The 288,358-nt window shown below is 41.2% G+C and overlaps 1 protein-coding gene across 1 annotated transcript; it reads right to left on the minus strand.

The window, feature by feature from the left end:
* Positions 1–11,340: 11,340 nt before the first annotated feature.
* On the minus strand, positions 11,341–183,542 carry LOC126442696 (zinc finger protein 729-like). The gene is made up of 7 exons (XM_050090745.1): positions 183,421–183,542; positions 181,414–181,500; positions 161,461–161,550; positions 107,889–107,960; positions 97,668–97,705; positions 88,373–89,544; positions 11,341–11,696 (listed from the first exon to the last, which is right to left on the minus strand). Exons 2-7 carry the CDS (start codon positions 181,480–181,482, stop codon positions 11,341–11,343), a joined length of 1,797 nt encoding a protein of 598 aa, XP_049946702.1. The 5' UTR covers positions 181,483–181,500; positions 183,421–183,542.
* Between the last annotated feature and the right edge of the window lie 104,816 nt (positions 183,543–288,358).

Consider the following 288,358-nt stretch of genomic DNA (forward strand, 5'->3'; position numbering starts at 1 on the left):
AAACGCAAGTATGTATAAAATGCAAGTACGGGGAAAACGCAAGTACGGGGAAAACGTAAGTACGGGGAAAACGCAAGTATGGGAAAAACGCATATGGGAAAAACGCATATGGGGTAAAAGCAAATATGGAACAAACGGTTATGGGACAATGTAACTATGGGACAAACGCAACTATGGGACAAACACATGTATGGGACAAACGAAAATATGGGACAAACGCAAACATGGGTAAAATGCAAGTATGGGAAAAACGCAAATATGGGAAAAACGCAAATATGGGAAAAATGCAAATATGGGAAAAACGCAAATATGGGAAAAACGCAAATATGGGAAAAACGCAAATATTGGAAAAACGCAAATATGGGAAAAACGCAAATATGGGAAAGATGGAAATACGGGAAAATTGCAAATATGGGAAAAACGCAATTATGGGAGAAGAGAAATGTGGGGCACAACTTAAATAAAAGAAAGAATCGGTTGGTAGCATGGGTTCATGTGTAATTGAAAAACTCAAATATGGAAAATTTGTTTCTTTATCATTGGTAAAGTACTTAGCATTGGCGATTCGGTTTTCATTTCACCTACTTTACTCGGTTTTGATTTTACTTCGGATTAATTGCCTTTTCTCCAAATATTAGGGTCTTTAGGTACAGGGTCATAAGGGAAATCATAATTAGATGGAGAGGTAGGAGGGTTATAGTCTCACAGAAAGGAAAACAACAAATATACGGGAGTGAACTATGTTACAACAAAGGAATTCAAAAGTCAAAGCTTCCAAAAAGAAACGCAAATTCAAAAAAGTTAAAAAAACAGTTTCGACTGAGCACAGAGAAATTGTGTGATTATGAAACTGTTGCCTTCATCATTTCCTTGGGAGTGATCACGTTCACATTCTTACAAACACCTACATAGGGCAAGCAGGCATATGACATTTAGTTACCGGTCGTACAAATTAGGTGCGTCGGTAAGAGACGCCTCTCATATGACGCACGTACTGTCACTAACGCCGTATGTGACACAGCGGACATGTTTTCCGGTGGAGGATTCGGCTGACATGTCGCCTTGTCATCAAAGTTCTGCGGTTCCCATTAGAAATCCGCTTCCTTTCGGCTGCTAATAGTAAGGTTGTGCAGAATCATCTGTCATTATAGGTCCCTATCTTACAACTCGCTGTTGCAAACGGACGTTACACAACGACACAGGCACAAATTTGAATAAAGCGAAGCGCTGAAAGAAAAGAAAGCACGAGAGAGATTTGAACACCGTAACCACTTAACCACGACGCCATTTTTCGTTTTGGCTGCTCTGTATCGTAGTTCTTGTTCTTTGACCGTTCACTGTTTCAATTTTGCTTTTTTTGGCTTCTTCTTCTTTTTTTAAAATTCCAGTATAAGTTGTTCCAGGTTTCATACTTGATCTGTGTGCAGTTTCTGACGGGCCATCCACTGGGGCTTTTTACCACTGAATCTGTGGGCCGGAGGGGGGGGGGGGGTTTGCGAACGAGAGTTTCCCTTGTTAAGGTGACAGAAACTACTGCTGCTATTGCTGGAGCTAATAATAACAACAATGACGTTCACTTTTATTTACAAACGAACTGCTACAGAGTGGGCACCTGAACGTTGGTAGTTGTGAAACAAGTTATCTCGATGGTCCTTCTGGAACCTTTCACATGCATCTACTTCTACATAGATTCCGTATATAACGGACTATAAGATGTACCTTAATTTTTAATCAATTTCTTAAATGAAGAATTTTTTTACCATTTTTGTTATTGTATTGCAAAGCAGTGCTGAGAAAGATTCTTAGTTTATAAAACCGAACCGACTTTTAAAATACCGGTTAATCGTCATCTGATCTTTCTTTTTCGTTTTCTTCTTCTTCTTCTTCCTCTTCATCGTCATCGTTGTCCTCTTCATATATAAGACGGCCTTCACTGCCAGAGACTGTTTCTTATGTCGCACTTCTTGGGAGATTTAACAATAATGTCTTCTCTCACTCTAGACCATGCCTGTTTTATCCACTGGCACACTTGTTTGATTGTAGGTCGCTTTAAAGCTCCCTTGGGCGTGAATTCATGTTGGATTTTATCCATTATCCATTTGTTCCACTCCTCTCTCATATACAGTTCAAATGGATTTGTCAGTCTAGGGGACTGATGACCTCAGATGTTAAGTCCCATAGTGCTTAGAGCCATTTGAACCATCTGAACCCTGCCACAGAATCTTTCAAATGACTAGTAAACTGACCTAGCAAAAGAAGAGAACTCTTCTTCAAAAAAGCATTTTTCCTTGTCTCCCACACTCTGTTAATCCATAACTTCATACCACTCTCGTCCATCCAACCCTTGTCATGTACTTGATCAACACCACCTGGCTGCATTTAACAACATTTTGGCATTGTTTTGCGCTCGAAAATGACCATTGGATTAAGTTTAGTACCGTCAGCACAACATGAAAGGACACCTGTGTAGCACATATTTTCTTGTCCACTTGTTTTTATAATCACGGTGTTAGCACCTTTCATGTGAACAGTTCTGTTACTCGGCACATCGAATGCCAGAGGAGTTTCGTCCATATTCGCTATGTAGTTTAGTTCCATACTGTTTTTCTTTGAATGCTGAATAATAAAACGGTGAAAAGATAATATTTTCTCCTCATACTCTTGTGGCAATTTCTGAGGTAGTTTGGTTTGGTTCGCATGCTATGTCCATGACGCTTCATAAACCTGTAGCACCAACCAACATAACATCTGTTACGTTACACTGTAGCGCTAGCTTACGAGCGTGTATTTGAATCATTTTTGCATTAAGTCCCATACCATTTTGACTGTGTTCTTGAATCCATTTCAATACGTCATTTTCTAGTTTTGGCTATTTTGCACTCAGTCCTCTTTTGCACATTTAGTCTTCTTCATTTATTTCAACTTTTTTACGAGCCCGCCCATCGCGAATGGCTTTTTCTGTTGCTGGAGGGCCCAAGTGCCGCTCAGCTGTTCTGTTTCCGTGTTCTTCTGCATATGCTATTTATAGCTCGCACCATATGAATACCTTTTATTTTTTTCCATTACGAAACTAGCTATAACCAAGAATATTGTACTTTTACCGATAACACAAATCACTTTCAAGTCAAGTTCATTTGCACCGTAGACTGCATTGACACATCATAGGCCAGACAGTGTGTTCTGGGTTTGTGTTAGCAGGCTTGTGAACCCTCGCAACTCGCGTCCGTCGCATTGGTGCACTGTTGCTGCCAGCTGAATCGAATGTTCCCAGGTAGAGATAGTTTTGTATGGCAATTTTTAAGACTGGCGGAAATTTTAAATGAAACACTGGACATTTTTATTTTTATTTCCAGTATAAGACACATCCGAATTTTGAAAGCAGCTTTTCGAAGAAAAAAGTGCGTCTTGTAGTCCGTAAAGTACAGTACTCAGCAATCCACCTTACGGCGCGTGGCGGAGGGTGCCCTGTCCCACTAATAGCCATTCCTTTCCTGCTCCACACGCAAACAGGGTGAGGGAAATTGACTGTCTGTACCCCTCCGTATGAGCCCTAATTTCTCGTATCTTATCTTCGTCGTACTTGAGTGCAATGTATGTTGGATCGTTCTGCAGTCAGCTGCAAATACCGAATTTCTAAGTTTTCTTAATAGTGTTTCTCGAAAATAAAATGACTTACCTCCAGTGATCCCCATATTGGTTCCCGAAGCATGTCTGCAACACTTGCGTGTTGTGCGAACCTAGCAGTAACAAATATAGCAGCCCACCTCTGAAGTGCTTCCATGTCTTCCTTCAGTCTGACCTGGTATGGATCCCAAACACTAGAGCAGTACTCAAGAATAGGTCATACCAGTGTTCTACAAGCGGCCTCCTTCACAGGTGAGCCACTCTTTCCTGAAATTCCGCCAATAAACCGAAGTCGACCATTCGCCTTCCCTACCACAGTTCTCTCATGATCGTTCCCCTCATATCGCTTTGCAACGCTACGCCCAGATACTTAAAGCAAAGCAAGGATCCAGTGCTGTAGAGCGCTCTTTGTGAAATCGAATTGGGATTCCATTCGCACCTGGCGTCTTATTTGCTATTAACTCTTTTAGTTCTTTCTCTACGCCAGGGATGTTTACTATGTCGTCCATATGGGAGTATGTTGGATGATCAAACGACGGTATGTTTGTACGATTCTCCTGCTTGAACGATTGCTTGAACGTGATATTTAAAACTTTGGCTCTCCTTTTGTTATCAACAGCCGTAACAGACCGCTCAACAAGTGACTGCATAGAAGCCCTAGATCTTTCGTTGACATAGTCATACTGTGTTTCTATACTGTGTCTCGGCCTTCAAGTATTCGGAGCGGTGGTTTTTCAACTGAGATCCAAGCAAGAGCTGATAAGCGATACTGGACCATACTGTTTCTCAAATATTTTTTTGTGCGTGTAAGAAAAAAACTCCTTTCAACTGAAACATGTGTAGCAGTAATGGTGGCATTTAGACAAAATAGTTTGAAAGCTTCTGAATGAATTTGGTCCGTTTCATTCTCAGTCATTCTTTTGATAACGTCTCGCCACGTTTCTTTATGCTGGGATGAAAATACAGTTTCCAGTTGTACATATAAGACCGAATGATTGAAGGACTCACTACAGTGAATCCACACCGTGTACACTGAAGTGCTGAGCATATTTGGCGAATTGAGCATCATTCCTTAAATTAAGGAAGAAAAGCTTATCACGATGCGAAAACCTTGTATCTGGCTGTGTTACGTATTTGTCCAATACCTCGAAGTACACCTCTTTTTATTTTGAAATGAATGGATTTCCAATGTATTTGTCCATCATTTCATCTCTATTAACGGAAGCTTCAGGTTACGAATTAGTAGACCACTTCGTGCAATTTAAATATTATTTCTGAAGAATATTGGAAAGCAGTCAGTCTTCAGAAACATGCTTTGAAAAAGAGGGAGAAAAGAAACTCTTTTAGAGGAAGATGAAATGGTGAGTAAGGAAGAGTTTCAACCGATAATAGATGTGGATATTAATGGTATCGAAGCAGTAGCAGTCATGGACACAGGTAGTGAGTTGTGCGCCAAAGCAAGAGGCTTTCTGACCAAATTAGAGACCAGGAACAGGTACCTATGTTACCGCTACAAGGAGTTAGAGTGGTGGGTGCAGTAGGAGGAAAAAGCAAGTTAATAAAAAACCAAGTGTTATTGGAAGTGAGATTTCAAGGAATTGTATTAGAAGTTAATGCTATAGTGGTACCTGGCCTTTGGGTAGGGCTTATATTAGGGATGCATTTATTGGTAGACCATGCAGCTATTGTAGATTTAGAGAGGGGTAGTGTGATCCTGACGGTAAATGGTACTAGAAACGAGTTTAAGTTTGGCAGGGCCATTGAAGCTAAAGAGAAGGCGCAGGGAAAATTCTACCTGAAAACAATGCGTGAGAGTTTCCAGAGGGAAGCAGATTCGAAGGGGAGTGACTGTAGGAAAGAGAGACGAGAGCGAGTCGAGGCAAAATGGTCAGTAGAAGATATCAAAGCTAAATTAAATAATATCGATGATATGGACCAAGGTGCAATAAAAGAACTAGGAGAGTTGCTGGCAAAGTATCAGAAAGTATTTTCAAATAGACCTGGGTTAATGAAAGGAGAACCTTATGAGTGTAAAGTCAAACCGCACCAACCATTCAAACTGGGACCCCATGTGATACCTTTGGCAAGAAGGGAGGCAGTAGAAAAAGAGTTACAAAGGATGATAAAATTGCAAATTATCGAAAGATGGATGAGTCAATATTGCAATCCGTTAGTATATGTGACAAAGAAAGATGGTTGAGTGAGAGTAACCTTGGATGCTAGGATATTGAATAAGATAATAGAGCCTCAGAATGATAGGCCAGAATCTCTTAAAGAATTATTGCAAAAGTTCAAAGGGGCCAGTAAATTATCTAGCCTCGATATGACTGCCAGGTACTGGCAAATAAAATTGGCTGAGAAATGAAAACAGTACACAGCTTTTGTATATAGAGGCAGATGTTATCATTTCAAAGTTCTCCCATTCGGATTGAATATATCGGTAGCAGCGTTCATAAGGGTGTTGGATAACATACTGGGATAAGAATTATTGTCTAGAATGACCGTTTATGTGGACGACATCCTGACTGCTGACAGTGATTGGCAAGAGCACAATAGGATTCTTGAAGACGTGTTGAAAGCGTTTCAAGAGGGCAATGTTACCGTGAATTAAAAAAAATGGCTCTGAGCACTATGGAACTTAACTTCTGAGGTCATCAGTCCCCTAGAACTGAGAACTAATTAAACCAAACTAACCTAAGGACAGCACACACATCCATGCCCAAGGCAGGATTCGAACCTGCGACCGTAGCAGTCCCGCGGTTCCGGACTGAAGCGCCTAGAACCGCTTGGCCACAACGGCCGGCCCGTGAATTTAACTAAGTCCGAATTCGGAAAGAGCGAAATACAATTTTTTGGACATATTATATCAGCAGAGGGTGTTAAACAGAATCCTAGGAAATTGGAGTCTATCAAAGAATTCCCACAGCCAAGAAACAAGAAACAAATAAAGTCGTTTCTCGGATTGTGTAGATTTTACCGAAAATTCGCTGATAAACAGGTATCAAATGGAAAGTGACTGCATAATTTAACCGGAAAGTATGTACCTTGGGTGTGGACAGAGCAGTGTGAGAAGGAGTCCGATGACACAAAAGAAGCTCTATGTAAAGGGGGAATACTCTACCACCCTCAACTGGACACAGAATTTTGTTTGTCAGCAGATAGTTCGGACTTTGGAATTGGTGCCCACCGATTACAAATAGAGACGGAAGAGGGGGTAGAACATCGTACTATCGGATTCGTGAGTAGATTGTTGACAAAATGCGAGCGTAACTATACCGTTACTGAAAAGGAGGCAATGGCCATAGTATGGGCCTTCAAAAAGTTCAGATACTATTTAATGGACCACAAGGCTTTATCTTTTATGAAAAGCTGCAGATTAACACATGGTAGACTCACTCGTTGGACTATAGCTCTTCAGGAATACCAATATGAGATACTTTGCAGACCTGGTAAAGACAACGTAGTAGCGGACGCGCTGTCTAGATTGCCATTGGGGATGAACCAGGAGAATCAAGATTTGTCGGATTTTCGATAAATCCATTTGTTATATATGAAAGGGGTGGAATATGAGGATAAGATTAAAGGGTATCTGCGGAATATATCACAGGAACAAGAGAAGGACGAAAGGTTGCGTAGGGCAAAGGAGAAATGGGAAGAAAATCAAGAACCACAAGTTAGGCAATATTACCTAGTAGAAAAGGGAATACTATATCGCAGGACTAACCTGGTATGGGAAAACTGGAAGTTGTGTTTGCCTGAACATATCATAAATGAATTTCTCTGGTATATTCATATGAGCTATGGACATTTCGGACCTAAAAAGTGTTCTGAAAAATTGGCAGAAACATGTATCTTCAGTAATATTCTGAAGAGGGCTAGAAAGGTACTGGAAACATGCGAGAAGTGTCAGAAAACGAAGACTCCTACAACCAGTAGCAAGGGTCGGATGTATTGTATTATACCGGAAGAAATAGGAGAGATGGCATCGGCGCATGTATTCGGGCCACTACCGGCCTCAAGAGGGCGGTTTAAATACGTTTTTATGATAATGGATGTATTTTCGAAATTTTTGAGAGAGATGTACAGGGAAAGTAATGACAAATAAGTTAAAAAAAAGATTACGTTCGCACCGTGGATAAACAAAAAAAAAATGCTCAGTGATCATGGGTCTCAATTCGTATCCAGAGTATGGAAGAAGATGTTGGAGAAGCTAGACACCAAAGCCATATATATAACACGGTTTGACCCAGCTTCGAACCTGGTAGAGAGGGTGACGAAAGAGCTGGGACGGCTCTGCAGGGCTTACTGCCATGACCATCACACTGCTTGGGGAATGTATATTAAAGAGTTTGAGGAGATACTGAACGAACTGCCACATTCGACAACTGGGGTGCCTCGATATGAGTTGCTAATGGACAAAATGCCTAGAAATTTGATTGAGAATGTAGTGAAATTCCCAAAGAGATCAGACGTGACTGTAGAAGAAAAACGGGAATTGGTGTTAAGCAGGATGAAAGCAAAAGGGTCTTATCGGAAGGCAAGGCATGATAGGAATATTATACCCAAGGAATATGTAGTGGGAGACGTAGTACTGGTTAGAGCCCACAGGAAATCGTCCAAAATTGACGCTGAAATGAAGAAGTTTTATGAGATTTTTGAAGGTTCTTATGTGGTAAGTAGGGTACCACACCCTAATGTCGTGGAAGTGGCTCACCCTGAGTCGAAAGTAGTCAGAGGAATTTAAAATGTAGTGGATGTAAAACGATATCGTGGTAATTACGGGGAAGCCTCTTAAGTTGACGAGCATGAATAGTTGCTGCCAGGAAGATATCTCTTTAGCGTAAAAAAAGTAATGAAAAAGCACTCTAATCCGACGTAGCAACTAACTTATTTGTGTATTAAATATAGAAAGACATGATAATATGGAAATAGTCTGTAATAAACATAAGGGGAATGAAGAAATGATAATATTTACTTTAAGAGTAGGTCAGTAGATGAATGGCCCAGTGTCGATGAATGAGGGGCGGGGTGTTACGTCACGCGAGGCACCGGTTGGTCTTAACGAGCTTTTCTCTGACCGGCCCAGCTGATGGGTCGGTGCCCTAGCGTCTGATGTCATGAGGGTGTGTCTACGACTTTGTTTACAAACGAAGGCTTACATACTGAGACAGTGGTGTTTAGCAGGACGAACTGTAATGGAATGTGGTACTAAATCTTAGTATTATTATTGTTTTATAGCTTTGTTATTTGATTCCCCATGAACTGTTGTAAAATATTATTGTATTCTTCTGTCTAAAGTAGTCTTTTTCTGTTTCATGTACCATTGTAAAGTAACTGATGAGTGATGAGATGTAATGTGGACGCCCTTGTAAGCATCCCAAGGAATCTGGGAAACCTATCCAAAGCAATATCAATTAAAAGGGAAAAACTGATAATGGCTGTTGCCTCCGGATCCCAGCGGAACCAGCGAACCGAAGAACCCCAACTTCTTGATTACGGTGAATACTGGTTCGAAAGAAAGTGTTGTCAGTGGCGCGCGGAAAAAGAAATAAATAAAACTGTCTTGAGGCATCAGGGTGTTCAGTGGTGTAGTGGACGGCCTGGTGCTGTAAAATAGGGTAGATAAATTTGCTGTCTCTCTTAAAGGCCGGGGCTACTCGAGCGGATTGTTTCCGCAACGGTCGACGGCCTGCGGCTACACGCAGAGTCCTGTAGCCATGCGGCTAGCTGCGGAATGTTCGTGCGGAGAGCCAAATATCTAGTCATCTATTTTGTCTCGAAAAAATTTGTTTCATGTAAACGAAGGAAAGCTACATCCGTCCATGTAGTTAGTTTCTCATTACAACTTATACTTCTCGTGTAAAAAATTAAAAACCACTGTTTTGGAACTCGTCTGTGTTCTGCGCTACGCATTTTCTCTCATTCGATTGTGAGGAAACTATTCCATGAAAAAAAATTATTTTTACGCATGTTATAGCCTGATATCACAGCTTGATAATGAACTGGTTTTCTTTTCGCTGCTGCCCCTGGTTATCGTGATACTTCATAATTAAGTAAAATACTGCCCATATTTTGAAAAGTTTGCAGTAAAGAATGTCGTCGCTGGCTACTTTGCGTTTGGTGCATTAGAGGTCGTATAATGCTGCGTACGAATTGTAGTTACGCTATCGAAATTGTTTTTAACACTGGAAGCAGAGCCATATCTCTTTCCAGTCTCGAGTAATCGAGTAATATATATTGTCGCATGGCCGCAGCTGCCTACGGCGCCCCACCCTCGAGGCTATTCTCGCTCACAACGCAGAGTTGTGCCGCATTTATTTTCCGCATGTCGTCCGTGAAGGCATTTACGGTCACACTTTATGTTAACGTTGCATCTTTAAGAGGTTCATCATTTTAAAAGTAGAAAGAGACATTTGCAGATTCAGGTGCAGAGCTATTTGCTGTATGTGTCATTTTTTCTTGTCTACACTGTTTCATTCACGAAATATTAAATAACTATTATCAACACAATTTTTAAGAAAGTAAGTAAAGTCGACCTGGTAACTGTTTACCTTGCGATTAAATGACAATAGAGACGAGAAAAAAAATACACTTTTCATTCTAGTACAGCGCGAAATGTTCTTAGAATGAAGATAGTTCGCTTCGTAGCCGCGAAGAGGCCAAGCAAATAGACTGAATTCTTCTCTCCTTCTTTTTTTTAAGCTGGTAGTCGCGATGGATGCTCGACACTCTGCAGTAGTGGCATACGTGGGGTTAAAAACACTGAAAAAGAGAAAAATACACCGAAAGTACTGGGTGCATCCAATGGTGAGTAGTCGGTTGTTACAAGGAGCGTTTTACGTTATATTTAACGAGCTATGAGAGGATGAAATGAAAATTTTCAACTACTTCCGAATGTCTTTCTCAAGCGTCGATGAATTACATCACACGCTTAGAAACGCTTTACAGAAGCAAGACACGAACATGAGACTCGCTATACCTTCAATGGAAATGCTGGCTACAACTTTAAGGTAAGTGAATTCTAATGTGTAAGTATCCTGTCTCAGCCAAAAATTATCTCAGCTAAAATTAAATAAATCGAGTAATGTCTATAACTAGTTTTAACAACACTTTCATTTCAATTAACAAAAAAGATAATGATTAGGTCAATAAACGAACAAGTTAAATTCTCTTTTTTTATAGATATTGAATGATATGTTACATGTAAATCTGTCTTTTGAGGATAAGAAACAACAATTAACAGTAAATGAAATTAACAGAATGGACATGCAAAAAAGGAAAGTAACTCCTTTTAATTCACTTTTCTGCGAAAACCCTCTACTTAAGAGTCAAAATCAATAAACTCTGGTGAAATAGAAGGCGATTGTTCTCTAGACATCAGAATTCTTTCAGCTCGATACTGTTGAGACCGCATCTGCACTAATTGAGGAGCTGCACACTGGTTGTACATATTTCCTTGTGTATGTAATGTTTGGAAATGTCCTGGGCTTACGGCATGCGTTGGTGCATGTTGCATAGGTTGCTGACACGCTGCATAACAGCCATGAAATGGTTGCGATTTTGCGTTTCGGATGCGCTGAAGTAGGCGTAAAACTTCCATACGGAATTCTAGTTTTTGATCTAAATCAAACTTACGCAGCGTGGGCAACAAGGAATCAAAAAAGATTTGTCTTTTTCCTCAGCGGACGGAGAACGAATTGGAGGACTATCCAGAAATTAGCATAATGTAGCTTCAAGATCTGTTGTCACTCTTCTCACCTTCGTTTTCTTTTGTGGAACTGATGAGCCTACTGAAATCTGCTCAGGTGTTGAGGCGTCAACTGATGTTACTGGATTGCCGGTGTCGTCTTCTGCCAGGGAAAATTCCAAAGGATGTTCCAAATGCTGAATTTCGTCTTCCTGTAGACTTGAAACTGAATCTCTTGTTTCTAAAACAGGTGCCAAGAACCCCAGCTGGTCAGCGTACACGTATTTTAATATTCTTACTGCTTCTGAACCACATTTCTTCACTTTCCTTACATATCTCCGATAATAGTCCCTAATGTTACGCCACATTTGTTGTGCCTTCTGGCCTACAAAGGAGAAAAAAAGGAACGGGAATTTAACGTAAATTTAAAATCTTTAACATCATTAAATAATGACTAAATATTCAACGTAATTTTTGTACATTTATATCTCTGGTTTTAGGTATTTGGCTACTGGTTGTCACTTAGTTGATCTGCACTATACATACAGAATAGGCAAGTCAACAGCCAGTGACATAGTGAGGAAAGTGTGCTGTGCGATTTGGGGCTGCCTGCGTGACAAGTGTCTGCCTCAGCCGACAGAGGAGGAGTGGAAGAATATTGCCAATGGATTCCAAATCCGTGCAAATTTCCCAAATTGCATAGGGGCAATCGGTTGGTCAGACCTAAGACGAGTGGTTCACTGTTTTATAATTATAAGGACTTCTTTTCCATTGTTCTTTTAGCAGTGGCAGACTCAGATTATAGATTCGTTTTTGTTGACATTGGCTCGTTTGGAAAAGATTCAGACAGCATAATTATTAAAAAATCTACCCTGTGGAAACGTCTGAACGGAAATACATTGTGTATACCAGAGCCCTCTGGCTTACCAAATGCCACTGCGATAGTTACACCGTATGTGTTTGTTGGTGACGAAGCATTTGGACTCTCAGAACACGTACTACGACCATATGGTGGTAAAATGTTGACGTGCGAGAAGAGAATTTTCAACTACCGTTTGTCACGGGCTCGTAGGTATGTTGAATGTTCCTTCGGCATATTGTCGAACAAATGGCGCGTGTTCCAGCGAGCCATGAATGTGAAATTGGATTTTGCTGTTGACATAACAAAACCATGTTGTGTTCTGCATAATTATGTGCGCGAGAGAGATGGGCACCAAATTGAAGACACTTTTATTGTAAATGGATTTGAGACTGCAACGAACTTGGATGAAAGAAGAAGAAGTGTGTCAGCAATAAGAAACAGAGATGTAATGGCAAATTATTTTGTAAGTGACGCTGGTAAAGTGCCTTGGTAGGACAACAAAATCTGAGGTGTTACATAGAGCAGAAAATGAACTTTTTTATGCATTTTTCTTAATATTTACAGTTTTATTAATTTTATTGTTCTAGCTTGTTATTATCGGTAATTACACCTGTAAATTCACCTGAGACTTAATAAAAATAACTAATAAGCTATTGTTGACTCTTTCAGATACTATCCAGTAACTCGTTTGAGGGCAGTGCTTACTGAACCTGGTTTGTTTAGTGTTCTATTTTTAGTGATTTATCACTCTATCCAATATTGTAGTTGCCCAAGGCGATCATGTGGCTTAATTCATGCCATGCAAAAGAATCGATACCATTATTGCCAATTCTTACATATTATTGTCCAAATATACTGCTCTTTCCTATTGTTATATTTGTGTATTGTTGTTACATTATCAATGTGTAACATGTCAACAATAATAGAAATGCAGGACTTTCTCAACACTTATCATGGTTCAGCAACCTCTGAACAAAAATACTTAACGAGTTCCAGAAAACTAATTCGCTAACTATGTCGCAATTCAGAGTGATCTTTTAACCAATTGTATTATTCTGATAGTGGACGAAAAACTTACCAACGGATTTTTTTCTCTGTGCTCGAATGATCTGCGAAATCATCGAATAATGCACAGCAGATTTCATGCCATGCTCCATCCTTCTTATTTCTGTCCTTGTATTCCTCGGTCATTATATCCCAAATACAAGGCCTTTTTCCCACTTCCATTATCAGAATGTCCATATCTATTTCCCGAATGTCTAGTGGGCACATCGTGGAAGTCACTTTGTAGTCACACGGAACGGAGCACGCAACCGCTCCCAGCACTGACTGCTGTCAGCTGGCCCTTCTCCGCACACCTGTCGCACCGCCCGTGTGCAATGCCCAGTTGATTCTCATGACCCATAGCGCTGCGTGTGCTGCAGCGAGTTTTCCGCCTCGCTATGGGCGATGCGGCTGGCAAGCGGCAGACTTCCGCAGCCGCAGACGTTCCGCCCCGTGTGTACTGCTGCGTCTGCGTCTGCCCCATGCGCCATAGCGGTGCGGTCATTTGCCGCGCGTCTGACGTTCCGCAGCTATTCCGCTAGTGTGGCCCCGGCCTAAGTGTGCTGAACATATAGTTTATCATCAATGTATATAGTGGTCTGTTTGAACGAAAGAAAGGACGCTCTTGGTAACTTTTTGAAAAACGGCGATAGAGCCGATACGAAAGTCGCGCGTCTTGTTTAGTGATGAGGTGACGTATTCTTCGACAGGCGTCACGAATTATTGAAAAAGTGTCTACATAAAATGTATATCTAATTTTCTGTATACTGAATTGTATAACAAATTGTCTTGTATCTTCGTTATTCATTTTGTATTGGTGTTATTTGGGAGATGTTTATACTCTTTCACTATTTCAATTATTCATTTATGCATTGTGCTTTATCTTAAAGTATAGGTGTTCATAACCAGAGCATGGAAATTAATATTCTAATAATATGGTGACATAGAAGAGCAATAATACAGAACGATTAGTAATTTTGTAATGAAAATTTTTAAAACAATATTTTGTTTACGTCCAATTAAAAGAAAAAAGAAATACTGAGTTAAAGGAAAAGTTGTTGTTGTTGTGCTCTTCAGTCCTGAGACTGGTTTGATGCAGCTCTCCATGCTACTCTATCCTGTGCAAGCTTCTTCATCTCCCAGTACCTACTGCAACCTACATCCTTCCGAATCTGCTTAGTGTATTCATCTCTTGGTCTCCCTCTACGATTTTTACCCTCCACAGTGCCCTCCTGTGCTAAATTTGTGATCCCTTGATGCCTCAAAAGGAAAAGTTAAAGATCTCGAAGCAAATGACCAAAATGTAAAGGCTGCTCCTAGAATTTTGCAATACCGCGATTTTGTTATTTCAAAATTGCAATTTTGTCTCACGAAAAACGCATAATTTTGGAAAGAAGCAACAGGGGGAATGTGTAAGGTGCCTCTTACGTGAGGAAGACATTTTTACCAGTTTTAATAAATCATTGTCTCTTATTGATGTATTCACGATAGTTAGGAAGTGCTGTAGTCCGTAGCCGCTGGCTGGCTAGGTGACGACACGACCATATGTCGCTTGCAGTGGGGTGGGGCTCGGTGCTGGACCGTAGAAACAGGCGTCAGCCTGGGAAATATATATGACGGGAAGTACCACCATCTTAGCGCCAAAGTCACCGATTTTGTTTATTTACATTTAATAATTAAAGTCATTTATGACAACATGAATACTAGGAGGAGCCTCTGGATTTTAAAACTATTTATCATGATTCTGCCTCGTTAAAATTCACAGCCGTTCATTAACCAATGCATGTCTTAGTAAGTACGAACTCGATCGTAAATATACGAACTGTGACGAGACTAGTAAGAGATACGGACCGCGCGCCCAAGTCGGCAGTCGGCGTTAAGAGCTCTTCCTGTCTTGGTCCATGGTAGCCGTGCTCTCGGTTACGAGTAGTTTGTGACACGAGTGTTTCATTATTGATGTAATAGGAATGAAAGTGATATTACGGAATTCTGAATGTTAATTACGATTAAGTAGATGCCCCAAAGTTGATCGACAACAATTTCAGGTAATTAGCTTCCACCGACAGAGACATCCAATGCGCCAATGAAGAATCTGCACAGGACGACATTTACGAGAGCTGCACCGCGCACACGTAGGAGGAAATCCGACGACACGCCCCACCGAGGCGGATCGAGGAAGGTCCGACTTACACTCGCAAATTCCTGGCGGAAATGCTGACCAGTCATACTGTACGTCACATATAACACCCTCTACGGACTCGCAGCTAAGCTGAGTAATAACAGTACCAGTTTAGAAGCGAGGGGATCTTGCAAGTTTAAGTCTAGGAGGGTAATTCCGAAACCATAGACCTCTCTTGTAGTCCTTGCGCTAGAGTCTGGCCTCCGAATTATGTCATGTAAAGCCTAAATTAGCCTGGGACGATTTTCGTGATTAGCTGACATTATTTTGGCGTTAGAGTTCCATCTCGTTTCACTGTTAGAAGGAATACGTTTACTAACAATACTGTCAAGATTTGCTGTGCGTCTGGAAGACGGTTGGATGAAAGTGGGAATACCCTGAAGTGTGCAGAAAAAAATCTCTACTCGTATTATTCAATAACAGCTCTCCTGCAGAACTAAATCGAAACGATGTTCAAAACAGGGAGTAAAATGAGCTTTAATTCTCCATACGAGGTCTGTCGAACAAATTCCGGAACTTTTGTTTTACTTATTGTGCATGGTACACTTCCAAATACTCTCCTCCACAACTGATACACCGCTCGCTATGCTATTTCCACTTCCGGGAGCAGACTCGGTACGCCTCTTGCTGGGTCGCGCTAAGAGCCGCCTGTGCCAAATTTCTTTTATCTCGTCTATCGTTGCCAGTCGTCATCCTGTGAACACGGTTTTCAACTCTGGGAATGAAACAAACGTCCCTATGGGCCTGGTATGGAGAGTGCGGAGGATGCGGCAGTGCAGTGATTTCGTTTTTCGTGCGACAGTCACGCACCAACACGGATGCACGTACGGGTGCGTTATTGTGACGCAAGAGCCATGAACTGTCTCGCCACATTTCGGGCCGTTTCCATGTTGCATTTCCTCACAGACGTCGCAATGCGTCCCGATAGTACCACCGATCAACAGTTTGTTCTTGAGGCACGAATTCATGACGAACTAAACCATCAAAGTCAAAGAAACCTGTCAGCACGGCTTTGGCACTTAATCTGACCTGACGAGCCTTTTTTGGTCTTGGAGAACCTTCCCCGACCCACTGTCAAGATTGACCCTTGGTCTCAACATCATAACTGTAGACCCACGTCTTATCAGCATTTATGAGTCTCTTAAGCAGCATCTAGTTCTCATCTGCGCGATGCGAAAGCTCTTCGCAGACTGTGAGGCAGAGGTCTTTCTGGTCTTCACTCACCACCCGTAGGACGAACTTGGCGGTGACACGATGCATTCCGAGATGCCGTGTCAGGATTTCATGACTTGATCCGACTGAAATGTTACATTCTTTTGCAGTCTCTCTGGGACAGTCGTCTTCGATTGGCACGTGCAATTTCGCTGGCGTTCCTGACACGAGCGTCGTCGAAGGGCATCCTGAACTATGGTCATCTTTAACTTCCGCCCGGCAATTTTTAAACCTTGTGAACCCTCTGTAACACCGAGTACGGCTTCAAGCACTCATCACCGTAGGCTTCCTGCATCATTCGGCGTGTCTCCGTAAAGGTTTTCTTGAGCTTCACACAAAATGTAACGCAGACGCGTCGCTCCTGCAACTCTGGCATCTGGGAATTCGCAGACTGTGCGACACGACGCTCTGCTCGACACAGTGCTGAACAACAACTCAGGTTCTCCGCACTCGCGGCGACTCGAATGCGAGCCGCCGCCGCCAGCTGCCCGCCCGACCACTCCCCGGGCCGTCAGGCTGCTGGGGCTGCGCAGGCGGCGCGACCAGCTGCGAGCGACTCGGCGCCCGCGCTGACGGCGGTCCGAGTTGCCTCGTGTCCTCCTGTTTTCGCGCCATCAGTGGCCATACAGAAATTTTTGTTAGATCAGGATGTGCTAAAATTGGTGCTGCTGTTAGTGCGTTTTTCACTTTTAAAAATTCTTCATTGGCTTGTTGATCCCATACCCATGGCGTGTTTTTTCCAATCGATGCACATAGGCGTGGTGTTGCGAGAGAGTCGATCCAAATAAATTTTTTATAGAATCCAGTGAGACCTAGAAATCCTCTGAGAGTTTTCTTATCATATGGAGTACAGAATTCTTTGATTGCTGTTAGTTTTTCTGGGTTGGGCGTTACCCCTTTCTCTGAAATTAGATGTCCTAGAAATTTGACCTCTCGCCTTCCGAATTAGGATTTCGTTATATTTACTATGACCCCATGCTCTTTCATGATCTGTAAAAACTGATTTAATGTGTCGTTGTGATGTTCCCAAGAGGGTTCTGCTATAATTACATCATCAACATAACAAGTAATTTTTTGTAAAATTTCAGGACTGAGTATAGTATTAAATCCCCTAATAAACGCTGCTGATGATATGTTTAAATCAAATGGCAATCGTTTAAATTGGTAACATCTACCGAATACGATAAATGCTGTAAATTTTCTACATTCTGGGGCCAATTCTATTTGCCAGAAACTACTCCGTAAATCAATTGATGAAAATATCTTAGCACCGTGGAAGTTTTGTATCAGTTCCTATAATTTTTCTGGGCGATCTGTCTCAGTGATAATGATTGCGTTGATCTGTCTGGAATCAAGCACTAACCTGATGCTCCCATCTCGTTTTTGTACAATATGGAGTGGGCTGTTATATGTGGAGGTAGTTGGTTCAATAATATCATCATCTAGATATCTCCTGGAATACTTTATTCCTGTAGCTTAATGGGATTGTATAGGGTGGCACTCTAAATGGTTTGTGCTGTTTTACTTCAGACTTGTACTGAAAGTGTTTAATACTGCCAGTCTTAGGTAAAAATACCTCTGCTTTATCTCGTAAAATACTCTCTAATTCTCTTTTACTGTGTCCCGAAATACCTTGAACTTCTTGCAATTTTTCGTCGATTTCTTTATGGACTTCTAACATGAGTTGAGGCGATTCCCCCTTTTGTGCATACCATTCTAATTCTTCATCCTCTTTATCTCGCATCATTCTTAATTGTTTGTTTATGACTGGTATTTCTTCTAATTTTAGCTTTTGCTCAAAGAGAAGTGTGACATTCCCGAATGTTACGCTACCTTTCCCCATATCTATTATCGCTCGTCTCTCACTTAAAAAATCTGCATCTATAATCAAATCTACAGTTAATTTAGGTATAATCACGAAGTTGGCTTCGATCTTTTGACCTTGACACGAAAGAGTTAACCTTGTTAGTCTCGTAACTTCCGCAGCATTGTTTCTAATAGGACCTCTTACTTTAATCTTACGTGTTTTCAGAACTGGCAATTCCTCATTGGCATTACACTGCATGAATAAATTTTCTGAGATCGCGGTCAGTTCACTTCCGCTATCAATTACAATATTGACTGGGATATGCTTTACCATGGCCTTCAAAATTGGTTTAATTTGAAAGGGTTGGTTCTGTTCTTCTTCTTCTTGCATCAACGAATCCTCCACTGAATCATACATGAGTCTTTTCAGGACTTTCCCCTGTGAATTCGAACTTTCTGTAGGATAAGCTTCGACTGCTACTTCTCTCTCTTTTATTTCCTCTTCTCTATTTCTTCCTTCATTTACGCTTTCTTCAACATCCTCTACTTTTTCCTCATCCTCGTCTATCTTCTCCTTCTTCGTCACTACTTCCACATAATCGCATCTAAATGCTCTAATTATCGCTTCATAACTTCCTTCATTACATACGTTGGGTTGTGTGCCCACTAATAACTTATTTTCAACTTCTGTCGACTGCGAATTATCCTCATTGAATTCGCTTTCCCTGGTTTCCATCTCAAATAGCTCTGCAATACTCATTACTTCGTCCTTTCCTCCTACATTCGTTGTGCATGCCTCTGGTAATTCATCTTCCTCGTCAGTATTCTCCCAATTAATTCCGTCCCAACACGATATTGTTATTTTCCTGTCTTCGTTTTCATCTGGTCCCTGCGGATTTGTTTCTTCCTTCTTCTCTTCTCGTGATAACGTATTTACTTCTCTGTTCAAGGTGCTGCAATTGTCCTGCGTCATTCTCTTTGGCATGGGCGTTTAGCTGTCAATTCGAACGTTTATCGGGGTTTAGTGGTCTTACCTCCACCTCTTCTATCTGTATTCTCTTTTCTTGTTCAGCTAGTTGATATTGGTTTCTTTGTTGATAATTTGTCGGTCTATTGGTTCTCCAATACCCGTTCCGGTTGTTGTTATTCCCTCTGTAATAGTTGTTGCCGTTCCTGGGTGAATTATAGTTATTGCCATATTCTCTTCTAAATCCATAACCGTTTCTTTGTTGAAATCTGTTGTCGTTTCTTGGTGCGAAGTTATCACGTGGTTCGTAATTATTGTTTCTTCGTACTGTGTCTTGTGGATTCCATTGCTTTTTGCTTTCGTTTTCACGTGCGCTTCGTCTTTTTCTTGCGTCATCTTCCGATAATATGAACTCTAGTTCCCTTAGAATACCTTTAAATGCTTCGACGTCATTGCCTCCGCGACCTACTAATGATTGCTGGTATTTTAATGGTAACTTCATCGCGCATAATTTAATCAACTCTCCGTCACTATATGGTACATCTAAGCATTGATTTTTCTTTGCCATTACTTCGAAAAAATTTCACGGGACTCTTCTCTCCTGAATTTTCAAAATATGGGTTCTGTAATAATTCGTACTTCACTCTGTTCTGTGCTTCGCTGGACCAATATCGTGAGAGAAGCTTCTCTCTGAAATCTTCGTACGATCGGCATGTCGCTGCAATATTCTGCATGGCTTCTGTGACTGTTCCTGACATGTGTGCACATATAAAGTCTAATTTGTGTGCTAGCGTCCAGTGTTCTGGTAATCCTACTCGGAACTCATCAATAAAAGTTCGTGGATGTAATGAGTTTCCTTCTCGAAAGTGTTGTAATTTTATGACTGTGAGGAAATGATCGTTGTCGTACTTCGTCATAGTTCCATATGAAATTCGCGATTCTTCGCCACTTTTGTTTCTGATCATTTCTCCAGTCGTTCTTTCCGGTTGTGGTACATCCATTGGATATTGTCCACTGTAACTTTCGCGTACACTTGCGTAGCATCGTTGGAGTGGTACGCAATAATTTTCTTCCATCGGTTGTGAACGTTTAGCTGAATGCACTGCACTGTACTCTTCGCGACCTGGCCGGCCGAAGTGGCCGTGCGGTTCTAGGCGCTGCAGTCTGGAACCGCGAGACCGCTACGGTCGCAGGTTCGAATCCTGCCTCGGGCATGGATGTGTGTGATGTCCTTAGGTTAGTTAGGTTTAATTAGTTCTAAGTTCTAGGGGACTAATGACCTCAGAAGTTGAGTCCCATAGTGCTCAGAGCCATTTGAACCATTTGAATCTTCGCGACCTGGCTTTCCATTGTCAGGTATTGGTTCAGTATCTTGTCTGGCTAACCTTGACGCTTCATTGCACGATCCAGACTGTCTTAAAACATACATTTGTGGTTCCACATGTGTTTGTGGTGCCGTTTGTTCATCAAGAATTTCGAAACTGGAAATTTTATTCTACTCACAAAACATTGTTTACAAATTACACTATTGATAAAAGGAAATATTTTAATACAGGATGATAAAAACCAACTGTGTTCAACAAAAATGTGAACGAATATTCCCTGAGTGGGTTTCCAAGTTCTACAATGGATCGAAGGATGACCTATGCCATATCACATCTATAATCTAGGTTTAAATTAAGTTTCACAAAAGAGAAAACTATCAAAAACGTCTACAGTGACCCTCAATTACCTTTAATTACTTATCTAACATGTCGTAAATTACAGTGGCTGATGTGGCTTCTCAATAACTATATAACAGTAAAATCATCGCGTTTCAGATTTTAGCTTACGTAGCAAATGTGAATACCATCAGCATTAATTGGAAGCAACTCTCTCCTAACGTCTCCTTACTACAATTTACCGAAGTTGGTTTAAAAAAAACTATCTGGCTGTGTTTTCATCTGACCAATCCGGGTCTCAATGTTAACCTTAAGCTCCGCCTACAAAAATTCTGTCTATCCAATGAGAAACGTTATAATTTTCGTGGTGGGGCAATGTTTTTAACGTTTGCAACGTAACAGAGACGCGAAAAAGTCTCACGTTAAAACTTGCAGCTGGTGTGGCCCTTTTACTGTTATCGTAAGATCTATACTGTTCTTCTGGAGGGCTCTATCTTTCAACATGGGCTGGGGGGTGGTCCTGGTGGTTGGCTGGCAACGTGGGTGTCCGTCCCTTATCGTAGAGCCTTCTAGCTTAACACGGTTCTGCCCTCGGCTTCTGTTCTCGTTTCTCCCCTCGGAACTGCGTCTGTCTCACTGTGGAAAGGTATGACACGCATTTAGGCATTCTTGTGTTAGTCTGTGGTATTCGATTTCCTCACTCGTTACTCGTATTACTTCGGTTAATTGAATGTCACGAATTATTCGGAGCTATGTGACATACTGCTGGATTTGCTTATCATGTCAGGGTTTTCATGCCTGACACCTTACATATCACCACCCTTCGAACTTCATTTTTGCGCTGAAGTTAGGCAATGACTGAATCGTTGTCTAAGTCAGTCAAAAATTATTCCATTATCTAAATTTTGTTGCCTACTGTTCAGCCACGTTATTCTCGTTATATGCTAGTTTGTATTACTAATTTATGTCTTTATATTCTTCCACATTATTCTCAAAAATATGTTTATATTGACAAGAGAAGAATATTTTTATGCTATTATTATTATTATTAATTTTTAATTTTTTTCTTTCTTTATTTAAGTGTGAATTTTTTTTAAGAAGTTTGTTATCGAAAGTGAGGAGTCTTTCACATCGATTTTCTTAGAAATTTTTTTTAAATGTAGTAATTAAGTATAATCTACTCCTAACACATTTTCTAAATATCATGTACAAGTAAAATGTTTTTGTTTCTAGACACTCATTTGTTACACTAACAAATAAGAATTATTTCCAAGAATTGCTTTGACAAAGAAATATACATACACAAGTATTGAGATATTATCCTAACAAATGGTACAAATGTTAAAAAAAAGGGAAAACATCCAACAAGATAATTTTTTTATTCTTTGTTTTTATAAGGAGAAAATAAGTGGCATATAGTTTTAGTGTTTATTATGCCTTACTTTTGTTCTTTATATACCGTCCATTTCAGAACTATTGGTTGTAATTGACGCTCACAGGCGAGAAACAACGTTGGTTAGGACAACGTGAATTTTTATTAGTGACTGCCGGCCGGAGTGGCCGAGCGGTTCTAGGCGCTTCAGTCTGGAACCGCGCGACCGCTATAGTCGCAGGTTCAAATTCTGCCTCGGGCATGGATGTGTGTGACGTCCTTAGGTTAGTTAGGTTTAAGTAGTGCTAAGTTCTAGGGGACTGATGACCTCAGAAGTTAAGTCCCATAGTGCTCAGAGCCATTTTATTAGTCACTGGCAATTGTTTACAGAGTTACACCGTAATTATCGGTTATTGAGGAGTTTTTAGAATAAGCCTAAGTGGAAAAGAATGGCTTGCATCGCGTCCTAAAACCGGTGATACGAAAAGAAGATTGTTAAACGCTTCTACACTTCGAGATTAATTTTCAGCTGACAACGCTCTTGTCTGCTTTGGATTATGAAAGAGATTTGAAAAGAACTGTTGAACATTCCCCCAAAACGCTGTTCCACCTCCGAATCTGCCCCACACCGGTGCTGATTTAGGGCGTAGTAATGAGCCTAATAGTGAGGGAAACGTCTGGATACAAAAACGAAGATAATGTAAAGAAGTAGAAAATATTGTACAGGAAAATGCGAAGCGATTACCGACTAACAAAGAGATTACTACTAGCCAAAACATTAACCACGAAATCAAACGCAACGCGTGCTTAAGTGCCAAAAAATAACAAATTATGCATGAACCGAGGTACTACTGAGTTCTTTACAAAATCAAAATTACAATCTCACCACAGTTACTTAAATGAAATAGGAAGCCCGGCATCACTGGTGACGGACAAGCTTGTGATTGTTTTAGAATTTTAATTTGGCTCAAAACAGTCTTTATTATAAACTTCGGACATTTGTCCTCTTTTTTTGGTCATCAGTCTACTGACTGGTTTGATGCGGCCCGCCACGAATTCCTTTCCTGTGCTAACCTCTTCATCTCAGAGTAGCACTTGCAACCTACGTCCTCAATTATTTGCTTGACGTATTCCAATCTCTGTCTTCCTCTACAGTTTTTGCCCTCTACAGCTCCCTCTAGTACCATGGAAGTCATTCCCTCATGTCTTAGCAGATGTCCTATCATCCTGTCCCTTCTCCTTATCAGTGTTTTCCACATATTCCTTTCCTCTCCGATTCTGCGTAGAACCTCCTCATTCCTTACCTTATCAGTCCACCTAATTTTCAACATTCGTCTATAGCACCACATCTCAAATGCTTCGATTCTCTACTGTTCCGGTTTTCCCACAGTCCATGTTTCACTACCATACAATGCTGTACTCCAGACGTACATCCTCAGAAATTTCTTCCTCAAATTAAGGCCGGTATTTGATATTAGTAGACTTCTCTTGGCCAAAAATGCCTTTTTTGCCATAGCGAGTCTGCTTTTTATGTCCTCCTTGCTCCATCCGTCACTGGTTATTTTACTGCCCAGGTAGCAGAATTCCTTAACTTCATTGACTTCGTCACCATCAGTCCTGATGTTAAGTTTCTCGCTGTTCTCATTTCTACTACTTCTCATTACCTTCGTCTTTCTCCGATTTACTCTCAAACCATACTGTGTACTCATTAGACTGTTCATTCCGTTCAGCAGATCATTTAATTCTTCTTCACTTTTACTCAGGATAGCAATGTCATCAGCGAATCGTATCATTGATATCCTTTCACCTTGTATTTTAATTCCACTCCTGAACCTTTCTTTTATTTCCATCATTGCTTCCTCGATGTACAGATTGAAGAGTAGGGGCGAAAGGCTACAGCGTTGTCTTACACCCTTCTTAATACGAGCACTTCGTTCTTGATCGTCCCTCTTGGTTGTTGTACATATTGTATATGACCCGTCTCTCCCTATAGCTTACCCCTACTTTTTTCAGAATCTCGAACAGCTTGCACCATTTTATATTGTCGAAGGCTTTTTCCAGGTCGACAAATCCTATGGAAGTGTCTTGATTTTTCTTTAGCCTTGCTTCCATTATTAGCCGTAACGTCAGAATTACCTCTCTCGTCCCTTTACATGTCCTCTTACTGATGCTATATACAAATCTTCACTTTAATTGAATTACATAGACACGAATAAGAATCATATTTTGCGTCTGCAACCAAAATCATAGATAGTGGACAAGATGAATAATCGATAATAAACAATCGTTCTTTTTGAACCATATCACAAACACTGGTAACACTATACACCTCCAACCAAAAGTTATACGGCCACATAATACGACAACATCATTATATGGACAAAGATTTTAAAGCTTAATAAAACTGAACTGCCCACATAAAGGTCCACAGTGAAACATGCTTATACTAAAAATGCAAAGTGGGCCAACCAAGGTCGCAAAACTGGCACACAGGAATAATAACAAGTTGCACAGTCATTAAAGATACTCAGATAACTAACGTAAGTATTGAATAAGAATGGCTAGTAATAACTCAACCAGTAGAATAACAGAAACGCTAATATTAACAAAGTGGCCTCGCTTAACTAGAGAACAGCGTTAAGGCCAACAGCAGTGTTTGGAAGCAATAACGCTACGGCCGGCAGGCAATACGAGCGCTCACTCCCCACGGCTTGTGCACGAGCTCACTAGCACTAGCAGGCGGTGTATATTCATAAATAGCCCGACCGGCCTCACAATGAGCGGTCCTGACAAGGGTCCATAACCGCACCGACGCCAGGAAACGAGCAGACTTAAAAAATGGCCTGCAGCACAAATAGATTGCAATGAAAACTAGGTCAAATCACAGCCACACTGAAATATATAAGCATGCACCCAAATTCTTATCGAGCAGTACTCTAACATTCCCGTCTCCCAATAAATTACAGGAAAGTTAGAGATCACTTCCAGTTGCCTTCAGGCACTTTCAAAATTAAATAAACAAACCAAATCCTGCCGTGACAAATGGTTAAACCATTAACTCTACGGCTGCCGGGCGCTTACACAACCGCAACCAGTCCCAAAGCGGTCAGTGTGTCGTAAAACAAGTTAAAAGTTGCGTGAAATCCACTTAAAATACACACTCCACAGATGATGAGAAACGAAATGAGGCACATGAGCCTCCTTAAAATAGTCACTGTGGAACCAAGTTCAGAATCATTTCCGGCAGCTACCCAGGCCACAGTAAGTTTCAACAATCTTCTTAGATAAACACAGAATAAAAGTCATACGTAACTTTGAGCTTGCAGAATACCAGCTGGGTAGCTGTTCAGTGTGAGACGACAAACGCACCAGAATTTTGCACGCCAAGGCGCCCAATGATCGGCACCGTGCATCCGGAGCGACAAAAGACAAGGGCGGCGAGCACGGCGGGGCCCGTGCACCACGGTCAGGGGCGCCGGCTTGTTTCCAGCACAAGTTGGCTCGTTGAGCGGTGAGCGGAGACTCTCCCGTCACACGTTCATGCGGAAAACCGCCGTGGGGAGGCAGTCAATGATAACAGGACAGACGGATATCCACATCAGCGATGCAAGTAGAACACCCTAGCGCCAGCCGCCACGGCTCAATGTCTCTTTTTAAATTGTCTAACCTACCTGCCCAATTAAGAGATCTGACATTTCACGCTCCGATCTGCAGAACGCCAGTTTTGTTTCTCCTGATAACGAAGTACCCATGGGTAGTCACCGCCTGGAGATCTGAATGGGAGACTATTTTACCACCAGAATATTTTACCCAACAGAATGCTATCATCGTTTAAGCAAAGAGTAAAGCTGCATGCCCTCGGGAAAAATTACGGCTGTAGTGTCCCCTTGCTTTCAGCCATCCACAGCACCAGCACAACAAGGCCATTTTGGTTGACGTCACAAAGCCAGATCAGTCAATCATCAAAAGTGTAGCTCCTGCAACTACTGAAAATGCTGCTGCTCCTCTCCAGGAATCACACACTTGTCTGGCCTCTAAACAGATACCCCTCGCTTGTGGCTATCTGTATAGCTGAGGCACGCACGCCTCACCACCAACGACCAGATCCACGGTTCGTGGGGCAGTTTTTTGGCTACAAACCCTATTTTTCAACGCAGTCTCAGTTGGATGTGGTGGCCTTGTTAGGACGGCCTGTGTGCCTACATGGTGCCGCTCTACTGGTCGAGGTGAGAGCAAACGTCCATCTGCACCAGCGACCTCCCCATCATCCACGTACTGCTTCCCTCCACTGGGCAAAACAGGTGGCAGTCGGAATGCGAGGGATCCAGGCTCTAGAGTTTATGAGAATGAACAGTCGAATAAACTTTTGTGAACACCGCCTTAGGTGTGCACACTTGTATAAACACATATTTTTAAGTGTCAATACAAGCAAATGTAATGATAATTAAATGGAAACCCTTAGCTGCCGACAGGTGTTGTTAATATACATCAATGGCGACAGTTTAAAATGTGTGCCCTGATGGAGACTCGAACCCGGGTCTCCTGCTTAGTTAGCAGACACTCTATGCATCTGAGCTACCGATGGCACAGAGGATAGTGTGACTGCAGGGACTTCTCCTGTGCACGCTTCCCGTCACACCCACATTCCCAACTGTCCACAACCTACATTCACTGTGTTCTTAATTGATATTTGCCCATTCACTCATTACTCGCGCCAGACTAAGCTGATGAGTCCCGTAAGAGTTCGGGTAAAGCGTGTACATTCGCACAGAAGAAGGTCAGTGGCCGGGTAGCCTCTGACTTCCTATTGTGCAGTGCTGATCTCTCGAGGTCTCCGACCCAACTGGGTCGACCAGCGACGGACGGCTGGTTAAGTCAACATCGACAGGGGGCGGTGAACTTTGTCTTCCTGGAAGTTTGCCACTGCCCGCTCTTTCTATTGGCGTGCTGATCAGCGCGTCCTTGAGGGCGTTTCACTGTGCTGTGGTGGTCGGTGTGCAGAAGGTCCTTTACGTGTCCACAGCGACTGGACAACGTCTGCGTGTCGTCACGTCGCGAAGAGGCTCCAAGTACAAGTGGGCTGTGTCAGTGGCGCCAGCCGTGCTGTATCGCGGCGGTAGAGGGCGCTCGTGGTGCAGAGCCACTGGAGGCGTGGCCCGGTGGGTCCCCCTTTATCCTGCACGAACGCTGTCGGCGTCAGGGGGAAATTTGCAATTCTGTTGTAAATTTTGACGTCCTTGGGCTAGTAATGGTAAGTGATGCTATGTAAATAAGGAAAGCTGTGTCTCAGACAAGTGGTTCCACTTCAGTCTGCGCCAGTTCTCTGACAGAAACGTGTGTTCCTCTATGAGTGACATAATGTCGTCAGCTACAGTATGCTGCAGGCTCCTGCAACAGACCTGTGTCAGCCATGTTGGACGTATGATGCTGTGTGCAATCTTCTACCACTTCTGTAAACAGGACGGTGCTGCACCCCCCTCTTGTTGTACGGCACTGTCAGTTGTACAAGTCACTGTCGCTAAATACAATCCGGGGAAGGACCTCATCTTGTGGTGTATTTAATGTAAAACTTAACTTCAGTTCCGTAAGCATCTGGTGCATTGCTCACTTTAGGTCGTCTCAACTGTTTTTCAATAACGACAGAGCTAATATCCACATCCCTCCTTTTTCGTTCTGTGCAGTGATTAAACACTGTGCGAATACATTTTCAAATTACTAATTTAAAAACTACTTGCACAATTGTTCCCATTTATTATTTTTCGATCAAGCCAGATTTTTATCAGTTGTGTGTCAACCGCGGCCCTCAGCTGACTCTTTACCAACTATTGGCGTTTCTCGACGCCTGCGGCCCATAAGGTCGCTACAGCTTTCTAGAAGATGTTTCGGCATTGTGTGCCTTATTCCTGGTTACTTGCACCTTTGCTTCTAGATCTATTTTGACGTTGACGTGGGAGGTTTTCTTGTACTTCGTTTCGAATCCAAAATGTTGAATATGCGTTTCGTCCTCTTGCACTAATTGAGTGTCGCCACGTATGCAAACACCAGGTTCAATAAGCTCTGACATTACTTCGAAATGAAACACAATGTGGTGTTAGAGACGTATACTGCAGTATTAGTTTTCAGTTCACATTCGTTCAACTGAAACACATTCACAGCACTGACGTAGAGGCCCTCGAACACGTTTCCACTGCCTTACACTGAAACGATGTTCACGCTCGCTGTCCGTTGCATTCCCTTCAACAGTCCGCCCCCCTCTCCAGTAGAGATCTCAGTCTGAGCTAGAGCACGAAGCCGACTGGGACCAGGTCACGGCGATATGTTAAATGTTGGACGTAGCGTGTATGCTCTGCACTCATTTCTCTTTTTTTATTTCCACTACCCCTCTCTCTTTTCTGATCCCATTGCTCCTATAACCGCCGGCCGCGGTGGTCTAGCGGTTCTGGCGCTGCAGTCCGGAACCGAGGGACTGCTACGGTCGCAGGTTCGAGTCCTGCCTCGGGCATGGCTGTGTGTGATGTCCTTAGGTTAGTTAGGTTTAAATAGTTCTAAGTTCTAGGGGACTTATGACCTAAGATGTTGAGTCCCATAGTGCTCAGAGCCATTTGAACCATTTTTTTGCTCCTATAACCACCCATCTCCCTTCCTTTTTTACAGCCACTGTCTCTCATTGACCATCAATGTCTTGTCTCTCTTTGGCTCCAACCGCTATTGTATTAATACATCACTTTTCCTCTTTCTGTGCCATTTTACCTATCCACCACCATTGTCTCCTCTCTCTTTCTCTCTCACTGGCACTGTCATTTTCCTCTTCCACCGTAATTCTCTCTCTTGTATTACCTTTAAGGAAAAGCGAGAGCGAGTAGTCCTCACGCGAAAAATTTCCGCTGAGGAAGGCGGACTGAGCTTTGCGGAAGCTGGTTCTCTAGATTTCTGTCAGTCTTTTAAAGAGGGGCATATTCGCTACTTTGCACCTTGACAGGAGAATTTTCGCGGTGATTACATTCTTTTCCCTGGCACAGGAAAGTGTTATTTATATAAAACGAATTCTGCAAATCACTAAAGTTTTGACAACGTATTGTGTACTCCAACACATTTACATCATTTGGCACATGTAAACAACAAATCAGTAAGCGTAATATAAGGTTAAGACAAAATCGTCGCTCGCCCAACACTATTTTACATGGAAATGCACAAACTTTTGTGGCTTAGTGGGCTACACCTACAGTATACCAAGAAATCCTACGTTTGATTTGAATTAAAAAAAAATATTTGTACGATAAAAGAAAAATTTGTAGAGTAGTTATGATATCAGGTGATATCCTCGAATAATTTCCGGGTCAAGAAGGGTTGTGTGGACGTGAAGTGTCCATTATACAAAGAAAGCAGGTTGTATAGTTCTAATGGTAAAATAATGACTACTGAAAACAACATTTGGTTACCTCAGAACCCTAGCGATGGCTCCGGGACCTTTGACATATGTTCACTACGTTCATTAACACTACATGTACGTCTCAGACTTGATATTACATTCAGACGTATGGTTACATTGAACCCCTGCATGTCTTCATGAATTTAATTTATTAAACACAGGTGGCTCTAATATACGTAAATATGTGTGCTGTAAGTTCCAAGATGATAAATAGGGAGTTTTCTCAAACTGCTAAACAAAGCAATGATCACTACAAAACCCTGTTTGCTACAATTTGCTGTGGAGTTCAACTTAAGCCCATGTACTTCCCATCACTTCGTCAGTGAATACTGTAGTGTCTCACCATGCTTAGAGTTACTGATGCCTGCGAGAGGTTTGCTGTGTCCCCCTCACACCACAGCATCGCCGTGCACCACTCGACTGGCGTCATCAGAGGATCACTTGGAAGATGGAATCGCGTGCCGAGGTCTTGAGCGACGAAAGCAGATTCTGCCAGCACGCAAGTGATGGTAGTTTGCTCGTACGACGCCGACCTGGCAAGCGCTGTCTCGTAGACAAGACACACTGGTCCCACCCACTACAGCACCCTTTCATTTTTGCTGCTTCTGGACGGGACGTCAACATGCAGTTGATATGTGCAGAGTATTGTTACACCTGTTGAATGCCGCTCTTGCAACAGGAAGGTAATGTGTTGTTCCAACAAGACAATCCTCCTCCACACACTGCCCGTGGAACTCAACGTGCTCTGCAAGATGTGCAGCAAACTCCCTGGCGTCCAATATCTCTTGACTTGTCTGCAATCGAGCAAATGTGGGATACGATGGGACGAGAAGTGACTTGTGCGACTCGACAACCAACAACTCTCACAGAACTGTGTGAACCGGTCGAGCAGGGATGGCATAATTTATCGCAGTATTCTACATATCTGCGATCGACTGGATACCAGAGTCAGTGCCTGCATTACCACCTGTGGAAGCTACATCATATACTAATATATGTGTTTCAGCAGGGGCCGATACGTGCTACCGCAGAACCGCTGGTGCTATTGATCTGTTAATGTAACAATTTCATGTACTCCATATGCACAGTGGCAACAATAAATCGTGAGTGAACTGGAAACCTCTAAATGGGTGCACTAATTTTTTTCCACAGAGTATAACAAGAGTTAAGTGTTTTCTCTGCCAGAGCGCTCCTAAAAGAGTTTCGTTTCGTTCAGTATAATAGGAAAGTCTTTAATACACACATAAACAAAGTATTGCTTCACTCCGGTTCCCAGAACTCCTGAAGTGAGATGTTGACTGTGGATATTGTATCACAGACACAGTCCCTTTGACTGTTCAGAGATATCACTAAACCCGCCCAAAGGTGTAAACAACCGTGCATGAGCAGCGCGTATCAGACGGAGGGGGTCCGACAGCGGATCAGTTACAGTCATTCCACCAGGAAGGCTCGCGTTGTCTGAGTTCAACCGCGCCTAGACAGTCATTACCACGGGCCCAACGCGTCCGCATTGTTACTTTGTGCCAGGAGCGGCTCTCAACAAGGGAAGTGTCAAGGCGTCTCGGAGTGAACCAAAGCGATGTTGTTAGGAGATACAGAGAGACAGGAAGTGTCCATGACATGCCTCGCTCAGCCACCCAAGAGCTACTACAGCAGTGGATGACCGCTACCTACGGATTATGGCTCGGAGGAACCCTGACAGCCGTGCCACCATGTTGAATAATGTTTCTCGTGCAGCCACAGGACGTCGTGTTACGACTCAAGCTGTGCGCAATAGGCTGGATGATTCGCAACTTCACTCGCGACATCGATGTCGAGCTACATCTTTGCAACCAAGACAACATGTAGCGCGGTACAGATGGGCCCGACAAGACGCCGAATGGACCGCTCAGGATTGGCATCACGTTTTCTTCGCTGACGAGTGTCGCCTATGCTTTCAACCACACAATTGTTGGAGACGTGTTCGGAGGCAACCCGGTAAGGCCGAACGCCTTTGACACACTGTCCAGAGAGTGCAGCAAGGTGGAGGTTCCCAGGTGTTTTGGGGTGGCATTATGTGGGGCCGACGTACGCCGCTGGTGGTCATGGTAGGCGCCGTAACGTCTGTACGATGTCATCCTCCAACCGATTGTGCAAACATATTGGCAGCATATTGGCGAGGCATTCGTCTTCCTGCACGACATTCGCGCCCCCATCGTACACATCTTGTGAATGACTTCCTTCAGGATCACGTCATCTCTCAACTAGAGCGGCCAGAATGTTCTCCAGAAATGAATCCTATCTAACATGCCTGGGACATTCAAATAACTTACGGGTTTGCTGCTGGGTGACGTCGTCGACCACCGCCGATATTTCGACAGGAGCACACCCTGCCATTCTCAAGGCACAACTGCAAGGAGGAAGCAATGAGCAAGGGAATTTAACACCTCGGTTCACAGAGAAGAAACAAGGAAGATACCACACACAGAAAAAGTAACCGCAGAGTCAACACACAACCAAGGATAACCAAAATCAGAAATATCGATAGTGACTATTAATCAACAGGTGAGGTAGCACTAATTCTCTCCCTCTGTTTTTATGACGAGAGACAGAGCCGAAGCAGCATTTAAACAAAATCCACCGTCTCTGTTTATAAGGTCACTTGATAGTTTGATTTCAACAGCTTCCTTAATAACCTTGGTTCACAGGGCCCTCGTTATCTCAGACCCTGAAAGTCTGGCAGCTAAGCTATCACATCTCGAAGTCACCTTTCGTCAGAATGGTTATAGTGAGATGCAGATCAAACTTGCGTTGCGCTATCAGCCTTCTGTGCAACGGGTGAGTGACGATAGCAACGAAGTGGCACCCAAGTCTACGGCCTTTTTGCCTTATGCAGGAATCATTTCCAACAGGATTGGTCGTATTTTGCGGAAATATGATGTGATATGTGTTTTCCGACCATCTTCTAAGATTAAGGCCCTGTTGGCGTCCGTAAAAGATGATCTTGGATTGCGTAAGGCTGTCTATTGAATTCCTTGCAGTTGTGGCGTGTCATACATTGGTCAGCCAATCAGGACTGTGGAAGACCGGTGTATTGAACATAAGCGTCACATACGCTTACAACAGCCAAGCAAATCCGCTATTGCAGAACATTGCCTTGAGACCGGTCATCCTATGGAATACAACAGCACGGAGATTATGGCTTGCACGTCCAGCTATTGGGATAGTGTTATTAAGGAATCTGTTGAAATCAGACTATCAAGCAACCTTATTAACAGAGATGGTGGATTTTGTTTAAATGCTGCTTGGAATCCGGCTCTGTCTCTCATCAAAAACAGAGGGACAGAATTAGTGCTACCTCACCTGTTGATTAATAGTCACTATAGATATTTCTGATGTTGGTTGTCCTTGGTTGCGTGTTGACTCTGCGGTTACTTGTTCTGTGCGTTCAAATGGCTCTGAGCATTATGGGACTTAACATCTGAGGTCATCAGTCCCCTAGAACTTAGAACTACTTAAACCTAACTAACCTAAGGACATCACACACATCCATGCCCGAGGCAGGATTTGAACCTGCCACCGTAGCGGTCGCGCGGTTCCAGACTGAAGCGCCTAGAACCGCTCGACCACACTGGCCGGCTTGTTCGTGTGTGGTATCTTTCTTGTTTCTCCCCTGTGAACCGAGGTATTAAATTCCCCTGCACATTGCTTCCTCCTTGCAGTTGTGCCTCGAGAATGGCAGGGTGTGCTCCTGTCGAAATATCGGCGGTGGTCGACGACGTCACCAGGCAGCAAACCCGTAAGTTATTTCAACATTCAGTTCGCCGAGAAAAGTTAAGGTTTCACATGCCTGGGACAGATTTAAAAGGGTTGTTTATGGATGACATGACCCACCAACCACTCTGAGGGACCTACGTCGAATCGCCGTTGAGGATTGGGACAGTCTGAACCTGCAGTGCCTTGAAGAACTTGTGCATAGTATGCCACGACGAATACAGCCATGCATCAATGAAAGAGGACGTGCTTCTGGGTATTAGAGGTACTGGTGTGTATAGCAATCTGGGCAACAACCTCTGAAGCTCTCGATGTATGGTGGTACAACATGCAATATGTGATTTTCATGAGCAATAAAAAGGGCGGAAATGATGTTTATGTTGATCTGTATTCCAATTTTCTGTACAGGTTCCGGAACTCTCGGAACCGAGGTGATGTAAACCTTTTTTTTGAGTTGCGTATGTGTACTGGTTCAAAATATTAATGTTTCTAGACTCTAGGTGCACACAATCATTTGTGGCTATCCATGTGTGCCAGCTTATTCGCCTTTCTCGTCGTTTGAACCAATTTACTGCTGCATGTTGGAGGGGAATTTCCCAATCGTCTTAGGTGGGTCAGTGGTAGCCTACTTGATGGGTTTACTGGGAGGGTAATTCCCACACGACCGCCGCTGCAGGTAAGGTTGTGAACGTCCTGCCAGAAGGAATCACCTTACAGGAGCGTCAGCAAGCAGCAGCAGGGAGTGGCCAGTGATGTGCCTTCCAGTCGGCTCCTTATTCCGACAGGCTGAATGGGCTGTGTGCTGGATGTTATCGTGGAGAAGTTTAGAGCTCGCGAAATCGGCAAGTCGGCTGTCAGTTCTCTTGGGATGGATGTGCTAAGTCGTGGGTCCGACTGAGGCGTAGTTTCATGATTACTACATCGGTGTTCTGGAGGGAGTGATCCTCCACGATTAACGGAGTTACGACAAAGTATTAGAAAGTGTGTTCTCGTGTGCTGGGCGTGTATTGCCTCTGACCTACTTCCCTGTGATTTGGAAAATCTGGAAATTTGTGGTAAGTTCCTATGGGACTAAACTGCTGAGGTCATCCATCCCTAGGCTTACACACTACTTAATCTAGCTTACGTTAAGGACAACAAACACTCCCATGTCCAGGGGAGCACTCGAACCTCTGACGGGGGGAGCCGCGCAAATTGTGGCAAGGAGCCATAGACCGTGCGGCTACCCCGCGCGGCCCTGCTGTTCTCTGTGTGAATGTTCTGGACCTCTCTTAAGTCCATCGTAAAAATGTATTTACACTGACCCAAGTTGTCCAAAATTTCTTTTGTATTCAGTGTTGGATGTGCACCAGTGATAGTCCTTGTGTTGAGGTATCTGTAGTCACAGCATAATCTGTACACTTTTGTACCATTCGACAACTTTTTTGGGAACAGTTAAAACATCTACACCTCTTCAACAGTACCCTCAGACAATAATTGCAATTATTACTGATGGAGGAATTCTTCCGTTATTGGCTGTAGGTGTTCTGGAAGCCTGGATGGTTTCCTGTAGACAGGAGCGTTATTGTCGGTGAGCTCAGAGGAAACGTGGACATGTTAGGTAGCTCGAAGTAGTGGTTAGGTAGAAAGTGACGGGCGTGGCTAGGGTGAATTCACATGTATAAACTGAACTTTTCCCGTGTAGATCTGAGAGTGAAGTTTTCTAAGTCACCGTTTCCCTGTTGGCTTTGAATTGTATGTTGCATGCAGCCAATTCAAGTGCATTTATTCAACTTAGATGGTTATCTCCCCAGTCCTGTGGTCTGATCTTGGAACCTTACTCGATAGTAGTAACGTTAATACACTGAAACGCCAAGAAAAAAGAAAAAAAAAACACAGCATTTGCGAGGTAGCGATGAATTGGGGACTTTCCCGTACGACGATTTCACGAGTTTACTGTGAATATCAGGAATCCGATGAAACATCAAATCACCGACATCGCAGCGGCTGGAAAAAGATCCTGCAAGAACAGGACCAACGACGACTGAAGAGAATCGTTCAACGTGACAGAAGTGCAACTGTTCCGCAAATTGCTGCAGATTTCAATGCTGGGCCATCAACAAGTTTCAGTGTGTGAACCATTCAACGAAACATAATCGATATGGGCTCTCTGAGGCGAACGCCCACCCCTGTACCCTTGATGACTGCACGACACAGAGCTTTACGCCTCGCCTGGGCGTCAGCTCCGACATCGGGCTGCTGATGACTGGAAACATTTTGTCTGGTACGACGAGTCTCGTTTCAAACTGTTTCGAGCGGTTGAACGTGAATCGGTACCGAGACAACCTCATGAATCCATGGACCCTGCACGACAGCAGGGGACTGTTCAAGCTGGTGGAGGCTCTGTAATGGAGTGCAGCTAGAGTGATATGGGACCCCTGATACATCTAGATACGACTCTGACAGCTGACACGTATGCAACTATCCTGGCTGATCCCCTGCATCCATTCATGTCCATTGTGCATTCCGACGGACTTTGGTAAATCCAGCAGAACAATGTGACACCCCACACGTCCAGAATTGCTACAGAGTGGCTCCAGAAACACTTTTCTGAGTTTAAACACTTCTGCTGGCCACCAAACTCCCCAGATATGAACATTATTGAGCAGATCTGGGATGTAACGTGCTGTTCAGAAGAGATCTCCACGCCTCGTACTGTTACGGATTTATGGACAGCCCTGCAAGTTTCATGGTGTCAGTTCCCTCCAGCACTATTTCAGACATTAATCGAGTCCATGCCACGTCGCGTTGCGGCACTTCTGCGTGCTCGCGGGGGCGCTACACGATATTAGGCAGGTATACAGGCTTCTTTGGCTCCTCAGTGTACTAACAGTGCTGGTAATTGCCGGTGCTGGACTTAGAGTGGTGAAGTTTAACTATGCCTCGCTGATCAAAGCGAAGATGGCGACGTCAAATTTAGAGTGGCTTTACTAGTGTAGGAAATTTATCCGGTTCCGCCAGTAAACTGCTTGCAACTAAACACGCGGAGTAGAGCGTCACGTGATGTGTTTGACGTGGGGCAAAAAAAAAAAAGAAAATGCCTCTGAGCACTATGGGACTCAACATCTGAGACCATCACTCCCCTAGAACTTAGAACTACTTAAACCTAACTAACCTAAGGACATCACACACATCCATGCCTGAGGCAGGATTCGATCCTGCGACCGTAGCGGTCTCGCGGTTCTAGACTGGAGCGCCTAGAACCGCTCGGCCACTCCGGCCGGCTGACGCGGGGCAAACCGCAATTGTGTTTTCGCGACACTGCGGAGGTTCCAAAGAAACGACGGAAGGAGTTCATCACTTTGTTTCGATTCTGCAGAGTGCTCGCGCGCGCGCACCTGTGTGTGTGTGTGTGTGTGTGTTTGAGAGTGAGTGTGTACGTGATCAAATAGGTATGCAGGTCAGCTGAGCTGCACATCACACCTACCTCGTGTCATACGAAGATGGCGAGGGATGCTGCAATCTCTAGTTCTTCTATATCCAAAATAGAAATTCCTCCTCCTCGAAATTCACCGTTAAGGTTCGCTGTAATATGACACTTTCTGAAAAAATGACTCTATGTAATACCGTCTATGGCAGTGATGCTCAGTAGAAGTTTATATTAAATTCACACAGGGATCGGTTCCATTTGCACTGTTCGCTCACTCTGTTTTTATTCGAACAAATTGGCCATCATCTGTTGATTACAAATCACACTAAATTCGAGGTACTACGTCCTTACAGTTTAACTCTTGCCAGACATATGTTCTTTCACATTAACTTCTGACAGATTTTTTTCCCTTCCACTATATTAATTGTAAAAATACACTTTTAAGCAACATGGTTTCTTCTTTACAAGTGCCACACAGTATATACATTAATTTTTAATGTTTTCTTTAATACCTTACTGTATTTCTCAATCAGTATTTCAACATCCTGTACAACAACTGCTATTATTCCTGTGTCCTGTGGAACTGTCCTTTAACACTATGTGTTCACTTCAGACAACATGTCACATCGACACTTGTTTGTTACTGTCTCATACTATAACATTTTGTGCCCCTCTGACCAATCAGAACACTAACAGCGCTACGAACGCCATTACATGTTCTTCCACACAGCTGAGTTATCTCCATCTTCCTGCTCCTCTGGTTTGACACTGATATTAATTTTTCTTGGCACAGTGCTGAACATACACATAATACACACATACAATTCTTATTTAAGACTTGCATATTTCCTAACAAATAAATAATGTTATTGAACAAAGTAATAAGCAAATAAATTCGCAACAAAAAATTCCGTATCAAGTTGAAGTTTAATATGGTACAAGGGAATAATTTTCAGATATACAATGCGTTGCCAGAGGTGAAAGTCATGTAAAATTGTCATAAAAAATTCCTAGTACTAGCTGAAGACAGAATTTTGGATTGAGCCATCTAGTGTGAGACATAAGACGAAGCACAGTTCTGCAGTTATTTGCAAAATAAGAAGGGTAACGTAGACATCTTTTTAAAGCTTTGTAGGAATCAATGGAAAGGGCAAATATTCCTGTAAAGACATTGCAAAATGGTTCAAATGGCTCTGAGCACTGTGTTACTTAACATCTCAGGTCATCAGTCCCCTAGACTTAGAACTACTTAAACCTAAGGACATCACACACATCCATGCCCGATTTTTTCATATGCAAGAAATTCTTGCATTACTTTCGTTTTTATCATATGCTTTGGGTAACAAAATGTTTTTGTGAAAATTTCGGAGACCAAGTTGTAAGAAATAGAGCAAGAACATTCTTATTATCTTCTAGCAAATTACATTTTAATGTAATGTCAATTCATTAAATTAACTAGACAAACACAGACATGTAGAAATAGGCATTTATAATTAATTAAGAACAAATGAGAAAAATACGACACTGGTTTTGCGTTAGCAGTCGGAGTTAAATTTATATTATCAGCTAGATTCAATCATTATGACTGGTCACTGGCTTCAGTGCTGTCCACAGTCAAGATAGCCGTTTGAAAACATGTAACTTACAACGAGGATTGCGCAAGGAGAGACCGTTGATTTCTCCTCTTTTCCAGATATCTCTCAGCTGTTGAACAGAGCTCCTGTCCTGGGCGGGTGATATCCGGATTCCACCACGACAGCACTCTGTTCCTGAGCAGAGGCAGCGTCGTTCCATTACAAATGAAGAAAACGAACTGCAATGGTCCCTGCACCATCGTAACTATGTGTACGTAGTACACAAACTGCGCTATGCCTTGTGCCTGGTGGAACCCAATTCTAATAATTATACCTATCCCGCTCAAAATAACACCCTTAACTGACATAAAAACATATTGTTTCTTAGAGGCAAATTTATCGTTACTAAAAATTTTGAGTTGCCGCATGGAGTTCCGAGCACGTAAGTACATTTATCCCACCGACCCAAGAGAAACCAAATTGAAAGTTATCGATAGAGAAATCGCCGCAAGGAATATTATCCGACTGTGTATCAGGTAATATTTGCTCGTCTTTTCGAAAGCAATAGTTGCTGTGCATACCACACTCCTGGGTATCAGTGCATAAAGCGCTTGACCACGGAATACCCTTCTGGCTTCAGCAGGTGGCAGGTCGTCAGGGAGCCTAAGATGACGGACACACGCGTACATTTGGTAGCAGAATAAGTTTAGCCAGATACATCTTAGAAGAGTGAGGGCACTATCAATGTGGACCATCGTAGATAGGTCGGGGACACCTGTCATACGATAAATGACCTCAGAACACAAGATCTGCGTTATACCCGTGATCTGGATGGACAAGAATATCTTTCTGGGGACATTACGTAACTGGGGCTGGTACACGTATACAACAGTGGTCAAAAAGCGGAAAATAATATTTATGGCTATAAATGACATATCTAAAGGTTTTAAGCTGTCGATTTTGAAATCTTTGTATTTCAAGGTGGCACTGTTCAAGCTGTCTTTGTACTTAAGAGCCCTTTCTGTTGGCGTCACATACCCTTTGTAGAACTCTCTTTCCCACGTTAAATTGTACGTCGTGAAGTGGGATCCATTTGTGTAGAAACTGACGCCGCATAAATCGAAAGACTTATGGAAAGAAAAATCGCCACACATCAGCAACAGGATTGCTCTGGAAACAGAGCAGATGGCGTCTGTAGCGTTCGACTGCAGGCAGGACTGATCGTCAGGGCTGTCGAAATAGCAGCGATCATCATGTACGGATTGTAGCATACTAAACGAGACGTCCTGACAAACGCTGAACGAGTTGACTGTCATCCAGGCCAGTAGGCAGAGGTTGACGTTCGCCCTCTGTGTGTAGGCCAGGTAGCTGGTGACGGGTACGTGGGGCGACCTCTGCACCATGTCGTCCCACAGCAGCACGCGGCACCGCTCGCGCAGGTTTTTGGTTTCCGGTGGCAGGTCTTCCAGTGCACACGTGGGGTGGTCGAGGGCGTTCGCCAACAGCTGCACGCAGTCAGTGTCCACGGAGAGCATGGCGTTGCTTCTGTCCTCCCTCTGCCACTCCTCATCTGCAAAAGAATCACTGCGAGTTGACTGGTGCTCACACACCAAATGTATGTAGAAGCAGATGTACACATCTGATCCCAGAGGCTCCTCTGGATGATAAGACCAGGTGTACTTTAACTACATCATCGATGATAAGTAATGTCAACAAATTTTTTTGCATTCGGAAAGATATATACCAGAGTTGAATCGAGAGAAAAGTATGCAATTCGTTTTCATCTACAGAGTATCCAGGAAGTTCCCAAAACCCTCTTGATTATCTACAGTAACTCTTCATCATTTCCTTGTGCCTTTCACCCACTTCAACACAGGGTCGGCGTTGTTACAATGGATTTGGCATTGTTAGTGCAGAGGGCATCTAGATGGTCTTCCTATCCCCCCACCCCCCCAGGATGGAATTAGTGTACCCCAGCTGTCTGCGTCCAGTGTAAGCTATGAAATAATGCGAAAGTGTTCAGCTGTCTGTGAGTCGTGTAACGAAGGCGGGAAGTGCGGACAAGCCCAGCATTCACCTAGTGGGTTGTGGAAAACCGCCTAAAAACCACATCTAGGCTGGCTGGCACACCGAGCCTCGTCGGTAATCCGCCAGGCGGATTCGATCTGGGGCCAGCGCGCCTACCCTAGTCCAGGAAGCAGCGTATTAGCGCTCTCGGCTGTCCTAGCGGTGACTTTGCACAGTAACTGAGGAAATAAATTCGTTTGCTTGGTATCCCGTCTTTGAAGCTGACGAAAAGCGTTGTCGTAATTACTACTCTCTGTTCTTTCACTACAGCACCATTTCAGTTGGGAATTCGTGATGAAGCAGTTACGCTGTAGAGGTGCATTTAGTGGCGCGTGTATGGATGCACGAAGGTCCACAGAGAGGACAAACAACGAAAAAAATTATGAGAGTATTTTCCTTGGTGCCACTCGTAAAGCAGCTCTGCTTGTTTGAGCGCAATAAGCTGGTTATGTATCGAAGACTGGTAGCGTGCTGGACGTAAAAAACACAAGAGAAAGCGTCTTCCCTTAACCGGCCGAGCAGTCTCGAATGATGTTGTTGTTGTTGTTGTGGTCTTCAGTCCAGAGACTGGTTTGATGCAGCTCTCCATGCTACTGTGCAAGCTTCTTCATCTCCCAGTACCTACTGCAGCCTACATCCTTCTGAATCTGCTTAGTATATTCATCTCTTGGTCTCCCTCTGCGATTTTTACCCTCCATGCTGCCCTCCAATACTAAATTGGTGATCCCTCGATGTCTCAGAACATGTCCTACCAACCGATCCCTTCTTCTAGTCAAGTTGTGCCACAAACTCCTCTTCTCCCCAGTTCTATTCAATACCTCCTCATTAGTTATGTGATCTACCCGTCTAATATTCAGCATTCTTCTGTAGCACCACATTTCGAAAGCTTCTATTCTCTTCTTGTCTAAACTATTTATCGTCCACGTTTCACTTCCATACATGGCTACACTCCATACAAATACTTTTATAAATGACTTCCTGACTTTTAAATCTATACTCGATGTTAACAAATTTTTCTTCTCCAGAAACGCTTTCCTTGCCATTGCCAGGCTACATTTTATATCCTCTCTACTTCGACCATCATCAGTTATTTTGCTCCCCAAATAGCAAAACTCCTTTACTACTTTAAGTGTCTCATTTCCTAATCTAATACCCTCAGCATCACCCGACTTAATTCGAATACATTCCATTATCCTCGTTTTGCTTTTGTTGATGTTCATCATATACCCTCCTTTCAAGATACTGTCCATTCCGTTCAACTGCTCTTCCAAGTCCTTTGCTGTCTCTGACAGAATTACAATGTCACCCTCCGCCACACACCGTCAGGTGGCTTGCGGAGTATGGATGTAGATGTAGATGTGGATGTCATCGGCGAACCTCAAAGTTTTTATTTCTTCTCCATGGATATTAATACCTACTCCAAACTTTTCTTTTGTTTCCTTTATTGCTTGCTCAATTTACAGATTGAATAACATCGGCGATAGACTACAACCCTTTCTCATTCCCATCCCAGCCACTGCTTCCCTTTCATACCCCTCGAGTCTTATAACAGCCATCTGCTTTCTGTACAAATTGTAAATAGCCTTTCGCTCCCTGTATTTTACCCCTGCCACCTTCAGAATATGAAAGAGAGTATTCCAATCAACATTGTCAAAAGCTTTCACTAAGTCTACAAATGCTAGAAAAGTAGGTTTGCCTTTTCTTAATCTTTCTTCTAAGATAAGTCGTAGGGTCAGTATTGCCTCGCAAGTTCCAACATTTCTACGGAATCCAAACTGATCTTCCCTGAGGTCGGCTTCTATCAGTTTTTCCATTTGTCTGTAAAGAATTCGCGTTAGTATTTTGCAGCTGTGACTATTAAACTGATAGTTCGGTAATTTTCACATCTGTCAACACCTGCTTTCTTTGGGATTGGAATTATTATATTCTTGTTGAAGTCTGGGGGTATTTCGCCTGTCTTATACATCTTGCTCACCAGATGGTACAGTTTTGTTAGGACTGGCTCTCCCAAGGCTGTCAGTAGTTCTAATGGAATGTTGTCTACTCCAGGGGCCTTGTTTCGACTCAGGTCTTTCAGTGCTCTGTCAAACTCTTCCCACAGTCTCATATCTCCCATTTCATCTTCATCTACATCCTCATCCATTTCCATAATATTGTCCTCAAGTACATCACCCTTGTATAGACCCTCTATATACTCCTTCCACCTTTCTGCTTTCCCTTCTTTGCTTAGAACTGGGTTTCCATCTGAGCTCTTGATATTCATGCAAGTGGTTCTCCTTTCTCCAAAGGTCCTTTTAATTTTACTGTAGGCAGTATCTATCTTACCCCTAGTAAGATAAGCTTCTACATCCTTACATTTGTCCTTTACACATTTTGCACTTCCTGTCGATATCATTTTTGAGACGTTTGTATTCCTTTTTGCCTGCTTCATTTACTGCATTTTTATTTTTTCTCCTTTCATCAACTAAATTCAGTATTTCTTCTGTTACCTGAGGATTTCTACTAGCCCTCGTCTTTTTACCTACTATGTCCTCTGCTGCCTTTACTACTTTATCTCTCAAAGCTACCCATTCTTCTTCTACTGTATTTGTTTCCCCCATTCCTCTCAATTGTTCCCTTATGCTATCCCTGAAACTGTGTACAACCTCTGGTTCTTTGAGTTTGTCCAGGTCCCATCTCCTTAAATTCCCACCTTTTTGCAGTTTCTTCAGTTTTAATCTACAGTTCATAACCAATAGATTGTGGTCAGAGTCCACATCTGCCCCTGGAAATGTCTTACAATTTAAAATCTGGTTCCTAAATCTCTGTCTTACCATTATATTATCTATGTGATACCTTTTAGTATCTCCAGGGTTCTTCCAGATATACAACCTTATTTCATGATTCTTAAACCAAGTGTTAGCTATGGTTAAGTTATGATCTGCGCAAAATTCTACCAGGCGGCTTCCTCTTTTATTTCTTAGCCCCAATCCACATTCACCTACTATGTTTCCTTTTCTCCCTTTTCCTACTCTTGAATTCCAGTCACCCATGACTATTAAATTTTCGTCTCCCTTCAGTACGTGAATAATTTCTTTTATCCCATCATACATTTCATCAATTTCTTCGTCATCTGCAGAGCTAATTGGCATCTTAACTTCTACTACTGTAGTAGGCGTGGGCTCCATGTCTATCTTGGCCACAATAATGCATTCACTATGCTGTTTGTATAGTTTACCCATACTCCTACTTTTTTATTCATTATTAAACCTACTCCTGCATTAGCCCTATTTGATTTTGTATTTATAACCCTGTATTCACCTGACCAAAAGTCTTGTTCCTCCTGCCACCGAACTTCAGTAATTCCCACTATATCTAACTTTAACCTATCCATTTCCCTTTTTAAATTTTCTAACCTACCTGCCCGTTTAAGGGATCTGACATTCCACGCTCTGATCCGTAGAACGCCAGTTTTCTTTCTCCTGATAACAACGTTCTCTTGAGTAGTCCCCACCCGGAGATCCGAATTGGGGACTATTTTACCTCCGGAATATTACACCCAAGAGGACGCCATCATCATTTAATCATACAGTAAAGCTGTATGCCCTCGGGAAAAATTACGGCTGTAGTTTCCCCTTGCTTTCAGCCATTCGCAGTACCAGAATAGCAAGGCCATTTTGGTTAGTGTTAAAAGGCCAGATCCGTCAATCATCGAGACTGTTGCCCCTGCAACTATTGAAAAGGCTGCTGCCCCTCTTCAGGAACCACACGTTTGTCTGGCCTCTCAACAGATAACCCTCCGTTCTGGCTGCACCTACGGTACGGCTATCTCTATCGTTTGAGGCATGCAAGCCTCCACACCAATGGCAAGGTCCACGGTTCATGGGGGGAGGTCTCGAATGATATCACTTCACAAAAGAGTTGCTCAGATTCAAACACCGTGGTCACCAACATATGACCATATAAAAATGAAAGGATTTAGGTCGACGTTAATGAATAGAGAATCTGACTGCTGCTTGGAGCGACGAGCTGCGACCTGCCGTGTCTCGCCCAAGAGTGTTAACAACAAGTATTATTTTTAGATTCTCTAGCCGTATTTCGGAGTCTGAAGTGAAGCGTTATCTCAGGAACTACTCTAGAGATTTTGGCGCGATTTCCACTAACAGATAGACAGGTTCACGAAGAAGGTTTTTGTGCATCATATGTAAATGTTTAGTGCAAACTTCCTGAGCTTTGATAAATTAAAGCCCCTGCCTGAGTGAAAACAATGCGATTACTATGGCACGTTCCTCTGTCTGAATGTGAACGCTAATCTCAGTAACTGCTGCAGAGTATGCGTGCGTGCGTGTGTGTGTGTGTGTGTGTGTGTGTGTGTGTGTGTGTGTGTGTGTGTGTGTGTGGAGCTTACGGTCGGTGAACAGCGAGATTATCAGAACTCTAACGTACATTAAAAGAAACAAATGTGGATAAACTACGAAAATGGTATCACACAGTGAGGAGGAAACCTTTAAAGTGACGCTCATTCTCTCCCTCTCACCTCACTCACGTTTACCATACAAGCACTCTGTCTCGCACCCGTTAAGACAACGGAGAAAGGGTGAAAGGTGCTATACCTGGGATTAAAACGGAAATAAAAGGACAGATGTGCTAAAAAAAAAGAGGCTCTAAGAAATCTGATTGGCTGCCCACATACGAAAAAGATGGGTCAGCTGGGCACACAATTAATACGCTAAAATCATCTCCCTAAAATTTTCGGAAACACAGTGGACAAATTACAAAACTTAAGACGCTCATCACATTCGTTTGAACGTTAATTAAAACGGAGGGCAGATCTATCAGCAATTCAGTCGCTGCCCACTGGTCGGAAAATAAAACATAGTCTGATAAAATCTGGCGCACTACGATCTGTATGCTACAAGTACTACACAATGGACTGAGGTCTCAGCGGAGCAAGAAGCCACGTGTCACAGGGCTGTGGCCTATGTGAAGACGACTGGGGAGCCGCTCATCCTCCCACCGACCCAAAAGCAAGGAGACAGCAGGTAGGTGGATGGCACACCGCGCTAACTCAGCATTACGGCACGCCTCCTTGCTTGCTAGATCTGCCTTTTCGTTTCCAGCAATATCGACCTGCCCTGGCACTCAACAGACAGACTTCTCCTTCCCCTGCCGTTGGAGTTGGAGCAGGACGTCCTGGATGTTGTGCACTACTTTAGCTACTGGGTACAAACGTTGTAGAGAGTGAAGAACACTTGGGGAGTCAGAGAAGACAAGGAATTTAGCACTTTAAGCACATCTCGTATGCTACAGTGCCTGCAAGGTCGCATGTCAATCTACATCAAAGACAAAAAACTTGCAAGGCAGTCAGACATTGAGTATACAATCAGAGAAAACAATAGTGCAACCACCAGAGTCCCCCTGTTTCGACCTGTCCATAAAGACAGTTCCTAAGGTTTGGTGACCATTAAAAATATCCTTTGGAGTGCTACATCTGCTATACTACACTAAATCTCAAGTTAATCTGGGCCTCTACAGTAATCAGGGTAGCAGACTGTTAAAACTCTGGATTTGGGGTTGCACTTGCTCCACACCAAGTGACTCCAGCACATGCCCTACCTAGTGTCCAGATGTCCATGTTACTCAGGGAGAAAAGGCATTCCGGAGGTGGAGGAGCAATGGTATGGTGTACAGGTGAAGTTGGAGCTACAAGAAACCATGAGGAGGTGTCGCTAGATTGTGAGTCGCGGTTTCCCAACCTTAGCACAGAGACTGGGTACGGGGCTGGTTCTGTAAGCGCATCTGGCCATTCTAATATCCTTATGCGTCAATAATCTTCAGGTAAAAAGATCTCGCTGACCTGTACACTGTGCATCCATAGTCTAGCCACGAACACGCAAGAGCCCTATAAAACTGGAGCAGACACACCCTGTCTGATCCCCTAGACCTCTGGTTAAAGCACTTTACAATATTCAATGTCTTCTGGGTTCTGGCTTTCAGGTCTCATAGGTGTGGCAACCACGAAAATTTGGAGGCCCAGAAACTTGATTGAGTCTTTAAAAAGTTGACTGGAATCCCTTACATGCAAGTCAGGTAAATTAAAATTACAATGAGAATAATTAAAATTCTTATCTGCAGAAAACTGAAAACCTGTCTTTGCAGCCCACCTCCCTAACTTCTGCACTCTAAGTGCAACTGGTGGGTCGCCGTAGCCCCTCTGGAGGAGGAATATGAAACAGCAAAATTGTCCACAGTTAAGAAGCACTGTACAGGACTCCTTTCTGTATATGTGATACTGTTTATGGCTATGGCAAAGAGGTTAAAACTCAAAACATTGCTCTAGGAATACCATTCCCTTGCTCAAAACATTCCAACAGCGTGTTTCGAATTCAAGACCTGATATGACAGAAATGTTAAAAATGTTGGCTGCACAGACAGTCAACAGTGCACAGTAGGAATATTAATGCACACATTTCAGAACAAGGCCGAAACATTAATAATCAACTTTCTGAGCAAAGTCAACAGATGCAAGCGCAAAGCAGTAATCTTACTAAACAAATTGAAGAGGCACAGTGAGTAATGAAATCAGAAACTTCAAAAGTGAAATTAATGTCATCAATGGTAATATTTTACAACGACAAATCGATGACATGAATGAAAGATTTGACACCGAAGTAATAAAAATTCAAGATCAGATAGAATCTTTAGTAATTATCAAAGTGGACAAAAAAATATTCGGTATTAAATCCGAAATACAAAAGGAATACAACACCAGAATTGCCAAGATTAAACTGTCTGTGACAGAAACAGGCAGGAACTGTTCAAACAAATTGTTATTTGCGAAAAGATGTGAACACGGAACTTCCCAAATCCAAGGCAAAATGTGCGACTTGTAAAGAAAAATACAGGCAAAACCCATCCACTTTATTGAAAGAGTAGTTTAAAGTAAAATCTTAGATGGAGAAGAAAAATTCGACCCCACCAAAAAGTATAATGGTTGGCAACCCCTTCATTTCGTAAAGAACTACAAAATATATTGGTTGGAACAGAAACAAGACCATTTGTGGCCCAAATTTATACTGGCCAGACTGTATGACATTAGAGGTAGGCAAACGATGAAAGAATTTGGTGAATCCTGGTACTGAAAATTAATTCACTTTAAAACTAGACGGACCGAATCTGAAATTGTTTGGGAACTTCGGAAAAAACTGCGTGAGAATTCTAAACGATATGCTTGAAGTAACCATAGAAGTTTTTCTGCACTCTTAGAAAGGGTAGAGGACGAAGATCACTGGCAAGGAAATCATGAGTACCGTCCAAATAATAACAACCGATTCCGAGAAAACAATAACAAAATGAGCGGACGGAAAATGATAGGTGTTGCGTAAACATGATATAGAGAGGTCGTGGCAGAGGAAGAGGCTATTTTGCGTCCCGCGGCAGAGGATTCATACCATGGAATTTTCAAAACAGAGACGGCTTTGAAAACTAAAAACCGCATGTGTGAACGCCAGATTCACGCGGACGGCCGTTTTAGGCCCAAAGCAATCATATACGAATTTCGAGTATGGTGAATGCAATCAGTAGGGCACTAAGAGTAAAAATGCTGCATTGATAGATGCACACGGAATAATACATAGTGGCGTGCGCTGGCTGGAACCTCGTGGTAGCTCAGATAGCTGCCACTTGTGTTCCGAGCAGCACCATACAGTGCTCTCGGTGAAATGGACAAATGGCCGATGTGAGAACAAGATGGCTGCTGTAAGGGCGGGGGGGGGGGGGGAGGATAGGTGGTATCGAACATTTCAGTAATCCAGTTTCAAAAATAAATGAGTGCAGAACTAAGAAGAAAACTAATATGTCATATAACAAAGATAATCCAATAGCAAGATCGGGCAAAGAAACATTATCGAGAAATAAAATGGAGCAGGAAGACATGATTCAAAAAGAAAACATTTGTGCTGCCAGTGATATAAATAAGGAAAATGACGTAACATAAATAAGGAAAATGACATAACATACTATAACCTCTGAAGGTGAATTTGTAGAAGTTAGGTCTCCTAATCCCAATAACGACGCACGCCAACAAAGAGACAGACAATGACTCGCACCGCAGCGCCACGTGCGCCGGATGGCTCAGAGGAAAATAACAGATGCTAACCTCGAGTTAGCATTCCTTACCGATGTATACAACATGATAATTGCTTTCAAATTGAAACTCTGCGTACTAGGAAAAGTAAAGGTTTACACCACATTTCACATGTAAAACCATTTATTGAAAGATAATCTGCTTTTTAAAGTTAGTCTTTGCCATAAAATTTTTCACTTCACACTACTAGTACAATTTGTCACACTGAGAAACTGTTAACATGCAACAATGTTTTGAAATTAACTATCCAGTCAAGAACCAAGAGAACTTATTTAGACAGTAATTACGAATGAATTGTTATAGTGAACAGACGACACAGTGTTATTGTGTGTGTACATTCTTGCTTGTTAGTTATACGATTATGTAACGACTTTAAGGCTCACATACTTAGAACATATACCAGTACTGCTAATGAGATTTTAATGCAACATTTTGGTTTACTTGAAAATACATTCTGGATTTAAAGTACTTTCTGTGAGATTAAAGATGACTTAGTATTTGGTTTCTTTGACAGCTACACGATTATGTCACGACGCTACTAATGTGTGACACAATTTAGATTGTTGCTTTTGCGGTGTATCTGTTTTATATCTACACAGTTTTTCTGAATTCTTCTGGAAAGTAAAACATGTTTTAATAGTAACTTTTGTGGTATAGCTACAATGAGACAGCCTTTTCCGTAGCACAACAATACATTACATTATAGTACTTTCTTGATCATGGTAAGGTACGTAATAACTACGATATCTATACGCAAAGCATTTCACTTTCGTTTATGATGAGGTAAGTACATTGACTTCAGCAGAACTTTGCTTACAGAGGACGATAACTACGACACTTCCACACAATTATCTTACAGCAAGACGCACATTTAGTGCTTCAGAACACACATTTGAGTGATTAATTTTGTACTTCAACCATTTATTTTTCAAGATTTTTGAATTACGAAGAAAGTTTTCTGTGATACATTTCATTCCATTGCTGTAGTCTGTAACACCTGAGGGTATAATTACATTAATCCTCAGGGGGTTACACGCTTCCTTTGTGTACCATGTGTTTGGGAAGCACAAGGAGCCCTAGCTAATATGATATTTGCTTATACAACTTTACACATCAGTACCATATTTCTCTAACACAGAATCACAGAGATATCTGATTATTTAACAGAGAAACAAAAATTTTTTTACTATGCTAGTGACACAAGTTTACGGAATTACACAGTTGGATAATTTCACACTTATGAAATTGTATTTTGTCTGTACTTTGTGAAATGTTCCTATTTTTTCGGAACCATTGCGATACTATGCGAGCTTTGAATGATGCATTTGGTATGGGATCATGATTTTTAAAGTACGTTTGAGGTAGATGACACTATTGAAGTGGCAGAGATTTTTTTTCAGGTTTTGAAATCATTGGAGGAAGCTACAATGATTTTGAGATTTGACTGAGGTGTTATGATGATATTATTACAATGACAATGTGTATTATGCTGTTGAGGTATGTTTATGATCAATAAGCTGATGCTATATTAGAAATTTGAGTATGATACGTATTTATTATGTTTATGATCAATAAGCTGATGCTATATGAGAGATTTGAGTATGATACGTATTTATTATGATGAAATAATGAAGAAGTGTTGACGAATACGTATGTGTGTAATCAAATAAGGAATAATGAGTAGTGGTTAGGGACTCTGATTTGTGAAAAAAGATGTTGGAAACAAGAATCGTACTTTAAGAGTTATGAAATTTGTGTATATGCGTGAATGTATTATAATGCCAGCGAAATTTTGTTTCTACACACGTGTAACGCAAATTCTCAACCTGTGAAATTTTTGTGTATGAGACTGTCACTGCAGTCTTAAATATTTCCGTAAGAAAGTTAAGTGACCTTCATGTAATGCGTCGTGGGGGCCCAGCTGTGCCACCTGCCTCAAGAAAAAGACATTAGGTGGAGAAAAAAGAGGCCATTAACCTCGCTACTGACATTCCTTTGTAGAAAGCATCACAAATCCGACACGCTCATTACTTGGAAACATATTGTACTTTGTGCTACTTACTGAAATGCTTATGAATTGATGGGAAATATTCTTACATTTGCACACCTGATTATGACAAGGGCCTTTCTGTGAGAGTTGAGATAATTTCTACTGATTTATGAAATGCCAAATGGCTATTCAATGATGTTTTTATGGTTTGCTTTACATAGTTGCTTATTTCATTTGATATCTGTTTCCCAGCTGTGTTGCAGCATTGATTTTATAAAATAAAATTAAATGCATTTGATAATGTGAACACTTTTTGTCAACAGATCTATTAAATAATAGGTTTATGATCCACATTCTTCGAAAAAGGACTACTGGGAAAGTAAAGAACAATAAGAAGGGATTAATAACAGTAACTGCATACATAATTTTCTTTTCAACTACTTGGTAATTTTTTGGTAGAATAACTTGTTGTGGTGCACCACTTTAATGACATAGACACTAAGATGTGAATACACATTTCCCTTATCTGCATTGTTGTCTGTTGTCTTTAGTGTACTATTTTTTCTGCTTGAGCTATGTCATATTTAAGTATAAGTTATTGCATTTGCTGATGCTGTTTGCCAGGCATAGTGCTACTGAATGTCACTTTGTATTACTCTGTTAAGCCAGTTTTACTACTGATTTATTTTTCTTGTTGCTGCAGATTGGCTCATATTAGTTGTACTGTTGCATTTGCTTTGCTAATTTAGATATACTGCTGCTTGCTTTACCAGTTTCCATTTTTTTGTCATTGCTGTTTGTCTTAATTATTTTGTGCTGCTGCATTGCCTCATCCCTTAGTATATATATCTGAGCTCAGTAGATTTAAGTAGCTTAAGAGTGGGGAGACTATATAAGAAACTAACTGTGATGAATTGGAAGAAATGCATTGAGAAGCTATAAGAAAATGGTTTGGCCAAAAAAAGTTGTGTACAGAGGAGAATAATTATTTTGACAGAGGATATGAACAGAATACAGAAAGCATGCTTGGACAGGATTTTTTGGTGCAAACAAATGTTGAAATATGAAGGAAAATCTATGGTATGAAATTTTGGGTTGGACTGCAGTACCAAATGTTACACTGAAAACAAATCCTGTCCTTTCCTTTTGTGTTTTTCCCTTATGTTTTTGTGTACCTTGTGTATTTGTGTTTTTCCTGTCTTTATGTGTTTATCTGATAAGAGTTATGTTGTAGAATTTTTCTAATAATATGTTATTTTCTTTGTAAAGATGATTAGACATTATTTATTCTGTTCTGTTTCAATGATCATGTGTGAAATTAATGTTTCTAAAACTATTCTCATTATTTTATTTATGTATGTCAGAATTCCTGTAACACTGATGTACATGTTTATTTCTGTTCTTTTGTAAAGCCTGTCTTACTACAAATGTTATCTGTATTATTATGTTTTTAATGATATTTTCTGTACCTTTGTAATTGTATTCTTATGTTGTGAATTTATAATTGTATAGAAACCAGTTCTTCAAATTATGTTGCATTTCACTGCACACGTTTCTGTCATAGCATATGCACAATATGTGAGAAGTTGGGACTGTTAGTGTTTGCACATGTGTTAACAATTCAGCAATGGACTGGTTAACAGCATTGCTGGTTCTAAGGACAATTCCAAAAACTTTGTGAGTGCACAAGTGGTGGTTTATGGACTTGCTATATTGTCCGCAAGACTCTTCGTGGTGATTGTGCACCTGCACAGTCGCAACAGATGGCTGCTGGACGTCTCTACAAGGACTACAGTGGGTCTGCATCTTTGATGGTCCTCGAATACCATTATTTTTACAAGGACTGCTGTGGGTCTGCACCTCTGGTGGCCCACCAATACCGTAATCTCTAACAGGACTACAGTGCTCTGCTCTGTGATGACCTACCTACAAATATTCTTCAAAACTTCGAGTGACTCTGCTGTGGGTTTGGTCTGTTGTGGCCCATTACCTGTCTGCATGTCAAGAGTCAGCATTGTCTTTCTATTGGGTGGACAACACTACTTCTTCAAGACTGCATGGAAATCCACTACTTCCGTGTGCATTTTCTTTTACTGCTCAGACTTTGTGCATAAAATTGTAATTAATACTGTGATGAATGATCAGGACTGTTTTTACGGACTGTGAGAAAATTTTAGCTTTTGACCAACATTGTATCAATAAGTGCATGCATTTGAGTTCTTTGTTATTGTATTTATGAAATTTTTTTTTCAAATCTGTATTGGCCACTGCCCAAAACAATTTGTAAAATTTTTTGTGGAGAGCATGGGGGCTATGTAAGTAGGCTGTTTAGGTTTCTATGTTGGTAACGCCATGTAGTGCTCTACATGAAAATCACTGACTGTGATGTGTGCAGTCTGTGGGTGGTTTGCATTGTTCGAATTTGCTATTGAAGTGTTGGGCAGTTGGCTGTTAACAGCGAGTAGCTTTGTGCAGTTGGGGGTGAGCCGCCAGCAGTGGTGGATGTGGGGAGAGAAATGGCGGAATTTTGAGAGCGGATGATCTGGACGTGTGTCTATCAGAACCAGTACATTTGAAAGAATGGATGTCATGAACTGCTATATATATTATGACTTTTGAACACTTTTAAGGTAAATACATTGTTTGTTCTCTATCAAAATCTTTCATTTGCTAACTATGCCTATCAGTAGTTAGTGTCTTCAGTAGTTTGAATCTTTTATTTAGCTAGCAGTATTGGCACTCGCTGTATTGCAGTAGTTTGAGTAACGAAGATTTTTATGAGGTAACTGATTTGTGAAATGCATAGGTTAATTTAGTCAGGGCCATTCTCTTGTAGGAATTATTGAAAGTCAGATTGCGTTGCGCAAAACATATTGTGTGTCAGTTTAGTGTTGATCAGAATAGGTAAAGAGCGAAATGTGTGAGTCCGTTCAGTTCCGCTGAGCTGTTTGAAAATCAAGCAATGTAAGAGGTTTATCTACACAGTAATAAGGGGACGTTTCATGTTTACTAGTCGAGCTGGCTTTGATAACAGTGCGTACTCTGTGGCTTCCTTTAACTCTAACCATTCATCTCGTAACTTAAAGCTTTTACGTGCATAGTCTAACACTACCCTGTGCTTTTCTAGAAAATCCCTTCATAGTAACCCTTCGAATGGCAAATACATTTGTGTCCTTACAACTTGGAATTCGTGGTAATATCCTTTACCTCTTTTCGTCCACAGGTTTATTCTAACATGTCCTTCGGTTCTAATTTCCTCATTTGTGATACTCCTTATCGTCAGGTGTCTACTATTTTCTACTTTAACCTCTCAGCTTTAATTACACTTACGTGCGCTCCGCTGTCCACTAACAGCCCTATCTTTCTCTCTATCGTAAGCAATCATTTTTATTAATGCAGTCTGCTGTACGTACTATTCCTATCACAACATAATGGAATTGCTGCATCAGATTCGTGGTCCATTTCCCGGCTTCTCTAGTTGACGTATGTTGGTCCAACGGCTCTCACTACAACTACATTCACTAGCATAGTGTCCGGTGTGGTGGCATATGAAAGACATAACAGATTTGGCTCTATTACAAGGGGGGGAATGTCCTACTACAGGGTTTTTACAAATGATTGAAGCGATTTCACAGCTCTACAATAACTTTATTATTTGAGATATTTTCACAATACTTTGCACACACGTACAAAAACTCAGAAAGTTTTTTTAGGCATTCACAAATGTTCGATATGTGCCCCTTTAGTGATTCGGCAGACATCAAGCCGATAATCAAGTTCCTCCCACACTCGGCGCAGCATGTCCCCATCAATGAGTTCGAAAGCATCGTTGCGAGCTAGCAGTTCTGGCACGTTTCTTGGTAGAGGAGGTTTAAACACTGAATCTTTCACATAACCCCACAGAAATAAATCGCATGGGGTTAAGTCGGGAGAGCGTGGAGGCCATGACATGAATTGTTGATCATGATCTCCACCACGACCGATCCATGGGTTTTCCAATCTCCTGTGTAAGAAATGCTTCTGCTTTAGCCTTTTCCGTACGATTTTCCAAACCGTCGGCTGTGGTACGTTTAGCTCCCTGCTTGCTTTATTCATCGACTTCCGCGGCTACGTGTGAAACTTGCCCGCAAGCGTTCAATCGTTTCTTCGCTCACTTGCAGGCCGACCCGTTGATTTCCCCTTACAGAGGCATCCAGAAGCTTTAAACTGCGCATACCATCGCCGAATGGAGTTAGCAGTTGGTGGATCTTTGTTGAACTTCGTCCTGAAGTGTCGTTGCACTGTTATGACTGACTGATGTGACTGCATTTCAAGCACGACACACGCTTTCTCGGCTCCTGTCGCCACTTTGTCTCACTGCGCTCTCGAGCGCTCTGGCAGCAGAAACCTGAAGTGCGGCTTCAGCCAAACAAAACTTTATGAGTTTCTCTACGTATCTGTAGTGTGTCGTGACCATACGTCAATGAATGGAGTTACAGTGAATATATGAAATCGCTTCAATCATTTGTAATAGCCCTGTATGTTACACTTTATACACCTTATTGGTGGAGGACATTCTCTGAAAGGACCATTTCCTCGCAATTGGTCAACATCTATTTCCTTTATGGGTAGCTTAGTTCTCATGGGTTTGGATTGAGCCCCCTTGTTCTGGCTGAACTTACGTATTTGTATTCTGCTTTTGTATTCTCTCGCTAAATGCCCTACATTCCCGCAGTTATGGCACCCCTTCTTATTAATTTGCTTTGGATATCCTACCTGCCGATATTTTTCTTTTTCAGAGTGAATTGTACTCTCTTCCGTCGATGCTAAATCAACTAATTCTGACAAAGTGATTCCCTCTCCCTGTGCCCGCACTATTGTCTTTATTCTTTCGCTAATCGACTCTGTATAAAAACAGCTCTCCCTAATTCTCCTATCAATGCGCAACTGCCTGGAATTGTGTCTGCCGTCATTACCCTCCTCATGGCTTCTCTGAAATGAAACTGCATAGAATGCACTCGGGCTCCGTATTGCACCACACTTTCATCCCTTGTTTGCTGGCTATTAAAAATTTTGCACGCATAGAAATCTGATTCCTAAGGTTTGCATAATTCTCCATGAGAATCTCCCTCACTTCTGACCATGTTTCAGTGTGATCTCTAATGATAAGTTTTCTGTAGGCAGAACCCATTCTTTGACCTATAATATATTTCAGAAACAATCTTTTAGACCTTGGTTCTACTAGTTCGTAAGCACTATTGAAATTCTCTATAAATTCAGAGAGTTGCTCCTATTTTGTTAATATAGATCAGGAACAATAGATGGCCTGCAACGCTCCCTTCGGGAATGCTGGATATTACTTCTGTTTTACTCGATGACTTTCCACCTGTTACTATGAACTGTGACCTTTCTGACAGGAAATCACGAATCCAGTAGCACAAATGAGGCGATATTCCATAGGCACGCAGTTTGGTTAGAAGACGCTTGTGAGGGGAGGTGTCGAAAGCCTTCTGGAAATCTAAAAATATGGAAAAAATCTGACATCTCCTATCAATAGTACTCATTACTTCATGAGTATAAAGAGGTATTTGTGTTTTGCAAGAACGATATTTTCTGAATCCATACTATGTGTCAATAAATCGTTTTCTTCGAGGTACTTCATAATGTTCGGATACAGTATATGTTCCAAAACCCTACTGCAAATCGACGTTAGTGATATGAGCCTGTAATTCAACGGATTGCTCCCTGCCGCCATTGGATAAGCAGCTGCCGCAGCAAGTCGTATACCCCTAGCTTACTTATTTGTTACATAGTTTAATTCTTCATTTCTTTGCGTGTTTTTGAGTACTTGCATTGTTTAATTCATAAATTTCTGACGTATTATAGTTTTTGAGACTTGTAGCATCGCGCATTAGTACCTGAATAGTGTACATTCGCGTAGTTGTCTGTCTTCTGTTTTTGTTTTGAACGGCCAGTGTCGGTTGGTCACAGCCAGTGTTCTCCCTGCCGCTGTTGGATAAGCAGCTGCAGCAGCAAGTCGTATACCCCTAACTTAATTATTTGTTACATAGTTTAATTCTTAATTTCTTTGCGTGTTCTTGGGCACTTGCATTGTTTAATTCATCAATTTCGGGCGTATTATAGTATTTGAAAGTTGTGGCATCGCGCTTTAGTGTTTACTTCGTAAATTCTAACTTAAATTGCGTGTGAGTTTCGTATAGGAGGTGTAATTTCGAGTTTTAGTTACTGTAATCGTAAATTCAGGCAGATTTTAGCGCAGTCGTTAGGCATTTGTACAGGTTAGTTAATACATTCTTTGCATGTTTCCCTTGCGTTATCTAGGCACGGACTCGTGTTTCAGTAACTGTTGTTCAACATCGATTAGAATGGACAGGGACTGTGATTGCTGTGTTCGGATGAGGGCTGGGTTGGCATCCCTTCGCTCACAGCTGCAAGCGGTGCTGACTTCGGTCGCGCAGCTTGAGGCTGTTGCCAATGAGCACCACTGTGGGGAGCCGGGCTTGGGTATCACGGGGATGTCAACCTCGTGCCGTCTGTCCCCAGATCGGTTTGCCGCTGTGGTTGCCCTGGTTGCTGCCCGCAGTGGGGCTGAGCCCTGACCTGTGGTTGATTGGGAGGTCTTTCCAAGGCGTGGCAGGCAGCGAAAGACGTCCCCAGAGGCTGATCAGAAAGCCTTCCCAGTGCGTCTGACAAACAGGTTTCAGGCACTGTCTCTGGCTGAGCCAGATGCAGCTGCCTGCCCTGTTTAAGAGGATGATTGTCAGCCTTCAAGGTCCGGGCAATCACAGAGGGTGGGCTTATTGGTAGTTGCGAGCTCCAATGTTAGGCGCGTAATGGGGCCCCTTAGGGATATGGCGGCTAAGGAGGGGAAGAAATCCAGTGTGCACTCCGTGTGCATTCCGGGTGGAGTCATTCCTGATGTGGAAAGGGTCCTTCCGGATGCCATGAAGAGCACAGGGTGCAGCCAGCTGCAGGTGGTGGCGCTTTGGATCTGAGAAAATTCTCTCTGGATTTCAGCGGCTATCTGACTTGGTGAAGGCTGCCGGTCTTGCTTATGAGATGAAGGCAGAGCTCACCATCTGCAGCATCTTTGACAGAACCAACTGTGGACCTTTGGTGCAGAGCCAGGTGGAGGGTCTGAATCAGAGGCTCAGACGGTTTTGCGACTGTGTTGGCTGCAGATTCCTTGACTTGTGCCATAGGGTGGTGGGGTTTCGGGTTCTGCTGAATAGGTGAGGAGTTCACTACACTCAGCTGGCGGCTACACGGGTAGCAGAGGCTGTGTGGCGTGGACTGGGCGGTTTTTTTAGGTTACAAGGCCTCGGGAAAGTATAGGGTGGGTTGCAATCTCAAAGGGTGCATGGCAAATACAGGACGTGCTTGGATCAAGGAACAGTCGGAATTGTAGTTGTACATTGTTGTAGTTGTGCTGGAAAAGTTCCTGAGCTTCAAGCGCTAATAGAAAGCACAGAAGGTGAAATCGTTATTGGTACAGAAAGCTGGCTAAAGCCTGAAATAAGTTCTGCAGAAATTTTTACGAAGTCTCAGACGATGTTCAGGAAAGATAGATTAGGCAGAATTGGTGGTGGAGTGTTTGTGTCTGTCAGTAGTGGTTTATCTTGTAGTGAAGTCGAAGTAGATACTCCGTGTGAATTGGTATGGGTGGAGGTTATACTTAACAGCCGAACTAAGTTAATAATTGGCTCCTTCTACCGACCCCCAAACTCCGATGATATAGTTGCTAAACAGTTCAGAGAAAATTTGAGTCTTGTAACAAATAAATACCCCACTCATACGGTTATAGTTGGTGGGGACTTCAACCTTCCATCGATATGTTGGCAAAAATACTTGTTCAAAACCTTCGGTAGGCGGAAAATAATCTTCTGAGATTTTCCTAAATGCCTTCTCCGAAAATTATTTCGAGCAGTTAGTCCACGAACCCACGCGAATTGTAAATGGTTGCGAAAACACACTTGACCTCTTAGCCACAAAGAATCCAGAGTTGATAGAGAGCATCATGACTGATACAGGGATTAGTGATCACAAGGTCGTTGTAGCTAGGCCCAATACCGTTTCTCCCAAATCCACCAGAAACAAACGCAAAATAATTTTATTTAAAAAAGCGGATAAAGTGTCACTAGAAGCCTTCCTAAGAGACAATCTCCATTCCTTCCGAACTGACTGCGCAAATGTAGACGAGATGTGGCTCAAATTCAAAGATATAGTAGCAACAGCAATTGAGAGATTCATAACTCATAAATTGGTAAGAGATGGAACTGATACCCCGTGGTACACAAAACAGGTCCGAACGCTGTTGCAGAGGCAACGGAAAAAGCATGCGAAGTTCAGAAGAACGCGAAATCCCGAAGATTGGCTAAAATTTACAGGCGCGCGAAATTTGGCACGGACTTCAATGCGAGATGCATTGTCTCAAAATTTGGTAGAAAATCCGAAGAAATTCTGGTCGTATGTAAAGTACAAAAGCGGCAAGACGCAGTCAATACCTTCGCTGTGCAGTGCCGATGGTCCTGTTACCGACGACTGTGCCGCTAAAGCGGAGTTATTGAACGCAGTTTTCCGAAATTCCTTCACCAGGGAAGACTAATGGAATGTTCCAGAATTTGAAACACGAACAGCTGCTAGCTTGAGTTTCTTAGAAGTAGATACCTTAGGGGTTGCGAAGCAACTCAAATCACTTGATACGGGCAAGTCTTCAGGTCCAGATTGTATACCGATTAGGTTTCTTTCAGATTACACTGATACAATAGCTCCCTACTTAGCAATCATATACAACCGCTCACTCACCGATAGATCTGTACCTACAGATTGGAAAAGTGCGCAAGTCGCACCAGTGTTTAAGAAGGGTAGTAGGAGTAATCCATCGAACTACAGACCTATATCATTGACGTCAGTTTGCAGCAGAGTTTTGGAGCACATACTCTATTCAAACATTATGAATCACCTCGATGGGAACGATCTATTGATATGTAATCAGCATGGTTTCACAAAACATCGTTCTTGTGCAACGCAGCTAGCTCTTTATTCGCACGAAGTAATGGCCGCTATCGACAGGGGCTCTCAAGATGGTTCCGTATTCATAGATTTCCGGAATGCTTTTGACACCGTTCCTCACAAGCGACTCTTAATCGAGCTGCGGGCCTATGGGGTATCGTCTCAGTTGTGCGACTGGATTCGTGATTTCCTGTCAGGAAGGTCGCAGTTCGTAGTAATAGACGGCAAATCATCGAGTAAACCTGAAGTGATATCAGGTGTTCCCCAGGGAAGCGTCCTGGGACCTCTGCTATTCCTGGTCTATATAAATGACCTGGGTGAAAATTCGAGCAGTTCTCTTAGGTTGTTCGCAGATGGTGCTGTATTTTACCGTCTAGTAAGGTCATCTGAAGACCAGTATCAGTTGCAAAGCGATTTAGAAAAGATTGCTGTATGTTGTGGCAGGTGGCAGTTGACGCTAAATAACGAAAAGTGTGAGGTGATCCACATGAGTTCCAAAAGAAATCCGTTGGAATTCAGTTACTCGATAAATAATACAATTCTCAAGGCTGTCAATTCAAGTAAGTACCCGGGTGTTAAAATTACGAACAACTTCAGTTGGAAAGAGCACATAGATAATATTGTGGGGAAGACGAGCCAAAGGTTGGGTTTCATTGGCAGGACACTTAGAAGATGCAACAAGTCCACTAAAGAGACAGCTTACACTACACTCGTTCGTCCTCTGTTAGAATATTGCTGCGCGGTGTGGGATCCTTCCCAGGTGGGATTGGCGGAGGACATGGAAAGGGTGCGAAAAAGGGCAGCTCGTTTTGTATTACCACGTAATAGGGAAGAGGGTGTGGCAGATATGATACGCGAATTGGGATGGAAGTCATTAAAGCAAAGACGTTTTTCGTCGCGGTGAGATCTATTTACGAAAGTTCAGTCACCAACTTTCTCTTCCGAATGCGAAAATATTTTTTTGAGCCCAACCTACATAGGTAGGAATGATCATCAAAATAAAATAAGAGAAATCAGAGCTCGATCAGAAAGGTTTAGGTGTTCGTTTTTCCCGCACTCTGTTCGGGAGTGGAATGGTAGAGAGATAGTATGATTGTGGTTCCATGAACCCTCTGCCAAGCACTTAGATGTGAATTGCAGAGTACTCATGTAGATGTAGATGTAGATGTACTTCCCTTTTTGCGTATCGGTATGACTTGAGGAATTTTCCAGTCTTTAGGTACAGATGTTTCTGTGAGTGAGTGGTTGTATATAATAGCTAAATATGGAGCTATTGAATCAACAAGCATATTCTGAGAGGAACCTGACTGGTATACAGTCTGGACACTTGTCTTTATTAAGTGATTTAAGCTGCTTTGCGACACTGAGGATATCTGCTTCTCTGTTTCTCATCTTGGCAGTTGTTCTTGATTGGAATTCAGGAATATTTACCTTGTCTTCTTTGGTGAAGGAGTTTCAGAAACCGTGTTTAGTAACTCTGCTTTACTGGCACTGCCATCAGTGACTTCACCGTTGTTACTGCGTAGTGAAGGTATTGATGCGTCTTGCCACTGGTGTGCTTTATGTATGATCAGAATCTCTTTGGGTTTTTGCCAGATTACGAGACAGAGTTTCGTTATGGAAATTATTAGAAGCATCTCGCATTGAAGTACACACTATATTTCGAACTTCTGTAAAACTTTGGCAGTCTTGGGGATTTTGCGTTCTTTTAAGTTTGGCATGTTTTTTTCGCTGCTTCGGCAGCAGCGATATGACCTGTTTAGTGTACCATGGGGGATCAGTACCATCACTTATTAATTTATATGGTATATATCTCTCAATTGCTGTTGAAACTATCATTCTGAAATCATTCCACAACTTTTCTACACTTACATGATCAGATCGGAAGACGTGAAGACTGTCTCTTAAAACGGCGATGATAGCATTTTTACCAGCTTTTTTAAATAGAAATACTCGTACTTTGCATTTCTTTTTGATGGTTGTAGGTGTTACGGCATTCAGCCTAGCAGCAACTGTCTTGTGGTCGCTAACCCTGTATTCATCACGATACTCACTATTTGTCCAGGATTATTTGTTCTAAGAGGTCAAGTATGCTTTTGCAATCATTTACGCATCGAGTAGGCTCATGAACTAATTGTTCAAAATAATTTTCTGAGAATGCATTCAGTACAATTTCGGATGATGCTTTAAACGTGTAATTTTTCCAGCATATCGAGGGTAAATTGAAGTCAACACTGACTATAACTGTATGAGTTGAGTACCTATTTGAAATGAGACATGTTTTCTTAGAACTGTTCAGCAGCTATGTCTTCTGAGTTGGGGTATCGGTAAAACGATCCCATTAATAGTTTAGTCCGATTGTCAAGTATAACCTTTACCCATACAATTTCGCAGGAACTATCTACTTCAGTATCACTACAAGGCAAACTACTTCTGACAGCAATAAATACTCCACCACCAACTGTATTTAATCTATGTTTTCTGAACCCTGTTAGATCGTTTGAAAAATTGCGGCTGAACTTACTTCCGGCTTTAGCCACATTTCTGTACCTATAACTATTCCAGCTTCAGTGCTCTCTATTAAGGATTTGGAGCTCTGGTTCTTTTCCAACACAGCTACGACCATTTACAACTACAATACCGATCGTTTCTACAACTAACATACTGTGTTTTATCTGTCCCCTTTTAGACAGACGCCGTTTCTGTGGTTCCCTGAGACCTAACCTAAAAAGCCGCCCAGACCCTTCCACACAGCCCTCGCTACCCGTGTAGCCGCTTCCTGTGTGTAGTGGATTCCTGACCTATTGAGCGGAACCCGGAAACCCACCACCCGATGGCGCAAGTCAAGGAATCTGCAGCCTACATGGTCACAGAACCACTGAGCCTCTGATTCAGGCCCTCCACTCAGCTCTGCACCAAAGGACCACAGTCGGTTCTGTTGACGATGCTGCAAATGGTGAGCTCCGCCTTAATCTCGCAAGCAACACTGGCAGTCTTTGCCATATCCACTAGCTGCCCGAAACCAGAGAGAATCTCCTCTGCTTCCAAGAGACACACGCCATTGGTACCGATATGAGCCATGAACCGACATAAGCTTATAAATGGCCAAAGCTAAATCATGAAGGATGTTCTTTACAGCGAATCCGCGTTAAATAACTGGGAACTGAATCACTAGGAAAAGTGTGGCCTAAACATTTCTGAACATCGTCACTAACATTTTCTAAAGAAATTATAAATGTAGAAATAAGTCTAACAAAACTGGAATACTATGCAGAGTCTTTTCACCTTAGCCACTGTTTCTTTTCTTTCTGTGTACTAAGAATATGTAAGAATAGCTGATTTTTTTTCTTCAATAGAGCTGACTATTTCACTGTTAAGAAAGTGATACATAAATTTTGTTCTTATTTAAAGAACCACACACACACACACACACACACACACACACACACACACACACACACACACACACACACATGCACACTGTGTTGAAATTTTTCATCTGTACTGCTACTGAAAAACCTACCTAGTACTGTGCATTCAGATATCTAGCCTGTGTTATGGAAGAACATTCAATAAAAAAAAACAACTTGGCATAGAAAGTTAGCAATGTGCCAAGAAAACAAAGTATAATAATAAAATAAGAACTAGGAAGACGCAGATGTATGAAATCAGATACTGTAACATGGGTGAAGCACGGTGAATGTAGATTAACTTGTGGTATTAGCAGATGACGACAGCAATTTCATCGTCATCGTCGTCCCCTCCCTCCTCCACCATGCATCAGTATCAATACTTTCTTCCCAAGAAACCTTAACTTTGCTGCAGTGTTCCATGCCATTCATACATCTTGAAAAACATGGTGAAATGCTTTTGTTGTTCTATTCTTTCAAACGTGAGTCGACCTTCATGACAGTGTGTCTAATGACCATGTAGTATTTGAGTTCTGTGGGATGTTTCTTCAATTTTTACTCTTCCTCACATCACACCAGATTATTTGTAATTTATCGTCCTACGTTTTTCAACCTCATTCGATATTACTGAGATCCCCTGCTATATCCGTAGGCCAGGACAGATAGTTTAACTTGTGGAAAGTGGCCAAAATAAGTGGCTGTCAGCTGCACTTGAACATACTACTTAATTCATTTTACAAATATTACAAGAGTAAAGGAAACATTAAAAACAGAGCAAGCCCAACATTAATTTTAGAACTTAATTCCCAGCTAAATGCACCATTCAATGTCACTCTTCAAGGGAAAAACGACTTTCATTTAAAACTGACTGAAGGCCAACCACTTAAGACTCAAAAAGAAGAATTTGAATTTTAAAAGGCAGACGGCCTTATCTTAAAACTTTTCTCTAAATTGGGTTGAAGGCCCAAACAATCTCACGCCTTAATGGCAAAACACGTTTAATTTAAAATCGGCTAGAAGCCACACATAAACAAACAAGGACAAATAAGAAGAGGCAGCACATCCAATGGCGCTCAGAAGTTTCCAAGGGCTGGCCTGAAACTCAGACTCGCTTAGGTGAGAGAGGCAGTTGGCCCAACATTTCTCAACTGGACAGCAACCCAACTGACAGACAGTCAACGGAACAAGCGACAGGATAACTTCCGCTCCACCCAACCAGCACACAACAGGGAGCTCAATGGAACATGTATTAGGTATCGGTGCCCACAACGAATTACACCTTCAACTGTCAGACTAAACACCGTGCTGGACAGCCACAACACAACAAGGAAAATACACTGCCTGAATTTAAGTCAATGTCCAGGGCAGGATACCAGAACGTTAACGGCCACAAGGCAGAAGATTTCGCTGGTGTACTGCAATTCAAAAATAATCAATTTAAGTTAAACTCCACACGAGGGCAGCTAGAATTTCGCCAACTTGAAAACAAACGTTGTTGCTCGCGGGAATGCCCCAGTAGCTACAACTAGATTCAAACATCACAATGTGAACAGTTGGGACTGGCTGGTAGATTAAGTAAAGACCCACCTTTGCTGTCGAGGATCGCTGAGCCATGGACCTTGAAGCAATGGGAACACACTGACTGCGCGTGGACGCTGGCAGCGGGCCTATCCAGACACGTGCCACAGAGACTTCGCTGCTGCACGCCAACCAACCAACTGCCTGCACAGCACAGCCAGAAACTAGAAGCGTGAGGCCAAAGATAGTACAAAGGTGCGAATATCGATACACGCTACTGCTGCCACTCACAGAGACAGAGTATAACAAGCATAATCGTGATAACTGCGGGACACTAAACACAGAATAGCAACCAATGTCTAATGCAACGCATAAAACAAGCCAGCTATGACTCAACCCCCCCCCCCCTTAAACTCAACACAGGTAGGGGGTGACTCAACCCCTGAGCTATCTGAACTTCTTGGCTAAGGCGAACCCTATACTGCTTACCTGAACAGTTATCCTTGATCAACAGATTTATCAGGTCTAAGATACGTACGATGGTGCAACGCCCCAGAAAATGGGGAGTAAATTTGCTAACATTCCCGCCAAGCACCTGCCCCCCAGGAAATTTCAGACATAGACTTGATCCCCTGGCCTCCCCTTAAAGGTTTCTCAATTATGATTATAACGCTCAGCTTGTTTATTATGGGTTCTGAGTATAATACGTCTGGCCTGGTTCCAGTTTTCCTTGATAACTTGAGGACTAATATCAGCTGGAATAAGATCTTGAATACCCCACAAGTTCGAAAGAGGGGAATTAATGGGATAGGAAAGGATCAAGGAGGTGGGCGTAGCTCGCAAAGCTTCATGACTGGCGGTATTAAAGGCAAAACTAAGCCAAGGAAGACTGGATTTCCATTTACTAGGGGTTTTCTGATGATAATTAATCAAAGTGGGCTTCAGATTTCGGTTAACTCTCCACAAAGGACCCCAGGGGATAAAACAGGGTGGTCGTGATATGTTCGACAACGTTCTGAAAACAGAAGGCCCTGAAAGGAGCCGAAAGAAAAGCAGGAGCATTATCGCTAACATGCTGCTTAGGTGGGACAAAAACACTGAAGACATTAGTTAAATGAGAAATAGTGTTGGCAGCGGTAACGTTACGGCTCGAAAGGAGCCAATAAATCTGGAGAAAGCATCGATGATAATTAGCACATATCGATGACCCTTCTTACTACGAGGTAAGGGTCCTAAATAATCAATGTAGAGCTTGCGCGTCGGACAGGACTCTCGTACAGAACTCAAGAAACCCAGTTGAAGAACGTTCTTGGGTTTGGCTACATTATACAAGCGACATTGGGATATCATCTCTCTCACATTCCAGTCACGGAGGACCAAGTTAAATGCTCCTTGATTTTTTGGAGAATCTTATAAGTACCTAAGTGGCCACCCACCAACGAATCACCAAAATAACGAAAAACCAGGAGCACCAAAGCTACAAGCAAACAGATCTTGCACTCCTTAGCATCGCCCACCCTCTTACAGAGAATACCACTCTTAACAACATACTCATCGGACATCTCTCCTGCCAACACACGTTGCTTAATCGGGGCGCAAACAGAGTCCTGAGCCTGATGCTCAGCAACATCATCAAACAAAAGGGGAATTTCACCCAACACCATACAATTAAGACTGTCCCCCTCCACCTGCTGGTTTCCCTTACTAGGTGTAGTTTCGGCAAACATCCAGTTGAAGACATCTGTGAGGATATTTTCAGAGCCTGTCACATGTTTAACTTCAAACTGAAATGCTGAAATACTCACGGCCAACCTGGCAATACGGCTAGTTTTACATGGCCTAGCCAACACCCAGCTCAAAACCCAATTGTCGGTTTCTAACTGGAAAACCTGATGTTCAAGGTAGAAGCGCTACTTCTCTAATGCAAATAAAACGGCCAAAGCCTCGCACTCGTAGACAGAGCACTTAAGTTCAGCATCAGTTAATCGATGAGACACATAGGCTAATGGCTGTCTCTGCCCCTCAAACTCCTGGAGGAGAACGGCTGAAATACCAGTATTAGAAGTGTCAGTTTGAATAACCAACCTTTTATTAAAATCGGGTACCCCAAGAACCGGAGGACTGGTTATTGCTGCCTTAATGTGCTCACAGGCAGCCTCCTGGGCGGGTCCCCATTCAAAACGCGCGCCCTTCCGGCGTAACTGATTTAAGGGTGCAGCCGAGCAAAATTGGGAACGAAACGCTTAAAGCAGTTCGCCATGCCTATGAATTTAGCAATTCCCCGCTTACCAGTAGGCGGAGGCAAAGTACGAAAGGCTTTGGTTCGCTTTTGGTCAATGCGAATACTGTGACCCGACACTATATGACCGAAGAAAGATACCTGCTGCTTGGCTAGCGTCAACTTAGTAGGCTTAACGGTCAGTCCGGCTCCCTGTAATCTTAACTTGCTGTATATGTTCCAAATGGTCCTGAAACGAACGTCTATAAGTAACTAAGTTATCCAAATAATTATACACATAGACTAACTTCAAGACGCCAAGTTTATTATCAAGCAAACGAGTACTCACAGCCGTACCAGTGGCTAGCCCAAAAGGAAATCTGTTAAACTCAAACAAGTTCCAATCAGTACAAAATGCAGTAACATGTTTACATTCTTCAGCCAAGGGAATCTGATAATAGGCCTGATTCAAATCACGGGCTGTAAACCAATTATCGCCAGCAAACCAAGTAAAAGAATTATGCTGCTGAGGTAGGGTGCCGATTTAACGACAACCTTAGCATTTAAACGGCGGTAGTCAACCACAGGTCTTAAATCGCGCCCCTGATCTTTAGGCACAAGGGATATTGGGGAAACATAAGCAGATGTAGTGGGCCTAATTACTCCCTGTTGGAGCATCTGAGATATTTCAGCCTTGAGTATCTTCAACTTAGAGGGTGAGAGGCGATATAGGTACTGCCAAACCGTAATATTGTCGGACAGACGGATATGATAATCAACAACGTTAGTAACACCCAAGTTATCACTCAGGACGTGGCGAAAACTGTGCAACAAATTGCGTAACTGAGAAGCCTGATGGGCCAATAGATGGGCCGGATCAAACTCAATAGCTACGACCTCAACAGCCAATGCGCTAACAGTACGATGTACAATAGGTTTATCGTATTCGCAAAGGCCAAACTTCTCCTCAGGAGCAAACTTAAAGGAAAAGGTGTGCCCAGAATAATCCAAGACAAACTCAGTTTTATTGATGAAATCACATCTCAAAATTAGATCAACTGGCAGTTCCTTAACCAAAGCTAAAGACATAGGCCAGGAAAAATCGCCGACCGATATACTCCCCCAGAACTAATCATGTAGAGGCAACACTTGGCCACTGGCCACCCAACATCTCTGCACCGGCGAAGGGACTGACCGAAGTTTCGTAAGATGCCCAAATTCCGAAAGCCACTCAAAGCACAATAATGAAAAGGAACTACCAGAACCCAAAAGAGCACAAATCGGCTCGCCACCTATCCGAGAACAAACGTAGGACAAGGGCGGTGATGGCGGAGTGACTACACGAGTACACCAAGGTCTGAATGCTCGATCCAGAGTTCACAGTCCAGCCTGGCGCCATCTATTGGCTCTGGGTGCATGAAGATGAACACAAGAGCACACCAAATGCGCCATATTGCTGCACCTGAAGCAACGCCAGCGTTCCCTTCTGATAGCTTCAGTGGATGTAGATACTCTGGAATCAGGGCTGACGACCTGCCCCTTAACCTTGTGACGTACATTGTTACCAAGTGGTATTGCAGATGCTGTTACCACCACGTCACGCAGCTCTTCCCAGGTTGAAGGCTGCTTGTGGAAGACAAAATGTGACTAATCCGCCGCGCGCATTCCCCTAAGAACAATAGAGACCAACTCTTGTTCAGGTAAATCAATTAACAATGTCAAAGAGGCTATCTGTACTCTATCGACATACTGATGTAACAGCTCCTCACACCATGTACTTCCCAAATGTAAAGTCACTCTAACTGTTTACGAATTCCGGTGGTCAACGTTTGCCTAATCACCAGCTCCATTAATTGTTGCAGGGAAAACCCTTTCGCCATGGCTCGCGAGAGGAGCTTCTGCAACTTACCTCTAGCTAACGGGTACAACGATGACAAAATTACTTGGTGCGGAATGCAAAAGGCAGCCATTTGTTATTATAAGCGAACCAATAACAATACTAATTTTTCCACCTCATCAAGTCGCTCCACAATCAATTCAGTAATATCTCAGAAGAAATAGGCCAGAGGATTAGGCAGCTTGGCAAATACAGCATCTAACGTAAGAGAGGATGCAACAGTACCCCACCGGGCTGGCTCTCACCCTCTCTCTGAAAGCGCAAATCCCGATCTTCAATCCTCCTCCCATCCAACTCCAAACACGCAAGCTTAACCTGTAATGTGCTCACCAAAGTTCCCAACCCAACGGTTAATTTCCACTGAAGATCTTCCGAATCTAACGTGCCTAAATCCGCTATCTGATTAGTTAAATACATTAACTGTGCCTGCACCCTATCCAGGTAACTGTCACTAGGTTGGGTTCCCTCAAAAACACAAATAGTTTGCTCAAAGCCTCTAACAGCCTCAAACAAAAATTCAGTTGCTGCTCCTGTCTCACCCACCCCCGCCGACGTGACGTCAACCAGATGAAGAATGGCAGCACGCAAACGGGCTACTAACTCCGGAACACTGCCCTCAATCGGTTGGCGCCTTATTGCCTACTTGTAAACAAGGTGGTCCTTTCTGAGCATGCGTATCCCCAGACACTGTCTGACTGCCACTACGATAAACACCTGAAACAAGTAACAGCCTAAACAATATGGTTCCACAGAACACAAAAACAGAACAAGAGTGAGACTGACAGCAACTGGAATAGCAAACACAAGCGAAATCATGCTCTGCTACCAGTGAGATCCCCTGCTATACCCGCACTACAGGACAGATAGTTTAATTTGTGGAGAGGGGCCAAAACGAGTCGCTGTCAGTTGCACTCGAACATACTACTTTATTCATTTTACAAACATTACAAGAGTAAAGGAAACATTAAAAACAGAGCAAACCAAACATTAATTTTAGAACTTAATTCCCGGCTAAATGAGCCATTCAATCTCACTCCTCAAGGGCAAAACAACTTTAATTTAAAACCGGCTGAAGACCAACCACTTAAGACTCAAAAAGAAGAATTTGCATTTTAAAAGGCAGAAGGCCTCATCTTAAAACATTTCTCTAAATTAAGCTGAAGGTCAAAACAATCTCATGCCTCAACAGCAAAAAATCGGCTGAAGGCCAATAGCTGGAGACTCAAAAACAGAAATTTGAATTTAAAAGGCAGACGGCCTTATCTCAAAACTTTTCTCAAAATCAGGTTGAAGGCCCAAACAATCTCACGCCTTAAGGGCAAAACAACTTTAATTTAAAGTCGGCTAGAAGCCATACATAAACAAACACCAAGGACAAATAAGAAAAAATAGCACATCAAACGGCGCTCAGAAGTTTCCAGCGGTCGGCCTGGAACTCAACCACTAATGCTAACTTACGTGAGACAGGCAGTCGGCCCAACAATTCTCAATCCGACGGCAACCCAACTGACAGGCAGTCAATGGACCAAGCGAAAGGATAACTTCCGCTCCACCCGACCAGCACACAATGGGGAGTTCAATGGAACACGCAGAAGGTATCGGCGCCCGCAACGAATTACATCTTCAACTGTCAAACTACGCGCCATGCTGGACAGCCACAACACGACGAGGAAACTACACTGCCTGAGTTTACATCAACGGCCAGGGAAGGTAAAGTGGGCATTATCGGCCACAAGGTAGAAAATTCCGCTGGTGCACTTCAATTCGAAAATAATCGATTTAAGTTAAACTATACAGGAGGGCAACTAGAATTTCGCCAACTTGAAAACACAATTTGTTGCTTGCGGGAATGTCCCAACAGCCCACTACGATATGAAAGACTCAATGTGAACAGGTGAGACTGGCTGGTAGATTAAGTAAGGACGCAACTTTCGTGCCTGGGATCGGTTAACCATGGACCCTGTATCAATGGGAACTGCCCATCACATTCTGACTGCATGTGGACTGCACCAGCAGGTCCGACCAGACATGCGCCACAGAGACTTCCTCGCTGCTCCACACAAACCAACCAACGGCCCGCATGGCACAGCCTTAAACTATAAGCGTGAGGCCAAAGATGCTACAAGGATGTAAATATCGATACACGTTGCTGCTGCCACTTGCAGAGAGAGAGGATAGCAGCATGATCGTGATAACTGCAGGACACTGAGCACAGAATAGCAACCAAGGTTTAATGCAAGGCATAAGACGAACCAGCCATGGCCCAATTACACTACTGGCCATTAAAATTGCTACACCAGAAGAAATGCAGATGATAAACGGGTATTCATTGGACAAATATATTATACTAGAACTGACATGTGATTAAATTTTCATGCAGTTTGGGTGCATAGATCCTGAGAAATCAGTACTCAGAACAACCACCTCTGGCTGTAATAACGGCCTAGATACGCCTGGGCATTGAGTCAAACAGAGCTTGAATGGTTGCCCATTAAGCTTCAACACGATACCACAGTTCATCAAGAGTAGTGACTGGCGTATTGTGACGAGCCTGCTGCTCGGCCATCATTGACCAGACGTTTTCAATTGATGAGAGATCTGGAGAATGTGCTGGCCGGGGCAGCAGTCGAACATTTTCTGTATCCAGAAAGGCCCGTACAGGACCTGCAACATGCGGTAGTGCAGTATCATGCTGAAATGTAGGGTTTCGCAGGGATCGAATGAAGGGTAGAGCTTCGGGTCGTAAGATATCTGAAATGTAACGTCCACTGTTCAAAGTGCCGTCTATGCAAACAAGAGGTGACCGAGACATGTAACCAATGGCACCCCATATCATCACGCTGGGTGATACATGAGTATGGCAATGACGAATACACACTTCCAATGTGCGTTCATCACGATGTCGCCAAACACAGATGCGACCATCATGATGCTGTAAACAGAAACTGGATTCATCCGAAAAAATGACGTTTTGCCAAACGTTTACCCAGGTTCATCGTTGAGTACACCATCGCAGGCACTCCTGTCTGTGATGCAGCGTCAAGGGTAACCACAGCCATGGTCTCTGAGCTGATAGTCCATGCTGCTGCAAACGTCGTCGAACTGTTCGTGCAGATGGTTTTTGTCTTGCAAACGTCCCCATCTGTTGACTCAGGGATCGAGACGTGGCTGCACGATCCGTTACAGTCAAGTGGATAAGATGCCTGTCATCTTGACTGCTAGTGATACGAGGCCGTTCGGATCCAGCACGGCGTTCGGTATTACCCTCCTGAACCCACCGATTCCATATTCTGCTAACAGTCATTGGATCTCGACCAACGCGAGCAGCAATGTCGCGATACGATAAACTGCAATCGCGGTAGGCTACAATCCGACCTTTATCACAATCGGAAACGTGATGGTACGCATTTCTCCTCCTTACACGAGGCATCACATCAACGTTTCAGCAGACAGCGCCGGTCAACTGCTGTTTGTGTATGAGAAATTGGTTGGAAACTTTCCTCATGTCAGGACGTTGCAGGTTTCGCTACCAGCGCCAACCTTGTGTGAACGCTCTGAAAAGCTAATCATTTGCATATCACAGCATCTTCTTCCTGTCGGTTAAATTTTGCGTCTGTAGCATGACATCTTCACGGTGTGGAAATTTTAATGGCCAGTAGTGTACATTGAGGCTAAATGCATTTGACAGCAAGTGGGCAAATTCTAAAGTAGTATTGCACACCTGATAATCAGCAGCATGACAGAGTTGAAAATATATGATTTACGCACTGCTTCTTGTCACAGCGAGTATTGTGGATTGGGAGGAATGAGACGTGCACTGCAAGATTTATGTTGATACATAATTTGACAATATTTTTAAGCTTTAATACAAATTTATGTTGCCATAAGAGATTTATGGCGATGATGACACTGATGACAATAATGAAAGGTTTTAAAATCTTAACGAATTATTTACTTTTGAATACATTATGGGAGAGGCAGTGATCAATGTCTTACAAATATTCACTATTAAAAACAGTCCTGATCACGATTTATTTATCAAGGTGACCGGTTTCGACCACTACTGTGGCCATCTTCAGACCTACCAGTTGTATACAAATCTTTAATTAGAGGGCTACATACATTAAAAAAATACATAAAGTTATAAAGCTATAAAACCATGAATTACCATTGAGTAGGAAACTCTTTCTCTTGGAGAATCGCTACTGGACAAACCAGTGCACGTCTTACTATATATGATGGAGGCTCCGCCCCCTTCTGATGGCATGATGTCATTACTAACCAATGAGTTATAAGTCGAAATACAATTTAAAATTTCTTTATGAAAAGAATATTGTCAAGAATTAAAAATAAATACACACTAAACTTATCTTATTAAACAGCTGTTGTCAATTAAGAAGCGTTAAAAATATTTAAACATGTAGGTAAAATGAACTTCGGTTTGGCAGTACATGGGTTGCCCTCTCAAGGCCTGTTAGTGAACCATTTGGAACCACTGGTTGCCATGGTGAAGTTGGACGCTGTTCCAAAGATGAGGTAGCAGGCTTCTTTCCACTGAAGTTGTTGTAAAGTCGATAGGCGAGCTAGTGGTTGGCATGGTGAGGACAAATGCCAGTGCAAAGATGTGGCAGCAGGCTTCTTTCCAACGAAGTTGTTGCGAAAGTGGAATGGCAAAGACTGTCACGTCAAACGATGTATTATTGAGCAGGAACATGTCTTTATTGAAACGATTTTCAATGAGTAGGCTGCAATAATCTTTAGCTGACATGTATACTACATGCTGCACAAATACAATACGAAGTTGTTGTCCATATATATGAAATATTGTCAATGAAGTTGGTATGTAAATTACATGTGACAATTTTTAAAAGGTATTGCTATTCATTAAGTTATATGCCAGTCTTATAAACAAATAAAAATAATGAAAATGGAAGGAATTTAAAATTATAATATTATGAGCCATAGTGTCAAAAATAAAAGGATGTGAATTAGCAATATACAGTCTAAAAGCATATAAGCAAAAATTCTAAAACAGATCGTCAGTTATAAAATAATGTTTGGTGAAATAAAATTACAATGTAAAGATAAAATATTTCCTAAAAGTCTTAATAATCTCAAAAAACGAAGGATAGAAGAGTAAATAGACTAAAGGCAGATCATCGAAAAGCTCAAAGAAATGTTTGTCTTTGAAATGAATTTGTTCGTTTAAAACAGATAATGGATTACTTTTGTGAAGTGAAAAGATTTCAATTTCTTCTAAAGTATTTAGCAGTGGTCCTTTTGGCACAGTATGTAATATTTTCAAATTGTTAGAAACGCAACCCTCAGAATGATTGTATCCATCAAGATGTTGACCAAATATTGATTTGGTATGTGCAGTACCAGTAGTATGTTCTTTGAAACGTGTTAGAAAGTTATGGCCAGTTTGGCCAATATACTGTTTCTCACAGTCATTACATATTATTTTGTAAACGCCTAACTTTTGGTATATACTTGAGTCCCCAATTGTGTGTTTCAGTTTCATCTGCAGGGAGTTATTAGTTTTAAATGCTATTGTCACGCTTGTGTTCTTAAAGAATTTATTTATTTTATCTGAAATAGGTCCCATGTATGTCATTTTTGTAAATCTCTTCTTGGAATTTATAACAGCATCACTTGTTTCTTGTAATTTTTGATATAACAGATCAACCTGATGTGAATTATAATTGTTAGCAACTGCTATCTGTTTTAATGTATCAATTTCCTCCTGGATTGCATCAGGTTGAAGACGTAATTTCAGTATCCTATGTATCATAGTTTTAAAAAATGCCATTTTGTATCTTAATGGATGTAGCATTTATTGTTATCGGTTGATGTGTGTTTTCTATAAATAGAAATATTATGTTTTCCATTCTTGTTTGTAATTGTGAAGTCCAGTAAATTAATACTATTGTTACTTTCGTGTTCTACTGTAAATACAAGTTTTGGGTGTAAAGTATTTAAGTTGTTAGCGAAAGCATCAATTTCTTCCTCAGAACGGTTATATAATAGCAATGTATCATCAACGCATCTTTTGTAGTATATAATTTTATTTGTTATTTCTGGATTATTTTTGAAAAATTGAATTTCAACATAATTGACGAAGATATCTACTATAGTGCTAGCCAGTGAATTCCCCATTGCAAGTCCATCTTCCTGTATGTATATTTTATTATTATATGAAAAATAATTAAAATCTAGCGTAATTCTTAACAGTTCAATGAATTCTACTATTTCTTTGGGGCTCATAATTTTGTTATACGTTAAGTTAATATAGTATCTTGAATAGGTATATTCATGTAAATATTTGTGATGTCCAACGATGCAAAGCTTGCGTTTTTTGGAATATCCACATCATAAATTAATTTTGTTAATTCAAAACTGTTTTTAATACTATAGTTTTCTTCATAAATGTAAAAGAATTTTAAGATTTGATTAAGCTTTTTGTTCAGGTTGTAAGAGGGACTGTTGGTATTATTAACAATTGGATGAATTGGTAAATTTGGTTTGTGTAATTTGATTTGTGATCTCAACTTAGGTAAGGTGGGGTTCATAACTAAGTGTTATTTTATCTTTAGGTGAAAGTAAAGAGTCACTATCATCAATCAGCTTTTTAATATTTGTTTGAAATCTTGAAGTCGGGTCTTTATTAACCTCAGTTATTCCATTAGCATCAAAAATTGTAAAGTCTTAAAAACATAATCATCTTCACTGACAATTATCTACCCTGATTGCAATAGCTTTATTAGTTATTAACTGCTGATTGATTTGTTTTACAAGTTTTAATTCGTTATTAAGTTTATTTTTATCTTTTTCATTAGTAATGACATTTTTAGTTTTACGTGCAATGTCACGTATTTCAGACCTACTAAATTGTGAATGTTTTGCAGCAACCTTTACGTCAGCAATCACAAGTTCAATGTTTGCATTGCTCAATTCTGGAGCTAATTTATATTTTAGGCCTTTGTTTAAAAGTGTTGTCTCTGCAGGAGTAAAAGTAATTTTGGTTAGATTGCTTACTTTTGGATAAAAGTTATTTACATTTGGTGAAACATCTTATGAACACACATTTTGGTGACTAACAACGGCTGCAATTTTCTTATTATGCTTATTAAGAATAATTTCTCGTACTGCATTAATTTTGTCATCTGTAAAGTTAAGTAACTGCGAAAATATTAATGGTGACAACTGACTGCTAATTTTTAAATGTAAATTGTGCATTTCAAGATTTAATGCATCTTTTTCTTTATTTGCATGTTTAATTTCAGATCTAATCGATAAAATGCTAGTCTTCTGTCATAAAAATTTTTCTATGTTTGATCTGGTATTTAAAACTAATTGTTACATAATTAGGAATCACATGATTCATTAGGCATTGTTTGTTAAAAGAAATTTTGGAATTAAGTTTCATAATTTTAGTGCATAAACCTCTAAACTTCTTGCAATCTGCCAATAGCTGACTTGGCAATAAATTAATTACTTTTGAATACATTATGGGAGAGGCAGTGATCAATGTCTTACAAAAATGAGTACAATGAATTTTATGATCATAAGATAAAAGTATATCTTACACTGGTATCTCACACAGGCCAGTGAATCAAACTTCAAATGAGTAATGAAAATTGCTTCATTAATTTTTGTCCATATTTATGTGCAATTACACACACACACACACACACACACACACACACACACACACACACACACACACACACACCAGAGGTTTTCTCCTCTGTGCTGCACTTGAAACTCCTGACTCATATTACACTTCCAGATATCTAGCTAGCTGGAATAAGCAGAAGATGTGTTTTGTTGGTGCTGCACATTTTTCTATATTTATAGTGTTTAGCACATGCTGCAGTGTTCTTCTGTAGCACGCTAGGGTAGAAGTTAGCACAGAAACAGCTAACTTAAAAACCTGTGCAGTTAGCGTGTTTGTTTATATGTTAAAGTTGACTTCGGAATTTTCCTTTGTGTGAGACTGAAGTGCTGAGTTGAAATTCTAGATTCACATATTTTACTGATCACATCAGTTAAGCATAATCTATTATTGATTGTATTAATATCCGTTTGTATTTTGGTCTATTGTGAAATTCGAACATTCGCGAGTGTCACAGCGAACGCCTACTGTTATTGTTAATTCTAGGCTTAAACTCAATTTTGCTCTTATAAGAATTTTGAGAAGAGTAGGCCTATCCTTTTGAAAACAATCTTTCTCTAATTGCATTGTATAATTACTTGAGAAATACTTGTGAGAAATTTCAGTCGCTTACAAAACTATATTTTCGCAAGTTACCTCTGCGAGTGTTTTTGGATAACTTATTTCGTAGAAAATCAATGTTTGTTATTCACAGTTACTGCCAAAGAGTAGATCACCCCAAATTTCACCGTATATCGACGCAAATAAATGCGCATTTTTGAGAATTTTCAGAAGTAACTTGTCCTGTGCATAATCTAACTTGTTGTAAATCAAAGTTTGTGATTTAGGTACTGTAGCAGACACATAATTTTCCATTAAATAACGTACATATTACCTACATTTTTCATAAATTAACTCCATTTTCAAATTTCCAAGTAGCTATAACTAACCTTAATAAGTTTACTCTCGTCTTAATAGAAATATCGCTTTCTATATTTGCTTCAGTTCTTACGGGAATTAGTAGCTTTTTAGCTCAATGGACATAAAAGACAACCAGCAGGCTTAATTTGAAGTTATTTGTTCACTTTCCTGCAATACATTGCGCCAGCCAAAATTGAGCCCTGGAGTGAATGCAGTTCTCAAAAATGGGATGAGCTGGTTGACATTTGTAGGCAGCTGGAAATCGCCTTCACTACTGTCAAAGGACTGTCAGCTGCTGCGAATCAGTGTGGTGAAGAGTTCCTGAGAGTCATGTACCTGTGGTACCAGTATCAATGGTGACTCAAGTACTGTCCTCTCCTGTGGACCCTGTCTCCTCTGAAGAGAGTATGGAATCTCTCATTACTCGTGCACTAGACTGTAACTAGCGTTTCAGTGGTAGATCCAGGCCCATGGAGGCCAGGGACCATGGAGGCTTAGCGTGCTGTACTGATACCCTAAATATCAATTTCTAGGTGCTGTCATTCACTGCAATTGAAACTGAAACTAAGCCAGTGGGACTCACTTCACCTGTTTTTGGGAAACCTGTTTTGTCCAGTGCCAGTAGAAGGTAAACGCAAAAAGGCAGAGGTGTATTAACTGTTGGCGGTTCAATTGTACAGGGAATGATGGTTCCCCTTAGGGAAACGGCAGCAAGGGACGGGAAAGGGCATGAGGTGCACCCTGTGTGTATATCTGGAGGCCTCATTCAACATGTTGAAGAGGCTATTCCAACAGCCATTGAGGGAATGAGGTGCAAGCAACTGCAAGCAACCATGTTGGAATAAATGAAGCCTGTTATCTGGGCTCTGAGGTCATACTGGGATCATTCCAGCAACTGATAGAGAAGGCTGAGAAGACCAGCCTTGTGTACAGTTTCAGCAGACCTCACAATTTGCAGTATTGTCTCCAGAACTGATTGTGGATCATTGGTTCTGCACTGGGTGGAAGCACTGAATCCTGAACCAGAGACTTCGAAAGTTCTGTGACAAGCTAGACCGCTACTTCCTGGACTTGCGCCATTTTGTTGAGAACTGTAGGGTGCTCTACATGGGTCAGGTGTGCACTACACATCAGAGGCTGCTGTCCAGGTAGCTGATTGTATGTGGGAGCAAACAAAAGTTTTTTTAGACTAGGCGACCTACTATGCAATCCTGGGAAGCAGAGTTGCAGTAAATCCAGAAGTAGTATCAGTGTAAGATCGAAACAAATGCCTCACACAGGTGAGAGCATTAAAATCCTAGTGGTTAACTGCTGAAGCATTCGCAACAAAGTGCCAGAATTCAAAGCACTCGTGAAAAGCAATCAAGCCTCCATAATACTTAAAGCCATTTGAAACCTGAAATTGATAGCAATGAGGTTTTGGGGGAAAATTTAAGTGTACATCGAAAGGATAGGCTAATGGGAAATGTAAGCAATGTATTTGTCACAGTACACAAAAACTGAAATCCATTGAGATAGAAACTGAAGCTGGATGAGAGGCTGATTGGGCGAGACTCTGTATCAGTGGTGGACATGAAATGGAAACTTCAGACATTCTGTGGACTTGAACTACTCAAAGTAGGTGTCTATGATGAAGTTTGATGTTACAGCAAGGGAAATAATGGCAGAACTGAAGTGATGAATACAGTTGATATAGCTCCTGGTGTGTTTAAAACAAAAGCTTTTTACACCATCGGCGAGACCTAGGTCGAGAAAGCTAATAGATCAATGTCTGACCTGCAAATATGGGCCAGGGACATGTAAAGATAGAAGAGAAATCTGGAGGATGTATCAGTATGGACGATTTTAAAACTGAGGTAAGCATATTACATGTAGAATTATGAGCAGAAAATTTTTGAACCTCATTTTCTCTGTTTTAGGTTCTCACGTTATTATAACCATTCAAATTTCTGGCAAAATAATATTCTTGCATATTTTATAATATTTTTCCGTTAAAACACAGTTCCTTTTTTTACACATGCAAGATTTTAGATTTGTACATTAATAAATATGGCTGTAATGATTTTTTAAATAAATGTTTACATTTTCCATTATATCTCCCCTTAAGGTACAGTAAGTATTTTAGAGCCCATGTCTCCTACGCAGTTTTTCTTGTTATGATATGTACTACTGCCTCTCAAAATATGAAATACTAGTTTCTAAAACACTGTACACATTTGTTTCTGAATTTGTCCCCTTTACTGTATTTCCTTCTTTCATTTCATTCTCTTGTGGACTAACAACTGGCTAATAAATTTTCAAATTTCCACCATTGTTAAACATATTCTAATTTTTGCACAGTATCAGTCTACTCATGATAAATGTATTGGCACTTTGTACTTCTAATAAATTTTGATTCACACAGTTAAAATAATTATTGCTTACCACATTTATCCTCAGTATCAACACAGCCTTTTTGTGTTATTATTACTACAGTATTTCTGAAGACTCCTTCCATTACGATTGTTCAAGTGTTTCCAATATTTTCTTTTTCTGAGCATTTCACTTCAACAGTTCTGCCAGATATGGAATATGACAACTACCCTGGGTCACCTAATGGGCAGCAAACCTTTTCTTATGGATAATGTTTTTTTTATTCCGTTACTGTAATATAAACCAAATTCTGCTGCCCTGTAATTTCATGTCCCTAACAATAACCCTTCACCTACACCCTGGCCTATTCAAAAGGGTGAAATGTTAAGAATGTACAACTCGGTGTGCTAGTCCAAACAAGGATCCTTAGATATTAATAATTTTTGTTTTTTCTTTTTTCGTTACAGTTCTACCTTCTGTGCTCAATCGTAGCTCGGTGCATATGCTAGTACAGTGGAGTTGATTTAGTCCGATATGCTTGTGAGTCTTTTTTTATTTACTTGTGCTAAAGCAGACATGGTTTGTGCCATCTACAACAGCCTCACTTGTGTTTTACCTCTGTCACAGAGCAGGCAACCCATCGAGACTGGCAACTTCATCTTTCCTGGAGGGCCCAATATAAACTAGCACTGCAATAACTGCAGACTTCTCTGACTATATTCATGACTTAATTGGCCCTCAAACAATCATGCAACCATCAGCTCTATCTTGCCCAAAATCCACCTGGTGTTCTGCACTGCAGCGGCTCCTATATTCCCAAAAATGATGCTGATACAGTTTCATGCTAGGATTTCATTAGTTTCTATTTTTGTTTAAGCACATCTCCAAGCTGCTACTATCAATCATCCTTTTAGTGTTAGCCAAATTTTCATACACTGAGTACTAATATTTTCCACCATATCCTTACTTTCCCTGTTCTTGTCAGAAGGAATATCAAACTGTGTTTCTATTAAGTAGCTTGTGCATCTTCGTACCTGCAAAATGATGAGAAATTATGCTATGATTGTGGCATTCCAGCTAGTTATCCATAAAAAAGATGCAGTGCTGGGTTTATTTCGTTGCTAATATCACTGTAACAAAAGCTGTCTTGTCATGTTTCCTCCACTAACGTATGAATAATCTTCTTTTCTCTGGACATTAAAAACAAATGATAGTTTTTTCTTACTGTTACTTTTATTACATTATTTATTTATTTGTCATTTCAAAAGTACCGAAATGTCAAAAATATATATAAGTGTTGACATAATTTTACACAAAAGAGGACAAAAAATTGGACACTTCAAGTGCATTTGGTGTATCTCTCATAAGGTCTTGCATGGTGCACGTGGTTGGTGATGAGGAACACAGCAGATTGGTCCAGCATCTCATTGTGTTTCACCATAATCTACTGAGAGACCTCCTTATTGACCACTTCTCCGAATACCCAGTAGGAAGTTCTTCCTTTGGTGCGATCCATTCTCCCAAATACCGACATTTCTCCCGCCATCGCGAGATCCTTGCCACATATGGATTCTCGATGAGAGCCTCAGTAGTTGTCAAGAAGCTCTTTCTTGATTTCTGCCTCATATAGTGGATGGGCGTTCTTCGATGTGGCCTTACTTTTCTCATATCTCGCAGCTACCTGACGTCTCATTTCAGGAGGATCTTTGCCAGCGAGCCAATGGAGTTTGTCCACAGGAATAGGTCTTAAGCAACCTGTGACAACCTGGCAAAACTCATTTAGAGCCTCATCTGCGTTCCTGGCATGACTGGACTTGTACCATACTGAACATGCATATTCAGCAGTGGAACAACATAGAGCAGGTGCACTTGAGCTCACACTGCATGGATTAGCACACATGATGTATGTGTCAATTGTTGCACTGTTTTATTTCTGGCTGCCACTTTCTGTTTGGTGTTTAAGCAATGCTTTTTATATGTTAACGCGCGATCCAGTGTTACTACAAGATATTTGGGAGTAGGATTATGTTTGAGTACGATACCTGCCCAGGATATTTTTATGGATCTATTTGCCTGTTTATTCTTGAGGTGGAAAGTGCGGATATGAGTCTTGGCAGGATTAGGAATCAAGTAATTCCCATAATTGCAAACAGTGAATTCTTCCAAAGATTTTGATGGCGTACCTTCTACAGTCTCAAAACAGTGAGCCTGAGTAGTGATAGTGCAGTCATCATCAGCATAAATAAAGCTTCGAGCTCCTTCAGGGATAGGGTGATCATTGGTATAGATGTTGAATAATAGCAGTGCAAGCACATTGCCTTGTGGCAGCCCATTTTTCTGAGTTCTCCACCTACGTTTCTCACCCTAAAATTCCACAAAAATATCTGGAATTCTAGGGAATGTTTCTAATATTGCACATGCATGTGAAGTCTTTAGTTACGTCATAAACTTTATTCAGAAGAAGCCGATGGATGATCGCATCACAAGCTGTGATGGATAAATACAGCACCTGTAATGTGCTATTTCTCATATCCATCTTCTATATGTTGTGTTAAGTTTAATATCTGAGATGTGCAGCTCTTCCCTTCTCTGAAAGCTGTTTGCTGTGGTATTAGAAGAGGTTCCGCCTTTTTAATCATTCTCTGAAGAATGAGCCTCTCCAGTATTTTGTGGAGGTGACAGAGTAAAGAGATCGGTCTATAATTTTTGGGCTCTTTCCTATCCTTTCCATGTTTCGGTATGGCAATTACTCTTGATTTTTCGCCATACTTCAGCGATCTTGCACTCGCGAACACAGTTGCCCATAAATTGCAGTAATCAAAGAATTTTAGTGGAACCAAAATTCTTGATTTGTTCAGCTCTAATGTCAACCAGTCCTGCTGCTTTTCCGTATTTACATTTATTCAGGGCTGAATTCAATTCTTGAACAGATAAATAAGGAATAAGATACTATTCTCTTGGTCTGTTTGCCTGAATAGTTGTTTCCTCTCTATATTTCTGGATTTAGGTGATCTGCCATTAATTGGGAGTTCTTGAGCAATTTTGTCTGGTTTAATATTAAAATATGTGTTGACCTGAGAGTTGACATTACTCAGGCGACGTAATAGCCTCCAGGCCTTTTGACTACTTTTACTCATGTCACAGTCTGCCATTAATTGTATCCATTGTTTCTGTTTGCCTCAGATATTGAAGAGAGACCATTCTGTGCATGAATTGATGTGGCTGCACTAAAAGGATCTTCTTCAAACTTTCTGTAGTACTCTTAAAGAAGAGTGGTCGTTTCAGGTGTTACACCCTTGATATAGTTCATTCTGCATCCCTTTAGAATTGATGCTCAGGAGGAGGCATTAACGACTTTAACAAAATTTTTATATTTATCTGTCACAGGAGCTATAGTTACAATTTTCTCATGTAAAAACTTTGATAATGTCTGCCAATCAGCCGTTTTGAAGTTGTACCTTCATCTGAAAGTGATTACTTGAGGGCTTACTTGTGGGAGAACTTGACACATAATAGGTCGACGTGTATTCAGTATGGGCTTACAGACGTATTTAGTGCAGGTATGAAAAATACTTTCGGTAACAAAAAGCAGATATGGATTATAGCCAGCGTCCACTGAAGAAAGAATGAGGTAGTTTGCCGTCGTGAAGGAGTGAGAGATGGAAAGTTTCAGCCCACAAGAGGACAGCCTCACCATTTTGATCCTCTTGAGTTTACCCCCCAAACATGGATGTGAATGTTGAAATCACATACCACAATAGAAGCTTTCCCTGTAATAAAATGTTCAGTAGGGGTGAAGAAAAAAATCTGTTGCTGGAGGTTTATATGCTGATGTGACTCTAATGTTACTTAACAATAATAATCTCAATATTGTTATCCTCTGACTGATGAACACTACAGACTTAAAGGTCAGGTCTTATAAGGATGGCGCTTCCATACTGTGCATGTTGTGTTTCAGCAACCAGTTTTATTCCAGGAACTCAAAGAAGTCTCCGCTGAGTGTTTGTGTGTATTTCTTGAACACACAAAATATCACAGTGCTTAGTGCGGCGCGTCTTGCAAGAGTTGTTGCTTGTAGGGAGGTATTCCGTCAATATTCATGGATATTATAGTCAACACTGGCCCAAAAACGACCACAGACTTAATGTCTGTAATACTTCTGATGTGAAAGGATTAGTCTACTCATAATCATTCATAGTAATGCAAATACTTACGAAATGTCCCATAACGTGCTTTATGGCAATATTTGTTGAAAATCAACTAACCTGAGTATAACTGAATAGAGTTAACTAATGCAACCACCACAGAGGGATACTGGTGTGTCTCAATCTGTTCTTTATGAGACAATGTATGAATTACATACATCTATCTCATGTGCCATGCACTGTAACCTAACATACGAAACTATGTCGATGTGCAACTGCATAGCTACAACCTGTACAAATTTATGGGTAGAAATATAAGAGAGTTACACCTGCAGTCGCATGTGGCACACTAGTTAACTTCCCCTTAGTAAACGTAGCCACATTAAACTTAAACAATAAAAAATTTTAATAGCACAAATACTTACACACACACAAATCCAAATAAGTAGCATCAACCTGCAAAGTCTTTTGACAATTTTATATTTTAGTGAAAAGTAGCTTTTTTTAGCGTTGTATGAAAGCTGTATCGTCTTCCAACAACCTCCAATCACTCAAGTAATTTCAAACAAAAAGTACTCTAATTCTTCTTATAACAATATTTAGAATCACACTTTCTTTATTTATGATTCAGTTTGGCCTCAAGTGAACACTAATGTTAGTCTTTTGACAGATGACTAACGGTATAGGTTTTGAAAAGAACCATTTTGGACAGGAGTGGAAGGTAACAATTATCGTATCAACTGATTTTCCTTTGAACTTTTTGGTTGGCCAATGCCACCCATATTAGCTTGAAGTGAATGGTAATATAATGGCATGTGACAAGGGCCTCTTGTCAGGTAGACTGCTCACCTGGTGCAAGTCTTTCGATTTGACGTCACTTCAGCGACTTGCGTGTCGATGGGGATATGATGATGATGATGATTATTAGGACAACACAACACCCAGTCCCTGAGGGGGGAAAATCTCTGACCCAGCCGGAAATCGAACTCGGACCCTTAGGATTGACAGTCTGTTGCGCTGGCCACTCAGCTACTGGGGGCAGAGCAATGGTGATAATGTGAAGATAGTCCTTGCAGCCTTTATGGCATTTACCAGATATATTTCAGTACAAAACGTCTAAAAGTGGTCAGGAACATCATATGATGATGGCAGTAATAACCAGTTACTAGTAATGACATTTGTTTTGGTGTTATCATGTAAATACCACATTATAACAATTAATGGCACTTTGTCAAAATAAAGTACTATTGTCAATATCTCTCATTCCCTTTGTCATTTGAAATCCGATTTTAACATATCACTGTGGGTTACTTTACTCAATTTCCGTACAGAATCTTCAGAATCAACACAAGCTTATTTTCAGTGATGAGACTATTAAAATAGGACAGTTTCGAGTCAGGATTTTAGCTTCATGAGAGTAGCAGTATTGTAAGTTTGTGAATTCAGAGCTCTGTTCTTACTTGAATAAAAATAGTAATGATTTTTGTCTCAGCAAGCGTTACTGAGAGAACAAAATATTTTCTGTTATGATTATAGTAGACCATCCACAAAGACGCAGTACCAACAGGAACTGTAGTAGAAACATGTAACTAAGTAGCTGGACAGAATAGTGTAACAACATTACTATAAGGAGAATGACACAATTTAAAATCCATGCAATTTCATTCCAAGTCACAACCAAAATATCTCATCAAGTGTGTGAAGAATGAGAGCCCACAAACTGCAACTAGATCAGCATTCCCTAAATATTTAAAAGCCACTGCAGTATTATAGCCCAGATAGCAGCACACTATTATGTTGCAAGAACCACAATGACAGATACATTCTCATTTCGGTAAAAAGCCACACAGCTTAAAGTGTTGCGAAACTCATAAATGCCTATCACTTAAAAATAACTGTCTCAAGTTATTAAAAGTATGACAAAACTTAATAAACAAACTACCTTACACCAATAAGAAATTGGTAGTAAATCGAAAAAAAACTGACCAAAAACCAACATTATGAAGTATGAAGCAAAGCATTAGTAAAGATTTCTGAAAACCTCACATTTACTCAGAGAAATTATGGTAAATACACACCATGAAATCATGTTTAAAGGATATAAAAGGCAACTAAAAAATCTAATTAAAACAAAGCAATTAGAAAGAAACTACATTTGATAAATTAACTTATTACAATGAAAATTAAGCATTCGGATTAAATTCATAACCTAGAAATCACACTGAGCTCTTTCAACTGTCCTTGTGTTTCTACAAACAATTGGAATTATAATCTGATGTTTGTACAGTAGTTATATGATATTTAAAAACAGACAAATAATTAAAAGATTTGATGCATAAAATTAAACTTCATTAACTCAGAATTATGTACAGAGCTTTGTAATACAAATATTTTTCACAAGAAATGCAGCACTTGAACTGGCAATAGTGTATTGACATAAAATTTAACAAAGCAGAAAAACTGAATTACTACACAATTTACCAAAAGACCCTTCTTTGTGAAGATACACTGTTGATCCAAATCATTATACCCACTTCCATAGGAGGAGTGTTTGCTACGCAGTGGCACTGTGGTTATGTCATGTAGTAATGAAACTATACAACCAGAAGTGAGTGGTTATCATTCTAGTGACAGTATGTGAAAAAATGGCATAAATAACTTTGCCAAAGAGCAGATGGTTTTGCCTGGCGGCTGGGTAAGTGCATCTCAGAAGCAGCGAATGTGGTTGGCTGTGCAGATGCTTCTGTCATGAGCCTCTATGGAACATTGTTGAAATATGGTGAAACCACAAGTTGACAAAGGTTGCAGGATGCCCATGCATTATCTAGAACAAGCAAATCAGAACCTAGCTGCTCTGTGAAGTGGGATAGATGGCAATCTGTGGAGACAGGAGAAAATGCTTGAGCAGGCTCGAGAGTTTCAAGGTATTAAGCAGACACTGTTAACATGAGGCCCCAAGTTATATAACAGCTTTGTATTCCCACATTGATCTAGCAATGTTGTAAGTTACAATAGCAATACAAATAGGACAATCGAGATTGGACTGCATACCTATAAGGAAGTGTCACATGTTGGGATCAATGACATTTCTTTCAGACCAGGTCAATGGTTGTGCTCAGATATGTCATTATGCAAATGAATAGTTGTTTCATACATGCACAACACAACAGGTGCAGGAAGATGGAGGCAGTGTCATGCTATGGGGTATATTCATACGAGATGGCAAGAAAACAGCTGGTGATAACTGAAGGCACCATGACAGATGTGGAGAACATGAACATTATTGCAACCTTATCACTTAATGCTTGATGTATTTACAGAGAGTGACAACATCTTGCAGCAGGATAACTGTCCAAAATACAAGGTAAGAATCACACTGCAATGGTTCGAGCAGCATGATGGTTCACACTGTCGTCTTTCCTACCCAGCTCACCTCATTAGATCATGATGAAATGAATCTGGGATGCTATTGCGCACCAACTAGACAGCAACAAACCAATAGCCTACAGTTAATGGGAAAGGTGTGAGATGTGTGTAGACTTATAGTCCAATTTACAATTGAAAAACTAACGAAGAACTAATGAGTCCAAACCATAGAGATGCACTGTTGTATTGCGGTCTGTAGGTGAATCAAAACGCTACTAGGTAGATGATTATAATTTTTCCCTTATCTCAGCATACTTGCCACCATCAGTTATTTCCCAATGGATGTAGATTATTGATCACACAAATAACATTACCATTAAGGAGGTAAACCTCAATAATACGTTTGCATAATCAAGAGATTTTTGTATCTTTGTCCATTCTTGAGATAAATTTCCTACATTATGAATGTGTAATAAAAAGATTTCTGCTGTCGCCTTGGTAGTGCATACAGCGTCATGAAGATTTAAATTGCAGTTTCTTTCAAATAATTAGCAGCATACTGGTACATTCTCTTTAAGAATATGGGGTCCTGATAAATGCACAGTACTACTACTCAAACGAGTAAAAGATATATCTCAATGCACAAATTTCGGGTAGCCCGATCATTAAAGCATGGAGCATTTGCAACAAAAAATCACAATTGTGCGCTTCATATGTTGTATTTGGTATCAAACTTCTTCAAATGTGAAGCTGCGGAAATGGATTTGTCGTATTTTTTGCGACCTCTCTGTAGGACATGCGAACAATTTTCATAAAACACGAGTGGTCTTCTATGAACATGTGTAGGTCTACAGACCTCAACAATACTTTGAGTGGTCTCTATGTAGTGTGTATTAATTTGTGTTTCCTGTGACTGCCCCAATGAGTAAAAGATTTTCCACAAATACTACATGTGTAGGGTCTCTTTCCACTGTGTGATAACTTGTGGGCCTTGAGATTACTCAATACATTAGACCCCACAAATGTGATACTTGTGGTAAATTGTTTCTCTCCTGTGTGTATTAATTCATGTTTCTTGAGACTGCCCCTTTCAGTAAATGATTTTCCACACACACCGCATTTCTGTGGTCTCTTTCCTGTGTGTATTAAAATATGGGTCTTGAGATTGCCCAACTGAGTAAATGATTTTCCACAGACATCGCATTTGTGTGGTCTCCGTCCACTGTGTATTAATTCATGTTTCTTCAGATTGCCCCTTTCAGTAAACGATTTTGCACACACATCGCATTTGTGTGGTCTCTTTCCTGTGTGTATTAAAATGTGGGTCTTGAGATGGCCCGACTGAGTAAATGGTTTTCCACAGACATCGCATGTGTGTGGTCTCTTTCCTGTGTGTATTAAACTGTGGGTCTTCAGATGGGCCGACTGAGTAAATGATTTTCCACAGATATCGCATTTGTGTGGTCTCTGTCCAGTGTGTATTAATTCATGTTGCTTCAGATTGCCCCTTTCAGTAAACGATTTTCCACAAACATCGCATCCGTGGGGTCTCTCTCCAGTGTGTATTAATCTGTGTCTCTGAAGATTGCATAACAAAGGAAACGTTTTACCACAAACATCACATTTGTGATGTCTCGTTACACTTAGCACAGTGTGGACATGAACATGGTCACTTGTAGATAAAATTCCACAGTCATTACATCTTTCGAGTTTCTCTTCAGTTTCTTTCACAGTATGTGTATTACATATGTCATTAAACGATTTTTTAAAAGTTTTCCTGGGTACCTTGTATGGAGAGGGCTCCTCAGTCTGTTCCACGATTCCGTCTTGTACACACTCAAAGGAGATACTGTTTTCATGATCATCACTGCATTCAAGTTTCTCGCTGCTGGTAGCAGATAACGCTTGGTCACCCTCCCTCATTCTCAAATGTTCTTTAAAGCAGTCATCAGTGGGAAATACCTCACCACATGACTTACACACATATGAAGGTGCCTGCACACCGTCAATGTGGATGAAGACATGCATTATGAGTCTGTATTTTGAAGGGAAGCTCTGTAGGCAGAAACTACAGTTAAACTTATGGAATTCCTTTTCCCTGATGCTACAACTTAATCTTGTGCCACATAAGCCGTCTTCTTGAGAAGTCTGTATTTTGGTATAGTTGTGAGACACACTGAAATCTGTTGACTTCTCTGCATATATCTCCAGCTTGTCATTGACTACTCCTTGATGTGATGTTTCTTGATATGAAATGTCACAGCTGTCACCAGCACTTTGAATAAAACTGAGGAAGGAGGAAAGAGTGAAATGTTGATTTACACAATACAGAACAATATTTCACCATCCACAAAATCAGGGCCTATAAACCAAAACATAAAAATGTATGGCCATCACAGATAACTTAGTAAATGTAAGTGATTTAAAATTGTCATGACATTCTACCAGAATGATAGAATTTTCCTAATATGAAACATTTTTATAAAGCAAATGACCACAGGAAATTGAATAACGCCCAGTCTCATTCAGTGCTGACTAGGTTCCCTTATTCTCTAGTAGAATCTATTATTAAAAGTCTTGCAGTATTTTTAAAATACTGTTCTACAATCTTTTACACCAAATTATTACATTTATTAGAAATAATAGCTTTTGACATAAAAATTTGCACCAAAAGATAAAGGGAAACAAAAATAAGAGTAATCTATGATTTTAAAATAAAAACCAATCACTATTTCCATGTGGATTTTTTTTTGTTTTGGAGGACAGTTTAGGCTTTGGGCAGAAATTCTTAAAACCACCAATGATCAATCTATTTCTGAAAGCAATAAAGCATGGCATTTTATTTGACTCCAGATTAATCACCAACTCCCACCAACATCACATTTCTTATTGACTAGGTGGTATGGCCATCAACCATGTCGAAAACACCTGTACATATATAAGAAATAATGTCAGGTTAATAAATGAAGGAACACATACATAAATTTCCAGACTGAAAAACAAATGTGAATGACATACACAAATTTTTCCAACATTACGTATGTATTGTTAGACGCACAGCTTACATGTAGCCCTTTCTAATTGACATACTGTCTGACAGGGAGGATGCCAATGCAGTTACAGACTCCCATTCAAAATTATCTTTACAACTACTCAATATCTGGCCCCTTGGAGTTCCAAAACATCCTTGACTGAATCAAACAAACATATCAATGGTGACACCAGCACGAATCATGTACAGCGAATCCTACCATAGTCTTCTGAGAGCAAATAATTGCTGTAGGTGCATGGTCCATCCGTGTGACATCTGGGTCCAATCATTTCACCTGCAGCTACCCCATTCCATCACAATGAAAATGGACATCTTTGAGCTTCCAAATGAGGTCATTTGAGTGTGGATATGGCTGTGGGTGGGTAGGAGCATGCACATACTCCTGTGCTATTATTCTATCCTGATTGCTGCTTTTGACTGTTTTGCTTTTTGATGGATATATGGTTTCAAGTAACCAATGACAGTCAGAAGTTACAGTTTGCTTTTATCAAAAACTGTAACTTTGCTGCAGAAGATGTCTGTGCAAAGAAACATACTAAGAAATATTTCAGTCATCAGTTCGGTCATACAGGTTAGCCTTAAAAGCTCCGAACAAAATGATCATGATCTCAATTGTGCTGCAGATTGTTGATTGCTATTTTCTCAGATATACTGCAGATCACATAGTTGTGGTAAGGTTAGGACACGAGTTTGTTTCAATGCTGCAAAACCTGTCATCTGCCACATTTTAGTCATAGGTCACTTAAAATCAGCTGTGTTTGTGTGTTGCCTATAACCAAGCAATGTAGCTGGTAGTGGATGTAGCAATATTGCAGTGGCAAGTGACACACATCAGCTATCAAGTAGTTTTAATCAGACTACAGTAAAAGCTATTTTCTATGTGATTAATAAAAACCTTTGCAGTTAATCACTACATTGCGTAGAACAGTTATACACTGTGTCAATAATGCCATACACCAGAAAACTTTCTTTAAGAGAAACTCTCAGTAAAATGGGCTTCTGTCTAAAACGTCCAGACACTAAGTTAATGTAGAATATTATATCCCACTGACTACAGTACTGTACGCTGAATTGTTTTTAAAAAAAAAAACACCTTTTCGGTATGCCCTATGTAGGTATATTACTTACACAGTTGCTTCCACATAGGCCATATTATAAGAGTAGATGCCTGGTGTGCCCATTATCAAAGTGGCTGGAAACACCTCCCACTTTCAAAGCTTACAGGTGACATAGATGGCAGGCACTGCCTTTGCCCTAATACTCCTATCAACACATATACAAGGAGGACACAGCCACAATTGCACACTGTTCCAACATATTATCTGATTAGGGAAAGGCAGCGTATTCCAGCCATTCACATTCTCAGGATCGAGCAATATCCTTCAAATGTACACTGGATGTGAGTGCTCAGTTTCTTGGATTCTACAGACCAGGTATGGCACATGCTGATAGAATTTTTCTTGTCATTTGGCTTACTGTCGGTGAGGGCCACCTTACAGTAATTATTGTGCAATGTATCATTTTACCCTGGGTTCAGTAGAAGAGGCACGATTGCTTTCTCACATAAAGCTGAAATTTTCCTACTAGTTCAGCTGTTATGTAGCAGTACTTGAAAATAATAAGTCATATCTAGGTTTCTTGTGGCATTACATCAACACTGTCTGAGCTACCTCCTTTTCTCCCCTCTGGTATTTAGGTTTGTTCCTGCCTGATACAGGAGTTTTATGTGCTATCAAAACAATAATAAATCCTCCTCATTGCTACTCATATTTTTGTTGACCCAGATCACAAAAGAAACAATGCAGACAGCTGTTCTGTGCTAAATATTCACTGTAGACGAACAACATTGGAACTATCACCAAGCTTTGCAGATGATGAATACTGTGGGTTGACACTTACTTCTACAACAGGGCAAGTGCACCAACAGTGTGGTGAATCTATCTTGCAATAATCACAGTCTGGCAAGATGTAAGCATTTTTGAATATCAGCAGATGGTAAAACAATCCTCTGTTTGCTCTATGTGGTACCCACCTCAGTGACCTCCTTTTGACACGCATATGTGTGTAGGTTACAATTATAATTAAGCAGGATTAGAGACTAGTTGTGAGAAAACAAATAACTGTGCTGAAGTAAATTCTAGCACTTGTATTTAGAAGACATAGCTCATCTCTCAACCCACCACGAGATGCTGACATTACACCTGCATATTACTGACATTAATATCTCCTACAAATGAAATGACTGGCAAAATTTTAGGATAATATTAGCAATGCTTCTTGCAAAGAGGATCTTGGCAAATCAAAACAAAATCTATTGTTATCATTGAGTAACTCCCCTAAGAATTGATACAGCTAGTGTCTGATCTCAGTCCTCACTTAGCCTCACTTATGCCTCACACACAGCAAAAACACAGGTTGTCCATTCAGCAATCCTTACCCATAGTGGCAACCAGTCAGATACTGAGCCCTGACAGCATGGGAGTATTGAAACATTTACAGAGTGACTCACATGAAATACTGTGACCGTCTACAAATAAAAAGTTTCATTTACTTCAAATGTGCTATCAAACTATGAATGCTCCATTGCAGTATAGGAGTAATTAAATCAGTGAGAAGCTTTTGTGTCATTACTACAATTGATTAGGGAGATGACAATTTTAGGGTTTTCACTGTGGAACTTGGTGGTTCCAACACAAAACCATCAATATTTGCATCTAGGGGCTGAGTCCACTTGTGATTCATGGGATAGGGTATTTGTACCTGATGCTCTGGAAGCATCAAGTCTCATTATTTTGACAGTTGTTATTTCATTTATGTTTTTTCTCCAATGAGTATGGTGGTGGCTTTAGGTTTCAAGTATTTTCTATCTTGTTCTGTTGGGATAGAGTAGAACATCAAGAAACACCCCCATCAGCTGCCACAACCCCCAAGTCACCATCAAATGTGTTCTTGAAGACTTTGCTAGTGAAAGTTCCAACACTGAATATACCAAGATGTCTCATTGGAACCACCTTCCCATAACAAAAGTGAGTGACAGTCATGGTTCAAGTTGGTACAACTGTTGAAACACTTATGTTCCTGAATCATATGCAGCTTTCTGCTATTTCCCATGGAGTTCTTGTCCCTTAAATGACACAGTACAACAAAGCTTGTGATATTTGGGACTTTTGGCATCATTTTAAAGATGATTGCATGAGCAGTTACACATATTGTTAACCCTTATGAACTTGAGTTTAATATTATATCTTTTAACTAGAGCTTACCATTTTAGTTATTCATAATTTTCCTCAAGTATGTGTTGCCTCATTTCTACCAGCCAATCCTAATTCCTGTGTAGCTTCTGAACAATAACGTATGATAACCAATAACTTACTAAAGAATGTAGTGAGAATATATGATATTAAGTGTACAATTAAAAAGTCTATCAGCATCTCCACGGCACAATGTCATGATTTCCTAATTTTATGACTTTTTGGTAATAGCTAAATTATTTCACATGTTTCAGTTGTGTGGCACCCACTTACCATATGAAACATTTATCTTGGCAAAGTGAAGTGACATGCATGCCTTAACACAACAGACAGACACATAAAGTACATAAAACTGCAATGGAAGGATATCTAGGGAGGGTCCACACACTAACATGTGGTTAATGAAGATGGATGGCAGGTCTTTCTAGTAGTAAAGGTACCAGCCACCCCATACCATATGCTTGCTTGCAGAGTATCTATGTAAATATAAATGCAGAATGGTTTGGATGATTATACAATTTGGTCTTGTACCATTAGCCAACATGACCTTGCTATGTTAGTACTATGAACAGCTAAAAGCAAGGGGAACTACACCTATTGTAACCACATGCTGCTCTGCTGCATAGTTTAACGATCATGACATCCAATTGGGTAAAATATTCCAGTAGCAATATAGCCTCCCAATAAGATCTCTGGGAGGGGGCTACACTCGTGGATATCATAAGGTGAAAGAAACAATATCGCTACATGTCAGAGTGTGGAATGTGAAGTACCTCGATTGATTAGGTGAGTCAGAGAACATGAAATGAGAAATGGATAAGTTGAAGTTTGATATGGTGGGAACAAAATTTCTGGTCAGGTGAATACGGAGAAAAGAAGGGTAATGCACCTGTAGAAGTTGTTATAAATAAGAATACAGAAATGTAGATAAACTATAATGAACAGTATTGTTGACTCAGTTTCATAGCCAAGACAGATAAAAGTCAGAACTATCCACAACTGTACAGGCACATATAATTACTAGCTCTGTCAATCATAAATAACTTAAAAGAATGTATCAGCCTTTACCTAGATAAAATTTTGAAGTGGTGCAAGGATTGCCCGCTAGCTTCAAACATTACGACTAAAAATAGTGTATTTCACAAAAATGAGAGACATAGTATCATATCACTACTCTCATATGTTCTTGAGTCTAGCAATATGTGAAGATACCAAAAGGAATCATTACATTGGTTCAGTTGTAGGTACAGTAGTCGGTCCATTGCTACGATACCAGAGAATCCATTGCTAGGATACCGCAGAAATCCAATGCTTTCAAAACAACTGTGCGACTCACCTCAGAACATTGCTGGAGGTTGTATGATGCTTATCATATAGCCCTAACCAGAGATATTAATCTCTTATTTCACTGTGCTTCGCAAGGAACAGGTTTAGATCTAGACACAGCAATCACACTCATCTATGAGCATTTACTAGGTGAAAAACGGTTAATTTTTACCATGGATATACACAGTAAATGCAGAATTGAATTTTTTCCTAAAAATAATTTTGCAACCTCATCAGTCCAGCTTTCCTACACAACAGGTCAAGTGGCTACTACAGTTCTAACACCAAAAAGGCATAGCTACAATTTGGGATGAGAACATCTTGTGACAGGAAAAAAGAGCTTTACTGAGCACAAAGGAAGATCTAATTGTGCACTACAGACAGTATAGCAGAATATTTCACTATCACAGTTTGTTGTCTTCTGAAGTAGGTAGAGCTCTCTCTACCTTGCACAAGATAATCAAGTCCAAGGAGTTACTCATCTCTTCCTCTTACTTCCAGGCAGTATTGTGGTGGTTTACAGAATAAGAATACTAGGAAAATTATTAACACAAAGTTTAACTGTCCATCCACACTGTGCCCCTTATATACCGGCTGATAACATTTGTCCTGTAATTTCCCTCTGATTCTGTGATGACAATAGTTTCCTCCAATGATCTGAGCACAACTGATCAATATTCATTTTACTGTCATGGCCAGATAAATTACTATCAGTTTTGCTCCCAAATCAGCCAAATTTGCAATGTGTGCACTAAGTCCTTTTGGGGAATTGTACTGTGTTAGATTTCCCATATTCAACATAGGGGATTCTAGGTGTCCTTGGTTAGCTTCTCACAAGTCACAAAAGATGACTCACCAGTTAAGTCTTCATGGCCATACTAAAGCTGACTACAGCTGCTTTAGGAAATTTAATAACATGATGGTGGCCTGTAAACTGTGAATACAACAAGCTTGTTTCCCAATCCACATTGCTGACACAGTAATCCAAGAGTTGTTCACCCCAACATTCATTAATCTGAAGGGGCTGAAACTTGACTCCAGGTTTTGGATATATAACCACTCACCATTTCCTCTTACTTGTTCTACATGGTAGGACATTAGCCTGTACCCATCACATTGAATTTGTATGACTTCCATGTCATTTTCAATTCGAATAGTTAGCACTATACAGCTGCTGACACCTCACCTGCACTTTTGTATTAAAGAAGTACACTCTTTTATTAAAGAACAGACACACAAACCAGCTGTTTTATAGAATGTGTTACTAACATAACTGCTTTGTAATATTTTTACTTATGAATAATAATGAACCATCATATATATTTCAAACATCATGCTTAACATGAATTCACTTAAGATGATCACTTCGTTAACACCAGCAGAATATCAGTACTGGCAGTGATGTGCATGATATTGTACAATGTTTTACTGGTTAACAAATTTCATTCAGCATGAATTACAAACTGTGTTCGAGTCTGTAGCATCATTACATTTTTCATTAAACCTGGATTGTCAATGTTTTTCTTTTTTCCTAATGTTTCTCTAGCTGACCTTAGTGCATAATATTGTTGAGCAATCACCATCAACAAGGAAAACAAATGTGACACAAACAGCGCAAAAAACTAGATTCTATCAACAAGTGCAATTCCATGTTGAGATGTGCTTTTATATTCTTTAAATAGAGCCAGTAGTAGTAACACTGAGTTCCAAGAAGTGAAAGGGTTGTCATGCAGTAGGAAGCACAAAGCACAGATAAGCAAGTGAAACTAAAAATTCTGCAGGAAGCAGAATATGGTGTATTGAAAAACAGCACAATTGGAAGAAGGTTTAGACTCAGCAAATCTACATTATCCACACTACTTAAATGAAATGTTCTTAATTCTGCTGCTCTGTGTTCCACGTGCATGCTGAAGTGACTTCACAGTGTTATATATGAAAATGCTGAACTTCTACTTTTACAGTGCTTCAGCTATATGTGCACCTCCATTGTACCTATAAGTGGAAATATAATTCAGTGAACAACAAATTAGACTGCAGAAAATTTAGACATTCAAAACAGACTTCAATTGTTTTGTTTGTTGGCTGTGTAAGTTCCAAAATAGAGGCCAAATTTCATGCTCAGTGATAGGCAATGAAATGAATAAAGTTGATGAAGAAGGGGCAAGCATTGGTTACATGAATTTGACCAAGTGAGAGAAAAGTTTGCTGTATCTTATGCCAGCAATGTGGACAAAACTAGTATTTCTTTACAACTTCTGCCAAGTCAAACCCACAAAACAAAAGGTGACTTGTGGCATCGTGGGGCCAGCAGTAAACAACATTCTTGGGTGATCAGTAAATCTGAGAAACATATGTTTTAAGAACATAAAATTAGTGCTTCACCTTGCATCTACTCTCATTACTGGAAAGCTTGGATTGACAGTTAATCATAAATGGATTTTTTGTTCTGTTTGCACAGTTATTGCAAACCACTGTTATAAATGGGACTGATGAACCTTGTAATATTTGAAAGCATCTTTTAAATCTTCTGCAATAACAGAATAGTACATATAGTAGTGTTTTCTCTGATAACATTCATAATGTTGCTGTAGTCAGTATATACTGTATGTATATACTGCAAATGGTTAATATATAGAAAAAATAGAACTCCAAAAACAGAACTTTTTAAAAATAACTTATGGTATTTTGGTCCCTAGGGGTTATTGTTTGTTTTCCTTTCACATGGAGTAACTAAAAATTTATACTGCTCAAAAAATTCTGCAGTGCATAATAAAAACGTACCTTAAACTATCAGATGCTTTTCTTATTGAGGCTGCCACCTGAAATAGTACAAAGAATTACTGGTGATTTAAAACTGATGAAACAGTAAATAAATAAAATTGTATTAACACCCACTAACAACTGAATGTTCCAAACAGTACTTCGAAACAGTATTATCAAAAAGAGACACTACATAAATGTAGCAGTTATTGAAGAAAATCATAGGTAAAAATTAACACTTCATTTCAGCACTTTGTTTTTAGCTGTGTAAGTAACTATAGAAACATTGATTTATTTGAAAACAAATTTCCTACTTGATACTTCAAAATTAAATGCGTGAAATACATTTCACCTCTCGGGCACATACAATTAGGCAGAGTACCAGATAAAAATTTAAAAAAATCGTCCGATTTTTATTGATGAAACTGGCAAAGGAAAGAAATGCAGAAATATCTATCTGAACTGCTATTAATTGCATTTTTTTCACAACTGTAGCATTAAATATTATGCCATACTCTTGAGATAGCTCACTGCATGGAACATCATAGTCGTTAAATGTCCCATCAGTTTCATCCACAGAGAAAATCCATGAGTACAGCTTGACATGAAAGCTATAGGAATTATTACATGAAGTGGTTTTATTTTATATGCATATAAATGACAAAGAATTGTGTAGTACCATAAATAGGAAATAAACAACATGGTCAACATGAGGACAGTGTTCTCTCCAAATGAAAGAATGTGCTTTCATACATTTCACAGCAGATGATGGATTAATACAACTGCAGATAAATTCAGGTGGCAAATTATAGACAGCCAGTATACAATGAATACATATGAAGAAGCAATCAGAAGGTGGAAAGCTACAATAGCACTAAAACAAGTTTGTTACTGGAGCCTAGCAGAAAACCTTTAACATCAAGGATAATCCAGAAATGCAGTCAGCAAACCCGAAGATGATCACCTAATGAGAAACGTGTCAGATTAAACAAACTATTTCACAATAACAAGAAAGACTGAGTCATCTCTGACAGTAAGTTGAATTAAGGTAACTATATCAATTAATTGATTTTTAAAAAATAACTACATTGAAAATGAGTAATAACAAAGAAGGATAATGTATGGTGAATTGGAAAAAGAAACCATTTCTTGGTGGTGGTCATGATTTGTTATTCAAATTATGTAATTTAATGAAGCACCACTTTCATGTTATTAATGAGGAATATAATCAGTACAGCAAGGAACTTCACAACACATGAAATTTTAACATAAATAGAAATAACAGAAGGTTTCGAGATAGATGCAAAGGAAACTATCCACCATCACCACACTGGCACCTGCATGAAAGAGCACTTCTTAACAATAAGCTGCCTTATTGATGTATAAGCCATAAGGGGCAGACACATCTGATATTCACCTGCCAACCTTGAATTTTGTCTGATCTCACAGTACGTCATTTTTTTGTCGGGGTTTGTGGAAGGCTCTATCTATTTGCCTTGCCATGCAGTAACTTAAGGTTCACTAAATAAAAAAAAAAACTTTGAGGACAAGAACTCCAAATGTGTTTCAATAAGTATGGGACAAATCTATTGCCTCAATGTTTGTTGCGTGTCCAGTTAAAGGAATAGTGAATTTTGTCAAAAGTGAATGAAAACACTGAACTTAAACCAAATTTTGAAAAGTACACCATTACACATTCACGCATATAGAAGATGTACTCATGATAAATTGAATGGTTTTTCTGCAAATAAAAGCTTTATAGCTATACATCTGAACATAAAGTTATCCTACATTTGTATCTTTAATCGTGTCCAGGATATAACCTTTTTGGAACCTACACACGATCTGGTTACACAGCTATCACTTCCATTTCAATAAAAAGGGTGATCTTACTCTGTTTTCTTGTGCTGAATTTATTTCTTCATTTTTTTTATTTCATTCATAAATTTAATTTCTCTTTCAGTGTGAAATCATACTGTAGCCCATATCCTGGTCAGAGAGAGGGTGGGAAGGTTGGTTAGTTATTCATTCATTCATTCATTCATTCATTCATTCATTCATTCATTCATTCATTCACTCACTCACTCATTCTTGGATCTACACATTGTATTCCACAAATCATATTGTCTAGAGGGTTGCAGAATGTGACACATAGCATATTAAAAAGCAGAGGCTGCTACTGCAGATTACTTCTGTGAAGTCTACTGACAATCAGATACCTATGACTATTGCTAATCTCCTCACACTGATAATTATGGGAGATGTTTCCAGATTACATTATTATCATTATTACTATTTCATACATTAACTTTTAAGAGATTGTGCCTAAATTTAAAAATTTTTTTCCTATTCCTACATCCTTCCCAATTTCTTTACATACACAATGTGGATACTTTTGATCAAACACCCACAAAAACATCGGTTTTTCATGTAAGGTGCATTGTGCTGTTACCTACTGCCAGGTACTCCATATCAGTGAACTCTGTAGTCAACAGACATCATGAAAGAGCAGAATGGGGCACTCTGCAGAACCCACAGACTTCGAACTTGGTCAGGTGATTGGGTATCACTTATTTCATATGTCTATATGCCAGATTTCCAAACTCCTAAACGTACTTAGGTCCACTGTTTCCATCGTGATAGTGAAGTGGAAACGTGGAGGGACACATACAGCACACAATAGTACAGGCTGATCTCGTTTGTTGACTTACAGAAACTGCTGACAGTTGGAGGGGGCCGTAATGTGTAACAGGCAAACATCTATACAGACCATCACACAGGAATTCCAGACTTCATCATTATTCACTGCGGGTATTATGATTGTTAGGTGGGAGGTGAGAAAACCTATATGTCACCATCGAGCACCTGCTCATAAGCCACACATGACGCAGGTAAATTCCAAACGATGCCTCGCCTGGACTAAGGAGCGAAACCATTGCATGATTGAACAGTGGAAAATTGTTCTGTGGAATGAAGAATCACAGTACATGATGTGGTGACCTAATGGCAGGATATGGGTATGGCAAATACCTGGTGAACATCATCTGCCAGTGTGTGTAGTGCCAACAGTAAAATTCGGAGGTGATTCTGGTGTTATGGTGTCAATGTTTTTCATGGAGGAGGTTTGCACCCCTGGTTGTTTTGTGTGGCGCTATCACAGTACAGGCCTACATTGATGTTTCAAGCACCTTCTTGTTCCCCACTGTTGAAGACCAATTTGGGGATGGCAATTGCAGCTGTCAACACAATTGAGTACCTGTTCATAATGCACGGCCAATGGCGGAGTGGTTACATGACAATAACATCCCTGTAATGGACTGGCCTGCACAGAGACCTGACCTGAATCCTTTAGAATACCTCTGGGATGTTTTGGAATGCTGACTTCATGCCAGGCATCACCGACTGACATCGATACCTCTCCTCAGTGCAATATCTGTTAAGAATGGGTTCCCATTCCCCAAGAAACATTCCAGCACCTGATTGAACGTATGCTTGCAAGAATGAAACCTGTCACCATGGATAAGGATGGGCCAACACCATATTCAATTCCAGCGTTACTGATGGAGGGCGCCACGAATTTTTAATCCATTTTTCAGGCAGCTGTCTGGATACTTTTGATCACATAGTGTATGTCCTCTGTGGTCTCTCTTGTGGTCTTCCAAATATTTATATCCATTTCTGTTTTCCATGTGTTGCTGTTTAAGTATGTTTCATGGTCCTTAACTCTTTTTCGATTTATTATGTTATCTTGTGGGAGTCCAACTTCTTCAGTACCTATGACCAGTTTTGAATTGCTTTTGCTAATGCTTGCTACCTCAGAGATCTGCCTTGTGAGCCTGTTGACGGTAATCCTGTGATGCATCCACAAAGTTTTATCACTTTTTATCTAAAGCTGTCTCTTATTGTTTCTATCTGTCTATAAATCTCTCTAAAGGGACTCCATATCCAAATTCGTTCACAGAAAACTGGTCCAAATATTAAAACTGGTCCAAATATTAAAACTGGTCCAAATATTAAAACTGGTCCAAATATTAAAACTGGTCCAAATATTAAAACTGGTCCAAATATTAAAACTGGTCCAAATATTAAAACTGGTCCAAATATTAAAACTGGTCCAAATATTAAAACTGGTCCAAATATTAAAACTGGTCCAAATATTAAAACTGGTCCAAATATTAAAACTGGTCCAAATATTAAAACTGGTCCAAATATTAAAACTGGTCCAAATATTAAAACTGGTCCAAATATTAAAACTGGTCCAAATATTAAAACTGGTCCAAATATTTTCCTGAGAATATTTCTTTCCTGCTTCTCAATCAATCATTTTTGTTTGACCATGAATCACAGTACTTTCTGCAGCAAAGAGTTATTCCAGTAGTAGTACTAAAATAGATTTTTGTTATAATGACTCCATATCAGCTGACAAGCTTTTGAGCCAGAAACTCCTGAAGTTAGGTTTGACAATAAGCGAGGATCTCACTTTTGAAAGACTGACGATTTTGAACAGTGTGATCCCAAGACTTCAGCTGCAAAACATGTGGACAAACGATGCCAGGATAATGGTGAAGAACTAAAATAGGAATGATCAGTCCGCAATGCAGATGAGCTGGAGTGTCTGGACATCAGAAGCTAAAAAATTTGTCAACTCTTATTGCCCTAATTTTGTGTGTTTACTTTCAGGTCTTTATTTTGCAAAGAAACAATTTGTTTTACTAATATTATATTTAAAAGAGTTTCCCCTCTTATTTTTATGTTTGTCTAGGATTATTTTTAGTACTAATTTTCTGCTCAATTCTCATAACTCCAATACCAATACTATTCAATAATTCACTATTACTTCAATATGCTCACAAGGCTCTGATTCAGATGATAATTTACAGTCTTATTTCTACTTTAATAATTTATCATCGTATTACTGTGGTTACTCATCATTAGGACCAACAATAAGACAGCAGTCTGTCATTCCATTTATCTTTCTTTCATTATTGTTGTGCATACATTATTCTAGCTCTGTTCAGGAACTTTCTCTTCCTGTTTTCAGTTGACCATTCACTGACCAGTGAAAAGCATGGTGGCCTTGGCAACAAAACCTCCCTCCTCCTGGAGGTATCTCCCACTTTCACTTCAATGAACCTTGCTCCCCTACCATAATGCACTCTGGAATGCTTTGTTCTCATACCTTCACTGGCCTGAAGTATCTATTATCTTCATGAGCCTTGTAGATAAATGCACTAAACTTCATATTCACACGCAAATGTTCGATCTCTGCCACCTCATCATAACAAAGTCTGTCACATATTTCAAGACACGGACCTACATCTGATACTTTCGTCAGAGATGTAGCTCCAACCAAGTATGTCCACAAGTTCTGTAAATTGAGAAGACTACATCTTTTTAAGACACAACAGATGTAACTGACAACTGGGTGGAGTAGGGGCATACACATGCTCTGATTTATCATATAATATACTTACACACATCCAACAATCACGAAGATAAACAAGAGAAATATGTTCATAGAGATCACATCCATTAACAGAAAGTCACTAATGTGTGTCCTCTACAAACGTCCTGCAGTACCCAGGTTTGGCTGCTTTTAACTTGCTCTTTGAACTCACATGGGAGCATATAATTACGCTCCAACCAGATCTTCCTCTTTTCTCAAAATTCTTAGATGGTGAAGGCTTCTTAAATTTCCTTTCCATGGAACTCACTATAGCAGAAAGCTATCTTGTACATTTATAAATCCATTTTATACCTGCCACTATTATTGTTGTCATTACTACTGTTACCACCACCACATTAGTGGCAACAGCTGTAATACTACTAGTACTGTCATTATCAACTTTATTAGTTTATAGTCAGCATTACTTACATTGCCACTTAAAACACTAATATCATTTCAATACTATTTGTCATATTAAAATTGTTGTTTCTTAGGTAACTATGATGTATGTGGGAAACCCTGGTCCAATGCAAAAGAGAACCTGACGACCCTTGTCAGAATAGGATAAATAAATAAATATGTCTTGGTGATTGGATAATCTTTCCTGGATATTTAATGTATGTATCTTGTGACACTTCCTCATACCAAGTTATAATGGAGAGACTATCTGTAGGCTTCCTGTCCATTACTGAGTTTTCTCACAGATGATTTGTAGACTAGTTTTCTTTGACATTTTGTGAAGCTTCTCCAGGACAAGTTTGGCTTCTATACAGTATCTTAGAATAGTGAGTGTCTACAAAAGCCATACACCTCATGTTAATCCTTTGCTCTTTTTTAATTTCGATTTGGATTCCCTTATCTCCTTCCCCTATGTCTTCATAACTTTTTCAGAATTATTTAAATTAGAGTGGATCGTGGATCTCTGGCTGCACACTGTTGTGCATTTCAAATGCTTCTGAAATTTCCCCAATCAGTTTAATGTCTAGTGTTGTACCCATTTATGTCTATTGGATAACTGCCACTGTTTTCCTGTCAATTTTGAATTCCTCTGACATACTGAATCAAATCTTTTTCTGTCAAATCATAAGCCTTTCTGACACTTGGCAAAAGTTGCCACAGTATTTACACATCGTCATCTTTGCAAAATTGACTTTGGTTCCCATATCTGTTCTCTACATGATTGCGTTTGCAAAATCGTGCCTTATACTCTCCTATTAATAGGCCTACTTGTTCATCCAGTTGCCTTCACAGGGCTTTTTATAGAAATTTGGACACAACTGGATTCAGTGAAATTCCCTGTAATTATTCAGACTGGTTTTATCTCATTTTTATGAAGAGGATCAACTAATATACATTTCCACTCTTCAGTACTTTTTTCACTTTTACAAATGTTCAACATAATTCTGCCAGTTGTTTGTGTGAGATTACTGTTGCTCAGTATCCATATCCCCATACTACTTCTATGAGTTTCTGTCTTCTGCACATGACTTGTTATATTGCAAAGTACTGGTTTCCTTCAGTTCCTCAACAGATGATTTTTAATCAGAATTGTTTTCTTCCAAAACTAATTGTTCTTTCAGAGGCACAGAGTCGAGAACTGAGCGAAAGTAATAGACAAAAATTGTTATTTTTATGTTGGTTTCAAGTGACCCAGTTTACACATTTTTTATAGCCTTGAACATTCTTTTGTATACTTTTAAGAATTACTGCCATTTTCTGGGGTTTGTTACCATTTAAAGTTTCCAATGCTTTTTCCCTCGCATCTACTAGACCCTCATCATAGGCAATGTTCCACTACCTGTGTTCTCTCTTCCTTTGTGGTTAGCAAAATCTGGTTTTCAGTATGTCTGCAAGTTTCTTACAATTCATGGTATATGAATGAATAATTTGTTGAAAAATGGATTAATGATGAGTGATTTATTCATGTGTGTTTCTTTCCTGACAGGTTGAAATCTAGTGTTTATATGCAAGAGACATTGAAATGACTAAAAAATTCCTCTCTTGCTCTTACACCGAGAATTTTTGTATCCTTACTGGTTATAACAACAGGGTCTATCTGAAACTCACATAAAGCGAAGTTCAGAAAATTCAATTTTTGTAGCTTCTTCGCAGGTTTAAATTGTGTGGTAGTGATTTTGATCTGATTTTCCCAGCTTTATCTCGCCATTTTCATATATTCTCTTTTGAACTCCGGTTTTCCAAAATTTTTTTGTTGGAACACACGCATGCTTGACAATGTGACATCCTACCAGTCAGACATTGAAGCAATTCAGTGGCATGCTTCTACATTTGCTACTATTAGCTTTGATTAGCACACATATGTTATGGATATGGGTCAGATACTCAAACAGGAATCCTTGGAGGGCAGATTACGTTCTTTTTGAGAAAATGTAGGGAACTGGAATTTGAAGCATACTGCAGATGTAAATGTTGATCAGTGTGTATTGTAAAGGAAACATAATGAAAGTTTGTGTGTCTGATTCGTACATTAATATTTGCCTATAATATAATGCATCAAACTTTGTGTATCCTCCGTAACTGTCAGAGATAGACAGAGCTTTATTTCTCTGTTTACTGTTTTTTCATCTAGTATCTTTGGTTACTTCTGAAATCATCTGTTTGTGTGTACTGAAACAGGAAACTATTAATAGGATTTAGTGATTGTAATATTCTAGAAGTCAGAGTTTAGATTTAGGTTTTTCAGTACTCTACCTTCTATTCCCCAATATTGGTTATGTCTTATTCCTGTGAGACGTTTATGAATCTAACCATCCACTTTCTCTTACGCAAAGTGGACAAAATTAATACCACAATATTTTATTTTACTGGATTAAATTTTATGCTTCATACACGCAGACCTTATCAACGCTGTAGGTTGCGCCAAGAAGATAATTTATTTGGATCTGGTATGACTTCTACGGTGTGGTAATACACGGATTTATCTGCATAGGTTCTAGAGTTTTTCTGTGACTGGCAAATCTATAAGTAATTCAACATGTACGATTGAGGTAGCCATGTTGTTGTTGTTGTTGTTGTTGTGGTCTTCAGTCCTGAGACTGGTTTGATGCAGCTCTCCATGCTACTCTATCCTGTGCAAGCTTTTTCATCTCCCAGTACTTACTGCAACCTACATCCTTCTGAATCTGCTTAGTGTATTCATCTCTTGGTCTCCCCCTACGACTTTTACCCTCCACGCTGCCCTCCAATACTAAATTGGTGATCCCTTGATGCCTCAGAACATGTCCTACCAACCGATCCCTTCTTCTGGTCAAGTTGTGCCACAAACTTCTCTTCTCCCCAATCCTATTCAATACTTCCTCATTAGTTATGTGATCTACCCATCTAATCTTCAGCATTCTTCTGTAGCACCACATTTCGAAAGCTTCTATTCTCTTCTTGTCCAAACTATTTATCGTCCATGTTTCACTTCCATACATGGCTACACTCCATACGAATACTTTCAGAAATGACTTCCTGACACTTAAATCAATACTGGATGTTAACAAATTTCTCTTCTTCAGAAACGCTTTCCTTGCCATTGCCAGCCTACATTTTATATCCTCTCTACTTCGACCATCATCAGTTATTTTGCTCCCCAAATAGCAAAACTCCTTTACTACTTTAAGTGCCTCATTTCCTAATCTAATTCCCTCAGCATCACCCGACTTAATTAGACTACATTCCATTATCCTTGTGTTGCTTTTGTTGATGTTCATCTTATATCCTCCTTTCAAGACACTGTCCATTCCATTCAACTGCTCTTCCAAGTCCTTTGCTGTCTCTGACAGAATTACAATGTCATTGGCGAACCTCAAAGTTTTTATTTCTTCTCCATGAATTTTAATACCCACTCCGAATTTTTCTTTTGTTTCCTTTACTGCTTGCTCAATATACAGATTGAACAACATCGGGGACAGGCTACAACCCTGTCTTACTCCCTTCCCAACCACTGCTTCCCTTTCATGTCCCTCAACTCTTATAATTGCCATCTGGTTTCTGTACAAATTGTAAATAGCCTTTCGCTCCCTGTATTTTACCCCTGCCACCTTTAGAATTTGAAAGAGTATTCCAGTCAACATTGTCTAAAGCTTTCTCTAAGTCTACAAATGCTAGAAACGTAGGTTTGCCTTTCCTTAATCTTTCTTCTAAGATAAGTCGTAAGGTCAGTATTGCCTCACGTGTTCCAGTGTTTCTACGGAATCCAACTGATCTTCCCCGAGGTTGGCTTCTACTAGTTTTTCCATTAGCCATACTGTAACTATTCTAAGATCAATGTAGCAAGGGTGATCAATGTAGCAAGGGTGATCTATCACATACAAATAGTATCACGCTTCAGACCTTCGGCACCTTTGAAAATTTTTGGTTCAATCTGACAAATATCAATGATTCACTGAAAAGATGAACCATGTGCAATGTATTCTTCTGCAATCCATGCATCATGAGTTACTGAAAGGAAGAATATTTTTCAAATGATCTGCACTCCCGTGGTTTAAACTTATACAAAATGTTTAACATCCAAAAGGGTCACTGAAAATATGGTTAAAAACATTGTTACAAATTCTGTTCAGATTCTATTCAGAACAATAATCAAATAACAGTTGCTAATCCGCATCAAGTGGATTAGCATAACAGTAGTGTAAAACTATTAATTGCATTTATCTCAAGAAAACTCATAACCTGTGCCTGTCTCACAGTAATGCATTCCTTACATTAAGCAATTACACAAATACATTTTTACCACCCTACATGCAATAAATCAGAGATGCAAATGCTTACAGTATTCTCAGTTTACACACCTCCAAATTTAGTTCAGGATCCTCCTTGATAAAATCATTTGGATGAGAGATTCCCAAGTTATCTTCAAGACACTGAAAGAAAGAAAAAACTTTCAGTTAAAAATGCTTATACCCTTCTGTACTTATGACATGGCTCAATACTTTTTTTTTATAAATATGATACAAGTTTTCAGAGATTTGTATCATGTATACACAAAAAATTTTAAAAAATATATTTTAATGAGCAGCTATTCTGCCAACATGCATCTCCATAATTTCACACTGTGCCATACTGTACTAATTTTACACATAATCAGTCATTACATAGCGTACTTCACGGTGCTTACTGAGCTCTATCCTTCCTTTGGTAACCTGACAGTTTGCCCGTAGCAAGAAGAAGAGAGAGAGTGCTTACTCCCTGTGCATTAACATAATAGGATTGGAAAGGCAGCGAGCCCGAGAACTACAGTGAAATGAATACTCCTAGCTCCATACAGGCATTGATATAAGTCAATGGAGACAGCTGAAAATATGTGCCCCAATCAGGACTTGAACCTAGGACACAGATGATAGTGTGACTGCAGGGACTTATCTCTGGCATGCCTACCACGAGACCCACATTCCCAACCTATTGTCCCGCACTATATTCATAGTGCCCCTACCCACTATACTCATTACTCGGCTCTTTGCCAATTCCCGTAAGAATTCGGGCACTGTTTATGCATCCACATAGAAGAAGATGGTCGAATAGCCAGTTAGCCCTTTCGGACATGTCTGAAAGAACAGGTACCATCTTCATATGCCCAAGAACTACGAGTAGCACTGTCACTTGAGACTCAAGCTGACGTGTAACCAGGTGGCATTTGTTGCTTCTGCCTCAACTTATTTTGAGAGTTTGTTTACGGACTTGTCAGTGAATGGTTAAGAGTTGAAGGCTGTGATTATAAAGAGGTGTTGAGAGTTATAGTTACTGGTATTTATAGAAGAAAACTAACAAAACATGTCCACGTTTTTCGATCCAGTGAACCGATGTGGCTGAAGAGAAACTAAAGGTAAATATTTTGTAGTTCTCCAAAAATTTTCAAAATGGTTGACAGCAATTCCTCGGAAAGACAATCTGACTCAGAGTTGTTTTGTGTGCGATTCACATTTCAGTTAAGAACAACATATGTTTATCGTCAGTAAATAAGTTGAAATTTTAAGACGAGGGCGGTCTTTTAAAACCAGAGGGGCTCAGTGGTTCCTCGCGTATTTCCCAGTTTACTGAAATATCTGTCGAAAATATTACACAAAAGAAAATCTTCCGTCAAGCACTCGCTAAAGGGAAGCTGTGGAAGGAAGACAGTAAACAACCTGCAGTTTCAATGTCTGCCAGCGCTTCGTCTGCTAAAGGAAAATGTAGGGTGCAGATCAGTACTGAACGGAGTAGTAATCACATGAAAACAATGTTGATGTGCCAGGAACTGGAAATTGTCAGATTACGTGATAAATTAAGGAAAGCAAATGCCAAAATCAATCTCTTCCAGAAGCAAGTCTCAGATGAAAACCATAAGATGGCTCAGTCGAATGTTCTACATCATTGTACACTCAGTAAAAACAGAAAATCATATTTTCCACTATGTTAAAGAAATGCCAATTTAAAAACAGCAAGAAAATGCACTATGTGATGTGACAATGAATTTACTCTGGATAGCATGCCCTTGAAAATTAGAAGCTCAAAGGATATAGACATGGTGTGAGGCACGCATTGTTTTAACAAACTTCTGAAACCTCCAAAAGTAAATAATCTCAAATGCTCATGTGGAATTAACCAAGAGACTGTAGAACAATTAAGAATTGTTTTCGGAAACGACAAAATGAAAACAAAGAGATGCTGATTTTTGATGAAGTAAAGCACAAGAAAAGGGAGGGGGAGGGGGAGAGGGAGGGTGGAGGAGGAGGGTGGTGGGTGGAGGGGGAGGGGGAGGGTGGAGGGCAGATGGGGTGGGGGATGGTGGAGGGGGATGGTGGAGGGGGAGGTGTGGAGGGGGAGGTGTGAGGGGGAGGTGTGAGGGGGTGGTGTGAGGGGGTGGTGTGAGGGGGGAGGGGTGGGGGAAGGGGTGGGGGAGGAGTGGGGGAAGGGGGTGGGGGAGTAGTGGGGGAAGGGGGTGGGGGAGGGGAGTGGGGGAGGGGAGTGGGTGGGGGGAGTGGGTGGGGGAAGGTGAGTAGGTGGGGGAAGGTGAGTAGGTGGGGGAAGGTGAGTAGGTGGGGGAAGGTGAGTAGGTGGGGGAAGGTGAGTAGGTGGGGGAAGGTGAGTAGGTGGGGGAAGGTGAGTAGGTGGGGGAAGGTGAGTAGGTGGGGGAAGGGGGTGGGGGAAGGCGAGTAGGTGGGGGAAGGGGGTGGGGGAAGGTGAGTAGGTGGGGGAAGGGGGTGGGGGAAGGGGAGTGGCTGGGGGAGGGGGAGGGGGGGCAGGTCTGGGGGAGTGGGGATGGAGGGGGAGGGGAAGTGTGAAGGTGTTTCATCTCTTTTGCACATGTGTTAACACTTCATTAATAATGGTAATAAAAGTAACATATGGACAAAAAACTATAACAAAGTACTTCCTTAATAAACTGAATGTAACTCCACTGTACAAACATGAGCTCAGTGAAGATATTTTGTCTACTCACACAAGAGAACTAGATAATAAATGCTGGGGAGGTATAGTCTATGTAAATTGAAAAGCAAGCAGCACTCATGCGGATGGAATTTCCACTTCCCACAAAAAGGTACAACTTCCATACAGGAGGACAGAATCAATTTCACCTCTGATAGCATAGAACAGTCTAGAAAGATTTTCATAGACTGTCTGTGTGTGTTTCTTCTGTTAATGTCATTAGTAACTGATATCAGCTTTTCATTAAGCCTTGACGCATTCTGTGGAAAATAAATGGCCTCCAGGCATGTCTGCAGACTGTGGTACTGCGCTCTTCATAGGCACATTGTGGACAGCTGTAATAACTTTTGGTGGCTTCTTGTGACGTAGTGGGGTAGATGGAATGGGGAATCACCACCTTTATCTTCAGTCTGCAGACCTGTGAAGGAAGGAAGAGCATGAACATAATCTGGCTACCGATCTGTCCTTTGCTTCTACTCCCAATACCTCGCCATCATCCTGTTGTGCTCCCAGAACACGATTTATCCTGTAATATGGCTGTACTACACTTACATGTGGTACCCTCCATTTAAAGATAATTAATTTCGTATAGTTAAAGCAATATTGTTAATAATCTTGTTTTTCTATTCCCTGAAATGCGGAAGCTATTAGTCATAGATGCAAAAAGAACATTTTTAGCAAATATTATGCAGTTTGATTCTGTATGGGGAAACATTTTCAGTCGAAACTCAATTTTTCAGTTACTCAAAATAAAGCGTAAGATGTGACCTTTAAACATCACTGCCCCATCCCAAGACACACACCCTACCACTCAGGATTTTTAGCATATTGATCAGGACACTCCATCTTGGCACTGTGCAAAAATTTGTGGCTACACGATTTTTTCCCTTAATGGAACTTCTTTGGGCTTCACAGACAGGGCTATGAAAATAGAGTGTTCAGTACTCATTAGACAAATGAACACAGCATTCCTTAGTGTATCACCATAATTTACAGAATTCCGTACTGTTTTCACAATTTCTCGCTCTGTCACGACACCTGTTCGGTTCATGTATTGTATCCTCTATACTTTTTAAATAGTTTTCTGTAAAATATTGTCATTACTGACAATCTAAAGCTTACAGCCCTGGATATGAGAGAGTCCATGATTTGATGGTATTTGTTGTAACATTATCACTAGTTTTATAGCGTTACACTCACATAATATTTATATTGCCTTCTTTCACTTTTTCTTTTCAAACTTTTATATGGGGCTGATCTGCAATTCCCATGAGAACTGACCATCTTTATTACAGAAAATAGTGATGCAGATGGTGGTTTCCATTCATTATACCAATGATGATAATGCATTCATGAGGTGCAAACAATTATGAAGAAAGTATTTGATTGATCTGCAATCACTGCCCAGTGACTGAAGTTTCTCACTTCCAGGAGATCACTTGAGATTTTTGTCAGAACTGAAAAAATATTCCAATATTAAATATGTCTTATGACATTCCTAACACATCCCATTGATCTTCCTCTCATTAATGTGTTGTTAAAGATTGTTTTCAAATAACCAAGTGTTTCTCCCTCTCTCACATTAATTAAAGTTCTCACTGTGTTAAAATAATGCGCCATTTGTTATAAAATAACTTTTGTTGATGGTGTTTTCATCCAAATGCAAGGAAAAATTAAATCAATTAAGAAATCATTTTGTTCAGAATATGAAAGCCACACAACATTCCTGTGCGTATAAAACAAACTGGAATTTTCTGATCTCATAAGGTATCAAATACAGATTTAATTAATTATTTTATAAAAGCCAGGAATTCAAATTTGTTGCTTGCAAGTCTTTTGTAATGCTGTTTATATTTTGTCACCCTATACCAGAAATAGCTGCACGAATGGTCAGTCATATCTGCATAAGAATTCAAAGTTGTGCAGAGATTGTCAACTTGCTGTAAATGTTCAGAAAAATATTTGTGTGTGTGTGTGTGTGTGTGTGTGTGTGTGTGTGTGTGTGTGTGTGTGTGTGGGGGGGGGGGGGGGGGTGAATTCCTAAGTGACCAAACTGCTGAGGTCATCGGTCTGTTCAGAAATTTAAAACAGCACTTATATAGTACACTTTGATTCGCTAGTAAAATACTGGGTAAATGCAACCAGTACACAAAGAAGACTGCTTATAAAACATTTATACAATCCATACTACAAGCCTGCCCAGGTGTGTGGCACCTGCACCACATATGATTATCACAGAATACTCAACATATACAAAGATGAGCAGCACAATGTTCACAAGTTTGTTTGACCCATGTGACAGTGTCATGCAACTGCTAAGAAATGAGACACACAGATGCTTGAAGATAGATGCCAACTATCCTATAAAAGCCTATTTACAGAGATTTAAGAACCAGCAGTAAGTGATGCATCTAAAAATATACTACATCCTATTACGTATCACTTCCCCAGGGAAGTGTAAGGACAAGGCTTTACTAATTACAGCATGCACAGTCATTTTGACAGCAATTATCCTGCACTCAATATGTGAATGGAATTGAAGCCCTACTTACTGGTGTAGTAGGATGTATTGTCTGCCATATAACTCTCAGCAGATTCTGGAGAATGGATTTTTATGAGGACATTGATGTAGATGCCCTTCACTCTTTTTCCATTTTCCCTTCCATTCAACTGAATTAATACATCACCAGCTGTGTTAGAATCTACACATCGACTATTCTGAAAGGATGTTTGTTTTACTCGCAATCAGTAGACTGCACTGCTCGCCCACCAACCCTGCAACACCTCTAGACTCAACCTATGCTAGTCCATGTCCTCTACCCATATCCCCTTCCTTGCTCTCACTTCAGCAACACACACACACACACACACACACACACACACAGTTCCTGTTCCTTCAGAGTAGTGGCATGTGAAGAACTGCTTCGCCAGTAGTCAGAAACAGTTCAGAAATATAAATAAAAGTCTAATTCTACCCCTGGCGACTACTTTTGTGTGTATGGATGGCCAGACTAATCTAGCAGTGCTGAGATTATCTAGACACATCAGTTAACAACTCCCTTTGTGTATACCCTGCTTCCTCTTATTTTATCATCATTTCTCCTGACGTAGTTTGGTGTCAAAACATACTTTGGCATTCAGAGGAAAAAAGTTGGTGATTGAAATTTTGAGAAAAGAATTCAATACAAAGACAAACGCCTTTCTTCTGTTTGCCACTTCATCTCATCTCATAATGTACACATTACTCTTTCCCCCCCATTTCGCAGTAATACAAAACAAGCTTCCCTCCTTTGAACTTTCTCAGTCCTTTCCATAGTCCTATCTACAAAGGATCCCATACTGTACAGCAATACTCCAGGAGACAGCAGGCAAGCATAGTGTAGGTACTCTACTAGATTTGTTGCACCTTCTAAGTGGAATGCCAACAAAACACTTCAGTTCAAATTCCCATAACATTTTTATGTGAAGTTAGGGTTTTTGTAATTTTAGTCCCTGGGTGTTTTGTTGAATCTCCAATCATTAAATCTGTATGATTTATCGTGTAAACCAAAATTTAGTGGAATTCTACAGTTCTGGTGTGGGTGACCTCTCACTTTCTATTGTTCAGTGTCAACTACCGCTTTCCACAGACTTCATGGCAACAATCGGCACAGAGCTGTTAACCGACACTTGAATTTGAGTCAAGTGATTACAGACTCCTTGTAAGGTCTTTTTTATTCCAAATATGATTGTATACATCACTACCATTAATTTTATATATTAAGGAAACAACATAGGATAGAAATAAAGCATTTTATGATCAAGGATTCATACAGAAATCAATAATTTTATTTTTTAATATGTATGAAGAATTGACATTACATAGGTTGGAAGAAATAGGTTTTCAGTGGAAATATAATGATAAAAATAATAAATGTGTATTTACAGTATTACCTAAAAATGAGACTTTTGTCAATATATGAGCTTTAATGGATTGTAAATGTCAATGTACATAAAAGGGAGAAAATAAAGCAATATTTTGATATGGGAATGAAGAATGCACCATGACAGCTATACAACCATACATACTGGGGGGAACAGAAACCAAAGTTAAGCATCTTTTTTTGGAAAAAGTGTAGCAATGTAATGTAATTAGTGATAATGTCAATCAATAATGTTAGTTTAAGCAGTGAGGAAATAACACAAGATATAAACAAATCATTTTGTGATTCACAAGGATTGTTAGAGAAATGTATGATGGCATTTATTACTAAGTATGAAGCATGTTTATTATGTACATTTGAATCGACAGGTATCGGTGGACACTTCATGGTAAAAATAATGAACTGGTACTTACAGTATAATATAAATCAGAGAGGTCTGTCTACATTAACATCTTAATTCTGCAAACCACTGATGTGCATGGCAGAGGTAACGTCCCACTGGCTTTTCCCCGTTCTATTCACATATGGAGCGCAGAAAGAACGACTGTTTAAATGTGTTCATGAAAGTTGTAATAAATCTAATTTTGACAAGACACATATGGGAGCTATACATATGGGACTTCACCACCAAGTGGTTCTAATTAATGAGCAGCTACTCGCACACGTTCAATGTGGAATTTGATCATAATATCAAAGCAAAACTTGGTAGCTGCATTAATGAGGAATTGGTTTACACTCGAAAAAATCAGTTCCAACTTTGGACATCCCAGTGCAAAATTTGACACTGTACACTGTTTGTCTGACACTATGACATACATGCTGTCATTTGACAAGCCATAACATGAGTGAACAGTGTGGCTATCAAGTGAGACTGTGGGCTGTTAGTGAAACAGTTTTCTGTGAAGAGCAGGAATTACAGTGCCGCACTGACACAGTAAGGTCTGAGGAGAGGACCAATGTCATTAAATGGTTTAAAGGATATGATAATGAAATTATAAAACGTAAGTGAGCTTGGTGCAGCATCTGGAAGAGGGAGGCATCCTATCTGGATGGAGTAGTTGATTGCTATAACTGACCATGTGGCACATGTCCCGATCAGGGGACATGTCATGAGAACTGTTCATTCCACAGAGTGGTGTGAAGTACCTGTACTGACACTTTTCTTGATCCCTGTATCATACAGGCATTTTTTTGTTTTTGCTTTGCTTTGATTGGGTCAGTTTGGCTGGACCACCAGAGCACTCATTTGATGTGCTGCTGCAGATAAGGTGAGTACATCATTTGTTTGCAAATTATATTTAGAAGCCTCAAACATGAGCGACTTATTTTCAGTTTTCTGCGTGGATGCAGTTTACTTCCTAATTTATTGCATGTCTGACTACTTACCAGGCATAGTCTAGTATCCTAATAACTGGGTAGTATACAGTTTTTCCATCTTTGGTATGAATAGGGACTGACTGCTCTGTCCTGATTTGAGCCTAGTTGGTGACTCCTAGCAAACAGCTCCAGGTGGTGTTGGCTGTGGTCAAACAGCTTGAGGCTGTTGCCAATGGGCATCACTATGGAAGACTAGATGTCTACTATGTCTCACACATCCACCCAATTGGTTCACTACAGTGGCCCTCCTCTGAACTGCCTGCACTGAAGGTGATCCATCACCTACAGTCGAGTGGTAGGTAGCTCCAGCAAAAGAATTTCTGAGGGGCTGATCAGAGTTCCACCCCAGATAGCATGACAAAGAAGTTCTGGGTGCTGTTTGTGGCTGACAAAATCCCTGAGACAGATAAAGGCACTCTTTTTCCAGAGCAAGCCACTCAGCCCACAAGGTCTGTGCATTCACAGAGAGTGGGTTTACTGGTAGTTGGGAGTTCCAACATTAGGGGATATGGCTGCTGAGGATGGGAAGGAATCCATTGTGCACTGTGCACATGTAAGGAGGAATTTTGGAAGGCATTATCCTAGATGGGGAATGGGTGCATCCAGATACCATGAAGAACAAAGGGTGCTGCCAAGTGCAGGTAGTGGCTCATGTTGAAACTAAAAAGATGCGTTGCATTGGATTGAAAGAGATTCTCTATGGTTTTGAGTGGCTAGCTGAAGTAGTAAAGACCAAGTCTCGGTTGAAAGATGAAGGCAGAGATCGCCATCTGTAGCATCGTATACATAACTGACTGTGGTCCTGTGGAACTGTAAATAAAATGCAAACTGAAATCACACACAGGCACCAAAAGAAATTAGAAGCCATGTAGCTAAAACTAAATCAGCAGCAGGACACCCAACCACCCAACGAAACAGTTTCAGAAAGAGTCGTTAACGAAACTGGTATCACCTTCATGAAAAAGAACAACGTCTATTTAAGGAAGGGCTAAAGCACAATGTAGAACCCTGATTAAGTACTAATAACCTAAAACGTCTCATTGTACACACTAAAAAACCAACTGATTTAGCTGATCTTAATAACACTGAACAGACTGTCCTAGCACACAACAAAGTTATTCAGGAAAGCATAAATAACCATAATGAAATCCCCAAAACAGTTTATCAGGAGAGAAAGCTATTAAACAGCATTAACATGAAACTCAATAACACCAATGCCACGTTTCTGAAAGCTGACAAAAGCAATTCTGTAGAAATTATGAACAAAGATGAATAACTCACTGAAACACTAAGTTTCATTTTTGAAAATAACATAACAGAGCTCAAGCAAGATCTGACTCAAATTCCAAAACAAAATCGGAAAAATGATTGATAAATGCAATTTCCTCTTCACAAAAAAAGAATCAAAAACATGCCTTTTAATGAATATCACAGCTCCAAGACTGATAGCTCAACCTAAGACCCATAAACCCTAAGTTCCATTGAGGCCTATTGTTAATTCTGGGAATACACCTGCTTTAGAGTCTCCCAATTACTGAACAAAATTCTGAAGCAGTACTACACCATTGATAAGACATAGTTATTTAAGAACACAAAGGGATTAGCAACTAAAATTTTGCCTCTTTTGATGTAACTAACCTATTTACAGAAGTACCAACTGAAGAAACAATAGACAATTCTTGAAAACTTAATAACACATAAAAAATTGTCAATTGTAGAAATATCAGAAGTCAAGGACACATTGCAGTTAATATTGTCTTACAATTACTGAACATTCAATGGGAAAGTTCACCAACAGAATTAGGGTCTTGCCATGGGCAGTAGCCTATCAAGTGCTCTTGCAGACGTAATTCTCAATCATCTGGAAAGTAAGTTCTTTAATGGAAACAATAGATTCAAAAGTAAAGTAAGATATTACTGGAGATAAGTTGATAATACCTTGCTTCTATTTCATGGAACAAAAAATGAGGTTGAGGAACTACTAGCAGTATTCAATTCTTTCCACATAAACGTGAAATTCACAACAGAACATGAGGACAACAAATGGATAAATTTCCTGGTTCTTAAAATCACCAACCATCAACAAAAACGTAAGTTTAGCACACACACACACACACACACACACACACACACACACACACACACACACACACACACACACACACACACACACACGTAACACTGGACAAATCATTTCATCCCACCACACAGAAACACACCACATTTAGATCCATGCTGTACAGAGTACACTACCTTGCCCGAGAAGGAAACACCATTAAGAATGAGATAGGTACAATAAAGAGCATTGCCATAAGCAATGACTACACAACCAAAACAATTAACAATTCAGACAGACAAACATACAAAAGCAAGACAATGAATGTCAACACTATGAAAGAAGAGAATATTCACCAGTATCCCATACCTGGGACCAATCTCACAAAGAATAGCTAACCTTTAAAAAAAACAAATGTTTCATTCTCAACTAATAATAAATTACTTAACTTACACATCTGTAACATAAATTCAAATATACAAACATATAACAACAGTAGAGTGCATGAAGTATCATGCCCTAGTTGTCCTGCCACCTATGTACAGAAAACAAGCACAAACTTCAAAACCTGTCTTCAAGAACATGTGAATGCTTTCAGGCTTAACCAATTGGAAGAATCAGTCATCGCACAAATATGTTGGAAATGAACCATGTCATCAACAATCTAGAAAACAATTTGATAGTATTACATAATGAAGCCAATAGTAAGACCCTATATCTGCCCGAACTGGAGATACACCTTCACAAAATAAAAAAATAAAACAGAATCAATGTTAAACGAAAAGATTTCGCAAGCCACAGCTATTTCTATAATTTTAAATATCTGTTCTGAATTTATTTCCTGTGTGTGTCAATTGTTCAATACTTAAATCTTTAGCACTATGATAAATGCATCTTTAACCAAACCATGTACAAAAACGTCTGTGAAGTGTTAGCAAACATGTGTTTGTGAAGGTGTCTCTTGAATGAAATTATTTGCTTGAAAACGATGGAGGAAATAACTTATGCCATTACTAAAACGTTAAAAACGCTTTTCTTGGATTATTTGATAAGTGTGTGCTGCTCATCGTTACCACTATTTCGCACATATCTTCCACATCTGACTTACGAATTTGTAACCTAACATCAAACCTTTTTGTGAGAGGAGTATGCATTTCCCCTCATTCAATAGAACAAATAAAGCATGTATTAAGACGAATTACACCTGAAGATGGCCCACAGGATCCGAAATGCAGCGTGTACTGAATAAAACACGAGTGTAGGAATTTCTAATTTCTTTGTTGCTTGAGGGTTCTTATGTACTACAAATAGAACCCAGTTTAGATTTTGTCAATTTATACAAGAAAAGTGTTGTGCAAGTAGTCACATATTCATCAAATTTCATAGTGCTAAAATCGGCAACTTGCAGTAAATTTTCAGAATATAACACTTTACACTTCACAAAAATTGTAGGATCCCACTACTACAGTATCAATGAGTCACAGCTGGAAATGGTCCACTCAAACAATTATGTGGATGTAGCAACATTTAGGAATTTGAAATTCAACAATAACACAGGATTAGCTATAGGTAAAGCCAATGGCAGACATCAGTTCAGTGGCGGACTACAGGAAAAACACTGAGCCTCAAAGGAAATTGCTTACTAACTCTTACAACCCATCCTAATACAAATCTGAAGCATGCAGCACTTGTATGAAACAGGACTGACAGGAGATTTTGAACATACACTATGAAGAGAAGCTCAAATGGACACTGGTTAATTTGAGCCATGTGACAGCATTATGGACATGCTAACAACTAGTCCTTGACCAATGATGCAGCAAGCAAGTAGCTTAAGTGCTTCTACACCTAAATCTGCATCTACATGATACGTCTGCAATTCACGTAAGTGTTTGACAGAAGTTCGTAGAACCACTTCCAGAATATTTCTCTGCTCTTCTTCTCTCAACAACGATGTGGGGGAAATATGAACACTATCTTTCTGTGCAAGTTCTTTATTCTCTTATCATACTTCGGAATTTGGAAGAGGAAGTTGGTGATTGAAATAATAGGAAGAGATCATGGTACAAATTAAAACTGTTTTGTTTTGATTGCGACCCCAGCTAACATATGCATATAGTGCACACATATTTTGTAAAGCTGTAAGTCTTTAAATTTGGGCGAATTTCGTGCAGTCATAATTTGAGTTTTTTTAGTACTCATGTAGGGGACCACGCATTTTTAATGTTTAGGTAATTTTCTATTTTTCCACCATCTACATCTACATGACTACTCTGCAATTCACATTTAAGTGCTTCTGTTCGAGCTCTGATTTCTCCTATTTTATTTTGATGATCATTCCTACCTATGTAGGTTGGACTCAACAAAATATTTTCGCATTCGGAAGAGAAAGTTGGCGACTGAAATTTCGTAAATAGATCTCGCCGTGACGAAAAACGTCTTTGTTTAATGACTTCCATCCCAACTCGCGTATCATATCTGCCACACTCTCTCCCCTATTACGTGATAATACAAAACGAGCTGCCCTTTTTTGCACCCTTTCCATGTCCTCCGTCAGTTCCACCTGGTAAGGATCCCACACCGCGCAGCAATATTCTAACAGAGGACGAACGAGTGTAGTGTAAGCTGTCTCTTTACTGTACTTGTTGCATCTTCTAAGTGTCCTGCCAATGAAACCCAACCTTTGGCTCGCTTTCCCCACAATATTATCTATGTGGTCTTTCCAACTGAAGTTGTTCGTAATTTTAACACCCAGGTACTTAGTTGAACTGACAGCCTTGAGAATTGTACTATTCATTGACTAATCGAATTCTAACGGATTTCTTTTGGAACTCATGTGGATCACCTCACACTTTTCGTTATTTAGCGTCAACTGCCACCTGCCACACCATACAGCAATCTTTTCTAAAATGCTTTGCAACTGACACTGGTCTTTGGATGACCTTACTAGAAGGTAAATTACAGCATCATCTGCGAACAACCTAAGAGAACTGATCAGATTGTCACCCAGGTCATTTATATAGATCAGGAACAGCAGAGGTCCAAGGACGCTTCCCTGGGGAACACCCATTATCACTTTAGTTTTACTCGATGATTTGCCGTCTATTACTACGAACTGCGACCTTCCTGACAGGAAATCACGAATCCAGTCGCACAACTGATACGATACCCCATAGGCCCGCAACTTGATTAGAAGTCGCTTGTGAGTAACGATGTCAAAAGCTTTCTGGAAATATAGAAATACGGAATCAACTTGAGATCCCCTGTCGATAGCGGCCATTACTTCATGCGAATAAAGAGCTAGCTGCGTTGCACAAGAACGATGTTTTCTGAAACCATGCTGATTACGTATCAATAGATCGTTCCCTTCGAGGTGATTCATAATGTTTGAATACAGTATATGCTCCAAAACCTTACTACAAACCAACGTCAATGATATAGGTCTGTAGTTCGATGGATTACTCCTAATACCCTTCTTAAACACTGGTGCGACCTGCGCAATTTTCCGATCTGTAGGTACAGATCTACCGGTGAGCGAGCGGTTGTATATGATTGCTAAGCAGGGAGCTATAGTATCAGTGTAATCTGAAAGGAACCTAATCGGTATACAATCTGGACCTGAAGACTTGCCCGTATCAAGCTATTTGAGTTGTTTCGCAACCCCTAAGGTATCTACTTCTAAGAAACTCATGCTAGCAGCTGTTCGTGTTTCAAATTCTGGAATATTCCATTCGTCTTCCCTGGTGAAGGAATTTCGGAAATCTGCGTTCAATAACTCCGCTTTAGCGGCACAGTCGTCGGTAACAGTACCATCGGCACTGCACAGCGAAGGTATTGACTGCGTCTTGCCGCTTGTGTTCTTCGGATTTTCTACCAAATTTCGAGACAATGTTTCGTTGTGGAACCTATTAAAGGCATCTCGCGTTGAAGTCCGTGACAAATTTAGCGCGTCTGTAAATTTTTGCCAATCTTCGGGATTTCGCGTTCTTCTGAACTTCGCATGCTTTTTCCGTTGCCTGTGAAATAGCATTCGGACCTGTTTTGTGTACCACGGGGGATCAGTTCCATCTCTTACCAATTTATGAGTTATGAATCTCTCAATTGCTGTTGCTACTATATCTCTGAATTTGAGCCACATCCCGTCTACATTTGCATAGTCAGATCGGAAGGAATGGAGATTGCCTCTTAGGAAGGCTTCTAGTGACACTTTATCCGCTTTTTTAAATAAAATTATTTTGCGTTTGTTTCTGGTGGATTTGGAAGAAACGGTATTGAGCCTAGCTACAAAGACCTTGTGATCACTAATCCCTGTATCAGTCATGATGTTTTCTATCAGCTCTGGATTGTTTGTGGCTAAGAGGTCAAGTGTGTTTTCGCAACCATTTACAATTCGCGTGGGTTCATGGACTAACTGCTCGAAATAATTTTCGGAGAAAGCATTTAGGACAATCTCGGAAGATGTTTTCTGCCTACCGAAGATTTTGAACAAGTATTTTTGCCAACATATCGAGGGAAGATTGAAGTCCCCACCAACTATATCCCTGTGAGTGGGGTATTTATTTGTTAGGAGACTCAAATTTTCTCTGAACTGTTCAGCAACTATATCATCGGAGTCTGGGGGTCGGTAGAAGGAGCCAATTATTAACTTAGTTCGGCTGTTAAGTATAACCTCCACCCATACCAATTCACACGGAGTATCTACTTCGACTTCACTACAAGATAAACCACTACTGACAGACACAAACACTCCACCACCAATTCTGCCTAATCTATCTTTCCTGAACATCGTCTGAGACTTCGTAAAAATTTCTGCAGAACTTATTTCAGGCTTTAGCCAGCTTTCTGTACCTATAACGATTTCAGCTTCTGTGCTTTCTATTATCGCTTGAAGCTCAGGGACTTTTCCAGCACAACTACAACAATGTACAATTCCGATTGTTCCTTGATCCAAGCACGTCCTGTATTTGCCATGCACCCTTTGTGATTGCAACCCACCCCATACTTTCCCGAGGCCTTGTAACCTAAAAAAACCGCCCAGTCCACGCCACACAGCCTCTGCTACCCGTGTAGCTGCCAGCTGAGTGTAGTGAACTCCCCACCTATTCAGCAGAACCCGAAACCCCACCACCCTATGGCACAAGTCAAGGAATCTGCAGCCAACACAGTCGCAAAACCGTCTGAGCCTCTGATTCAGACCCTCCACCTCGCTCTGCACCAAAGGTCCGCAGTCGGTTCTGTCAAAGATGCTGCAGATGGTGAGCTCTGCCTTCATCTCATAAGCAAGACCGGCAGCCTTCACCAAGTCAGATAGCCGCTGAAATCCAGAGAGAATTTTCTCAGATCCAAAGCGACACACATCATTAGTGCTGACATGTGCCACCACCTGCAGCTGGCTGCACCCTGTGCTCTTCATGGCATCCGGAAGGACCCTTTCCACATCAGGAATGACTCCACCCGGAATGCACACGGAGTGCACACTGGATTTCTTCCCCTCCTTAGCCGCCATATCCCTAAGGGGCCCCATTACGCGCCTAACATTGGAGCTCCCAACTACCAGTAAGCCCACCCTCTGTGATTGCCCAGACCTTGAAGGCTGACAATCATCCTCTTAAACAGGGCAGGCAGCTGCATCTGGCTCAGCCAGAGACAGTGCCTGAAACCTGTTTGTCAGACGCACTGGGAAGGCTTTCTGATCAGCCTCTGGGGACGTCTTTCGCTGCCTGCCACGCCTTGGAAAGACCTCCCAATCAACCACAGGCCAGGGCTCAGCCCCACTGCAGGCAGCAACCAGGGCAACCACAGCGGCAAACCGATCTGGGGACAGACGGCACGAGGTTGACATCCCCGTGATACCCAAGCCCGGCTCCCCACAGTGGTGCTCATTGGCAACAGCCTCAAGCTGCGCGACCGAAGTCAGCACCGCTTGCAGCTGTGAGCGAAGGGATGCCAACCCAGCCCTCATCCGAACACAGCAGTCACAGTCCCTGTCCATTCTAATCGATGTTGAACAACAGTTACTGAAACACGAGTCCGTGCCTAGATAACGCAAGGGAAACACGCAAAGAATGTATTAACTAACCTGTACAAATGCCTAACGACTGCGCTACAATCTGCCTGAATTTACGATTACAGTAACTAAAACTCGAAATTACACCTCCTATACGAAACTCACACGCAATTTAAGTTAGAATTTACGAAGTAAAGACTAAAGCGCGATGCCACAACTCTCAAATACTATAATACGCCCGAAATTTATGAATTAACAATGCAAGTACCCAAAAACACGCAAAGAAATTCAGAATTAAACGTTGTAACAAATATGTAAGCTAGGGGTATACGACTTGCTGCTGCAGCTGCTTATCCAACGGCGGCAGGGAGCACACCATATAGATATCTTGTATAGATCATTTTCAATTTGTCTTTATCCGATGAGTTTACTAGAAAAACATCTGTAAACAAAGACAGCTACTCAGATTGTCTCCTATATCATTTATGTAAATTAGGAACGAAAGATGCCCTATAACACTTCCTTCAGGAACCAACTAATTACTTCAGTACCATTACAAGACTATCAGTTCCTATGAATTGTGACCTTACTCACAAAAAATTAGGAATCTAGTGCCGTGACTGTGACAACAATGAAGGCACATAATTTGACTGAAACCTACTTATGACAAATGATTTTAACAGCCTTCTAAAAATCTAAAATTATGGTATCAACATGAGATACGCTATCACTAGCATTCATCGCCACATGTGAATATGAAACCAGTCATGTTTCACATAGACATTCAGAATCTCCGCTGATTGTGTGTCAATAGATCATTTTCTTTAAAGTATTTCATAATGTAGGAACTCACTATTTGTTGCAGTAGTTGGGTCCCACATTTCGCATATAGTGACAAAATGTGGGCTGTGATATGAACATGACCTCATGCTTGTGAGGAACTACCTAAGAGGCGAAGACTTTTACAGAGACTCCAGCTGCATGGCATCAAAACACTTACCCTTAGCCATGATAACACCTTCCACTCTCGTAGGCATACGTTCAATCAGGTGCTGGAATGTTTCTTGGGGAATGGCAGCTCATTCTTCATGGAGTGCTGCACTGAGGAGAGGTATCAATGTCTATTGGTGATGCTTGGCTCAGTCTGTGTTCGAAAACAACCCAGATTCTGGTCAGGACTCTGCACAGGCCAGTCCATTACAGGGATGTTATTGTTATGTAACCACTCCGCCACAGGCCGTGCATTATGAACAGGTGCTCGATCGTGTCGAAAGATGAAATCGTCATTCCCGAATTGCTTTTCAACAGTGGGAAGCAAGAAGGTGCGTAAATCATCAATGTAGGTCTGTGCTGTGATAGTGCCACGCAAAACAAGTGGTGCAAGCCCCCTCCATGAAAAACACAACACAACACTACCACCACCAAATGCTACTGTTGGCACTACACACTCTGGCAGATGACATTCGCTGGGCATTCGTTGTATCCCCCCCCCCCCCCCAATCGGATCGCCATACCGTGAGTCCTCACTCCACACAACGTTTTTCCACTGTTCAATCGTCCGATGTTTACGCTCCTTACACCATGCGAGGTGGCGTTTGGCATTCACTGGCATGATATGTGGCTTATCTTCTACATCTACGTGATTACTCTGCTATTCACAATGAAGTGTCTGGCAGAGGGTCCAATGAAACCACCTTTAAGCTGTCTCTCTACCGTTCCATTCTCGAATGGCACGCGGAAAAAACGAGCACTTAAATTTTTCTGTGCAAGCCCTCATTTCTCTTATTATATAGTCATGATCATTTCTCCATATGTAGGTGGGTGCCAACAGAATTTCGAAATTGGAGAAGAAAACTGGTTATTGAAATTTCATGAGAATATTCCGTCGTAAAGAAAAACGCCTTTCTTTTAATGACTGCCACTCCAATTCGCATATCATGTCTGTGGCACCATCTCTCCCATTTTGCGATAATACAGAACGAGATGCCCTTCTTTGTACTTTTTCGATTTCATCCGTCAGTCCCACCTGATGCAGATCCCATACCGCACAGCAATACTCCAGAAAATGGTGGACAAGCGTGGAGTAAGCAGTCACTTTAGTAGACCTGTTGTACCTTCTCAGTGTTCCGCCAATGAATCACAGTCTCTGGTTTGCTCTACCCACAATATTATATGGGTGTTCGTTCCAATGTGGGTTAGTGGTAATTGTAATCCTTAAGTATTTAGTTGAATTTACAGCCTTCAGATTTGTGTGACTTACCGCATAATCGAAATTCAGCTTATTTCTGTGAATAAATTCACACTTGTCGTTCTTCAGGGTCAATTGCGACTTTTCGCACCATACAGATATCTTACCTAAATCATTTTGCAAGTTGTTTTGATCATCTGATGACTTAACAAGACGGTAAGTGACAGCATTATCTGCAAACAATCTACAACGGCTACCCAGATTGCCTCCTATGTCATTAATATAGATCAGGAACAATAGAGGGCTGTAACACTTCCTTGGGGAACGCCAATGTCTTTCCATCTATTACTACGAACTGTGACTTTTCTGACAGGATATCACAAATCCAGTCGCACAACTGAGGCGATACTCCATAGGCATGCGGTTTGGTTAGAAGACGCTTGTGAGGAACGGTGTCGAACGCCTTATAGAAATCTGAAAATATGGAATCAATTTGACATGCCCTGTCGATAGCACTTATTACTTCACAGTATAAAGAGCTAGTTGTGTTTCACAAGAACGATATTATCTGAAACTGTGCTGTGTCAATAAATCGTTTTCTTCGAGGTACTTCATAGTGCCTGAATACAGTGTATGTTCCAAAACCCTACTGCAAATCAACATTAGTGATATAGGACTGTAATTCAACGGATTACTCCTACTTCCCTTTTTGGGTATTGGTGTGACTTTAGCAATTTTCCAGTTTTTAGGTACAGATTTCTGTGAGCAAGCGGTTGTATATAGTTGCTAAATATGGAGCTATTTTATCAGCATACTCTGGGAGGAACCTGACTGGTATGCAATCAGGACCAGAGGCCTTGCCTTTATTAAGTGATTTAAGCCATTTTGCTACAACGAGGATATCTACTATGTTTCTCATCTGGGCAGTTGTTCTTGATTGGTATTCAGGAATATTTACTTCGTCTTTTTTGGTGAAGGAGTTTCGGAAAACCGTGTTTAGTAAGTCTGCTTTAGTGGTACTGTCATCAGTGACTTCACCGTTGTTATCGCGCAATGAAGGTATTGATTGCGTCTTGCCACTAGTGTGCTTTATGTATGGCCAGAATCTCTCTGGGTTCTCTGCCAGATTTCGAGACAGAATTTAGTTGTGGAAATTATTAAAAGCATCTCACATTGAAGTATGCGCCATATATCGAACTTTTGTAAAACTTTGCCTATCTTAGGGATTTTGCCTTCTTTTTAATTTGGCATGCTTTATTCACTGCTTCTGCAACAACTATCTGACCTGTTTTGTGTATCATGGCGGATCAGTACCATCACTTATTAATTTATGTGGTATATATCTCTCAATTGCTGTCGATACTATCTCTTTGAAAACATTTCACAACTTTTCTGCACTTACATGATCAGATCGAAAGGAGTGAACTGTCTCTTAAAAAGGTGTTAAGAGTATTTTTATCAGCTTTTTTTAAATAGATATACTTTGCGTTTCTTTTTGATGGTTGTGTTATGGTATTCAGCCTAGCAGCAACTGCCTTGTGGTCGCTAATTCCTGTATCCGACACAATACTCACTATTTGTCGACGATTATTTGTTGCTTAAGGTCAAGTATGCTTTCGCAACCATCTACGCTTCGAGTGGGCTGATGAATTAATTGTTCAAAATAATTTTCTGAGAATGTATTCAGTACAATTTCGGATGAAGTTTGATACCTGCCAATGGCTTTAAACGTATGATTTTTCCAGCATATTGAGGGTAGATTAAAGTCACCACCGACTATAATTTTATGAACGGGGTACTTATCAGAAATGAGACTCAAGTTTTCTTTGAACTACTCAGTACCTATATCTTCTGAGTCCAGGGTCGGTAAAACGATCCAATTGATAGTTTAGTCCGATTGTCAGGTATAACCTCTACCCATACTATTTCACACGAACTATCTACTTCAATTTCGCTACAAGGTAAACAACCTCTGACAGCAATAAATACTCCACCACCAACTGTATTTAATCTATCCTTCCTCAACACTGTTGCATCATTTGGATAAATTTCGGCTGAACTTATTTCCGGCTTTAGCCAGCTCTCTGTACCTACAACTATGCTTTCTATTAGGGCTTGGAGCTCTGGTTCTTTCCCAACACAGCTACGACAATTTACAACTACAATACCAATCGTTTCTACACCTACCTCACTTTGTTTTACCTGCCCACTTTTAGACTGACGTCCCTTCTATGGTTCCCTGATACCCTCTAAGCTAAAAAAAACGCCCAGTCCTTTCCACACAGCCCCCAATACCAGTGTAGCCCCTTCCTGTGTGTACTGGACTCCTGACCTATTAAGCGGAACACGGAAACCCACCACCGGTGGTGCAAGTCAAGGAATCTGCAGCGTACAAACACAGAACCGCCTGAGCCTCTGTTTCAGACCGTCCACGGGGCTCTGCACCAATGGACCACAGTCGGTTCTGTCGACAACGATGTGGACAAATGTCATTGGTACCAACATGAGCAGTTGGCTGCACCCTATACTCTTCATGGCATCCAGAAGCACCTTTCCCACATCCGGAATGACTCCCCCTGCACACTGGCTTGCTTCCCCTCCTTGGCAGCCATGTTCCTAAGGGACCCCATTATGCGCCTGACGTTGGAGCTCCCAACTACCAGCAAACCCGCCCTCTGTGAATATCCAGACCTTGCGGAGTGAGAAGCTTCCTCTGGAACATGATGGACAACAGCGTCTGGCTCAGAGACATCATCAGCCGGAGATAACGCCCAAAACCTGTTTGTGAAATGAACCAGGAAGGCACTACAATCGGCTCCTCGGAAAGTTTTTTGCTGCCTGCCAGACTTTGGAATGATCTCCCACTCGACTACGGGTGAGGGGTCAACCTCATAGTACCTGGGGCGGGCACAGCAGTGGACCAATCAAAGGACATGTGGGACGTGGTCGACATCCCTTGCAACCCCACGTTCGATGCCCCACAGTGACACCCCTTGGCAGCAGCATCAAGCTGTGTGTGGAAATCTCATGTAAAGATGTATGACACAGGTGACACTATCACCTGACGAAGTTCGAAGTCCACGAGTTCCGCTGGGCACCCCATTCTGCTCTCTCACGATGTCTAATGACTACTGATGTCACTGTTATGGAGTACCTGACAGCACAATGCACCTAATATGAGAAATGTACATTTTGGGGGTCTCAGGATATTTTTATCACATAGTGTACATGTGAGGTAGTCCAATATTTAATCAGTAGCCAAAAATATAAAGTTGTGAAATAAAATTTTTGTTGTTCACAAGCACATTTGCTAGTATTTCGTTTCAGGGCGTAAAAACAACAAGGTTGATACATGCCCATGTAAAAACTGTGAAACATGGAGAAAAAGAGGAGATAAAAATTACCACATATCAATCTCAATCGACTGAAGACAGCAAAAAACGGATACATAGAGAAATGTCTACAAAATACAATATAGAGAAACAGAGGTCCATAACTAAAAATTAAATGGCCTTTGCCATATTGCTATGATGAATAAGAAGTATAATGCAGTCGACAGCCAGCACGTCATTCACTAAGGAAAAAATGGCCAATAACTGACAGCAAATCCAAGCAGGTACATAAAAAGGGCATTCTCTCAGGAAATGGCAGACAATTACAAGTTGGCCGGAACATGCACAAAGTGGTGAGGGACCGCCACTTATCAAATGCTGATGGCTAAAAAGGCAGCGCCCAATACACAACATAGTTAAAATAACCTCTTTGCGGCGGGAGGGTTGAGAGGAGGTTGTCCAAGGCGATGCTTAAAAACCTGGAGCTTAGTCCCATGAAAGGAGGACATTTGACAATGCTGAAGTGACACCACCTTCTGCCAGACAGCAACACACAGATCATCAGAGGGAATGCAAGAACTAGTGGGTTGAGGTATGAGGAATGCAGCCTTGGCAGCAGCATCATCAGCAGACATATTTCCTGTCATACCGACATGACCACGAACCCACATACACGTCACAGTGGGTCCATCAAGAGTGGGCAAGGGACAGCTTCCCTGGACCCATTGCATGATGGGATGGGCGGTGTATGTTGCACAGAGGCTTTGAGGGCACTGACAGAGTGAGCAGATGATAATTGTAAAGGCTGTGTCACCATATGTACTCCAGCGTTGATACAGGGAACAGAGCTCTGCTGTAGCTACTGAACACTGTGCTAGAAGCCGATTCTGAAAAACATCGCCAATGATGAAGTCATACCGACTCCATGGTCAGTCTGAGAAACGTCAGTGTACACAAAGGTACTATCATGACGTTCCATTTGAATGTCATGGAACTGAATGAAATAGGGCAAGGCTGGAGTAGTGTCCCTAGGAAGCAAATGAAGGCCAAGGTGAACGTTGGCCGCCACACGAATCCAAGATTGTCAAGGGTTCACACCCACCAGGAAAGTTGCAGGTAGTGTGAAGTTAAGCTGCTGGAGCAAGATCCTAAAGTGCAGATGCATGAACAAAGCACCGGTAGTCTAATTTCGAACATACAAGGGATCAGTACAAACCGAGGATGGTGGCGTACCATTGAGGACGTGCGGAACATAGAGGGATCGCATACAGTGGGCTGCAGGTGAGACGTGGGAGGACCAAGAAACTTTCCTACCGAGCAAGAGACCCAGGTATTTCACCGTTTCAATTAACAGATGAGCAACAAGGCTAAGATGTAAAGACAGTGGAAGAAATCAACTGCATGCCAGAAATTCATACCAACTGTTCTGTGAACGGAAAAGCGAAAGCCACTGTCGAAGCCCCATGGGAAAAGACGATCGAGACATCGCTGAATATGCTACTCAATGAAACAGGCCCATGATAAATGCAATGGATGGAAAAATAAACAAAAAGAGAGCTGGAGGTGCCTGGAGGGAGACAGGCCATTATAGGGTTAATGACAATAGCAAGGAGGGCGGTGCTCAGGACGGAACCCTGAGGCACACCATTTTCCTGGATAAAGGTGTCCCAGAAGTGCATGACACATGACTTAGCGGCCAAAAACTGGAAACTGTGGGCTAGAGCCCATGACTGCACCTTGTGAATGGGTCCCTGTAGGTGCCGTTCAGCAACACCAGTACTGGTGGAGCAGTACGAAATGCAAAAGTCGTCTGAATACAGAGAAGGTGAGATGGACGACCCTACAGCTGCTGCTAGACCATTAATACCGGCTAAAAACAAAGAGAGACTCAATACAGAGCCCTGTGGGACCCCATTCTCCTGGATATGGAGCAAACTATGGCAGGCACCAACTTTGGCGCGGAAAGTGCGAAGTGACAGGAAATTCTGGATCAAAATCGAGTGCATGCCTTGGAAACCCCACTCGTATAATGTGGCACGCATATGATGTCGCCAGGTTGCGTCATATGCTTTTCCCAATCAAAAAAGTTGGCAACCAGGTATTGGCAGCTGGACGAGTCTGTCTGGATGGTAGACTCGAGGGACAAGATTATCAGTGGTAGAGCGACCCTAGTGGAAGCCACCCTGACATGAAGCCAGTAGGCCACTTGACTCCAGGACCCAACCCAACTGCCGACACACCATACTTTCCAGCAGCATACAAATAACGTTGGTGAGGCTGATGGGGCGAAAGCTATCCACATCAAGTGGGTTTTTACTGGGTTTGAGCACTGGAATGATGGTGCTCTCCCGCCACTGCAATATAAAGATGCCATTGCACCAGATTCTGTTGAAGACAAGGAGATGACGCTTGTACTCAGATGAGAGATGTTTAATCATCTGACTGTGAATCTGATCTGGTCCAGTAGCTGTGTCAGGGTGATGTGCAAGGCACTGAGGATCTCGCACTCTGTAAATGGAGCGTTATAGAATTCACTTTGGAGTGTAGTGAACGAGAGGACTTGTCCTTCCAGCAGCCATTTGAGAGTGCGAAAGTCTGTTAGGTAGTTCTCTGATGCAGAGGCCCGAGCATAGTGCTCAGCAAAGCGCGTGGCAATCACTTCTGTGTTGGTAGATAACACAAAATTTATGTTAACAACGGGAATACTTGTTAGAGTCAGTTACTCGCGAGACACATTTCATCTTTGCCCAGACTTGGGAAAGTGGCGTATCGCACCCAATGGTCAAGACATATCTCACCAAACATTCCTGCTTCTGTCGTTTGTTAAGTTAGTTAACGTGGCCAAGAAGCCATTTAAAGGCTATGAGGTGCTCCAGGGAAGGGTGCCACGTATGCCACTGAAGAGCTAGCCAACACTTCTCAATTGCTTCAGTGACTTCTGGCGACCACCAAGGGACTGCCTTTCGCTGGGGCACCCTGAAGAGCGAGGGATTATGTTTTCTGCCACAGAAACGATTGTTTTAGTCACCTGCTCAACCATCACATCGATGTTGCCGTGTGGGGAAGATTCGATGGTGACAGCAGAGGTGAAAGTTTCCCAGTCCAACTTCTTTAAAGCCCATCTCGGCAGGTGTCAATGGGCCTGACACCGGAGCAGTAACAGGAAGATGGGGAACTGGTCACTACTGCACCGGTCTTCATGTGCTCTCCAGTTGATAGATAGGAGAAGTCCTGGGCTGCCAATTGATAAATCAATCACCGAATAACTACCATGAGCCACAATGTCTGGCGGCCCCAGTATTTAAGAGGCAAAGTTCGAACTGAGTAACGTTTCGACATCTCTGCCTCAGCCAATTAGCACAGTGCAACCCCACATGAGGTTATGGGAGTTAAAATCTCCCAAAGTAGGAAGGGTTTGGGAGTTGATTACTCAGTGTAGTTAATACATTCAGGGATTCTGCACTATCTGGAGGAAGATATATATTGCATATAGTTATTTCCTGTGTCATCCCTATCCTGACAGCCACAGCTTCAAGATGGGTTTGAAGGGGCACAGGTTCACTGTATACCGAGTTCAGGACACAGACACAAACTCCAACTGACGCACTATTATAGTCACTATGGCTCCTGTAGTATCCCTTACAGCCACAGAGGGCAGGGGTCTGCTTTGCCAGGAACCACGTTTCCTGGAGGTCAATGCAGAAAGCAGGTGTAAAGCTGAACAGTTGCTGTAGCTCAGTCAGGCAGTGGAAAAAAATGCAGAAATTCCACTGGAGGATGATGTCATCGGGCGACTGGGAAGGCATGGAACATTCAGTAAGGCAGTTTACGCCTCAGGGTCACCTGCTGCCACCGACTTTTTGCCTGAGCAGTCCATATCCATTGTGTCTGATGGTCTGGCGAGATCTATGTCCTCAGCGGACACCAGAATCTCCACTTTATCTGCAGATGAAGAGCTTATAGGTAGTGGTGGTTCGAGTTCCACCACAATTCCCTTGGTCTTGGGGACCTTTTTTTATTTCTCTCACTGGGTTCCTTGACAGAGAGAACTTCACTGATACAGTCTCTGGGACTGAGGATGAGCGTGAAGCACTATGACCAAATGCTTTTGGGCTCTTCAGCCACTGGTGGGTGTCATCTTTACCACTAGCAGAAACCTGAGAAGGCAGTGACCCAATGGACCCCTTCCTAGCAATAGGAGCCAAAGATGACTTACACTTCTCCAGCTCAGAAGTGGGTATCGATATCCCCTATTGTTGGGAGGATGTCGCTCCCATAGTAGGCAGTGCGGGAGCAACAGGGCAGGAAGCACCCCGCACCATCAAGGGGGCATGTGAAGTCTTCTGGTTCCAAGAGGTGACAACCATTCTCATAGTGGCTGTGTAAGATGTCATAGCCAAAGGATGCAGGTGCTCAAATTTCCTCTTAGCTTCAGTTTAGGTCAGTTGATCCAGGGTCTTATTTTCCACGAATTTCCTCTCTTTCTTTAAGATCCTGCAGTCTGGCGATCAAGGTGAATGATCGTCTCCACAGTTGACACACATGGGAGGCAGGGCACATTGATTATTGCGACGTGATGGACATCCACAATCTTGACATTTGACGCTGGAAGTACAGCAGGCAGACATGTGGCCACTTCAAGCACCTCATTGGGGGAGGGATATATGGCTTGAGGTCACAGCAGTAGACCATCACCTTCACCTTCTCGGGCAATGTGTCACCCTCAAAGGCCAAGATGAAGGCACTGGTGGCAACCTGATTATTCCTCAGACCCCAATAAATGTGGCAGATGAAATGAGCACCTCGCCACTCTAAACTGGCATGCAGCTCGTCGTCAGACAGCAAAACTAGGTCCCTGTGGAATATAATACCCTGGAACAGATTTAAGTTCTTATGGGGGGTGATGGGAACAGAAACATCCCCCAGCTTGTCACAAGGGAGTAATGCCTGTGACTGGGCAGAGGATGCTGTTTTTATCGAGACTGATCCAGAGCGCATTTTGCACAAGCCCTCCACCCTGCCAAATGCTCCACAAAAAACTGAGGCTTCATGGACATCGAAGATTCCCCATGAACTCTTGTACACACGAGGTACTGGAGCGAAAAAGCTTCACTGCCATCCTTAGCCTGGCATTCCACCCATGGTGTGGCCAGGGAGGGGGACGGTTTGGGCTCATATTTCTTAGCAATGAAGTTAGACTTTGCCCACTTAGAGACTGCTGGCGGCATACCACCAACAAGAGATGATATACTATACTTCATCGTGTGTCATGTGCCCTTATGCCACCCACTCTGACCAGGAGCCCTCCCCACAGGTGCCACCCAGCCTCAGCAAGGATCACCAGGCAGGATGGCCATTGCTGGGAGTCCCGATGCCCCAGAGAGATGGGCATCTATTCCATGGCATATGTGGGGAGTTAATGGCGCAGACATCAGCAGAGCAAACCCTGTGATGTCAGGGGGTGCTGCAACCAACAGGGTACATGGCAGCCCCACCACAACAGACTGGATACCGTGCTATATATGAGGTGCCGGGAAGTCCATGATCATCATTGGCACAGAAAGTGACGCTGCACAGTGCATGGTGGAAAATGCACCCAGGAAGGTGTCCTCACCTTAGATATGGAGACTGGGTGGGACTGCAATCGATGATGAGAAAGTGGACTAAAGATCTCAATGCACGATGGACATGATGCACCATACAAGGCGCCCTTCCCCAATTGGCTCGCTCTTTGGGAAAATTTAGAAAGATGGTCAAACAAGTCAGGGGACCATCACAAAGGCCACAACGTGAGTGACTCCTTTTAGACACCTCTTATGATAGATAGGCATACCTCTTGCCTATTCTAGCCACTGGACTTCCAGGGGAGGGGACGGTCCAGAAGGGATGGTGTGCAATTAGTCACTGAGCAGCAGAAATGGGTGAGGTAGTTGCCCAATAAGCTGAGAGAGTCCTCTCTGGTGACATTGAACGATGGAGGGATGTAAGTGATGCAAAGGGAAGTCGAATGAGGAAGGAAAAAGCCAACTGGAACAGCTTGAAGACATGTAGTCAGGGAGATGGGTTTACTATGAACATCATCCAGTATGAGCAGCATAACTCCCCCAATAGATGGAATGCCAACCTTGGGGGGAAGGTCAAAACAGACCAGGAAGAAATGCAAAATATCAATGCAGTTATGAGGACACAATTTTGTTTCCTGAGGGATGGGTGCAAGTGGATGCTTCAATTCTAAAAGCAGCCATAAATTTTCTTTGTTGGAGTGAAGGCCGCTAACATCCATTCGAGGAGTCCTGATAAGGAAATAATGATGTATGTAACCTCCAAGGCTGCCGAGTGCCATCCTGCCCGGAGTCAGTGCTACAGAGCCAGGTCAATCCTGTTCCATTTAGTCTACAGATGTGTCGTCTTTGTTGTGCAGCCAGCTTGCAGAGTTCAATACAGAGGAATGATTTGTGGGGCACACCAGCCACAGGAAGGCCAGCCAGGCCAAGGTATCATGTGGTGACATCACCAAAGAGGATCTTTGAATTGGCAAAGGAGAAGACCATTTGCCTTTCTTGGACTTCTTCAGACCTTTCCGGCTAGCAGATGAAGACTCAGGTGGCGGCTGGCAGGAGACACATACGAATTGTTCATGGGAGTATTCCTGCTCTCCTTTCTGGCCTGCCAGTTGTACAGGGTGTCCGAAAAGTCTTTCCCTGATTACATAAATTGATAACTAAGGCTACAAGTAGGATACAAATACAAAACTTGTGTCGAATTGTTTACAACTGTCAAAGTTTTTTCTGTTTTAGGTTCGCAGAACGAAAGTAGTGGATGAGGTGCAGTGCCCAAGAAGCCATGTTAACCAATCAGGAGAAGGCACAGTGTGTCCAGTGGTACCATGAGACACGATCAACAACCACAGCACAGAAACACTTCCAGGCAACATTTGGAAGGAATCCACCTGATGTCAAAAGGATGAAAGCCTGGTATGAGAAGTATGAGAAGTTCAAGAACACAGGATCGGTTGCTGACCTTTCGAGGTCTGGTCGACCAAGAACCTCAGCAGACAGGGTGGAAGCTGTAAGGCAGTCTTTTCTGCGAAGTCTGAAGAAATCGGTGCGCAGGGCCTCACGTGAATTACAGATGCCAAAAAGCTCTCTCCATGACATTTTACACAAACGTTTATTGTTTCATGCACACAAAGTGCAAATCGTTCAGGTCTTGTTGCCCAATGACAGCACACGTCGATATGACTTTGCAGTCTAAATGCTATCACGTATTGAGGACGATGATGGTTATCTCAGACGAATTGCCTTTTCTGCCAAAGCGACCTTTCTTGTCAGTGGAGTAGTGACTCGCCATAATGTGCGCATTAAAGGTTCACAACCCCCTGACAAGGTCATGGAGTGCACCAGAGGCAGTCGAAAGGTGAATGGTTGGTGCGTGCTATTGCACGATCGAATTATCAGGCCAATCTTCTTCGCTAAGGCTACCATCACATCTGTATTGTATCTGGACATGTTGCAACTGTATGCTGTTCCTCAGCTGCTTCAGTATCACCCTGATGTCTATCGAACACGTGTACCAGATCTTGAAACCCTGCGGCAACGGTCAACCACAGTCGTTGAATCGATACCTCCAGTGATGTTGGCTAATGAGTGGACGGAAATTGAATAGCGCCTAAATGTGCTACATGCTACCAAGGGTGCTCATGTGGAAGTTTACTGATGTGTGAAAAAAACTGATAGTTTGTAAACAATTAGACAGCAGTTTCATATCTGTATCTTACTTCTAGTCGGAGTTATCAATTTATGTAATCACGGAAAGACTTTTCACACACCCTGTATAACTAGTGACTTCATCTCATATGGCCAGAGTTTGATAGCTTGTTGCACAGCTGGAAGAGGGAATAGCCATGCTACCATGGCACTGCGCAATTTCACAACCTCAGAGTTGAATTTAAGGTCTCATGTCTGCATGGAGCGAGATTTAGCAAGAACGGTACTGTAAGTACCAGACAGTAGAAGGCAGGTTTTGCGACTAGCCAGTAACTTTCGAGCAACCAGGTGAGGAACTTTTTGATTACCTGGATTTCCTGGACACCCCACTCATCGAGATACATGGGACTGAGGGGCAGCATGGTGGCCATTGCTGTTGATACAGTGGGGAGGAAGTGAACAATTTCCCTTGTGTGCATCCCCACCACAGGTTACACATTTGGCTGGGGGTCAAAAAGACATTCTAGTCTGATTGAAACGATGACACTGGTAGCAGAAAATCAGATTCAGAATACATGGTTGGACTTTGGTAACTTCATAGCCTGCTTTGATCTTTGACAGAAGCACCACTCTATCAAAGGTGAGAGAGAGAGAGAGAGAGAGAGAGAGAGAGAGAGAGAGAGAGAGAGAGAGAGAGAGAGAGTGTGTGTGTGCACACACACTATAGATGCCTCTACCTCTTTCATCACCTGATGGACAGCAATGGCACCCTGGTCAGAGTGGTATGTCTGGATTTCGACCTCGGTCAGACCATCCAGCAGGCTACTGTAAACACCACCACAGAAAGAGTAGAGTTCTATGGGCCTCAACACAAATAGGGTGTCATCGAGAAGCAAAGCAGCAAGCCGTCATGCTTGAGAATCAGAAGCAATCTCCAAAAGCAAAGTGCCATTCTGTAAATGAGAGCAGGATGTCAAGGGCTAGCAATTGCATCAACACCCTTCTGAATTAGGAACAAATTTAGTGCTGTGAAGGAGTGACCATCTTCAGTAAGTGAAACCACAAAGAGTAGACAACATTCCATTAGAACTACTGATAGCATGGCAGACAGGCGAAATACCCTCAGACTTCAAGAAGAATACAATATTTCCAATCCCAAAGAAAGCAGTTGTTGACAGATGTGAAAATTATCAAGCTGTCAGTTTAATAAGTCACAGCTGCAAAATACTAACGCAAATTCTTCACAGACGAATGGAAAAACTGGCAGAAGCTGACCTCAGGGAAGGTCAGTTTGGATTCCGTAGAAATGGTGGAACACATGAGGCAATACTGACCCTATAACTTATCTACATCTGCATCACCTGCACCTACATGGATACTCCACAAATCACTTTTAAGTGCCTGGTGGAGGGTTCACTGAACTTAGAAGATAGACTTATGAAAGGTGAACATACATTTGTAGCGTTTGTAGACTTAGAGACAACTTTTGACAATGTTGACTCCAATACTGTCTTTCAAATTTTGAAGGTGACAGGGGTCAAATACAGGGAATGAAGCTATTTACAATTTGTACAGAAACAGGATTGCAGTTATAAGAGTCGAGTGGCATGAAAGGGAAGCAGTGGTTGGGAAGGGAGACAGACAGAGTTGCAGCCTATCCCTGATGTTATTCAATCTGCATATTAAGAAAGCAGGAAAGGAAACAAAAATATTTGGAGTAGGAATTAAAATCCATGGAGCAGAAACGAAAACTTTGATGTTTGCCGATGACACTGTAATTCTGTCAGAGACAGAAAAGGAACTGGAAGAGCAACTGAACGGAATGGACAGTGTCTTGAAAGGAGGACGTAAGATGAACAACAAAAGCAAAAAGAGGATAATGGAATGTAGTCGAATTAAATCAGGTGATGCTGACGTAATTAGGTTAGTAAATGAGACACTCAAAGTAGTAGGTGTGTTTTGCTATTTGGGGAGGAAAATAACTTATGATGGTCGAAGCAGGGAGAATATAAGATGTAGGGTCACAATGGCAAGGAAAGTATTTCTGGAGAAGAGAAATTTGCCAACATCAAGTATAGATTTAAGTGTCAGGAAGTCCTTTCTGATGAATTTGTATGGAATGCAGGCATGTATGGAAGTGAAACATCGACAATAAACAATGTAGACAAGAAGAGAATAGAAACTTCTGAAATGTGGTGCTACAGAAGAATGGTGAATGTTAGATAGGTAGATAACATAGCTAATTAGGAAGTACTGAATAGAAATGGGGAGAAGAGAAATTTGTGGCACAACTTGACTAGAAGAAGAGATCAGTGGGTAGGACATGTTCTGAGGCATCAAGGGATCACCGATTTAGTATTTGAGGGCAGTGTGGTGGGTAAAAATCATAGAGGGAGACCAAGACGTGAATAGGATGTAGGTTGCAGTAGGTACTGGGAGATGAAAAAACTTGCACAGGATACATTAGCATAGAGAGCTGCACGAAACCAGTCTCTGGACTGAAGACCACAACAACAGACATCGATTGTGAAGATGATTGGCAAACTGTGAGGAAATCCCCCCCCTCCGGCCAATGACAGCAAGTGTCTCCAGTGGCATGATCCTTTCAACTGAAGGTCACAAGGAGGGCACAATCGCCTTAGGTGATTGAAACTTCCTGGCAGATTAAAACTGTGTGCCAGACCGAGACTCGAACTCGGGACCTTTGCCTTTTGTGGGCAAGTACTCTACCAACTGAGCTACCCCAGATTGTTGGTAGAGCACTTGCCCACGAAAGGCAAAAGTCCCGAGCTCGAGTCTCGGTCCGGCACACAGTTTTAAGCTGCCAGGAAGTTTCATATCAGCACACACTTCGCTGCAGAGTGAAAATCTCATTCTGGCCTAAGGTGATTGTTTACACCTCAGGTCGCACCTCCCAAACACCTGATAGGGAGACCAACTAGCAATTTGGAAAGGTAGCAGCTCAGGCAATCTCCCCTCCGTGGGCCTGGCTTGTATTTCTGAACCCTATCTGTTGAACCAGGGCTGGGAATTATACATTAACTAGTCACCTGTTACATGTCACACAGATGGGCCGGCCATCAGGAACACACTGGGAAGAAGAAGAATAGGAGCCTCAAACGCCAAAGTGGAGGAAGGACAGGAAAAGGTGAATGAAGAAAGGAAAAGGGAACGAAAAACAGTGTGAGATTTTCGTATGTCAGCTACGGACAGTGCGGAAACACCCCAGACTTGTTCCCCAAGGGAGCGGAAAAAGAATACCAAGAGGACAGACAGGCAGCACCAAAGGGAAAAGATGCTGCAAAGTCTGGGGCCCTATCATAGTGAAGCACAAACCTACCAGAGTGGCGAGAACCAAGGGGTGTGGGGGGGAGGGGGAGTGGCTCCTCACTATGGGAGCCCATGCACACAGCTAAGTCAGTCATCTAGATAAGCTGGACACAGCTCCACTGTTCCTGCTGCTGCCCGAAATGAATCACTGTACACTAAAGGTTTTCCATAATTTTTCTTTTTTTCTTCATAAATAGCCTACTGTGATTTGGAAAATAAAAAGGGTACCAGCAATGCAGACATGTACCAGCAAACAAATGAAAAAATAATTATTGAACCAACTTCTTTAAAGACTGCCACTCACATGTAGCAGAGTACAGATACAGATGTATAAACAGAATGAAGATTGATCATGGGTACGTACATGCAGCAGATAGCTGCAACACAAACAATATTGGAAAGGCAATTATTTCACACTGAACACTAACAAGAACAACTTTGTTACAAATTTTACAAAATGGGAATCTTCATATATGTTGAGTAGCCTAGGAGTCATGGGTAGGCATTGGATGTGGTTAGGTGCCAAGTCTTATGCATTGTAATTGTCTCCGTACAGTTCTCATAGCAACACACCCTGCTGCCTTCAAATTCAAAGTGTTGATCATCTGACTCACAGTAGTATGTTGATCACCTCACATAGCTCTTTTCTAGGTCCCAGTTTATCAAATATTTGAGGTCACCTTTACAGTGATTTCTGCCTGTGGAAGCATACTCTTTGTGATAATGCGTATCTCCCGTAAATGCGGTTCATGTCAAAAACCCAAAATCTTGTTTAATCTCCAACAGATGATGACACGTCTACCAATAACTGTAATCTTACATTCAATGTTTGGTCCACTTACTGTATACTGTCATTGAATTCTTATTTGTCTGCAGCACACTGCAGATCAAAGCCACAGTTTCAATGAATTTTGGAAATACTGCCATCCTCAATTCAATGTCAGTCGCCTGGAAACACAGTGCCATATTCTGTACTGAATTGTATGTAACCAACTGCTCAGGTACTGTGCCTACAGCACTTGTACCTTGAGAAAAGGAGAGATCTAGTTCTGTCATGGACCATTCCACAGTACTGCCACATTTATGCTTTAGAAACTGAATTGTGTGGACATAACGGTGAACTGTGGTATCTGTAAAAAAGCAAAGCATGCAACACCCTAGACATTTGCATGTCAATCACTGCAAAAAAAATGTAGACAGGCACTGTGGCAATGTTCTTTAGACAAGATTGTTCTGGCAGTACTTAATCATAGAACAATATACATGAATCCATGCTTTGTCAAAATAAGCCACTTGCCACTTCAGTAATATGCCTCATTTTCATAAAAATCTGTTTGATATATCTGTTTGGAAATTGTGTTGCCTTGTTCATGCATGATAATTTGTTCACACAGGTGTAGTGTAAAAACAAATTTCATTCAGTGAACAAATTTCCTCAGAAGTGGAGGATGTACAACATATAGGGGCTGTAGAATAGTGGTAACGTATCTTAAGCTGCCAACTATCTTACAGTAAATCTGTTCAAACTGTTGAGCTGTTGTACAGCAACTTCATGCATGGTAACCACATGAGATGAAATTACCTACCACCTATTAGAACAGTAAATGCATTAACATTGGTAAGAGTGCTGTAATATCACAATGGGGCTCCACAGCTCATAGGTGTGATGCTACTTTCATACTTACTTTTATATATCTGTTGGTTTTTTTGTGCGGTTTTAGGGCGCTGAACTACTGAGGTCAATAGCGCCCAGTCACAAATTTAAGTGCACATATAATCTGGTAAATTTCAAGGGGGGGGAGACACAAGAAGGTTCTTACAAAGACACAGATAAAATAATTAAAAGTGTTAGATGTCTTTGGATAAGTCTGTCAAAGTAATATAACAAAGAACCCAAGCAGCTACTTGAGCATCATCAGCTAAAATTTCCTGTAGGGAAGAGGGCAGAGACAGGACAACATGAGATTGATTAAAACGGGGACACGACAATAAAACATGGCGTACTGTCAATGCATTACCATTAGGGCACTGTGGGGCAGGGTCACCGGATAGCAGATAGCGGTGGCTAAACCGGCAATGCCCAATCCGCAACCTGGCCAAAATGACCTCCTCTCGCCGGGATGGTCAGGAGGAGGTTGTCCAAGCTGTTGGGAATGGTTTTATGGCCCAGAGCTTATTTTCTTGAAGTGACGACAAAGTATCCCACCATAATGACACAAACCTCTTACAAACAACCCCACTAATGTCAGACGATGGGACACAAAGGGAGGCTGGCCGAGGCAGGACTGCAGCCTTGGCCGCAGCATCAGCAGCCTCATTCCCAGGCACTCCTACATAAAGCTAACAGGAGAGCCATCATCAGCAAAAGAATGGAGGGATTACTGGATCCATTGCACCAAGGGATGGAGCGGATATGGAGCTCCAAGGCTCTGAAGAGCACTGAGTGAATCGGAGCAGAGTACATACGGAGAATGGCGGTGGTGGCAGACATACTGAACAGCCTGAGAGAGAGGAAAAAGCTCGGCCATAAAGCTGGAACACTGGTCAAGGAGCTGGTATTTAAAGGGGACGTCCCCAACAACAAAGGCACAGCCAGCACCATTGTCAGTTTGGGAACCATCAGTGTAAATAAAGGTGTTATTGGCGAGTCGCGCACGAAGTTCGACAAACCGTGAGCAATACACTGCATCCAGAGTAGCCTCCTTCAGCAGCGAGCGGAGTTCAAGATGAATGTGAACCAGAGCCTGGAGCCAAGGTGGTGTCTGGCTCTCACTTTCTCTGAAGGTGGTAGGGAGGGCAAAATCCAATTGTCGAAGCAGGGGACAAAAGCGGACTCCAGGGGGCAGCAGGGCACACACATACAACCCATACTGATGGTCAAGAGAATCGTCGAAGAAGGACTGATAAGAGGGGTGGTCGGCCATTGACAACAGCCGGCAGGCATACCGACAAAGCAGTACGTCGTGCTGGTAGGTCAATGGTAATTCGGAAGCTTCAGCATAAAGACTCTGGACAGGACTGGTATGGATGTTCCAGTTGCAAGACATAACCCCCAATGATGGATGGAGTTGAGACGGCGTAAGAGGGATGGCGGAGCAGACGAGTAGACGAGGTTCCCATAATCCAGCTTTGATCGGACTATGGACCAATATAAGCGAAGCAGGACAGTGCGATCCGCTCCCCAAGATGAACCACTAAGAACATGGAGGACATTAAGAGAATGTGTACAACAGGCAGCCAAATAAGAGACATGTGGAGATCAACGAAGTTTCCTGTCCGCTGTGAGCCCTAAAAACTCCGTTGTCTCCACGAAGGGGAGAACAATAGGACTGAGATGTAAGAATGGTGGAGGGAATGAATTATATCGCCAAAAGTTGAAGCAAACCATCTTCTCTTCAGAGAACCGGAAGCCATTAGCCACACTCCATGAGTATAGGCTTTGAAGACAACACTGAAGGCAGCGCTCCAGGAGGCATGTTTTCTGGACACTGCAGTAGATCGCAAAGTCATCAACGAAAAGAGAGCCAGAGATGTAAGGTGGAATACAATCCATAACAGGATTGATCGCTATGGCAAAATGGGCTACGCTCTAAACGGGGCCCTGAGGCACTCCGTTCTCCTGGAGGAAGGCGTCGGACAATACGGAACCCACACATACCCTGAACATTAGATCTGTTAAAAATGATTCAAAAAAAAGGGGCAGGCGACCATGTAGGCCCCACCTGTGCATAGTGCGGAGGATACCTCCTCCCCAACAGGTATCATAAGCCTTCTCCAAATCGAAGAACACAGCTACCATTTGGCGCTTTCGCAAAAAGTTGTTCATGATGAATGTCAACAAGGTCACAAGGTGGTCAACAGCGGAGCGGTGTCGACGAATGCCGCATTGAACATTAGCAAGTAGCCGTCGAGATTCAAGAATCCAAACCAACCAAGCGTTAAAGTAACTAGAAGGAAGGTGTCTATCATTCCCGGGTTTGGGTATGAGAACAACGATGACTTCACACCAACGCATGGGGAGCTGACCTTCGGTCCAAATGCGGTTATAGGTATGAAGAAGAAAGCATTTAACCTGCCGGAGAAAGGTGTCAGCATATGAACGTGAACGCATCTGGCCCTGGAGCAGAGGACCGGGACAGTGCAAGTGCATGTTCGAGTTCCCACATGGTAAAGGGGGCCTTATAATCTCCCAGATTCAGCGATTCAGCGAGTGGAAGGAAGCTCGCTGAGCCTCTTCTGCCTCTTTTCTGGGAAGGAAGGCAGGGTGGTAATGGGCGGAGCTTGAAAAAGCGGCCGAAGGCGTTGGAGACATCCACAGGGTCCAAAAGTACCTCATTACCTGGAGGCAGGCCAGGTATCGAGGCCCGACAGCCGGCGCAGGCCACCCCAGACGACAGAAGAGGGAGTAAAACTGTTAAAGGAGCTTGTGAAAGAGGCCCAATAAGCTTTTTTGCTGTCTTTTTGAGACTCGACGACATTGCGCTCGGAGCAGTTTGTAATTAATACAATTCGCCAGCGTAGGATGGTGGCGAAAGCTGCGTAAAGCACGTCATCGAGAACGGATAGCGTCTCTGCAAGCCTCATTCCACCAGGGGACTGACACTCGATGTGAAGAAGAGGTAGTACGAGGAATGGAACGTTTGGCAGCACTGATGATAACAGCCGTGAGGTATTCGACCTGACTGTCACAGCTGAGAAAATCTTGGTCCAGAAAGGTCGCCAGGGAGGAGTAAAGTCCCCAATCAGCTATTGGTATGTTCCAGCTCGAGGGATGTGGGGATGGGGTGTGGTGCAGGAGACGAACGACACAGCGGAAATGATCGCTCGAATAGGTGTCAGATAGGACATACCACTCGAACCGATGGGCAAGAGTGGTAGAACAGATCAAGAGGTCCAAGTGGGAGTAGGTATGAGTAGAGTCCAATATGAAAGTCGGGGTGCCAGTATTGAGGCAGACAAGATTGAGATGGTTGAAAACATCCACCAAGAGGGAGCCTCTCTGACGGGATGCAGGAGAACCCCAAAGGGGATCATGGGCATTGAAGTCGCCAAACAATATAAACGACGGAGGAAGCTGAGCAAACAGATGCATCATGTCAGCCTGACTAACTGCGGAGGACGATGGAGTGTAGACAGTACAAACAGAAAAAGTAAATGCAGAAAGAGTAATACGGACAGCTATTGCTTCTAGTGGGGTGGTCAATGGGATGGGATGGTAATAGACATCATCCCGAACGAGCAACATGGCCCTACCATGAGCTGGAATACCGTCCACAGGGGTTAGGTCAGATCACTCTGAGGTATAGTGGGTAAAAGCAATACGAGCAGTTGGGCGTAACTTCGTTTCCTGGAGACCAATGACGAGCAGACAGTGCAGATGGAGCAGCAGTTGTAATTCCTCCAGATTAGATCGAATACCTCTTATGTTCCAATGTAATAGAGCCATTGCGAGTCAAGAAAGGGGGGAAGAACTAGTCACCTCGACGGCCGCAAAGGGCCAGGTTTCGAGGGAATATTACTACAACCGTCGGGAGGCGGATCCTGTTCCATCATCACCAGCTGCGGCCACATTCCTGGGTTGGACAGGAGAGGCAGCATTGTCCGCTGGCGACACGACAGGCCTGCGGAGCGCCTGGCAGCAGAGCATCCTGGCGAAACTGAGGACGGTCGGGAGCAGCGACTGTCGGATGGAGCATCAGACGAAATGTGCCGGGGTGGAGAGGGGGATAAAGACTTCTTCTTTGACGCCTTCTTGCAAGACCAATGAGTCACAGGGATGGTGGGCTGTGGGGGCTGAACCCGAAGAAAGTCCTCATGCTTGGGGTCCTTTTTCGAACGCCGGACCTCGGAAGCTGGGTTGTTTGTTTGGTTGTTTGTGGTTTAAGGGACCAAACAGCAAGGTCATCAGTCCCTTGTTTCAAATGTGGTCCATTCCGCTAATGTGACATCTCAGGAAAGTCAGAACAATAAAAGGGAAAATGCGAAAAACGTAAAAGGGCAGTCATGTTGTCAATGGTAAAAACAAAATGAGGGAAGTCAGCAAGAGAACGAACCCAACACTATGCTGAAACAGCATAGGCAAGACCACCTGTGACTTTAAAGGGGCAACCGGTAGAGTGTAGAAGTACGTATGGGAAAAGGAGACTAACCAATCCTTTAAAAAAGGGGTGAAAACAAAGTAAAAGGGAAGGAAAGAGGATCTCAGTTAGGGAGGTGAGTCGGGAATCTCCAAACACGGCTTACAGTGGGAGACACCCAAACGCTCACTGCCCTGCCCCAACACCAGAGAGAGATTAAAAACCTTAAAACTGAGAATAAAAAGGACTTTCCCGGAGGAACCCGAGAGCCAGAGAGACCATCTGGGAATCGTCAGCCAACATCAAAGGTAAAGTGTGGGGGAATCTGTACTTAGCACGGAAAGCCAAAAGAAGGAGGCAGTCAACCAAAATGTGGGCTACTGACTGGAAGGCTCCACAACCACAAAGTGGGGGTGGCTCATCACGCAAAAGAAAACCATGGGTCAGCCTGGTATGGCCAATGCGGAGATGACACAGTGTGGTCAAGTCCCTTTGGGAGAGGCGAAAGGAAGAACGCCATGGGCCTGGTGTCACCTTAATCACACAAAGTTTATTAGACAGGGGAGTAGCCTCCCAAGAATTGGCCCATGACTGTGCGAAGTGGGATTTGATGTGAAGCCGTAAATCTGCTGCAGGAGGGGTTACAGAAAACGGGGGGTAAGTGACTGCTCCCCCAGCCAAACGATCAGCGAGCTCATTACCCGGGATATCCACATGGCCAGGGACCCAAAGGAAGTCAATGGAACAAGCAGCACGGTGAATATCAGCGAGATGGCCATGGATGGCAGAGACCAAGGGATGGCGCGAAAAACACCAGTCAATAGCAAGAAGGCCACTCATCGAGTCCGTACATAACAAAACACGGTTGTGCTGGGACTGTTTAATAAAGGTAAGGGCCTGGGAAATTGCCATCAATTCCGCAGTTAACACCCCACATGTAGGTGGCCGCAGATGATTTTCCGTTCCAACAGAGGACGTGAAGGCATACCCCACATGATGAGCAGATTTAGAGACATCGGTGTAAAAAACAGCATCCTGAAACTCCCATAAAATTTGGCGGAAAAAGGAACGGAACACCAGCGAGGGGATGGAATCTTTCGGACCTCGGCAGAGATCCATCCGAATTCGAGGCCGAGGAACTAACCAACGGGGGTGGAGGGGAGGGAGCGAGGAAGACAGGACAAAGAAGGAAGCTGAAAATAACGGCAAAGAGACGCAAGGCACAGCCCAACCGTTAAATCCGCCCGAGGGCGGGAGTTGGGTGGGCGACATCCATGGTCTGGAAACAGGATATAATAGGAAGGATAAGTGAGAGAGGAACGGATAGTGAGTGCATATGACACTAGAAGCTGGGACCGCCGAAAAGAAGGGAGGGGGTGGGGATACCAGCTTCATCCAGGAGACTATCAACAGGGCTCGTAGGGAAGGCACCAGTGGCCAAATGGATACCACGATGGTGGACTGGATCCAGCACGTACAGTGTTGAAGGAGCAGCTGAATCATAGACTTGACAACCATAGTCCAAGTGAGACAAAACTAGAGCACGATAAAGATGTAGAAAGGAGGGAACGGTCCGCACCCCAAGAGGAGTGGGCAAGGAAGCGAAGGATATTGAGTTTACGGAAACATCCTACCTTCAGAAGTCTGATATGGGGCAGCCAAGTGAGCTTGTTGTCGAAAAGAAGACCCAGGAAACGAAACTGTGGGACCACAGGCAATCGTTGTGCATCAAGATAGAGCTCTGGATCAGGGTGGATCGTAGTATGACGACAGAAATGGACCACCCGCGATTTTGAAGTAGAGAATTGAAACCAATGTGAGAGGGTCCATGGTGAGGCACGCCATATAGCTCCCTGGAGCTGCCGTTCTGCAGATTCCATCGAAGAGGAACCAACCCAAATGCAGAATCATCCACATACAGGGCAGGGGCGACCAAAGGACCGACAGAGGCCACAAGTCCATCGATAGCAATGAGGAAAAGAGGGACACTCAAGACAGAACCCTGTGGGATGCCCGTCTCCTGGGTCTGTGGAGAACTAAAAACAGTACCAACTCGAACTCTGAATGACCGATGGAACAGGAACTGGCGGATAAAAATCGGGAGTGGGCCCCGAAGACCCCACTGATGAAGGGTAAGTAAGATGTGATGGCGCCAGGCCGTGTCATAGGCCTTGCGAAGGTCAAAAAACACTGCAACCAAATGGCGGTGCTGGGAAAAAGCCTGCCGAACTGCGGATTCCAAGCGAAGTAAATGATCGATTGGAGACCGTCCCTCTTGAAAGCCACACTGGTAAGGGGACAATAGATCCCGAGATTCGAGGACTCAATTGAGCCAACGGGCTACCATCCGTTCAAGTAACTTACAAACAACATTGGTCAAACTAATCGGCTGATAGCTGTCAACAGATAAGGGGTTCTTACCAGGCTTAAGGACAGGAACCATGATGCTATCCCTTCACTGAGAAGGGAAGTCACCCTGGAGCCAGATATGGTTAAACACATGAAGAAAATGTTGCTGTTGTATAGCACGGAGATGTTGAAGCAGTTGGTTATGAATGGAATCTGAGCCAGGGGCTGTTTCATGAGAAGAAGATAGAGCAGAAAGAATTCCCATTCAGTAAAAGGTTCGTTGTAAGATTCTGACTCACAAGGGGTAAAACATAAGGTCGAAGCTTCAGCCCGCTGTTTCTGGTGAAGGAAAGCAGCTGGATAGGAGGCTGATGCTACTGCAAAATGAGTCGCAAGATGTTCTGCAAGAACTAATGGGTCTGTACAAATGCCATCTGGGAGGTGAAGGCCTGGGAGGGTGGACTGCCGATGGCAACCTTGGAGAGAGCGAAGTGTAGCCCATACCCGTGACACAGGAGCAGTAGAACCAAGGGAAGAAACGAATCGTTCCCAACATATCCGCTTGCTATGTTTGATTAAATAACGGGCTTTAGCGCAGAGGTGTTTAGAGGTAGCAAGGCTGGCTATGGATGGGTGCCTCTTAAAGTGTTGCAAAGCTCGACGGCGATCACAGATGGCAATGGCAATGGCCGTACTCCACCACGGGACTTGCCAGCAACGAAATGGTCCAGATGAGTGTGGGACAGCAAGGCCAGCAGCGCGAACAATCGCGTCAGACACGTCACGTAGGACGTCATCAATACAACCCAACAAAGAGGGAGAAAACACGACCTGTGCAGTGTATAGAGGCCAATCGGCGCGTTGGAAAGACCAACGAGGTAACCTGTCCATCGGGGAGCGGGAAGGGAGCGAGATAATCAACAGAAAATGGACACTATCACAAAGGTCGTCGTGTGGCGACCAGTGTAATGAAGGGAGGAGAGAGGGAGAAGAAAGAGAAACATCAATGGCAGAAAAGGTACCACGACCGGCACTGAAATGAGTAGAGGAGCCATCATTAAGAAGGTACAAGCCATGGTCTGCAATAAACTAGTCTATGAGAAGACCTTGTCTAGATGGAAAGGCACTGCCCCACAAGGGATGATGAGCATTAAAACCCCAAGGAGGAGGAAGGGAGGAGGAAGCTCCTGAGGAAGGGCAGTTAAGGCAGCAGGTATAAGAGTCCTGTCAGGAGGGAGATAAAGATTGCAAACCGTGACCTCAGAGTCTAGGTGGACCCTAACAGCAACCGCTTCCAATGTAGTTTGAAGAGGAATCCATGTGCTAGCAATGTCTGTACGGACCAACGTACAAACGCCACCAGAAGCCCGCAGGGGTCCAATCCGATTTCGACCTGGGGACCGACAGACCGCGGCTCTCGCGGTCGTTGCATGGCGTCGCGTGGCAGCAGACCTTTGGCCTGGAAGGTGCCAGGAAGGGGCATCCTGGGAGAGCCACCCTTGACCGGCAGATGCCGAATAAGTGGGACACTTCTCCAGCTGGGGAGGGGGAGCAGTGCCCAGAGGAGAAGGTGTGGGAGCCACATGGGAGGGGGGAGGAGAGGGGTCCAGGATGGGGGTAAGGAAGGGGGAGGAAGCGGTGAAGATGTAACCAAAGCGTAACTAGATGCCATGGACACAGGGTAAAGACGCGTATACTTGAACGGGCCTCTGTGTAGGTTAAACGATCGAGGGACTTATATTCCTGTATCTTCTTTTCCTTCTTATATACTGGGCAATCTGGTGAACGTGGAGAATGACTGCCATGACAATTTACACACACAGAAGGAGGAACATAGGGACGCCCCTCATGGAGTGGGCGTCCACAGTCACCACAGAGAGGGGCCTGTGAACAGCGGTAAGATGTGTGTCCAAAACGCAAGCACTTAAAAACACCTCATAGGAGGTGGGATGTACGACTTCACACCACATCGATAAACCATAATCTTAACTTTCTCAGGGAGGGTATCCCCTTCAAAGGCCAGGATAAAGGCACCAGTATCAATGCAACTGTCTTTAGGACCCTTCTGAACACGCCAAACAAATTGAACACCCCGTCATCCGAGACTGTCCCGAAGTTCCTCATCAGTTTGAAGGATGAGGTCCCTGTGAAAAATCACACCTTGAACCATATTTAGAGACTGGTGGGGGTAATGGACACAGGAATTGTGCGAAGATGGGTACAGGCACGAAGGGCCGCAGATTGGGCAGCTGAAGCAGTTTTGATCAGCAGCAAACCCATCCGCATCTTGCTCAGGGAGTCCACTCCGCCAAACTTGTCTTCAATGTGTTCCACAAAGAATAAAGGTTTGGTATTGGTGAAAGTATCTCCATCAGTCCTGGTGCAAACTAGATAACGGAGGAAAGGTTTCGCCCCTAGACGACGGGCCTGACCCTCTTCCCAGGGGGTAGCCATGGAAGGGAAGGCCGAAGGGGCAAGAGAAGCAGCACTTTAATCAGTTCCATGCAGAGAGACGGCCGCAGAAGAACGGCTAGAGTTCTGGACCCATATGCGTTTCATTTGTGTAGCGTCTGCCCTGATACCACCCACTCTGATCAGGGGCTCTCCTCACAGGCACCACGCAGCGACAGGAAGGGCCCTCTGGCACGGCGGCCATTGCCGGGAGTTCCGATGCTCCAGGATGAGGAGCAACCACTCCAAGGCATCCATGAGGAGGTCACAGCTCAGGTATCAGAAGTGTGATCCCTGCGTGTTCAGGGGGCTCAACCAGAAGGGTACATAGCGACCTCACCACACGGGCTGGCTACCGTGCTGGCTATGCACCCGAGCATCAGACAAGGACGTGAAAGGAAAGGTGGAATTTACTAGGAGGGCGCACGTCAAAGACATTAGGTAAGGTGCTCTTCCCCAAATGGCACACACTACGGAGGAGAAATTTTGTAATGGAGGTCAAACCCCAGAGGGGGAACAGGGAATGCCAAAAGGAGGAGATGATTATGCAACAAAGCCGGAGTGTAAAACCAACAGAACCAGGAGGATAGCGGGGGCCAACATAAGCAAGGACACCAAGAGAGGGAGAGGAGAGGGCGACGGGAAAGGAGCAAGGAGGGGAAAGGAGGGGAAGGGGAAGGAAATGCAGCCCTGGAGAGAAAGAAGGCTGCAATAGCTCGGGGCCCCGTGCTCGCCACGCACGTATCCACAAAAAAGTTGTGGACCCCCGTGGGGGGTTAGTAGCCAGGGTCTGTAACATTTCCCCGATGGATGCCTGAGAAGAGGATCGCTTCTCAGGAGGAGGAGGAGGAGGAGGAGGAGGAGGAGGAGGATGAGGATGAGGAGGAGGAAGGGTGGCCCCTGGGGCAGAGGGGGCAGGGGCCACGAAGGAGGATTTGGAAGGGAGGGATTTGGGAGGCGCAGGCATGGACCCTGGATGGGGTGAGGAGATGGAGTAGGGACAGGATAGGGGTGAGGATACTGCGGAAGGAGTGGACACGACCAAAGCAAATGACGTTGCCAACATCACGGGATGGAGGCGGTCATATTTCTTCCTTTCCTCAGAATAAGACAGACGGTCCAAGGTTTTCAATTCTTGTATCTTCTTCTCCTTCTGACTGACAGGGCAGTCGAAAGATCTAGGCGAGTGGAGGCCAGCACAATTGACGCACCGAGGTGATGGGGTGCATGTATGTCCCTCACAAAGAGGACGTCCACAATCGCCACAAAGGGGTTCAGCTTCGCACCTTGACGACATATGCCCGAAGTGCAAACATCGAAAGCACTGCATAGGAGGTGGGATGTAAGGTCGCACGTCGCACTGGTGGTACATCACCTTTACCTTCTCTGGGAGATCATCGCCCTCGAATGCGAGGATAAAGGCCCCAGTGTCGAAGCTATGGTCATTATTGGGGCTGCGCTGGACTCGCTAGACAAAATGCATGCCACGGTACAGCAGGTTGGCCCTGAGCTCATCACATTGCAGCAGGAGGTCCCGATGTAAAATAATCCCCTGCGCCCTATTGAGCGCCAGGTGTGGGACAATGGACACTGGGATGTCCCCTAGTCGGTCGCATGCCTGGAGCGCCATCAACTGTGTAGCGGAGGTGGTATTTATTAGAATGGACCCCGAACACATTTTACTAACAGCCTCGATTTCTCCGAAGATATCCTCGATATGCCGTACAAAGAACATGGGCTTGGAGGTGGCGAACGTCCCCCATCAGTCCGAGAACAGACTAAATAGTGGGGGAAGTATTTCACCCCAAGCCGGCGATCCTGTCCTTCCTCGCAGGGAGTGGCCAAGGGGGAAAGGCAGAAGGACCAGAACCAGAGACGGAGACAGAACCTTTCTTCTTAGAAGACGCGGACGAAGAGTGACCTGATGCATGTTGACGCTTCATCTGCAAAACGTCCGCCCCGATACCACCCACTCTGACCAGGGGCTCTCTCCACAGGTGCCTCCCAGCCTCAGCAAGGGCCACCTGGCAGGATGACCATTGCTGGAAGTCCTGATGCCCCAGGTAGACGGGCATCTACTCCTTGGCTTACTTGGAGAGGGTGCAGCTCAGGTATCGGCATACGACCCCTGTGTTGTCAGGGGGCTAAAACCTAGAGGGTATATGACTACCCGACCACAGCTGGCTAGCTACCGTGCTGGATTTCGAGTGCCATGGAAAGTCCATCATGATCGAAGGTGCAGATGGGGACGCACTACGGGCATAACCTATGCAACCCATCAGGTGTTTAGGCCCAAATTGATGAACAGTGGGTGCTGTTACGATGATGAGTGTCAAGGTCTTTGTGCACTGAGGACCGGTGATACACCACGTAAGGTGTCCTTCCCCAAAAGACGCGTACTTCTGTATAATTTTAAAAGTGGAGGTCAAACCCCAATGGGGACCATCACATTGAAGGCCAAAACGGTTGAAACTCCTTTTAGTCGCCTCTTACGACAGGCAGGAATACCTCGTGCCTATTCTTATCACGGACCCGCAGGGGGATATTTGTTGGTGACAGCATGTGTTGGCATATGACTGAAAATAAGGGTTAAGAAAGCTGAATTTCAATCTTATACTGGTTAATGGCTGTAAAATTAATATAAAAAACAAATGACGCATAATGTCCCTAGTACGTTGTTTCTCAAATTTATTGCAAATTAAATGCACCAGTGGCAAGCTGTACATATAACATTCATGGTGCAACAAAAGTATTTTACTGATTTTCCTATCACGACATGCACTGAAGCTGTCCTGCAGTGTGAGAGTACAGGAAGTGTAGAGGAAAAGAGAAGGAAAATTCATTGTGTAGTAGGATCTAAACCACAAACCTCATCTGCTCTACTAAACGAGGTGTGATCTTTTACAGAGATTTAAATTTGTCGATATATATGTGGAACAAATGCCACCATGACAAATGGTTTTTGGGTGGGATACCAAGCACTTTAAATAACAGCAGCCTCAGTCTGTTTTCCTATCCCTTTGTCGGACTGTCTGCTAGCTATGCAGTCCATTTCTCTTCAACATAAGCTGTTAACCTCTAGCAAAGTTTGTACTTTTTTGCATTGTTCATCAGCTCACAGAATTTCTGCCATACAACACATTTATCACATTTCCCAGGCATTTATACTGTGTACATGTTGCTGCTCTTCCACTGGCATAGATATTCCATTTATACTCATCTCAGTATTACATACTTCTTGCCGCAACTTGCAAACAGAAAATTGGACATTTAATATTTGTTTTGTGTATTCTTTCATCCCTTGCCTTGGCAATGTCATTGCTTTCTTATCAACAAAAGAAATTAATTTTGTTAACTAGTTTCCACCAGCCCATAGCATTGAGCACAACTTTAACTGGAACATGGCTGTGTCTAGTCATAAGAAATAGTTGATTCCTACTGCTGCTTGGTATGTGTTTCACATTGCTGACTAATACATTTTTCAAGGTGATAGTTGAAGTACTATGGCTACATGACACTGTAAGTAGACAGGTATGTCATTCTGCCTGCAAGGGAGCTCATAGGTGGACTGCACACGTTGAGGAGAAGTTGAGGGGCAGAGAGAAAGGGCAAGGACGAGACAGGCAGAGAGAGTGGGTGAGAAGATGGGAAAATGGTGGGTGAGGAGGAGACAGAAGAGTGACAGGGAGGAGATGGAATGAATGTGGTAGGAGAAGATGGACTGACAGATTGGAATATATACCTACCCTGGTAATACCACGAACTCAGCTGGTTACTAATATACTGCTGATCTCTAGAAAATTCATGATGTATGATTATTTCAATTAGCCAGTGACTTTTCTCATTCTACATGCAATATTAGTGACGTGAATGCTGGAAATGTTATCCAGATCATCCCACCCCAAACTTAGTCTGGGATCCTCACTGATACACTCTCTGTGGCAGAATACTCCCAACAGACCTTCAAGAAAATAACAAAGAATATTCGAATTAATACAGCTTGTGCAAATCTGTCCATACAAAGACATAATTTGCTAATCAGCTTTTCTAACTCACATTCCCATGATTCCACCTTGTGGTACATTTCACTGTGCTCTTTGCAGAGACATTGACCGCTCTCTCCTACACTGTATAATTCACAGCACAGCACTTACTGACCCTGACCATCATCTGGAGACCTAGAAATTTGCCTCGAGTTGTGATGTTGTGCTTCTCCCATCCACACACCATTTATCACTCCTCTTCAGCCTTCACCTGCCTATTGTTCCCCGCATTTATCCACTTATCTTGTTCTCACACTCGCAGCTTTAGCTCAAATGAGTTCAGGCATTTGACACCCATTACTGGACAATGTATTCTTTTGACTTCTCCTCCTCCCCAATCATCAGTAGTGTCTTGCACTGGACCAAAGATAATGTCCACGATTTTTAGCCCGCAAAATTTGTTTTGCATTGCCTGCCTGTGTCACAATCAAGGACCTGGTTCCAGAAAGCAACAGGGTAATTTAATTTAACTCTATACAGAATTACTTTAGGACTGGCAGCTAGATATGAAATAGTGTGGACACATTCAAAGACTGCAGATCATACATTCACTCTATCCCAAGGGATACACCTTCACCTTCACCACACTGCCAATATACTATGCAAGTGTGGTACAGTTCAGTTTTAGACAGCTTGCTGTCCTATGGAATTGCTCACTGCACTATGAGTTTCTGTTTGTGTTCATTTTGTACACTTATAGGATTGAAATTTTACCAGTCATTACTGTTATCAGTTCTGGAGTGTGCAGTGCTTAAGAATGTTAAAAGCAACTTCAGCAAATGTTATTCAGTGGATACATCGATATCACTTGTTCAAGGCAATGCTATATAAAACCAAAATCGGTTGAGATAAATGGTTTGTGCATAATCTGCCTACATCATCAACATCTGTTGTTGATAGTGCTCCCAAATAATCTGTTGTTGACGAGAACCTTAAGCTAAAATAAAAGGAGGAAATTATTGGCTTCAGCATATGTAAGTGGAAGTAAGTGAAACATTTAAAAATATGGAGCATATAAATCCAATACCTCTCCATAAACAGCAGTTGCCCACATACAAAAACTGACAGGTTGACAAAAACATACAGGCATAAAATAATTAGGCTGACAAGTTCTCACTGGCACTTCAACCCAACAGAATTGATATGGACCTAAATTGACAATTATGTTGCAAAACAGTGATGAAACAAGTAAAAAAGGTACACTGTCCACAGTTGAGGAACTCAGTAATGAAGCTGTTAGGAAAATTACCAGGAAATGTGTGGTGTATTTACCTGCAGAGCAGATTGTATTTTCATAAATTTTAATTGTTACTAAGAATGCTGTTACTGGAAACTACAGTCAAATGAAGTGCACCTCAGGAATTCAGCACTAATGACATTAACAAGATCTTCATTGTTTCCATCATAATAGTTGCAATTGGAAGGTAGTGAATGATGTTATCACTATTCTTCTTACTTTCATACTTAAATTTCCATACCTCTACCAAAATGGGTACCTTTCTTGCTACAAAGATTTGTAATGTTTGATCAGAAAATGTAATGTCATGTTAACCGTAATTGCTGTGCTGTGTTTCTCTCAACAAAACAGATGACTGATACCTTATCATATGAGCAGAGCATCACACACAATGTTTAATTTAAATTAATCTTATGTTAGACATCTCTGACAGAGTTTGGAGCTGTTGAAAGTAAGATATATTCTAAATATTTTGTTAACACAATTTGCACATTTAAACTTAGCAACAAAGTTTCCCTATAAGTCAAATTTTCAGGAACATTGAACAATGCATTTTCGAAAATATTCTGCATATAAAATTTAAAATTTATTACCACAAACACATCTCAAATGAGAATGTAGTAAAACTCCTCCAGAATCTATTGATCCCACTTCCACCTTTGTACACTGATTAGTATGCAAATTTGAGTGTGTTCAATGAAATGTCAGATCATGCGAACAGTCAGGGAAGAATTAAGCAACTTCATTTTGCATCTCCATGTGTTCCTGCTCTAGTGTCAATCCCAAAGTAATTGTGAGGAGATTATACATCACATGCCTCAGTTTTAATTTTACTGGAGATTGTGACTTTACACCATCATTTTCACAATTTCAAAGTTACTGATGTACTAATGCTATAGTGCTTTACATTCAGCTGTCGCTTGTACCCATGTGTCAACAGTTCTCAATGGTGGCAAACATGAAATTCAGTATGAAGTGGCACACACTGCATTACTCCGGAAGGAAGAACCACCACATCTGTTTCCTCGGATAATGCTCTACAGACTTTCATACATGCTACAGACAACCTTTTTAGCTCTGGAATTTGTCACGGCTGTGCCAAGCACAGATTCTCTCATTCAATATATCACTGTTAATTTCTCAAGTATTATGTTGAATGCACTTGGACAATGACAACGATGTTTTTCAACACACTCGCAGTGCTGTGCAATTATTGTCTGTGAGTACTGTGATCTTTAAGAAATGGATTCCTTATTCTCTCATAATCTCTCCCAAATGTGTCTCATAATAAATGTGTGATTATAGTCCATATCCCTGCCTATTAATATCTGATTCTTTGTACACCTACATCTATGCTAGACTAGTCACCTAATGGTGCATGCCAGAGGGTACTTCTGATACCACTACATCCATTACTTCTCCATTTTCTATTCTATTTGAAGGTAGTGTTTGGAGAGAACAATTGCCAGGAAGCATCTATATTAGCTCTAATGCCTCCTATTTTGTTGCTACAATTACTTTGCAAGATATACCCCTCAAAAAAGCACTTCTTTATCTACTAGTTTAGAGCTGCCAGTGCTTGATGAGGTTCCACAATTGACTACATAACAAGATTAACTACACCCCATTTAAAGTTCCTTTATGATATGTGTAATAGTAGCATTTTCCCCAAGTGAGAAGGAAACACATCTGACTAGTTCACTACCTTATGTCTTAACATTTATGCTATCATCCTGTCCCTTCTTTTCATCAGCATTTTCCGTACATTTCTTTCCTCGACTGTTCTGCTGAGGACTCCACATTCCCTCTAAGTTCACTTAATTTTCAGCAGCATTCTCTAATCCCACATCTGAAATGTGAGAGTTCTGTTCTTTTTCATTTTCCAATCACATCTACCCAGTAAAAATTCTAATACTCACCGCAACTGAACTTAGTCCACAGAGCTTGATACCGTTACAAAAAATAGATTTCTATTAAGTATTACAAATTTTTGTAAATAGCATTAAATTTAACTGTTGGCTTTCCCAGCGTAAACTGTTCATGAAGGTTTCTCCGGTCTCCAGCCGGGTGGTAGCATTGATATCTTGCAATGTTTTTGACAAAAAAGTAGATGAATGACACCAGAGCCATGATCAATTTGACTGGAAAAGAACTGGCTGCTGCCACAATGGCAGTCCTCAGGAAAGGACTGAATTTTGCCCCCATCCCCAGAACAAACTTGAAATGAGACATTATCAGTGGCGTGGAAGGCTTCCCAAGGAGGAAGCAGAGGAAGTCACATGGGAATCTTCCAGAATAATCGACAGGTTTCAATTGCCTAAAAATAACGTATCTGCGGAAGAACGAGCAGCTCTTTGGACCCTTAGAGATGACCGTGAAATAACGATCCTACCAGCAGACAAATGGAATGCTACAGTGCTATTAAGCACTGCCGAGTACCAGCAGAAAACCTGCTGCAACAAGATGAGGCCTACAAGAGGCTGAAGACGGATCCAACCCCGACGATAAGTAGAAAGACGATAGCCCTGCTTAAGATATCTGACTTACCTGAGCCAATGAAGAAGCACCTATACCCCAGAGCACCAGCAATACTAAGCCTCTATGGACTCCCTAAGATCCATAAGGAAGGGGTAGCTCTGGACCAATTGTGGACAACTCTCACTGTTACGGACTTGCTAAACGCCTAGAAACACTGCTCAAACCCCTTGTGGGGGACTGCAGCCACCATGTGAGAAACTCAGCCAAATTCGTAGAAATACTGAGGGACATATGACTACAAATGGAGGACCTACTCGATAGCTTCAATGTGACGTCGCTTTTCACAAAAGAACCCCTTCAACACTCCTTGGCAGTTTTAGCCCAGCACTTTGACCCACAAACAGTCAGGCTCTTCAAACAAGCACTAACAACCACCTACTTTCAGTGCCATGGGGAATTCTTCAAACAGATCGATGGTGTGGCCATGGGCTCCCCACAGGCTCCTGTGATTGCAAACCTCTATATAGAACATTTCGAGGTGGTGGCCCTTCAAACTGCCAGACAGAAACCAAAGCACTCTTCGGCTATGTCATTGACACTTCTGTCATATGCAGACATGGCAAACAGGAGCTAGATGAGTTTCTGCAACACCTCAACAGCATCCATCCGAACATCAAATTTACAATGAAAATGGAAGAAAATGACTGGCTCTCCATCCTTGATATTTTAATTAAGAGGAAGGCAGATGGTTCACTAGGCCATGCAGTACACAGGAAGAAGACACACAGACCTATACCTTCGTGCAACAAGCTGCCACCATCCAGCACAAAGACAAACAGTACTGACCATCCTGGTACATAGGGTGCATGCCATCTGTGACAAAGACAGCCTACCATCTGAGCATTAACACCTGAGGGAAGTCTTTTACCAAAACGGCTACAGTCAAACACAGATTAACAGAGCACTTCACTTCAAAGGAAGAAGGAAGCAGTGAGAACCCCAGAAAAAGATGACGAAGAAGAAGCAGACCGTCTCGCATTCCATCCGTACACAGTTCCGCTCCCGGTCAAAATTGCACAACTTTTGGGCAAATACAATATCGAAAGCATTCTCCGACCACCATCAAAGACCAGGGAGCTCCTAGGTTATACCAAAGATCCGCTGAACATTAACACACCAGGAGTATATATAGCATACCATGTGAATGCTGAAAACAATACATTGGGCAAACACAGCACTGTATATCTAAATGCTTCGGAGATCATATCAGATGTGTGCGACTAGGCCACACTGAAAAATCAGCCACAGCAGAACACACCTTCAACTTCAAAAACACGAAAGTACTGTGCTGAACTTCTGGCTTCTGGGAAAGCATTATCAAACAATCCATAGAAATAAGGATTCACGACAATCTGGTCAACAGATATAATGGATAGAAACTCAGCGCACCATGGAACCCTGCGGTAGTGGCAATCCATCGGGAGCACGACCGTCAACGCCCTCCGCTGTGGACACAGACATAATGCTTACACCGATAACCGAATGCAGCCACCATCCCCAAAACTGCAGCCACCCGAGGTCTAGTGAAGGGGGATGCTGGCACATATAAATAGCCCACTCCCCACGAATCTCGACACTACGCCAGAAGATGGGTAATATGACTTCCTGAAGCATCGCATGAAATCAATGCTACCATGTGGCTGGAGATCTGACAAACCTTCGTCAGCATTAAATTTAGTACACTATGATGATAGTTAATCAAACTAATATGGAATTTCACAGACTAAATTTAATGCTGTTTACAAAAATTCTTGCTATCACGTTTTCTCTCTGCAAGCAGTTTGGGATAAGCAATGTTCCATTACACTGTAAATTTATGCCATACATACTGGATAAACCCATTGTCTTTACACAGAGCCAACACAATTCCAATAATGCAGTTTGTTTTTCATTAAATACTTCAGCAAAAAGAAATAGTATGACAAACACAATACTTGTCTGATAACATACTGCTTACAGTTGATTGCTTTACCTCTTACATCTTACATCTTTTCTATTATAGAACTCTGACAGAGACAAATTGATAGCTGCTGCAAGGAAGTCATCTTTGGTACATTTGTTCCAAGAATGAATTTGAGGCATTCATTATTTACATGTACAACAAAATTACCGTGGGTTACAGTTAATAAACTTATGTTTCCTGCAAGTTTCATTCAAATACCATTACACAACAGAACAATATACCTACAGTCAATTGAAATTCTATAAACATTCTGGGGGAGTGCAAATATACTAGGTTTTAATGTTTCATCATTTATGATCACTAAAATATACTGCACCCAATGCATCTCATGATATTCATACAGTACTTCATGCACAATACATCACTGATGTGAAAACTTACATCACGCTCAATGCCATCCTCCTGTTTCAGTTCTAGGTCTTGCTTTATATGGAGACTAGGCATTAAAATCTTTAGCGGACCTTCAAGAAACTGAAAAAAAGAAAGAATGGCATATTCAAAGCTTCTGTCCCTTGCACTTGATTGGTGGTTACACATCATGTGGGGCTAAAAACCTATTGGTCACATGTATTCACTTACTGGCATTAGGTAACAAGAAACTGTGTCACGTTAAATAAGATTTACTTTCATCCCAATTGATCCACACATTTGAAATCAAGACTCTATTTAATTTGGAGATAGACACATCAGACATCAACCAAACAACAAATCATTTCATCCTTGCCAAGCAGCTACTTTCATTACACACACACACACACACACACACACACACACACACACACACACACACTATTATTTTTCTCAACTAAAATTTTGCTCATTTTGCAAGGGAGACATGTTACTGTGGGTAGTTGGCTCAAAGAAAATTGCACTAATGCAATACCATTTCATTTCATGGAAAAAATTACACACGCCATGTAAAATATCATGGTAATTTTCTCCTTTTCACCAGTACCACTGTCATCCCATTTCATTCATTATTTAAACATTTAAATAGTGTGCCACCATTGTAATTTGATTTAGGCAACTCTGCCAGGGATGGTTCCAGTCACCAGCATTGACGTAAGGCACTGAGCATGTCAGGATTTGCGTAAGCAGGCAGACATTTCTGGGTATCATTAAGCAAATCATACTATGTGACAAATTTTAGAATTTCTACTGTTTTACTGCAACATTTATTTATTATTGTGAGGAACTGAATAAATTTATCTGCACAGAAATGCACTGTATTTACTAATGAATGGAAGATGTTGATTACTCACAGTGTTTATGTAGGTGCCAACATGAATTATTATTATTATTATTATTATTATTATGATATTTGCAATTGCATGACTTGAGAAACTCCAGTAACATTACTAAACTGAACTGTGTGCTGTATGAATGAAGCCAAATAGAGAACCTTTCGCGTTTGAAGTGTGCAGGAGTAGGGAAAACTGGTCAATTGCCTGCAAAATGCTTGGTGAAGTGTGATGTGGTCAATGGCTTCAAGCTTGCAATACAATTCTATTGAGCTCTCAACTCTATTTATAAGTCAAAGATCAACTGCAAGCTCTCTTATTACATGTAAAATACTGGTTCAGATGCTAACTCCTTTATAAAGTAAAACATAAAATTTTACAAAACAAAAGGTAGTTTCATGTAACCTAAGCTTTCTGTTATAGTATCTGATTAGCTTTAAATTCTATTCCTCTACCCTGCTATTTAACTTATTTTTACTGTGTAATGCAAATATTCACTTTTTGTTTCCTTTTTAGACATTGGACCTGATATTACTAATATTTATTGGAAGTCAGAACTATGACTTGTTCAAATGGAATTCAAATTGAATCACTTGACACATCACAATAGCATTTCTTGATTTTTATTTTGGAATTTAAGTTAATTTTATTTTTGGATGGTTCCAGTCCTTCCTGCCCCCTTTCAGCCTATTTCAATCAATATATTACAAATAGAATCTGCAATAAAACAGAACTGGCCATTTATGAGAAACTCCAAATATCATTTGGGCATTTGAATGTATCCATTACAATCGGCTGACAGCAGAACTTTCAATTACATGAAACGTAATTTGGTTCATATGACATTATAATTATGACATAGGGGTCTTTAGACACCACAGAATAATGTCACAAACCACCACAATAAGGAAACTACTGTTGACAGTAGTGTGGAATGAGTCATGGCACCATGTAGATGACTGCATCAAGTACATGTCTTGACAGCTACAGGTTTGAAGAAGGTACTTTGGTTTTGCCCAGTGTGAATGTGGAAACACTTACGCAGCAAGCTAGTTACAATGCTTCTCACTACTATTTCGCACATGGAAGCCATGTAAGTTCTTTGCAAAGTTCTTTTCATTTATAAAGTTAAAAAACACCTCAGACAGGAAATGAAGTTATGCATCTGCAACCCTGGAGGAAAATATGACAATCCAAGATAAGCTGGTACAACTTTTTCATGGGCCATCCCCTCTCCAACCCCTAAGTGTATATTGGTAACACCTGTTGCAGGCTGTAATGGGAAGTTATGATGGCTGAAAAGCCGATTTATGTAGCCAATGACATATTTTTAATTCAATGGAGAGACAAACACAGTGTTTAATCTAACAACTACCTTGACATATCAGATGTTAGAGTGGGATCAAAGTGAATTTCAGGGAAAAAGCCTGTTTGCAGTGGCCAAACAAAAAAAACATGTAACACTTAATGTAAAACTGGGTTTTCATGAATTATTTTAGCACTCTTCTTTCCGATATTGATTTGTATCCAACAGGACTGTGGACAAAGACAGGAAATAAGGGGAAAGTGTCAGTTTTGAGGCTAACCTAAACCCGAGGGAAGGCTGTATATCAAGTCTGCCACAACATAGATTCATCTCTGAGAGAACGCTGTTAATAGTATTTGAAGAGAGGCAGTGAAACACTGCTCTACACCCCAATACAAGAACCTCTTGTAAGCAGCAGAAGAACACAAAGATACGACTATGCAGACAATACCACTCACCAAAACCAGGATTGTATATCAGATAAAATTAATAAACTTTCAAAATCAAAGTTGCACATGTGTTCTGTATACACACTTATATGATTATATTACATTAACAGAATTGTCAACATGTATCAAAAGCATGCTGTGAAGTAAAGGCCATCCACAACATGATTAGTTTGTATGTTAATGGCAGGACTGAGATGGTTAACAGCTGTGCATTGTCTATGATGTAATATCCTTCCATTGGCTGCCAACAAACCGGTCCAGAGACATGACAGAAATATCTACTTTTTACCATAAACTAGTGCCGTACGTGGAGCACTGTTTGTGAAGTTTAGCTAATAAACCTGTCCACAGGAGTTGTTGACTTGAGGAACTATGTTATTAATGGGGACACACAAAACTATTTCAAGGTAACGTATGTCCATCTAAAGTACCTGCACTTATCAGGTCTCCATGGCAAGGACTAAGGAATGACAGAAGCCCCTGGTTCCAGTCAAGATGCCACAGGCTCATAAGCTTTCCAGTGTTCTTGACTTCGCTGGTTTGTCTTCAGTCAAAAGGAAAGGGAGGGTACTGGCTCCATGATGTGCAGAGTACTGTTGATTGGACACCCAAACCAATGCAACTCGCTTATTTGGGCCTGAAGAATGCCTCACTGCAGCATCCAACCAAGCAGTGAGGGGTTGCTCTTCACTGTGAAATTCAGTGTCAGAACAGTGAGACTCAGACACACAGCAGCACTGTGTAGTGATACACACCACTACGAAGTAATGTGGTGACACATACCGCTGTGGAGAAGTTGATGCATATCCCTACATCATCTTTCCAATAAATGATACTAGCAACTCTGAGTTATTTATGTAACAAGATTAGAAAAATAAAATAATGTTTTTAGGATAAAAGTACAGGGAATAAGATGCATGTCGAGATCTTGTGTTCGCCAAAGTTCCATCTGAGATGTGGTATTCCAATGGTGAGTTTGAGTAATGTATAGTACAATTACTGGAATTTCTGATCCACATGTTACGGAAACTTTTTGTTAATAAATGCCCAAAAATTATTCAGCATTTTTCTGCAATCATCAGTGAGTACTTTTATTCAGCTACATGTTTCAAGATCTCATAACAATTTATGTCTTTTCAGTATTACCCAATTTTTGTATATTTCTAGTTTATATATGATCCTCTATATCTTTCTACGTACTGATAGATTATCATCTGCAACTAAATTATGTTCCTGTGAGTTTGGTTGGCTAATCACCAAATCTCTACCTATGAAGCAATTTTGTTGCACCACAAAATTTCATGTTCATTTTGTAGAACTCCACTCACAAGCTATAATTCTTTTCTTTACTGAGAACAATGTTTATATTCCTGTGTCAATCACTATTTATAATCACTTGGGTTTGACACTAAGTTGGAACTTCTCTCTCTCCTCTGCCTGTGCCACAGTGAAGGCTCCAATAAGTATATTTTTTGATTTTATGATGATCTCAGCTCCCTATTTTCTGACCTGTGTTATTCAGTGGAAGATGATAGGGTACCTCTGCAAAGCCCATGAGGGCACTATGGTCAAGAAGGAACTAAACAAGTAGCAGGTTATATGCAGAACACATTTTTTAGATTATAAAACCACCCCTAAAGACAATAAGCAGGTAAATGCAGATCTAAGTGTGGGTCACCTAATTTTGGTACTCAGGAAAATACATCTCAAATGTCACCAAAACTAATGCAAACCCAATGTAAAAGTGAAGCTTTCAACAACTTGGAGGTAGTTGTGTGATTGGATTGAAGAGTTCCTAGGTAACAGAACACATCACGTCATTCTCAATGGAGAGAAGTCTTCCGAAGTAAGAGCGATTTCAGGTGTGCCACAGGGGAGTGTTGTAGGACTGTTGCTTTTTCGCAATATACATAAATGACCTTGTGGATAACATGGGAAGATCCCTGAGGCTTTTTGCGGATGATACTGTAGTATATCGATAGGTTCTAACAATGGAAAATTGCACTGAAATGCGGGAGGATGTGCAACGAATTGATGCATGGTGCAGGGAATGGCAATTGAATCTCAATGTAGACAAGTGAAATGTGCTGCGAATACATAGAAGATCCTTTATCATTGAGCTACAATATAGCAGGTCAGCAACTGGAAGCAGTTAATTCCATAAATTATCTGGGAGTAGGCATTAGGTGTGATTTAAAATGGAATGACCAGATAAAATTGATCGTCTGTAAAACAGATGCCAGACAGATTCATTGGAAGAATCCTAAGGAAATGCAGTCCAAAAACAAAGTAGGTAGGTTACAAGACACTTGTTCGCCCACTGCTTGAATACTGCTCACCAGCGTAGGATCCGTACCAGATAGGGTTGATAGAAGAGATAGAGAAAATCCAACGGAGAGCAGCATGCTTCGTTACAGGATCATTTAGTAATCGCGCGAGCGTTACGGAGATTATAGATAAACTTCAGTGGAAGACTCTGCAAGAGAGATGCTCAGTAGCTCGGTACGGGCTTTTGTTGATGTTTCGAGAACATATATTCAGGAGGAGTCAAGCAGTAAGTTGCTTCCTCCTATGTATATCTCGTGAAGAGACCATGGGGATAGTATTAGAGAGATTAGAGCCCACACAGAGGCATACCGACTATCTTTCTTTCCACGAACAATACTAGACTGGAATAGAAGGGAGACCTGATAGAGTTACTCAAAGTACCCTCCACCACACACCATCATGTGGATTGAGGAGTATGGATGTTGAAGTAGAAGTAGTTATTAACATCTTAGTGCTCTATTAGGCATTGTCTTACTGGATGTGGTATGCCACTGGCTGCCTCCAACTTCTGAACTCACTGACATAGTGAGTTACATGAAGACCTAGAGCTTCACACTGGAATGGAAACTGTCATTTTCCACATAGAAAAAGTGACAGATGATGCTTGGGACTGAACTCAAAACACTTGAATTTGTAGCCTCACACCCATTCAAGAAGCAATCCTCGTACTCTTAGAAAAGTATGTAAGCATTCAAGACAAGATCCAGAGTTTCATTAACTAACAGTGGCATTATACACACAATGCTGGAAGGAAAACTAGAAATGATTAGCTACAAAATCTGATATTCCATACAGAGGACCCATTAGAAAGATGCACCACAGAATGCAGGCAGTAATAGCTTTATTATCATGAAAAATCAGTACTGTAGAATGAAATAAATCTGCATTTATCTCATTGCATGTTACTGAAATTTGAAATCTGCATAAAGATAAGTATCAAATGTGAGGAAAAAAATAATTTTAAAGTGTCAAATGTGATGTGGGAAAAAAAAAAGAACATTTGAGTTCCAACATCCATCCATCATAGTAGACTAATGCTTAAGATATAGTCTGGTAAATATTGTATACAATCGAATTTCTCTATCATACTGTAGTGACAGGATATATATACTTCTCAGCTACATAACTGAAGATGCATGCCTTTAGATGGGGAGAAAGATGTGGAGGAAAATTACATCAATAAAGTACAACATGACATGAGGTTGGGCAAATATAGACAACATGAGCCATGTCATTTTATCAGAAGCTGTCCAACCATTTCCTTGAAGAAATTTAGAGAATCCATGGAAAATGTAGACCTAAATTTCCAGAGGACAATCTGAACTCATTCATCTCAATCACATCCTGTGACATTAGCACAGCTGTGAGAACAAAAATTCCTGTGAAAATCTACAAAACATATTTTCCAAAACATTAGCCTGTGCAATTGTTTAGAAAATACACACAACAGGAAAATATTTATTCTGTTAGCAATAAACATGCCCAAAATAATAAATTCTCTAAATACAGAGATTGGAACATGAGCACTGGACTACTGAAGCATCACAGATTGCTACTGTTAAAAACAAATTCTGAAAGATAGGAACATACTTCTGCCTAACAAACCTGGTAAGGTGATCAAACATTATGTAACAGCCAATACACCCAGTATGGGGAATGTTGTGGAATAGGGTGAGGACCTGCAGATGTTAACAACATTACATAGTTACATGACAGCAGAGATCTGTACAGCAAATTCAAATGAAGCTAAATCCCCTGAATCCCCTTGGCCAACCAGAAGTTGAACATATGAGACCCACCAAGACAGCCTATATAAGAAGTCTTCCATTAATTTATAAGCAAGATCATATCTTGCAAAACACGAAACAAAAAACGAAAACCCCAGAACTTCTGAACAAAAATGTTAGAAAAGGGATCAAAGACAACTCTACAAAGGGAAGTTGACAATGATGCATGTGGTAGCAAAACAGATGACAGTAACAGAAAAGTCATATTTACAATGCTTTGCCATAGAAAGTTTCTCCATTAAAGAACACAAAAATGTATTTCACATTTTTGGCTGCAGCATGGATACTAAAATGACAGATACATAATTGACTAAGGTGGGGACTGGAGGGAGAAGGAAAAACCAAACTTTTTCTACACAGTAGACCACTAGACCTGAAGTGGCAGCCATCAGATTAAATAAGACAAGTGGATCTTGCAGAACAACCTCTGGCAATTGAAGTGTTACTTTATGGAACAGTGGCTTTTCATGGGAATAGAAAAATGCACAGGTCATTTCAGTTTGTAAGAAGAGACACAGGAAACATGTTTGGAGCTAAAGACCTGAACAGAAGATAATTTTGTTCCCCTATATGATTTTGGAAAGAAAACAGTTCCTCTGCAAGAATAAAAATGGATCCTACAGTCATTGATCAATTAAAATCAGTTGCTCTATTCACTCACAATTCTGCTGCAATGCAGTCAGCCAATACAATTTTGAATACCAGATAAATTATGCTGATCAGAAACATTCACAATTTGATCCAATGGCTGCCTAATATTAGCGAATTGTCTATGAAACAGACGTAAAAATTTATTTTGGCTGCACTGATGAGTTAAACCTGGATTTCTTGCATTTTATGGGCTGTCACCTTAACCATTATGGACACATCCCTGCAATAATAAGAACTTGACTGAAAATGGTATCTTGCAAATCATCCTCTTCAATTTCCTTCAGATTTAGAGTATTTGGAGTTCAGTGCTGGAACATCAATTTCCTAAACCAGCACTATGCAGTTACCAAACAACTACAAAAATTTGACTTTGATGATCACAAGATTTCTGAGTGCTGTCAACTAAAAAATATTTCCTAATTATTAACACAATTGCTGGTAATTGAGACTATAGCACAAAAGTGCCTTAATGAAAAAGCTGCTGGTTTGAATCTTCTAGTCGGAACTACTAATTTTTGAAAACTTCCATGTCTACTAACAACTTGCAAATTTAACAAATACTGAATTGTAACGGTTTAGTAAAAATTACATTTTTTCAACATTCGACATATTAAAACAAAAATTTTGATACATTTCTGTGAGATTTCTTTACTTTCAATTTGATGCTCTCCATTTTTGTACCAAATTGTAATTTTTCAACAATACTTGCATTTTTATGTAACTTTTACTTAAAAATAATTTTAATAAAGTATGATTCAGCATGATATAAAATTAACATTCGTTTTACATATGGAATGTAAATAAAACTAAAAGAGCTGGTAGCGATTAGTGTTATCTGAACCACCAATTTTATGGTTTTTATACTGTTATCCTACGCACTCAGCTACAGACAACTATATAATAAATTTTTTATACTTACCAGCACTAACAAATCACCCAACTGCCAAATGCATTTCTTGTTTCTACTTCTATGGAGAACTGTGTCATACTGCTTTACAAAATTATTGGCTGGTCGCTGACCTTAAAATCCTGAACCTAAGATGAAAATCTATGAGGACATGCAAGTGCCATCCCCTTGGCAGCCCTGGAGGCATGCTTGGTTAGGGTAATTTTTAAAGTAACTGGTCCTGAAACCAGGAGTTACAGCCACAAATCTGAGACATAGCAACAGTTTTCATCTGTGGGTTTGTATGTGTACCAATGCAGTCTCACAGAATTGTTATTTGTGTTCATACAGATAATGAAGTAATTCTACAAATATACATGCTAAGACTATTTCTTCTGCTCCAAGACAGCACTTTAAACAATAGTGCACAGCCCCCACACCAAATGAACCATGGACACTGCCAAGGTAGGTTTGCTGGCATGTCAACCATACTGAAAACAGTTAGGTGCAAACACGAATAAGTATTATCTGAGGAGAAATCAAGCTAACACATGGTTCCTCAAGAGAGGCAAAAGCTTTTTCAGCAGTTGCAGGAGCAATGGTCTGTATGATCAACTGACCTGGCCTTGTAGCATTAACCAATTTCCTGTGCCAATACTGCAAGTAGATGAAAGCAAAGGGAAACCGCAGCTATGTTTGTTTTCTCCTTCTCAAGAGCATGCAGCTCTACTGCACAAAATTATCTTAGGCAAAATATTCTGGAAGTAAAATAATCCCCCATTCAGATCTACAGTTGGAGGCTATTAAGTAGGATGTTATCAGGAAAAGCAGGCCAGGCAGTCTATATGTCTGAGTGTGGAGTATTACATACCTTAGTAGGGTAAGTATATATCACTAGGGGTAAGATAGATACTGCCCACAGGAAAATTAGAGAGACCTTTAGAGAAAAGCGAAGCACTTGGATGAATATCAAGAGCTCTGACAGAAACCCAGTTCTAAGAAAAGAAGAGAAAGCAGAAATGTGGAAGGATTATATAGAGTGTCTATAGAAGGGCGATGTACTGGAGGGCAATATATGGAAATACAGCAGGATGTAGATGAAGATGAAATGGGAGAAATTATACTGTGTGACAAGTCTGACAAAGCCATGAAAGACCCAAGTCGAAACAAGGCCCTGCAAGTATACAACATTCCATTAGAACTACTGATAGCCTTCGAAGAGCCAAACCTGACAGAACTCTACTATGTGGTGAGTAGGATGTAAGAGATAGGTGAAATACCCTCAGACTTCAAGAAGAATATAATAATTCCAATCCCAAAGAAAGAAGGCGTTGACAGACGTGAAAATTACCAAACTATCAGTTGGGTAAGTCATGGCTGCAAAATACTAAAATGAATACATTACAGATGAATGGACAAAACCGGTAGAAACTGACCTTGGGAAAAATCAGTTTGGATTCCATAGAAATGTTTGAAAACATGAGGCAATACTGGCCCTACAACCTGTCTTAGAACACAGATTAAGGAAAGGCAAACCTATATTTATAGCATTTGTAGACTTAGAGAAACCTTTTGACAATGTTGACTTGAATACTCTCTACCAAATTCTGAAGGTTTCAGAGGTCAAACACAGGGAAAAAAAGGCTATTTACAATTTGTACAGTAACCAGATGGCAGTTGTAAGAGTCAAAGGGCATGAAAGGGACAGAACGGTTGGGAAGGGAGTGAGACAGGGTTGTAGCCTATCCCTGATGGTATTGAATCTGTATACTGAGCAAGCAGTTCAGAAAACAAAAGAAAAATTTGAAGCAGAAATTGAAATCCATGGAGAAGAAATGAAAACTTTGAGGTTCGCTGATTACATTTTAATTCTGTCAGAGACAGTGTCTTGAAAGGAGAATAGAAGATGAACACCAACAAAAGGAAAATGAGGATAATGGAATGTAGTTGAATTAAATTAGTGATGCTGAGGGATCAAGATTAGGAAATGAGACACAAAGTAGTACATGAGTTTTCCTATTTGGGGAGCAAAATAACTGATGATGTTCAAAGTAGACAGGATATAAAATGTAGGGTGGCAATGGCAAGTAATGCTTTTCTTGAGAAGACAAATTTGTTAAGATTGAGTATAGATTTAAGTGTCAGGAAGTCTTTTCTGAAAGTATTTGTATGGAGTGCAGTCTTGTATGGAAGTGGACGACATGGACGACAAACAGTTTAAACAAGAAGAGAATAGAAGCAAACATCAAACAATGGAAAATCCAGGATGGAATGTAACAATACCAGAGAAGGAAAGTTGCTACTCACCATATAGCAGAGATGCCGAGTCGCGATAGGCACAATAAAAAGATTCACACAATTAAGGCTTTCAGCCATTAAGGCCTTTGTCAGCAGTAGACACGTGCACCCTTGCACGCACGCTCGCACACTCACACACTCACACGATCGCAGTCTCAGAGAGCTGAGACCACAGCTTGGCAGTGTGGTCTCAGCTCTCTGCACGTACATGCGTGTGTGCACGTGTGTGCGTGCATGTGTGTGCGTGTGTGTGTGCGTGTGTGTGTGTGCAAGAGAATAGAAGCTTTTGAAATGTGGTGCTGCTGAAGATTAGATGGGGAGGTACTGAATAGAATTGGGGTGATGATGAATTTATGGCACAACTTGACTAGAAGAAGGGATTGGTTGGTAGGACATGTTCTGAGGCATCAATGGATCCCCAATTTAGTATAGGAGGGCTGTGTGGAGGGTAAAAGTCAAAGAGGGAGACCAAGAGATGAATACACTAAGCAGATTCAGAAGGACGTAGACTGCAGTACATACTTTGAGATGAAGAAACTTGCACAGGATAGGGTAGTATGGAGAGTTGCACGAAACCAGTCTCTGGACTGAAAACAACAACAACAGCCTAGGAAGGTTAGAGACTTTAAATAGGAAATTGGATAGGTTGTATTCAGTTTTAGTACGAACTGAAGTGCAGTGGCAGAAAGGACAGGACTTCTGGTCAGGCCAGTACAGGATTATCAACAAAAAATCAAATAGGGGTCATGCAGGGAGAGCCCTAGTAATAAGCAAGAAAATAGGCACTTGAGTAAGCTAATATCAACAGCAATGTCACTGAATTACCATAGCTGAAATAGGCATGAAGAAAATACAACAGTGGTAGATATTTGTATGGCAACCAGACCAGCAGATGGAATAGTAAAAAGTTTGATGAGTAATTATTCAATAGCTAAGGAAGATGACAGCCAATTCTAGAAGATAATTAAATTCAATAGTAGGAATAGGATGTAAAATAGTAAAGAGAACATCCAATGGCACAAATTACTGAAAGGGGGAAGCCGCCTGGTAGAATTTTGCACATTGCATGAATTAGTCACTGCAAACACTTTTTTCAAGTATCATGAAAGAAGCTTGTGTATGTGGAATAACATGGAGAAACCAAAAGGTTTCAAACAGATTATGTAATGTCAAAAACAAAGATCTCGAAACAGGAATGTAAACTACAAAACATTTCCAGGGCTAGATGTGGACTCTGGCTAGAGTTGCTTTTATTAACTGCAGAGTAACGTTGAAGAAATGGTAAAAGTAGAATTTAAGTACATGGGATTTGGATAAACTTACATGAACCAAAACTCATTGATGGTTTGAAAATGAGCATTAGGCAACAAGTGATAAATAGAGGGTAAGTATACACTGGGTGATGAATAGGCAGCTTTGAGATGAAACAGTGAAGGCAGGAGGAAACATAGGTAACAAGTAAGGCCTAGTAGGAATACCTTCACAACTCATGAGATACTGAATTTAATTGATGAGAAGAGAAAATACAAACATGTAGCTATTTAAGCAGACAAAAGGGAATACAGACATTACTGGAATGATGTTGACAGAACATGCAATATGGCTAAACAAGAATGGTTGTAAGGCAAAGGAGAACGAACTTGCGCAAGAAAGGGAAAGGAAGTAGTTGTAGACAAGACTGTAAATATCATAATATGACCAGAATTTGATACAGCACTAAATGAGCGAAGTAGTAACAAGGCCATTGCAGTTGATGACATTCCCTCAGAATTATTGGGATACATGGGAATGCCATCCATGACAAAATTATTCCACTTTTGTGCAAGATATGAGATAGTTGACGTACAGTCATACATCAACCAGAATGTAATAATTCAAATTTGAAGAAAGGCAGGTGCTAACAACTGTGAATATTATCAGATTAATATGACATGCTTGCAAGAATGGAAAAGCTTTTAGAGGGTTAACCTTACATAAGATCACTTTGGGTACCAGAAACATGTAACACAAGGCAATACTGCTACTATGACTTACCTTAGAAGATGAGTTAAATGAAAACAAAATTGTGTTTACAGCTTTTGCAGATTTACTGAAATGCTTTTGAGAATGTGGAGTTCACTGCACTCTTTGGAATTTGGGCAGCAGCAGAATAAATAGACAGGAAACAAAAGTTTGTTTGCAACTTTCATAGAAACCAGGCACCAGTTGTAAGACTTTAAAGACATGGAAGGGAAGCATTGAGCAGGAAATGAGACAGGCTTGTAGCCTACATCTGATATGCATTCTGTACGACGAAGACACGAAGGAAATATGGAAAAAAGTAAAGCAAACTTTGTGTTTACCAATGACAATGTAATTCTATCAAACAAAACAGGCATCTTGAAACTCTCAATGAAGGGATGTGTGGGCGGTAAAACTCTGAAGAGTAAAATTGGATATCATCACTAAAGGAGATTGTATGACAAACATCAATAAAAGCAATGGAATCTAGCTGAAATATATCAGGCAATGTTGAGTTTCGACTACAAAATGAGACATTAAAAGTAGTAGACAACTTTCGCTATTTGGGCATCAAAGTAACTGACAATGGCCGAAGTACGAAAGAAATAAAGTGAAGACTAGCAATATCAATGAACATGTGCCTAATAAAGAGGACTGTTCACATCTAATATAAATTTAAGTGTTAGGAAGTCTTTTCTGAAGACATTTGCATTGCAGCCCTGTATGGAAGTCAAACATAGATGATAGGCAATTCAGACAAGATGAGAATGGAAGCATCTGAAATGTGATACAGAAGAATGCTGAAGATTTGATGGGTACACAAAACAGCAAATGAGGGAGGAACATAGGGACCAATTTCACTAACACAAGGAACCTGTTAATAGCACAAATTCTGAGGCTTTTAGGGATAGTAAAGTTGGTAATGGAGGCATATGTGAGGGTAAAAAGTGTAGAGGGATACTATGGCTTGAAGGCAAGAAGCAAGCTCAAATGGATGTAGGAGGTGACAGTCATCAGAGATTAAGAGGTTTGTGGAGGGTAGTCTAGCATGGGCAAATGCATAAAGCCAATCTATATTATATTCACCAAAATTGAGCCATAACATAACACTGCTTAATTTCATACAGTCACACAAATTCTAGAATTATCTGTTGGTTCACTTGCTCATCGATTTAAAAAATCTGCCAAGAGTTCTTTTAAGAAGACAATTTTAGATATATTACAAAAAATTGTCACATATTTTAAGTCTATGACACTTCTAAACAATAAATGACTCATTCTTTTCAGAGTGGCCTTCTCAGTGACAGTCAGTAAGGTGCATTTCAATGGTAGTGATCTAAAAGTTATATGAATGATCAGTGACAAGAAATTTGAAAATTTATTAGCATCTTGCACTTCATTTTCCTAGGCTGCTACTTTGAATCATATTTCCTACTCCCATAATCTTTATTTACTTATCGGTAACTATTTTATACGAGATGCGCTTCATCATATAAAAAAAAAAAAAAAACAATAGTGTAGTGAAATCAGTGGGTACAACCAGAATCTTTAATATTGAAATCAACAATACCCACACCATACAACTAATTGTAACATGGATTTTCTATTAGCCAATCACACAGTTTTATTTTGGAATTTTAAAATGATGTGGATGAAGCAGGGAGGGAATAATAAATAAAACTTTTGAGGTCATTCACTTTGTGAGAGTTTCCTGTTCTTGCTAGCCCATGCCTTGGGATGTGGATGTTTGCATTACTTACAGTATCTTCTTTGTAAACTGCGTCCTGGCAACACATTCCTTACCATTCTTCCTAATGCCAACAGCAGAGTCATGGAGATATCAAAAACTATTAGTATTCTAAGCCTGGTAAACAAATACAGGCACCACTATATGTTCTGCCTAACATATTCCACAGATTTTTTTATGCCACTGATATCAGCAGAATAAACAGGTATCTGACAAAGGAACCAAAATATGACATACAGAGCATGTTACAACCAAACACTACTCTCAGTTTACACATAAGGTACAACAATCTTGAGAGCTTTTCTTCCAGATTTGGTTATCTTTTTCCCAGTTCACTTTCCCATCAACATGAAATTTGGCACATTTACTTTCTATACTGATTCACAGATATGTACAATGAAAGAGTGTTAAAAAAATTGAGATTACACACACACACACACAAACACACACAAACACACACACACACACACACACACACACACACACACACACACACACACACACACACACACACACACACACACAGGGAGAGAGGGACAGCAATGTAAAGGTGGGAGGAGGGGTGGGGGGAAGATAATGTGTTCTCTGTCACACCATGCAAGGATGTGGTAGAGACAGTATGGGTTGCTAACGGCAGTTTTGGGAAGCTATACTGTGGGAGGGGAAGGGGAGAAGAGAAACTGAGAAAGGGAAAACAATAACTGCACAGTGCACTGGGAGTGTTTGGGTGTGTGTGTGTGTGTGTGTGTGTGTGTGTGTGTGTGTGTGTTTGGGTGTGTGTGTGTGTGTGTGTGTGTGTGTGTGTGTGTGTGTGTGTTTGGGTGTGTGTGTGTGTGTGTGTGTGTGTGTTTGGGTGGGTGTGTGTGTGTGTGTGTGTGTGTGTGTTTGGGTGGGTGTGTGTGTGTGTGTGTGTGTGTGTGTGTGTGTGTGTGTTTGGGTGTGTGTGTGTGTGTGTGTGTGTGTGTGTTTGGGTGTGTGTGTGTGTGTGTGTGTGTGTGTGTGTGTGTGTGTGTTTGGGTGTGTGTGTGTGTGTGTGTGTGTGTGTGTGTGTGTTTGGGTGTGTGTGTGTGTGTGTGTGTTTGGGTGTGTGTGTGTGTGTGTGTGTTTGGGTGTGTGTGTGTGTGTGTGTGTTTGGGTGTGTGTGTGTGTGTGTGTGTTTGGGTGTGTGTGTGTGTGTGTGTGTGTTTGGGTGTGTGTGTGTGTGTGTGTGTGTGTTTGGGTGTGTGTGTGTGTGTGTGTGTGTTTGGGTGTGTGTGTGTGTGTGTGTGTGTGTTTGGGTGTGTGTGTGTGTGTGTGTGTGTGTTTGGGTGTGTGTGTGTGTGTGTGTGTGTTTGGGTGTGTGTGTGTGTGTGTGTGTGTTTGGGTGTGTGTGTGTGTGTGTGTGTGTTTGGGTGTGTGTGTGTGTGTGTGTGTGTGTGTTTGGGTGTGTGTGTGTGTGTGTGTGTGTTTGGGTGTGTGTGTGTGTGTGTGTGTTTGGGTGTGTGTGTGTGTGTGTGTGTTTGGGTGTGTGTGTGTGTGTGTGTGTTTGGGTGTGTGTGTGTGTGTGTTTGGGTGTGTGTGTGTGTGTGTGTTTGGGTGTGTGTGTGTGTGTGTGTTTGGGTGTGTGTGTGTGTGTGTGTTTGGGTGTGTGTGTGTGTGTGTGTTTGGGTGTGTGTGTGTGTGTGTGTTTGGGTGTGTGTGTGTGTGTGTTTGGGTGTGTGTGTGTGTTTGGGTGTGTGTGTGTGTGTTTGGGTGTGTGTGTGTGTGTTTGGGTGTGTGTGTGTGTGTTTGGGTGTGTGTGTGTGTTTGGGTGTGTGTGTGTGTTTGGGTGTGTGTGTGTGTGTGTTTGGGTGTGTGTGTGTGTGTGTTTGGGTGTGTGTGTGTGTGTGTTTGGGTGTGTGTGTGTGTGTGTTTGGGTGTGTGTGTGTGTGTGTTTGGGTGTGTGTGTGTGTGTGTTTGGGTGTGTGTGTGTGTGTGTTTGGGTGTGTGTGTGTGTGTTTGGGTGTGTGTGTGTGTGTTTGGGTGTGTGTGTGTTTGGGTGTTTGGGTTTTTAATTGTTTTTCGTGTTAGTGGTCATGTTTACGTAATGACGTCATAGGTGCCATATTGGAGTCGTAGTGTATGATTGCTTCTGCCATATTTGTGATGTCATGGATCAAAGTAGATGGGTGTAATTGGACACTTCTGTATTTGTGACTGACAAGACAAGGCATGGGAGATCTGTTTCTGGGATAATACTCGAAAGGAAATTTTAGGCTGTGCAGGCCTCAGTGTGACCCTTAGTATATTCCTTGCAACCACATTGTTTCCCAATATTGTTAGCTGATGGAGTCTCCTTACAATTCCTTTCCCCGTAACACACTGTATCAGAAAAAATCTACCTTACACTCCTTCAAATTCTTTCACCACCACCACTACTAGCACCACTAGTGGTATCAACTGCAGTAGTAGAAGTACTGCCAGTATTAACTTTTAGTTCATAGTATTATTCACTGACATTGCTAATTGAGACACCCAAATCATTGTAATACTATTTGTCATATTAAAACTTAGTTTCAGGAAAATATGATACAAAAAGCGTATAGTATTTGTGAAATCGTGGTCCAATTTAATAGAGGGCCTGATGGAACTAACCAGATTAGGTTCAATAAACAAACCAATAAGATCATAAAAATGTCATCAACGAATCTTGATCTGGTGAAGGGTGTGTGATTCTGGGTGGTTAGAAAGGAATCCTCTAGGTGGCATATGAATGAACTGGCAGAACATGGTGCCATACAAATGCCCTTTGATGTTCTGTAGATTTGTTTGTAGGCGGTGCCTTCAATGGAGAATTGTGGGTGAAAATCTAGTTGGTCATGGCGACCAGGAAGGGGCTGTAGGTTAGGAGAGAGTCAGACACTGGGAAAGGTACTGTTCAGTAACAGAAAGCCATGGGTGTTGGAGGATGTAATCATAGAGGGTGATAGCACTGACAATGATGAGCAGGGTGCCAAATGGTAAAGGAGCAGGAACTGTGAAGCTCAGTGAAGGAAATGATTGGTGTCTTTTGTGGCAGGGTAGGTTGAAGATGAGCAAAGATTCCATCTTTGGGAGCACATTAAAAAAACGCACACACATAACAAGCTTTTCTAAATTGTGCAAATGGAAACTCTTCGTACAACATATCAGTCATCCCCATAAACCTCAACGTCCACTAGTCTGTATGCTCCACCCCACCTATTCCCTACCTTGCTCTCATTCTAGCACTGCACACACCTATCCCACAACTCCACCCCCCCCCCCCCCATGCCCCACACAGCCTCCCAACACTGCACCTAGCAGCCCTATTCTGTCCCCACATGTCCTTGACCAATACCACAGGCAGCACAGCATCACCTCCACCCCTACCCTGCTATCCCTCACTTCCCACCCCACAGCACCTCTTTACCTCTCACTCCCACAGATTTCTACTCACATTAGATGTGTTCATGGCCTAGTGTTGTTCTGTATTTCATATGAATTACTTTGTCCAAAAGCTTAAATATTTGGCAGTCAATTCATTCTACCTACCTGCAACCTAAGGTCTCCTCAATGTGTTGAGTTGGAACGCATGCTTTGTATATCATTACTCTATCCTGACATTTCCCGTGTTTGATTTTAATTTCTCTGTTCTTTGGAAAACACAACTGAAGCAACTGAGTTTTGTTTGTCACCATTGGTCCAGTTCAGATACAACCCCACATGAAAAGCCTGAACAGCAATTGCTCAGTTACACAGCTTTGAGCTAATGGAAAAACAGATACATTTACAATACAGATGTAACACATGATATGAAGGTGCAATATAGTCCTCACTTCCGTAGTTATTCCAAAAAGAAGTGATAAGAAGATTGGTACAGTGAAGGCATGTGTGCTATATCTACAACTACTTGCCTTAACCAACTGCTGACATTTTGATATCAATGCACGAACTACAATACCACTAGAAGAACGAAGAACCTGAATATGAGCACGACACTACACACACTGAGTTCATAGAAAGAAAGGTAAGTGAGAAATTCGAAGCACAAAGGTTTTCTTCTTTTCGGGGAGGGGGGGGGGGGGGGGAGGAAGGTCCTACTTGACGCAGACTTTGGCAGCTGATGCTAACAAAAACCTGACAAGGCTACTTTTATAACATGACATTGTCTAGCGTGAGTGTACATTTGTGTTTTCACTGCTTCTAGAGAAACTCTCAAGATGAATGATTCAGAGCAAATGACATCTTTACAGTGTCACAGGAGTGTTTTGATCTAACTACATGAAACAAATTACAGCACTTTGATGAAGAAAGAAATGAAGGATATATTTTCAAAACCAGCTCGATGAGGAGTGAATTTTCCATAAAATGTTGATTGCCACACACTGGAAAACTGAAAATCCTGCTAATCTCAGAAAAAATGAATCAAGGAGTGAGCTCTAACGGTAACTTCAGCATGTTTTAATTTGCCTGACGCTGACAGTGACATTCTGCTATAATTACTTCTTTTATGATCACCAAACCTGTAAGCATATGTTGTATGTTACAGACGTGTCATACTTGAGCCCACACAGTTTAACTCTGTGATTATATTCAGATTTAAGTAATTTATTTGATACTAAATATTTAGAGTAGTAATGTGAAGATCTACTGGTTAAAGAGCACTGCAAACATTCCAACATTCTGTAGTTAAAACTATAACACTCCTTTTTTTCCTTTTAGTTTCAGCATTACCACCATTTCTTTTTAGGGTTGTACATTACACTACCAACTGCTGTTTCATTTAATAGTATTTAAGCTTCTCAAAGGATTTCAACAACTCTTGGTCCCCTACCATTTCCCTATGTTTAATAGATTCTGAATACCTACTGACAAAACAAAAACAGATCAAGAACGGTAGTATTGCTAACAATAACTTTGAGGGTATAAAACCAATTAGATGAACAATAGCAAAAATTATACACCAGGAAAGAAATATTGTAGGTCGTGAGTTTAGATTTCTCCATCATGCACCATGACGAATAGACTGCCAAATATTGTCTTCGCAATAAATCCACATATATAGCCCTCTTGTCTGAGAAAGCAACACTGGTCAACTTAAAAAAACTGACCACAAATATAGCATATGATCAATTCGTCCAGCAAACCATTCAACTGATCTACAGTAGTAGCTAAATCATCTGCACTATCAAGTGGAGTCCACTCATATATTACTTTATCATATCCATTAATAATACCTCTTTCTAAAAAAGGAACAAATCTAGACATTAACAACACACCGAACTAAATCTCAAAACAGAAAATTAATTTGTAACAAGTGATTGCTAATGTCACAACTCAAGAACATTTGACAATTTCCTAGTAGACAGCAAACATGTGATCATTGACTACTGGGATGCCAACATCACACTAACATTAAGCTGCAGAAATTTTGAAACATATTAAATATTAGCGAGCAGCATCATATACTACAAGACACCAATCCATTGCAAATATGTTGCACAGCCAACACTCAACTTCGTTTGGTCAAGAAGCAAAACCAACAGTCAATACCAAATTTTTCATCTGACAAACAACAGGACATGTAATCTGCTTGTTTACACACCACACTGCACAAAGAAATTAATGAAACAATGGTAAAAAATACAAGAAGCTATTTACCAAGGATTCTGGTTCAGCATATATTTCACTCTTCTCTTTTTTCACCCAACTAGTTCCCTTGCAGTCCATGATTGCCCTCCTAAGCCACTGAAAAACAAGAAAGCAAAAGTTATATGTTTACATTGTTATTATTCGACATAGTGCACAGGCAGTATTTTCTGGCTGCAGCAAATGAGTCGATGCATATGAAAAATTTAAAAATGGCTGAGGGACAAAGAACCTGACAAAATGAACTGATTTACAACTTGCTGGTTATGAGGGCTCTGAAGCCTCAGTGTCATTAATGGTAAACAAAACTCAATTTGAGAGAAAACAAAAACCCCCACACAGTGGAAACAAATGACTTTCAGTTACTGCTGTTACTTAGTAGCATTTGCTTGTGGTAATCAGTCTTTTTCTGAATATGGTAGCTGACTTTCTTTTTCCACATAAATTTCTAAGTGTCATGTGAAGCAACTAAGATAAAGTGAATTTACCAGACAAATCTATTTACTGTAGACAATTTTACATATGAAGAATAAAAGATTAAAATTAGCCTTGAGCTATATCGAAGCCTGTTAATGTATCTTGCAAATTCCTTAATATATAGAATAATGTAAGAGGTTTATAATTATGTTCTTAACAACATATGCAAGAACAGAAAAGAATTATTTCTCAATCATACTGGCTGCATTTTCAATCAATCTATAAACCCATATTTGCTCATGGTATTCAGAAAAGCAGAACATGAAAATCCACCCATACAGACAGAACTTTCTTTTTTTCAGTCAGTTTAGTATGTATTTTTAAAAACTGTTTTCTTCTACAGTGATCCATATTCAACGTTATCAACTCAATATAGAGCAATGCTGCAATCTTTACCCACACTGCTGCCTGCACGTTGCATAGAAAAACAAATGATTCTTGACTGTCAAGATTTAACGACGATTAAATTCCTCTAACAAGACTTAGTGAAATTACTTTCTCATAAGCGTACCCATGACAATGTTCTGTGGTTTTCGTATGCTTTTGTCGGTGGCAATTACACATACCCATTAGGCCTTACAGAGTCAATTACATTCCCATATCCTTCCACAGATTGAAACGTGCACACTACTACAGACAGCAGTTAACACTATTTACTGAACTACGGAGCACATAGGCACATTGAAAATCCACGGAAAACGCAATGTAATGAATTCCCTCTACAGCATTCTCTTTCATACCAACATAACCAATCCCTGATACTCTGTATTAACGTATACTAACGAATCTGATGTATCGGCAGTACAACTGTTTGCGCTACAACCCGGGCGAACTACAGATCAGATTACAGTGAACTCTTACTGTCCCTATTCCTTCCTTCACAAATATTGTTACCGAACTTCGCATGCACAATACAAGTAAATATAACAATATGAATACAGCGTGTGTGTGAACTTAATGAGGGCCTTTTTTCGTCCATGACAAAGTATTTCACAATGACCTTCACTTTCTCTAACCACCACAGCATATAGACACTTTTCCGGTAATTACAGACAACACATCAAAATATCTGGCGGTTCTTTTGCTAAATCACGGGAAACATTTAGCAATTTTATCGGACAGTACGAAAACAGCAAGCACATTACATACCCACGCGTCGATCTGGTGTTCTTCGTAATTGCCGAACAGCACAGGTACGTAATGTGCGCTAATATGTTTGTCTAAACACTAGTCACCTCCTGCTTGCAATGCGGAAACACAAGCTCACTGAAAATAACAAGTGTTTGGTTCTGATACACATAACCTGAAATAATTACTTACGAAATTCTAAGGCTATCTGAAACCATAACCAGAAGCGCCAAGGATGATACAAGAATTAAATGTGGAACAAACTTATCGTTCAAATGTGCCCAATAAATGAAATTAAACTAATATTATAATTGTACGAACAGTTACTATAGCATCATTACAAGGCATTGGCAAACTACTTCATTCGACGCAGTTAGCTGTAATGATAATAAAAATTAAGTATTGACTTAGTACCACACTCAATATGTGTCTTTCCGTGATTTCCTGTCTCCACCATCAAATCACTTACATAGTACACAGAAAACGCAACACAATACCGTACAAACGCATGACACGAACTACTAAACTCTACGGTCGTCTGCTGCTGTGGTCAAAGTCAATCAATGCGGAAGAAGGAACCTACCAAGGAGGTCGTTCTAACATTCTTGGAATCAGAGCTGCATATCTGCTAGGAAAAAAATTAAAGTCGTTTGTTGGTTAATTTGGGGGAGAGGACCAAACAGTGAGGTCATCGGTCCCGTTGCTGAAGGAAGTCGGCCGTGCCTTTTCGAAAGAACTGTCCTGGCATTTGCGTGAAGCGATTTAGGGAAGTCACTGAAAACCCAATCAGGAAGCCTGGACTCGGGTTTGAACCGTGGTCCTCCGGAATGCGAGTTCATTGTGCTATAACTGCGCCACCTCGCTGTTTCATGAAAGTCGTATGGGAAACTGTGTGTTTTTTATTAATTTTTTCATAGTTGCAAGTATGGTTTCGAAATCTACAAATAATTCTACAGTATTTGTGGATACTAAGGTCACACAATTTAAAAAACAAAAACATTGTTCACCCAATCGGCTATATTGCAAAGCTTCAACTAAAACAATATTGCGAAAAATATATGCTGTACTTACTAAATTTTAAAAATAATACTACTAACGAAAACAGAGACTCTCATGGCTTGAAGTGTAATGTGGAATGCATGATTTGTCAGCTTAATACTGTCTTAAGGAACCATCTATAAGATTTTAAACAAATTTAATTAAAGCAATGCTTTATACAACTTTAGCATTCAGAGAATCCCTCATCCCTAACTTCAGAGCATATCAACATGAACAAAAGTGCAAGTCTGAGAGTTTTCTTAAGTGAATAGTGCTGTACGTGAAATAGTTTCTAGTGAATCTTCATTCATGATTTAAGCCCAGTGCACATGTGCAACTAATATGACACCCTAGATGATGGAATACTGGAATGACACCACAGTTAAATGAGTAAAGACACAGTTTTCAGTTACATCAAAAAATGGTTCCAGTGGCTCTGAGCACTATGGGACTCAACTGCTGTGGTCATTAGTCCCCTAGAACTTAGAACTAGTTAAACCTAACTAACCTAAAGACATCACACACATCCATGCCCGAGGCAGGATTTGAACCTGCGACCGTAGCAGTCGCACGGTTCCAGACTGCGCACCTAGAACCGCGAGTCCACCGCGGCCGGCTCAGTTACATCGCAAAAATTAAGTAACATTTATCTTGCGACATAAAGTTCAACTCGATTCTACTTTCTACTCCACTTACCATTCCCACCAGTGAATTGCGTCATTTGGCTGCGTCCTTTTGACTGAATTTCAAAGCACCATCACTGTAATTAGGTTTCCATTTCAAAAAATTGTCTTGTGTGTGATGCACATTCTGGAGTACCAAAAACGTTTAAAGACCTGTTGTCAGCAGCATTATTACAGATCCTTAGCTGTAGGGAACGTTCTTTTTCTGGAAGTACAAGAACCATCACCAGAAATACAGAACTTTAGACAAATAGGTTGCTTAAATTATAGATGGCTGAGCCTGAAAATAATGGCAGTGAGATTTCTGGGGAAAATTTAAGAGTATATCGAAAGAATAGGCTAACGAGAAATTCGTTGCAATAGACAAAAAACTCAAAGCCACCATGATGGCAATTGAAGCTGCATGTGAGAATGTTTCACTTCAACAACAGTTTCCAAATCATACTGTACTCATTGGGGGAACTTTAGTAATTCAACAATCAATTAGGAAAATTACAGTTTTGTTAGTGATGGGTGTGGTAAGACACCCTGTGAGACATTACTAAATGGCTTCTCTGAAAACTACCTAGAACAGACAGTTAGGAACATCTCTCATGATGAAAATATATTGTTTCTAATGGCAACAACAAACAGACCTGACCTCTTTGAGGATGTCCATATCAGTGAACATGATATGGTTGTGACAGCAATGACTTTCTTTTATTTATTATTATTTTTGAATTTATCTGTTGTTCCAGTGATCCATGTTGTGACACTATCACAGGACATGGAATGTGTCAATTTTATAAGCTTTTGGCCAGAATTTATGGTAATACACAAAACAAAACAAAAACAGTGAACAGTCACTTAGGTCCCACTACAAAAAAATACATTTTAGAGATGGAAATGGAAATGAGCGTTTGGCGTCATTGGCCGGGAGGCCCCTCGCGGGGCAGGTCCGGCCGCCATATCGCAGGTCTTATTACATTCGGCGCCACATTGGGCGACCTGCACGCCGGATGGGGATGAAATGATGATGAACACAACACAACACCCAGTCCCTGAGCGGAGAAAATCTCCGACCCAGCCGGGAATCGAACCCGGGCCCAGAGGATGGCAATCCGTCACGCTGACCACTCAGCTACTGGGGCGGACATTTTAGAGATAGACAGAGGTTACAAAACAAAAACAGTAAACAGTAACTTAAGTCCTACTACAAAAAGTACATTTTAGAGACAGATAAAGATTACAAAATAATAAGTGTTACAGAGAAATAGATATTACAAAATACATGTTTGCAATAAAAATATTCGGTATTACAAATACAAATTTGGGCATACATTTGCAATTTACCGTACAAGAAATGTTAAACACTGTAGTTCAATGACTCTTCTATTGTATAAAATGATCCTTCCAATAGGAACTGCCTTAAGGTTTTTTGAACAAGAGATCTTTATCTACCAAACACTTAATTCTTGAAGGGAGGGCATTAAAAAAATCTTACAGCAACTGAAATGGACTCCTTTCTGCACCATACTTAGATTTAGCTGTTCATAGTGGATATCATGTTTCTTTCTAGTATTGTGACTGTGATATGCACTATTCAGCTTAACAGAGTACTAACAAAGTAGAAAGAATAACTGAAACAAGCATATATATACACTGCTTGTGTCTGTGTATATGCGGATGGATATGTGTGTGTGTGTGTGTGTGTGTGTGTGTGTGTGTGTGTGTGTGATGTGTGTGTGTGTGTAAGTGTGTGTGTGTGTGTGTTCAGTAAACTAGATAAAAAATCAATAGTGTCATATCTCAATGAGGAACTGAAAGTTTAAGCACAGGGCAGCAGCATGTAGAGGAACACTGGCCCAAGTTTAAAAGAATAGCTGAGCATGCACTGGATAGATATGTACCCAATAGAACAGTTCATAATAGGAGGCACTCTCTACAGTATACAGTTACTGTAAAGAAACTGCTAAACAAACAGAGACTACAGTGTAATTGATGTAAAACAAAGCATAGAGCTGTAGCTAGAGAACTGCCGAATAAAACGCATTTGTCTGTCAAGAGATCATTGTGTGAGGCTTTCAATGGCTGCTGTAGCAGAACATTGTCAAGTGTTCTGTCAGCTGCCTACGTCGAATATCGATGCTGTGACTTTGAAGTGAAGCTGTGAAGGAATAAACATAGCTAAACCCAGACCAGGCAGACCTCACGTACTGATGGGCAGGAATTGCCAGGCATTGTTGTCAAATAATATTTCACAAAACCCAAAGAAATTCTGGTGGTATGTAAAGGCTATTAGTAGCAGAAAAGTTAGTGTCCAGTCCCTAGTGAATGAAACAAGAACTGAAACAAAGAGTAGCAAAGCAAATTCTGAAATGCTTAACTTTGTTTTCAGATTTTCCATTGCAAAGAAAAACCAAGGAGAAATGCCCCAATTTACTCCTCATATCACCGGAAAGATGAGGGAATAAGTACTAGTGGCAGTGGTGCTAATGAACAGCTGAAATAGTTATACTTGAATAAAGCTCGAGGGCCCAGTGGAATCCCTGCCAGATTCTATACCGAATTTACAGCTGAGTTAGCCCCACTTCTAACTAAAATCTGTTGCAGATGCCTCAAACAAAACATGGTGCTTAATAGTTGGAAGAAATCACAGGACACACCCTCTGTAAGAGGCTGGTAGAAGTGAACCACAAAATTAGTCTCCAGTATCCTTGACATCGATTTGTTGTAGAATTTTAGAACATATTTTGAGCTCAAACAGGATGAGCTGTCTCAAACAGAATTACCTCCTCCATGCCAGCCAGCCACGATTCCAAAAATATCGGTCATGTGAAACCCAACTCATTCTTTTCTCACATGACATACTAAAATCTTTGAATCAAGGCAGTCAGGTAGATGCAGTATTTATTGATTTTCGAAAAGCATCAGACTCAGTACCGCACCTGTGCTTGTTATCAAAAGTACGTTTGTATGGGGTAAAAATTGAATTTTGCAACTGGATTGAGGAATTTTTGGTAGGGAGCGTGCAGCATGTTATTTGGATGGAGAGTCGTCGTTAGGTGTAGTAATAACTTCACATGTGCCCCAGAAAAGTGTGTTAGGATCTTGCTGTTCATAGCGTATATTAATGACATTGCAGACAATATTAACAGTAACTTCAGACTTTTTGCAGATGATGCAGTTATCCATAATGAAGTACTGCCTGAAAGAAGCTGCGTAAATTTTCAGTCAGATCGTCATAAGATTTCAAAGGCATGTAATAACTGACGACTTGCTTTAAATGATCAGAAACATAAAACTGTGCACTTCAACATGAAAAAGCGTAGTATCCTATGACTATAATACCAATGAGTCACAGTTAGAATAGGCAAACCATAAAAATACCTGGGTGTAACACTTTGTAGCGATATGAGATGGCTTAGTCGTTGGGAAACCAGAGGGTAGACTACAGTTTATTGGTAGAATACTGGGGAAGTGCAATCAGTCTACAAAGGAAATTGCTTACAAATCAGTCATGTGATTGGTTCTAGCATATTGGTCAAGTGTATGGGACCCATACCAGATAAGACTAACAGGAGAAATTGAAAGTACACAGAAAACGGCAGCACAAATGGTCACAGGTTTGTTTGATCTTTGTGAGAGTTTCACAGAAATACTGAAGAAGCTGAACTGCACAATTTGAAGATAGACATAAACTATCCTGAGAAAGGCTACTAACAAAGTGCCATGAACCGACTTTGAATGATGACTCTGTGAATATATTACAACCCCTTATGCATCGCTCACATAGTTATACTGAGGGCAAGATTACAATAATTACAGCACATGCAGAGGCGTCCAAACATTCATGCTTCTCATGATTCATGGGAATGAAATGGGAAGAAACACTAATAACTGGTATTTGGACATACCCTGTGCCATTGACTTCAGGCTGTCTTACAGAGCATAGATGTAGATGTAGGTACACAGGAACTGTCTACAGTTGTCATTTAGTTGTGCCAAAAGCTAAAATAAGAATTAATCACTATGTCTAAATCAATGAACATAAGAAATTGTTAAAATCTCAGAAGAGTGGCGTGTGTACAGATTTATCTGGCACCTAAAAAGATTGTTTTCTGAAAATGTTTGGCACTACATGAAAAAAATTATACTTTAGAAACCTGTTATTTTATTTTATGTGTATTTACAACAGCTGCTCACGGAAATTGGTAGGTTGAGTACAAGGTGAGTACACAGCAATTCTTACAACATGATCTGTGTGTTCTTAGTTAAATTATTTCAATAGAAGCATATATCAATTTCCTACTTTCGAAGCTGTTCATAGTCAAAGTTTTGAGATAGCAGATATGAGCACAAATGGTTAATATATGTGGTGGAAATGTATCGTATCCATGCTCTCTGGTACATGGGTAGGTTCTGGTTGTGTGTAAATATGTGAAATTGAATTACTGCAGCTCATTGAATTCTAAAAATGTTGAAAATCAATGCAATATTGGAAAATGTATTCAGATCATAGTACTGGCGACATACATTTGAGCATCTATCCAGTGAATTTCAGAAAGGAAGTAACAAAGGTTACTGATGGCAATATACTTTCAACTTTACTCTAGCTTTTAATACAGCAACATGGATATTCAATGTTACATTATATTATAGTGCACTTAAACAAAGCATAACTCCAAAATTTATTATAGAGTAACATTAATGTTTTGTCATTTTTAACTGACATTGGGTGCAAGGATGAAAAAATATTAGCTTTCAAATGTGTCTTCTGGTCATAGTAAACAGCATCCAACAGAACATTCCGGAATTAAAAAATTTGTATTTGGGGACATGATATAAATATTGGGGAGATGACAGGTAAATGCCACATGTGAAATATTGAAGTGTCATTTGCAGTTTCACTAGAACTTATAATGCATCTTTAATATGAGTATCTGATTTTTAAATAGTGTCCAATATGCAGCTCCACAACTATGCAACATTTGTTCTTGTTATTCGAAATTGGTTCACAGATAGAAATTTTATTATGATTGCTACATCTGTAAACAGCATCCTTCATCTCATATAAGTACCCTAAAACTGTATTTCTGAGGACACTGTAGATGCACTATAACGCTGACATGCCAGTATCTTTCACCTGCAGTTTCAGGCAAACTGGGTTTGCATCCAAAATTTGTGTTCCTCATCTTTAAATGGAGCTTGGTACATGATTCAAGAAGTACTCAACATTTGTTTTTGTAGTTAAGAAATGATTTATAAAACAGTTTTCATGTTTTAATGGCAATACTTTTAATGGCGAATTTGTAATTTCCATTTAATTCCTGTCTGAAATCTGTTTTGGTATCCTTTGCATATTCTTTCATGTGTAATTAATTCTTGACTCAATCAATTCGAATGCCACGATCTGTACTACTACATAATACCTGCCTAAATAATTTCAGTTGACACTGATGCTGTATAGAAAACTGTGTAACTACGCAGAAATTGTAGCACCCCGATTACTGTGGCATCACTTAAGTGAAGCCACTTTTAACTATTTCATAAAAGGCAAAGTCGTTTTAACTATTTGTCACTACTTTCCTTCACCCACACTAATTAGTGTCAGAAGTAAATTGAGCAATTGCCATTATGGTTTCAGTGATTCTGAAGCTAGTATGCAGTATTGGTAGCTTTGATATTTATACCAGTGTATTAGGATAATATGCAGATTCAGTTTTACACCATACCAAAGATCTCTACAAAAAGTGTCGGTTTTAGTACTGTTTGTTGTGCTACAGCCACAGGAAGTGGTGTGTCTGCCAGTCCAACTGGCACTTATAAAGACTGATTTCTAAACACTATGTTGCAACTGTATAATTGCAAATAAGTTATATTATAGCCTACTTAAAGAAAGTAATAATTAATTTTATGTGCATTTAGAAAAATATCCTACATATTCTTTCAAATGCAGAGAGATAGTTGTGAAAGTTTGATCACAATAATAATGTTACTGTACTTAAGCGAAAAAAAAAAGAAAAAGAGATGTGGAGCATGATTTCATTATTGGTGAGTACCAAGTAACTTTGACAACATCATGGGTGCTTTTATTCCAAACAGCATGTGCCCTGACTGTGACTATGTGGTGTGTATTTTGACAGCAATATAATATTAACTTTCTACATTTGGGGTTGCTAGCAATGGAACGTTTGACCACTGCAGTTGTGGGCATGTCATTGTTCATTTATACTGTCGATGATGTTCCATTATATGCTGCACAGTTAAGATTTCTGTCTGAGTAAGTAAGTATTATTGTATAATTAATGGAATGTGATTTGTAGTTGTACATTAGCGCTCTCATTTCTACAAATGGTGAAACTAAGTACAGAACTGGCAGTATATTCGGATTTTAGGTTTGGCAGCTTCAATGCTCTCAATCCTTCCCACTCCAATGGCCAGTGGCGCCCGATATTCCAAATATTGCTTTTCATAGCTCTTACATGCGCCATTCTCGAACTTGATTGCTTCCCATTGAGGGAAGTCTGTGTCAACTCAGTGTCGAACTATAGCCACAATGTTGAGAGAAAAGTTGTAATTACCATGTTCAAGTAAGTAGGTGTGAAATGGCTAGTTCTTCATATACATTCCTTTCTGAGGTAGAGATTGTAGAGCTTTTACAGAAATCTTAGAGTGAAAACCGGAACAACAACGATTTCCATGTCAATAGTCTATATAATGACAGTGATTCATCTGAGAACAATTCGAGTAAAATGATATGGAAACAGACCACCCTGAAGAGATTCAAAAAATATCACACAATGAAAAGTTTTGGATTGTAATGCTGATGTAAATATGCTTGCAAGAAAGTGGACTTCTTGTTTTAATGTATATCCTAATTGTTGGTCAGTGACCTTATTGTTTCCACAAAGAGTGCAATTCTCTGTGGCACACTCGCCACCAGGTGATGGCGATTTAAATATGAGTGTACACAGATGCCCTATGTCTCCATTACAGAGTACAAAGCGTTAGACACTGACCTAGTGGATTCAAGGAAGGAAGTAAGGAGGTTTCTGGTGACAGTATAACTTCAGATCAAGTATACTTTTTAATAAAGGAAATGAACGATATTCGAGAGATTAAGTGTAGTTCTTAACAATGCAAATGAATTGTATTAGAGTGTCTTTAAGTGCACCTGCACAAAGCATAATTCCAAATTCGTTATAGAGTAACTTTAATATTTGCTCCTATTTAACTGCTGTGGGGTGCAGGAGTGACTTGCAACCAATGTGATGCCACAGCAAGTGGAATAACAGAAACTGTATGCAGTTTCAACTGTAGGTAATTATTATTATTCTTGGATTGATTTAATTTTGCTTCAGGAAGCGATTAATAGCATTCAAAATACAATTATTTCATGTAAATATCTTGTTAATAATTGTTACAAGTAATGTACATATTTACACTGAAAAGTCACATGGAACTGCGATCCTCAGGAAAAAAATAAGAAGCCAAATGAAGCTTAAATGTCCTCTTTTTAAAAAGTGCTAACAATGACAGAAAACGTTAGATGTTGAAAGAAAATAATTGTGTTAAAGAAATGTGCAAATTGCATTAGATGAATATTTAACTGCCCATTTTCACATTTTTACTTCAAATTAGTTTAGAAATAAAGTCCAGGAAGGAATCCAGAAGGTAAAGTCACACTCAGTTTGTGCTTTGTTCCTCTCTGAGTCTGTGTGTTTTCTTAAATTGTGCGTTTACTGTAAGCTTTATACTGGTAGAAGAAAGTCTATGACCAAAGTTCATCAATCACTTTTTATTCTAATTTGCTAATTTCAAATAAGAATACTCCACTTTCAAAAGTTTCCTTATGTTGAAAAGGTACTACAGCCAGTTATCGATTTCTACATAAATACATATCAAGCAGGTGTACAAAATTTTTGTTTTCTTTGTTCACAAAATTTGTTTTCTGATGGTACTTTTGTGATACTTCACCACATGTTTCCAGTAACCTGCTCATTATACATTTGTTCCCTAAGTTTAAACTGGCACATTACTTCTCTGAAGTTTCTTATAATGAGAAATGAGAATCATAGATCTCTACGTACTTTAAAGAAATAGTCTATAGGCAAGATTTCGATCTAACCTGTTCTTTATTTACCAGTTTCAACAGCTAAGTTTGTCACCTTCAGATCATTAAAAACTTGTTCGGGTCTACACCATGTTCCATTGTGCATTCATCACTCATGTGATATTCACATTTGAGTAGAGATCGGATTCCACATTCCACACAGGCTTGACAAAAAGTTCATTGCAGATAGATTTACCACAAGTAAAAACATACACAACTAAAATGCACCTTGTGGAACTTGTCTACACAGCACTCTTTGGCTGCTAATCAGTTGTTAAAATCCCTAACGTTTAGCAAAAGTGCACATTTATGCCACTGTTTACATTTACGTAAAGAGTGAAGGACGTGTCGGAATCTTTTGACTCGAAATTCATAGATCTGTTTAGCATCTCTGGCTGCTTGTGGTAAACATGTCACAACTAGTTCACTTGGTCTCTGCCACATGCCACTCAGGGGAACACGTCTTTCTCCGCAAACGCACTTTAGAAAAATGAAAGAATAAAAATGTTTTAGCTTCATATTAGCTCGAGCTGCTCAAAATAATTAGCAGTACCCTAAGGTTATCTAGTTCTCGAGTACATCATATACTGGTGTCATGCCGCTCGTGACTAGTACTCAAGTGAAATTTTTCAGTGTCAGATATACACATCATCTGCTATGTATTTACTATCAGATAGGAATACAGAGAAATTTTTATCACTGTGCAGCATACAAGACCAATCCATTTTTTAAATTGGTTTCTCACGTTCTTTCATGTCAGTCTTAGGAAGAGTTCAGTGCATTTCTCATCCTTCTGAAGAACTGGAAACAGAATTTTCTATTTTATCCATAATGTTATGTTCTCTATGCTTCCAAATCTGTCCAAGGCCGTTTCTCTGTCCAAGGCAGTTTTATATTGTCAGGGACCACATTAGTCCTTCCTTTCAACTCTTCCAAATTAAGTGACAATGGAAGCAGGAATGTGGTGATCTTTGACTTAACCCCATAAGAAGAAATCAAATTAAGCTAAGAGAGGTGACCCTGGGGGCCACTGGAGAAGAGGGTCACGATGGGAACCATGTGCATTTCGACACTGAGGCAGTTCGGCATCGAGATAGCCATAAATGTCTGAAAGAAAGTAAGGTGGAGCATCGTCTTGTTGCAAAATGAACTGTTCACTTGCTTGCTGTACTTCAGGGCATAAGCCACAGCTGCCGTGTGTGTAGGTACACGAAACCACAGTTTTCTCCAGGAAGAAAAGTGGTCTGTAAACTTTTGAAGAGGACAGGGCTCAAAAGACGTTAATGTTAGGTGAACCACGAAATTCTTCTTTAATGTCGTTTGGATGATTCACCTTTTGAGACACACAAAATGTGGCTTAATCACTGAAAACCAACATTGTCAAAAACTATCTTCCACTTGTAGTCGCTTGAAGTCGTCGCTTGTAGGTGGTATGGTTTTAAGCCTGTTTTACATGATGTACCTAAATATGTAGTACTAAGCCTATGCAGCAGAGCCCCAAGCGTACATGTTTGGAACTGCACATTGGTTAACGTCACTTAATTACATGATGCAGACAGAATAGTCCTAGTGTAAGTCCAGGCACTCACACTAGATGGTAATTATGTGCAAATCTTGAGGTGGGCTGTCTGATTTCTTGTCAAGGTGTTCATTCAAATTAAAAATGTCTGAGAACTCGAAGTTTCTATTTATTAAGTAATTGTTTGCATTTCTTGTTATTATTATTTATTAAGTAATTGTTATTCTCTTATGTAACTATCATGGAACTATATTATTTCTGTTCTGAATTATGGGCTAAACTGTTTGTTTTTAGTTATGACATATGGCATCACAAAAATATGTTTGTCTGAACTGCACTGTTACAACATTATGCACATGGAGGATGCAGTTGTTTTTCGAGCTACTGGACAGGCAGTGTTTGTCACTCTTAGGATTAGGGGAGTATAATGAAGAGCACAAGCCAGATATTGTTGGGTTCAAACCAGGCTGGGAAAAAGGGAGGAAGGTGATGGCATGTATTCCCTATTGATGAAGGAACTGACGCACATCTGCAGGAATTCTGGAACTTCGTGAGAATGGGGTGGCTTTTTTCGACAAGCGGCTGTCGATGAAGGAAGTAATTCACTCAACTGATACAGTAATGTTAGAGACTCTTTCATCTAGACATAAGTAAGACTTAAACCAGTAAATAATTTTTTACGCATTTTGTAATCGAGCACTCTCACCTACTCTTGGCAGTTTTTCCTTCCTGGCATGTTGAAATATACCAAAAGATGAAATCAAATCAAACGTGACCTTTCAGAAATTATGGCACTACATATAGAAATCTAAAGTACAGATATAATGTTATACACTTAATTACTCATAACTAAACGTTGGCCGACGACTTTAATATGATACAGTGGGTTGTGATGACCATACAGACACGATTCTTCATCAAACACATGATTTATACCGCTAAATGCTTGTTTATTTCTTTCTATTTGTAGGATACAAAACAATCAGTACAAAGTTGAGTTCCTGTAACAATTTGTCTAAAAGAAAGTTTGTTGGCAAAATATCGCTTTTGTTTAATTATTACATTTATGAAAATTTAATCACTGAAAACTACGGTAAATTTACACTATGGAAACCTGAAGTTTAGGTGCGTTTAAAATAAGTAGCGACTCTCGACACTTCACTACAGAGCGAGTGGAGGGAAGTGCAGTTTACCAGTGTGTGCTGGGTGGGTGAGCAGGTGACCACAGTTTAATGCCAGTACAGACCTACACAGCGCAGAACCAGTCAGGCTCGCTTAACTGCCGCTCAAGCCAGCCAATCTGCGATCTTTCTGAAACGATTTTAAAGAAACTGTTCGGTAGTAAATGCTCATTCTCGCGCATCTTATAGCTTAATTCGCCAGCTTCATGATGGACCATCTAGCATTTCGTTAATGGTTATATTTATTGTGATATTTCGCTAGTAGGTAAACTATTCAAGAAATTCTTAGTTTACAGTGAAAAATAGGTACCGCTATGAATCTGTGTTTGGTTCATGTCAGATTACATGTTGCTGTGTATTAAATGTAGATAATATATTGAGTCATTCTTTAAACTTGGAAGTATATCGGTGTCTGTTTCCAATCTCGAGATAATAGAATGTATGTAAAGCGCTCCATCACGAACTCGTGTCTCAGTGAAAAACTATAACGACATATTCAAAATTTCCTCGTACGTCATTAATGGTCTGAGATATCGAAACAAGATTTTGGCAAATGATAGCACGAGAGTGTTTTGGCATATGATTAATATGTAAAATTCAATGTCTGCCTCGATATGCAAGCGACTCTAGTCTTTTTGAATGAAATAATGTAATTATTGAGAACCATAGATGTCTTGTGAAATGAGAACTGCTGTAGGTTTTGTAACAGTACATGAAAAGTATTTACAAGTTTATTTCTATACTGAGACTCGGCTGTGTCACAAACTATTGACCTGACTTGCACTTAGTTGTTAGTTTAATAATCCAATTGTTCATTATTCTGCTGCAATTCCATCTCTATTAGTCCGTAATGGGGTTTGTTTGCTTCCAAAAGCTGAGATAGAATATTTAATTTTTTTCATCTTTTGCATATAGTTGAGAGCATGTAGAATCCAAAACCCTCAGGATAATTTTTGTGGACAGAAAACCACAAAATTTGGATACTTTTCTCGGGTTTTCACCTATTACTCTGTCACAATGCATCCTACTCAGAATTTCACTACTAGCAAAATGAAGGAGCATTATATTTTGCATCGAATTATTACGTAAATGCCAATATCGGTGTAGCCATCTGGCTGCAGTAAGTTGTCAAAGTTCGTTCATTTTTAGCAACTTGTCTAAAAAATCGTCTTCAACTCCTGTAACTCAAAAATGCCTACTCCAAATGGAAAACGTAATCAAAGTTGTAGAACATGAAATTTCATGTTACGAAAGCATATAGTTTTTCAGTTTTAGGCACTATAAATTGTTCATACTATTGAAACCAAAGGTATCTATTTTTCTTTTTACAAGCAAAGTTATTCAATAAAATGAATTTCCAGTGGGAAGACGGCTCTCTAATGAGCACACATGTGTTTCTATGTACATCTTTTCATGTTTCCTCATTCGTGTGTATTTTTATTCACTTTTATGTATTGCTTTATTGGTGATAGTGAATTGCTAAAATGAAAACCAAGTACATAGTAATGGCCAGTATGAGTTTACGTATGAGTAATAGACAAGTATGTACAAATCGCAACGTAACCTTCCAGTACTGATGGTTGCATAAGTCCACCTACGTAGGTAGATTACCGTCGCTTTGACGTGTCCTACCGCTCCTGCAAGCTACCGTGTGCAGTAAATGGTTTCTTAAATTCGTGTGGTCCACGAAATTACTGGCCCCTGCGAGTTATTGCTGGGTATTAATAATTTCTAGCGGAAGATTTTAACGAACCAGTAGAAGTTTGAAAGCAACGGATAACGCATTTTTTGAACCACTACAGAAGGCACCTATACAGGGCGTAATAGGCATTATATAGCTTTTATTTGCTTTCATGACACAGAATTCGACTGTGGCACTGACTGCCACCTATTCTTTATGATGGAAAGAGTAAATAATCAGTCGAGGGTAGAGATTAATTGATATTTATTCAGTACCGATGGTATTTCAACAACTAGTCGTGTTTCTCTTGCAGTGTACATCATCATAACCGGTCTGTAATTAACATGGTTCAGTTTCGCCACGTAATTATGGAATGAGGCAGAGGAGCGTAGACCTGGCTTCAATGTAATTCTATACAACCGCACAATTATACCTATACCCTCGGTTATTACATTCAGTTACTATAGATTACTCAGAACAAGTTCCGCAAAGACAATACAAGCAAAACTAGGTCAGGGTGGAAGAGTATTTCGCAAATCTTTATCAAATCAGTGGGCATTAAAATCCGATACTTTTCCTAGTGGCACGAGTATTTTACTTAATGCACAACATCGCCAACAAATCAAATCGTTATGGAGGTGCAGAAGAAACATCACTTCAATGCTGTTCAACCCACATGGCGAAGTTTCAGTGGCCAACAGAAACATAGAAAAATATGGACACACACGATTATTCCTTCCTATTTTACACTCGCTCACTATCGTACGATTATTCATCGTGTACAACATATTTTCAGACCGAAACTACAATTTATCAATGCGGTGATTGCTCCAACCGACCACGTGGCGCGAAAGCAAATTCACAAAGAAAACATATGGAAAATAAATAAAAATCCCCAAAATATTACTGTAAATGGAAGAGCAGATGAAAATACATTGAATGAGTGAATTTTCCTTAAGCACAGAGCAATAACGTGACCGTGAGCTTAAGGCACATGGTGCGTTGCCTGAACAAGACACTAACGCAAGGTCTACTCAAATTCGAGTAAATTAAGAAAATCCATTCCCTTATGGGGTTCAGTGGTAATTTCGCCCCTGATTTCAACATCTGGACTTCATTACAGAGCAGATTTCAGACAATCTAATACCTATGTTAACATTACCAAGACGTGAGCTGCGTCTCCATGTCTGTCCAGCACCACGACCCAGGAACAAGTGCTCTTTCAACCGAATTCGCCTAACCGTTCCGCTTACAAACGTGGTGGGGGTGGCGCGCTAACCTGACAGAGCCAATACGCGCGCCTGCATGTCATCTTTGCCCTGACCTGCAAACTTGGTCTTTGCTAAACTTGTTCACGCTTGGGGGGTTGGTACTACCCTACCACAGAACGACTATTCATGCAGTGTTACAATATGTGCCTAAAGCTTTCAGCTAGTTCAGCCACTCACTCATTTATGCCATCCAGGCCGCACAAGGGAAAGGAAAATGCGTAACGTGGTACACAACAGAAAAATTTCAATAAATACCCTGTTTAGTCCATTCTCTCCTTTTGGACACCAGCTGAGGTATTACCTGCAAGAGAAGAAACTCTTGCTAATAATTTCTGCGTGCTAGCAATTTAATAAAACATTGGGACGGTACAACAAGTTCCGTTTCAACTTTATCGTGTTGGAATTTGAATTTGGCGCAATTTTCTAGTGGAGGTGGGCCTATAATAATAAATAATAATAATAATAAATGATAATAAATGACAATGAATGATAATAAATGACAGAGAATGATAATGAATGTTACTAAATGACAATGAATAATAATGAATAGTAATAAACAAAAGTAAGGTTTAGCAGCCATTATTGTGTTGGAATTAGAATTTGGAGGGAATTTTCTAGTGGAGGCAGGTCAATATTAATAAATAATAATAAATGACAATTAATGATAATAAATGATAATGAATGATAATAAATGATAATGAATGATAATCAATAATAATGAATAATAATAAAGACAAGTACGGTTTTGCATGAATTATCCTGTTGGAATTTGAATTTGGGGCTTATTTTTTCTGGGGGCTTACGTTAGTGGACATAGCCCAGTTGGTCTATTTAAATGACAATAAACGATAATGAATGTTAATAAATAATAATCATTAATAATAATAAAGACAAGTACGGTTTTGCATGCATTATCCTGTTGGAATTCAAACTTGCCACCATTTTTTCTTCTGGAGGCTTAGGTTAGTGGACATAGCACAACTGGTCTATTTTCCCGCCAAAATTCAAAATTCCCGCCATTTTTTCTGGAGGTCAGGTTAGTGGACATAGCACAATTGGCCTATTTTCCAACCAAAATCCGCCATCTTGGATGACGTCATCGGCTGTTGTCAAGTCTACATGCCGCTATCTTGGATGACGTCAGCGCCGCCATCTTGAATAAATTTGGCAACAATGGAGAGTGGGCTGCAACGAACCTTGCCCTAGTAGTATTGATGGTGATGATGATGATGATGATGATGATGATGATGATGATGATGATGAAGATGATGAGGTTCCACATAAGGGGATGTACAAAAGTATTATCCACGTGCGTTAAAGTGTTGGCAGCTGCTTTATTGAGCGACCGAAATTACGCTCTTTGTGGTAAGAAGAGTGAGGCGATCGCTGGTGTAAGAACAAGACTTTAGGCGTTTAGGGATGGCCAGAATACATCTGATCGAGTAAGGACCCATCCGTACCGCTGTGCCCAGAGTCACGGGGCGCTGTGTCGCCGGCCACTGCTGATGTGCGGCAGCCTCTGCCGCCGAGTGGGTGGGTGGCTGTGGTCGTAGCTTCCGGTTTCCTGAACAGTTTCTCACACACCGCGTGGACTCGAAGAATACAGACGTGGATTATCAATAACGTTTGTTTCATTTACAGACTTTTAACAACTTCCATAAAAAAATCGCAGGCACTACTATACAGCACGCCCCTGTAGATGAATCTGAGTCAGAGAGACAAAAATACGGAGACATGAAGTCCTCTTGCTATCCTCTTACATACCTACGGCACAAGAATAATACTATACGGAAACAAACACACGTCATCTATTTCTACTGGCCAGAGTCTAACTTTATGACATATATTTACAGTTTTAACTACACTGCCTCACGCCTCAACGTAGGTCAACTACAAGAATTTAATAAGGTACCCGCTGAAAGTTTCCATGTTCATACTGAGGCACCAGTGTGGGCAATAAAACAAAGACAACGTTTACATGATCCACAAAACTAGCAAGGTCGACTGTCAAACACGATGGAGTATCGACATTATACTTGACAAGAGGTTATAAAAATGATAACTTTACTTGATTCCGAATGTCAACAAGACGTGTTTGGGTCCGTTGCTACATACGACAGGACTGTTGATGAGATCACGGCACCATTTCCATACAGGAAATATAAATGTCACAGTAGTGTAAACACGTCGTCTACAGGGCTCGCGTGATCCTTTTGCTGAATCAGAAGACAGAGCGATTGATAATTGTATAGTCGGCAGCTGTTACCAGGAGAGTTAAAACCGATCGGGCCGCGCGGGATTAGCCGAGCGGTCTCAGGCGCTGCAGTCATGGACTGGGCGGCTGGCCCCGGCGGAGGTTCGAGTCCTCCCTCGGGCATGGATGTGTGTGTTTGTCGTTAGGATAATTTAGGTTAAGTAGTGTGTAAGCTGAGGGACTAATGACCTTAGCAGTTAAGTCCGATAAGTTTTCACACACATTTGAACATTTTTTAACAAAATCGATCGGAAAGATTTCCGCCGTTTGCTTTTTCAAGATGTATCGGGGCTGACATTAGAACAAAAATGAGACACACTGGAAAGTAAAATTAAAGAAAAAAAGTTTTTCCATAAACGAACGGAACTTTCAGAATAGTCATTGCATTACTTTAAGAAGCAGAGTGTCAGAGCAGACACACTCGATTACAGGGGTAGCATACGCGGCAGTGCAGGATCGTTAATAATGAATGAGTCGCGAGTGTCGATGTTATGACGTCACCATAGTGTATCAGCAAGAGACCTCCCCCGAGACCAGAGTATACGTAACGGAAATGAAGCGAAGGGAACAATTCATCCTGCGAGGGTCGGACATGCTCTTCACAACTGTGAGCCGGAACGTCGAAGAATGGAGAATGACAAACGCCGGAGACGTAAACTCCTCCAGGCTCAGCCACGTCCTCCACCTTCCATCAGCTGTAATGTCTGTGGCCGCCTGTTCCACGCTACGATTGGACTGCTAAGCCATCAACGACACTTCCATGCGTGAACCGTGACAAAGGAAATCTCAGCAGAGAAATGAAAACTCGGACACGAGTATCAGCCGACGACGACGAGTTAGGTTTAAGTAGTTCTAAGTTTAGGGGACTGATGACCTCAGAAGTTGAGCACCATAGTGCTCAGTGCCATTCGAACCATTTTATTCGGAAGAACGCAACATTTCTTATTGTGTTTTCTGTGGATTAAGGGAGATATCACTATGCACTTTCAGTCTGTTCCCATAGGAAATGAATGTAAAAGGCAGAACATTTGACGAGTTGGTCCAATCACTTCATCGCCTCGTTAGTAAGCGCGACCCGGCTTGATAGCGTCTCTGGTTTGGATAGAGAGATTCAGCCGTGGGCAAAAGTTTGCGGCCGTTGCTTAACTAGAGGCGCGCCCCTACTTCCCAGACACAGCAGTGCACACATCGAGAGCTGAATATTAAACACAAAAATAAATGTGACGAAGTTGTACGTGGAGAAGTGGTTAAACATAATGTGTTGGAAAAAATGGGTGCTATCAGTTCCTTACGGCATGACAACAACGTAGGTTCATTTGTTACCAATGTTGAGTAAACTGAAAGTTGCTAAATATCGTCTCCAGAACCGTATTTGGATAATCTCTAAAACAGCAGCTACAAGATTCGATATTTACATCGAAGCATAGGTCTGAACGAAACAAAAGTAGTATGCGTCGTTCACAGAAATGTTCTGAGTACCGGAGAGGCTTTCCTACGTAAAGTCAGTCTACCAGAGACAAATAAAATACGCCAGTAGTACACAGTAACTTCAGCTTAGCAACTTTTTTTGCCCTAATTGGGACCTGGTTTTCAAAGATTAGCTACATAAACGATTCCCGCAAATTTCAAATACAGGTTTCTATTATGGAGTATTCAGACACGTCGGAGGGCGGACACCAAATTTCGCACTAGCACCTAATATGATAAATTTCATCTCTTTCATTATCCATGCAACTATGATGCCAACTTGATACTTGGCCGGAATGTATAAGAAATCACAGGATTACTTCCTGCATGAGGATGGAACCACAACGTTAACACTTCGGCAACAGAGGTTGCACAATTTGATTGTGGGGTCAGAAAATAAAGCGATGGAAATTTGTGCGTTTGGCACTTGAACCCGCTGCGTGCCAAACGATTGGTTAGTTGTACGCCAGTGATGTTTTTTAAGAGTGTTTAAAGCTGTAGCAGAGCAAAAAGGCACTCCCTTAAAAAGATTAACTAGATAATAGAACGAATATTTGGGAATACTGAACGTATCAGCTTAGGTACAAGAGTATAGGGCCGAGCTCTGTAGATTGTAGGGGCTGCATTATGTGGCGTTGGATAGTAAGACGCGAGTGTCCATGTCACGACGACAGTGTTTGTGTGTCACGAAACGAGGCCTGCCGTGACGTGTATAGAATATAGGGGAATGACTGTAATTCTGTCGTTCTTCAAAATATGGAATTTTCGGGACAGTGTTTGAAACGTTTGCTGTCATTCCACCTTGCCAAATGAACAGGGGTAGTCATGGCATTAACAATGTGAGTCTTGCGGAAGTTAGGTTAAATGAATTACTACGTGTGTGATACTGACACAACGAGGACATCAGTTGTAAAAATAAGTGCTCGATTCCAGCTACAGATACTGTGACTGTCTAATACATTTGGTTTCAAACAACTGCATACTTGCAGCGCTACAGGAACATAACTGAAATCTGACATACAGATGGCTTTACTCTACACGATCTGTAATATACAGAATATGTATACATAAACGGGACCAAACGTCACGATGAGAACAAGATAAATTTCAAGTATCACTTACACGTATATCTGACTGAGCTGACGCACCAGACTGTGCTTTTTCAGAAACGAAGACAATAACATGTTCATGTTTCATTTTTGAATATTCCTTAAAAGGGCCAAAGTAAATGGAATATGAGCCACCACTTAATTCACAAAATCATGTATAACAAATGTTCAAACTGAACACCGTTTCCATGCTGGCGTAGCGCCTTAGGTATTCAGTTACGACCTCTAGCTTCTATACTGAGATTCCTTCATTTGACGCTTCATTTGACGCTTTTGGTCAAATTGTGTTTCCGCACCCTGCATATGCCAGACGAGACGTGACGAAATGTTGGTCGAATTCTCAGGAGTCCAGTGCACTTAATCTCTGGCAGGAAGTGATGAAAATGGCAAAATGGCGGAACGCGTTGGTAGTGAGCTGTAACTTTAAATTTCAGCAGACGATAACTATGATACGTTTAAGAAAGGCGCTGAGGAAATGGATGTAAAGTACGTTTCTTGATTACGAAGACTTACAGTAAAGTACCAAACGTATAAGTGTCGTGACGAGGGCGTCAGTCACGCTATGAGACAACACATGAGACAGCGCAGAATCGGTACTACTGAAAGCAAAGACATTGGTCAATTGCCAGAGCATTGAAAACGAAGCATAATTTTTAACTGCGTTGGGCACATTGTTCCTATTACCGTGCGTAATGACGGTATTCTTTGATATCGTCTGTGATCGAAAGTGATGACTGAGACACTGTTAAATACGGTGACATTAACTTCTTTTTGTACCTCAGTATATACCTACAACATATGGGCAGTGAATGATCTATGGAACCACGCAGCCGTCGATCAGAATTTAGTATTTACTGCGTATTTCCATGTGGCCTGTTTACGGAGCAGCCAAGGTCAGCGGCACGACAGATATGATGTTTACACGGCACACAACATTCAGAAGACGAAAATTTCGGAAATCGCTTTTTTCAAGTCGTGGTTACATATTAAACCTTATTAGGTTCTGCTAGTCTGAAGAAACCTCCATGTTGAGAGCTCCATAACTTTTAGGCGTATGGTCTCTACAGTGCAACTGACCTTGATACAGTGAACTTGTCGGTGCTTTCCTAATATCGAGAGGAGACATTGCCAAATGGTGGAGGGTACGGATTTGTTACGGGCGGCAGTGAAAATATACGCAGGAAAAGGACATTGCACAAAAAGGTTTATCCACGTCCATTAAAGCGTTCGAAGATACTTTATTGAGCCATTAATGTTACGCTTACTGGTGCACGGTTTTGAATTAAATGTAGATATAGATTGCGAACATATTCTGATTGGCGGCTTTGTGGTATCGACTATTCAACCACGATGGAGAATGGATGGCATACTTGTTAAGAGGTTACAAAAATGATAACTTTACGTGTTTCCACATTGTCAACAAGACGATTACGGGCCTGTTTTTATATTTGACCGGAATGTGCAGGAGATGACAGCACCATATCGGGAAAGAAGACGTCACAGCGATGTAAACATGTCATCTACACGTCTCACGCGATCCTGTCGCTGTATCAGTAGACCCACCGATTAATAATTATATAGTTGGCAGCTGTAACCGGGAGAGTTGAAACCAGTCGGAAAGATGTCTGCCGTTCGAGTTTTCAAGCTGTATTAGGCCTATACTAGAGCAAACATGAAACTCATTAAAATGCGGAAAAATGGTTCTTCCGTACTTCAGTAATAAGAGTGTGAGGCCAGGGTCACGCGATTACAGGGGTGGCGTGCTAGGCAGTGCAGGTTCGTTCGTAATGAATGAGTCGCGAGTGTCGATGTTACGACGTCACCATACGTCTCAACGATAGACGCCCTCCAGAGACTTGAATATATGTAACCCAACTGAAGCGAAAGGAACAGCTAATTCTGGGAAATGCGCCATATTTCTAACATTTACCGTCGTTTGCTACTTTCCTCTTCTGCCATGCTTCGCCTAGCGGTTTTACGCAAAGTTAGAACTGTTATCAACGAAAAACCGATGAATACAGATATTCTTTTGTATAAGAAAAGGGCTTTTTTTCCTGTCATCAGAGAGGCCGCACAGTTCAGATTCGCAAAAATAATTTTACCCTGTACAGCGGCTGTTCTGCAGAGCAGTTCGTCGAATCATTTGCGTCCCGACGTGGGGAAACAGCGTCGCAGACGTCGACACCTTCTCTGGCAGCACTACAGTAGTGACGCGCTGCCGGCAAAATGGCGATGGACATTTCTACAGTGATCCTGAACTGCTACTAAGGTTCAGCTCGACAAGAGCACGAACAGCGTCTGGCGCAAGAATACCGTCGCGAGCAACTCCATTCCCTGTTGTAACGGAATTTCCGGCCCACAGCTGTTTTCGCAGCAATTTCTTGTGAACTCTGCGTCATTTTAACTGTCCGTTACCTGACTCTGACGAATTACAGGGCGGTGAAATGGGAAGAACTGCGATCACGATGATAAGCTCAAGGCTTTTCTTAGCTGGGCTTTAATCGGAAGAACTTAACATTTCTTATCGCGTTTTCTGTGGATTAAGGGAGACAACACTGTGCTGCTTCAGTCTATTCCCCTAAGCAATGAAACTAAAAGACCGATTGACCCCGAGTTGGCAAATCGCTTCATCGTCTCGCTAGTACGGAAGACTTCCAGCTTGAAAACGGAGATTCGGCCGTTGACAAAAGTTTGCTACCGACGCTTCCTCAGTTCCCAAGCAGAGCAGTGCACACAGCGAGAGGTGAGTAACACACACGGAAACGAATGACTTTGCTAAGTATACTGATATCAGGTGTATTTTATTTCTTTCTGGTCTGACTATAATGCTACGGCAGAAGAGTAACTTAGAGTGACGTGGTGGTTGTAGGTGCAGGAACGGTGAAGTAAATCTGTCAGAACAAAGAGGTGCTATCAGTTTCTTCTGACCAGAAGACAACATAACTTCGTATACCACCAATATGTTACCAATTCTGACTAAACTGAAAGCAGCTGAATACTTCCTCCAGAACTATATCTGCACTGGCTCCGAAACTTTAATAGTGGCTGAAAGTTTCGATGTGTACTTCGAAGCATCTGTGTGAACGAAGCAAAAGAGACGTTCTATGCATTATTCATGGAAACCTGCTGAGTACAACAGACACTATGTTACGTAAAAGTCAGTGTATCAATGACAAATTATGAATTCTAGTAGTACACATTGACTGTAGTACAGCAACCGTGTTTCCCGAAACTGGGCGACGGTTTTCAAAGATTGCGCACGTGTACGTTTGGCGCCAATTTCTACTACAGTTTTCTAGTCAGTACTCTTTAAACACGACGGAGAGTGCACAACACATTTGATACAAGCAGATATTAATGAAAAATTTATTCTGTGTCGTTATCAAGGCAACTTTGATACTGATTTGATACGTGGCCGGAATGTGTAAGACGTGGCAGAACTACTTTGCGGGGGAAGATGCAACACTTTGGCAAGAGATGTTGCGGGAATCGATTGCCGAGACAAAAATCAAACCGATGCAAATTTGTACGTTTGGCATTTGTAACCCGCAAAGTTGAAAACGACGTCTTAGTTATACCGCATTAATATGTCAAAAACGTATATGAAATCTTCGCTCAACAAGGAGTACCCCTTTTAAACGCTTAAACTTGATAATACAGGAATATTTTGGAACACTAAACGTATCATTTGTGATAAGAGCGTAAGGTAGGGGCTGCATATGTGACGTTTTAGAGTCGTCGTAATAAAGAGGACGCGAGTGCAGATGTTATAACATCACTGTTGTGTATCAGGGAACGCGATGTGTATAGAACATACGCAGATTTTCCAGAGCAGGTCCAGACATCTGCATCTGCGTTTCTAGAGACGGGCTGACAGCGATGAGCTGCCGCTGTGTCTTATAATGGAAGTGCTTGCCGACCGCCACAAACGCACGTGAAACAAAAGCCAAGTAGCGTTTTCTGGTACATCACGCTTCTTATCTCGATATTGTGTCGGTGTCTGTGCTGGCTTAAGCACAAGTCATAGCTCTTTATTCCGTGTAAAAATCGCACATGGCGGATGTCACTTCTTAAAGCATAATGCCACACATGACACGCACTCTGAGGAAATGGCCAGAAGGCTACGTGCTTCCCGCCAAACCTATTCTGCGGAAGCGGCCAGCTAAATGAGCCACAGTCCAACAGCGACAGGTATCCATCGAATTGCTGCAACTCTGTCGTTTATGAAAAAAAAAAGAATTGTCAAGGCACTATTTGAAAAGTTTGCTGGCGTTCCACCTGGCCAAACGTAACAAGGATAGTTATCGAATTAACATTGCGACTCTTGGGGAAAGTAGGATAATTCAATTACTATATGTGTGACACTAATACAACATGCTTAGTTGTTGAAATCAGTACTTGATTCCATGTATAGACAATGTAACTGTCTAATTCATTTGGTTTCGAACCTAAACACTGCAAGAATGGATGCATGCTCCGTGTATCTCTACGGTCGAACACATGAAACGTGGTGTATGTCCACAGTTTCACATGCGCCAACGAGCGGCGTATAACCAGTCAGGCACAGTAAATTAAAGCGTTGGTGGTTTGCGTTCTGCCGATCGACGCTGCCCAGCGACACGACACAACAATATCTAAGACACGAGCTTTTTCCTTGTCATCGCCTTTTCAGTGAATTAACAGATCGTTTTTATCTGTTGCCGTTTAACGAATGCAATTTGTAGAAACACGACGTGAACAGTTAGATTCATTGCACCGAAGTAAAACAGGTTCTCTCGCACTGAGTTTGAATTTCGCTTCCATAAAAAAACAGATCAAAATCAAATAGGGGTAATGCAGGAGTAGGTTTAATAATGAATAGGAAAATAGGAATGCGGGTAAGCTACTACAAACAGCATAGTGAACGCATTATTGTGGCCAAGAGACATACGAAGCCCACGCCTACCGCAGTAGTACAAGTTTATATGCCTACTAGCTCTGCAGATGACGAAGAAATTGAAGAAATGTATGATGAAATAAAAGAAATTATTCAGATAGTGAAGAGAGACGAAAATTTAATACTCATGGGTGACTGGAATTCGTCAGTAGAAAAAGGGAGAGAAGGAAACGTAGTAGGTGAATATGGATTGGGGGTAAGAAACGAAAGAGGAAGCCGCCTAGTAGAATTTTGCACAGAGCACAACTTAATCATAGCGAACACTTGGTTCAAGAATCATAAAAGAAGATTGTATACATGGAAGAATCCTGGAGATACTAAATGGTATCAGATAGATTATATAATGGTAAGACAGAGATTTAGGAACCAGGTTTTAAATTGTAAGACATTTGCAGGGGCAGATGTGGACTCTGACCACAATCTATTGGTTATGAACTGTAGATTAAAACTGAAGAAACTGCAAACAGGTGGGAATTTAAGGAGATGGGACCTGGATAAATTGACTAAACCAGAGGTTGTACAGGGTTTCAGGGAGAGCGTAAGGGAACAAATGGTAGGACTGGGGGAAAGAAATACAGTAGAAGAAGAATGGGTAGCTTAGAGGGATGAAGTAGTGAAGGCAGCAGTGGATCAAGTAGGTAAAAAGACGAGGGCTAGTAGAAATCCTTGGGTAACAGAGGAAATATTGAATTTAATTGATGAAAGGAGAAAATATAAAAATGCAATGAGTGAAGCAGGCAAAAATGAATACAAACGTCTCAAAAATGAGATCGACACAAAGTGCAAAATGGCTAAGCAAGGATGGCTAGAGGACAAATGTAAGAATGTAGAGGCTTGTCTCACTAGGGGTAAGATAGACACTGCCTACAGGAAAATTAGAGAGACGTTTGGAGAAAAGAGAACCACTCGTATGAATATCAAGAGCTCAGATGGAAACCCAGTTCTAAGCAAAGAAGGGAAAGAAGAAAGGTGGAAGGAGTATATAGAGGGTCCATACAAGGGCGATGCACTTGATGACAATATTATGGAAATGGAAGAGGATGTAGGTGAAGATGAAATGGGAGATATGATACTGCGTGAAGAGTTTGACAGAGTATTGAAAGACCTGAGTCGAAACAAAGCTCCGGGAGTAGACAACACTCCATTAGAACTACTGACAGTCTTGGGAGAGCCAGTCCTGACAAAACTCTACCATCTGGTGAGGAAGATGTATGAGACAGGTGAAATACCCTCAGACTTCAAGAAGAATATAATAATTCCAATCCCAAAGAAAGCAGGTGTTGACAGATGTGAAAATTACCGAACTATCAGTTTAATAAGTCACGGCTGCAAAATACTAACGCGAATTCTTTACAGACGAATGGAAAAACTGGTAGAAGCCGACCTCGGGGAAGATCAGTATGGATTCCGTAGAAATATCGGAACACGTGAAGTAATACTGACCCTACGACTTACCTTAGAAGCTAGATTGAGGAAAGGCAAACCTACTTTTCTAGCATTTGTAGACTGAGAGAAAGCTTTTGACAATGTTGACTGTAATACTCTCTTTCAAATTCTGAAGGTGGCAGGGGTAAAATACAGGGAGCGAAAAGCTATTTACAATTTGTACAGAAACCAGATGGCAGTTATAAGAGTCGAGGGACATGAAAGGGAAGCAGTGGTTGGGAAGGGAGTGAGACAGGGTTGTAGCCTCACCCCGGTGTTATTCAATCTGTATATTGAACAAGCAGTGAAGGAAACAAAAGAAAAATTTGGGGTAGGTATTAAAATCCATGGAGAAGAAATAAAAACTTTAAGGTTTGACGATGACATTGTAATTCTGTCAGAGACAGCAAAGGACTTGGAAGAGCAGTTGAACGGAATGGACAGTGTCTTAAAAGTTGGATATAAGATGAACATCAACAAAAGCAAAACAAGGATAATGGAATGTAGTCGAATTAAGTCGGGTGATGCTGAGGTAATTAGATTAGGAAATGAAACACTTAAAGTAGTAAAGGAGCTATTTGGGGAGCAAAATAACTGATGATGGACGAAGTGGGGAGGATATAAAATGTAGACTGGCAATGGCAAGGAAAGCATTTCTGAAAAACAGAAATTTGTTAACATCGAGTATAGGTTTAAGTGCCAGGAAGTCGTTTCTGAAAGTATTTGTATGGAGTGTAGCCATGTATGGAAGTGAAACATGGATGATAAATAGTTTGGACAAGAAGAGAATAGAAGCTTTCGAAATGTGGTGCTACAGAAGAATGCTGAAGGTTAGAATGTATGGAAGAATATTGCCAATGGATTCCAAATCCGTGCAAATTTCCCAAATTGCATAGGGGCAATCGATGGTAAACACATTCGGTTGGTCAAACCAAAGACGAGTGGTTCACTGTTTTATAAGGACTTCTTTTCCATTGTTCTTTTAGCAGTGGCAGACTCAGATTATAGATTCGTTTTTGTTGACATTGGCTCGTTTGGAAAAGATTCAGACAGCACAATTTTTAAAAAATCTACCCTGTGGAAACGTCTGAAAGGAAATACATTGTGTATACCAGAGCCCTCTAGCTTACCAAATGCCACTGGGATAGTTACACCGTATGTGTTTGTTGGTGATGAAGCATTTGGCCTCTCAGAACACGTACTACGACGATATGGTGGTAAAATGTTACACACGAGAAGAGAATTTTCAGCTACCGTTTGTCACGGGCTCGTAGGTACGTTGAATGTTCCTTCGGCATATTGTCAAACAAATGGCGCGTGTTCCAGCGAGCCATGAATGTGAAATTGGATTATGCTCTTGACATAACAAAAGCATGTTGTGTTCTGCATAATTATGTGCGTGAGAGAGATAGCCACCAAATTGAAGACACATTTATTGTAAATGGATTTGAGACTGCAACGAACTTGGATGAAAGAGGAAGAAGTGTGTCAGCAATCAGAAACAGAAATGTAATGGCAAATTATTTTGTAAGTGAGGCTGGTAAAGTGCCTTGGCAGGACAGCAAAATCTGAGGTGTTACATAGAGCAGAAAATGAACTTTTTCAAGCATTTTCCTTAATACTTACAGTTTTATTAATTTTATTGTTCTAGCTTGTTATTATCGGTAATTACACCTGTAAATTGACCTGAGACTTAATAAAACTAACTAATCAGCTATTGTTGACTCTTTCATACACTATCCAGAAACACGTTTGAGAGCAGTGCTTACTGAACCTGGTTTGATTAATGTTCTATTTTTAGTGATTTATCACTCTATCCAATATTGTAATTGTCCAAGGCGATCATGTGGCTTAATTCGTGCGATGCAAAAGAATCGATACCATTATTGCCAATTCTTACATATTATTGTCCAAATATGCTGTTCTTTTTTATTGTTATATTTGTGCCTTTTTGTTACATTATCAATGTGTAATATGTCAACAATAATAGAAGTGCAGGACTTTCTCAACACTTATCATTGTTCAGCAATCTCTAAACAAAAATACTTAACGAGTTCCAGAAAACTAATTCGCTAACTATGTCGCAATTCAGATTGATCTTTAAACCAATTGTATTATTCTAACAGTGGACGAAACACTTACCAACGGATTTTTTCTCTGTGCTCGAATGATCTGCGAAATCATCGAATAATGCACAGCAGATTTCATCTTCCAAAGAAAATGAATTTTTTTTTTCAAATCTATTTCTTTGCATTTAACAATTTTAGTACGGAATTTAGGAAAAGAAGCTTGAATAATCTGGTTCCTAGCAGTCTGTGTCTTCCCTAACCTCTGACAACAAACAGTACATCTGTGAAGGAGGCCATGTAACGGCTCCATGTAAGCCGCTACATGGCTCGACCCCACAACTAAAGACACCTGAGTGCCCTTCCGACGCTCAGGGAAGAGCCTGATGATAATTAGTAAGATAGGGTTATTTAAATATAGACGATCATTTTAATATTAGATATGGCAATTGCCTGCAAAGTGTGAATGCGAACGTATGATGAGGTACGCGTGAGATGTCGGCTGTGGGTGTGCTATAGGCATAGTGGAAGTGTAGCCAACCTCGAATCTAGTAGAGCGCGACTGCACTGGACCAGAGAGGCATAAGCTCCACGTGCGTCATTAGCGCTCGTTACGTTGGCAAATAACCGTGTGCGGTATCTCTGAGTCCTTGTGGCCACGATGTGTGGACCCGGATGAGGGAGATGGTATGGTGGTTGTTGCTGGGAAGACCTGGGTGAGTAAGCACGCTCTGCTCTATCGCTCCGATAATTAGCGAAGATTTAGAATTCCATGTTCACTTTGAACTTGGAAACAGCTTCCCTGCTGAGGAAAGCAACTATGGTATTTCCTAGAATCATCTCGGTTAGGAGAGATAGGGAGATGATTTATTTTGCCAAGTAATTTCATGGGAATTGTGTTGTAACCTCCCCACAGAAATTTACATGACAGAAATATTATTTAGGAATGCCAATGGACATTGCGCTAAGTGTAATCTCTCCACTGAAATTTTAAAGACAGAAATAATAAATGAATAGGAGCCAAACGTAACCTGCCTGCAATTAAATTTAATGACAATAAAACTGAGAATCGCAATCTGACTCAAGTATAAGTTCTTCATAAAAATTAAGGTCCATTCAGTGATAAGAAAATCTCAGTGATAATAATGATTCAATTAAACCGAAATATCGGTCTTTGGCCCTGTGCAAAAATCAAAATTAAATTCTTACCTCATTGCAACACCTAGTCAAATTTCTGCTCTTGTTGTTGCGCACCGCTTGGAGGAACTGCATTGCAAATAATAATATTCCCTTTTTTTTTTCTTTTGTAATCTAATTGAAAACTGAAACTTTTGTTTAGGGGAAGTGGAACGAAATAGTTACTTCAATTAAATGAAAATTTTATGTAAAATTGCTTTTGAAATCAAAGTTATTATTGGGGGCACTTGTTGAAAATTAGTTACAATAATTAAACTTTACATTATCCGATGATTATCTTAATTAACAGTATACCTCATTCAGCATCTTGACCAGTGTTGTCGCCAGACCACATCACGCAATCCCACTGGACTGCTACCACTGACCGACCGCTCTGCATGACGACTACTAGCGTACTGCACGTGACGACTACTGCTCTCAACTAGACAGAGCTACAGACTCGCAACGACTGACCGACAGACTGAGACTCGCTCGCAACACTCGCGCGGTCAAGCGCATACTCTCTGGTCACAGATGCTACAATGCCTCGCCATCGCTGCTATGTTACATATGTGTTTCATAACCCTCCACTGGGGGGGAAAAATTTGGCAGCGATGGTGAGTCATTTGGACTTGCCAAGCGCGGCAAAATTTTTCTTTAATTAACAAAATTCTACAACTGACAGAATATTTAAATGTTGTGCACACGCACTAAGTACAAAATATATCAGACAAAGACAAAATGTGAGTACAAAACATAGTAGCAAATCAGAAAAATGTATATACAAATTATTTGACAGATAACAAAGTGCACAGGCACTGAAAAAAATTCTTTAGCATATTCAGAACAAATAAACAGACTGGCAAAATATTATGTTGACAAGTGACATGAGTGCACATGCACTGCAGTTGAGAACATATCAGTAATTGATGAAATGTATGTACAATTAGTAACAAATGACATAAGTGCATACGCATTAAAGTATTGAATATACAGAATAGTAGAAATCATATTGAAAAATAAGAAAAGTGTACAGGGACTGAAGTTCAGTAGAAAACATATTAACACCTAACAGAAGTGCACATCCACTGTAATTCAGAAAATAAAAAATGTATATACAATATAAAAGACAAAAGTGCACATATACTGTACTTCAGAACAAATCAAAAAAAATGTCTTTAGCATTTTGGCAATAAATAAACATAATAGCAAAAAAAAAATCATGTCGACAAGTGACATAAGTGTGTTCGCACTGGAGTTTAGCGAATTGAAAAAATGTATAGCCATGAACATAAATAATGTTAGCAAAAATGATTTTCACTATGTGACAAGAATTAGGATAGGAAAGGGAAGGATTGCGTCATGGTTGTAGCACTTTAGATTGCACACAGCTGTTTTGAAAGTCCATATCTTTCCACAGAAGTACAACATCAAGTGACACAACTTGAAGTTCTTTTCCCCTCAGAATTTATCAGCGTAGCCAAGACACTGAACTGTCGTAGTAATATTCCATTTTTTTTTTTCATTTTGGCAGTATATTAGGTACACCAAACAGTGGGACCATAATAACGTCTTCATTGCTCACGGTGGTGGACAGCATGTCGTGTCAACACCACGCTCTTACACGGCACATCAACGTAGAATTAGTGCAAAACCAAATATAGTGCTCCATGATCACTAGGATAAACAGGACAAATGGACATTGCAGTAATTCAGGGTAGTTAGCTCATAAGGTGAAGGACATTAAGTCACATAATATTGTCAATTACAGTAGTAGTTTGCGGCATTCATAGCCCAGTTATTGAACATTTCTGTACCATGTATGTAGTATTACAGAAAAATGTTCATTAATTGTTTTACATAGAATCAGTAATCTTCTTTTCCTAGTTACAAAGCATTATTAAATAATCGCATTCTTTTCCAGTTACAAAGTATGGCATAGTTAATTAATCATTTGTCATTCCAATATTGTATTAATCATTAACCTTCTCCTAATTACAAAGCATCATGAAACAATCACATTCTTTTCCACTTACAAAGTATGGCATAGTTAATTAATCATTTGTCATTTCAATAGTAAGAATCATTAGCTTTTTCCTAATTACAAAGCATTATTAAACAGTCACATTCATTTCCAATTATAAAGCATAGTTAACTAATCATTTGTCATTTCAATAGTAATAATCATTAGTTTTTTCCTAATTACAAAGCATTATGAAACAATCGCATTCTTTTCCAGTTACAAAGTATGGCATAGTTAATTAATCATTTGTTATTTCAATAGTAAGAATCATTAGCTTTTTCCTAATTACAAAGCATTATTAAACAGTCACATTCATTTCCAATTATAAAGCATAGTTAATTAATCATTTGTCATTTCAATATAGTATTAATCATTAACCTTCTCCTAATTACAAAGCATCATGAAACAATCGCATTCTTTTCCAGTTACAAAGTATGGCATAGTTAATTAATCATTTGTCATTTCAATAGTAATAATCATTAGCTTTCTAATTACAAAGCATTATGAAACAATCGCATTCATTTCCAGTTATAAGTATAGCATAATTAATTAATCATTTGTCTTCCAATAGTAATAATCATTAGCTTTTTCCTAATCACAAAGCATTATGAAACAATGGCATAGTTAATTAATTATGTGTCATTCCAATCTAGTAAGAATCATTAGCCTTCTTCTAATTACAAAGCATTATTAAACAGTCACATTCATTTCCAATTACAAAGTATGAACATTGAAAACAAGAGCTAATTAATGGCATAATTAATAACAATTCATTAAGTGACACTAATTATTGGCACTCAGTGGCCATCAGATATCGAATAGTATAAAGCATTGTTCCTCATTCATTATTATTCAGATCATTACGAAGTCATTATTAAAAATCAGTTAATTATAGTCATAGCATTAATAATCATGGGGATTATAAGTAGTCTCATTACAATAACAATGGCAATTACTAGCCAGTTACTAAGCATTATTTTATATATATATGTATTTTTGTTGTCTCATTAAGAAGTCATTACTCAAGTGACATACTATTCAGAGCTAATCAGTATTATTCAGAATTTTCTCAAACTGGTATCACTATTTGGGACTGTTAATACATTTTTTTTGTTAGCAATGCATTGCGTTGGGATCGATAATTAATTGCTGAGGCATAACACTTTTTGCTTTTGACCTATTGCTGCAAATGAGGATAGGTAACGTCATTCGTCATGAGTCAGCTGTAGCAAGGTTATGTAACAAGGCAGTATATGTGATTACATTTATAAATGGTAAACACAAATGGGTAAAAAAGAAATGCAAGTACTAGAACAGGTATAATAAGTAACAGTTTTAGGAAGTATCATGACAAGCATCTCCTGGAAAAAATACAAAATGGATTATTGACCTGAAAGAAGAAACGCACACTATGCTGAAAAGTAGTGAACTTCGAATTAACAAGTAGTGAAATGTGTATAAAATGTGTTCCATAGCTGTCCTTTCCAAAACTTTCCGTCATCCTACTATGCAATATAACACCTGCTGTCAAAACAAACTGCAACAAATACTTAAATAACTACATAGCATAAATATAAAACTCCAACATTATCCTCATCTGTAAAGAAAAAACTTCATTATCAATCACTTCGTTATCCATATTATCATAACTTCACTATTATCATCACCTGTAAATAAAAACTTCATTATTCATAATACCATATCCTTCATCATTATTCATCAGTATTCATTATCATCTGCAAAATATCACTTCATTACTCATTATACAACTATTCCTTATCTCTAGCATATTTCATCACTAAAACTAAGATGTGTAGTTCAGTCTGACAGCCTGCATCAATCACCTTGTATTCTGAAAGAAAAAATTAGTTAAGACTGCTATTCTATGATGAGTATAGTATATTCTTGTTAATGCTTGTTAATCCTGATCCATTTACTCTTCCTCATAAAGTTATTGCATCTTCTTTCGTTTATTCCGTAGGTGAAATTCCCATTTCTGTTGAATTTATTTCTTACACGCACCATTTCTTACTGAAATTGATGAACAGAGATTAATGTCTTGCATTTAAATCATATACCCACTAAATAATGACTGGTTTATGGTGACATAATTAACCATACAGCATAACATGACAGAAAACGTAATATGTCAAAGGCATTGACAGTGTTCAGATGCAAAAATGTACACAGAATAATACAATGCAGCAGCAAAATGTAAAACAGTCACGATGTTGAGATGTCATAAGGCAAAAAATGTCAAAGTCAACTGGTGTGTGTTATATCTTAACTATTTCACAGTGCATATAAACAAAACTGGAATACAATCATATACACAAAAAAAAGTGGAAAATGTGCACGGTCTGATGTGTAACGACAAGAAAAGCGACCTGCTAACCTTACCTTGCCGGGCACTTGCCAAGAAAAAAATACGATAATCATCAGTAATTAGTCAAGTGAAATAATTGCATTAATAAATGACATCATAGTGTGTTGAATCATAAAGTGTCTTCATTCAATAAACGGTTTAATGTTTGAGATATGGTGGTTGCCTTTCGATTTTCTAGTTCTCAAAGTTTCGACATGTACAACATTGGGGTGAGGGATGCTGCGAATCCGATATGGACCTGCGTATAGAAGTTCAAATTTACTGCACTTACCTTTTAATTTGCTGGATAAATAGTGTGTACGCACTAATATTTTCTGTCCAACGTGAAAGTCTCGGCGTCTACAAACCTGTTTTTGCTGTCTTCTCCGGCGCTCTGCGGCACGTTTGATGTTGTTCAGCGCAATGTCAATTATTTCGTGGTGTCTTAGTCGACGACATTTAGGGAAGTTTACTAATTCTTTAATTTTGTTCGGTGGTTCAACGTTTTTGAGTATAACAGACGGAGATAGCATAGTGGATTCATTTGGAATGGAATTAATTACGTCTTGGAATGAGAGTATGTGTGTATCCCAATCAATATGTCTTTTGTGGCAGTATATTCGGCACAGCTTACCAATTTCTTTCATTAATCTTTCACAGGGGTTCGAAGAAGCGTGGTACTTGGATATATAAATCGGAGAAATGTTTCTGGCTCGTAACATGCGTGTCCATACACTACTACGAAATTGAGATCCATTGCCAGAAATTACTTTCATCACATGCCCTACATCAAATAGAAAATGTTTTACAAATGCTTTCGAAACAGTTTTAGCAGTAGCTTTACGTAACAGAGTGAAAGTAACAAATTTTGAAGTGAGCTCAACAGCGACAAAGATGTAGCAAAAACCTCTGTTAGTTCTCGGAATCGGACCAAAAATATCTACTGCGGCCATGTGTCTTAATTTAATAGGTATAATGGGATATAATGGAGGAATATGTGAAGTGGTGTCTGATTTAGCTTTCTGGCAAATTTTACAAGACGCTAAAACTCGTCGTATACGTTTCTCCATGTTAGTAAAATAAGAGCTCTGTCTCAGTATAAGAAAACATTTTCGTGCTCCGTAATGTGCGTAACTTAAATGAGTGTACCAAATTAATTTGTTAACCAGTTCGTCAGGAATGCATAATAACCAATTGTTGCTGTCAGGATGAGAGCGGCGAAACAGAATGTCATTGCGTACAGTGTAGTGGTTCCTAATCGTAACATTTTTCCTATCTTCCCAAAGGTGTTTAATTTCTTTCCACACATTGTCCTTATTTTGCTCTTGTGCTATGTCCTGTAATGACGATGAAATAAAATTTTCAAATGCAACTTGCTGAATGTACATGACACTGAAATTTGTTTTGCAGAAGTTGGTTGCTACGTCTTGCTGATTGTTGCCGAGAGAACGCGATAGTGCGTCTGCTATAACATTTTGTGTGCCGGGAATGTGGACAATCGTAAAATTAAATTCCTGTAAATAAAGTTTCCATCTACTTAATCTGTCGTGAGTAAATTTAGCTGAAAGCAAAAATTGTATTCCTCTGTGGTCTGTGTAGACGGTGGTATGTCTGCCATAAAGAAAGTGCCTAAACCTCGTAAAAGCCCATACAACACATAATGTTTCCAATTCTGTAACGGAATAATTTCGTTCAGCAGGTGACAGAATGCGGCTTGCAAATGCGATGTTTTTAATAACTGTTGAACCATCTTCTTCAATTTCCTGGAAAATATGTACGCCTAAAGCGGTGTTAGAACTGTCGGTGGCAATGGAAAAATTTCTAGTAAGATCGGGGTGCGATAAAAGTGGAGCATTCAACAAAGCATGCTTCAGGTTCATGAATTCAGAATGTGCTTGCTTATCCCAAGACCAAATAGTGTTTTTACCTGTTAATTGACATAATCTGGGTGTGTCTAAAGCAGAATAATGAATAAATTTACGAAAAAAGTTAATTAAGCCCAAAAAACTGCGTAATCGCTTCTTTGTCGTAGGAACGGTAATGTCACGTAGAGCTTGAAGTTTTTCCGGATCAGGCGCAATGCCCTCTGCTGAAATTACGTGTCCAAGAAATTTTATAGAAGTTTTGCCAAAGTGCGATTCACTAAGATTAACTGTAAGTCCTTGTGCATGAAAGGGGTGTAACAGTTGTTCAAGAATCAGATTGTGTTCAGACCAGTTAGTTTTTGCAATAAGAATGTCGTCTACGTACGTCGTGATTCTGTCTTTAATGCAAACGTGTGTCGGATGGCGTCAAAATTAATAACATTTTCCTGAACAAGATTCTGCGTGCCTAAATTATTGCTTACGTTATTGGAATATGCAATCTGTACTGTGTCTGGTCAAATTCTATCGTACGTGCTGTTATTTACGGGAGAATATTGTGGCATATCCACTATATGAACTGTTCTGTTATTTCTTAATGACGTGTTACGCTATGGATGACACCTATTGTCTGTTCCATTCATGATTATTTGTTGTTGCTGATGTTGTTGCTGCTCATAAGATCGACTGTTATTAAATGTACGCTGAAAATTGTGCTCATCATTTTTTTTTACGTCTGTCATGATAGTAATTTCTATACGGCGCATTGCGATACGAGTTGAAATAGTGTGTTGTCTGTACGTAGTTATTTCTTTGCTGCCATGCGCTACTATTTGTTGGAGCTGGGACTATACGTGCACGCGGCGAAACATTAAAGCCTGGTTGACCTTGTAGACTGCATTGTTGGTTAGGTATGCTAAGCGGTTGACTTTCATGCTATTGTGGTGGAAAACGTCTATTGTTACCAAAAAATGCGTTTGCTGTTAACTTTACACATACTGATGATTACGATTTTATCTGTTATCAAAATTACGACGGTAGTTGTCATTACGGGAGTGCCTGCTGAAAATTGTCACATTCGGTAAAAGATTTGTCATATCGGGTTTTCAGTACAATGTTTCTTAATTCTAGATAGAGCAATAGTTAAAGAGCAGTTTTGATAGATATAAAGGATAGTAGAAGAAAAGGCAGCAGTGCAGAAAACTAAAGATGAAATAGCACTACTACAGCTCGGGGCCCTATGCTCGCTACGGCACATATTCATTAAAGCGTAATGAATCCCCTGTGGTCATTTACGCACTGCAAATAAATTTTAGCTTTTGCGTTGCAAGCAATAGCGGTAAAATTCCAAAAGTAAATCGCTGTATTCTTGCTAATTCCAGTTTCTGCATAATACGTAATGCTGATGAAAATACAATAGCAAATTGTCGCCTCTGGTTCAAAGCTAGTTTCTGCATTACAGGTAATAGCGGTGAATGTACAAAGATAAATTGTCGTATACAGTGCAAATCGTGTACCTGTACGCTGTCATTATTAAATTCCTTACATTTTCTTACAAATGCAAATTGCTCGAAATCTACGTTCTCGTCACTCAGTTTGATAACACGTTCAGGTTTGTGTGTGAATCTGTTCGTCTGTGTCATTTCGGATTTCAAGTTGCGTAGCTTTTCAGATTTTAAGTCGCGTGGCTTTTCGGATTTTAAGTCGCGTAGTCTCTGTAAATTGTTCACATTATACACGCTGCGTGCCTCTGACAAATGCTCGCAACGTGGCGTCTGCTGTATGTTATTAACTGAAGTGTTTTTCATTTCTGTTACTTCTTGTTGTAAACTTGACAACTTCCTCCGTAACGTGTTGTTAGATGAATCGATCTCATTAATTGTCTGCTGCAAATTTTGAAATTCAGGTGTTTGGATAAATACAACCGGTGCAGTATCGTCTGATTTATTGTCATTAGTATTTTCGATGACATCAATACGACTGGCCAATTCATCACATTTTTCAGTCAGTATTTTAACCTGATCGTCGGTTTTAGAATCAGACGCATTAATCTGTTTTTGCAACTTAACGCGTAGTTTCGCTCAGTTTTTTAACATCAGCTTTGATGACATCGCAATCCTGTGTTAGTTCTAATTGTTCGAATCTGTCTGTCACTGTTTGAATATTTATTGTGTGTGTATCTGTTTTTGATTTAAGATCAGAAATTTCATCCCGTAATTTCGCGTTCAATTGTTCTATGGTATTAATTTTGTCGGACACTGTAGTAATATTATTGTCTACATACGTCTTCGCTTTCGCAAATATTTTACGTTTGTCCTCTTGTCTTTGTGCAGTGATTGTTTCCATGACTTGTCGTTTTACTTTGTTTTGATCTTGAATAAATTTGCGGAAACGCGTATCACTGTTCTGTATGTGCTGATTAAAGCGCTCGTTAATCTGAGTGTTCTGTTGTTCGAATTTCGCGTCTATCTTTGCGTCCATTGTGCGCGAAAGTTCTACCGTCATTGCTTTAAACTCGTCCCGTAATTGTGTAGCTTTCTCAGAGCATTGTTTAGCGACTCCGCTAATTTCGTCTCTGAGTGTTTCTGTTGCGGCTGTCTGCATTTCCCTTAATTCTTGCACAACAGACTTAATTTCTTCGCTATTTTTATGTGAACAAGCCTCAACTTCCACGCGCAACTGTTCCTTAGTGTCATGGCACTGCGCGGCAACGGCTCTAATTTGTTCACTAAGCTGTCTGGAATTGTCGTCTAATTTTTCATTCTGTTGTCTGACCTGTTCACTAAGTTGTTTGAGATTTTCGTCATTATTGTCAAGTTTCTCATTTAAGTGTTTGTTATCTTCCCTAAGTTGTTTGACCTGTTCATCAAGTTGTTGTTTGAGATCTTCACTATCTTGTTTGCTATCTTCCCTCTGTTGTCTGACCTGGTCACTAAGTTGTTTGTTTGATTCAAGAATTTGTAGCAACAATTCCTTAAGTGGATCCGACACAAAATTAGCATTTCTATTCTCCGTGCTATTTAGTGGTGGATCTGAAATTGTCTTGTTTTGCGTGACCATTTGGTCATTCTGTAATTTACAGAAAGGTTTATCAGTCGGATGTACACTGTCAGACATTATTTCGGAATTAAATAGATCCATCGTACTTTGAGTATCCTGTTCATTTTCATTAGACAAATTTGTCTGTACATTACTTGAGTTTCCCGAATCGGGTGTGTTAAGCTGGGAAGCGCTCATTACAATAGAGCGTTCTGCGTCATCAATTGTCGTCAAATTAACAGACGAGACAATTGAGTTCGTTTGTTCATCATTAAGGTGAAAGTCATCATTAGTGGTTGGAATGCATTGATTTTCAGTGAACGCAGGATTGTCATCATTACACTGCGTATCACATGTCCTATCGGCAAAGTTGTTTGGGTCGGTAATTTCATTCATAATACCTCGCGATACACTATTCACTGTCTTTCGCGGCATTTTAACAATAGTCAAAATTATTCACAAAATAAATAAGCACAATGCAAAAGCAACACACAAATACAACAAAGCAACAAATTGCCGTTGACCTGTAGAAAGAAAGTCACAATATTATTAAAAGCGTTGCGCTAAATCCTAATTATATCTAAGCAAATAAGAGCAGATATCTGACTGTTGCTCAAAAGACTCTCAACGAAATACGATCCTGGCAGGGTCGCCAAGTGTAACCTCCCCACAAAAATTTAAAAGGAATGTAATGACAATACTTAATAGAAATGGGAGCCAAACGTAACCTCCCTGCAATTAAATTTAATGACAATAAAAGTGAGAATCGCAATCTGACTCAAGTATAAGTTCTTCATAAAAATTTAAAGTCCATTCAGTGATAAGAAAATCTCAGTGATAATAATGATTCAATTAAACCGAAATATCGGTCTTTGGCCCTGTGCAAAATTCAAAATTAAATTCTTACCTCATTGCAACACCTAGTCAAATTTCTGCTCTTGTTGTTGCGCACCGCTTGGAGGAACTGCATTGCAAATAATAATATTCCCTTTTTTTTTGTAATCTAATTGAAAACTGAAACTTTTGTTTAGGGGAAGTGGAACGAAATAGTTACTTCAATCAAATGAAAATTTTATGTAAAATTGCTTTTGAAATCAAAGTTATTATTGGGGGCACTTGTTGAAAATTAGTTACAATAGTTAAACTTTACATTATCCGATGATTATCTTAATTAACAGTATACCTCATTCAGCATCTTGACCAGTGTTGTCGCCAGACCACATCACACAATCCCACTGGACTGCTACCACTGACCGACCGCTCTGCATGACGACTACTGGCGTACTGCACGCCACTGAACAGAGCTACTGCTCGCGACGACTACTGACAGAGTACTGCGCTCAACTAGACAGAGCTACAGACTCGCAACGACTGACTGACAGACTGAGAACCGCTCGCAACACTCGCGCGGTCAAGCGCATACTCTCTGGTCACAGATGCTACAATGCCTCGCCATCGCTGCTATGTTACATACGTGTTTCAACGGAATGATATATATACTCTGTAACAATCATGAAACAGAGAAAATAAACATCCGAAATGGCTTGTGCTGTATGAAATAAAAATGTTATTGTCATGCACACATACATGTCAATGAAACTACGTACAAACGGTTGGCGTTATAAGGAAACGAAGTGTAGTATATCGGTATGGTTTTGTCTTCATGAGGAGTACAAAATCAAACAATTGCATAGTGAACGGTTTTGTATTGGTGATGTGATGAAGACCTGTCGAAGCTTTCGTTCTGAGTGTTTCAAGATGTCCTACGTTCCGAAGTGGGATTCGTCGATTCCGAAATGGTCCGTTATAAGGCAATGCAAATTTCTGACACCTGTTCTTTGCTTTACTAGGACAATGGGCGTGTTTGAACTAAAACTTACTGCCCAACTTCAAATTTTTTAGTGTGACTTACCTTCTGTTGTAGCGTTTTCCTCTTCTCAGCTGCCTCTTTTGTATTAACTGTTGCAGTGTCTGTCTGTTAACGATGACGTAGACTCTGTGACTTGGGGAAAGACACTAGTTCTTTTATTTTGTCTGGCTGATTTTTATCCTTCAAAATTAAATGTGGCGAGAGCAAAGTTGTATCAATAGCAGTTGAATTAGTGGTGATCTGAAAAATCTGTCCAATGGAGTGTGTTGTTTGGTTCGTCAGTTGCTGCTTCACGACTGTCTTCCTTGGGTCTGACTGACTGCGAAACGTCGAAATTTAATCCTTCATCTGCATTTACTGTGGCAAAATAGGTGTCAGTTAAAAATGATGTGTACCATTGGTTATTTTTTGTGTATGAAGAAAGCTCTAATCTGTTAATTTCCCATTCGTGTATTGAAATGCTCTGCTGAAAGTGTAATGCATCTTCATAGTGCGAAATGACATCATGTTCTGTTAAAAAACCCATACGCAGCTTAGCTTCAGTTTTTAAAAAGTTGGACGATCCAAAAATCTGCATAAATTGTGTGGCTGTGAACAGCAAATTTTAAGTGTGTGTGAGTGGTTTTTACATCTATTCTTTTTCCTGAAACTGCTCCTCTAACTTTAGTCCTTTCTAATGGGATTGTACAGCAAGAATTATTCGCATTGTGTTTATTGCCCGCTGCGTCACTAATCGATGTAACTGGAGATCCGTAGTCAGTCAGCGCGGTGAAATTATGTAAGTCAGTTGGTATGCTTCTAATCGCATGATGCACATTCTTTTGTGGCTGTCCTTTTCCCTGCAATAACGTGTCTCTTATGTCTTCCAACGTGATGATATGTTGTTTTACTGTATTGATACCGTAAAAACTGTAAACTGATTAAAACCTGAACTTTACTATTAATCTCTTTAATAAAAGCAAAGTGGTCCTCGTGTGTTAATGGTCTGCAAGTAATGCTGTTTGTGAAATGTTCCCTGTCCGTTGATAATTTTCGTAGCAAACAGATCCTGAAATGGAAACATCTCACCTCGTAATGTAATTGCTTGGAAACACAGTGCTTGGCTGCTCTCTGCGCTCCAGTTGCAAATATCTGACTCCAGTTGCTGAGAGCCTAATGGAATGCTCCAGGCAGCGGGCAAACTGTTTTATACACACCACTGAGAGAGACACTGCTTTGAATAAAAGTGGCTTGGACCGAGGATGTGGTGAAGTATGCCTTTAACAAAATGTTTTTACATTATCGGATATATTAATACCTGTCTGCACTTTATATTACAACATTAACATTGTCAAAGGAAGACACCGATACCAAAATCTTACACAAATGTCAGTGAAATAATTGACAGACATGAAACAACCCTCACAGTGAAAATAAAACAACCTCTAATGAAAAATCTCAGTTTACTTGATTTTACTGTCTAATTCAAGAATGAAACTAATCTAACTACGCGCGACTGCAGTGCCACTAAATAAAAAAAAAAAAATTTACCTTCATTCCTCTTCATACTCTTTTCTGATATGCTTACACCTAATTTCATTCTGAACCGTTAATCGTATCCCTCTCCTCTGTTTCACAGCATTCAAACACAAAGCACTTTACTTAAACGCAGGCGCTCTTAACTTTACGCCTGCACTGCCCAGAGTCCCCTGCTCGGCGTCTCAACTCACAACTACCCCCCTGACGCTGGAACTCCAGCGCCCCTCTCTCTCTCCCCGGCAGCGACGACAAACACGTGGACACCCTCCAGCGACGCAGCTGCTCCTCCCTTCTTCCGCTTGGTAGGTAAACAGACCTGGTCAGACACTGTTCAAATGAGAGCCTGCTGCCTCAAATGCTGTCTCCTGTTCCTTACCAGCAGGTTGACGAGCGCCACGTCGCTGCCGCCATTTATTCTGATATCGACCGCATTTTTTATTTTTATTTATTTATTTATTTTTTGCAAGGAAAAGATGCCCTGCCCTGCTCGACAGGAGGCTTTTAAATGTAGAGAAATAAGTACTTCCTTGTAGCACTGGGTAAGTAATTACATGTGGTTAACATTTTTTAATACTACTCTCTGCAACGTCAAAGGCTATTATCTACAGCTTCCTATTTGGAATGTGGTGATAGGAGTATTCTGCTGTTCTTTATCAGCATTTAACGGACGTCTTTTAGTCTACTCTGCCGATGACTGCATTTTATCTGTAAATGGGAGATGCCCTACTCGAACACTCTTTTTGAGAAGTAGTGATCATGAGTACTTCTTACTTTCATTTTATAACAAGTACCATCTGGTTAACGTTTTAAACATTACATTCTGCTGCCTCAAATGTTTTCTACAGAGCCCCACATGAATTGTAGTAATAGCACTGTTCTTTTCCAGCATGTTATGAATGTCTTTTGGCTGCCACCATTTTCTCTGTCAACAACTGTGTTTTATTTGCAAGCTGAAGACACCCTGCCCAAAAGCACGCTATGAAACGTACAGAAATCAGTACCTCCTCCTTTCATTTGGTAAGTGATTACATCTGGTTTAGACTTTCACTATTACGTTCCACATATTGAAAATGTTACAATAATTGTGACGATAATGGAAAAGAAAAAAGTTGTTATTTTGTGTGGCGTCACCAAGACCTCAGTGAGTGTCTCTGCTGTTTCTTTGCTTCAGTCTGTCATCAACTGAAGGCCGCGGCAGGCGCCTCTTGCTGACACACTGTGGTGACGTCATAACACCACCGCCACACACGCTGGCCCCGTAATCGAGTGAGCATGGCCTTGTTGCCTCTCACCAGAACAACAAATCAACACTTTGAAGTCTGGAAACAAAAACTGAAAGGCATTTACTAAAAAATATCTTAATACACAACTAAATTAAATTACAATTTTTTTTACAAATAATTTGTATACGTAATTGGCTTTCGTGTGAAATGGTTCAAAGCATTCTGGCATGCACAGCGCAACATCACACACTGGACAACAGTGTGTTGTTTCTTTCCTTTTCCACTCTCCAGTTTCTTTTTTAACTTTGTCACCACACCCTTTACACAATCTTCACGGTCACACTTTGCTGTCAGTTGGAGGAAATTTTCTTATGAAATGTCGCCCAGTTAGTCTGTCGCCTGCAGACGAAGGCTTCGCCCCTACTTGTTCCTTTCCAGCCACCGTGGCCAGTGTTTCTCCAGTTAACACACATGAGTTTATCTGGAGGACATGGTTGTCTGTGTAGCATTTTATACATAATGTAACTGTTTACTATTCCCCAAATGAAAATTCTGTAGATAAGTGAGTCGTGCGAAGGACTTGCCAACAAGTTTTGTATTATTTTACAGTCTGATATGTCACGTGAACGAATTATTTTTTTCAATGATGTAGTGAGAATTACTAACTATTCTTACAAGTTTCAAATAATTCAAAATGAAATTCACACTTTACTTCAATCCTGTAGGCGACATTTGTAACTAATTTCCCAACACCGGGTTTTGCAAGGTTCAGCCGCCACTCACTCGCGTTACGGAAGAAACGTTTCCGGTTAATCCACGATTTGTAGCGAGCAATGAAATCCATATTCACCGATGTTATGTGGAGGAGGTTACAATTTAATTTCCAGTATCCTCTGCCAATTATTTTGGGACGAGTTAGAGCTCTTGCTTTGACATGTACACCGTGGTGGTCGGAGAAGCTGACAGGGGCTGCGTCGTAATCCTGCACAGTTAGTCACAGCCCGCTGTGGTGTGGAGTCTGTCAGGCCTCGAAGCCGACACTGGCGAGGCGTGCGTGCAGTGAGTACGTGTGGCGGCGCGCCGCTCAGCTACGGCTTCCGTGTCCAGACCTGCAGTCAGATTTTGCAGGGCAGCACAGAAGGGTGTCGCGCCTTTTGAGTCTGTCGCCCTTAAAATACAATTAAAATGTCCTGCGCTGACGAAGTCGCCTTTTGCCTGTCTCAGAAAATACGGGACTCGATCTTTCCCTTGGAGCTCTCTTGTTTGATGCGGAGGGAGTGCAGAGGTTTAGAGAGGTGACCACATTCACAACGCCTGTCACAATACGTCCTCCCGGCTCTTTTTCTACATTCTTTAGTTACTGTGTTCGTGAAGAGTTACTCACCGCAAAAGGCGCAAAATCTGCATTACGAAACTCTGCACTTGGCCGGTGGCCACCCGAGCGAGAAGCAGAAGGCGTACTTCTGCGCACGCGCGGGCGTATCGAATCCGTCTGCGGATTTTGTCATGCTGGCACCGTTTCTGCCTCCAGACGGCTGTCGCGCTGGACCTGTGCCGTACGTTTTTGACAGTTCCGTCACTCTCTTAATAGTAACTGGTTACAGAACAGAGGAGCGTTCCGTTCGCACAGCTAGGCCAACAAACTTAATTACCATCACTGTAAGGTACAGCGAGTGTCACAATCTATCTGTGAAAATATATCATTTTAGATGTTTCAAACGGGTGAATGAAGTCTAAACACAAAGATTAACAATATTTAGGGCCAACATTTTAATCAGAGTCATTTGTTTTGGAGACAAATCACTTATACAAATTACACTGAAATCGGCCTGCTCTCTCGCAGGCGAATTGTTCGATGTACTGACTAGCCTCTAATTCACATCGTGTAGCGTGTGCTTCACATATACATATTTACCAAAAGACGTGGGACATCCTGATTAAAAAATAGTCCGATCGTACATGTGTAACGTCAGTCCCCGATGGCGCGTAAATATTTAAGCGGAATGTCTCAGCGACAGAACATGCAACTGCACGTCTGCTGGGATAAAGTTGGACGTTTTCAGGTGTAAACCCATCCCTAAAAAAAAACTGCCGTTGCGCTGTTGATTTCTGGATCGATAGTAATGACAGCTTGAAAGTCAGCGGATGTTCCTATACCTGTCATTGAGACTTGCTGCAAAAATAATACATTACATGTATTAAATCATCTAGCGCACTAATTGTAACAGAGGTTGTTATCAAAGTAATGTTTGGTGTTAGTACATCGAGGGCTGCCATTAGATAGATGTAGCGTGCTCTGACATAACTGCGAAATTGCTGCGAGAGCGGGAGAAAATATCTTTGTAATACCGCGGCATTAAATAGCAGCCGGACGCTGGTGTCTGCGATCATCACCGACTTTGAAACTGTTCAGTACAACTGGAGCTCTGATCGCTAAACAGTATTACACATTTTATGCGGGAAGTGATCGTTCCGCTTTAGTTTCGGCCCCCCTGTCGTGTGGCCGGTCTTTTCCCCGCCGCCGTGGTCGGACCGCCCCTCTACCGCCTGCTCCCGCCCCGCCGCAAGACTCGAGTTCGTGAAATTTCCACTTTAACGTGCTGTAACGAGTTGGCTATTTCTTTGTACATAAACATTTAGCAGATGCAAACAGTTCATTGTTCGTTTCGTTTCTTTATTAAAGTTGCTGTCTACTGGTGTTCTTGTGAGATTTTATTTCGCATACTTCAAGCATTATGTGTATAATATATCCGTGTCTTAGGCTGATTCAGCATTTAATGCATAGTTTGGCAATACATGGGATATGAATTTTCAGAGTTTTACAGTCGGCTGAAGAATGAGTTTCCAAAATTTTATCAATTTGCTGCTCAAAAAGAATACAATAATTATTTAACTGTCAATATTTTCCATACAGTCGTCCTCAGCAAACTGCTGAATGGTTTTAAAGCTTTGTACAATAGCCACATTTATTTGCTGCCATGACAAACTCTGTTGCCATTATTATGAATTACCTTGTGCATCTATTGCATATCCAAAATGTGTGTGTGTTATTAGTTTCGGAAACTTGTTCTTTTGAATAACATTGCACAGAAGGTATGTTTCTAGTACATACTTGTGTTTATCTAAAGACATTGAAAATGCCTTGTAAGCAACATGTTCAAAAATTGTAGACTTTGACAATTTTAATTTCAGTTATTAAAGCCCAGGTAAAATCATGATGAAGGCCAATAACATCTGTTTGTAGCAGGTCTGAAGGCTGAGCGCTGGCAGTCACGCCCCGCCTCCTGTCTGTGTGGAGGTGGAATCAGGTGACTGGCCTGTGGCCGTTGTGGAGGGGAGACTGCAAATTCCGTGTGGAACACGAGTCTTGCATCCGGCAGAGGGCCGCGCATGCGCAGAAGCAGCGGGCGGGGCGGGAACAGGCGGTAGGGGCGCTGCGAGCAGAGAGAGAGAGAGAGAGAGAGAGAGAGAGAGAGAGAGAGAGAGAAAGACCGGCCACGCGATGAGAAGGCCGAAACTAAATCGGGATTATCACTTCTCATAGTAACTTTGCAACACTGTTTGACGATTCGAGCTCCAGTTCTACTCAACAGTTTAAAATTGAGCCGTGATTGCAGACACCAGCGTCCGGCTGGCAGTTAATGTCACGATATTACAAAGATATTTTCTCCCGATCTACCAGTAATTTCGCAGTTGTATCTCAGCAGGTTACATCTACCTAATGGCCGTATACGGTGTACTAACACTAAACACTATTTCGATAACAGTTGTTTCACTTATGAGACAAAACGTTGCATTATAAAATTTCTGCTGAAAACGTCAGCCATACGCAGTGTCATAACAATAACAAACTACACAGTTACAAGTATGTGAAATACGGACATGTTTTCATTACTCGAAGTATGTCGGTACAAAATCCCCCTGAGCTAACGCTGTCTCCAGCACACGTCAGGCCGAGTACACAGCCAGACCGCCCGACACACACACTGCCTGCTACTGCCGTGAAAGGAAGCAACACCCGTGGTGTCGGCAACAGACCTACAACGAACATGGTTGTACCGATACTACAGAAGTTGAGTGCAATTGTCAAATTCACAACTTCATTCAGATTTGTGGCCCAGACTTGTAGAAAATTGACACAGCAGATAGGACACCCCGTTTCCATTTCTCATTTAAGTGCCGGCACGAGATATTTCTGCATTATGGGCATTTTCCAAAAAGCGTGAGCGTCCAGTTTAGCGGCAATATCAACTCCTGAATCCAATCGAGGGTGGAACGGAGTGGAGTACAGTACAAACAGACCAACGCTTCACCATCACTTACACACGTACTTTCATCGCCGCATTCTACACAATGCAGGGTGGCCATCCTTGCATAAAATATTGCCCGGTTTCGGCCGACAGTTGTGAATTCTCTGTCTGGAGAGACGCCCACACGACCGTACCTCTTGAATACACCTATTGTCGTCTGCCGACCCAAGTTAAGCTTCTCTGGATGGCGAGCGCCAGTTGGCTTTAGTTTTGTTCTTTCGCGTCCTCTGCTATTTATACCCAGTATTGTGATAGGAACTGCATTAATCATTTTGTACCACGTCGCACGCAATCTTCCACACCGTCGCCGTGGTACTGAACACCCTGTGTAGAGGCGACACAGCGCACTCCTGTACCCAGCTGCTGGCTGTAGCGAGGTGTGAGAGGTTACGGCAAAACACACACCGTGTCCTCCAGAACTCAGCGTAGTGCCGTTAAGTCGATCTCACGTCGTACACAATTCGCGCCACGCTCACTGCTTACACGTTTCGTCATTTATCCATAGCCACAGCTACAGTACGCCCAGCAAAGAATAAATCCTTACCATCACCTCATGAGCGTTATTCGTGTTACAAAAATTATCTGCATTCAGTCTCGCCACACAGGTCATGGGTAGCGCTGTGGAAGTTTCGCAACTTCCTACGGAGACTTAGTCTAGACGCCAACTGAATGCATCAAAATGAAACACGCATCAAAGGCAAACACCTGTAAGGACTGTGTGAAGAACAAAACTGTTGTTAACCTCTCAGATGAGCGTTAAGTGGTGCAGTATGTGGTTCGTTGGGACTGAAATGCTCGATAAAACCGACTGCTGGTTCTCCAAAGTGAAGAAATCGTAGGCAGTTACTCTCGTAAAGAAACGGCCAACGATAGTGACGTAGATGACCAGCAAATGTTTCCGAAATAAATTTAAAATTTAAATAAATAAATTTAATAAATTTAAAATTTCCATGCCGCAACTACAGAAAGTGTTGTTGTATGGGATGAAAGAACGTGCTGAGAAGTGTGTGGTAATGAATGCTTACATACTGGTAGCCCTGGTGGAAAGCAATCCGATGAATAGGAAGATGCAGAATAACGTGAAATCCGGTCGTCAATAGTCGCGACGTTTAATGTACAGACTTTGGACCTATTTCTATGAACAAATAGAAAAGTCAATCAATGACAGAAACACCATCTTGCATGACATGGTTTCTGATATTGTTAACGATATAAGGAGCGAAAGAATTTGTAGCTTCACCAAGCTGGACTATCCGCTCCCAAAACATCGCAGAAAATCACATGTAGAAAGATGATAAAAAAGGTACCGAGAAGAAGGTCTTAAAAGTATATAATTCCTATTTAGGTGTTGGTACATTTTGTCTGATATGTAAAGAATAGGACCGCTGTTCACAGTGACTACCGTGAACAATGAAATCAGTCTGTGAATTTCCGCTAAAAGAACGCTTTCATTGAGAGGCGTAAAGAGGCGGATTTGGAGTCAGTATCTGCACCCACATTTCTATACAGGGTAATACACATTATCACTCTGGGTGGCTCAATGTTCATTGTTACCTGTGTCAATCGGCTGGAAAGTGCAGGACTTGTGGAAAGGTCAACGTCACCCACAGACAAAGTAGCGACAGGCTCATCGACATCTGGAAAAATGGCAACATGAGTGTTGTTACAGTTGTAATGCGTCACGCTTTTCCTCCGCTTTCAGGAAGCAAATCCCTCTTCTTTCTAGATTTGTGTTCAGCTGAACGGAATGAAACTAAAAAGCTACCGCCATTCACAACCAGAATTAACCATCGAAGTGTTGCCAGAAAACAGTTCCACTCTTCCGCTAAACAGCTAATTTGTACATTCCGCGTCATACGCTGCTAAAAATTAAATTAAGTTCAGCCTGTAACGAAAAAAGTATTTTCTATTTCTGGCGACTATTTTTTGGGGCCTTTCGTCTTGCTACGGCTGCTTACGTCCGTCTGAGCAGCTGCCAGGGAGCGCCAGGAAAAAGGCGTCACTGCGCACGCGCGGCGGCGACTGCGTAGGAAGCCCGAGGTTCCTGTGAGCAGTTGCCAGCGCGTTCGTGCGCATGCGCAGAGCTGAATTCGGGTATGAGCAGTGCCTTCTCCCGCTCCTGGCTACTTGAAACGCGGCTGTTTCCCGTATGAGCAGCAGCAGCGAGTAGCCAGATGCTACCCAGAAAAAATTTTCTGGCGCGCCCAAGCTCTCAGATTCGCCCATGCGCAGTTACAGTGCGGGGTCATTCTCCACGTGACCTGTGTGTATGTTTCGTGATATTGCCGGTCTCTCTTCCTTTACAGCTCCGACGTCAAATGAAAACGAAACACATTTCTGTGTCTGGCAGCCATCAAGTGAATTAATATACATTCTCATAATAATGAAAGACTAAAATAAGTCACTAGTTTCAATTTTCTGATTTTATATTATTTCCACGTTATTAACAATCAACCATTAATCTCTTAATGTAGCTATTTCTGTCACATCTGTGGAGAACTTTGCTTCTATTAATTTTTTTCCGTTGAGGCAGTTATTTTATTTGAAACGAAGTCTTTCGTTCCGCACTATTGGCAATAACAGGTGTGAAGCTGACTAAGCAGGCAAATTTGGTCAGTAGTTTTGTTTCAAATACACACATCAAATAAAGTTTTGCGTCACCCCGGTTCCCAGAACTCCTGAAGACAGACGTCGACTGTGGATATTGTATCACAGACACGGTCCCTTTGACTGTTCAGAGATGTCACTAAACCGTCCCAAAAGATCTAAACAACCGTGCATGAGCAGCGGCAATTAGATGGAGCGGGTCCGAGAGCTGATCAGTTTGTAATGTCTCTTGCAGCGGTCTCTCCGTGCTATTTTCAGAAATTTTATAAATTATATAACTCAGTACATATCTCGAAATATCTCTTCTTATCTTACCGATTCCTAAACTTTAATATACGATGATTATCAATGCAAAGTAGTTTCAAGTCCTATTATTCCTTGGAGCGTGCATTTACTCCATGGAATAGCTCCTCTGCTGTCTACGTTTTCTCTTATGAAAAGAAGGATTCAGATCTTGCCGATTAGCCCTGAAAGAACGAAGATGTATATGTATGTATTCTTGAGCTAGTCGCCATCTTGATGAGATTCTGTATGAGAAGGAATTTAATACATGAACTAAACTACAGTAAGTGTGTTCGCGTGTTATTTGACTGATTATTACTGACAGTGTCTGCTTACTACGCTGTGTTGCACGGGATCAGTGGGGAACGTCTGATTTACACTGGACGAACCTGCCGTTTTGTACGCTGAAGATATCCAGTTTATTACTTTCAATAAATGGGCTAACACCGTCTTACCAGCAGATCTCCGGTCTTCCCCATGTGGTCACCGGAAGTTAATAATTATTACAAACGTTTTCAGGAGATCGACTGACAATTTTCGTCGCACCGAGACTTCGAAATTGCTTCACTGCCTTATGGAATTTAAGTTAAGCTCAATTTAATCAGGATGGAACTGTATTGAACTGTGTGAATGTGATAAGCCTGCTTTGTGAATGAAAATTCCCTTAATATACGAATGTTTTTTGCTATCCTCATCAGTGAAGCTAAATCACGCCGGTGTGAGAGAGGTTTTTAAATTTCAGATCCCACAAAAAATATTAAAAGTTCCGGTCATTCCACCAGGAAGGAGGTACACGACTCGTGTTGTCTGTAGTTCAACCACGCCTAGACAGGCAATACCGCGGTTCGATCGCGTCCGCATTGTTACTTTGTGCCAGGAAAGGCTCTCAGCAAGGGGAGTGTCCAGGCGTCTCGGAGCGAACCAAAGCGATGTTGTTCTGACATGGAGGAGATACAGAGAGACAGGAACTGTCGATGACATGCCTCGCTCAGGCCGCCCAAGGGCTACTATTGCAGTGGGTGACCGCTACCTACGGATTACGGCTCTGAGAAAAACCTGGCAGCAACGCCACCATGTTGAATAGTGCTTTTCGTGCAGCCACAGGACGTCGTGTTGCGACTCAAACTGCGCGCAATAGGCTGCATGATGCGCAACATCACTCCCGACGTCCATGGCGATGTCCATCTTCGCAACCACGACACCATGCAGTGTCATTCAGATGGGCCCAACAACATGCCGAATGGACCGCTCAGTATTGGCATCACGTTCTCTTCACCGATGAGTGTCGCATACGCTTTCAACTGGACAATCGTCTGAGAGGTGTTCGGAGGCAACCCGGTCAGGCTGAAAGCCTTAGACACACTGTGTAGCGAGTGCAGCAAGCTGCAGGTTCCCTGCTGTTTTGGGGTGGCATTATGTGGGGCCGACGTACGCCGCTGGTTCTCACGGAAGGCACCGTAACGGCTGTACGAAACGTGAATGCCGTCCTCCGACCGACAGTGCAACAATATTGGCGGCGTATTGGCGAGGCATTCGTCTTCATGGACGACAATTCGCGCCCCCATCGTGCACATCTTGTGAATGCCTTCCTTCAGCATAACGACATCACTCAACTAGAGTGGCCAGCGTGTTCTCCGGACATGAACCCTATCGAACATACCTGGCATAGATTGAAAAGGTTCTTTATGGACGACGTAACCCACCAACCACTCTGAGGGATCTACGCCGAATCGCCGTTTAGGAGTGCGACAATCTGGACCACCACTTCTGAAGGTCTCGCTGTATGGTGGTACAACATGCAACGTGTGGTTTTCGTGAGCAATAAAAAGGGCGGAAATGTACAGGTTCCGGAACTCTCGGAACCGAGGTGATGCTTTTAATATATAGAACGTAATAGTAAAAATGTTAACCAAATGTAATTCCTTACCGAATGAAAGACGGAGGTACTGATTTGTGTGTGTTTAAAAGCGTTTTTTCGGGCAGAGCATCTTCGTTTTGCAAATGAAACACAATTGTTGACAGAAAAAATAGTGGCAGCCAGAATAATTTCATAAATGTGCTGAAAAACAACAGGAGAACAATGCTATTGGTGCTGTTCATAAGGGAATCTGTAGACAGCATTTGAGATAGCAGAATGTAATGTTAAAAATGTAGCCAGATGTTATTAATTACCAGAGTAAAGAAGGACGTAATCATTTCTCTACATTTGAAAGCCAGCTTTGCAGCAGCGCGTCTTCCCTTTGCAAATAAAACGCAGTCGATGGCAGAGTAAGTGGCGGCACCCATAAGATGCTCATTAAGCTGCTGATAAAAAGAAGGCGAACAAACCCATTGCTACATTTCGTATAGGAATCTGTAGACAGCATTCGAGGTTCCAGGATGTAATATTAAAATCGTTAATAAGATGTAATCGCTTACCAGATGAAAGACGGAAGTACTTATTTGGCCATATGTCAACACCAGTTTTCCAGTAGCTCATCTTTATTTGGAGTTAAAGCCCAGCAGGTGGCAGAGTAAATGGTGGCAGCCAGAACACACAGCTTAACCTGCCGAGAAAGAGCAGGAGCACAAACCTGTCACTGAACAGGTCTACTGGGAGTCTGTTATTTGCACTTCTGCATTTTGTACGTACTACGTATGTCTCAGACGCTAAGAGACACTTCTGATTCGCTTATTATTCGCTCGCAGTCTTCGCTCAGAGCAACTGTGTCGCTGGAAGGTGTGCTCGTGTTGGTCATCGCTGTTGGGATGAAGGAAACATTTTTTTATTTGGTGGCACTGCAGTCGCGCGTAGTTAATTCCCTTCACATGGCTGTCTAATTCAACAATGAATCTGAGATTTTTCGTTAAAGATTGTTTAATTTTCACTGTAGGGGTCTGTCAATTACTTTTCTAACAATTGTGAGAGTAAGCATTTGACATAAATGTTGTCCTTTTTCAATGTCAGTGCATGTTGTAACATAAATTTCATACAATTAACAATATATCAGATAATGTAAAAACAGTTTGTTAAACGAATATTTCACCTTAGAGCATTGTCCACATCCTCGGTCCAAGTCATTTTTATTTAAAGGAGTCTCTCACTCAGTGGTGTGTACAACATAGTTTACTTGCTGTCTGGAGCATCGGCAGTAAGCTCTCAGCAGCTGAAGTCAGAAATTTGCAACTGGCGCGCGGAGAGCAACAAGCGGAAATGGCTCTGAGCACTGTGGGACGCAACTTCTGACGTCATTAGTCGCCTAGAACTTACAACTAGTTAAACCTAACTAACCTAAGGACATAACCCACATCCATGCCTGAGGCAGGATTCGAACCTGCGACCGTAGCGGTCTCGCGGTTCCAGACTGCAGCGCCTAGAACCGCACGGCCACTTGGGCCGGCGGAGAGCAACAAGCACTGCGTTTCCAAGCACTTACATTACGAAGTGAGACATTTTCCTTTCACGATCTGTTTGTTATGAAAATGATCAGCGCACAGGGACCGTTTCATGTACAACATTATTTGGCAGATCATTAAAGCACAGGGACAACTTTGTTTAATTCAAGAGATTAACAGTAAAGTTCCAGCAGAGCATTTCCATCGAGCAACAGGAAATTAACAGATTGGAGCTTTTTCCACACACAAACAATACACAATGGTATACACAATTTTTCACTGACACATCTTTTGCTCTCGACAACACGGTGAAGAATCAAAGCCAAGGTAGACACTTGTGAAGCAGCAACAGACGAACCAAACAACACACTGAATGGGGCAGATATTTCAGCACAGCGTTAATAGAATTCATAATGATTCAACTTTGCTCTCGCCACATTCAGTTTTGAAGAATAAAAATCCGCCAGACAAAATAAAGGAACTTGTTTCTTTCCCCAAGTCACAATGTTTACGTCATCGTGAATTGATTGACATTGCAATTACTGATACAAAAAAGGCAGCTGAGAAAAGGAAAATGCTAAAAAAGAAGGTAAGTCACAATAGAAAATTCAAAGGTGGACAAAAAGTTTTAGTTCGAGCGCACCCATTGTCTTCTAAAGCAAAGAACAGGTGTCAAATATTTGTATTCCTGTATAACGGACGGTTTCGGAGTCGACGAATCCCACTTCCGAACGTAGTACATCTTGAAACACTCAGAACGAAAGTTTCCAGAGGTTTCCATCACCTCACCAATATAAAAACCTTTCATTACATTATTATTTGACTTTCTACTCTTCCTTGAGATGACTACACCAAACCAATATACAGGGTGATTCAAAAAGAATACCACAACTTTAAAAATGTGTATTTAATGAAAGAAACATAATACAACCTTCTGTTATACATGATTACAAAGAGTATTTCAAAAGGTTTTTTTTTTTCACTCAAAAACAAGTTCAGAGATGTTCAATATGGCCCCCTCCAGACACTCGAGCAATATCAACCCGATACTCCAACTCGTTCCACACTCTCTGTAGCATATCAGGCGTAACAGTTTGGATAGCTGCTGTCATTTCTCGTTTCAAATCATCAATGGTGGCTGGGAGAGGTGGCCGAAACACCATATCCTTAACATACCCCCATAAGAAAAAATCGCAGGGAGTAAGATCAGGGCATCTTGGAGGCCAGTGATGAAGTGCTCTGTCACGGGCTGCCTGGCGGCCGATCCATCGCCTCGGGTAGTTGACGTTCAGGTTTCGTAACTAACCTTTTTCGTAGGACTCTCCATACAGTTGATTGTAGAATTTGCAGCTCTCTGCGAGTCGATTTTCCTGGGCTGCGAACAAATGCTTGCTGGATGCGTGCTAAATTTTCATCACTCGTTCTCAGCTGTCCAGAACTTTTCCCTTTGCACAAACACCCATTCTCTGTAAACTGTTTATACCAACGTTTAATACACCACCTATCAGGAGGTTTAACACCATACTTCGTTCGAAATGCACGCTGAACAACTGTCGTCGATTCACTTCTGCCGTACTCAATAATACAAAAAGCTTTCTGTTGAGTGGTCGCCATCTTAGCATCAACTGACGCTGACGCCTATTCAACAGCGCCTCAAGCGAACAAATGTACAACTAAATGAAACTTTATAGCTCCCTTAATTCGCCGACAGATAGTGCTTAGCTCTGCCTTTTGTCGTTGCAGAGTTTTAAATTCCTAAAGTTGTGGTATTCTTTTTGAATCACCCTGTATATTAACAGCCGTCAATATACAACACTTATGTTCTGACAACACGTATTTCATTTTCTTATGACGTCAAGCGTTTGCGAGTAGCAGTTAACCTTTTTCTACAGTTTTTGTTTCACTGACATGTATGTGTACATGAAAATAACAATTTTTTCTCATACAGTACTATAAGTACAAGCCACTTTGTATGTTAATTTTCACTGTCATGATTTTTATGTAATAGATACAACAGAGCACACATCACGTCATGCTCTAACATAACTCACCCCGATCTTTACACTACATCATTTTACAAGCAGAGATTACGTAAAAGAAGGCAGCAATGATTTTTTTCGTCAATGACAAAGGCATCACAGAAGATAAAAGCAACACGAGAAACAATAAATCGAATTTTGCGCGTCGTAAAGCATTTTCTCTTACAAGCTAACGTACAGAAGTATGCAACAACGGATTCCAGACAGTACTGATAAAACAGGTAGAGTATATATTTTTTCACAGGTATAACACGTACTGTCAGTAATCGGAGGAGATATTCAATTTAAGCGCCTTGCACTGAGATACTCAAAGACTGAGATATAACCAGGACTTCTTCATTCACTGTTAGAATTTTATTGTAGGTGTCGTATGTGAAGTGAAGACTTGAGGCTTAATTATAGATGAAGTATGTATAGCAATGATTTATAGATTTTTATAATGAGAATACGATGAGATAATAGGAAGTGAGAATAGTGATCTTTTTATGATTATTATGCAGACGTTTATTATTTATGATATGAAGTGGCATATTGATGTTAGGGATTGTCACGGACTACATGATGATTTTACTCTTGTTGCATTCCTTGTTGATTATGTTTTGGTGTGTATCTCTGACGAGTAGTACTTCTAATGGTTTGAGAAAAGGTGTTGCAAAACGATAATACAAGGCTATGAATTTACAGGAAGATAAACACATTGTTTCAAAAATATGCAATTTTTTGCTAACAGCAATGAGAAGGGTTGAAGACTCTTATTACGATGCACTTGCTTTGATGAATTTCTGACTTTGCTTGCGCTAGTGTATTTTTTTCTCATTTGCAGGATAATACCATTTCTCATTCTTTTTCGCCTCTAGATAACAGACTTAACCGGACAGAGATAAATTCTTAATTGTTTCCGTTCTGCACCTTGACTTTACTTTTTCATACATATTAAGTACTCTTCCTTGTACCACTTAAATTATGCATTTGGGGCAGTTTTAACTAATTGGCACGTGCATAGGTTTCGTGAACACATTTTCATTTCCTTTATGTTTTGTGACTCAGAGGCAAAAGGCAGATGTAATAATTTCTTTTTTGTCTCTACAGCAGTAAAATATTGTTCACATTTCATTCCTTTCCTTCCCTTTAGCCTGTATCCTTATGGGCATCTACTCGAGTATATAAAAACATACACGCTGCAGAAATCAGTATTGTACGCTTGCATAACAACACGAGTGGCAGACGCATGCTCGTGTGAAAAGTAAGAAGACAAACGGCAATGTTTGCCTATTGATACTCTCACAACGCATTGTACATGTAATTGTTACTGTATTTTAATGTTTCTATTCTCTCATAGCTTGAAACCGATTTCGATTATGATTATTGTGTCTGACATGTCACTGCCGACACAGCAGTGTATATTGTAATTTGAATATTCGTAAGAAATGCTTGTTATTCTTTGTTTTTTAATCTGACAATTCACCATATTTAGTTTTAGATAAATGTAAAAGATTTATTTTCTTTCACTGCGTTGTAACAGGATACACGTACTTTGAGAAAACAGCACATTGATGGACTCGAGTGTAGTTATTCTCTGCACTGTGAGGCAGTTGGACGTATTATGGACGTTTTCTTTACGACGGCATGCCAAATCGATTATCGTGATTTTAGATGGCTTCACAGACATTTTGTTGAAGTGACGTGGAGGTATCTTTTGTGAGCGGTTTTGTGGCTCTGAGTTGTCACTGGGTTCGTTATGGACAGGTGCGGCACCCACCGAGTCCGCCCTCAGCCGCCTCCCACACAGTCAGGGTACGACGCTCTCACCTGGTGAGATATTACAGCGTTGTGAGTGCTGGAAGACACTTCAGCATGATCTGCATAGCGTACTGTGTACACCCGTGCCAGCAGCTTCGTGTACGAAAACCACGAAAAGACATTGCTTCGATACACATTTGCTACGACAAAAAGACGACGTAATCACAGCCAGCCTCACGACATTTTGTGCAAAATAACGACAAAGAAAAATGCCGTCAGTGTCATTTTTCCCACAATTAATGACTTTATAACTAGTGCACACAAATCTAGTGGACAATTTTCTTTAACTTGTGCACACTGCCTTCAAACGAAATGTAGCACATTTTAAATACACCTGAGCACCAATGTAATCAGCTTTATATTTGGAGTGCAGCTGAGCGCGAAATGTAAGATGATTTTTGCAAATTAATTTATGAGCGACAGAGCACTGCTACTTACAAAACTTCTTTATAGTGCATATATGCACTTAACATGTATATATTGCATATTCTGTTATCTCTATACATTTCTTAACCTATTTGGAGGTTATGATGAATCAACTTTGGCTATTCTACATTGTATTAGATTTCCTTAGTTTCGAAATTTCCTTCCTCCTTTTAGAGTGTTGTTCCCTTTTTGTTGAGTACACTCTCGTCTAATTGTTTTCTTTCCCTCCTGAAATTCTGCCTTTTGTACTGACTTTCTCAAATGTATTCTGTTTTCTGTTGTATGTATAGTAATTCCAGCGTTTTCCATGTCCTTTCTACTCTCTATGAACCATGCGGGTTTGAATTGGTAGCTACAGAGTAATGTGAATCTACGTTCGGTTAGTCTGTTGTTGTCCATTCCGAATATACCTCCAAAAAACTGTAGTCTTCTCTTCCACATTACACCACTTAAAGTGAACTGTGTCTGGATATTGTGAGACAAGGGAGGAAGATTTGACTAGTGATTTGGAATGAAATTAGAGCAGGAAAGAGTATGAGGGGGAATGAAGGCAACATTCCTTATTTAGTGACACCGCAGTCGCACGTAGCTAGATTCACTGTTGAATGAGACATCCACATCAGGGAACTTCAGATTTTTCATTAAAGATTCTGTGATTTTCACTGTGACGTATTTTTCATGTTTATTGATTATCTGTCTAACGTTTGTGAGAGTGAGAGTTTGGTATCGGTGTCGTCCTTTGTCAGCGTTAATAAATGTTGTAATATGAACTGCGTATGAGTAATAATATATCAGATAAATTTTTAAAAATGTCGTTAAAGGCGTATTTCACCTAAGAGCATTATGCACATGCTCGGTCCAAGTCATTTTTATTTAAAGGAGTGTCTCACTCAGTCATGTGTATAAAATGGTTTACTTGCTGTCTGAAGCACTGGCAGTAAGCTCGCAGCAAGTGTTCGGAAGCGTGAGGTACTTTGTCTCTGTGTATCTACTCCGAATACAGCATAAAGGCGCACACTGCGTGGAACAGAAGTTGCAACGTAATATCGAGTACGCATCTAAAAAAGGGGTTTCCAAACGTTTCCTCTGACGGAACACTTCGAGAATGCTGGTAATTTTACGGAACGCCTTGTTTGTTTTGAATGTTAATGTGACTTCAAAAAATGAGAAGGATTTGTTTTATTCGGTGATTACTTCAATGTAGCTCACGACTAATAACGCAGGAACCATAATGAAATGAAATAAAAACTAATATAGTCAAGATGTTGACGAAAAAACGCCATGTTATAAACATTTTTTCGTGGAGCACATATTCTGTCCTCGCGGAGCACCAATGTTCCACAGGACACAGATTGGGCAACCCTGCTCTAAGAAAATGCTCTGTGTTGAGTGCAGGGCGAAAGAGTACCGGTTAGTTTGAGACACACTGCGAATCTGGTTGTCATCCTCAGCAAACTAGCAAACACAGTTGCACAGGTGCGTCTAATTTTGGCTTCCAGAATGAGATTTTCACTCTGCAGCGGAGTCAGCACTGATATGAAACTTCCTGGCAGACTAAAACTGTATGCCGGACCGAGATCTAATCTCGGCACACAGTTTTAATCTCCCAGGAAGTTTAATTTTGGCTTACTGAAAAAGACGCACCATCCAAAATACAGGGGCGAAAAATTCATTAGCTGGATCGAATTGGAGTAACATTTTTGCCAATACGTATACTGGGTAACATGGGACTAGTACCATCGCCGTAGTTGTTTTCAAATCGACAGTTCGCTTAACTTTTTTGTTATGACTCACAGTAAACATTGAATGTTCGCTACGAGACTGTTTTTCCCGTCCCGGGCTACTTATCGCTACAAGGCAGGAGCACTGTAACAGTGTGTGTGTGTGTGGGGGTGGGGGGAGGGAGGGAGGGACGTGGCTTTGATCTGTCTATAATAAAAAAAAATTTCCAATACTTTATTTTTAATTCCAAAACGTAATGTACTTGTAGTATATATATATATATATATATATATATATATATATATATATATATATATATATATATACTACCTCTCCTTCCGTGGCGATTTCGGTGCACAGTGTCAGGAGCTGCAGCCAGAGGCATACCAGGTGTTCGGCCTGGCGGACGCACTCTACTCCTTCTATCACAGCTGCTGGTTCAACAGACTGCGGTACTTCACTTCAAAGTTGACAGTTGTTATCGACATTAACGGTAAGTTCAGTATTACGACTCATTCACTGTATGTACTGTATATGCACTGATGACTGTTGATATATTGTTATTCTACGAATGAGGTTCCAAAATCTGTCTGGATATCCAATCTTAGATCTTCCGTGATTTTCACTGCACCGCACGATAATTGCTGGCGTTTCTTTCATCGTCTGGTTTCCGACTGGTTGATAGCTCTCCATGTGAGCTAAATACTTCATTTAGAAGTGTTATTGGCTCCTGCAGTACGCATTGTAAAAAAAACTATACATACAAAACGTTGGAGAGTTCAGAGGAGATAAAAAGAAACATATTTCATGTGACAAAAATGTCACTGGATCATCGTTTCCCCAAAGTAATAATAATAATAGTAACAACAATACCAGTTATAATTTCCAGATGTATACTCGATATATCAATTTATTTGGCTTCGTCAGCGCTCAAGGGATAACCAACGTAACTGCACAACACCCAATAAATCTTTGTATTGACTATACAGTAACTTACAGAAATGCAGGCAGTGTTGGTAAACGGCGATAATATTAAATAACATTCTCATATAACACGGATTTTAGTTAACAATAACTAAAGTTTGGTAATTCTTTTTATTACCAAACTAACACAGTTAATTTATTGTTCAGAGATGTGCACGTTGTTAGTAACTGCTAAGCGCTTCCGGCAGACTACCAAATTATTGCAAGTGCAATAACTTTCGTGTAAAACTACCTGCCAACAGTAATGGAAGACCAGCTCTTGCTCTCATAGGATAAAGTACCAGAATGAATAACTAGCATAAATACTACATCTACATGGATACTCTGCACTTGCCAGGCTATTAAGTGTGATTTGCAATCACTTGTTAACTTGCGTAAAATTAGTACAATTCCACTGCACGCCAACTCACGAAAATTTTCTGTTTTCTGCACTGTCATATGAGATTCTTGTAAGTCCCCAGAATCGTTCTTTCAAGAATCTCAAACACTTTTAACGTCGCACCTCACATATCGCTCAATGATACCCATTCAGCTCCCTTTCAAGATTCCAAACCAACTGCTGCAGGCCAAGATAGCTGCCAGAAACTTACATAGTCTTTCATTTTGGAAATACTCAGAGAACTGATAAACATTTATAATCAATCCGTATCGAAATCTTCCCAGTTTTCAGATTATGTCTTTAGATCTTTGCTGACTTCTCAAAGTTTTGCTATAGTTGCTTTTTATTGGTGCAGCAGTTGTGCTATGATAATTTGTTGTTGAAAAATTACTAACATGTTGAATAGATACCTCAGTATAGTTTATTATTCTGCTGCTACTTTAACGTATTTATTATTTATAACGTGTGAAAACCTGCTTTCTGTGCCTTGGAAACCACATTCTGGCTTTAATCCAATGTGTAAAAACATTGTATCAGTATGTTCTCATACAGAACCTCAAGCTTTATCCATTGGGAGAGAATTTATAAAAATCACCCGACGAGTTAGAGGGTTATTAATTTTTAAAGTTGGTTTGATAATTAATAACTTCAAAACTGTTGGTCTGATGATCCCCGTACACTTCTCCTTAGTGTCTGTTGGTTCGTTCTAGAGTCTCTTGTTTCCTCTGTATGTGGCTTGCCCCTCCATGAATTTCTCCACCAGCTGAGAACGCTGGTCATTTCCAGACATTATAAGAAATTGTCAATTTATCTACTGCATTCCTGCAACTGTGGACACTCTCATTCCACCATGTCCACCAATTACGGAGTCTGAAATCTGTGCTGAACTGAGTGATTGAAGCCTCTGCGCCATTTCCTGGTAAACAATGTGACCAAGGTGCGCACTGCCACCGAGTCCAGCCAACAGCCAACGTCCCCCCCCCCCTCCCCCGTTAGCTGTCAGTATACAGGGTGCAAGCAGTCATGGCTGTCTTTAAACATTCTCGCATTTAACTACATATGGCTGTTAGTAATAGAGCTGACTGTATCTGAGCCCACTCTGCATTGTTGCCAGAGCATCCTTCCCCAGTCTCCCCCCCCCCCCTGATCACTCCTTCACTCCCTCTCCCCTAATCCTCTAAATCAGTTGGTTAATGGTAACCTCAAACGTCAGTATCCTATTCGTTGGAGATATAAGTCCAGTCTTCACGGTTGCTAGATTTTAGATGTATATTCTGGACATAATTTATAATGTATATGAAACAAATAACCTAGTTGTCCTCTTATCTGGTATTCATTTATAATCCACTATCACACTATCCTTTATACTTAGAATTATTTTAATTACTATATTATGGTTGCTCAGACACTTCGACATTACAGTGGATGATTGATATACCATTCATCTACCACTGCAGTGTTAATGTGTAATATAGTCTGTTTCATTTACTGCATTTTTATATTTTCATCAATTAAATTCAATATTTCTTCTGTTATCCAAGAATTTCTACTAGCCCTTGTCTTTTTACCTACTTGATCCTCTGCTGCCTTCACTATTTCATCTCTCAAAGCTACCCATTCTTCTTCTACTGTGTTTCTTTTCCCCCATTCTTGTCAATCATTAGCTAATGCTCTCTCTGAAACTCTCTAAAACCTCTGATTCTTTCAGTTTATCCATGTCCCATCACCTTAAATTCCCCCCTTTTAGCAGTATCTTTAGTTTTAATCTACAGTTCATAACCAATAGATTGTGGTCAGAGTTCACATCTGCCACTGGAAATGTCCTACAATTTAAAACCTGGTTCCTAAATCTCTGTCTTGTCATTATATAATCTATCTGAAACCTTGCAGTGTCTGTAGGCCTCTTGCATGTATATAACCTACTTTCATGATTCTTGAGCCAAGTGTTAGCTATGATTCAGTTACGCTCTGTGCAATATTCTGCCAGGCGGCTTCCTCTTTCATTCCTTACCCCCAGTCCATATTCACCTACTGCTTATCCTTCTCTTCCTTTTCCCACTATCGAATTCCAGTCACCCATGACTACTAAATTTTCGTCTCCCTTCACTATCTGAATAATTTCTTTTATCTCATCATACATTTAATCAATATCTTCGTTGTCTGCGGAGTGTATTGGCATATAAACTTGTAGTACTGTGGTAGGCATGGGCTTCGTGTCTAACTTTGCTACAATAATGCGCTCACTATGCTGTTTGTAGTAGCTTACCCGCGCTACTATTTTTGTATTCATTATTAAACCTACTCCTGCATTACCCCTATTTGATTTTGTATTTATAACCGTGTATTCACCTGACCAGATGTCTTGTTCCTCCTGCCACCGAACTTCACTAATTCCCACTATATCTAACTTTAACCTATCCATTTCCCTTTTAAAATTTTCTGAACTACCTGCCCGACTGAGATGTAACACAATACAATTATTGGGTAACAGAAAGAAAACATAACGAAACATCCACTGATCACTATTACACATTAGTTTCTGACATCACACTACACCCTTACACGACGGTGATTATATACAAGCGTCGGAATCATGCTGGCTTTCATATACATTGCAGCAATACCCTCATACTGAAACTTTTTGATCGCTATTTACAGCTCCTCTCGTAATATGGAAAGCAAACAGCTGGCAGTAGAAGCGATTTGCTTCACAGTATCGAAGATGAAGAGGAGGTCACAGCTCTTAAGGTATGTGCTTTAGAGTATACGTTTGCTAAGGCGTTTTTTGCTTCGAATGATTGTCGCTGGAATATCCATGAATATCGGACGTTCCTCCTGAGTCACCCTGTACATTTGCGTCTGTCAGGTATGTCGTAGCCCAAAGATACAACCGAAACAGCAAACTGGCAGAGTCATTTCAGACTCTAGAATGCAGTTGGTACACTAATCGGGGTTTACACGGGCACGTATCGGTCGCGCACGTTGACTTACAGATGTAAAGGTGCACGTGTGGACACCTAAAATAGCACGTCGTAGCAACTGGCGCACGTAGAAATGAAAATTGAAACCAGATGTGCCAAGTATCTTGGCCCGTTTTGATTTTATCCATTTACCTACCTTCGTGCAAATTTGAACCCATTTATGCAAGTTAAAAGTACAGAAGCTGCACGTTTCAAAAAATTCCCGGATAAACGTGTTTTCTGCATGTTATTGCACACAAAATGCTATCGGTGCAACTACAAATGGTGCTATTAGCAGTGCATTAGTTTCATCCCAATTAAAATCTTTTGCAAAACACGTGGTTACCTCTTCTTGAAGCTGTGCGTCGTCATCAAAACGCTGCGTAGCCAACCACTTCTTCATTGCTGGGAATAAGTGGAGGTCGCTCGGTGCCAGGTCAGGACTGTACGGCGGATGAGGAAACAACTCCCACTTAAAAGATTCGAGAACTTCACGAGTGGCATTTGTCGTGTGGGCCCGGGCGTTGTCGTGAATCAGCAAGAACTTTGAGCCCAACTTTCCCCTGCGCTTGTTTTGTATTGCTCTTCTGAGATTGTGCAGAGTTTGGAAATACCTTTGGGAGTTTACTGTAGTGCCTCTATCCAGGAAATCCACAAAAATTACACCTTTTCTGTCCCAAAAGACACGTGGTTGAAGGCGCAGGCGGCCGAATTTTACGACGAAGGAATTTCCAAGCTCATCCATCGCTACGATAAGTGCCCTAATTTAAATGACTATGCAGAAAAGTAGTATTTAAGTGTGGCTTTCATCTGTATATAATAAAAAAAAATTTCCAATACTTTATTTATTTTTAATTCCAAAACGTAATGTACTTTGTGGATAGCCCTCGTATATATATATATATATATATATATATATATAGTCCTGGAAATTGAAATAAGAACACCGTGAATTCATTGTCCCAGGAAGGGGAAACTTTATTGACACATTCCTGGGGTCAGATACATCACACGATCACACTGACAGAACCACAGGCACATAGACACAGGCAACAGAGCATGCACAATGTCGGCACTAGTACAGTGTATATCCACCTTTCGCAGCAATGCAGGCTGCTATTCTCCAATGGAGACGATCGTAGAGATGCTGGATGTACTCCTGTGGAACGGCTTGCCATGCCATTTCCACCTGGCGCCTCAGTTGGACCAGCGTTCGTGCTGGACGTGCAGACCGCGTGAGACGACGCTTCATCCAGTCCCAAACATGCTCAATGGGGGACAGATCCGGAGATCTTGCTGGCCAGGGTAGTTGACTTACACCTTCTAGAGCACGTTGGGTGGCACGGGATACATGCGGACGTGCATTGTCCTGTTGGAACAGCAAGTTCCCTTGCCGGTCTAGGAATGGTAGAACGATGGGTTCGATGACGGTTTGGATGTACCGTGCACTATTCAGTGTCCCCTCGACGATCACCAGTGGTGTACGGCCAGTGTAGGAGATCGCTCCCCACACCATGATGCCGGGTGTTGGCCCTGTGTGCCTCGGTCGTATGCAGTCCTGATTGTGGCGCTCACCAGCACGGCGCCAAACACGCATACGACCATCATTGGCACCAAGGCAGAAGCGACTCTCATCGCTGAAGACGACACGTCTCCATTCGTCCCTCCATTCACGACTGTCGCGACACCACTGGAAGCGGGCTGCACGATGTTGGGGCGTGAGCGGAAGACGGCCTAACGGTGTGCGGGACCGTAGCCCAGCTTCATGGAGACGGTTGCGAATGGTCCTCGCCGATACCCCAGGAGCAACAGTGTCCCTAATTTGCTGGGAAGTGGCGGTGCGGTCCCCTACGGCACTGCGTAGGATCCTACGGTCTTGGCGTGCATCCGTGCGTCGCTGCGGTCCGGTCCCAGGTCGACGGGCACGTGCACCTTCCGCCGACCACTGGCGACAACATCGATGTACTGTGGAGACCTCACGCCCCACGTGTTGAGCAATTCGGCGGTACGTCCACCCGGCCTCCCGCATGCCCACTATACGCCCTCGCTCAAAGTCCGTCAACTGCACATACGGTTCACGTCCACGCTGTCGCGGCATGCTACCAGTGTTAAAGACTGCGATGGAGCTCCGTATGCCACGGCAAACTGGCTGACACTGACGGCGGCGGTGCACAAATGCTGCGCAGCTAGCGCCATTCGACGGCCAACACCGCGGTTCCTGGTGTGTCCGCTGTGCCGTGCGTGTGATCATTGCTTGTACAGCCCTCTCGCAGTGTCCGGAGCAAGTATGGTGGGTCCGACACACTGTAAGTCATTTTACTAGTTATTACTAGCCATTCTCATTCAACACTTATGTTAATCATTTGTGTATGACACACAGGAAAAATAACGAGTTGCATAGTTTTGCGACCTTGGTTGGCCCACTTTGCATTTTTAGTAGAAGCATGTTCACTGTGGACCTTTATGTGGGAAGTTCGGTTTTATTAAGCTTTAAGATCTTTGTTTTTTAGTGAAGTTGTGGGATTACGTGGCTGTGTAACTTTGGGTTGGAAGTGTATAGCGTTACTAGCCTTTTAACATACGGTTAAACAAGAACGATTTTTTGTGATTGATTATTCACCGTGCCTGCTATCCATGTTTTGGTTGCGGATGCAAAATATGATACTTATTCGTGTTTGTGCAATTCAATTAAACTGAAAATTGGTATATTGCATCAGTAGGAGGGCGAATGTCCTCACGGAAGTTTATAACAAAGTCTGTTTTGAGTCAAAATAAAATTGTCAAACAATCACAAGCTTGTCCATCACCAGTGATCCCGGCTTCCTATTTCCTTTAAATAACTTTGGTCAGATTCTAATTCTGATTTTCTAAAGAATTGAGTTCAGTTTGGTTTTAAGCATGGTTACCAGCATGCATTCCAGTAACATTGGTGTGGAGTATTGGACGTGAGCTTGTATGAAATATACGTGTGTCTCGCTCTCCACGAGTATTTCTGTTTCCGCGTCATATCGCTCCCACAGCAGAGGATCGGCGCGGAAACGCGGGCTGTGAGTACTGCACGAGGCGCTGGCCAGCAGCTCCCTCTCTGCCACGGCTGGGCTGGAGAACAGTCTGCACAGGACTCTGCCGCCTCGGCGCCCCCCTGCCGTTCCGCTCCGCAGCTGCCGGCAGAGTTGGGCGGACGTCGCGTCACTTCTCACCGCTGCAAGTCTCTGTGTGTTGCAACTCATCGACAGGTATAATTATATTCGTATTTGCTACTACTGCAGTTGAACCCGTCTGACTTTACAATGTGCTTTCACGAAAACTTTTCAAAATTTTCGTTTGACATTTACACCATAGCAATGATCTTCACGAGACAATTCCGGTTGCACAATTTGAAGCGATTGAACTTTAGTCAGTCCTGCGACAGCGACCCCTGTGATTTTGTGACCCCTGTGGATGGCTGACCACACGCTGGAGAACTCTGTTGTAGAGAAACGGAAACATTGGGTGTGCCCAGAGGGGGGGGCTGCCGTCGGCTGCGTCCGTAGGCTCTTCTCAGGCGAAGAGGTTGCCGAAGGAGAGGCGTCAAATCTGTCAGGAGACTGGCGAATGAAAGCAGGTAGTAATTCAGACAGGACGCAATACGGCATGCACGGGACAGCACGTGGGTGGTGGAACCGCATTTCGGGAATAGAAATCTAAACCATCCCTTCCGGGCAGGTTCCAACTGACACTGCGTTTAGTATTTCACATCGATCTATCTCTCAATCACGGGGTTAGACCATTCATAGCTGTGTCCGTGGCGTTTCCTGTGTAACTGTTCTTGTGTCAGGAGCTGCAGCACGAGTAGTTTTCGCCAGTTTCTCAGCTCAATCTGTGTGCGGTAACAGACAACCTCTCAACGTGTTGTTCTAGGACAACGACGTTGACGTGCGACGTTTGAAGTATCTGTTTTTTCTTGGCCTGTGGTTTCCTCTTTTCTTTTTCTTACTAGTCTAATAGTGACGCCCCGGCTACACTTGACGGATCCTGATGCCGACCGCGGTCGGAACAAGAGCAGAAAGGCAGCTGAGGTTTAGCTGCCAGTCTATTAGGGGAACCAGAAAACTGACAGCCAATTTAGTCGCTGCTGGAACACTTTCCAATTTCTGTTTTCATCTCACGCCACCTCAGGAATCGACCAGCCACAGACGTGGTGATCATGAGAGGAATAAGTTGCAGTGATTTCGTGAAGCCGTCTCGCTCACGAGAGTTCTTTCGACCTCGTCGCCTCGGTGTTCTTTCCTTTAGCCACAACTACAGGTATCGGGAACAGAGACGGTACAGCCGGCCGCCGTGGGCGAGTGGTTCTAGGCGTTTCAGTCCGGTACCGCGCTGCTGCTACGATCGCAGGTTCGAATCGTGCCTCGGGCATGGATGTGTGCGATGTCCTTAGGTTAGTTAGGTTTACGTAGTTCTAAGTTCCAGGGTACTGATGACCTCAGATCTTAAGTCCCATAGAGCTTAGAGCCATTCGAACAGGAACGAAACCTATTTTCCCACTTTAAATACTAAAAATGGCGAACGTTCTTGTTTATCCCAGTTGCAGAGCGAGAGAGAGAGAGAGAGAGAGAGCGAGAGAGAGAGAGAGAGAGAGAGAGAGAGAGAGAGAAAGAGAGAGAGAGAGAGAGAGAGAGAGAGAGAGAGAGGGAGAGAGACCTGTCTCGCTGGACACAACTAAAAACATGAGTCATGAGGCAGGGAATCGAACCCAGGCCTGTAGGGCGGCAATCCTTCACGCTCACCACTTATTCGTTTCTTTATTTTTGTTCGGCGGTGTTCATTGCGTTTTGGTCTGGGCGGACGTCACATGACATCCGTTAAAGTTGATCGTCGACTCCTTTACTCAGGTTGTTTTTCTTTATTGCAGAGAGCGGGTTTGGGTTGTTTGGGGAAGGAGAGCAGACAGCGAGGTCATCGGTCCCATCGGATTAGGGAAGGACTGGAAAGGAAGTCGGCCGTGCCCTTTCAAGGGAACCATCCCGGCATTTGCCTGGAGCGATTTAGGGAAATCACGGAAAACCTAAATCAGGATGGCCGCACGCGGGATTGAACCGTCGTCCTCCCAAATGCGAGTCCAGTGTTTAACCACTGCGCCACCTCGCTCGGTGTACAGAGAGCCACTGGCCTTCTGGCCGAACACGCTAAGCTACCGTGCCGGCGACAAGTGTTTTCAGTTGTACATGTTAATGAGTGAACTGATTCGAAAATACAAAGCACTGACGCACTGCTAATGCCCTGCGTCACTTCTGCTTCTGCAGAAGCACAAATATCACTCGTATGTCGGTTGCCCATGTTGTGCTCGATTAGCGGAGCTTGTTCCTTCAAGGACATCAGCCCCTGCACAACGGAATATACCACAAGCACAACCCATCGAGTGCAAAGTTTCTTTATTTGTACGGTGGCTTGACAATCAAAATACGCACCTGTATTTACATGCTGTCTGCTTTCACAGCATTGCAGTGCATATTCATAAGTGGGGCCCGGATTTAAATGACAAGTCCTATTTTTTCTGAACTATAGGGTGAATTTAGAACAATTTATACACAAATCTAGGCATTTTAGTGTCGAAAAATGTATTTTGATGGTGCACATAAAGTCATATTTCAACAAATTTGAGGCTAACTTTTGATATAATAGGTCATATTTGCCAAAAATGCATATACCGTTTTTCTCGTATCTTACGGGACACACGAATGAGAAAATGAATATGTTGCTCTCGAGACGATATTTAACGTGCTATTATGAAATATAAACAGACAAATCAGAACACAGCTTTATTTCTCACGACTGTAGCAGAAAATCTGTGTACCACAACAGTCGTTTCGCGAACATAAAACATTGTTGCGCAGAGTCGACAATACGCTCTCAGAGCCAACAATGGCGGCGTCTGCCGTAATCATATCGCAGTCGCACAGGTCTTCCCAGTAACCAGTTTGCATTGCAGCCTTCGCCTTGTTCAACATGCCTAAAGCAGAGTGCTCCGACAGCGTGAACTTGCAAGGATGTGTTCGAGAATTTGGAGACAAGTTCTTTAGTACTGATGGGAAAATATTTTGTAAACTGTGGGAAGTTAAAAGTTAGTGCAGAAAAGCGCTTTAATGTGCAACAACACTGTAATACTCCAGTCCAGTACGGCGCGTTTCGCGCCGAATTTGTTTTTCAATACTGCCGCATTACTGAGAAGCGACAGAAGAATTCAACATTTCTTGATAATTCCATCGTGCATGAAATTGTTGGGGTGGGGCGGGGGGGGGGGGGGGGCGGCACCAGGTACGAAACTATTTCCTAGCAGTATTGCAACCTTACGATAACTGCCGTTTTAGAACGAAATGTAGAGTGACGAATTTCTATTTCGTTACCATTTTATTGAAACGTTAAAGATAAGAACACAATGTCAGCGAATATGACTTGTTCTGCTTTCCGCTACAGGATGGACGCCAGGTACCATTTGTTTTCGAGTAATGCTGATTCGGAGTTGAATCCTGCCAGTGAGCTTGTGTGGGCGGATTTCGTCCTCTCCGTCGAGCAAAAGAGCAGCGAGTAAGTGTAAACATCGACACATTGCACACTCGTGAAAATTTACATCGGACCACACACAAGTCTACGAGGCTAATTTTCCTAGGAAATCAATCACGGAAACGTCACACCGTAGGTGTGCCAAGTCCCCCGGCTGTAGCCGAGTCTCCACACTGCCAACGTAACGCGAGAATCGATGAAACTGCCCAACACTTTGCAAGCTGAAAGGCGGTATGGGAACTCGACCTAACTGAAGATTTTCTCCTCAAAACAATACTGTATTATCGTACCGAAAATGCTGGGAAAATTGAGACGTTTACTTCTCTGCTCCTGCATCATGAATATTTTCTTCAGTCTTTTGCCAGGAAAATCACTGCAATGCAGTCAACTGAATTTCTTCGTCGTGTTCAAAGTTTTGAAGCACATTAATTGAACGCTAAGCGCATCAAGCCACCATCGCACACAATACACACATGTAGAATAGGTAGGCAACCTGCACCCACCCGCTGATGTATGTGTGTGTGTGACCGCTCTGTAGTTCCTAACCCGACCTTCGTGCTACTTTTTATCCCTTTTAAAAAACTACTTTTCATTTCAAGGCGAGGCTATACACGAAACTTTATTTGTCTTCAAAACGAATTTAATCAGTGTGTATAGATGGACAGCCCGCATCTCGTGGTCGTGCGGTAGCGTTCTCGCTTCCCACGCCCGGGTTCCCGGGTTCGATTCCCGGCGGGGTCAGGGATTTTCTCTGCCTCGTGATGGCTGGGTGTTGTGTGCTGTCCTTAGGTTAGTTAGGTTTAAGTAGGTCTAAGTTCTAGGGGACTGATGACCTTAGCTGTTAAGTCCCATAGTGCTCAGAGCCATTTGAACCATTTTATACATGGACAAGGAAAAAAATTCCCGGATTTCCCGGTTGAGAATACACTTTCTCCCGGGTGACAGCATATTTTCCCTTATCAATCGTTTGAATGGTTATACTTTTATACATGGGCATACAATTTCCAGGCACTTTAGAAAACGAAACTCATGGAAAAACACACGATTTGGAAATATCTTTGATGTGCAGCAACATGTGCGTTGCGTATTTTCGTATTACGACAGCACACATTGGAATTCCACCAAACACCACATGTTACTTTCCGAATCATTGAAATCGATATTTCGATGCGCTTTTGTAAGCCAGTCATAGCTCATGTCACGTGATCTCGCCAGCCGATGACAGCAGATACGCAGACCATAGGGCACGTGATGTAGTCAGCCAACAGCAACACCACTGTTAAGTAGCACGAACACGCAGACAGGGAAAGTTAATAGTTTAAATTACTATACATAGTGTTGCAACAAGAAAAGAAAAGCTTTCACATATACTGTTGATCTTTTTTGCGCGTGTTACACTTTACGATGTATCACACATATGTGCCAGTAAAATTTTTAATGACAAATGTCTTATCTTCAGGGTTCAAAATTCTTCCGACTGGCTCATCATCAAAGAGTTGATTTTTAAATGAGAGTCAAACGCTCCGTGATTTAATAAATTCATGGTACATTCTTGCACATAGCTCAACTTACGTAAAAGGATATTTACTTTGAAAGTAACGCTTTTAAAACCACCATTCGCAATATTTTCCCGCGACCTGTTAGAAATAGGTTCGTTTCAGCAGTTGCCAGACAGCGCAGATAACAGGCGATACCGCGCTTGCACAGCTACCATGATGTAGGAAGCCCTTGCATGTACGTACGTGTAAAACGCTGAAATATCATACATTATGTCATTAAAGAAGCAAGACATCAGAGGATACTGCAAGAGCATCGGAATTTCGTGAACCATATTAAAATGTGCACATTTAAAGTGCATACCTAAGGGCACATTCCTATGTCCAGATTCCCAATGAAATAGACCTCGACCTGATATTAAGCTTTTTCGTATGGTTTTCGGGGTGTAAATTTTCTTGGAGCACCAGTACTGTATTGAATCATGTTTAGGTCTTTATTATGGCATAATGGCATCCGTGCTAGAAAATGAAAACGTGCACTTGAAATGCAGCAAACAGTTGAAACGAGCCAGTACTGTGGAATTAAAAATTTCGTTTCAAATACATTGACTGCCTCTGCGGGAAAAGTTAACAAAAGCCTAATTTCTTTAGCAAACAGACAAAAATAACTTCATTGTTCCGCAAGGCGATTAATGCTTGACTGTCAGAAAGGTAGAAATAAAATAAAATCTGAAACTAATGACATATTTCAGCCTCCCGTAATTATGTGAATGTGTTTTAATTCACTTGACGGCTCCCGGTCACAGACATCCGTTTTGTTTTCATTTGACGTGAGAGTAAACGAAGGAGAAACAGCAAAATCACTAAATGTAAACACGGGTCACGTGCAGACTACCCATTGTAACTCAGACTGCTCTGCGCATCAGCCCCGGATCTACGATACTTGCGAACCGGGTCAATATTTAAAAAAAATCTAATTTTCAAAATATGTTCATCTCGTAGCGCACATCTGTCTTAAAAGTCTGAAACATAAAACATATGTATTCGAGGAAATGCAAGACATTATTTGGTCTTAAGTATGCCAAAGTGCAGTGCCACGCCTCTTAAGAAAGCCTTTTTCTACCGCACGTCCAAACTACATTCATAAGAGTGGGAGCAGAAGAGGCACCAGAGGACATCTAAATTTCCAGTTTGACAGCCTGCCCCTCTTTAAAAAAAATCGCACAATTAATGGCGGATGGGATTATTTGTAATCGAGAAAACAAGGACTCTTCAGAAAATGTGACATAAAATTAAATATAGGAAATATAAAGCCAATACTGACAAGAGATAAGCAAGAAATTACACATTTCTTCAAACCTTAGCTCCTAGAATTTTCTCTCTAATCTTGCTACAGCTTTACAAGGCGTGCTTTCCTTTCTGCGAAAGAATCTATTACCTCATCAAAGTTCGTCAAACGTTTTGCTACATGAAAAATCGAAATGTCATTATCTAATATTAAAAAGCTGTTAATACAAATAATACCCCAGACTGGTGTGGTTTCTCGATCTGATTACATCTAGTTTGTCACTGTCTGCTGGATAAAACAAAATAAGCCTTTCTAATATGGCAGCAATTTTGCCTTATATTAGGAAATAGTTACACATTTCATTCATACACACCAGCTTCTCAAGCATGAGATCGAAAAGTAGTATTACGAAATTGTTATATAAATTTGGAATCGTCTTATTCTTTCATATTTTGTGTGATGTCCCCGTTTCTTCTCCTTCCTCGTTCTAACGAACAATCTTGTCATCACCAATTCTGTAGATATTCCTGCCATTCTCTAAATTTGTTCGCCGATTAACTTCACTAACCCTGCCAGAATCACAGGTTTATTTATCCAGCGATTATTTTCCGGTTAGACCTTATTACGTTTCGAACAACACCTTTTCCGCGTTACTTCGAGAATAGAACTTAGGCGGCTGCTAGCCGGGAACTGTACTACTGGTCCTTACTAGTGTAGCGATATGGTCAAAATTTTCTGTCAAAATTTCGTTTTCTTGGATACACCGAGAAGATAATACGTAATATTTCTCATCGGTTATTCCTGTCAGTCGTTTATTTCCATTCTGGTACTCTGAATCTATCGATTTCGGTAGTGATTGTGACAACGCTGATCTTTCGCAAACCCAATCAACCACATAATCAGACAGCGATTGGCATCCATCCGTTCCGCTTTACTCCGTTCAGCTCGTATAGCCCCATCCCCTGTTTTCTGCGGAAAGTTTATTTCTAGATGCGACGAGGATTCTCCTGGCAGACACATCACGTACGCTATGCACACACTCAAAAATCAACTTATGACTCATTCATAACTCAATTTAAAATGTGTTCAAAAACGTTGCAAGACCAACATGGACGCGTTTCAAAATCATATGAATAATCTAGAGACCAACGAGAGCTGGATGCTAGGCGTCTTGTGAAAAGTTTTTCTCGCTCAAGAGTATGAATTTGGCGCCCCCTTTTCCCGGCTGCATCTAGCTGCTTGTTCCTTGGACTGCCTGCACAGCCAACAGCCACACTCCTGTAGCCAGAAGCGGGAGAATCTACTACTCGAACTGCGCATGCGCATGAGCACGCGCGTAACTGCTAAAACAAATCGAATGTAAACAGTTGCGACATCGAATGTAAACATTTGCGACTTCACGCTCATTGGAGGCAATTTGTTGTTATGAAGCACTGCATAGTCTTCCTAAAGCCTTTGACACATTTTCAATTGGCAGACGCTTGCATGAGCACTGTGTGTCGTCGTTGTAGATGGCGCATTTCCTTTGAAATTTAAGTTATTTTCGTTTTCTTCTGCCGTTTTTGTTTTATTGTTGAAGTGTTATTCTGAAGTAGCGGGATACAGTAATATCCTTTGTTGGAGTATCTGTTCTCACCAGTCAAAAATACAAAAATTTAACTGAAAACTGCAACAATGAAAAATTCCCGGAATTCAGAAAATATCCCTGGTTTTTCCCGGTTTTCTCTCGGATGAAAAAATTCCCGGGTTTTTCCCGGATCGTATACACCCTATTAATGGTTATTTCACATATTTCGAGTGTCTACTCTCAGATCACAAAACGATCTGGATGTATTCATATCACAAGTAGGTCTACGAAATTTTTGGAACACGGACTGCGTAATAGGCTGTACCACACCGAAAGACGCGAAACAATTTTTCAAACGGAACCACCTTTACTTGGAACTTGAAATAGACTTTATAGGCAGCGGGCGGGCTTCCAGCTTGTCGAGAACACTCGCGGGGGTTAGCTGGCGCCGCCCAGTTCCTGCAGAGTCCCGGGCTCAACGCCCCCCCCCCCCCCCCCCACACACACACACACACACACACACACACACACACACACACACACACACACACAAACACACACACACACACACACGGTCCCTGTGCCGAAGTCGCGACTGCAGGCGACGAAGCCCGCTGCTCAACTTGCCGAGAGGTATCCTTCAAGTGAAAGCACAGATACGCCTGCATCAGGCCTGCCCGTGCTTGTACGCACTACACGATCGTATTCCAGTAACAGATGCTTTTTGTTGTCGAAGAGCTGACGTTAGCTAACATAAAGGCATACTGAACTAACACTGAAAAATCTCTGCCATGTCCACTTACTACCGTGCTGATGTTTTGCTATATGCGAAACTTATTTTGAGTGGCCATCTGCCTCATTCACGATGGATTTAAAGGCGTTGGCTTGTCACGATATTAAATCGTAAAAGTAAAGAACAGAAAAAGTCAAAGCAGACAGGCGGGCAGATAAAGTATATCGGAATGTTTCAGTATTATTGCCTCAACTTGGCAGAATCTGTAGATTAAGTAAAGGGCAATACACGGAAGCGACAGATGCGTTCCTCACGCGAGGAAACTTATAGAGAACTTACTGCAAATTCGTATTCCGCACATCAATACTATTAATTCGTTCTCTCACAATCTGGATATCCAAACAAGAAATACATCAATAGATTATAAACGAGTTTAAATCTGTTACCCGATTAACACAACCAACCATCCACTGGAATCGTGCGTGCCAAACGAACGGCATACACGACAAACTGAAGGCTTGCAGAAACGTGATCGTCAGTCACTCTCCCACCGAAAGTCTGGCAGTTTTCCAGATCTCACATAAAACTCGATCAGCGTATATACTTCCCTCAAATGGACTGTCTTGCCCTGCAGTAAACGAATCCGTCACGTTACGTATTATTTCTGTGTTGTATTACAGGGCTCTACACTTTATGCAATACGTGAACAGCGCCAGAAACTGAGCTTCGAATTTTACGTACAGTGTTCACTTTATATCAGCTCACACTTGAAGAAGCCCGTTTTTAACGTTTCACTTTAACTGCGCTATGGCAACGTTCCGCGTACGTTCTCACAGCCGCGATGATGACAAACCTACCTCGATTCTCACAATTACTACACTGCAAGTGGCAAATTTAAATTCTACTGCACATAAAAAGTTACACGTCACTTTCATCGCGTCATTTGAACGTCAAGTGAAGGAGTCGGTAAGTGACAGCGTCAGAACCGGTAACATTCTTTCGCAACAAAAGATACGACTAATGCGGAAGAACGATTGCAACAACTTCTATGAAGCACTGGAGTACAGTCTGTTTAAAACGGAGTGCAAATCAACCAAAGCCATGTTTCTCGAGCGTCTACATGTTTATGACGTCATATCCCCTACGTGTGTGCCCTACGGTGATATAATTTGGCCGGTACTTGCAATCGTGCGTGTGCATACTGTCTGCGAACTGTGTTGCGAATAGCGTCGGTGCTGTGAAGAAATAAAACTCCACGTCTGATGCCGAAGTTGACACGGTGAGCAGCGAAAGTGTGGTAGTTGACGTCGTGTATTGTTTTTAGGACCGGGGGAAACATCATCAGGGAGAAAAATATCTGAGTCTCTGAAAGCAAGTTGAGTACCCCAAACCGCTAAGCTGCCTCATTCTGAAATACTGGGTGAATAATAACTGCCGGCCGGGGTGGCCGAGCGGTTCTAGGCGCTTCACCCCGGAACCGCACTGCTGATACGGTCGCAGGTTCGAATCCTGCCTCGGGCATGGATATATGATATCCTTAGATTAGTTAGGTTTAAGTAGTCCTAGGTCTAGGGGAGTGATGACCTCAGATGTCAAGTCCCATGGTGCTTAGTGCCATCTGAATAATGTCCGGGTATTTCAACGCCTTAAGTTCCGTTTCCTCGAGACACGCTGAGCTACCAACTGATACTTCTCTTACTGCGTGAAAACCGTACCCTAAGATTATACTACTTTACGAGTGGATTACCAAAGCATTTTGGACGTTTAAATCGGTCAGTTTACGGGAAACCTTTCTGGTGGAGGTTCCGTAATGGAGATGACTACGGCTGACGGAATCTGAAGACGCCGTGTCGCTCCAAAACTCATTTAGTCCAAAGCGCTGCCGTTTATGGCTTTCGCAAAGTTGTGTCGTATGAAGATACGTTATTTCCACGCAGTGACATAATAAACAACGCGTGGTTTTCATTTTAAATGTGTGTCGTGCGAGAATTCTGAAGGAATCTGGACTCGCGCATCGAAACAATGTCCGACTGAATGTGGCGCTATTTTCCGCTCGTTCAACGTTATTCCCTCTCAGGTTTTCAGCGCTTAAATGACTAGAACGGCGATAAATAACGAACAATGAAACACTCGACTCACTAATTTAACACACTATTCCTCATTCGTGGCCATGCTAATTTTTTTTCCCCCAAAGTAAGGCAATATATTAGATAGGAGCAGTTTTCTGACGTAGCTCTCTCGTGAGTTTGGCGACGGACGACACAAAAGCGACCAAAACAAGGGAACAGCCGCGGCTTCCGGAAACTGCAGTCGGGGTCAGCTGCCCGCCTCCCCCTGCACCCCCGCGCAGAAGAGACGCCCTGAGGAGCTGCTGACACTGCCCCCCCCCCCCCCCCCCCCCCACACACACACACACACACACACACACACACACACTTCACGACTGACCCGCGCAAACCGCAGGGGCGCGCCGCGTCGAGTCCTGGGAAGTTAGCGACCCTTTTTTTTTGTTGAGAAATATACATTTTTTCACGGTTCTTGTTGAATGTGCCATAGTTCTAGAGTTCTTTGCACAAAATTTCAATAGTTCTGCAGAATGTAACGAAGAAAACAACAATACTGAATAACATTTTCGTATCGAAAATATTCTTCGTGAATTTTCGCAAAAATTGAACTCTTACAACCGTTCTGAGGACTGTTCTGAACAGAACCCCAAGAGTTCTATCGAAAATCCTAGTACCATTTTTTTGTGCAGGTAATAGTTTGCGAGATAATTGCAATTTAAGGAGAAAACCTTTTCACTCACTGTGAAGTTGGCACCCTTTTCTTCAGAAATGTATTTTTTTTTACAGAGTTCTTGATAGATATGCCATAGTTCCACAGTTCTTTGCACAAAATTTCAATAGTTCTGCAGAATATAGCGAAGAAAACAACGTATAACATAGCTGATTCAGGACCCTTTCCTTATGATACAATTCTTACTGTTGCCACAATAAATCACTTGTGCATAGATTCCAACCGTATTGATCATTACAAAAATATAACCATTGACCAACGGCGCACATTTCTTGCGGCGTTGTGCAAAGCATTCAGCTTATCCGCTGTGAAAATACCACACTTGACGCTATTGTAAAATTTACATCATCTTCCGTTCATCTACAGAGTCAGCATCTATCGAATTATCTTCACGCAAACCTGATGCCAGGATCACACACTTCCCCTTTTCGGGTACGGAGGAAACCAGAGTTCAGTCTTGTGGAAGCCAAAACAGGAACTCTGGGCCGCCCTTCTTTTAATGATAGGAAACTCTAGAGAAATCTCACGCTTGTTTTTCTTCATCGTGCCAACAAAAGAAAAATTCTCCCTTCATAGCTCTATCATCATTCCAATACTAGTAAACCAGTTGTCCGCTTTCACATTTCGACCTGACTGATATATAGGTTTACACAGTCGCAGAACAACATCAAAATGTTTACTGCTCAGTTGGTAAATCCTTTTGGTTGCAACACAGCGTAGATTTCCAAACTGTACAGGTAAAATACTTAAGAATCCACAAAAGCATAGATTTTAAATCTATACTTATTTGTTTTTATAGGTACATATTGGCGAAAACTGCACCTTCCACAGAATCCTTCCAGCTTCTTGTCTACTGTTAACATTTTCTCCGAGGGTATAACATTTTTGGTAGTTGCGTACAAACAGTAAATATTTCCCGAATTGCTGTTAGCTTCTCCAATTGTCTCATTTCATCACGAATAGCGCGACTGTAAAATCTAAGACACCCCACAATAATTTTGAAACGTTTTACGTTCATTTGCGAGGTGAAATTTTTCAATGCCATCCCCATCACCTCCACAGAGATCTTCCAGGATTCATCTGCTGCTTTTGTTAACAAAAATTAAAAACAAGAGACTGATGAAGGCTTTCAATTTAATAACATCTATTGATTTTACCCCTCTCTCACGCTGAAATGAAGCTTTGACGCTCTCAAATTGGTGATTGGAATACAAAACTACAAAAGAAAAATATCGCCATCTATGAGGCAATTACAGCACCACAAAGGCTGATTTGGCTGCGCCTATTGGTGCAGGTAAATTTCGAATAATATTATACTCTTCGAACAATATGCTTTGGATTTCTTCAACATGATCTACTACATCCCACTTAAAATAATAAAATTCCTATAAAATAACGCAACCAGGCGCAGTGTATTAATTTGATATTGACGTTCAGACAGCGGACACTGACGATTAGACAGTTCAAACAGAATTCAAGTGCATTTTACATTCTGGATCAGCTTTGTACTACTTACGTTGATAAACAAATTAATTGCTGAAATGAAATACGAAAGGGCACAGGGGATAAAAACGAGCAATCGGCTCATATCTCGTAAGGAGAGCATTAGCGTCCATACTGAATCATACAACAGTGAAAGGCATACAGAGAAAGGAAGCTATAACAAAAAGGCGCCAGTGCTGCCAATTGATGAAAAGTAATTTACACAAAATTCTCACATGTATCAATCTGAACAGCTGCGCCCGATGGAAGGATAATAGAAACTATGATACGTCCCTGAGACCTCTCAAGACCAAAAAATAATAATAAACAAAGCACAGCAGCTATGCAAACGTCGTGGCACTACATCTGGAAACAATGAACATGTGAACTGCGTCTTTTAAACAATCGGCAAGTGACGTCAGCGTAGCAGTTACAATAGAGGTAGCATCAAAGCTGCTCGCGGCAGCATCAAAGCTGACGACAACAACAGCTGCAGTTTTTGGGTAGCGCGCGCCGCGTCGTGTGAAGGCGCCCGCCACTGCTGCACTTCGCTCCTTGCTCTGCCCCCAATGACTAAACGTAACTAAACTACTCACACTCGTGCGAATAATCATTATGCTCGTTCAGTCACAGCTCTCGTACAGTCTGTGCCCGTTGTAAAGTCGCTGCCTGTTGTGCAAGTGATATTTATGAACCGAAATACCCATAAAAATGTACAATCTTCTCTGCATGGAGGAATTTAAAGTAATCGATGATAGAGGCATTCAATTCACTCCGTCTCATCTGGTCTTCCAAAAACTATCCAAAATGTCTCCAAAGCATATTTACACAACAATTAAAGAAGATCGTCATGATCTGCTTACTTTTGTTAGAAACACCTTCAGGCTGGAATGTTTCGTTGAAGAAAAAGACGACGACAGCAAAGATGAGTCGTGGAATGTTTTTGGTTCTTCGTGCGACAAGGACATGACAAAGCAATTTGACCTGCTACTGTCAGCAGAAAAACTTGTCTACCATAAAACCAACAAAGAAGAAACTTGGAAAGCTTTCAAGACTGGAAATAGGGAAATGGACCGATTTGATGGCTGATAAAATTTATGAACATCACAAAATTCCATGCGCGTTTTCTTTCAAATACGCGAAAGTTTGTGAATGTTCAAGTTCAAAGTACTTCTTGAAGATCAAAGGAAGATGTACAGAATGCGGAGCCACGTTCAAACGGATTGCTCTGAAGAAAGCAAAAAATGACAAAGATATTATTCTAAACTGCAGACTTTTAAACTTTTCAGACGATAGAAATCACCTGAAAAGAAGACAACTTCGTGGCACGAGAAGACAACAAGTAGCTGCTAAATTGGTTGATAACAGGATGCCTGCAGCTCTTTGGCGAAATGATGAAGCGAAAAAAATGTCTTTCCCAGACATGATTCCTCCAAATTTACCCAATGCTGATGTCTTGAGAAAGGCTAAAGAAGAGTAAAGAGACAAACGATTTGGTATAACAACTAGTAAGCCTGATGAAAACCTGCAAATCGCAAAACATACAACCCATCGGGACGAAATTCACGCATTCGGATTGGACCCATTCTTCTATATATATTGACTGAAAGATCAAAGTCAGTTGCGCAAATATTGTCATCAAATGAATAGCAGTCAATACGATTCAGTAGATGCTACGGGTGGCGTTGTATTTAGAGTTATTTCACGATTTGTGGATCTGTCAAACAGAGCTGACTGTGTGGAAATTAAGTCAAAGTACATATACCTGTGTGAGTACATACGCATCCGCGAAGTAAACGTCACTAGTAAAGATCCAAATATCATCAATCAGTTGCCCAAGTTATCAGATGATATCCTCTAGACATGATTCATCATTCTTGTCATTTTTCTTTATGGAAATCGTCAGATCTGGAACTCCCAAACCAAAAATCATGGTAACTGATTTCGGTAAGGCTTTGTTGGTTGCCATTTCTAAAGCAATAGCCAATTGCTCGGACTTAACAGATTATTTGAAAAGGTTTTATAGTCATATTGTTTTGCATGAAAGAGTAATTTTGCCCTCATGTTGTTCGAGAATAGATTTAAACCATTTTATGGTCATGATTTCGAGGTGGAAATGCTTCTCAGGAGGTAAATCACAAGTCAAACAACTTTACCTTCGAGTATTGGCCCATATTTACATGACAGATTTTCGTGATACTGAAAGTGCTTTGCGCTCACTTTAGGTTGTTGCGTTGAGTGAACATTGACAAAAAATGAATATCTTACAACATAAAAAACAGTACGACAGTCAGCGCGGAAATCCCTAAAATAGCACAAGACTTGCAGGCAGACATCATGTGCTTACAAGAACCTTATAATAGAAACGGGCAACTGATTACCAAAACATGCTACCAGAATAACATGCAGCAATGACTGTAAGGCTGCAATAGTAATTCTAAATAGAACTTCTAATTAAGGTAACACAGTTATGCAATCAACACTTGGTTACCATAGAAATAACTAACGGGAACGTCACATGGGTTATTGCATCCATGTACGCCCAATACAGCCATCAAATAAAGCCGTACGCAGACTATATCAGAGAACTAGTAACGTGTGCCAGAGGCAAAAAATTAGAGATAAGTGCTGACATAATTCCAGATCGACCCTCTGGAACTCAGAACAGATGACAGAGGACGGACAATCACTGATCTAATACAAGAAACACAATTACATGTAATGAATACGGGAGGACCTATACCAACATATGCAGTGTTCGATGGTACGAGCAGTAATATCGACTTCACGCTAGCAAATAATGCAGCAATGGCATATGTAACAAACTGGACTGCACACGACAACATAACCAGTAGCGATCATAATGTCATAACATACACACTAACTCACACTCAGAACACAATGACCAAATCACACACCAGACAATTGCTGTTGCACAAAGCAGACTGGAACAAATTAACGGAAATGATCCAACGACACGATCTAGAAAACATCAATGGAAGTATCGATTATAGAGCACAGAAGTAAACTCAGGTAATACAACACTTCAATACCGACAGCAAAGAACACAAATTGCTCACCAGTACCATGGACCAAAGAACTCACGAGACACACACAAGACGCAAACGAAAATTATATCAAAGGGCGATAGCAGATAGGGACAGACGAGTAAGACTTGAAGCATATAGGCATGCAGAAGACATATACACAGACACTATACAACACGCGTAGACAACAATGGGAGCTGTTTGAAACAACACAGAGCAAAATATATGGGGGGAACCATACAAAATACTGACAGAGAAGATAAAAACGCCACTAGTTCTGGGAACGCTAAGGCAGGATGACGGCACGATGACGAGGGGATGGAGGAATACAGCGGAGTTTCTGCTGTATAAACTGCTCCCTGACGACGTTATCGATACAGACACACAATACCATGAAACACTAAGAGAAAACCTACACACACCATACAACGCTGCAACTGTCACCTGTCCTTTTGTGCAAGAAGAGGTTGCGCTAGCAATCTCAGAGCTCAAAAACAAAAAAGGACCTGGACTAGATGGTATCCACTCGGAAACACTGAAAAAACTAGCACCGCAGATCACCACGTACCTAACAACGTTACTGAACGGTGCCTTACGGCTGGGCAGGGTGCCTACAGTATGGAAAACCTCCAAAGCAGTCACTATTAAGAAATCAGCCGGCAGGGATCCTTCAGATCCAAAGACTTACGGGCCAATATGGCTAATAAACACCCTAGCAGAGATTCAGGAGAAGCTACTGTGTAAGCGCCTGCAAACACACAGAGCTCCCAGGGGTATGAGCCAACACCAGTTCGGCTTCAGATCTGGCAGATCAATAGATGATGCCATCAACCAGGCCCTGCACATAGTTAACACCACAAAACAGAAATACGCCATGGCAATAATGACTGTCATTGCCGGAGCATTTGATAACACTGTTGGACATGGGTTCTATTTCTGATATTAAAGTATGTGCTTCTAGACCATTTTACCATGGGAAATTCAAATATGTAAACAAAATATCTTTGCCACGAATTGTGAATATACATATAAATACATATTACATAAAAAGTATCCGTGACAAACACAGAGACGTTATAGAGAAATACGGGTATGTTGCCGCATCCAGTAGTGATAGAACGTGATAAGTTCTTGAGCAACAGCAGGTAGGAAGAATCAGACATCATTAGGTTATCCCCCGCCACACCTATGTCACTAAGACCACCTGAAACATATCATTAACTCGAACGGCGACAGCCGGTCGCTGCCTCGGCAGTAAAGCTTCACACCTCCTAGGGGCAGTGCATCGAGCTTGACACAAATTGCGGCTAACACCACTGTTGTAGACAGTTACTTGTCAGCCAAAACACCCACTCGTTAAGACTGTCATATTTCCGAGCACGGTTGACTTTTTTAGTTCCTGTGTGTAAACTAATTGAGCCTGGTGCTGAAGGTAAAACGACTGCTTGTTTTTACACATCAGCGTTCCTCTAGTTCCCTACTATTAATTTAATACAGGTGTATTACCAAAGTGGTATTTTTAAATTTGCAGAAATGCCACGTCGTCTTGGATGTCGATATAAGCCGGACAACTTCTGCTACATCTGTGGGAAGTTCAGTTTTGCCAGAAATAGGAAGAAAATTTCTTCAGTCATAAAGAAAGCATACAAACAGTACTTTGGAGTAGAGGTAGGAGACCAAGATAAAGAATGGGCACCACATTTCTGTTGTGATACATGTTACTGCAAACTAATTCAGTGGTGGAAAGGTAAAGAGAATGTGGCGTTGTTTGCTGTTCCCATGGTGTGGAGGTAGCCTAAGGACCCTGTTACTGGTTGTTATTTCTGTCTAACAAAAATTCAGCGTTTTACAAACAAAAAGTCGAAGAGGCACATTGTTTTCTCAGATCTGCCTTCAGCGAGAATGCCAGTGCAGCATTCCGACAACCTTCCAGTACCTTCAAGAGCTCGAGGTCAAATTCCGAGTGACAGTGAAATAAGTAGTACTGAAGAAATCACAGATGATGATTCTTTATATCACTGCACAAGTGAGTCATCGCTTCATTTGTTAACACAGGCAGATTTAAATGATTTAGTATGTGATCTAGGACTAAGTAAACAAAAGGCGCAGCTGCTTGGTTCAAGATTACAGGAGTATAATCTACTGCACCAAAGTACTAAAATCAGTTTGTTGAGGCACAGAGAACATGCCTTTATCTCTTATTTTTCAACTGACGAAGCACTGACATTTTGCAATGACGTAGCTGGCCTGATGAAAGTGCTGAACTTCACTTATATTTCACAGGAGTGGAGACTTTTCACAGATGCATCGAAAACAAGTCTGAAGGGTGTTTTGCTCCACAAAGGAAATAAAATACCCTCTGTTCCAGTAGCTTACGCTAGTTTCACAAAAGAATTACGAATTCGTACAAAGGATGCTAAATTCATTAAAATACAATGAACACAAATGGAAAATGTGCAGATTTCAAGGTAATTGCTATGGTACTGGGAATGCAACAAGGCTACACCAAGTATGCCTGTTTTCTTTGCGAGTGGGATAGTCAAGACCGAAATTCTCACTACGTGAAAAAAAAATGGCCTAGGCGAAGATGGACAGTTGGCAAAAATAATGTACAACGTGACAGTCTGATAGCTCCTGAATATATACTACTTCCACCACTTCACATCAAACTTGGCCTGATGAAACAATTCGTGGGGCCATGGATCCAACAGGCTGTGGGTTTGCATATCTAGCTAACAAATTCCCCTGCCTTTCAGCTGCAAAAATAAAGGAGGTGTATTTGTGGGCCCACAAATCAGGGAGCTGCAGAAAGATACAAATTTTGAAGCATGTTTAACTGATAAAGAAAAAACCGCATGGGACTGTTTCAAGATGTTGTCGGAAAACTTCCTCTGAAGAAGAAGAGCTACTAACTACAAAGCAATTGTGAAGGATATGATCCAAGCGTATGAGGATTTGGGGTGCAATATGTCTTTGAAGGTACATTTGATTGACTCTCATCTGGACCACTTCACAGGGAGTTGTAGTGACGTATCGGATGAACATGGGGAAAGATTACATAAAGACATTTCTACCATAGAAAGGCGCTATAAAGGGAAGTGGGTACCTTCTATGTTAGCAGATTATTGCTGGAATATCATTCGAGAGAAGAATGATTCACAATACAAGAGAAAAAAGTGATGTGCATTACAAGGCAGTGGCTCACTGTTTGTCAGTTTTCTGTAATTTCTCATGTCAAATAAATGCTTCAAAGTGTATACACAAAGGTTACTTTGTTATATGTTGGATCCCACCCTCCATTAATGTGATGAACTTATAACATCATAAAGATGTGCATTTGTTTGTCAAATTTCACCGCACATTTGCTGCACTATATCAGAAACTGAAAAGAGAAATAAAATTGCTATTACTCATAAACTATCCCTGACAGAAAAAAACCAAAAACAGTTTTCAATTCAGCACTCAAAATACAACTAGGATCACAATATTTTTTATCAGAAATAGAAAAACAGGTTTTTTTTTGTAGAACAGTGTAATCTTTGGTCGCCCGCACTGTTTCAGAGGCTAAGACATCTGGAGGTACCGCTATCACTGTAGACTACTGTAAAGACCGAGTGGTCGAATGGCAGATGGACAGCCGGAAAGAAATTAAAAGAATTACCGAAGGCTCTCCTCAAGGGTCGATCTGCGGCCCCATCTTCTGGGACATAGCAATCGAACCCCTCCTACAACTTCTGGATGGGGATGACAGGTCAGACGGAATTGTCGCCTACGCAGATGACCTTATTAGTTGTAGTCACTGCAAACTATTTATGTCTCACATAATCCCAAAATAAAATTGAGAATTTACGATCCGTCCTCACAGCTGTACTTCCAGCACTACCTCATCTCCTGCATTCCAAAATTCGCAGACGTTATCCTACGAAAATTGCAGCAGTACCACTCCTGGAAGAAAAGATATTGTGACGATATTGCTTCCTCACAGCCTGTGGTTCGGGACCCGGTCCGGCACACAGTTTTTATCTGCCACCAAGTTTCACATCGGCACACACCCACTGCAGACTGAACACACTATCTATTTCACAATCTATTGGCACCACAAAAATGTTTTGACGGTTTTTAAAAGAACTCTTTCGGTTCTATCAGCAAAAGGGTTGTGCCAATTTATTATAATGTAGACCAAGTGGGTGTCTCGTAAATGATATATGGGTCTCTCGTGAATGATATTCTCATTAATCCATCCCCACAAAAAAATGTTGTTACAGTTTCGGTATAACTCTTAGGGTCCTATTAAGAAATTCCATCAGACCTTTTGTACGAATTTATTACTTTCACATGACAAAAGTGAGTCCCATATTAATTATCTCATATAATGTCATCGTCACAAAAAATATAGTTTCCAGTAGAACTCTGTGGGTGCTATTCAGAACTGTCATCAGAACTATTCTACGAATTTTGTTTTCGTAGAGAAAGTGAGTATCTGATGAAAACAATTATCGCATAAACTATTATCGCGACAAAAATGTTCTTATCATTTTCAATACAACTCTTCCGGTGCCATCCAGAACGGCCAACAGACTGTTACACAAATTTATTTTTTTCTAAACTGACTAATTTTTTACTATACCAAATTTTGCCGGGTTATTGTTTTCTTCTCGAAATTCTGCATAACTATTCGTGTTTTGAGCAGGGAACTCTAGAACTATTGCATACATATCAAAAACTATGAAAAATATGTATATTTCTCGCACTGCCGTATACAGCCGGCAACACAAACCCCGTCACCGTTTACACGGGACTCCAAACACAGGATTTCGTAATCACATTTCTGAATACCGCTTCTAGGTAGTCATGTAAATCTATTCTGCAAATCCGCTTCCAGTTACCAATTTTCCGAAATGCGCAATCAATTTTCAGTCCCACGTAAACGCAACCGGTTTTGAAAAGTCCTTGGGCTGCCAGGCTTCGTATCTTTTTCAAAAAATTTCCGCTAATGTCGCCGGAGTGGCTTTATGTACAGTGAAGGACAAGTAGAAATATTAGACAAGAGCTATTTACACCTCGTCTAACTGAAGGGAAATAGCTACTGTGCTGACTAAATGAGAAACTGCAACAGCTGTTTTCCAGGCGACATATTTAACTGGGATGGCGAATCTGCTTCAGACCTTAACATGTAAAAAATGCGGCGAAAAACTGTTTCCGAAATTCGGTTTTCGTCTTTCGGAAGACGTGTAGCATGTAAACGTAGTGACAGGAGCCGTTTTAAAGGGCCTTCACACTGGACCACGAGTCCAGTCTTTAAAGGGACTCCTATTTCGTTCCGTCTCCCGTTGTCCCGGAGAATATTCAACGGGATGCCAAATGTTACAATTTTTCGTAATCAGTTGTAACCGTATCTTTGAAGCTTCACTTTTGTTTTTATTTACTTTAACATTAATTTAGTGTCATAGTTTCTTAACATTTTCTTTAGTCTTGCTTTGTCTTTAAGGCAAAGATGGAATAAAAGTTTATTTTGATCACGGGATGAGGTGAGGTGAGAACAGAACATTTTCCGTCATCGTGTATACTGCCAGTCACCTACGCGTGAGTTTCGCGATTCGTATCGATTATCTGCTACCGCATAAAAGACGGGCGGATGTAACACGTTTTCGTTAACGAACGTTATACGACTATCAAGTTGTATTCGTGTTTACAAATTAGCTATTCCCTGCTAAATGACAAATTTGCAGTGGATGCAACCGACACGATGTCTTCGCACTGTTACACACAACAGTGAGAAGTAGGTGGCAGTTTCCACACTGCGTTTGGTGAGCTTGCCTTAGTCCGCTGTGTGTGAAACTATTTTCCCCATATTAACGGGCGGGAATTAAAGTTTCTTTCTTGAAAAGATGATTCCTTTACCTGACAAACAGCGAGTACGAAGGTGGTATCCACGCTGTGTCATTCAGTGTTTTCCACTGAACATTGAGGACTTACCGATACAACGAAGCACAAAGAAAATGAAGCACCTGTTGGCAGTTTCTGAGAGGACTTGTAGCTGCGTCACTTCCTCTGTAAGAACGAATGAACTGCAAACACACGAAGGCTAACGCGGAACAAGTGCTGTTTGGGTTCCATACCGCAAAACACAATCCTTTCCATTCAATGAACGGCAAGACTCTTCTCGTCGGAAACCTATTCGAGAAGAAATTCGCATGTTCAAGGACAAAATGCGAGTCAATTTTAGTGAACGTTTTACCGCCTTAGGCAATGCATGAAGTTCAGTCAGAATTTCAACATGCTAAGTGTTTGTCTATCATGGTCGATGAATCAAATCACGAAAGGTTGAAGCTAGTGACGAATCTAGCTAGTTGTTTCACTCCTGCAATAGGTGTTCGGTGCAAAATAACCTGTCTTCAGAAGACTGGTTAGCTGTAGTCTGGATATTTTTAAAAAGAAAAATATAGGTGACAAGATCGGCACATTTTGTGCAGATGTAACTGTAATACCAACTTTGGTGCACACAAAATGTTTACTCCTAACTGGACAGTGTTCTCGAGATGAACTTTGAAAGCATCGGTCGTGCATCCCACGTGGTACACAGTGAAGCTGGAACACGTGCACACGTTCTTCCTTTTGATTCACTGAATATTGAAAAATGTAATTCACTACTGTTTCTGTGTCAGTGTTGAGAGCAGCTATGATGGTTTAATATACTGAACTGAATAGTCCCGGTGACCAATTGATCGACTTTTCTGCGTGAGGATCCTGCCGAAATCTGAAGACTTTTATTGTAAAATATGTACCATTAGTGCTACATAATGTGAAAGTTAGAGTGCTACATAATGGACTCTTCGCACGTACAAAATATAAACCGCGTGCGGAATGTGCATTTTAAGTATCGAACAATCTCGACGCTCAAGTAGCGACAGTAGAAAGGCCAAAACCTTTCAACAAACGACAAATCCACGAACTGTGTAGGTGCAAACAGCGGTGGGGGCGGCCACAGCAAGGAGTAACAACTGTGATGCACGGAAAAGACTGAGCCTGTAAATAGTACGTAAATTTATGGCCCAAGTCCGTAGCGTGTAGCAATATCTAAGCATTAATGTGAAGTTTCACGTATGCAATGTACGAAGCTGTTGAAATATCACATGCATAAAAGTGTTGGATGTAGTGTCAAACTGCAGCGAGTAACGTGAAAACACGGGTCGTCTGAACGCTGTAAGTGACAGGTGGACAAACATACAACAGAAAACCCTAACGGAACACGACGACTGTATGAATGCAGTGCGTGTGTGACAGGAGGTGTTGACAAGCTATGAGCTTTGCATTTTATTAAACAGTGAGGTAGTAGAAGTGTAATCCTAAATTTTGTGAAGTGCTGCACTAGTGACGTTCAAAACAAACTACATACACAAACAACAACCAGGTGACACGGCTGAGGAGTGATTGTGAACTAATCAAAACATTTTGTCAGCTTATGCGTGCATTTACATGTGTAAATAACAAAAGAGACGTAAAGTGACATGTGTATAGAAACATACGTGTGAGAAGTTACGTGTGTTGTTATAATGGTGGTATGACTGTTCGCAAACCGCGAGAGTGTTTGACCCATTCATACCAGGGGGCAATCAGTTCATCGTAAGAATCAAGTTACGTTGTGCAAGTCGGACACAAAACAAAGTAAAATAAGAAGTGTAACACTCTGAAAATACGTGTTTAACTGCGATAGGTAATTCGTAACGAAACGAAATAACAATGAAGCAAAAGACCCTATAGAATGTATGTAGCAACGTAATTCTTCTTTTACTCGCTCCCCAAGAAACCAAAAAGAAAATGCACGCTAATGCAGCCGCCTCGCATTGCGAGTTGTAAATTTTAAATAATATATGGTAATATATGCTAACTGAGCATTTTCCTTTAATGTGCAGAAGTAAACATTTGTTAGGTTTTCAGTACGCTGGATAAGCAAGAACGGCCAAACAATGGACCATTCTTGCAACACATCTCGCATAGAAATAATTTCATTGTTAACTTCATCGCCGTCATCAACGCACGCTTTACAAGACTCTCATCATCATAATTAGTGAGGACAAGAAAGCGTATACACTAATTTATTTCGTATTAAAGCAAAAAGCAATTAAAGCAAAAACTAACATTCAGTTCAGTACATTCACAGCTTCTCGACCGAACAAAGATTATTCCGTTTAAAAAAGAAAATAGTTTAATACAAAGGTTCCCTTTAATTAAATTTCTCCACGGTAAAGGTATCTTGCCGTGATATATATTAATGCAGTGACACGAAATATAATGCCTGAGATTACGTTTCCGTTTTTGTCTCCATGAACGCTCCACGTAGACATCAGTTTTAACGGATTCTAAATGCGGCTCACGCAACCCTACATTAACAAGGCGGCGAGTCGCGTGCTCAGAGAACTATTTTACGGAAGTATATAATTCCGGTCCCCCATATTATCATTCTTTCTTGTGTCCGCTCCGGCAAAGAAGTGCTCCATTCACACACACTCTTGCCGAGCATCAGTAGCAATCAAGTTAGCCGTTTAGTTTTTCTTACAGTCTTTTCGTCACATTCGTTGAGTACACTTGAGACGGTGTCCGGATCTGCGCGGTAGCCGTACAGCTGCAATCAGTTCATCGTAAGAATCAAACCTGATGTAAACAAACACAAACGCTATGATTGGACAGAGGCCGTAGCACTCTTACATCGGTGTTACGCTCTTGGAAGTAGCTCCTACTTATGTGTTAGATATCTAATTACTAAGTTACGTTAAACGGAACTTTAGGATATTCAAATGTATCAACAGCCAACAACGTTTTACCTTATCACGCCTTAGCTACGTAGTTTTTATTTAAAAAGTCGTGTAGTCACAGTCTGTGCAGCTGCGTTGTGCTCTGATTATCGCCTTGCTAATGCGCAGCACGAAAATGCCTGAGGCTACTTTCTGTTCCGTAGCGAAACGCGCGCGTGGGGCACAGTTAGGCTTTGGAGTTTTCCCAGCGTTCTATATCAGACAGTTGGTAACCCGACACACAATAAACGAGTACTGCAGTCGGTAGCGTGATTGTAAAAATGTGAACCAAGTGCCGTTATTCGTGCGTTGGTTCGAATCTCCCCAGTATAATTTTTCTTTCTCGTTCAAGGTGAAATACCTACATCTCGTAATTTTAAATATCATCATTTTTATGAATAGTGCACGTCTTGTTTCTAATTACATATTGGACATGAAATTCCTGTTTCCATTTCAAATACAAATTTTTAATTATCGATGTATTATGAAAGACTGTTCATAAAAGTTGTTTAAGTGAAGGAAACAATATAATTTTTAAGGCAAAAATGAAAAACAAATCTCTTTATTTGGGCTATGTCCATCTTTTTATGCCACTGAAGTATGTAAGTATCGTAGAAACATGAAAGACAATCATTTTCACAGCATCGAGCGCTTCATACACACGCTGCATCTTTTCATTTTCTACTGTACCATTACAAAATGAACCCAACAGAACCGATCTGGAGCCAAGCTGCGGGATTTGACCCGACAAGTAACAGGACTGCCAAGCTGCCAGACTTACTGGAAATAACGCACGCAGCTTTTTCACACGTCACTGCCGAACGCTGGCGGGATATAGAACGGCTCGCCATAAAAGAAAATGAGAAAATGCTGTGCATGGTTGGCTTCGTGGATTCTGTTGTCGATAGGCTGGTTATCAATTTAGCAGGTGACACTTCCAGAACTGAAATGTATTTCTCGGATTCGGGTAAGGAAGTAGCTAAGAGATTACCAGACGACTCCCTAAATAACATCTTTAGTGGCTTGAATATTTAACCATACGGTGAAACCCTTCAATACAATTACGTTACACACAGCTTATGCAAGAAAATTACCTTTCATCATTGTTGTTTTCAATTAAAATATTTCGTTAGCTAAAAGCGGTAACGTTGTGCGGTTTTCGTCTAGTCGTCTAAGGAGCATATTGTGGGAGATTTGCAGTGTATTGTTTCAGCCTGCTTAACAGTCAAATGACATTCGAAGCTGTATTGCTCCTCTGCTCGTCTCGTTTTACGTGTGACCTGCAGCTGTACCAGCTGGCCGGCCAGCGCTGTCCAAGTTAAATGCGCTGCTAAAGCTGCTGTCCCGTATTACCGGACAGTCGATGTGCGCGTAACGCACAGCACACCGTGTCACCTTATTATCGTAGTTGGCAGTACTCGAGACAGGTTGGCTGCAGCCCCACGTGAGGCGGGAATCCAGCGAGGTTCCAGCAAACGCGGAAGAATACACAGTGCAATGTTTACATCCGGTTTATTCGTATGATGAACGGATTACAGTACAATACAGTATTAGCATTCCCTTCTTGCATTCTGGAACGTCTGGCTCAGAAAAAAAGATGTGTTTATTTCCAACAGAGTGTCATTTCTAATTGTCGTCATGTGTGTTTCAACTTAAAAAGTTAAATTGAATTTTCGTCACTTATCATTAGAAACAGTGTTTCAGTTTTATTTTACCTCTTCTCCCGCCTGCTTACTTAAAAGTGGAGTGAAGTCCTGTTAAATTACGTTATCTTCATCTTCATTTTGTTGTCCATTCTCGACATTGTCATGACACCTCTCTTTTACGAGTCACACTAGTTGATGTACTTTCTGTGAATAGGGCATCGACATATTGGTGTATCCCTCAGATCCACCAAATTCCTAAAGTGAACTGTGAACTTCACGCTCATGTATCTTGAGGTTGTTTTCTTAGACACCATCGTTAGTCGCTGAAGCTCAGTCATTAAAAACGATCCCTGCCTTCTTGAAACAGTTGTTGCGACTAGCGAGTGTTACTTGTTTTAAGGCTGAAGAAATGCACAGAACTACTAACAGTTCTTTCAAGTTCATGTCCAGATCGAACACTGTCAATTGGAAACGAACTATGTCAACAATTTCAGCCAGTAAAACACTTAGAAATTTTGAGTAATTTCCTGATCGAGTGCTTGACAACGAGAAGTTGAATTTGGCGGCAGAAATATTTTCACATGTTTTAGTGCAGCATCGCAACGGGAAGTGGCATATCCATAAAAATCACGTCCGTGTTTCCATTCTACTACCAAATGCCAGTAACCATTCTGCCATTGTTGCTTTCGTCATCCATAATGGCTTCTGAGCAAACCACTCTACGTTCTATTTACCTAAGTCAATACCCTCAAAACAACCAGGTTTAGCGGCCTCCTCAAGAGTTAACTGAGGGCTTTTCAAATGTATCTATGATATTGACACACAATACAGTAGTTAGTCGATGTTTTCGTTTTTGCTTCGTGAATAATTTTCATTTTTCAAGGCCATTGTTTTACCAGGAAAATCTCAAAGGCCCAGTCTCATTACAGTTAAAGAAGTTTACTTCTTCATAAACCTCACGAATTCCTCTTACCCAAAATTTCCAGTCTGACACGATGTTTTCGTGCGCTGAGCTGCATCGACCACACACCGTTCGAGAAGATATGTAGTGGCTACTCCTTAAATTGTCAGGTCAACCTACTGGCTTTAAAATCGATAAGTCGCAACTTCTTGGCGATTCCGAGTACTTTCTCGCGCATCAGAGGTCCACCATGTGGCAAGTTATTGCTGCGAGCACGGCAAAACCATTGAGGTGTGAAATTGTCAACTTTTGAGCCCGGTGTGTTGGGAAAAGCGCGTTTCCTAGTAAAGTTACGGTTTCAATTCCACGATTCCGGAAAGCCATTTTTGTTTCTAAAAACGTCACTGGTCCGTGTTTTTCCAAGAACAAATCTCGTAGCCATATCTCTACACCAAGCTTTCCCTTTCCGCACGAATTATCTCTACCTTTTCGTTCAGCGTTAGCCGTGTCCGGTTTCGCGGCACCTCAGCACTGCGGTACCCGGACTCCCTGGCTGGGAGGCAGCAGCAGTGAGCTCTTCTGGCGGCCTCCCTCCACGCGGAACACTGGTCTAGCCGGCCGCCCCCACACACGCCTTCCTCACTCAGAGGAGGAGGCGCAGCAGTGGCGGCGACATCAAAGCCGTAACGCGCCTTCTGAAGGCCTGCACTGCCGGCCGACACGCGACCTCCGCCGTTTCCACGCTGTCCGCTATTTGGGAGTTTCAATGGTTGTTAGGAGAGAGGTTTGTCTCCCGTCTCCGTTTTTGAGAATGTTCGCTACTGCTAAGAGTTTTACCACAAGGGCTAATGTCATTTGGCAGAGGAATTTTTGTGTATCTCAGCGAAGCGATGCAGTCCTACACTGAAGGGCCAAAGAAATTTGTACGCCTGCCTAATATCGTGTAGGACCCTGCGAGCACGCAGAAGTGCCGCAACACGACGTGGCATGGACTCGACTCAGGTCTGAAGTAGTGCTCGAGGGAACTGACACCGCGAATCCTGCAGGGCTGTCCATAAATCCGTAAGAGTACGACGGGGTGGAGATCTCTGAACAGCACGTCGCAACGCATCCCAGATGTGCTCAGTAGTGCTCATTTCTCGGCAGTTTGGTGGCCAGCAGTGTTTAAACTCCGAAGAGTGTTCTTGGAGGTACTCTGTAGCCACTCTGGACGTGTCAGGCGTCACATTGTCCTGCTGGAATTGCCCGTCGGAATGCACAGTAGACACGAAAGGATGCAGGTGATCAGAGAGGATGCTTACGTACGTATCTAGACGTATCACTCCAACTGCAGCCGCCCCACACCTTTACACAGCCTCCACCAGCTTGAACAGGCCTCTGCTGACAGGCAGTATCCACGGGTTCGTGACGTTGTTTCCATCCCCGTAAACGTCCGTCCACTCGATGCAATTTGAAACGAGACTCGTCCCACTAAGTTAACATGTTTCCAGTCATCGACAGTCTAATGTCGGTGTTGACGGGCCAGGACAGGCGTACAGGGGTGCTTCTTAGGCTTCAAAAGCGCATTTCGATGACGTTTCGTCGAATGGTTCGCACGCTGACACTTGTTGATGGCCCATCATCGAAATCTGGACCAATTTGCGGTAGGGTTGCTCTTCTGTCACGTTGAACGATTCTCTTCAGTCGCCATTGGTCCCGTTCTTACAGCATCTTTTTTTTCCGACCGCAGCGATGTTTTACTGGATTCCTGATACTCGTGGTACAATCGTGAAATTGTCGTACGCGAAAATAACCTCTTCATCGCTTCCTCGGAGAAGCTGTGTTCCATCGCTCCTACGCCTACTGTAACATCACGTCCAGATTCACTCAAGTCTGGATAACCTGCCACTGTAGCGACAGTAACCGATCTAAGGCCGTCTTCTGCCTGTTTACGGATCTCTGTATTTGAATACGCATGCCTATACCAATTTCCTTGGGGGTTCCACTATATATGCAAAGGTTTTCTTTTTGCCTAGTGTCCCTTTCTGGAAAACTGAAAGAACCAGAGGTCGTACAGTTTCAGGGAGAGCATAAGGGAACAATTGACAGGAATGGGGGAAAGAAATACAGTAGAAGAAGAATGAGTAACTTTGAGGAATGAAATAGTGAAGGCAGGAGAGGATCAAGTAGGTAAAAAGACGAGGGCTAGTAGAAACCCTTGGGTAACAGAACAAATACTGCATTTTTGTACTTTCTCCTTTCATCAATTAAATTCAGTAAGTAAAGCATTAAAAAAAATACAAACGTCTCAAAAATGATACCGACAAGTGCAAAATGGCAAGCAGGGATGGCTAGAGGACAAATCTAAGGATGTAGAGGCTTATCTCACTAGGGGTAAGATAGATACTGCCTACAGGAAAATTAAAGAGACCTTTGGAGATAAGAGAACCACTTGTATGAATATCAAGAGCTCAGATGTAAACCCAGTTCTAAGCAAAGAAGGGAAAGCAGAAAGGTGGAAGGAGTATATAGAGGGTCTATACAGGGGCGATGTTCTTGAGGACAATATTATGGAAATGGAAGAGGAGGTAGATGAAATGGGAAATATTATACTGCGTGAAGAGTTTGACAGAGCACTGAAAGACCCAAGTCGAAACAAGGCACCGGGAGTAGACAACATTCCATTAGAACTACTGACAGACTTCAAGAAGAATACATCTTGCTCAGCAGATGGTAGATTTTTGTCAGGACTGGCTCTCCCAAGGCTGAGGGAATTTCGCCTGTCTCATACAATTCCAATCCCAAAGAAAGCAGGTGTTGACAGATGTGAAAATTACTGAACTATCAGTTTACTAAGTCACAGCTGCAAAATACTAACGCGAATTCTTTACAGATGAATGGAAAAACTGGTAGAAGCGGACCTCGGGTAGAATCAGTTTGCATTCTGTAGAAATGATGGAACACGTGAGGCAATACTGACCCTACGACTTATCTTAGAAGAAAGATTAAGGAAAGGGAAACCTACATTTCTAGCATTTGTAGACTTAGAGAAAGCTTTTGACAATGTTGACTGGAATACTCTTTCAAATTGTAAAGGTGGCAGGGCTAAAATCAGGGAGCGAAAGGCTATTTACAATTTGTACAGAAACCAGATGGCAGTTATAAGAGTCGAGGGACATGAAAGGGAAGCAGTGGTTGGGAAGGGAGTAAGACAGGGTTGTAGCCTCTCCCCGATGTTGTTCAATCTGTATATTGAGCAAGCAGTAATGGAAACAAAAGAAAAATTAGGAGTAGGTACTAAAATTCATGGAGAAGAAATAAAAACTTTGAGGTTCGCCGATGACATTGTAATTCTGTCAGAGACAGCAAAGGACTTGGAAGAGCAGTTGAATGGAATGGACAGTGTCTTGAAAGGAGGATATAAGATGAACATCAACAAAAGCAAAACGAGGATAATGGAATGTAGTCGAATTAAGTCGGGTGATGCTGAGGGAATTAGATTAGGAAATGACACACTTAAAGTAGTAAAGGAGTTTTGCTATTTGGGGAGCAAAATAACTGATGATGGTCGAAGTAGAGAGGATATAAAATGTAGACTGGCAATGGCAAGGAAAGCGTTTCTGAAGAACAGAAATTTGTTAACATCGAGTATAGATTTAAGTGTCAGGAAGTCCATTCTGAAAGTATTTGTACGGAGTGTAGCCATGTATGGAAGTGAAGCATGGACGATAAATAGTAGACAAGAAGAGAGTAGAAGCTTTCGAAATGTGGTGCTACAGAAGAATGCTGAGGATTAGATGGGTAGATCAAATAACTAATGAGGAGGTATTGAACAGAATTGGGGAGGAGTTTGTGGCACAACTTGACCAGAAGGACATGTTCTGAGGCATCAGGCGATCACCAATTTAGTACTGGAGGGCAGCGTGGAGGGTAAAAATCGTAGAGGGAGACCAAGAGATGAATACACTAAGCAGATTCAGAAGGATGTAGGCTGCAGTAGGTACTGGGAGATGATGAAGCTTGCACAGGATAGAGTAGCATGGAGAGCTGCATCAACCCAGTCTCAGACCACAACAACAATAGTGTCCCCTGCTTCGTTGGCCGAAACTTGGTTAGCGTGTGCGGGCGGCAAATCGCAGCCGACGAAGCGTTTTGCCGCGGCTGGGGTTCGGTCCGCTAGCGATAGCGTCGAAGCGTTGGCGGTCGGCTGGCGCTGGGACCCCACTGCTTAACATCAGGTCTATTGTTACGATGAACAGAGCAGAGCAAACACACACGCGATGATTGGTCGAGAGACGTAGCACACGTGTTCTTACGCTTTTTGAAGTAGGTCCTACTTCCGTACTGCATATCTTATTACTAAGTTATGTTGAACGAAACTAAGATATTCTAACGTACTACCAACCATTGACATTTTTCTTAAGGGGCTATGTAGTTTTTATTTCAGATATCGTGTACAGTCACAGTCTCTGTACTGGTGTGCTCTGATGTCACACCTTTAACAAGCAGTACGAAAATGGCTCACGCTGCTTCCTGCTCCGTGGTGAAAAAAAAAAAAAAAAATGGTTCAAATGGTTCTGAGCACTATGGGACTCAACTGCTGAGGTCATTAGTCCCCTAGAACTTAGGTTTAACTATTTCTAACTAACCTAAGGACATCACACGCATCCATGCACGAGGCAGGATTCGAACCTGCGACCGCAGCGGTCTCGCGGTTCCAGAGTGCAGCGCCAGAACCGCGCGGCCACTTCGGCCGGCGATCCATGGTGAAAAACGCGCGTGGAACACGGCTGAAAAGTGCCGAGAAACAGGTCGCTCTTCATGTTTTTCCTGAATTTCCAGAGAAAAATCGGCTTTCCAAGTTTTGCGAGGAACTCTATTTGACGCAGTTGACATACAAATACACACTGAATGTATAGCGGATGGTTAGTTTGGTGCAGCTCATGGATCGCTGGTTCAAGTCCCGTATTGCTCATCCTCTAGTTCATCCAATTTGAAATACCTACATCTGGTGACTCTAAAATTAATCATTTTCATGAATAATGCACGTATCCTTGCTTCTAATTACACACACCACGCAAAATTCCTGTTTTCATTTCAAATATATGTTCTCAATTGTCGATATTCGAAAGATCGTTAACGAGGGCTGCTTAAATTAAGGAAACAAGTTGATTTTTTAGGACAAAAATAAGAATCAAATATTGTTTATGCCACAGATGAAGTCTCACACGAACCAGGTAACAGAAACATGAGAAACCATTTTCACAGCATCGAGCACGCCATACAAATGCTGCTGCATTTTTACGTTTACCACTGCACCGTTAGAACGTGCAACGACGCATCAACCACCCGTGGAGGGCAGGGGGGGTGGGGGCTAGCGTCAAGGAGGGGCAGTCGCTACCCCTCCCACTTCCAACTATGCGGGAGAGGGGGGGGGGCGTGACACGGTTTCTTCCCATCTACACCCCCCTCACCCCGGCCAACTAATTCGCTTCAAGACTTATTTCATATATGGACAGAGCCAGTGAATTAAATAAGCTGCGTCAAGAAATCTGCGTCGGACGTTGTGACCGAGCGATTCTAGGCGCTTCAGTCCGGAACCGCTACGGTCACTGGTTCGAATCCTGCCTCGGCCATGGATGTGTTAGTTAGGTTTAAGTAGTACTAAGTTCTAGGGGACTGATGACCTCAGATGTTCAGTCCTATAGTGCTCAGAGCCATTTGAACCATGTTTTGTAGTTATATTCTCCCATTTCTCAGAGAGACCTTTATGGGAAGGGGGGGGGGGGTGGAGCTATGACGTACACGAAAGTTTTTACAAAAAGGTGTCATCATTTCCGATGCAGCGAAAATACTTTTGAGTTGAAGGGGGCACCAAATCTCAATCCAAAAGGCAGAAATCGTGGATGGAACTGCGCTGGGGTAATCAGAACCCTCTTGGCCATCCATATCAGCGGGAAACAGGTCAGGCCCAAGGATTCAAGCAGGAAAAGCGAATAAATGTTCCACAAAAAATTAACAACGGTCGGTGAATAAGCATTCCCTGCCACTACAACGAAGCAAGCAGAGGTAAAGATGTCGATAACAACCATGTAACAATATAAGAAAGTCAAATTATATACATGTAACACAGTATCGAGAACTATAATGTAATAATTCTTCTAAGCTGCAAGGTAACTAGTATTTGGACGCACGCGTTTGAGCCAGGTGTAATATTGCACACAAATCTATCTTGTCCTGAAATGACTGTGTGCACGGACCATCCTTTTATTCCACGGCTAGAGAGTCCACTGCTGTTGCAGGATCAGAAAAGTGAGACGTGTGTTCCGAAATGTTAATATACACCAGGTTGTTATGAAGTTCGTGGTTCACGACACGCACTGCATTCACATTTTAAGTATGAAAATTTTATTACTTTGCCTAGTTACAAACATCCACATTTATGTCTCATACGAACACGTAATACACTCACGATTTGACATAGGCTGCTTTGCGTAGCGGCCACATTTCTCTGTCACCCTGCGATAGTAGTTAAGCAATGTACTCAGCCGTGGCAATTATTGCTTACATAACGTCTTGTGTCAAAAAACAGCCTCCAGTTTATTAAGGCGTTATAGGCAACTTTATCCAGAGTTCCTATAAGCTCTGATTAATTATCCAGTCTCAGTATCAATTCGTTATCCCTGGATCATAGACGCGGTATTATTGTTGCGGACTGTTTGCAGAAAATATTTTTTCACCCTTTAACATGTAAGAACGCTGGTGGAAACCGAATTTTCGGTCTAATGGATCATTGTTTTATATGAATGAGACAAAGCTACATCCTTTTCTGATACTAGTTTGTTGTAAAACGCTATACTATACGCGCACAAAAATTAAAGAAATACTGTTTTTGGATTTGCGTGGCGTTTATTGCAAAACGACGTTTCTGATGTCATTTCATAAAACAACTGACATATTATAGCCGAACATTCGTGCTTGGCAGTGAAGTCGCTACCTTTTCGTTATTACTCAGTTTTTACAATATTTATAAATGAAGTACCATTACTCACTGAACGTAGTTTGTGAAATAGACAGTGAGGTCATTCATCATTGCAAATTCTTCACTTTGTTCAGTTTACTTCATACAGTATATTGCAGCGTACCACCTTCAGCTAACGCACGTACCAACTGAAGCTAACGTACAAGAAACAGTTTTTAGAGGTTCTGAAAGTAGCTCTTGCAAATCAAATCCTACAACTACAGAACCATTTGACATGCTGTTACAGAAATCCAAAAATTATTCTAAAAACCTAAATACGAAACACATATATTTCACAGCCAAAAAAAATTCCAGCGAAATTGCAACACAGAAACACCATCTGTTCCCAAAAAAATTGTCTTCAGAACGAAAATTTAGGAAGGATTTGTTCGAAATTCTTGATCTCATTCTGAAAAATTATCGAAGGGCAACCAAGAGGATTTAAAGAGACTATCCCATCTTGAAGCGGTATTTCGGAGGAACGTAATAACTATGTCCTCCATCTACAAGACGTTTGGAAGAATTGCTTTGAGAAAATACAACGAACTTCAACATGAAGAGGCTTTATGCACAGCTCGAAATGATGCGAACCATTACAACTGCTGTACAACCATGTAACGTACCGTCTCTTGGAAGAAAACTTATCGCTGAACCTGTTAGGGTTAAAGAACTCCTCCAGGAAGTTATTTGCCTCATCATTCTGGTTCTGACCGTCACCATCCTCAGAGGTCATTCAGCGCTTTGATACGATTTAAAACTTGCCTCAGATGAACGCTGACTCACCCGTTAACTCCTCTTCCATATTCATCAAGACACGACTGGAAAAATTAATCTTGTGGACGTCATGAAAAAATTTGTTTCCCGAAGCGTAGAAAGGAAAACTACATATGGAAATCGTAACTAAATTTTTTTAGTCCAATGCGCGGGAAGCGAGAACGCTACTGCAAGACCACGGGCTGCGGCCAATAAATATAAATAAATAAATGCCTTTATTTCAAATTACGTTCCTCTTTTTCCATTATGATGTGATGCACAATCAAATAGTAGCAATAATAAAAGGTTTCTCTACCCGATTGTTATCCACAGTCTATAGTAAATAGGTATTCCTTTTCGTAAATGGTCTAAAAAGAAAGTAGGACCAATGTCTTTGTAAAATTGTCTCGTTGCTTTAATTTTTAAAGAGGACGAACCTTAAAACTGGGTCCATACTATTATTAACGAGTTGTTTCTGTAGAACAGCGCTGCGTAACTAACACACCTTCCCACACGGTCAGTATTTATGTATTCTTAACGGTTTGGCTGAAAGACGAATTCAGCAAATGGGTTTCCATGAACCCCCCCCCCCCCCCCCCTCTCCCAAAGAAATGGTTGGTACGCCACTGAGTCGTTCTATTAAACAGTCTTGACGTCACAACAAGTCTTCTCTTCTGCGGTTTCCTTTATTTTATTTTATTTATTTATTTTTGTCTTCACAACACAGCGGACCACGTGAGCAGAACCGTTGTTCCAGCTCCCTGTCTCATGCTCGTACCGCGTGCCTGGAGTGCATGGAAGCGAAGGTGATTTTCGTTTTCCAGTACCTATGTCCATTAAAACGTGCCACGAACTTAATTTCGTAGATCACAATTTAATAAGCAATGACTCCGAAACAAGCCACGTAAACTTCGCCAAAATTAAATATAATCTGGCTTCGGTTCGGACTGCTGTTTTCGGCCAATCCCAGCACAGGACGACTGTTGCCACGAGAAGAGGCACTGACGTCACACTATTTGTTAATGAGCGGAAAATTCTCTGTACAGCTTCGTGTGCATTATGTGGGAAACAATGAAATTTCCATCCCGACGACGAATTTATTACCCTCTATTCATTTACATATTGATCAGTGAACGTTCTCATCTAAATTCTGGCCTCCATATAACACTACACATTTGCAGCCGAAGATCATACGGTCAGAAACATCTAAGGAACGCTTAAGGCCTGGCCAGACAGAATACGGCCTGGCCGTCCGGCCTGTGGCCTTGAACCGCAGCCGGCAGGCCGCACTGTTGAATCGCTCGCTACTGTATGGCGGCGGTCACACAGGGTGCGGCTCTGACGCACCGGCATGCGGCCTGCCGCACCGGCCGCCGCCGGGTTGTCACAGATTACAGATTCGCCGCAAGCCGGAGCGGCTGCTTGCCTGTGTTGGCGCATTCAACTGCTCTGCGGTCACACTGGAAGCAGCGGCGTGAGACAGTTTTCGTCTTGTAGCTCGTAGTGCATGCATCATGGACACAGAAAGACTTAGAGAGGAGATCAGAGAATACAACTTTTTGTATAATACACGCGATCCTGATTTGGAGGTAGAATACTTTTGCCCTCGATATACTCTTGATAGAAAGCTGAATTCTCAGAAATAGTGTTGTCACTGTGACGTCCATAACTTCCAATATCAACTACTGTAAACTCCGTAGTATGGATCAACGATCGCCAGGAGAACTAGCGAAAAGAACTGTTCGTAACAGAAGAACTGGGATCCACTATCCTTCGGGCATTTTAGCATGATATGCTTTCCGTCTATGCTTCCAAGGCAGTCCGGAAACACCCAAAGTTCTAGAAATCCTTCTTCAGATTTCTTCCACATCTCTGTTGTAGGAGTACGTAAATACTTGGGTTGTAGAACAGTCCATATTGCCTGGCACACTTATTTCACAATATCTGAGACTGTTGAACGTCCTAACCGAAAAGAAAAAGCTACGGTCTGGTGACTGTCGCCTGTAGTCAAGTATCTGGAAAAGATTAAAATCTGTTATGCCGATAGAACGAATGGGTAAGTTAACGATCAAAGATATGTTTAAATTCAATAACAATGTTATGAATACAATGAAACAAAACAATCTATTAAGTAGAAAGTTCTCTCTAGCGGGACATACGGAACTAGATGTTACTATCGTTTGCTGTATTCGTAAACACTGCAAATAAATTTATCACTCCACTCGTAACTACGTTGTGGGATAGCACTTTCTTCCGCCAAACCTTTCATATGATACAGCAAAACTACAGCATGACTTCTATTTGAAGCACAAAGAGGCCACAAACGGTAAAACTTACCTCAAACAAATGGCTAGTCTGTGCCTTGTATCAATTGGCTTTCTCCAGTTCGTTGTGCACTTCTCGGTGCTACCTTTTTATCAGGCGATGCATTTCCTCGAAACATTCTCGCGACGTGCGAAAATATTTGAAGAACCTATCTTCGTCAGACTCTAGATCAATACACAGACGATGGTATTCTCCTAAGCTTTCTCTCTTGCTATTAATGTCGTGCACCCAACATCTATTCTTGGTGCCATTTCGTATCGCTAGTGCGAGCTACTCATTTCCTCGAACAAAGATAACG

The sequence above is a fragment of the Schistocerca serialis genome, unplaced genomic scaffold, assembly GCF_023864345.2.
Source record: "Schistocerca serialis cubense isolate TAMUIC-IGC-003099 unplaced genomic scaffold, iqSchSeri2.2 HiC_scaffold_1401, whole genome shotgun sequence".
In the NCBI taxonomy this organism is placed as follows: Eukaryota; Metazoa; Arthropoda; class Insecta; order Orthoptera; family Acrididae; genus Schistocerca; species Schistocerca serialis.

Coding starts and splice junctions, on each gene's coding strand:
- LOC126442696 (XM_050090745.1), bottom strand. CDS start 181,482: ATGGACTGCAAGGGAACTAGTTGGGTGAAAAAAGAGAAGAGTGAAATA. Junction 89,545..97,667: donor AAAGCATCTGATAGTTTAAG/GTACGTTTTTAT, acceptor CTCCTTCCTCAG/TTTTATTCAAAGTGCTGGTG. Junction 11,697..88,372: donor AAAGAGACCACAGAAATGCG/GTGTGTGTGGAA, acceptor TCTCCTTTGTAG/GCCAGAAGGCACAACAAATG.